Raw genomic sequence first — 288,358 nt, 5'->3', positions numbered from 1 at the left:
GTGTGGGTGGTCGGCTGTTGCCATGGTGTGCGGTCTGTGGCCATACTACCCGATTCCCACGCCCATCTAGTCAGTGAAGCGGGCGGCTATCAGTCTGTCCCGTGCCCGCTGGGCCAGCCGGTAACGGTGGACAGCCACCCGCCTGTGTCTACCCCGTCTGCCCTGACCATTACCCCCATCCCCCTCATCTGGGGAGGACTGCGCCTCTTCCTGCTGCTCCTCCACTCCGCCCTCCTCTGCCTGCGGCACATCGCCCCTCTGCTGGGCTATTTTGTGCAGGACGCAGCACACAACAATGATGCGGCCGACCCTATCTGACCGATACTGGAGGGCGCCCCCAGAGAGGTCCAGGCACCTGAAACGCATCTTCAGCATGCCAAAGCACCTCTCTATCACTCCCCTTGTCGCTACATGGGCATCATTGTCGCGGTTCTCCGCCTCATTGCGTGGCCTCCGTATAGGCGTCATCAGCCACGATCGCAATGGGTAGCCCCTGTTGCCCAGCAACCAGCCCCTCAGCCGGGGATGGCGTCCCTCATACATGCTGGGGATGGATGACCGCGATAACACGTATGAGTCGTGTACACTGCCTGGGTAACGGGCGCAGACTTGCAGGATCATCATGCGGTGGTCGCAGACCACCTGTACGTTCATCGAATAGGTCCCTTTCCTATTGGTGAACACGGCCCTGTTACCTGCAGGTGGCCGCACGGTGACGTGCATCCCATCAATCGCGCCCTGGACCATGGGGAACCCGGCCACGGCAGAGAAGCCCATGGCCCGGGCATCTTGGCTGGCCCGGTCCACAGGGAAGCGGATGTAGCGGTGCGCCACGGCATATAGGGCATCTGTCACTGCCCGGATGCACTGATGTCTGCGATATGCCGGACAGATCCCCACTCGGTGCCTGGAATGACCCCGTTGCATAAAAGTTCAGGGCCACCGTAACCTTGATGGACACGGGGAGAGGGTGTCCCCCGCCAGTGCCACGCGGTGACAGGTGTGCCAGCAGGTGGCAGATGTGTGCCACAGTTTCCCGCCTCATCAGGAGTCTCCTCCTGCATTCCCGGTCCGTGAGGTCCTGGTATGACTGCCGGGGCCGGTACACACGGGGCGCCCTCGGGTGCCTCCGTTGCCGTGGGGCCGCGATGTCCTCCTCCCCCTCCTCGTCCTGTCGGTCAGGTGTCCATCCAGCCTGGGCGGCTGCCGCCTGCCCCTCTGTGGCAGCCTGCGCCGCCTCTCTGGCACGCTCCTCCTCCTCATCCAGGGCAACATGGACATTAGCGGCTGCCGCCACGGCGGCCAACATCGCTGGATGATCGGAAAACATGACGGCCTGGTCGGTGGGGGGGGAACGACGACATGTCATCATTGCCCATATCCCCTCCTTCCCCCCAGCCAGGTGGCATGGACCGCATGGGTCCAACTGTTGGAGGCTGGCACCTGGCCAGGTGGACCAACACACTTGCCCTCGCACCCCCCTCCCCGGCACGGACCCCCCATCCCCCTCCCCGGCACGGACCCCCCATCCCCCTCCCCGGCCCGAACCCCAACCTCCTCCCCGGCACGGACCCCCCATCCCCCTCCCCGGCTCGGACCCCAACCTCCTCCCCGGCATGGACCCCCCCCCCCCCCATCCCCCTCCCCGGCACGGACCCCAACCTCCTCCCCGGCACGGACCCCCCCATCCCCCTCCCCGGCACGGAACCCCCCATCCCCCTCCCCGGCACGGACCCCCCCATCTCCCTCCCTGGCGCGGACCCCCCATCCCCCTCCTCGGCACGGACCCCCCATCCCCCTCCCCGGCACGGAACCCCCTCCCGGCACTCCCCCGGAGCCCAGCCCACTCTAACCCCCCCCCCCCCGCCGCGCACACACACACACAACCCGAGACACACCTCTCCCCACACATTCAGACTGCGGCCACGCCATCGCCTGCCCAGAGCCAACCCCCCAGGCCGTCACTCACCTCCACGCTGGTCGGCGTGAACCTGGAGCACAGGTTCACGCCGATGAAAAGGAGGTTTGATTCACGTCGACGTGAACGGTCATCACGTCGACGGGACTTCGGCCCATCCGGAAGGGAGAATATCGGCAGGCCGAAAATCGGCTGCCTTGCGCACACCCGTGATTCTCCCCACTGGGGGGCCGGAGAATGACGCCCCTGAAGCCGGACCAATGGGGGAAGACATTAGAATCGGTGACCGAAAGCTTTGTCAAGGAGATGGGTTTTAAACAACACCTTAAACTGTGATAAAGAGGTGGATAGGTTAATGGAGGGAATTGTCGAACTTAAAGGCTGGGTGGGTCAAAGGCACATCAGTGAAGGGTGAGGTGAAGTTGGAAGAGGTCACAGTGAGAGTTCTCAGAGCGTTGCAGGGCTGGGCGGGGCGACAGAGATTCAGACCGACAGCAACTAAATTTATCATTCGTAATGATGGCCTTGGATCACCCTGACCGGCTCAATATTCTAGCCCACGTTTTTCAGTCCAAGACCTCACAGAAAACAGATATTTAATGTAATTATAAAGGATTAAGATTAATCGCAAGCCATATACAGCTCCCCTTAAATTCATTTCTAGCACGCGCGGATACAAATGTTTCCTACACACTTTTCAACTCCATTCCTATCTATTTCCAGAATGTCGTGGCCCGCTCTGTTCACGACCAGGCTTTGGGATGGCTTTTCCATTCAGTCTGGGAATGTGTCCTGCCTCAGCCGACTGTGAAATCTCCCAGCACTTTGCCTCTGCTAACTTTCTGTGAATGAGCAGAAAGAATCCTGCAGAGTCAGCAGCTGTCTCCTCTTTTGTCCTCTCATTCCAACAATGTACTATTCTACACTTGTATCTCTTCCACACTATTTGGTCGGACGCCACAAAAGAGGAAGAGTTCAGCTGCCCAGGTCAGTATCAGTCAAACAGTCACTCTTACTTGGTGAAGCCTATTTACTCAGGAAATGCGTTGGCCCGATGGTCGGGATTTTCTATCCCCCCCCCCCCCCCCCCCCCCAGCGGAGGATGCAGCTTACCATTGGCCGCCGGCGATCTGTCTTCGGTGATTTGCATGCCTCGCTCGTCCCTCCACCGGGGAACTTGCTGTGGAGGTGGCCTTTTGGCGGGAATGGAACATTCTGCTGGAGGGAAGGCCTGGAAAATCCCACCCACTGATTTGTCTGGGTTGTCTGAGTGAAATGAAAAATAAATTGTGGAAGAATTCCGCCTTTCAGCAATCTGCCGGTATAGACAGAGAGTGCTGGAAAATTCAACAGGTCTGACAGTATCTGTCAGAGAGATAGAGTTAATGGGCGGGATTCTCCGCTGGCCGATGCCGAAACCAGGAATGGCTATTGGGCGGAGAATCGGTTTTGACGCCAAAATCATGGTGGACGCCAGGTTAACGCCAAATCGCAATTCTCCGGTGCCTCTACAGTGGCGTGAATGCGTCCCACTCCGCAGGTACAGTAAACGCCGTTGGCATATCATTCGCGGGCCTCCGCGCGGGGGGGGGACTTCCCGATGGCGAGGTTCACTTGCACTTTTAAAAATCGAGAAACAGGCTGATGATGGGGCGGAGGCACGGAAAGTGTACAACCTCACTCTAGTTTGCTGACAGTCGTGCCGCTGGCCTGAGGGCTTCTGCCAGGGAGGGCGGGAATTAGTGTTGTGGGATCGGGATGGACGGACAATTGCCGCGGCCTGCAAGTCAGGCATGCAGCTGCGCATGCTGGTTACTGCCCACTGTGAACCTCGGGCGACAGGTCGTATGGCAGTGCCCCCAGGCGGGTACCCCCTAGGTGGCCATGGCCCCAGCAGGCATCTCAGGTAGATGCAGGGAGGATGTTATCAATGATGGGTGTGTCCAGAACCAGGGGTCACAGTCTGAGGATTCAGCGTAAACCATTTCGGACAGAGATAAGGAGATGTTTCTTCACCCAAAGAGTGGTGACCCTGTGGAATTCATTACCAAAGGAAGTTGTTGATGTTAAGACATTGAACATATTCAAGAGGCGGCTAGATATAGCACTTAGGGAGAATGGGATCAAAGGCTATGGGGAGAAAGCAGGATTAGGCTATTGAGTTGGATGATCAGCCATGATCGTGATGAATGGCGGAGCAGGTTCGAAGGGCCAAAAGGCCTCCTCCTGCTCCCATCTTCTATCTATCTATGTATCTATGTATGTATCCACAGGTGCCAGTAGTGCGACATGCATCCAGTCTATCGCCCCCTGGTCCCGGGGCATCCCGGCGATGGCAGCAAACTCTGTTGCCCAGGCACCCGAGTGGACTCGGTCCACATGGAAATGGATGTAATGATCCGCCTGGGCATACAGGGCCTCCGTGACGGCGCGGATGCACCCGTGTGCTGACGTCTGTGAGATCCCGGACAGGTCCCCACTCAGCGTCTGGAAGGACCCCGTCGCATAGAGGTTCAGGGCGACAGTCACCTTGATGGTCACCAGGAGCAGGCATCCTCCCCCATACTCCGCAGTGCCAGGTGTGGCAGTGTGTCGCACTGTCTCTCTGCTCAGCTGGACTTCAACGACAGGCCCGGTCCGGCAGGTCCTCAAATGACAGGCAGTGCTGGTATCATGGGGGTCCTCCTTGGCATCTCCTTCTCCTCGGCCTGTTGGCCAACCGGCCTTCCAGCCGGTGTGGCTGCCACCTGTCCCTCTGCAGCTCATTCCTCTGCAGCCCGCTCCTCTGCAGCCCGCTCCTGTGCAGCCCGTTCCTCTGCAGCCCGTTCCTCTGCAGCCCGGTCCTCTGCAGCCCGCTCCTCTGCAGCCCGGTCCTCTGCAGCCCGCTCCTCTGCAGCCCGCTCCTCTGCAGCCCGGTCCTCTGCAGCCCGCTCCTCTGCAGCCCGCTCCTCTGCAGCCCGGTCCTGTGCAGCCCGTTACTCTGCAGTTTGTTTGTCTGCAGCCCGGTCCTCTGCAGCCCGGTCCTGTGCAGCCCGCTCCTCTGCAGCCCGGTCCTCTGCAGCCCGCTCCTCTGCAGCCCGTCATCTGCAGCCCGGTCCTCTGCAGCCTGGTCCTCTGCAGCCCGTTCCTCTGCAGCCCGCTCCTCTGCAGCCCGGTCCTCTGCAGCCAGGTCCTGTGCAGCCCGGTCCTCTGCAGCCCGGTCCTGTGCAGCCCGCTCCTCTGCAGCCCGTTCCTCTGCAGCCCGGTCCTGTGCAGCCCGGTCCTCTGCAGCCCGGTCCTCTGCAGCCCACTCCTCTGCAGCCCGCTCCTCTGCAGCCCGCTCCTCTGCAGCCCGTCATCTGCAGCCCAGTCCTCTGCAGCCTGGTCCTCTGCAGCCTGGTCCTCTGCAGCCCGTTCCTCTGCAGCCCGTTCCTCTGCAGCCCGGTCCTCTGCAGCCCGGTCCTGTGCAGTCCGGTCCTCTGCAGCCCGGTCCTGTGCAGCCCGGTCCTGTGCAGCCCGGTCCTGTGCAGCCCGGTCCTCTGCAGCCCGGTCCTGTGCAGCCCAGTCCTCTGCAGCCCGGTCCTGTGCAGCCCGGTCCTCTGCAGCCCGGTCCTGTGCAGCCCGGTCCTCTGCAGCCCAGTCCTGTGCAGCCCGCTCCTCTGCAGCCCGCTCCTCTGCAGCCCGGTCCTCTGCAGCCCGGTCCTCTGCAGCCCGCTCCTGTGCAGCCCGCTCCTCTGCAGCCCGCTCCTCTGCAGCCCGCTCCTCTGCAGCCCGGTCCTCTGCAGCCCGCTCCTGTGCAGCCCGCTCCTCTGCAGCCCGGTCCTGTGCAGCCCGCTCCTCTGCAGCCCGCTCCTGTGCAGCCCGGTCCTGTGCAGCCCGGTCCTGTGCAGCCCGGTCCTGTGCAGCCCGTTCCTCTGCAGCCCGTTCCTCTGCAGCCTGGTCCTCTGCAGCCCGGTCCTCTGCAGCCCGGTCCTGTGCAGCCCGGTCCTCTGCAGCCCGGTCCTCTGCAGCCCGCTCCTCTGCAGCCCGGTCCTGTGCAGCCCATTCAACTGCTGCAGCTTCCCCCTCCTCTCCGAGTGGCCCCCACTCACGCGGCCGCAGGGCATCTTGCAGAGCCGCGACCATCACCATGGCGGCCAGCATTGCTGGTTGAACGCCAAACGCCATTGTCTGCATGGGTTGTCAGGCTAACATGTTAGCCTGGTGCACACTCGCATGCCCAACCAAGTCCCATGGGCTACACGGTGGCTCCGGTTGGCACTGTAGACTCTGCCCACACATTCTCCCTTGCCCATCCCCGCACCCCTGCCCCATCGGTATCCGACACCATCGGTGCCCAAGGCATCCATCCCTACTCTGAGGGCTATCATTGACTGGCACTGCCCTCACTGGGGGATGCCTTGGGTGTGGCCCTGGGTTGTCCCCTGGTGGGTGGCTGCCAGTTGGGCAGGATGATTGGGGGTGGGTAGGCACACTGTGGCAGGAGGTGGGGTGCGGGGGTGGACGCACCCTTATGGCCGGTGTCACTGTGTAGAACCAGGAACCAAGGTGTGTGGTCAGTGGGTGCACAACAAGATGGCCACCACAATCATAGATTATCATAGAATTTACAGTGCAGAAGGAGGCCATTCTGCCCATCGAGTCTGCACCGGCTCTTGGAAAGAGCACCCTACCCAAGGTCAACACCTCCACCCTATCCCCATAACCCAGTAACCCCACCCAACACTAAGGGCAATTTAGCATGGCCAATCCACCTAACCTGCACATCTTTGGACTGTGGGAGGAAACCGGAGCACCCGGAGGAAACCCACGCACACACGGGGAGGATTTGCAGACTCCGCACAGACAGTGACCCAAGCCGGAATCGAACCTGGGACCCTGGAGCTGTGAAGCAATTGTGCTATCCACAATGCTATGCTACCACTATGCTACCGTGCTGCCCCCACAATGCCGGTCGGTGCCTGGATGCCGCCACAGTCCTGTGGGGCGGGGCATCACGGCTGCTCGGCCTGTTCCCGAAAATTATTTACATCGCGTTTTTTTTATGACCCCAGGACTTTCCGAAGTAATTTACAGGTAATCTTTGAGACATTGTCATGGCAAACACTGGGGTGAGAAACACTGGGGAGGCAGTGTCATAGCGGTATTGTCACTGCACTAGAGATCCAGGGCAAAGCTCTGAGGATCCGAGTTCAAATCCCACCAGGACAGATGGTGGAATTTGAATTCAATAAAAAATGTAGAATTAAACAAAGTCAAATGATGACCATGAAACCATTGTCGATTGATGTGAAAACTCATCTGGTTCTCTAATGTCCTTTAGGGAAGGAAATCTGCTGTCCTTATCTGGTCTGGCCTACACGTGACTCCAGACCCAGAACAATGTGGTTGACTCTTAAATGTCCTCAGGGGTGGGCAATAAATGCTGGCCCAGCCAGCGAGCCCCACATCCCATGAACAAAAAAAGTCAGTATGATTCTTCTTCAGAGCCGTACAGACTTGCAGGATATATAATAAATGAAGGAAGCTCAAATGTTCCAGAGTAATGAAGAGCGCAGTGTTGGGAGCGTGAGTACTGCCAGATCTGCTGAGATTCCCCAAACCTTTACCATTTTGTTTTAGATTCCAGCATCCGCAGAGTTTCGTGTTCATTTTAGTGGATAATCTCAGTCTTCGGTGATTTATTTTAGTCAAAGTCCACTTGTTTCACTGGATGCAAATCACGTTGTGTGATATGACCCAGAAACACTTGCCCTCTTATTTTAATGAACGATATCGCCATGGAGATAGCACACTGTTAAATTAGGAAGATAGCACGGTTACATAGACGCGAGCTTGGTGAATGCCAGAAAGAAATCATCGACTTCAACCCTCACGCTCCCAATACTGTGCTCTTCATTACTCTGGAACATTTGAGCTTCCTCCATTTATTATATTTCCTGCAATCCAAACGATTCCCTTCTCTAATTGTTTTGTCCCTCTGATCCCAAGGGAGAATGAAATGTATTCCAGAAACATAAGGGGCGAAATTCTCCGTTATCGGCGCAAAGTCCGCCGATCGGCGCAAAAAAATGGCGCAAATCCGACTTGTGTCACGTCGGAAAAATGGGTCGAAAGTCTCCGGCCCGAAATGGGCTAGCAGCGACGTAACGGGATACGCGCGTGCTCACGTGGTTCACGCCGTGCAGCGTCATAGGCGCCGCACGGCGTGACGGCTCATAAGGCCGCGCTGCTCCCCCCCACCCGACCGGAACACCCGACCGGAACACCCGACTGGATGGCTGGCCGCCGCTCAGCCCCGAGGTTCGAGTCACGGGATGTGGAGGCGCTCCTGGACGCAGTGGAGCAGAGGAGGGACGCCCTGTATCCCGGGCACGGCCGCAGAGTTGCCGCACGCCACAGCCGGCGTCTGTGGAGGGAAGTGGCAGAGGCCGTCACCGCTGCGGCCCTGACACCACGGACAGGCACCCAGTGCCACAAGAAGGTGAACGACCTCGTCAGAGCAGGCAGGGTGAGCCTCCCCATATCCCCCTCCCCATATCCCCCCCCTCCCCCATATCCCCCCTCCCCCACAGCCCCCCTCCCCCATATCCCCCCTCCCCCATATCGCCCCTCCCCCATATCCCCCCTCCCCCATATCCCCCCTCCCCCATATCCCCCTCCCCATATCCCCCCTCCCCCATATCTCCCCTCCCCCATATTTCCCCTCCCCATATCCCCCCTCCCCCATATCCCCCCTCCCCCATATCCCCAAGTGAATCCAGCCCTAACCTTAACCTCTGCAATACACGCGCAACCGATGGCGTGCATTCATATGCCTGCCCAACACTGTTGCCTTTTACCCATGCCACCACCCCCCCCCCCCCCACAGGAGAAGCGTGCACACAACAATAGGGAGCATGTGAGGACTGGAGGAGGCCCCGCTGATGAGAGGCCACTGACCGAACACGAGGAAAGGACTCTGGAACTGGCTGGCGGACCTGAGGACCGGGAGGTTGCTGATTCAGAGGTCGGGGGCGTACTAGCAAGTGAGCCACCGACAGCCCGTCCCCATATCCCCCCTCCCCTATATCCCCCTCCCCCATATCACCTGATCACTGCCTGATGTCTAACCATGCATGCTTCATTGTGTATCGCAGGACCAAACGTCCAGGCACCCATCCCCGCAGATGCAGACCGCCCGCAGGACGCCCCTCGGAGGCCACGGGAGACAGAGAGACCCGGACACTCCAGCATGCGACGCCCGCAGGATGCCCCTCGCACACCACGGGAGACAGAGAGACCTGGAGCAACAGGGAGACGACACCCCCGTCACGTGCGGGAGCGACCACCCAGCGATGAGGGGGGCAGCCACAGGCCCCCGTCACATCCGAGCCAGGACACCACTACCCAGGACACCACTACCCAGGACACCACTACCCGGGACACCACTACCCGGGACAGCACTACCCAGGACAGCACTACCCGGGACAGCACTACCCGGGACACCACTACCCGGGACAGCACTACCCAGGACACCACTACCCAGGACACCACTACCCGGGACAGCACTGCCCAGGACACCCCTACCCGGGACAGCACTACCCAGGACACCACTACCCGGGACAGCACTGCACAGGACACCCCTACCCAGGACACCACTACCCAGGACACCACTACCCAGGACACCACTACCCAGGACACCACTACCAGGGACAGCACTGCCCAGGACACCCCTACCCGGGACAGCACTACCCAGGAAGACGAAATACCAGACAGTGACTCAGAGTGGATGGGCGGAGACGAACCCCCACCCCAAAGTGCCATGGACTCAGAGTGGGACGAAGAGCACGACACAATGCCACTGCTGTCACCAACACCTTCCACCATCGCAGAAACACTCACCTCGGTTGGGCACTTTAGTGATGAGGCGTCTGGTACACTCACTGGTGCGCACAACACAGCCGTCCCGGTACAGCAGGTGGAGGTAGGAGCAGCAGAGGGGCCGGGCGGTCGGAGGGCAGCCCAGGCCAAGCGAACATCTGCCGCCCAGATGGATCCCGGGTTCCTGGAGTTACCACACCCACACATAGCTCCGATGCAACCACCGACCCGGAGACGAGCGAAGAGGGGGACGGTCGGCTTGCGGCGGCTGCAGTCGCAGGTGGAGGAGTCCACCCGCGTCCAGGAGCTGGAAGTGGTGCCGGTCATACGTGCCACCCAGGCCGACACCGCACGGGTGGCGTCCGCGGTGGAGGCAATGGGTGCGACGGTGTCAGACATGGGGAACGGTTTGCGAGGCCTGGGGCTTTCCGTGCAGGCGGCGTCTGTGGCCCAAGACATGGCTGCCCTCTCACAGGAGGCCATGAGCGAGTGCCAGCGCCAGATGGCAGAGGCGCTCAACACCATAGCCCAGTATCAGCAGGCCATAGCCCAGTCTCAGCAGGCCATGGCCCAGTCTCTGCAGGCCATCGCTGAGGGCATCGGCGCCAGTGGCCATGTGCGAGCAGGCGTCGCACTGTCACAGACAGGGTTTGCCAACCCCCTGGGCTCCATGGCTGCAAACCTGCAGACCCCTGTCGATACCAGCACGGGCCTCCAGGACTTGCAGCGCCAGATGCCGGGGGGGCGTCGGGTGGCTAGTCCGTTCGCATCCCCCACCCATGTAGAGGCCTGCGGGCCATCAGGCACCCCGAGGGAGGAGGAGGTGGTGTGGTCCGTCCCGGCTCCCGCTGAAGGGGAGGTCCCGGAACACCGCGACACCTCGGACTCCCCCCCTTCCATCCCAGGTGCATCGGGTGGGCAACGGGCAGGACAGGCTGGCAGCTCGCCATCCCAGCGCCCGGGCCGCAGCCTGGCCCATCTAGGCCAGGACGCCCCAGGAAACGGCCGCCAAAGGGATCCAGTGTCAGAGGGCAGGAATCACAGGAGTCCACCTCCAGTTCTGCTGTACCGTCTGGGGAACCACGTAGACGTAGTCAAAGGGCCCGTAAGGCCAAACAATTAGACACTGAGTAAGTTGGCACGGGTGCAGGGCACAGATGAGTTTTAGGGGCTAGGGCACGTGCATGAACTCGTTTGGTTATTAAAGTCAATGTTACACCTACAGAAGCTGCCTTTGTGCTGTGTCCAAAGCGTGCGGGGGTGTCATGTACGTTGAGCGCAAGTGTGTGTGTGAGGGGTGTTCTTACCTCAGCCCCAGGTGAGTCTGCCCCGTTCCCCCTGGGCCGCCATCAACATCCCCCCGGGCAGAGGATGGGACCGTGCGCTGCAGTGTCACAGCCGCATGCAGGGATGGTCCGGGTGGATGGTGGTACTGTGGCCATGGGTCAGACATAGTCTAACGATGTGGAGCCAGGAGCTCATCGCAGGGTGGGTTGTCATCATCCTCCATGGCCTGCAATAGACACGCGTCCACCCGCAACTGTGTGAGCCCGGCCCGTTGTGCCGCAGGTGGATCGGCAATGGGGGGGGGTGGTGCGCATGCGGGTGGGGTGGGTGGGGTTGGGGAGGGGGGTGAGGGTGCTGGGTGGGTGGATGGGTGGGGTGTGTGGGTGGTCGGCTGTTGCCATGGTGTGCGGTCTGTGGCCATACTACCCGATTCCCACGCCCATCTAGTCAGTGAAGTGGGCGGCTATCAGTCTGTCCCGTGCCCGCTGGGCCAGCCGGTAACGGTGGACAGCCACCCGCCTGTGTCTACCCCGTCTGCCCTGACCATTACCCCCATCCCCCTCATCTGGGGAGGACTGCGCCTCTTCCTGCTGCTCCTCCACTCCGCCCTCCTCTGCCTGCGGCACATCGCCCCTCTGCTGGGCTATGTTGTGCAGGACGCAGCACACCACAATGATGCGGCCGACCCTATCTGACCGATTCTAGAGGGCGCCCCCAGAGAGGTCCAGGCACCTGAAACGCATCTTCAGCACGCCAAAGCACCGCTCTATCACTCCCCTTGTCGCTACATGGGCATCATTGTAGCGGTTCTCCGCCTCATTGCGTGGCCTCGTATAGGCGTCATCAGCCACGATCGCAATGGGTAGCCCCTGTCGCCCAGCAACCAGCCCCTCAGCCGGGGATGGCGTCCCTCGTACATGCTGGGGATGGATGACCGCGACAACACGTATGAGTCGTGTATACTGCCTGGGTAACGGGCGCAGACTTGCAGGATCATCATGCGGTGGCCGCAGACCACCTGTATGTTCATCGAATATGTCCCCTTCCTATTGGTGAACACGGCCCTGTTATCTGCAGGTGGCCGCACGGCGACGTGCATCCCATCGATCGCGCCCTGGACCATGGGGAACCCGGCCACGGCAGAGAAGCCCACTGCCCGGGCATCTTGGCTGGCCCGGTCCACGGGGAAGCGGATGTAGCGGTGCGCCATGGCATATAGGGCATCTGTCACTGCCCCGATATACCGATGCACCGATGTCTGCGATATGCCGGACAGGTCCCCACTCGGTGCCTGGAATGACCCCGTTGCATAAAAGTTCAGGGCCACCGTAACCTTGACGGACACGGGGAGAGGGTGTCCCCCGCCAGTGCCACGCGGTGACAGTGTGCCAGCAGGTGGCAGATGTGTGCCACGGTTTCCCGCCTCATCCGGAGTCTCCTGCATTCCCGGTCTGTGAGGTCCTGGTATGACTGCCGGGGCCGGTACACACGGGGCACCCTCGGGTGCCTCCGTTGCGTGGGGCCGCGACATCCTCCTCCCCCTCCTCGTCCTGTCGGTCAGGTGTCCCTCCAGCCTGGGCGGCTGCCGCCTGTCCCTCTGCGGCAGCCTGCACCGCCTCTCTGTCACGCTCCTCCTCCTCCTCCTCCTCCTCATCCAGGGCAACATAGACATTAGCGGCTGCCGCCACGGCGGCCAACATCGCTGGATGATCGGAAAACATGATGGCCTGGTGGGGGGGAGGGGAACGACGACATGTCATCATTGCCCATATATCCTCCTTCCGCCCAGCCAGGTGGCATGGACCGCATGGGTCCAACTGTTGGAGGCTGGCACCTGGCCAGGTGGACCAACTCACTTGCCCTCGCATCCCCCTCCCCGGCACGGACCCCCCCAACCTCCTCCCCGGCACGGACCCCCCCAACCTCCTCCCCGGCACGGACCCCCCATCCTCCTCCCCGGCACGGACCCCCCATCCTCCTCCCCGGCACGGACCCCCCTCCCGGCACTCCCCCGGAGCCCAGCCCACTCTAACCACCCCCCCCCCCGCCGCACACACACACACACAACCCGAGACACACCTCTCCTTACACATTCACACTGCGGCCACGCCATCGCCTGCCCAGCGGCCAACCCCCCAGGCCGTCACTCACCTCCACGCTGGTCGGCGTGAACCTGGAGCACAGGGTCACGCCGATGAAAAGGAGGTTTGATTTACGTCGACGTGAACGGTCATCACGTCGACGGGACTTCGGCCCATCCGGAAGGGAGAATATCGGCAGGCCGAAAATCGGCTGCCTTGCGCAGACCCGTGCCATTCTCCGACGGCAGCGGCGCCATTAACGCCCCGCCGACTTTTCTCCCTTCGGAGACTTCAGCAACCGGCGGGGGCGGGATTCACGGCGGCCAACGGCCATTCTCCGACCCTCTGGGGAGTCGGAGAATGACGCCCAAGGTGTCTCCTTTTTTGTTCGCTGCCTTACACTGACTGACCTTCGCAACCCTGATTATAGAATCTTTCCTCCAGTCAGTCGAGGGCCAAGCAGACGTTTCCTGGGAACGCTCAGCCTGGGGGGGGGGGGGAGGGGGGAAGGGTTTGGTCCGCAGTGGGACTTCAGGATGAACAAAATAATAATATGATTGTGAAAGGAAAAAATACAAGCACAACAAAAACCCACATCAGCAGAAAATGATTAAATATTTACCATCTACTTGTCTCTACTCTGTAATCAAATGTCAATAGTGACTGTGTACCAGAACAGTCAGTGCTGAGGTGTAACCTTGAAGTACACACGCCTCACAATTACTGCCTTGATGGCTTTGGCATTTCTCACATACAAGTGAGATTTTCTTAGTACCCACATCAAACTGCCCAAATAAGAGGCAGTTCTTGCAAAGTGAATGGAGAAGAGAAGCTTCCCCAGCTAAATTATCGCTTCTTCGAGACCCTGGAACTCCTAGCTTAACGCCAGCACGGCCAGGACAGCAGCAGGCCATAGAGAAGGCCCAATGGGACAGATATAGTCACAGAACAGAGAGGTTTGAGCTATAAATATCGCCTTGTCAGGGACATGCATATAGTATAAGGGTCTGGCATAGAAAGGTTTAAAATAGAATCACAGAATCATAAAAGTTACAGTGCAGAAGGAGGCCATTCGGACCTTCGAGTCTGCACCGGCTCTTGGAAAGAGCACCCTACCCTAGCACATACCTGCACCCTATCCCCATAACCCAGTAACCCCACCCAACACCAAGGGCAATTTTGGACACTAAGGGCAATTTATCATGGCTAATCCACCTAACCTGCACATCTTTGGGCTGTGGGAGAAACCGGAGCACCCGGAGGAAACCCACGCAGACACGGGGAGAACGTGCAGACTCCGCACAGACAGTGACACAAGCCAGGAATCGAACCTGGGACTCTGGAGCTGTGAAGCAATTGTGCTAACCACTATGCTACCGTGCCGGGTACCACCCACATTGACATGGCCCCAGTCTAGAGGGCAGTTTGGCACTGGACAGAAATGTGTGTAGAGGCAAGCATGGAGACAGATCGTGGGCGGCCACGGTAGCACAGTGGTTAGCACTGTTGCTTCACAGCACCAGGGTCCGAGGTTCGATTGCTGGCTTGGGTCACTGTCTGAGTGGAATCTGCACGTTCACCGTGTGTCTGCGTGGGTTTCCTCCGGGTGCTCCGGTTTTGTAGCCATCTGGGATGGCCACTTTCAGTATATAAAATGGACACTCGCAGAGCATACAGGGAAAAATGGACAATGCAAAGTAACAAGCAGGCACAGAGCCTGAATGTGTATTGAGAAGACAGACTGTAGACAGAACCGAAACCCTGGGCCGGTTTACATATTGAAGGCCCATCTCCGAGGAACAAAGACTAGTGCTCAGGTCCCAGACATTCCGGCGCCACCACCCCAGCAAGAAGACACAAACAAAGCAAGGCCAACGCCCAGCCATCAAGGCACCCGCCCCTTTATTGGCTCAGATCGATGGCAGTGATCGAGAAACTGCCCAATTAATTGGGATCAAGGTTAAGGCCCGCCTAAAAGCCCCCCGAGTATAAGAAGGAACCCCCGCCATATGTTCAGCCTCTTGGATTTGGCTCTCAAGTGGAGAGACCCTTCCACCTGCACCACCAGAAGCAAGTAAGTTCAAGTTCAACGCTCTCGCTACCAGACGGACGACCTTAGCTGTACTCCTGTTACCTCTTCGAACCCAACAGCCTCAGCTCCGAACAACGGCCATTGTTTCTCTGACCTAAGTGGGCACCCGAAGTTAAGTATAGGTGTTAGTGATAGAGATAGTTTAGCCTGCAGTGTTATTGGCATGAGTAAATCATACTGTGTGTAAATAAAGTGTCATTGACTTTGAACTAACTAACTGGTGTCTTGGCTCTTTGATCGGTATTCAGTTGAACCTTGTGGCGGTATCGAGAGATACATGGCGACTCTGAAAGCATATTCATAATTAAGATTAAGAAAGGCGACCTTATTAACCGCCATATTTATAGCCACCAAAAGAGAGCAACAGTTTCCTCCCACGAGTCCTGAAAGACATGGGGCGAAATTCTCCGTTATCGGCGCAAAAAACGGCGCAAATCCGACTTGCGTCACGTCGGAAAAATGGGTCGATGATCTCCGGCCCGAAATGGGCTAGCAGCGACGTAACGGGATCCGCGCTTGTGCAGTGGTTCACGCCGTGCAGCGTCATACGCGCTGCATGGCGTGACGGCTCATAAGGCCGCGCTGCTCCCCCCCACCCGACCGGAACACCCGACCGCAACACCCGACTGGATGGCTGGCCGCCGCTCAGCCCCGAGGTTCGAGTCACGCGATGTGGAGGCGCTCCTGGACGCAGTGGAGCAGAGGAGGGACGCCCTGTATCCCGGGCACGGCCGCAGAGTTGCCCCACGCCACAGCCGGCGTCTGTGGAGGGAAGTGGCAGAGGCCGTCACCGCTGCGGCCCTGACACCACGGACAGGCACCCAGTGCCACAAGAAGGTGAACGACCTCGTCAGAGCAGGCAGGGTGAGCCTCCCCATATCCCCCCTCCCCCATATCCCCCCTCCCCCATATCCCCCCCTCCCCCATATCCCCCCTCCCCATATCCCCCCCTCCCCCATATCCCCCCTCCCCATATCCCCCCTCCCCCATATCCCCCCCTCCCCCATATCCCCCCCTCCCCATATCCCCCCTCCCCATATCCCCCCTCCCCCATATCCCTCCCTGCCCCATATCCCCCTCCCTCATATCCCCTTCCCCCATATCCCCCCTCCCCAGATCCCCCATATCCCCCCTCCCCCATATCCCCCCTCCCCCATATCCCCCCACCCCATATCCCCCCCTCCCCCATATCCCCCCTCCCCCATATCCCCAAGTGAATCCAGCCCTAACCTTAACCTCTGCAATGCACGCGCAACCGATGACGTGCATTCATATACCTGCCTAACAGTGTTGCCTTTTACCCCTGCCACCCCCCCCCCCCCACAGGAGAAGCGCGCACACAACAATAGGGAGCATGTGAGGACTGGAGGAGGCCCCGCTGATGAGAGGCCACTGACCGAACACCAGGAAAGGGCCCTGGAACTGGCTGGCGGACCTGAGGACCGGGAGGTTGCTGATGCAGAGGTCGGGGGCGTACTAGCAAGTGAGCCACCGACAGCCCGTCCCCATATCCCCCCTCCCCCATATCCCCCCTCCCCCATATCACCTGATCACTGCCTGATGTCTAACCATGCATGCTTCATTGTGTATCGCAGGACCAAACGTCCAGGCACCCATCCCCGCAGATGCAGACCGCCCGCAGGATGCCCCTCGGAGACCACGGGAGACGGAGAGACCCGCACCCTCCAGCATGCGACGCCCGCAGGATGCCCCTCGGAGACCACGGGAGACGGAGAGACCCGCACCCTCCAGCATGCGACGCCCGCAGGATGCCCCTCGGAGACCACGGGAGACGGAGAGACCCGCACCCTCCAGCATGCGACGCCCGCACGATGCCCCTCGCACACCACGGGAGACGGAGAGACCTGGAGCAACAGGGAGACAACACCCCCGTCACGTGCGGGAGCGACCACCCAGCGACGAGGGGGGCAGCCACAGGCCCCCTTCACATCCGAGCCAGGACACCACTACCCAGGACACCACTACCCAGGACACCACTACCCAGGACACCACTACCCGAGACACCACTACCCAGGACACCACTACCCAGGACACCACTACCCAGGACACCACTACCCGGGACACCACTACCCGGGACAGCAGTACCCGGGACAGCACTACCCAGGAAGACGAAATACCGGACAGTGACTCAGAGTGGATGGGTGGAGACGAACCCCCACCCCAAAGTGCCATGGACTCAGAGTGGGACGAAGAGCACGACACAACGCCGCTGCTGTCACCAACACCCTCCACCATCGCAGAAACACTCACCACGGTTGGGCACTTTAGTGATGAGACGTCTGGTACACTCACTGGTGCGCACAACACAGCCGTCCCGGTACAGCAGGTGGAGGTAGGAGCAGCAGAGGGGCCGGGCGGTCGGAGGGCAGCCCAGGCCAAGCGAACATCTGCCGCCCAGATGGATCCCGGGTTCCTGGAGTTACCACACCCACACATAGATCCGATGCAACCACCGACCCGGAGACGAGCGAAGAGGGTGACGGGCGGCTTGCGGCGGCTGCGGTCGCAGGTGGAGGAGTCCACCCGCGTCCAGGAGCTGGGAGTGGTGCCGGTCATGCGTGCCACCCAGGCCGACACCGCACGGGTGGCGTCGGCGGTGGAGGCAATGGGTGCGACGGTGTCAGACATGGGGAATGGTTTGCGAGGCCTGGGGCTTTCCGTGCAGGCGGAGTTTGTGGCCCAGGAAATGGCTGCCATCTCACAGGAGGCCATGAGCCAGTACCAGCGCGAGATGGCAGAGGCGCTCAACGCCATAGCCCAGTCTCAGCAGGCCATGGCCCAGTCTCAGCAGGCCATGGCCCAGTCTCTGCAGGCCATGGCCCAGTCTCAGCAGGCCATGGCCCAGTCTCTGCAGGCCATCGCTGAGGGCATCGGCGCCAGTGGCCATGTGCGAGCTGGCGTCGCACTGTCGCAGACAGGGTTTGCCAACCCCCTGGGCTCCATGGCTGCAAACCTGCAGACCCCTGTCGATACCAGCACGGGCCTCCAGGACTGGCAGCGCCAGATGTCGGGGGGGCGTCGGATGGCCAGTCCGTTCGCTTCCCCCACCCATGTAGAGGCCTGGGGGCCATCGGGCACCCCGAGGGAGGAGGAGGTGGTGTGGTCCGTCCCTGCTCCCTCTGTAGGGGAGGTCCCGGTACACCGCGACACCTCGGACTCCCCCCCTTCCGCCCCAGGTGCATCGGGTGGGCAACGGGCAGGATAGGCTGGCAGCTCGCCATCCCAGTCGCCCGGGCCGCAGCCTGGTCCATCTAGGCCAGGACGCCCCAGGAAACGGCCGCCAAAGGGATCCAGTGTCAGAGGGCAGGAATCACAGGAGTCCACCTCCAGTTCTGCTGTACCGTCTGGGGAACCACATAGACGTAGTCAAAGGGCCCGTAAGGCCAAACAATTAGACACTGAGTAAGTTGGCACGGTTGCAGTGCACAGATGAGTTTTAGGGGCTAGGGCACGTGCATGAACTCCTTTGGTTATTAAAGTCAATGTTACACCTACAGAAGCTGCCTTTGTGCTCTGCCCAAAGCGTGCGGGGGTGTCATGTACGTTGAGCGCAAGTGTGTGTGTGAGGGGTGGTCTTACCTCAGCCCCAGGTGAGTCTGTCCCCTTCCCCCTGGGCCGCCATCAACATCCCCCGGGCAGAGGACGGGACCGTGCGCTGCAGTGTCACAGCCGCATGCAGGGATGGTCCGGGTGGATGGTGGTACTGTGGCCATGGGTCAGACATAGTCCAACAATGTAGAGCCAGGAGCTCACCACAGGGCGGGTTGTCATCATCCTCCATGGCCTGCGATAGACACGCATCCACCCGCAACTGTGTGAGCCCGGCCCGTTGTGCCGCAGGTGGATCGGCAATGGGGGGGGGTGGTGTGCATGCGTGGGGTGGGTGGGGTTGGGGAGGGGGGTGAGGGTGCTGGGTGGGTGGATGGGTGGGGGGTGTGGGTGGTCGGCTGTTGCCATGGTGTGCGGTCTGTGGCCATACTACCCGATTCCCACGCCCATCTAGTCAGTGAAGCGGGCGTCTATCAGTCTGTCCCGTGCCCGCTGGGCCAGCCGGTAACGGTGGACAGCCACCCGCCTGTGTCTACCCCGTCTGCCCTGACCATTACCCCCATCCCCCTCATCTGGGGAGGACTGCGCCTCTTCCTGCTGCTCCTCCACTCCGACCTCCTCTGCCTGCGGCACATCGCCCCTCTGCTGGGCTATGTTGTGCAGGACGCAGCACACCACAATGATGCGGCCGACCCTATCTGACCGATACTGGAGGGCGCCCCCAGAGAAGTCCAGGCACCTGAAACGCATCTTCAGCACGCCAAAGCACCTCTCTATCACTCCCCTTGTCGCTACATGGGCATCATTGTAGCGGTTCTCCGCCTCATTGCGTGGCCTCCGTATAGGCGTCATCAGCCACGATCGCAATGGGTAGCCCCTGTCGCCCAGCAACCAGCCCCTCAGCCGGAGATGGTGTCCCTCGTACATGCCGGGGATGGATGACCGCGACAACACGAATGAGTCGTGTACACTGCCTGGGTAACGGGCGCAGACGTGCAGGATCATCATGCGGTGGTCACAGACCACCTGTACGTTCATCGAATTGGTCCCCTTCCTATTAGTGAACACGGCCCTGTTATCTGCAGGTGGCCGCACGGCGACGTGCATCCCATCGATCGCGCCCTGGACCATGGGGAACCCGACCACGGCAGAGAAGCCCACGGCCCGGGCATCTTGGCTGGCCCGGTCCACGGGGAAGCGGCTGTAGCGGTGCGCCATGGCATATAGGGCATCTGTAACTGCCCGGATGCACCGGTGCACCGATGTCTGCGATATGCCGGACAGGTCCCCACTCGGTGCCTGGAATGACCCCGTTGCATAAAAGTTCAGGGCCACCGTAACCTTGACGGACACGGGGAGAGGGTGTCCCCCACCAGTGCCACGCGGTGACAGGTGTGCCAGCAGGTGGCAGATGTGTGCCACGGTTTCCCGGCTCATCCGGAGTCTCCTCCTGCATTCCCGGTCCGTGAGGTCCTGGTATGACTGCCTGGGCCGGTACACACGGGGCGCCCTCGGGTGCCTCCGTTGCCGTGGGGCCGCGACGTCCTCCTCCCCCTCCTCGTCCTGTCGGTCAGGTGTCCCTCCAGCCTGGGCGGCTGCCGCTTGTCCCTCTGCGGCAGCATGCGCCGCCTCTCTGGCACGCTCCTCCTCCTCCTCCTCCTCATCCAGGGCAACATAGACATTAGCGGCTGCCGCCACGGCGGCCAACATCGCTGGATGATCGGAAAACATGACGGCCTGGTGGGGGGGGAGGGGAACGACGACATGTCATCATTGCCCATATCTCCTCCTTCCCCCCAGCCAGGTGGCATGGACCGCATGGGTCCAACTGTTGGAGGCTGGCACCTGGCCAGGTGGACCAACTCACTTGCCGTCCCATCCCCCACACCGGCACGGACCCACCCCCCCCCAACCTCCACCCCGGCACGTACCCCCCCATCCCCCTCCCCAGCACGGACCCCCCCCCCATCCCCCTCCCCGGCACGGACCCCCCCCCCCAGCCTCCACCCCGGCACGGACCCCCCCATCCCCCTCCCCAGCACGGACCCCCCCCATTCCCCTCCCCGGCACGGACCCCCCCCCCAACTTCTACCCCGGCACGGACCCCCCCATCCCCCTCCCCAGCACGGACCCCCCCCATCCCCCTCCCCGGCACGGTCCCCCCCCCAACCTCCACCCCGGCACGGACCCCCCCCCCAACCTCCACCCCGGCACGGACCCCCCATCCCCCTCCCCGGCACGGACCCCCATCCCCCTCCCCGGCACGGACCCCCCCCCATCCCCCTCCCCGGCACGGACCCCCCTCCCGGCACTCCCCCGGAGCCCAGCCTACTCTAACCACCCCCCCCACCCCCCGCCGCCGCACACACACACACAACCACAGACACACCTCTCCTCACGCATTCAGACTGCGGCCACACCATCGCCTGCCCAGAGCCAACCCCCCAGGCCGTCACTCACCTCCACGCTGGTCGGCGTGAGCCTGGAGCACAGGGTCACGCCGATGAAAAGGAGGTTTAATTTACGTCGACGTGAACGGTCATCACGTCGACGGGACTTCGGCCCATCCGGAAGGGAGAATATCGGCAGGCCGAAAATCGGCTGCCTTGCGCAGACCCGTGACATCCGACGGCAGCGGCGACATTAACGCCCCGCCGACTTTTCTCCCTTCGGAGACTTCAGCAACCGGCGGGGGCGGGATTCACGGCGGCCAACGGCCATTCTCCGACCCTCTGGGGGGTCGGAGAATGACGCCCATGCTGTTAGATAATTTGGACATTCTGAATTCTCCCTCTGTGACCCGAACAGGCGCCGGAATGTGGCGACTGGGGGATTCTCACAGTAACTTCATTGCAGAGTTAATGTGAGCCTACTTGTGACAATAAAGATTATAGTATTCTGTAAATATGTATATAATTACAAGTTGTTAATAAACATTTGCTGTTAAACTATTCAAGGTTCAAAACCTCTTCATGAGACCTACCAAACTAACCCGACATCTTACAACAATGTACTCATAAAATTGGCCTATTACTGCCAGTAAAGAGTACATCAGGTTGCAATTTGTTTCTGTTTCATACAACATACACACAGAAGAGCTTACTATGTGTTATGTTAACATTGCCAAGAAGAATGAGAGGGGATCTAATTTAAATGTCCACAATTCTGTCAGGGCTGGCTAGACTGAAATCAGGGATGTTGCTTTGTCTGGCTGGGGGATCTAGAAGAAGGGGGTCACAGTCTCAAGCTATTTTATGGGGTGTGGTGGTGCAGTGGCATTGTCACTGGACTAGTAAACCAGAGACCCAGAGTAATGCTCTGGGGACCCAGGTTCGAATCCCGCCACTGCAGATGGTGAAATTTGAATTCAATAAAAATCTGGAATTAAATGTCTAGTGATGACCAGGCAACCATTGCCGATTGTCGTTAAAAAAACATCTTGATAACTAATGTCCTTTCGGGGAGGAAATCTGCCGACATGTGACTCCAGACCCACAGCAAAGTGGTTGACTCTTAACTTCCCCCTCAAGGGCAATTAGGGCTGGGCAATAAATGCTGGTAATGCCCACGGCTCATGAATGAATAAATAAAAATATTCGGGTCCGAGATGAAAAGAAATGTCTTCACTCAGAGGGGGGTGAACCTGTGGAGTTGTCTACCACAGAAGGCTGTGGAGGCCAAATCACTGAATGTATTTAAGATGGAAATAGATAAATTTCCAAACTCCACAGGTGCCAAGGGGTGTGGGAGAGAGCGGGAGTATGGTGTTGGGATCGAGCATCAGTCTTGGTCACGTTGAATGGCAGAGCAGGCTCGATGGGCCGAATGGCCTACGCCTGCTGCTATTTGCTGTGTTTCTACCTGTGGTTTCCTCCAGTTACACACGGGGAAAGCCTAAACCATTGGCCGGAATTCTCCGGCAGTGGAGGCAGCATTGGCCACCCATGGGGTCTTCCGGCCCCGTCGGAGTAACCCGCCTTCGGTGAGACTGGACGATCTCACCAATGGGAAGGGCTGGAAAATCCTGCCCATTGACTTCTGCCCCCACCACAAATTGCTCCTGAACCACCAATTCCCCCTCCCTCCCGGAACTCTACGTTGCAGGTTAAGCCAGTGTGTTTGCAGGCTCTGCTGAAATCCATATCCATGCTTCCCTTAGCTTTGGTTCAAAGCACTCAGTCAAAACCCTGCAGTCTGTATCCTGCTGCCTCTGGCTTCCGTCCATTGGGCCTGCGTTTACCAGAACCTGAGGCAATTTGCCTCCCTCCTCCCTGTCCTTTAGCCCCATTGTAGAGCCTTTACTGCCACCTTGACTGAGATGGGATGACTCACTGAAGACACAGGTTCCTCTTCCTGGTCATTGTGACTTTCATGGGTCCATCAATGCTATATGATACCATAAGGAAGCACGGTTATTGAGGCACGGTCGCACAGTGGTTAGTGTCATGATATTCAGATAAACATATCATGGTGCAAATACACATACACACTGATGGACAGATCAACGGACCAATCAACACACACGCAACATTACAGCCAATCACAAGCAAGAGCACACGCACTATAAAACGGGGAACACCACAGTTCCCGCTGATTCCAGCAGGAGACAGCTCAGGGCACAGAGCTCACAGCAAGCCACTCAGACATTCACCATGTGCTGAGTGCCTCTCTAAGATAGTGTAAGGGCTGGGTCCACAAGTTAAAAGGTGAGGAACGAACCGCAGTCATAAGTTTACAGATGTTGTTATTGATAGTAATAAAACAGAGATGTACCATCTACAACGTGTTGGTTCGTCTGTATAGCGGAACACCCAACACGACAGTTGCACAGTTGCTTCACAGCTCCAGGGTCCCAGGTTCGATTACCGGCGTGGGTCACTGTCTGTGCGGAGTCTGCACGTTCTCCCCGTGTCTGCGTGGGTTTCCTCCGGGTGCTCCGGTTTCCTCCCACAGTCCAAAGATGTGCAGGTTAGGTGGATTGGCCATGCTAAATTGCCCTTAGTGTCCAAAAAAAGGTTGCGTTGAGTGGGGTTACGGGATAGGGTGGGGTTGTGGGCTTAGGTAGGGTGCTCTTTCCAAGGGCCTACGCAGACTCGATGGGCCGAATGGCCTCCTTCTGCACTGTAAATTCTATATGGGGTTCTCAGGGAGCTTGACCAGTTAGATGCTGTCACTTAGATTTGTAATCTGAGAGAAACCAAATATATTCCATGTTATTCCGACATGCCTGTGTTCAACATTGATAATGGCTGGGCTTGCAGACTCACACTCTTCTGTCCCCAGTCTATAGGTGTTTTATGTATTTCAAGTGATAGAATAGGTTACAGCGCAGAAGCGGCCACTCGGCCCATCTGTCCTTGCAGGCACTTTAGAAAAATAATTCATTTATTGTATGTAGGCGTCACTGGTTAGGACAGCACGTATTGTCCACCCATAACTACCCTTGTGATGGTGGTGGTGAGCTTTCTGTAAGGGCAACTCAACTAGTACCACCTTAATCTTATATCGATTAAAGCTGCTGGCAAAATAGCAGTAAAAGAGAAATATGATCAATGCACCTTAAACTTTCTTTCACTCTTCTCTCCACATTCATAATCGTCGGATCAATAGTAGATTTATTTTTAATGGGTTTTAAGGTTGATGGGACACTATTTTGAGGCCCTGCGCTCTCATAGTTGCTGCAGTGAAGTGGGTGAGTGAGACAACCCAATTACAGCGAAACATTTGCACAAGTCTTTGGGTGACGCTGTCACAGCAGCTCCTGCTGTCACCTCTAGGTGGTGCTGCTACAGCAGCAACCGCTCTGCACATCCCCAGGCGACGCTTTTATCACAGCTCCCACTTCATACCACTGTGAGGCGCTGTTTGCTGCACCTCCTGCTCCGTACCTCGAGGAGGCCTGGGATAGCGTAAAGAATGCAGAGAGGAAACGTACCCTTTGAACCCCCGAAAGAGTTCAGTGGCTTTATTCCCTGAGCAGTTGAGACATACAGTGAAGGCCGTGAAGGAGTGTGAGTCACCAGTTAGCAGGCTTGACTGTTACCCAGGCAGGAGAGGGTATTATAATGCCTGAAATGTTTCGGGTTTCGAGAGAGGAAAACTTGCCACTCCCAACCATAACTTGGCGACAGAAAGAACTTGCATTTCCATAGTGCCTGACATGAAGTCACAAAGCACTTTACAGCCAAAATCAGGAGCGGCGCCACTTTTGCGATACTCCATCCCCTGAAAAGCGGCGTACTCTAGGAGTACGCCACGCCACGTATCCACGGCCTCAGGTCATTGCCTGAGGCCGGCCCCGTGATGCTCCGTCCCCGACCGTCCGACTTCCTGACGGCGTGGGATACGCGTGGTCTCACCCGTCGTGAACTCAGCGTGGCGGCTGCGGACTCAGTCCAGCCCCGCCACAGTCGGAGGAGAGACAATCGGCGGGCGCGGGGGGCTTATATCGGGACTCGGGGCACTGTGGGCGGGGGTCCGGGGTGGGCGAGCGGCCGAAAAGAGGTACTATTTTTGCAGTCTGGGTCCGCGGGATGAGTCCTCCATGAAGCACGGCGCGGCCGCTACAGGCTGCCTCCGTGCGCATGCGCGGCCACCGACCCGGAAATGCTCAGGGCAATTTCGGCAGCTAGAGCTGGGAGCTCTACGCTGCCTCCCTGCTAGGCCCCAGCAAAGCGGCGAATCGGTAGCCGTTTTGCAGCAGTTTTCCTGACGTAAAACACCACAGTTTTCACGCCAGCGTGGGGACGGAGAATCCAGCCCCCCCCCCCCCCCCCCCCCCCCCACGGTGTGCCCGGGTCACGTGCATGCACACGTGCACCATCTGCTGGTCAAATGCTGTAACTACAACAGTTTTACATATATTATTATTTACATACAGATAGTAATACAGATGACAATCTACTTATCATCACATTAGTGCTGGGGCAGAGGACACCAGAAGGACCCGCCCCATCACCAGCAGCTCTTGCAAGACACAAGTCAAGATGCATGCTTGCACTGCGGGTTGGGAGGGAGTGGAAGTGGGGAAGGTGTGTTGGGGAGAGGTGGGGGGTGAATAGGTGGTGGTGGTGGAGTAGGGTGCGGGGGTGCATGGGTGTGATGGTGGTGTGCGGATCTGGGGTTGTGAGTGGGTGTGAGGGTGGGGTGGGGGTGGGGGTGGGGGTGAGGGGGAGGGTGGTGTGAGGTTGGTGGTTGTAGGGGGTGGTGTAGGGTGAGGGTGGTATGGGGCTGGAAGCGGGTGTGGGGGTGGTGAGGGGGTGGGGGTGGCGTGAGGGTGGTGTGGCAGTGAAGGTGGTGTGGGGGTGGGGTGGGGTTCTGGGGTGTGAGTGGGCGTGAGTGTGGTGTGGGGGTGGGGTGGGGTTCTGGGGTGTGAGTGGGCGTGAGTGTGGTGTGGCGGTGAGGGTGGTAAGGGGTGGGTGTGGGGGTGGTGCGGGGGTGGTGTGGGGGTGGAGGTGGGGTAGTGTGGGGGTGGTGTGAGGGTGGTGTGGGGGTGGTGTGAGGGTGGTGTGGGGGTGGTGTGAGGGTGGTGTGGGGGTGGAGGTGGGGTGGTGTGGGGGTGGTGTGGGGGTGGTGTGAGGGTGGTGTGAGGGTGGTGTGGGGTGGTGTGAGGGTGGTGTGGGGGTGGAGGTGGGGTGGTGTGGGGGTGGAGGTGGGGTGGTGCGGGGGTGGTGTGGGGGTGGTGTGGGGGTGGTGTGAGGGTGGTGTGAGGGTGGTGCGGGGGTGGTGTGAGGGTGGAGGTGGGGTGGTGTGGGGGTGGTGTGAGGGTGGTGTGAGGGTGGTGCGGGGGTGGTGTGGGGGTGGAGGTGGGGTGGTGTGGGGGTGGAGGTGTGGTGGTGCGGGGGTGGTGTGGGGGTGGAGGTGGGGGTGGTGTGAGGGTGGTGTGGGGGTGGAGGTGGGGTGGTGTGGGGGTGGAGGTGGGGTGGTGCGGGGGTGGTGTGGGGGTGGAGGTGGGGTGGTGTGGGGTTGGTGTGAGGGTGGTGTGGGGGTGGTGTGGGGGTTGTGGGTGTGGCGGTGAGGGTGGTGTGGGGGTGGTGTTGTGGGTGTGGCGGTGAGGGTGGTGTGGGGGTGGTGACACACGTGTGATGGGAAACCGCAATTTAGCGGGGACTTACTTCCTCGCCCGATGCTGACCTCCACCTGGTCACCGCCCTTTCTTTGGGCCTGCTGACCACGTCCAGGGCCGTCTGCTCTGCTGTGGTGAGGGGCCGCAGGTCCTGCGGACTTCTCCCGCTCCCCGTGGTTATGGGCGGCCTTCTCCTACGGGAGGTGGGGGTGGGAAACAGAAAAGGCACAGTGTTACTGTGGTAGTACCAGGTATTGCGGTACCTGAGAGGTGGATAACCATTGGTTACACCCAGAAGTCTACCATTGGCCGATGTACATAGCTCCGCCCTGAGAGGCGGAGTATAAGAACCGGTGCCGTCCCAGCAGCCTTCACTTTCTGTATCGAAGCTGCTGGAGAAGAGTTCTAGCAGATTAAAGCCTTCAGTTATGAATCACTTCATCTTGAGAGTAATTGGTTGCGCATCAATTTAACCTGCTACAACTTCAGTTGGAAGGATGGATCTCCCTTTCAAACCAGAGTGCCTTCAGCTCAGCCCCCACACGGACAACTCTGCTGCTATTTTCAAACATTGGCTGGCGTGCTTTAAGGGCTACCTCGACACGGCCGCCGACACCCCCACGGAAGGACAAAAGATGCATCTCCTACGCTCACGGGTCAGCCCTGGGATCTACCCTCTTATCGAGGAGGCAGAGAATTATGCTGCTGCGATCGAGCTGCTAGAAGGAGATTATACCCGCCCTTTACGCAAAGAGTAGTGAGGCCGTGGAATGCCCTACCTGCTACAGTAGTGAACTCGCCAACATTGAAGGCATTTAAAAGTTTATTGGATAAACATATGGATGATAATGGCATAGTGTAGGTTAGATGGCTTTTGTTTCGGTGCAACATTGTGGGCTGAAGGGCCTCTACTGCGCTGTACTGTTCTATGTTCTATGTTCTATGTGAACTAGGTCTACGCTCGTCCCCTGCTGGCGAATAGGAGGCAAAGCCCCGAGGAAATGTTGGAAGATTTCTACCGGGCGCTACTGGTGCTGGGTCAAAACTGTGGCTGCCCGCCAGTTTCGGGGAGCGAGCACACGGAACTTTTGATCAGGGATGCTTTCGTGGCAGGTATGACCTCCCCCGATATCCGCCAAAGGCTCCTAGAAATTGACTTATAGAGGCACGGGCCCTGGCAGGGTCCATGGACGTTGCCTATAAAAACGCGCTGTCCTTTGCACCCGATCGCGCGGCGGCCCCCTGGGCTGTGTGGCACCCCATAGCGGCAGCCCCTCAGACCTTTCCTCTGACCCCGCAAGCCAGCGCGGCGAGACGGCCCGCTAACGCCGCTGGACACCGCTGTTTCTTCTGCGGGCAGGCGAATCATCCCCGCCCGCGCTGCCCGGCCCGCACCGCCACCTGCAAAGGGTGCGGCAATAAGGGCTACTATGTGAGGGTCTGCCAGGCCCGTGCCGTGGCCGTAGTCTCCAGCGACTATCGGCAACCCCCCTTTCAGGCCCCGACCGCCCAGCGTTCACTGCCACCCTATCGGCAACCACCCTTTCAGCACCCGACCGCCAGGTGCTCACCGCCACCCCCATATCCTAAGGCCACATGCGACCCGCGGGCACGGCCATCTTGCCCCCTGGACACCACGCTGGACGGGTGGGCGCCGCCATTTTGTCCCTCGCCGCCGCCATCTTCTTCATCCCCGGACACCATGTGCGACCCATGGGTGACGCCATCTTTGATGGAGCCCCAGGCCCCCAACACAGCCGACTACATGCTGCCTGACCAGAACTCTCCATTACTGCAGCTGGCCTCGGTGACTCTGGACCAGAGTCGGCCCCGGACGCTTGCAACAGCTACAACGACGATCTCCATCAACAGCCACGAGACGTCGTGCTTGATTGACTCTGGGAGCACGGAAAGCTTGGTTCACCCTGACACGGTAAGGCGCTGTTCTCTTGTCACCCATCCCGTAAACCAAAGGATCTCCCTGGCCTCCGGGTCACACGCGGTGGAGATAAAGGGGTTCTGCCTAGCGAACCTCGCTGTCCAAGGCAGGGAATTCCACAATATCCTCCTGTACGTCCTGCCGCACCTCTGCGCAGCCACCCTCCTTGGGCTGGATTTCCAGTGCCATTTGCAAAGCCTGACTTTTAAATTCAAAGCAGACATTGCAAAAGCCATGATGCGCGCCATCGACGAGTCCCTCCCCTTCCAGGTCGTGAGCGATGCGTCGACGTAGCTCTGGCGGCCACCCTCAACCAAGCGGGCAGCCCTGTGGCTTTCTTGTCCCGTACCCTCCATGCTTGCGAAATTCGCCACTCCTCAGTCGAAAAGGAGGCCCAGGCCATAGTAGAAGCTGTGCGACACTGGAGGCATTACCTGGCCGGCAGGAGATTCACTCTCCTCACGGACCAACGGTCGGTTGTCTTCATGCTCAGTAATGCGCAACGGGGCAAGATTAAGAACGACAAGATATTGCGGTGGAGGATAGAACCCTCCACCTACAATTACGAGATCTTGTACCGTCCGGGGAAGCTAAACGAGCCTCCTGATGCCCTGTCCCGCGACATGTCCCGCCGCACAAGTGGACCGCCTCCGGTCCCTCCACGAGGACCTTTGCCACCCGGGTGGTCACTCATTTTTTTCATTTTATCAAGACCCGCAACCTGCCCTACTCCATCGAGGAGGTTAGGACCGTCACCAGGGACTGCCAAATATGCGCGGAGTGCAAACCGCACTTCTACCGGCCAGAGAGGGCGCACCTGATAAAGGCTTCCCATCCCTTTGAATGCCTCAGCATGGATTTCAAAGGCCCGCTCCCCTCCACCGACCGCATCACGTACTTCCTTCACGTGATTGACGCGTATTCCAGGTTCCCATTCGCCATCCCCTGCCCGGACATGACCACAACCACCGTCATCAAGGCCCTCCAGGGTATCTTTACACTGTTCGGTTTCCCCACATACATTCACAGTGATAGGGGGTCCTCCTTTATGAGCGAAGAACTGCGTCAATTCCTGCTCAGCAAGGGCATTGCCTCGAGCAGGACGACCAGTTACAACCCTCGGGGAAACGGACAGGTCGAGAGGGAGAACGGAACGGTCTGGAAAACCGTCCTGCTGGCCCTACGGTCCAGGAATCTCCCAGTCTCCCACTGGCTGGAAGTCCTCCCGGTGGCCCTCCACGCCATCCGGTCGCTACTCTGTACAACCACGAATCAGACACCTCACGAACGTCTCCTTGTTTTCCCCAGGAAGTCCTCCTCCGGGATCTCGCTCCCAACCAGGCTAGCGACACCCGGACCCATCCTGTTTCGGAAACATGTGAGGGACCCGTTGGTCGAAAGGGTCCACCTGCTGCACGCCAACCCCCAGTATGCCTACGTAGCGTTCCCTGACGGCCGCCAAGACACGGTCTCCCTTCGGGACCTGGCGCCCGCCGGAACCCCACGCGCACCCGAACCATTGCCCCCACCCTCACCCTCCCCACAGCACCTAACTGGAGGGTCAGTACTCCCGCCGCCCCTGCCTAGGCCCAGACACACAACGACACCCCCTACAGGCGCTTTCCCCCCCCTGTCCACCTTTTGCCCAAAAGCGCCGCCTAGGGGTGACGAAGCTGCCAGGGAGGACAACATCACGCTCCCGGAGTCGCAACCGCCGGGACCCCCATCAGAATCACCGCCAAAGCCCAGGCGCTCCAGAAGGACGACCAGGCCACCCGATCGACTGATTGCTGCACTATGAACACTTTGTTATTACCCTCGACATCACAGTACCTCCATACCTGGTCATACCATGCGAAAGGCGACTATTAACGCTGGCCATCACCCCGCCGGGCTCTTTTTTAACAGGGGGTGAATGTGGTAGTACCAGGTATTGCGGTACCTGAGAGGTGGATGACCATTGGTTAGACCCAGGAGTCTACCATTGGCTGATGTACATAGCTCCGCCCTGAGAGGCGGAGTACAAGAACCAATGCCATCCCAGCAGCCTTCACTTTCTGTATCGAAGCTGCTGGGGAAGAGTTCTAGCACATTAAAGCCTTCAGTTATGAATCACTTCGTCTTGAGAGTAATTGATTGCGCATCAGTTACACAGTCCGCAGCATGCAGCCGAGGGGCGGGTAGCTCGAGGCTTTAGTGGCCAGGGCGCCCAGCCATAGTGGCCGATATGGGTGCCAGCATGTGGTGCAGGGTGAAAGTGGGATTCCGGGTGGGATAGGGGTTGGTGTTAGTGGCACAGTGCTGCCTACTCACCCTGGCCACCTGAGGAGGTTGTGCAGTTTCTAATGGCACTGCTGGCCAGCCCGGATGGTGTTGCCGCCGGTGCTCACGGCCTCTGCCACCTGTGTCCAGGCCCGGTGAACAGCGGCGGCCGGCAGCCTCCTTCCCACCCCAGGGTACAGGGTCGCCCACCTCTCTTCCATGGCAACAAGCAGGGTCTCCCGTTCCGAACTGGTGAATCTCGGGGCCGCTCAGCTTGCTACCATCTTGTTGGCTGGAATTATATGAGTGGCGAGTGAAGTGTGCATGTGCGGCTGCAGCTTGTCAGCTTCCTGAGTGTCAATCACGGACCCAGTGAATCTGGCACCATTTCTCATTGGAATAATTGTGATCCACGTGGCACCAGTGCTAACCCCTCAACAGTCGCTAAATCGGTCCACGTGCAGCGCCAGTTTTGCTGTCGTTGAAGTCCACAAATCCTGGCCCGATGTTAACACTTTATCTCAGGAACAGAGAATCCGAACCTGGATGTTTTCAAGAAGCAGTTCGATGTAGCACTTGAGGGCGAAGGGGATCAGGAGTGGAGGTGACCTAAGGATAAGGGGGGGAGGCGGGATCAGGGTATTGACCTTGATGATCAGCCATGAGCATAATGAATGGCGGAGTAGCTCAAAGGGCCGAATGGCCTCCTCCTGCTTCTACATTTCTATTTTTCGATGACTTTCAGCAAACAAGGTGTTTTTTATGATAATTCGGCAATCACCATTACTGACGAATAATCAATCCAGATTGATTAATTAAACTTCCACCCAATGCTGTGGTGGGATTTGAGCCCATGTCCCCAGAGATATAGCAGCTGTATCAGGTACAACTTCGCCACCATCTACTCCATTCCTATCGATGGGTAATACTTGAAATTCTAATCTTCCTCCCCTCCCCCCCGATTATCTCATCTGGAACTTGTCACCCATATTAGCTGCAGCATGCAGTAGGTGTTGAGTTCAGCTCCCTATAAAATGATCAGATTGTAACTCTTTACTTCCTCAATTTGTTCATGGTCCCAGTCCGGTAAATTGTCTCCCCCCCGAAAAAATCTAAAATCTCAGTTAGTTCATGATGGAAAGAATGGCCAGGAGTTTGCATCCCTGTTTACATCGAGCGTGAACGACGACGGGAGCTTAAAATCCCCGCGAGAGGCCCAAACCGCGTTTTACTTTGGCAGGAATCCCCACCACGATTTTTCCTGAACCCCTCAATGATGTAACGGGAATCCCGACGGACCCCATTACAATAAACCTGTATCTAATTATCAGTCCTCTACACCTGATAATCAGGGCTGGCACAACGCCCCCCCTCCCCCCCACCGCCACCCCCGTCACCCTGCCCCCCCCACCTCCCCCCTCCCCCCCACTGCCACCCCGTCCCCCCGTCCCCCAACCCCCACCCCCACCCCCACCGGCCCTTGCGTGGCATTGTGGGACCAGCCCCTTCGATTTTCTTTTCCATGTCCCTGGCAATATGACGTAAACATTTGCCATTGGGACCGAGGGCTCTAACCAATGAGGCTGCAAGATTCCATTGCCCAAACAAAATAATTCTTACTATACGCAAGTCAAACAAAGCAATGTTAAATACAGTCTTAGATGATCATTTACACTCTAAAAATGGTACCGTGGAGACTAGGGTGTATCATCGACCCCTTTAGTCGCTCTTTAATTCCCATTTTTCAAGGTTCCTTTTGCAATTTAGGTTCTTTTGTTGCAGGGTTCCTGGCCTTTAATTTGACCATAATTTGTTAATTTTCACTACTTATTTTACCAAAATAGTGTATATTCAAACCCGGATAACCATAATTTAAACATGAATTAACAGCAAATTACAGTTGACTATAAATTACACATCAGATGGCAGAGACAACTAAGACGAATCTCATAAGACCAGAAGATACTGGAGCAGAATTAGGCCACTCGGCCCATCGAGTCTGCTCTGCCATTCAATCATGGCTGATATTTTTCAAGGATTATCCCTTTAATCTGAGATGGTGTCCTCTGCATCTAGTTTGTCCTACAAGTGGAAACATCCTCTCCACGTCCACTCTATCCAGGCCTCGCAGTGTCTTGTACGTTTCAATCAGATCCCCCCTCATCCTTCAAAACTCCGAGTACAGACCCAGAGTCCTCAACCGTTCCTCATACGACAAGCTCTTCATTCCAGGGATCATTCTTGTGAACCTCCTCTGGATCCTTTCCAAGACCAGCACATCCTTCCTTAGATACAGGGCCCAAAACTGCTCACAATACTCCAAATGGGGCCTGACCAGATCCTCATACAGTCTCAGAAGTACATCCCTGGTCTTGTATTCTAGCCCTCTCGACATGAATGCTAACATTGCATTTGCCTTCCTAACTGCCGACTGAATCTGCACGTTTAACCTTAAGAGAATCGTGAACAAGGACTCCCAAGTCTCTTTGTGTTTCTGATTTCCGAAGCATCTTCCCATTTCGAAAATAGTCTTTATCCCCACTCTTTATCCCCCCTTTATCCCCTCACACTTTTCCACATTGTATTCCATCTGGCACTTCTTTGCCCACTCTCCTAGCCTGTTCAAGTCCTTCTGCAGCCCCCTTACTTCCTCAATACTACCTGCCCCTCTACAGATCTTTGTATCATCTGCAAACTTAGCAACAGTTCCTTCCTCCAGATCATTAATGTATATTGTGAAAAATTGTGGCCCCAGCACTGACCCCTGAGGCACACCACTATTCACCGGCTGCCATCCTGAAAAAGACCCCTATATCCCCACTCTCTGCCTTCTGGCAGTCAGCTAACCCTCTATCCATGCCAGGATCTTACCCTAAACACCATGAGCTCTTAACTTATTTAACAGTCTCCAATGCCGCACCTTGTCAAAGGCCTTCCGGAAATCAAAATAAATCACGTCCACTGGTCTCCTTTGTCTAACTTCCTTGTTATCTCCTCAAAGAATGCTAACAGATTTGTCAGACACGACCTCCCCTTGACGAAGCCGTGCTGACTCAGTCCTATTTTATCATGCACTTCCAATTACTCCACGATCTCATCTCTAATAATAGACTCTAAAATCTTACCAATGACCAAAGTCAAGCTAACTGTCCTACAATTTCCCACATTCTGCCTCCCTCCCTTCTTAAACAGTGGTGTTACATTAGCCACTGTCCAGTCCTCTGGGTCCCTTCCTGCCTCCAGTGATTCCTGAAAGATCATCACCAATGCCTCCACAATCTCCTCAGCTATCTCTTTCAGAACCTTGGGGTGTAGTCCATCCGGTGCAGGTGATTTATTCACCTTCAGACCTTTCAGTTTCCCCAGAACCTTCTCCTTAGTAATGGTCACTGCACTCACCTCTGTCTCCTGGAGCTCTGGCATCCCACTGGTGTCATCCACCATGAAGGCTGATGCAAAGTAACTATTCAGTTCCTCTACCATTTCTTTGTTTCCTATTGTTACCTCTCCAGCCACGTTTTCCAGTGTTCCAATATCTATTTTTGCCTCTCTCTTACCTTTTACATATTGAAAAAAACTCTTCCTATCTTCCTTTATAATACTAACTAGCTTGCACTCATACTTCATCTTCTCCCCCTTATCGCTTTTTTAGTTGTCCTCTGCTTGCTTTTAAAGGCTTCCCAATCCTCTGGCTTCCCACTAACCCTCGCCACTTTGTATGCTTTTTCTTTTGCTTTTATTCAGTCATTGACTTCCCTCGTTAGCCATGGATGCCTTGTCCTCCCCTTAGTTTCCTCCTCCATGGGATGAATTTCTGTTGTGTCTCCCTAATAACCCCCCAAAACCCCTGCCATTGCTGTTCCACTGTCTTCTCTGCTAGGCTCCTCCTTCCAATCAACTCTGGCCAGCTCCTCCCTCATGTCTTTGTAGTTACCCTTATTTAATTTGTAATACCGTTACATCTGATTGCAGCTTCTCCCTCTCAAACTGCAGGGTAAATTCTATCATATTGTGGTCACTGCTCCCTAAGGGTTCCTGCACCTTAAGTTCCCGATTCAAGTCTGCCTCATTACACATCACCAAATCCAGAATCGCCTGTTCCCTCGTGGGCTCTCCCACAAACTGCTCCAAAAGGTCCACTCAGCATATATGTTATCGACCCCAGTCACAAAGCCCTTCAGAACTCTGTCTTCCTCATAAAGATCTTCATCTTTTCTTCTAGGATCGCCAGCAGCGCACAACCAACCTGACTCCTACAGGCACAGTCTTCACTAAAGATAGCACATGTCTGCAGAACCTCTCAACTCGGTCTGAAATGGCAAAGATCCAACAATGTTATCCAACAACTGTATCTCAGCTTGACAATTTAGCCTCTGTCTTCTTGAGCCTGCCTGTGCTGCACCACATTGACAATCTTTGACTTGAGGAGGTGGTGATGAGCTGTCTTCTTGATTAAAACAGGAAGGACTAGAGCGGAAATTGAGAAGATTTTTTTAAAAATGCATGATCTGGAACGGATTGTCTATGAGGACGTTGGAAGCAAATACAAAGGTAACTTTCTAAAAGACTGTTGAATATGCACTTGATAAGAAAAACTTCCAGGTCGATGGAGAACTAAAGGGATATCTCTTTGAAAGGGCTAGCACAAGCATGATAGGCCGAATGGCCACCTTCCCTTTCGATCAGATGCTGCAAACTGCTGAATCTCCTTCTCCTTCTTCAGCGATCACTCACTAACCAGTATGATTGTCCACCTAAGAAACTCTGTGTTACTGGCCTTGGTTCTGTGAGTTCTTGCCTGGCTAATGAGACCGATCCCAGAACTGCATCTTCGACCGCACATGGCAGGTGTTTCTGGAAGGTGGGATCAATGCTTGAATTACTGGTATTCCTCAGGTGTCCTGAAGAATTATGTCCCTTCAATCAGGAGGATCCTTCAAGTAGGTCCCTTCTGAGCAGCAATGTGGCACAGTTGCCACCTCACAGCTCCAGGGTCCCAGGTTCGATTCCCGGCTTGGGTCACTGTCTGTGCGGTGTCTGCACGTTCTCCCCGTGTGTGTGTGGGTTTCCTCCGCGTGCTCCAGTTTCCTCCCACAGTCCAAAGATGTGCAGGTTAGGTGGATTGGCCGTGATAAATTGCTCCTTAGCGTCGCAAAATGTGTAAGGTGGGGTTATGTGTTTACAAGGATAGAGCAGGGGAGTGAGCCTAGGTGGATGCTCTTTCAGAGGGTTAGTGCAGACTCGATGGGCTGAATAGCCTCCTTCTGCACTGTGGGAATTCCATTTTACGGTTCTCCTAGGCATTGACGTCGATGTTCCATTTCTTGAGCTTAGTGTTCAGCGTGCCTTTGCAGTGCTGGTCTGAGGAAACTGAAGAGCTCCGACGTGACTGCCTGGAGACTGGTCCATACTTAAGAACTCAGCGACCAACTTAAATGAGGATGCCACCACCGTCACAGACTTCTTCAGCAAATGTGTGGACGACTGCGTGCCAAAGAATACAGTACCTATGTTCCCCAACCGGAAACCATGGCTCAATCGCGAGATTGACTCCCTACTGAAGGACAGGTCTGAGGCGTACAAGTTAGGTGACCCTGACCTATACAAGAACTCCAGGTACGACCTCCGCAAAGCCATCCGGCTGCCAAGAGATAATATCAAACCAAGCTAGAGTCACAGACTAGTGTTGCAGATTGCCGTCAGTTGTGGCAAGTCCTAAACAACATAATGGGCTACAAAGCGAAGCCGAGCAGTATCTCTGGCAGCAGCGCACCCTCCCCGATGAACGCAATGCATTCTATGCTCGGTTCGAGCAGGAAACCATGAAACCGCTGACGAGTGCCCCAGCAGCCCATAATTCACCCAAACCCACCATCACAGCTTCCAAAGTCAGATCGGCCTTCCTGAAAGTGAACCCTCGGAAGGGTCTGGACGGGATCCCTGGTCGCGTACTCAAGAGCCTGCACGGACCAGCTGACAGTTGTGTTCGCTGACATCTTCAACCTGTCCCTACTCTGCTCCGAGGTCCCCACCTGCTTCATACCGGTGCTAAAGGAGAACCAGGCAACGTGCCTCAATGACTAACATTCGATGGGCCTGACATCTGTCATAATGAAGTGCTTCGAGAGGTCGGTCATGAAGCACATCAACTCCATATTCCCAGGAGGCCTAAATCCACTGGAGCATCTCAACAAGGACTCCTATTTATTGACTACAGCTTCGCCTTCGCCACCATAATCCCAGCCAAGTTATTATCAAAGCTCCAAAACCTAGTTTGCTGACGATACGACCATAGTGGGTCGGATCTCGAAAAACGACGAGTCAGAATACAGGAGTGAGAGAGAGAAACAGGAGAGAGAGTTAGGTGGATTGGCCGTGATAAATTCCCCTTAGTGTCCAAAATTGCCCTTAGTGTTGGGTGGGGTTGCTGGGTTGTGGGGATAGGGTGGAGGTGTTGACTTTGGGTAGGGTGCTCTTTCCAGGAGCCGGTGCAGACTCGATGGGCCGAATGGCCTCCTTCTGCACTGTAAATTCTATGATAAATTCTATGATAAACGAGTGGGGCGGTGTAACGATGGCTTTGCGGAGGTCGTACCTGGATTTCTTGTATAGGTTTGGGTCACCTGACTTGAATGCCTCAAACCTGTCCTTCAGTAGGGAGTCGATCTCCCGATTGAGCCATGGTTTCTGGTTGGGGAAATATACGTACTGTTTTCTTTGGCACGCAGTCGTCCATACATTTGCTGATGTGTAACGACAACAATCTATCCCTCAATGCCAGCAAAACTAAAGTGTGGTCATTGAATGCAGGAAGCAAAGTACTTTATGATGTGTTGGGTGTTCTGGATCACAAACAGGTCACCAACACTGGAAGTGGTGCAACTCTATTTTATTATAAGGTTAACTATATTAACATACTTGAACGGTGGGTAAATGCAATACCAGCTTTAACTGTTGACCCTTGCCTAGTCCTAACCAGGTGATGCACTCAGCACATGGTGAATGTCTGTGTTGCAGGCTGTGAGCTGTGTGCTCCGAGCTGGCTGCTACTAGAATGAGCGGGAACTCTCCTGTCCTCTGTCTTTATAGTGCGTGTGCTCTCACTGTTGATTGGCTGCGGTGTTGTGTATGCTGATCGGTCCCACTGCATGTCCATCAGTGTGTGTGTGTGTGTGTCTGCACCATAATATACTGGTGTATATTATGACATCACCCCTTTTATATAAAGAACATGTGCCTGCGTGACAATAAATATCGTGTAGTGAATGTACCCGACTATGTGTGTGCGTGTTATTTACATGACTATGTACATGATGCTAATCTATTTACACGGGAAGGTGCCTGGTACAGAGAAATAGGGTGTCACACCAACAACGAAATGAACATTATATACAAACTACTGGAACAATGAAACAGGATAACAGAACAGATCAAAGAGTCCAACATTGTAAAACTCATAAGTCAAGTCTCTGAGGTGGGTGGCGAATTCTGGTTGACCGTCAGGGTGGCACACCACTCGTCGTCTGGATCAATGCTGTGCACCGACAGCGGCTGGTGGTTTTGAGTCGGGGATAGCCTGTTCTTTTTATAACAGCGACTCGAAAAGGCTCCCTCGGGTCCTCGGTGTCACTGATCTGCGGGGAGTCAGAATCGGACTCGGTAAACTTTGTTTGAATTGCCCGAACATTCCTGCGAGGCTGGCTGAAGCGATGCGAATTGGCAGGCTGAGCTGCTCGACAGCAGGCAGCATAGTGGCCAAGTCTGCCACATCGTAGGCATTGTCGTGATTTTGCGGGGCATTGCCGCTTTAAATGGACGGAGCCACAGTTGCCACACATCGTGACATCAGTACGCTCGTTGCGCCACTGCGCATGCGCGGTGCGGTCATGCGTGGTGCGGTCCTGCGTGGTGCGCACATTCCTCCACGTCACCGTCCCCTTGTTTGGCGCGTACAAGCGCGGGAGGCCACGAAAAGAGCACAAAAAGGCCGCCCTCATCCAGGCTGCAGCCTTGGAGGTGTTCAATTGTTTGGACCCGTTCCGCCTTGTGGGGACCTTGCCGCGCCGTTTCAGCCACCTGTAGGTGGGAGTACCGGCTGGTGGCATTTTCATGCAGGACACAGGTCTCGATGGCAGTCGCTAGGGTGAGTTGCTTAACTTTGAGGAGCTGCTGACGCAGGGGGTCCGACAGAACACCAAATACGATCTGGTCGCGTATCATGGAGTCGGAGGTGGGCCCGTAACCGCAGGACTGCGCAAGGATGCGGAGGTGTGTTAAAAAGGATTGGAAAGGCTCGTCCTTACCCTGCAAGCGCTGCTGGAACAGGTATCTTTCGAAGCTTTCATTGACCTCTATGCTGAAGTGGGTATCGAATTTGAGGAGAACCGTCTTGTACTTTGTCTTGTCCTCGTCGTCTGCGAATGTGAGGGAGTTGAAGATGTGGATGGTGTGTTGCCCGGCCGTGGTGAGGAGCTGAGCAATCTTCCTGGTATCCGAGGCGTTCTCCCTGTCCGTGGCTTCGAGGAAGAGCTGGAAGCGCTGTTTAAAAATCTTCCAATTGACCCCGCGATTGCCGGCGTTGTGGAGCGGCGGCGGCGGGTTGATGTTCTCCATACTTCAGGATGCCGGAATGCTGATTAGTTGCAGGTGGGTCAAGAAGTGCTAGTATGCAACCACTCCTTGTACCATGATGTGTTGGGTGTTCTGGATCACAAACAGGTCACCAACACTGGAAGTGGTGCAACTGTATTTTATTATAAGGTTAACTATATTAACATACGTGAACTGTGGGTAAATGCAAGACCAGCTTTAACTGTTGACCCTTGCCTAGTCCTAACCAGGTGATGCACTCAGCACATGGTGAATGTCTGTGTTGCAGGCTGTGAGCTCTGTGCTCCGAGCTGGCTGCTACGAGAATGAGCGGGAACTCTCCTGTCCCCTGTCTTTATAGTGCTTGTGCTCTCGCTGGTGATTGGCTTCAGTGTTGTGTATGCGGATTGGTCCCACTGCATGTCCATCAATGTGTGTCTGTGTGTCTGCACCATAATATACTGGTGTATATTATGACACTGTACACACCCCTGCCTGCATCAAGGTGGAGATGGTTTAGAGTTTCAAATTCCTAGGTGTGCACATCACCAGGGGGTGTTTTAGGGGCTGTTTAGCACAGGGCTAATTCACTGGCTTTGAAAGCAGACCAAGGCAAGCCAGCAGCACGGTTCGATTCCCGTAACAGCCTCCCCAAACAGGCGCCGGAATGTGGCGACTAGGGGCTTTTCACAGTAACTTCATTTGAAGCCTACTTGTGACAATAAGCGACTTTCATTTCATTTCATTTTTTCATTTCACCAACAATCAGTCCTGATCCACTCATGTCGATGCTACCACCAAGAAAGCACAACAGCACCTATACGTCCTCAGGAAACTAAGGAAATTTGACTCTTACCATCCTTTACAGATGCACCATAGAAAGTATCCTATCTGGCTGCATCACAGCCTGGTATGGCAACTGCTCGGCCCAAGACCGCAAGAAACTTCAGAGAGTCGTGAACACTGCCCAGTCCATCACACAAACCTGCCTCCCATCCATTGACTCCATCTACACCTCCCGCTGTCTGGGGAAAGCAGGCAGTTTAATCAAAGACCCCTCCCACCCGGCTTACTCACTCTTCCAACTTCTTCCATCGGGCAGGAGATACAGAAGTCTGAGAACATGCACGAACAGACTCAAAAACAGCTTCTTCCCTGCTGTTACCAGACTCCTAAACGACCCTCTTACGGGCTGTCCTGATTAATACTACACTGCTGTGTGCTTCACCCGATGCCGGTGTCTATGTATTTACATTATGTACCTTGTGTTGCCTACTAAGAATTTTCTTTTTTTTTCATGCACTAAATGATCTGTTGAGCTGCTCGCAGAAAAATACTTTTCACTGTACCTCGGTACACGTGACAATAAACAAATCCATAAACAAATCCAAGTGCTTCCTTTGCCCTCCTCTTGTTCGGGATCTTTCCTTGAGCTGGGCGGAGAAAATTTGCCTTGGCAGTTGGGGCTCTGACATCCTGAACACAAGGCTGGCCCAGTGGAGTTGGTTTCGGATGATCATGGCCTCAATGCTGGTGATCTTGGCTCTTTCAAGGACACTGATAGTGGTACACCTGTCCTCCCAGCTGATGTGGAGAATCCATCTCAGACAGTATCGATGATACCTTTCCAGAGCCTTGAGTTGGCGTCTGTACATAGTCCAAGTTTCGGAGCCGTATTGAAGAGTTGGGAGGACGACCACCTTGTATGAGGAATGTGGTGTCAGCAGAGATGTCACAGTTATCAAAGACTCTCTCCCTTAGGTATCCGAAGGAGGTGCTCGCGAATTTGATACTATATTTGGTCTCTGCATTGATGTCAGCCTTCAGAGGAGAGGTGGCTCCCCAGGTCTGGAAAATGTTCCACATTTGGGAGGGTTTCTCCATTGATCTTGGTGGAAGGAGAGACTGGATCTTGCCCTGGAGCAGGTTGGTAAAGGACTTGAGTCTTTTTAAGATTGAAGCTGAGATGGATTATTTGGTATGCTTCTGCGAGGTGTTGGATATAGCTTGCAAATTCTCTTCCGAGAGAGAGTGGAGATGGCGATGTCATTTGCAAATTGAAGTTCCACGAGCAATGTCAGTGTTGTTTTGATGTTGGATTTCATCCGGTTGAGGTTGAAAGGTTTTCCGTGCATTCTGCAGATGATGTCCACTCCACTGGGAAGTTTGTTCTTGTCAAGGTGAAGGATGGTGGCGATGAAGATGGAGAAAAGGTTGCTCCTCTTTGCCTTGCTGGTTTATGTCATTTTGCCAGGTGTGTAGAGCTTTTCTCTTCTTGTCGAATAGACCTTGGATGGTGTGGTCGTTCTTGTTGAACTAGTATTGGTGTTCCCTGGTCTTGTAGCCGGTGATTTATTCACAGCTTTTGATGATGGTTGTCGTCAGCTCTTTCCATTCGGATGTACACTGGAGATTTTGGAGTAGACATTATTGGAAGTTCACTAGCATGCTTAGCTCTTGAAGCCGCTCAACGTTGACCTTTTTCCTTCTGCTGCTTCTGGTGGAGTTTGATGGACATAGAGGAGCAGATGAGCCGGTGGTCTGTCCAATAGTCATCTGCACTGGTCATCGCTTTGGTGATGAAGGCATCCTTTTGGTCTCAGGATCGGATGATGACGAAGTTGATCGTGTGCCAGTAATTTGATCGTGGGTGTCTCTGGGAAGTCTTCATAGGTTATCATAGAATTTACAGTGTAGAAGGAGGCCATTCGGCCCATCGAGTCTGCACCGGCTCTTGGAAATAGCACCCTACCCAAGGTCAACACCTCCACCATATCCCCATAGCCAGTAACCCCACCCAACATTAAGGGCAATTTTGGACACAAAGGGCAATTTAGCATGGCCAATCCACCTAACCTGCACATTTTTGGACTGTGGGAGGAAACCGGAGCACCCGGAGGAAACCCACGCACACACGGGGAGGATGTGCAGACTCCGCACAGACAGTGACCCAAGCCGGAATCGACCCTGGGACCCTGGAGCTGTGAAGCAATTGTGCTATCCACAATGCTACCATGCTGCCCTGGACGTGTCTTTTTGGCAGAACATTGTGTTAGTGATGACAAACTGGTCTTCCGTGCATTTGGCGAGTCCGTTGGAGTTGCAATTCCCAACTCCTTCCTTTCCCCTGGTTCCTATCCAGATTTGGGAGTAATTCCAATCATAGCGTATAAGCCCCCAAGGAGGATGATCTATTCTTCCTTAGGAATGTTGGAGAGTCTCAGTCCAAGCGGAGTAGAAACCTTCTTGGGACTCATCGTTAACATCAAGAGTTGGGGCATAAGCACTCACGACTGTTGCCTGCTGGTTCTTGGCAAGTTGTTGAAGGAAGGTCTTGAGATGCTCTTCGATGCTGACAGAGAATCGGGCGACGAGTTTATTCTTGATGGCAAAATCAGTTCCATGCATCCTGGGCTGATCCTCAGGATTTCCTCTCCAGAAGATGAAACCTCTGCCATCTTCCCTCAGCCGGTGCGCAGGGGCCTTCTGGGAGGTGAGTAGTTAGTTTAAAAGCACTTACCTTTGCAGGAGCAGCCCTTTGGATTTCGGCGGCAGCGGTGCGCAGGGGCCTTCTTGGAGGTGAGTAGTGAATTTAAAAGCACTTACCTTTGCAGGAGCAGCCCTTTGGATTTCGGCGGCAGCGGTGCGCAGGGGCCTTCTGGGAGGTGAGTAGTTAGTTTAAAAGCACTTACCTTTGCAGGAGCAGCCCTTTGGATTTCGGCGGCAGCGGTGCGCAGGGGCCTTCTTGGAGGTGAGTAGTGAATTTAAAAGCACTTACCTTTGCAGGAGCAGCCCTTTGGATTTCGGCGGCAGCGGTGCGCAGGGGCCTTCTGGGAGGTGAGTAGTTAGTTTAAAAGCACTTACCTTTGCAGGAGCAGCCCTTTGGATTTCGGCGGCAGCGGTGCGCAGGGGCCTTCTTGGAGGTGAGTAGTGAATTTAAAAGCACTTACCTTTGCAGGAGCAGCCCTTTGGATTTCGGCGGCAGCGGTGCGCAGGGGCCTTCTGGGAGGTGAGTAGTTAGTTTAAAAGCACTTACCTTTGCAGGAGCAGCCCTTTGGATTTCGGCGGCAGCGGTGCGCAGGGGCCTTCTTGGAGGTGAGTAGTGAATTTAAAAGCACTTACCTTTGCAGGAGCAGCCCTTTGGATTTCGGCGGCAGCGGTGCGCAGGGGCCTTCTGGGAGGTGAGTAGTTAGTTTAAAAGCACTTACCTTTGCAGGAGCAGCCCTTTGGATTTCGGCGGCAGCGGTGCGCAGGGGCCTTCTTGGAGGTGAGTAGTGAATTTAAAAGCACTTACCTTTGCAGGAGCAGCCCTTTGGATTTCGGCGGCAGCGGTGCGCAGGGGCCTTCTGGGAGGTGAGTAGTTAGTTTAAAAGCACTTACCTTTGCAGGAGCAGCCCTTTGGATTTCGGCGGCAGCGGTGCGCAGGGGCCTTCTTGGAGGTGAGTAGTGAATTTAAAAGCACTTACCTTTGCAGGAGCAGCCCTTTGGATTTCGGCGGCAGCGGTGCGCAGGGGCCTTCTGGGAGGTGAGTAGTTAGTTTAAAAGCACTTACCTTTGCAGGAGCAGCCCTTTGGATTTCGGCGGCAGCGGTGCGCAGGGGCCTTCTTGGAGGTGAGTAGTGAATTTAAAAGCACTTACCTTTGCAGGAGCAGCCCTTTGGATTTCGGCGGCAGCGGTGCGCAGGGGCCTTCTGGGAGGTGAGTAGTTAGTTTAAAAGCACTTACCTTTGCAGGAGCAGCCCTTTGGATTTCGGCGGCAGCGGTGCGCAGGGGCCTTCTTGGAGGTGAGTAGTGAATTTAAAAGCACTTACCTTTGCAGGAGCAGCCCTTTGGATTTCGGCGGCAGCGGTGCGCAGGGGCCTTCTGGGAGGTGAGTAGTTAGTTTAAAAGCACTTACCTTTGCAGGAGCAGCCCTTTGGATTTCGGCGGCAGCGGTGCGCAGGGGCCTTCTTGGAGGTGAGTAGTGAATTTAAAAGCACTTACCTTTGCAGGAGCAGCCCTTTGGATTTCGGCGGCAGCGGTGCGCAGGGGCCTTCTGGGAGGTGAGTAGTTAGTTTAAAAGCACTTACCTTTGCAGGAGCAGCCCTTTGGATTTCGGCGGGAACCGGAAGTTCGACCTCTGGCAAGTGCCCCCCCCCCCCCCCCCCAATAAATTCTGGTGGAGAGGAAACCCGAGACACTACACGTGTAGTGTCTCCCACCCGCCCTCCTCCTCTAACCTAATAATAAGACCCATTGGTGTAAGGTAAGTGCCATATTATATTATTATATTATTAGCATTGCGCAGGTCAAGGATTGGAGGTGGAGGAGCAGTCTCTGTCAGCGAGGGAACCTGAGAACATCTCAGAAGGTAAGCAAGTGATTTTTACTTTTATACCTGTTTTTCAAATTGTGTGTGTCGGGGGGAAACTGAAGTGACATCACAGAAAAGCTGTGACCTGAGTGGCTGGTTGGGATTCTAACCTAAATTTTTTTGAGTATTTGGGATCTAATTAAACATAATAACTTAATTATAATTTAGAGGATATCTAAGCCAGAGATCGGAGAATATTATAGTTAGCTATCGCATTTCTATTAGAAATCTAGTGCTAGGAAACAGATAGTTGACAGTAACTTTGAAATTTAAAAAAAGTATTAAAAAAAAAAAGACAAATTTTAATTTTAATTAATTGACGCAATGTCAGTTAGAGGGGTGCTGTGCTCTGACTGTGAGATGTGGCAGGTCCGGGAGGCTTCCAGTGTCCCGGATGGCTTCATCTGCAGAAAGTGCACCCAACTGCAGCTCCTCACAGACCGCATGGTTCGGTTGGAGCAGCAATTGGATGCACTTAGGAGCATGCAGGTGGCGGAAAGCGTCATAGATCGCAGTTATGTAAGTGTGGTCACACCCAAGGTGCAGGCAGAGAAATGGGTGACCACCAGAAAGGGCAGGCAGTCAGTGCAGGAATCCCCTGTGGTTGTCCCCCTCTCGAACAGATATACCCCTTTGGATACTGTCGGGGGGGATAGCCTATCAGGGGAAAACAGCAGCAGCCAGAGCAGTGGCACCACGGCTGGCTCTGATGTTCAGAAGGGAGGGTCAAAGCGCAAAAGAGTAATAGTTATAGGGGACTCTATAGTCAGGGGCACAGATAGGCGCTTCTGTGGACGTGAAAGAGACTCCAGGATGGTATGTTGCCTCCCTGGTGCCAGGGTCCAGGATGTCTCCGAACGGGTAGAGGGAATCCTGAAGGGGGAGGGCAAACAGGCAGAGGTCGTTGTACATATTGGTACTAACGACATAGGCAGGAAGGGGCATGAGGTCCTGCAGCAGGAGTTCAGGGAGCTAGGCAGAAAGTTAAAAGACAGGACCTCGAGGGTTGTAATCTCGGGATTACTCCCTGTGCCACGTGCCAGTGAGGCTAGAAATAGGAAGATAGAGCAGACAAACACGTGGCTAAACAGCTGGTGTAGGAGGGAGGGTTTCTGTTATCTGGACCACTGGGAGCTCTTCCGGGGCAGGTGTGACCTGTATAAGATGGACGGGTTGCATCTAAACCGGAGAGGCATAAATATCCTGGCCGCGAGGTTTGCTAGTGTCACACGGGAGGGTTTAAACTAGTATGGCAGGGGGGTGGGCATGGGAGCAATAGGTCAGAAGGTGAGAGCATTGAGGGAGAACTAGGGAATAGGGACAGTGTGGCTCTGAGGCAGCGCAGACGGGGAGAAGTTGCTGAACACAGCGGGTCTGGTGGCCTGAAGTGCATATGTTTTAATGCAAGGAGCATTACGGGTAAGGCAGATGAACTTAGAGCTTGGATTACTACTTGGAACTATGATGTTGTTGCCATTACAGAGACCTGGTTGAGGGAAGGGCAGGATTGGCAGCTAAACGTTCCAGGATTTAGATGTTTCAGGCGGGATAGAGGGGGATGTAAAAGGGGAGGCGGAGTTGCGCTACTTGTTCAGGAGAGTATCACAGCTATACAGCGAGAGGACACCTCAGAGGGCAGTGAGGCTATATGGGTAGAGATCAGGAATAAGAAGGGTGCAGTCACAATGTTGGGGGTATACTACAGGCCTCCCAACAGCCAGCGGGAGATAGAGGAGCAGATAGGTAGACAGATTTTGGAAAAGAGTAAAAACAACAGGGTTGTGGTGATGGGAGACTTCAACTTCCCCAATATTGACTGGGACTCACTTAGTGCCAGGGGCTTAGACGGGGCAGAGTTTGTAAGGAGCATCCAGGAGGGCTTCTTAAAACAATATGTAAACAGTCCAACTAGGGAAGGGGCGGTACTGGACCTGGTATTGGGGAATGAGCCCGGCCAGGTGGTAGATGTTTCAGTAGGGGAGCATTTCGGTAACAGTGACCACAATTCAGTAAGTTTTAAAGTACTGGTGGACAAGGATAAGAGTGGTCCGAGGATGAATGTGCTAAATTGGGGGAAGGCTAATTATAACAATATTAGGCGGGAACTGAAGAACATAGATTGGGGGCGGATGTTTGAGGGCAAATCAACATCTGACATGTGGGAGGCTTTCAAGTGTCAGTTGAAAGGAATACAGGACAGGCATGTTCCTGTGAGGAAGAAAGATAAATACGGCAATTTTCGGGAACCTTGGATGACGAGTGATATTGTAGGCCTCGTCAAAAAGAAAAAGGAGGCATTTGTCAGGGCTAAAAGGCTGGGAACAGACGAAGCCTGTGTGGCATATAAGGAAAGTAGGAAGGAACTTAAGCAAGGAGTCAGGAGGGCTAGAAGGGGTCATGAAAAGGCATTGGCAAATAGGGTTAAGGAAAATCCCAAGGCTTTTTACACTTACATAAAAAGTAAGAGGGTAGCCAGGGAAAGGGTTGGCCCACTGAAGGATGGGCAAGGGAATCTATGTGTGGAGCCAGAGGAAATGGGCGAGGTACTAAATGAATACTTTGCATCAGTATTCACCAAAGAGAAGGAATTGGTAGATGTTGAGTCTGGAGAAGGGGGTGTAGATAGCCTGGGTCACATTGTGATCCAAAAAGACGAGGTGTTGGGTGTCTTAAAAAATATTAAGGTAGATAAGTCCCCAGGGCCGGATGGGATCTACCCCAGAATACTGAAGGAGGCTGGAGAGGAAATTGCTGAGGCCTTGACAGAAATCTTTGGATCCTCGCTGTCTTCAGGGGATGTCCCGGAGGACTGGAGAATAGCCAATGTTGTTCCTCTGTTTAAGAAGGGTGGCAGGGATAATCCCGGGAACTACAGGCCGGTGAGCCTTACTTCAGTGGTAGGGAAATTACTGGAGAGAATTCTTCGAGACAGGATCTACTCCCATTTGGAAGCAAATGGACGTATTAGTGAGAGGCAGCACGGTTTTGTGAAGGGGAGGTCGTGTCTCACTAACTTGATAGAGTTTTTCGAGGAGGTCACTAAGATGATTGATGCAGGTAGGGCAGTAGATGTTGTCTATATGGACTTCAGTAAGGCCTTTGACAAGGTCCCTCATGGTAGACTAGTACAAAAGGTGAAGTCACACGGGATCAGGGGTGAACTGGCAAGGTGGATACAGAACTGGCTAGGCCATAGAAGGCAGAGGGTAGCAATGGAGGGATGCTTTTCTAATTGGAGGGCTGTGACCAGTGGTGTTCCACAGGGATCAGTGCTGGGACCTTTGCTCTTTGTAGTATATATAAATGATTTGGAGGAAAATGTAACTGGTCTGATTAGTAAGTTTGCAGACGACACAAAGGTTGGTGGAATTGCGGATAGCGATGAGGACTGTCTGAGGATACAGCAGGATTTAGATTGTCTGGAGACTTGGGCGGAGAGATGGCAGATGGAGTTTAACCTGGACAAATGTGAGGTAATGCATTTTGGAAGGGCTAATGCAGGTAGGGAATATACAGTGAATGGTAGAACCCTCAAGAGTATTGAAAGTCAAAGAGATCTAGGAGTACAGGTCCACAGATCACTGAAAGGGGCTACACAGGTGGAGAAGGTAGTCAAGAAGGCATACGGCATGCTTGCCTTCATTGGCCGGGGCATTGAGTATAAGAATTGGCAAGTCATGTTGCAGCTGTATAGAACCTTAGTTAGGCCACACTTGGAGTATAGTGTTCAATTCTGGTCGCCACACTACCAGAAGGATGTGGAGGCTTTAGAGAGGGTGCAGAAGAGATTTACCAGAATGTTGCCTGGTATGGAGGGCATAAGCTATGAGGAGCGATTGAATAAACTCGGTTTGTTCTCACTGGAACGAAGGAGGTTGAGGGGCGACCTGATAGAGGTATACAAAATTATGAGGGGCATAGACAGAGTGGATAGTCAGAGGCTTTTCCCCAGGGTAGAGGGGTCAATTACTAGGGGGCATAGGTTTAAGGTGAGAGGGGCAAAGTTTAGAGTAGATGTACGAGGCAAGTTTTTTACACAGAGGGTAGTGGGTGCCTGGAACTCACTACCGGAGGTGGTAGTGGAGGCAGGGACGATAGGGACATTTAAGGGGCATCTTGACAAATATATGAATAGGATGGGAATAGAAGGATACGGACCCAGGAAGTGTAGAAGATTGTAGTTTAGTCGGGCAGTATGGTCGGCACGGGCTTGGAGGGCCGAAGGGCCTGTTCCTGTGCTGTACATTTCTTTGTTCTTTGTTTGTTCACGTGCTCTTCGGGTCTTCTCCAGGGCAGCGACGTCCATGTTGCAGTGTCTGGGTTCACGGGCAACAAGGGCAGTTTTCCATTCCCGTCGATGGTTTTTCTGATGATCCATGAGGGTTCGTACATTCCAGATCCTGGAATTGAGTTTAGCTTTGATTTTCTGACTGCAGGTAGATGAGCTGCTGGATGCCGTTTTCCAGCCAGGTTGGGGATGAAACAAACGATATTTAGGACACCTTTTCCAGCCCTTCCCCCACGTGGGGAGAGCAGAGCGGATCCTGAAGAGGGCTGCTCAGTCACTAAGAAAGCCGCCGAAACGCTCTCCTGTTCCGATTCCTAGAGGGAGATAGTTTCGGGAGTTCACGGAGAGAGAGTCCATAAAGCAGCGGGAGTTCACAGAGAGAGAGTCCATAAAGCAGCGGGAGTTCACAGAGAGAGAGTCCATAAAGCAGCGGGAGTTCACAGAGAGTCCATAGTTTTGGGAGTTCACGGAGAGAGAGTCCATAAAGCAGTGGGAGTTTACAGAGAGGGAGTCCATAAAGCAGCGGGAGTTCACAGAGAGAGAGTCCATAAAGCAGCGGGAGTTCACAGAGAGTCCATAGTTTCGGGAGTTCAGTTCCGGGAGCAGGCCTATTGGCTGACTGTAAATCAGGAAGGATACAAAAGGTGTGGCTGAAGGGCCTTTAGAAACGGAGCGCTGGAAGCAAGCAGAGTGTATCTGAGTTTGGGTAAGGCTGAGTTCGGGTAAGAGGTGAGTGAGGGCTGTGTTTTTTGGAGTTTGGTGTTTGGGGTTGAGTTTCCAAAAAAAAACAATTATTTAAGTAAATTAATTAACTAGTTTTATGGAATTTGGTACTCATCTTAAGGAGGTGCAGAGAAGCAGACCTGTGAGGGAGTCTCGGGAGCAATTACATCACAGCCAGCAGGTAAGTGATTGGCTTGTGACCGGTAAGTGATTTTTCTTTTCTCTCTTTGACTTTCTCTTAGCTGTGTAGTGTAGTTCAAATTTAACTTCAGGTTTAAGTCATGGCAGGAGAGCTCAGACCCGTGTCATGCTCCTCTTGTGAGATGTGGCAATTCAGGGACGCTTCTGGTGTCCCTGACTCCTTCACCTGCAAGAAGTGTGTCCAACTGCAGCTCCTGTTAGACCGCTTGACGGCTCTGGAGCTGCGGATGGATTCACTTTGGAACATCCGCGATGCTGAGGAAGTTGTGGATAGCACATTCAGTGAGTTGGTCACACCGCAGATTAAAATTACTGAGGCAGATAGGGAATGGGTGACCAACAGACAGAGGAAGAGTAAGAAGGCAGTGCAGGGATCCCCTGCGGTCATCTCCCTCCAAAACAGATTTACCGTTTTGGAAACTGTTGGGGGAGATGGCTCACCAGGGGAAGGTGGCAGCAGCCAGGTTCATGGCACCGTGGCTGGCTCTGCTGCACAGAAGGGCGGGAAAAAGAGTGGCAGAGCTACAGTGATAAAGGATTCAATTGTAAGGGGAATAGACAGGCGTTTCTGCGGACGCAAACGAGAATCCAGGTTGGTATGTTGCCTCCTTGGTGCAAGGGTCAAGGATGTCTCGGAGTGGCTGCAGGGCATTCTGGAGGGAGAGGGTGAACAGCCAGCTGTCGTGGTGCATATAGGCACCAACGATATAAGTAAAAAATGGGATGAGGTCCTACAAGCTGAATTTAGAGAGTTAGGAGGTAAACTAAAAAGTAGGACCTCAAAGGTAGTAATCTCAGGATTGCTACCAGTGCCACGTGATAGTCAGAGTAGGAATGACAGGATAGCTAGGATGAATACGTGGCTTGAGAGATGGTGCAAGAGGGAGGGTTTCAAATTCCTGGGACATTGGAACCGGTTCTGGGGGAGGTGGGACCTGCACAAATCGGACGGTCTGCATCTGAGTGGGACCGGAACCAATGTTCTCGGGTGTGTGTTTGCTAGTGCAGTTGGGGAGGGTTTAAACTAATGTGGCAGGGGGATGGGAACCGATGTAGGAAGTCAGTGGGGACGGAAACAAAAGGCAGGAAGGGAGAGTGTGTAAAGCATGACCAGAGAAAGCAGGGCAGAGAGCAAGGAAAGTCTACATTAAACTGCATTTATTTCAATGCAAGGGGCCTGACGGGCAAAGCGGATGAGCTCAGGGCATGGATGGGAACATGGGACTGGGATATCATAGCTATGACTGAAACATGGCTAAGGGAGGGGCAGGACAGGCAGCTCAATGTTCCGGGGTACAGATGCTATAGAAAGGATAGAACAGGAGGTAAGAGAGGAGGGGGAGTGGTGTTTTTGATTAGGGAGAACATCACGGCAGTACTTAGAGGGGATATATCCGAGGGTTCGCCCACTGAGTCTATATGGGTGGAACTGAAAAATAAGAAGGGAGAGATCACCTTGATAGGACTGTACTACAGGCCCCCAAATAGTCAGCGGGAAATTGAGGAGCAAATATGTAAGGAGGTTACAGATAGCTGCAAGAAAAATAGGGTGGTAATAGTAGGGGACTTTAACTTTCCCAACATTGACTGGGACAGCCATAGCATTAGGGGCTTGGATGGAGGGAAATTTGTTGAGTGTATTCAGGAGGAATTTCTCATTCAGTATGTGGATGGACCGACTAGAGAGGGGGCAAAACTTGACCTCGTCTTGGGAAATAAGGAAGGGCAAGTGACAGAAGTATTAGTGAGGGATCACTTTGGGACAAGTGACCATAACTCCATTAGTTTTAAGATAGCTATGGAGAATGAAAGGTCTGGCCCAAGAGTTAAAATTCTTAATTGGGGCAAGGCCAATTTTGATGATATCAGACAGGAACTTTCAGAGGTAGATTGGGGGAGACTGTTGGCAGGCAAAGGGACGGCTGGTAAATGGGAGGCTTTTAAAAATGTGTTAACCAGGGTTCAGGGTAAGCACATTCCCTTTTGAGTGAAGGGCAAGGCTGGTAGAAGTAGGGAACCCTGGATGACTCGAGATATTGAGACTCTGGTCAAAAAGAAGAAGGAGCCATATGACGTACATAAACAACTGGGATCAAGTGGATCCCTTGAAGAGTATAGAGATTGTCGAAATAGAGTTAAGAGGGAAATCAGGAGGGCAAAAAGGGGACATGAAATTGCTTTGGCAAATAATGCAAAGGAGAATCCAAAGAGCTTTTACAGATACATAAAGGGAAAAAGAGTAACTAGGGACAGAGTAGGGCCTCTTAAGGATCAACAAGGACATCTATGTGCAGAGCCACAAGAGTTGGGTGAGATCCTGAATGAATATTTCTCATCGGTATTCAAGGTGGAGAAAGGCATGGATGTTAGGAAACTAAGGGAAATAAATAGTGATGTCTTGAGAAGTGTGCATATTACAGAGGAGGAGGTGCTGGAAGTCTTAATGCGCATAAAGGTAGATAAATCCCCGGGACCTGATGAAATGTATCCCAGGATGTTGTGGGAGGCTAGGGAGGAAATTGCGGGTCCCCTAACGAAGATATTTGAATCATCGGCAGCCACAGGTGAGGTGCCTGAAGATTGGAGAGTAGCGAATGTTGTGCCCTTGTTTAAGGAGGGCAGCAGGGAAAAGCCTGGGAACTACAGACCGGTGAGCCTAACGTCTGTAGTAGGTAAGTTGCTAGAAGGTATTCTGAGAGACAGGATCTACAAGCATTACGAGAGGCAAGGACTGATTCGGGGCAGTCAGCATGGCTTTGTGCGTGGAAAATCATGTCTCACAAATTTGATTGAGTTTTTTGAGGGGGTGACCAAGAAGGTAGATGAGGGCAGTGCAGTAGACGTTGTCTACATGGACTTCAGCAAAGCCTTTGACAAGGTACCGCATGGTAGGTTGTTGCAGAAGGGTAAAGCTCACGGGATCCAGGGTGAGGTTGCCAATTGGATTCAAAATTGGCTGGACGACAGAAGACAGAGGGTGGTTGTAGAGGGTTGTTTTTCAAACTGGAGGCCTGCGACCAGTGGTGTGCCTCAGGGATCGGTGCTGGGTCCACTGTTATTTGTGATTTATATTAATGATTTGGATGAGAATTTAGGAGGCATGGTTAGCAAGTTTGCAGATGACACCAAGATTGGTGGCACAGTGGATAGTGAAGAAGGTTATCTAGGATTGCAACGGGATCTTGATCAATTAGGCCAGTGGGCCGACGAATGGCAGATGGAGTTTAATTTAGATAAATGTGAGGTGATGCATTTTGGCAGATCGAATCAGGCCAGGACCTACTCAGTTAATGGTATGGCGTTGGGGAGAGTTATAGAACAAAGAGATCTAGGAGTACAGGTTCATAGCTCCTTGAATGTGGAGTCGCAGGTGGACAGGGTGGTGAAGAAGGCATTCGGCATGCTTGGTTTCATTGGTCAGAACATTGAATACAGGAGTTGGGACGTCTTGTTGAAGTTGTACAAGACATTGGTACGGCCACACTTGGAATACTGTGTGCAGTTCTGGTCACCCTATTATAGAAAGGATATTATTAAACTAGAAAGAGTGCAGAAAAGATTTACTAGGATGTTACCGGGACTTGATGGTTTGAGTTATAAGGAGAGGCTGGATAGACTGGGACTTTTTTCCCTGGAGCGTAGGAGGCTTAGGGGTGATCTTATAGAGGTCTATAAAATAATGAAGGGCATAGATAAGGTAGATAGTCAACATCTTTTCCCAAAGGTAGGGGAGTAGCCCAGAAGGACTGGGGCTGCATCAAGCGAGCTAAATCTGGACTTCAATCTCACCCCAATCCATTGTTGGCCAAGTCATGATGATAATAATGGTGATAAAACTCTTTAGTTTAGAATGTGTCTTTTTGAAACACTGAGTGGGCGATATAAGAATGATGACAGCATCATGCAGCATGGGCCAATCATCCCATCATGCAAGTGTCAGCCCTTTGAAGGAGCTATTCAGTTAATCGCACTCCACCGCTCATTCCCCACAGTGCAGCAAATGTTTGATAGAGGTTAGTAGCTCACATTGTTTCATAAAGTTCAAATGTGACTATAAAACGTACACAGATTGGACTCTGCGATAAGGAAAACAGAAAAGCCGTACTTGTGTCAGAGCTTTCACATCGTCAATACATTCTAAAACCCTCCACAACCAATGGATGGCTTTTGAGTTGTAGCCATTGCTATTCTGTTGGAAAACACGGCAGCCAATTTGTGCACCCCAAGGTTCCACAAAGAAGAATGTCATAATCGAGCGGGTGGAGCCCCAGTTTATTGCGGGTGTTGGTCAGGAAAGGGTTTCCACCCACAGTCCAAAGATGTGCAGGTTAGGTGGATTGGCCATGATAAATTGCCCTTCGTGTCCAAAACGGTGAGCTGGGGTTGCTGAGTTACGGGGGTAGGGTGCAGGTGTGGGCTTCAGCGGGGTGCTCTTTCCAAGGGTCGGCGCAGACTCGATGGGCCGAATGGCCTCCTTCTGCACTGCAAACTCTATGATTCTACGATTCTATACACTGGCTTTGAAAGTGGTGGAAATCCATTAGAATAACAACAGGGCTTTAAAAGATTCAACTCAGTGTAGAGAATATAAACATTTTGGGTTCCTTTGGGTCAAGAAGGCTGAGTGATGATCTAATCCAGGGGTTTTCAAATTGGGGGCCGCGACCCACGGGTGCCCATCAGCCGCTAGCGCAGAGTTTCCCAACGGCAGCATTCAGAAACCTGCAGGGAAAATCCCACCGAAAACGTCAATTCAGTCCTCCCCTTAAACAATGGCAATGAGGACAGATTTGACAGTTCGGAGTCCTAGCTTATTGCACCAGATTCATGTTTATCAATTTTGCTCCTTTAATTATTTTAAAGAAGTAATTTCAGTGCACTGTAATTGGTTTTGGGGAAATAGGAGCTAATGGATGTACATTTATCAGGAAGATCAGGCTAGAGTGAATGTAACTCAGGGGAAGTGACCGTATGTCAACCACTGTAGGTGAGAACAGAACGGGGCTTCATAGCTTAAAATCTTTCCCTAATTTGTCCTCAGCATTTCTGTCTGGGAATGTGATAAAGCCGGACGCTGATGAGTGAAGGGTGTTTAAGGTGGCCGACCAAATTATTAAAGCACGGGAGGCAACTTCTGTATTGAAGGCAGGATTGGCAAGATCATAATATCATAGTTAATTAATTTATTTGTCTATTGATTAAGGGAGTGAACCACTGTACACCTGTATTATGGGATGTAATGTAGGAACTGTACAGGTACTAACAGGTTCGCCGGTAGTCCCTGCCGGCTGGCTCCGCCCAGTAGGTGGAGTATAAATATGCGTGTCCTCCATTCAGCTGCCATTTCACCAGCTGCAGCAGGAGGCCACGCATCTGACTGCAATAAAGCCACAGTTGTACCCAACCTTAGTCTTTGTACAATTGATCGTGCATCAGGGAGGGAGTCACCAACTCTCATTAAATGATCGAGGTGAAATTGCACATTGGCTCGGAGGGAAATTTATATGGCCTTAAGACCATAAGACCATAAGACATAGGAGTGGAAGTAAGGCCATTCGGCCCATCGAGTCCACTCCACCATTCAATCATGGCTGATTTCAACCCCATTTACCCGCTCTCTCCATAGCCCTTAATTCCTCGAGAAATCAAGAATTTATCAACTTCTGTCTTAAAGACACTCAACGTCCCGGCCTCCACCGCCCTCTGTGGCAATGAATTCCACAGACCCACCCCTCTCTGGCTGAAGAAATGTCTCCTCATCTCTGTTCTAAAGTGACTCGCTTTTATTCCAAGGCTGTGCCCCGGGTCCTAGTCTCCCCTGCTAATGGAAACAACTTCCCTACGTCCACCCTATCTAAGCCATTCATTATCTTGTCAGCCTTATCTGAAATTCTGTTCTAATTGCTGAATACAATTGAGCATTGGACATGTTTAGAAAGATCTGCAAATGGGACTCAGACTGTTTTATGATTCTGCACATATTTGTTTTAAATCCCTCCACACCACTGACCATAAAATCTGTCATTCCCATCTCTCTCTATTTTAATTAAATGCCTGCCCACTTATACTCACGTGTCTGTGAAGGTGGTGTATTCAATCACACAACTCAGCCAGCTAACATAACTCTCAGCGGTTTCAACACTTGGAATATGGAAGACACCATGTCGCTGAGAAAGGGGAGACAGGGGGCGGGATTCTCCGCAATCGGCGCGATGTCCGCCGACCGGCCCCAAAAACGGTGCGAATCAGACGGCATCGCGCCGTCCCAAAGGTGCGGAATTCTCCGCATCTTGAGGGGCCGAGCCCTCACCTTGAGGGGCTAGGCCCGCGCCGGACTGAATTCCGCCCCGCCAGCTGGCGCGGAAATGCCTTTGCCGTGCGGCGCATGCATGGGAGCGTCAGCGGCCGCTCACGGCATCCCCGCGCATGTGCAGTGGAGGGGGTCTTTTCCGCCTCCGCCATAGTGGAGACCATGGCGAAGGCGGAAGGAAAAGAGTGCCCCAAGGCACAGGCCCGCCCGCGGATCGGTGGGCCCTGATCGTGGGCCAGGCCACCGTGGGGGCAGCCCCCCGGGGCCAGATCGCCCCGTGCACCCCCCCAGGACCCCGGAGCCGGCCCGCGCCGCCTTGTCCCGCCGTTCAAAAGGTGGTTTAATCCAAGCCGGCGGGACAGGCATTCCAGCAGCGGGACTTCGTCCCATCGCGGGCCGGAGAATCGCGGGGTGGGGGGCCCGCCAACCGGCCGGCGCGATTCCCACCCCCGCCGAATATCCGGTGCCGGAGAATTCAGCAACCGGCGGGGGCGGGATTCACGTCAGCCCCCGGCGATTCTCCGACCCGGCGTGGGGTCGGAGAATCCCACCCAGGGTGACTGAGTAAGGATCTGCCTTTACTTTCTCTTATCCTTCATTTTAGCTTTGAGCAACGTTTCCAAGTTCAGTGAGAAAAAAGAAATGGCTAAACTTTTCAGATTGATGGGCTTCCATCACAGCCATCAAGCGATGCCTGATCTGCTGACTATTTTCAGTATTGAAATGAAAAATGAAATGAAAATCGCTTATTGTCACGAGTAGGCTTCAATGAAGTTACTGTGAAAAGCCCCTAGTCGCCACATTCCGGCGCCTGTTCGGGGAGGCTGGCACGGGAATTGAACCCGCGCTGCTGGCCTGCCTTGGTCTGCTTTCAAAGCCAGCGATTTAGCCCAGTGTGCTAAACCAGCCCCTGTCTGTTTTAAATTCAGGTACTTTGCCTTCTGGGGGTCCGTTAGCTCAATTATCTTGTCCTCACTCAATGTTGACATAAGTTAAATGCACCAGGGGCTACTAGATAGTGATTAAGAACAAAAAAACTAGATGATTTTCTTTCTCTCCCTTGTCTGGGGCAAGGAAGCTTTAGTGTCCCATCCGTTGCCTAGACTCCAGGAAAACGGGACGTGGATTTCAAAGGTCAGCCAGCGTGGGTCCTGAAGGTTGGCAAAAGTGGGTCCGGGAAGAAAGTTTTAAAAACTCTGATCTAATCAACGTATTTAAAATGATAAAATGACCTGAGGAAACAGGTGCTGAGTACCTACACCTCAGATTGGGCAAGAATAGAGCAGAGGTGCATAACCTGAAGCTTGGAGCAAGGCCAACGTGGAAGGAAATCAGGAAACACGTTTTAACAGAACGAGTAGTTTTTGTTCCCATTCATGCGTGGGATGTGGGCGTCGCTGCCTGGACCAGATTTATTGCCCATCCCTAATTACCCTTAAACTGAGTATCTTGCTCAGCCATTTCAGAGGGCATTTAGGAGTCTGTGGGCCTGCAGTCACATGCAGGCCAGTTCAGGTAAGGGTGGGAGATTTCCTTCCCAGGGAGAACATTCATGAACCAGATGGGTTTTAGTGGAAATGTGGAACCCTTTGCAACATAAAAAGGATGTGGATGAAGCATCAATTGAAATATTCAAAACTGAAATTGTTAGATTTTTGTTGGGTAAGCTCTTAAGAGGTACGAACCAAAGGCGGATAAATGGAGTTGAGCTACAGATCAATCGTGATCGGTTGAGTAGCAGTGACGTCTTGAGGAGCTGAATAATCTACTGCTGTTCCTTCGTTCCAGTGGAATAAGAACTTGTGCAAGTGAGCAACGAGAATTCCAAGCCTTTAGTTTCAAAACACCCGATGCAGCCTGAATGTAATCATACCGCAAGGTGTTAATCCAGCCTCAGAAATGAGAGTGAGAGAAGCTTGAGGGGCTTACATTACGGAACTCCCCAAAACTAGATTATTGCACTAGCATCAGAGGGGAGCCCCCCGGTGGCTGCTTTGGTGATTCACTGCACAGCGTGGGGCTGAACTGGAAGAATAGGCCGGTCTCCATATCAATTTTGCTGAGATGGCAGGAGCAGCGAATGGCGAGTTGTAATTGTCCAGTGTTAGATTTGGATTTGTTGTCACGTGTACTGAGGTACAGTGAAAAGTATTGTTCTGTGTACAGTCCGGACAGATCGTTCCATACATGGAAAACACAGGACATATGATAGATATAAAGCATCACCTGCTTTGTTTCTCTAGGTGGCGCTGTAGGTAAGCACTTCTGTTAAAAATATCAGATGAGTATGCTTTATTCCAAACCTTTTTAAGATGCAGGCAGCATGCTTCAGTGTGATGCACGATCAATTGCACAAAGACTAAAGTTGGGCACAACTGTGGCTTTATTACAGTCAGATGTGTGGCCTCCTGCTGCAGCTGGCGAAATGGCAGGGCACTGGAGGTCATGCATATTTATACAGTTCTCCCTGGGCAGAGCCAGCCGGCAGGAGCTACCGGCGAACCTGTAGTGCAGGTCCTACCTTACATCTCCTATTACCGTGGATCACCACACAGTGGTAGCGCCCTTTCCTCTGTGGCAGAGGTTTGGTTCAAAAGTCTAGCCCAGGGCCCCAGCACTTAATCCAGGCCAAACTCGGGCTGGTACCGAGCAACTGCTGCATCGTTGAAGAAGCTATGGGTATGGTTCGCCCAAAAATGTCCTATGTGCGGTTTAGTTAATAATAATCTTTAATAATCTTGTTTGTCACAAGTAGGCTTACATTAATGCTGCAATGAAGTTACTGTGAAAAGCCCCTAGTCTCCACATTCCGGCGCCTGTTCGGGTCACAGAGGGAGAATTCAGAATGTCCAATTCACCTAACAGCACATCTTTCGGGGCTTGTGGGAGGAAACCAGAGCACCCGGAGGAAACCCACGCAGACACGGGGAGAACGTGCAGACTCCGCACAGACAGTGACCCAAGCCGGGAATCGAACCTGGGACCCTGGAGCTGTGAAGCAACAGTGCTAATCACTGTGCCACTGTTTCCAGCGTGTTTAGCAGGTGTTTCTCAGCGGAGACAGCACCGAGAAGCATCATGGCTGGATTCTGCGGTCGCCGAAATCACGTTTGGCGACTGGCCGGATAATCGGAGGTCCCTACCAAATCAGGGGCGGTGTCACTTTCGTGATGCTCCGCCCCCTCCGACGCGGCATATCGATGGCCTTAGGACATTGCCTGAAGCCCGCCCCCCGATGCTCCACCCCCGACTGGCCGAAGGTGTGTCCAGAACTGCTCACAGTGCTTCACGTGACATAAACAAGAACAACGAACAGTACCGCACAGGAATAGGCCCTTCGGCCCTCGAAACCTGCGCCAATCATGTTGCCAGTCTAAACTAAACCCTTCTGCACTTCCGCGGTCCATATCCCTCTATTTCCATCCTATTCATGTATTTGTCAAGATGATTCTTAAATGTCGCTTGTTGTGTTGGGCGCTCTGGATCCATGGAACACGTACAGGCCACCAACACTTAAAATAGTGCAACACTATTTTATTAAGTTAGAAACTGTTGAACATACTTTCACTGTGGGTTAACACGATATTAGATTAAAGTAAAGCCTTGTCCGAACCAGGCTATGCGCTCAGCACATGGTGAAGATCTGTGCTGCAAGCTGTAAGCTCTGTCCAACTAGGAGGCTGCATCCCGAATGAGTGGGAACTCTGATGCCCCCTGTCTTTATAGTGCGTGAGCTCTAACTGGTGATTGGCTGCGGTTTTGTGTGTGTTGATTGGTCTTGCTGTGTGTCCAACAGTGTGTGTGTATCTGCACCATGATATACTGGTGTATATTATGACATCCCCCCTTTTATAAAAGAATGTATGTGTGTGGCAATAAATAATATATGGTGAGAATGTTCCTAAATACGTGTGGGGTGCGAAGACATATTTACAGGACTACGTACATGAGACCTAAGCTATTTACATGAGAAGGTGCCTGGCGCAGAGAAGCAGTATGCAACAAGAATAACAAGATCAACACTATATACAAACCAGGGAAATAATCAAACAAAGCAACGAAACAATTCAGAAAGTCTATAAGTCCGTAAAGTTCATAAATTATGTCTCTGAGGTGGGTGACAAATTCTGGTTGACCGCCTCAAGGGTGGGTCGAGAGCCGTCGGTTCAGGAGCGGCTGGACTGCATCAGAGTCAGGGGGGGGCAGAGTGACAGGGATTTCTGCATAGTCCGTGGCAGGGTCAGCAGGAGGGTGAGGCGACACTGGAGGATCACGTAGCGAGCGTGGAACGAGACGAAGGGCGCGTCGATTGCGGCGCAAAATGGAGCCATCCGTTAGACGAACCAGGAACGAGCAGGGGGCCACCTGCCGAAGGACAACAGCGGTTACAGATGGATGCGGACGTTGTCATCTGGGGCCAGAGCAGGGAGATCAGCTGCACGGGAGTCATGAGCCGCCTTGTGCTGTGCACAAGACAGCTGCATCCGGCGAAGGACCGGAACGTGGTCGGGGTCTGGGACATGGATGGATGGCACCGTCGTCCTCAGGGTACGACCCATGAGTAACTGGGCTGGCGACAGGCCAGTGGACAGTGGGGCGGAGCGATAGGCCAGCAAGGCGAGGTAGAAATCGGACCCAGCATCCGCAGCCTTGCAGAGGAGCCGTTTGACTATATGTACTCCCTTCTCCGCTTTGCCGTTGGATTGGGGTACAGGGGACTGGATGTCACATGGGCAAAATTGTACTGCCTGGCAAAGTTGGACCATTCCTGACTGGCGAAGCAGGGGCCATTGTCCGACATAACCGTGAGCGGGATGCCGTGTCGAGCAAAGGTTTCTTTACAGGCACGAATCACTGCAGACGAGGTGATGTTGTGCAACCATATCACCTCCGGGTAATTCGAAAAGTAGTCCACAATCAGAACATAGTCTCTACCCAGCGCATGGAACAGGTCGATGCCCACCTTGGTCCATGGTGACGTGACCAACTCATGGGGCTGCAGGGTCTCACGTGGTTGGGCCGGCTGGAAGCGCTGACAAGTGGGGCAGTTGAGCACTGTGTTGGCTATGTCCTCACCGGCCCATCGGCGGCACTTTTCCACGCGAAGGTGGCCCTCGTGCAGTTGTTCAAGGACGAGCTGGCGCATGCTATGCAGGATAACAATGCGGTCCAGTTTTAGAAGAACCCCGTCTACTACCGCCAGATCATCTCTGACATTATAGAACTGAGGGCATTGGCCCTTGAGTCACCCGTCCGTTAGGTGGCGCATGACACGCTGTAGCAAAGGGTCAGCCGCCGTCTTGCGGCGAATTTGACGAGGCGTTCATCCGTGGCAGGTAGATTGGAGGCCGCGAATGCCACATGGGCGTCAACCTGGCAGACAAATCCCGCTGGGTCACATGGAGTGTTGACTGCCCTGGAGAGAGCGTCAGCAATGATGAGGTCTTTGCCTGGGGTGTATACCAGCTGGAAGTCACATCGCTGGAGCTTGAGAAGAATACGCTGGAGGCGAGGCGTCATGTCGTTCAAGTCTTTCTGTATTATATTGACCAGCGGGCGATGGTCGGTCTCGACGGTGAATTGAGGAAGTCCCTAGACATAATCGTGAAACTTAACAACACCGGTCAGAAGGCCCAGGCACTCCGTTTCTATCTGCGCGTAGCGCTGCTCTGTGGGGGTCATGGCACATGACGCATATGCAACGGGGGCCCATGATGAGGCCTCATCACGTTGAAGGAGCACTGCCCCAAAGCCGGATTGACTGGCATTGGTCGAAATTTTGGTCTCCTTTGCTGGATCAAAGAAAGCTAAGACTGGGGCCGTGGTCAGTTTTGTTTTGAGTTCTCTACATTCGCGAAAGTGGGCAGGGCGCCATTGGAAGTCTATCGTCTTCCTGACCAGGCTCCTGGGAGCCGAGGTATGAGAGGCGAGGTTTGGGATAAATTTCCCTGAAGAATTGACCATGCCCAGAAAATCGGAGGACCGCCTTCTTGTCCTCTGGTGTTTTCATAGCTGTGATGGCAGCCACCTTGTCCGCATCCGGCCACACACCCAACTGGGAGATGTGGTCTCCGTGGAACTTGAGTTCCGTCTGACCAAAAGACCATTTGGCCCTGTTGAGGCGGAGGCCATGCTCATGTCTACGTTTGAATACGCGCTGGAGGCGACTAACATGCTCCTGCGGGGTGGTGGACCAAATGATTATGTCATCGACATAGACGCGAACACCTTCAATGCCTTCCATCATTTGTTCCGTAATCCGATGGAACACTTCTGATGCGGATATGATCCCAAACGGCATCCTGTTGTAACAATATCTGCCAAAATGGGTATTAATTGTGCAAAGTTTCCTGCTGGATTTGTCGAGCTGGATTTGCCAGAATCCTTTTGAGGCGTTGAGTTTGGTGAAGAGCTTGGCGCGAGCCATCTCGCATGTGAGCTCTTCGCGCTTGGGAATTGGACAATGCTCCCTCATGATATTACGATTTAGATTCTTAGGATCAATGCAAATTCTCAATTAGCCGGAAGGCTTTTTTACACATACCATGGAACTGACCCAGTCGGTTGGCTCCGTGACTTTGGAAATCACTCCTTGGTTCTGGAGGTCCTGCAGCTGCTGCTTGAGGCGGTCCTTAAGGGGTGCTGGGACCCTGCGAGGTGCGTGCACCACAGGCGTGGCATTCGGTTTTAATAAGATCTTGTAGGTGTCTTGGAGAGCGCCCATGCCCTCGAAAACATTGTGGTGCTGGTTGATAATGGCGTTGAGCTGCGCCCTGAAGTCGGTGTCCTGAAAGGCAGACGCGTCAGCAGGAGAGAGAGAGTGAACTCTCTGAACTAGATTCACAGCTTGAATGCCTGCGCGCCAAGCAGGGAGGCTTTCGAGGAGCCCACGATTTCAAAGGAAGGATGGCTTTGCGTGACCTGTGCGTCACTTCAAGTTGGCACGAGCCGCTGGCAGCAATGGCATTGCCATTATAATCTAATAGCTGGCAGGCTGATGGCAGGATGGCTGGTTTGACATGAAGACTTTGGAGGTCAGACCGTGCAATGAGATTGGCGGAGGCACCAGTGTCCAGGCAGAATCGTATTTGGGACCGGTGGACCGTAAGGGTGGCACACCACTCATCGTCTGGATCGATGCTGTATACCGATAGAGGCTGGATTCTTTGCTTCGGGAGCACCCTGTTTTTTGTAACGACACCGACTTGAAAAGGCGCCTTCGGGTCCTCGGTGTCAATATCGGGTAGTAGGTCCGCATCGGACTCGGTGACCGTGGGTTGAATGGCCTGGACACTCCTGCGAGGCTGGCCGGAGCGATACGAATTGTCAGGCCGAGCTGATCTGCACAAAGCAGCATATTGTCCATGTTTGCCACATCTCAGGCATTGTCGGGATTTGGCAGGGCATTGCCGCTTTAAGTGGGCGGAGCCACAGTTGCCGCACGTCGGAGCATCAGTACGTTCGCTGCGCCACCGCGCATGCGCGGTGCGGTCGTACGTGGTGCGCGCCTGCGCAGTACGTTCGTCGACGTCACCGTCCCCTCGTTCGGTGCGCACAAGCGCGGGAGTCCGCGAAAAGCACGCGAAACGGCCGCCCTCATCCAGGCTGAGGCCTTGGAGGTGCTCGATTGCTCGACCCGTTCTGCCTCGTGGGGGCCTTGCCGCGCCGTTTTAGCCGCTTGGATGTGGGAATACCGACTAGTGGCGTTTTCGCAGGTCTCGATGGCGGTCGCTAGGGTGAGCTGCTTTACCTTGAGGAGCTGCTGGTGTAGGGGTTCCGACTGAACACTGAAAATGATCTGGTTGCGTATCATGGAGTCTGAGGTGGGCCCGTAGCTACAGGACTGCACAAGGATGCGGAGGTGGGTGAGAAAGGACTGGAAAGGTTCATCCTTACCCTACAAATGCTGTTGGAATACAGAGCGCTTCAAACTTTCATTCACCTCTATGCTGCAGTGAGTGTCAAACTTGAGGAGGACCGTCTTGAACTTTGCTTTATCTTCATCGTCCACAAAGGCGAGAGAATTGAAAATGTGGATGTCATGGTCCCTGGCCATGGATAGGAAGAGAGCGATCTTCCTGGCATCCGAGGCATCCTCCCGGTCTGTGGCTTCAAGGAAGAGCTGGAAGCTCTGTTTGAATATCTTCCAGTTGGCCCCTAGGTTACCGGTGAAGCGGAGCGGCGGCGGCGGGCGGACGCTGTCCATTTTGCAGGATGGCTGTATGCTGGTTTAAGGCAGATCACTTGCAGGTAGGTCTAAGAAGTTCTAACATCCCTCAACTCCTGGTACCATGATGTATTGGGTGCTCTGGATCCGTGGAACACGTACAGGCCACCAACACTTAAAATAGTGCAACACTATTTTATTAAGTTAGAAACTGTTGAACATACTTTCACTGTGGGTTAACACGATATTAGATTAAACTAAAGACCTATGCCTTGTCCTAACCAGTCTATGCACTCAGCACATGGTGAAGATCTGTGCTGCAGGCTGTGAGCTCTGTCGTACTAGAAAGCTGCAGCTCGAATGAGCGGGAACTCTGATGCCCCCTGTCTTTATCGTGCGTGTGCTCTAACTGGTGATTGGCTGCAGTGTTGTGTGTGTTGATTGGTCCTGCTGTGTGTCCATCAGTGTGTGTATCTACACCATGATATACTGGTGTATATTATGACATCGCTATCTTCCCTGCTTCCACCACCTCCCCTGACATCACGTTCCAGGCACCCACTACCTCTTGCCTCGCCCATCTCCTCTAAACTTTGCCCCTCGCGCCTTAAACCTATGCCCCCTAGTTATTGACTCTTCCACCCTGGGAAAAAGCTTCTGACTATCCACTCTGTCCATGCCCCTCATAATCTGGTAGACTTCTATCAGGCCACCCCTTAACCTTCCTCGTTCCAGTGAGAACAATACAAGTTTATCCAACCTCTCCTCATGGCTACCGTTATTATGAACCCAAGCCTGGATATTAATAATAATAAAAATAGCTTATTGTCACAAGTAGGCTTCAATGAAGTTACTGTGAAAAGCCGCATCTTTGGGGGTCGAGCCCCAACATTGAGGCTAGGCCGGCGCCGGAGGGATTTCCGCCCCGCCAGCTGGCGGAAATGGCGTTTGTTGCCCCGCCAGTTGGAAATGCGGCGCATGCGCGGGAGCGTCAGCGGCCGCCGACAGTTTCCCGCACATGCGCAGTGGGGAAAGTCTCTTCCGCCTCCGCCATGGTGGAGGCCGTGGCGGAGGCGGAAGGGAAAGAGTGCCCCCACGGCACAGGCCCGCCCGCGGATCGGTGGGCCCCGATCGCGGGCCAGGCCACCGTGGGGGCACCCCCCGGGGTCAGATCGCCCCGCGCACCCCCCCCCCAGGACCCCGGAGCCCGCCCACGCCGCCTGGTCCCGCCGGTAAATACCAGCTTTGATTTACGCCGGCGGGACAGGCAATTTCTGGGCGGGACTTCGGCCCATCCGGGCCGGAGAATTGAGCGGGGGTCCCGCCAACCAGCGCAGCCCAATTCCCGCCCCCGCCCAATCTCCGGTACCGGAGACTTCGGCGGGGGCGGGGGCGGGATTCACGGCGGCCAACGGCCATTCTCCGACCCGGCGCGGAGTCGGAGAATGACGCCCCAGATCATTCATGGAAGGAAGGTAATTGTTGAAGCAGCTGAAGATGGTTGGGCCTAGGACACTATCCTGAGGAGCTCCTGCAGTAATGTCCTGGAGCTGAGATGATTGACCTCCAACCATCATAAACCATCTTCTTTTGTGCCAGGTATGACTCCAACCAGCGGAGAGTTTCCCCCTGATTCCATTGACTTCAGTTTTGCTCCTTGATTCAACAAATGCTGACTTGATGTCAAGGGCAGTCACTCTTGTGGTGATCTTTGTGAGTTTGACTTCAGGATCGAGGGCTCAGTGTTCACAAAGACACTTGAAGCTATGATCATCAACAAAACTAAATTTATTTACACTACTTAAATTAACGTTCGATGCTTATTCGTATAGTAAACGAATAGATCATATTAAACTAAACTCACTATCTCTGTATTCTAACGATAACTATATTCTATCTTCTCTAGCTCTGCTATGCACTTCACTCTCGTCCCCTCTCTTCTATTCCTCTCTCTTCTCAGAAGCCTAAGATTCAGTGAGTGGGACTCTCCGCTTCCCAATGTCGGTTTTGTAATCAACGATCGGGCAGAGAATTTATTTTTGCGCCCGAATCGGGGGCGGCCCCTGTTTTACGTAGGTTGTGCATGCTCCGCCCCCTCAAAAACAGCATCATTGTGGCACACACCACACGCCGTTAGGACTGCCTCAGGACGTCACCTGAAGGCCCTCCCCCCGAGCTCCACCCCCAAAGGGGCGGGTTCCCTACCGCGCAGTTACGTGTGGTCACAGCGGTCCCAGCGGTCGGGAACCCGGCATGGCAGCCACGGGCTGTGTCCAGTGTGGCCACAGTCGGGCGGGAACCGCGCTGCTGGCTGGGGAGGTGGGGGGGAGGGCTTCGGCGAGGGCTGGGAGGACTGGTGTCCAGGGGGTGTCCAGGGTGGCACTATCTGGCAGGTCGGGTCCGCGCATGGCCGGCGCGACCACTGGCACTGCAATTCTCCGCTGTTTATTTAGTGGAGGCCGGGCGTTTTACGTGGCGCGGCTGCTAGCCCCTCACATGAAATGCCACGGATCCTCCGGACATAGCCTTAAAATCAGAGAATCCAGCCCAGTGCCTTTTATCGTACTGTCCCTAGCTTCATCTCGTGGCTAATTGTTACATGACATTAACTCTTCACATGCTGTACATTTCAATAATGTCACAATTCTCACCTCAACTATTGTGTTCAGCTCTTTTGCCTATCTTTGGACCAAGGTTGTAATGAGTGTGGTATTATAGGTATTACGATATCGGATAGGCTAAAGCACCATTGGTGGAAACTGCATGCTTTCTATTGGTTAGATAGCTCCGCCCTGATAGGCGGGGTATAAGAACGCGTGCCGCCCTTGCAGCCCTCATTCTGTACCTGAGCTGCTGGGGGAAACATCTAGCTTATTAAAGCCTTCAGTTGGACTACAACCTCGCTTTAGTGGTCATTGATCGTGCATCAATGAGCTAAGGAGCAAATTGGTAAAGGCAATTGGCCGGGTTGTGTTTCATAGAATCATAGAAGTTACAGTGCAGAAGGAGGTCATTCGGCCCATCGAGTCTGCAACGGCTTTGGAAAGAGCACCCTACCCAAGCCCACAACTCCACCCTATCCCCATAGCCCAGTAATCCCACCCAACACTAAAGGCATTTTTGGACACTAAGGGCAATTTATCATGGCCAATCCACCTAACCTGCACATCTTTGGACTGTGGGAGGAAACCAGAGCACCCAGAGGAAACCCACGCAGACACGGGGAGGATGTGCAGACTCCGCACAGGCAGTGACCCAAGCCGGGACTCGAACTTGGGACCCTGGAGCTGTGAAGCAATTGTGCTAACTACTATGCTACCATGCTGCCCTATTTGTCCTGCTTGTTGTGGGCAGGACATACCTGGGCAATTTTACAAGTTGCAGGGTAGACGCCAGTGTTACAGCTGTAGTGGCTAGGAGTGCGGTAGGTTCTGGAGCAAAATCTGCAACATTATTGCTGGGATAGGGTCTGGTTTAGCACAGGGCTAAATCACTGGCTTTGAAAGCAGACCAAGGCAGGCCAGCATTCCCGTACCAGCCTCCCCGAACAGGCGCCGGAATGTGGCGACTCGGGGCTTTTCACAGTAACTTCGTTTGAAGCCTACTTGTGACAATAAGCGATTTTCATATTGTCAGAGTCCATTGCCATCAGCCATTTGTTGATGTTCCGTGGAGTGAATCATATTGGCTGAAGACTGACATCTGTGATTTGGGGGACCTCAGGAGGAGGTTGAGCTGGATCACCTGACTGAACTTTGATGTGCTGGGCTCCATATATCCAGGCCTCAGCTTTTGTTAACTTGCAGCCATGTCTCTGAAATGGCAATGAGATCACACATATTTACTCCTATCTGAGCTGTTAGTTCATCCATTTTGTTCTGAGTTGCATGCACATTCAGATACACCGCCTTTCGTTCTGTCTTCTTACTATTTTCACAACTCCCTAGCCTTATCTGCCAATGCACTCTTCAGTTTGTATGCTGTTGCTCCCTGCCCCATCCTGATTATCATGTTCTACATTGCTACCCTGATCTTTTGCATTGTCCTCCCTCTTTACTTTATCACATCTTCCCAAACGTGACTCCTCACCCCCGCTACTTAGTTTAAAGCCCTCTCTACCACCCCAGTTATAAACTTGAACACTGGTCCCAGCACGGTGAAGACCACCCTGACGGCACCCCTCTCACTTTCTCCATTCCCCATGAATCAAACCCCATTTCCCCCACCCCAGTCTTTGAGCCACACATTTAACTCCCGAGCCATATTTACCCTACTGCAATTTTGCACCTTAGCCGCTAATACTCCCTGAGCAGAAACTCCTTCCTCGTTCTGCCAATGTCATTGGAACTTACATGGACCATGGCCTGCTCGCCCTCCTACTGCAGCCCCGAGCAGATGTCTGGCCTGCCGGCAAGGACAGGTAGCACAGCTTTATGGACTATCACTCTTGACTGCAGAGAGCTGTGTCAATCCACCACCGATAAAAGTCCCCTACTCTCACTGCATTCATTTTAACTCCCTCCCCCCACCCCCCTCCCTCCACCACCACTCCCCCAGCTTGAATGGCCTCCAGTGTGTAGCGCACAAAGACTCCGTGAGACGAATAGAGTGAAGTCGATGAGGCTTTATTAAGCGTGTCTGTTCCCCAGCAGCCCGATAGTAAACTGGCCTGCGGGGGAAGACTCCAGCTTCTTGTACTCTGCCTTCAGGGCGGAGCTTGAGGTCAACGGCCAACCAGGACCCGGGATCTGTCAGCCAATGACATTAGGGCTTCCAGTCCCACATGACCCCCAATACATACTACCACATTCACCCCTTGTCAAAAATGAACCCGGCGGGGTGATGCTTCGTATGGTGGTAAGGGTTTACAGGGCTGGTCCTGGGAGGACAAAACATTCACATGGCAATACAGTATTGGACAATTTTGTCCTGTTGCAACTATTTACAGAGGGTATAGGAAGAAAAGCAAAATGTTCTTGTGAATAGTCCATATTTGTTTTACATTGACGCCACGAGTCGGTCGGGCAGTCTGGTCGTCCGTGTCGATCGCCTCGGCCCCGGCGGTGGTGGTGGTGCTTGTACCAGTGTTGTCGCCTCCAGGAGCCGTACGGTTTCAGCTTGGGCTTGATTCTTGGTCGGAGCTGAGGGGAGGGGAACCGATCCTCCTGGGAAGGGGGCGGTCGTGGGGTGCAGCGGTGGCAGGAAGCAGGTTGGGTTGATGGTGTCGGGGGGGTGTGCGTGTTGCCGGCGGGCACCAGATCCCGCAGGGCGACCGTGTCCTGTCGGCCGTCGGGGTACTCCACGTAGGCGTACTGGGGGTTCGCGTGGAGGAGGTGAACCCTTTCGACCAACGGGTCCGCCTTATGTGCCCGCACATGCTTTCGGAGCAGGATGGGTCCTGGGGCCGCCAGCCAGGTCGGCAGCGACGTTCCAGAGGAGGCCCTCCTAGGAAAGACAAGGAGAGGCTCATGTGGCGTTTGATTAGTGCTCGTACATAATAATGACCGGATGGAATGGAGAGCGTCCGGGAGGACCTCCTGCCACCGTGAAACTGGGAGGTCCCTGGACCGTAGGGCCAGTAGGACGGCCTTCCAGACCGTGCCGTTCTCCCTTTCTACTTGCCCGTTCCCCCGGGGGTTGTAGCTGGTCGTCCTGCTTGAGGCTATGCCCTTGCTGAGCAGGAACTGGCGCAGCTCGTCACTCATGAAAGAGGACCCCCTGTCGCTGTAGACGTATGCGGGGTAACCGAACAGTGTGAAGATGCTGTTCAGGGCTTTAATGACTGTGGCCGCGGTCATGTCAGAACAGGGAATGGCAAAAGGGAAGCGGGAGTATTCGTCCACTACATTAAGAAAATATGCGTTGCGGTCGGTGGAGGGGAGGGGCCCTTTGAAATGGAGACTGAGGCGTTCAAAGGGGCGGGAAGCCTTAATCAGGTGCGCTCCATCTGGCCTGAAAAAATGCGGCTTGCATTCCGCGCAGATGTGGCAGTCCCTTGTGACTGTACGGACCTCCTCTAAAGCGTATGGGAGATTGCGGGACTTGATGAAGTGGTAAAACCGAGTGACCCCCGGGTGGCAGAGGTCATCGTGGAGGGTTTGGAGGCGGTTAATTTGTGCGTTGGCACATGTGCCGCGGGATAGGGCATCGGACGGCTCGTTCAGCTTTCCGGGACGATACAAAATCTCATAGTTGAAGGTGGAGAGCTCGATCCTCCACCTTAAGATTTTGTCGTTTTTGATTTTGCCCCGCTGTGCATTATCGAACATGAAGGCTACCGACCGTTGGTCCGTGAGGAGAGTGAATCTCCTGCCGGCCAGGTAATGCCTCCAATGTCGCACAGCTTCCACTATGGCTTGGGCTTCCTTTTCTACTGAAGAGTGGCGGATTTCTGAGGCGTGGAGGGTCCGGGAGAAAAAGGTCACGGGTCTGCCCGCTTGGTTAAGGGTGGCCGCTAGAACTACATCGGAGGCGTCGCTCTCGACCTGGAAGGGGAGGGACTCGTCGATGGCGCGCATCGTGGCCTTTGCGATATCCGCTTTGATGCGGCTGAAGGCCTGGCAAGCCTCTGTCGACAGAGGGAAGGTCGTGGTCTGTATTAGGGGGCGGGCCTTGTCTGCGTACTGGGGGACCCACTGGGCGTAATATGAAAAGAACCCCAAGCAGCGTTTCAGGGCTTTTGGGCAGTGCGGGAGGGGAAATTCCATGAGTGCGCGCATACGTTCGGGGTCGGGGCCTATTATCCCATTGCGCACTACGTCGCCCAGAATGGCTAGCCGGTCGGTGCTAAAAACGCACTTGTCCTCGTTGTACGTGAGGTTCAAGGCTTTGGCGGTCTGGAGGAATTTTTAGAGGTTGGCGTCGTGGTCCTGCTGATCGTGGCCGCAGATGGTTACATTGTCGAGATACGGGAACGTGGCCCGCAACCCATGTTGATCAACCATTCGGTCCATCACCCGTTGGAAGACCGAGACCCCGTTTGTGACGCGGAAAAGGGACCCGTAGGAAATGGTATAGTCGCCCGTCTGCCTCGAAGGCTGTGTACTTGCGGTCACTTGGGCGGATGGGGAGCTGATGGTAGCCAGACTTGAGGTCTACGGTGGAGAAGACTTTATATTGGGCAATCCGATTGACCATGTTGGATATGCGGGGGAGAGGGTACGCGTCTAGTTGTGTGTACCTGTTGATGGTCTGGCTATAGTCAATGACCATCCTTTGTTTCTCCCTTGTCTTCACTACTACCACCTGCGCTCTCCAGGGACTATTGCTGGCCTGGATTATGCCCTCCTTTAGTAGCCGCTGGACTTCGGACCGAATGAAGGTCCGGTCCTGGGCGCTGTACCGTCTGCTCCTAGTGGCGACGGGTTTGCAATCCGGGGTGAGGTTCGCAAACAAGGACGGGGGTTGCACCTTGAGGGTTGCGAGGCCGCAGATAGTGAGTGGGGGTATGGGGCCGCCAAATTTGAACGTAAGGCTCTGTAGATTGCATTGGAAATCTAATCCCAGCAAGGTGGGGGCACAGAGTTGGGGAAGGACGTTTAGTTTGTAGTTTTTGAACTCCCACCCCTGCACCGTTAGGGTAACTATGCAGAATCCCTGGATCTGTACGGAGTGGGATCCTGCAGCTAGGCAAATCTTTTGTGCGCTGGGATAGGTGGTTAAGGAACAGCGCCTTACCGTGTCGGGGTGTATAAAGCTTTCCGTGCTCCCGGAGTCGACTAGGCATGGCGTCTCGTGGCCGTTTATTAGTACCGTTGTCGTCGTCGTCTGGAGTGTCCGGGGCCGAGCTTGATCGAGCGTAATCGAAGCGAGCCGTGGTTGTAGTAGTGGAGTGGGGTCCGTTGTTGCCGTCCAAGATGGCGTCGGGGATGAACAAAATGGCCACCCCCATACATCGCACGTGGCTGGGGGTCACAAGATGGCGGGGGTGGACAAAATGGCCGCCCCCACGCATCGTACAGGTCTGGGGCGGTCCAAGATGGCGGCGCCCCTCCTCCTCTCGTGGTGGCCGGGACCCAAAATGGCGGCGCCTGCGGGTCGCACATCGGCGCCCCTCCTCCCCTCGTGGTGGCCGGGACCCAAAATGGCGGTGTCTGCGGGTCGCACATGGTGTGCTGGGGGGGCTGGGGAGCGCTAGGACCGCGAGCGCTAGGACCGCGAGCGCTAGGACCGCGCAGAGCTCCCTCACCGCGAGCGCAAGGAACGCGAGCGCTAGGACCGCGCGGAGCTCCCTCACCGGGGACAGCGGTGGTCGGGGCCCAAGTAGGTGGCGCCGGCGGGTCAGACGTGGGGCGCGGGGTGGGGGTTAGGGTGGCGTTAGGGACGCGGAAAACTCCCTCCTCTCCGTGGAGAGTGTTGGCCGGGACCCAAAGCGGTAACGCCGGCGGCGGGTCATACATGGGCTGCGGGGAGGGGGGTTGGGGAGCGTAGGCGGCGTGCAGGGCTCCCAGTTCTCCCGGGACCGCGGTGGTCGGGACCAGAGCGGCTGCGCCTGCGGGTCGTACATGGTGTGCTGGGGGGGTTGGGGCGCGTAAACTGCTTGCAGGGCTCCCTGTGCTCCCGGGACAGCGGCGACCTCGCGGGACCGGCACACAATCGCATAATGGCCCTTTTTCCCGCAGCTCTTGCAGATAGCTGCGCGGGTCGGGCAGCGCTGCCTGGGGTGTTTCACCTGGCCGCAGAAATAACAGCGGGCGCCCCCGGTGCGACTCGGCGTTTGGACTCGCCTGTGGGGGGGGGGGTAGGGGGTTTGTCGCGACGGGTACGTACGGGGCCCAATGGGTTGCCGCGCGGTCGGGGCCGTAGGCGCGGGTATTACGCGCGGCCACGTCTAGGGAGGCTGCTAGGGCCCGGCCTCTGAGAGTCCTAGCGACTCTTTTTCTAGAAGTCTTTGGCGGATTTGGGAGGATTGCATACCTGCCACAAAAGCATCGCGCATTAACATGTCCGTGTGTTCGTTTGCGTTCACCGACGGGCAGCTGCAGGCTCGTCCCAAAATCAGCAGCGCGGCGTAGAACTCGTCCATCGATTCTCCGGGAGCTTGCTGTCTCGTCGCGAGCTGGTAGCGAGCGTAGATTTGTTTAACTGGGCGAACGTAGAGACTTTTCAGTGCTGCGAACGCCGTCTGGAAATCGTCCGAGTCTTCGATGAGGGAGAAAATCTCCGTGCTCACCCTCGAGTGCAGGACCTGTAGTTTTTGGTCTTCTGAGACTCGGCCGGTGGTCGTTCTGAGGTAGGCCTCGAAGCAAGTCTGCCAGTGCTTGAAGGCTGCTGCCGCGTTCACTGCGTGGGGGCTGATCCTCAGGCATTCCGGAATGATCCTGAGCTCCATAGTCCTTTTTTTTAGGCACGCTTAATAAATTGTAGCGCACAAAGACTCCGTGAGACGAATAGAGTGAAGTCGATGAGGCTTTATTAAGCGTGTCTGTTCCCCCGCAGCTCGATAGTAAACTGGCCTGCGGGGGAAGACTCCGGCTTCTTATACTCCGCCTTCAGGGCGGAGCTTGAGGTCAACGACCAACCAGGACCCGGGATCTGTCAGCCAATGACATTAGGGCTTCCAGTCCCACATGGCCCCCAATACATACTACCACACAGTGTCATAGTCAGTTTGCTCAGCCAGCCAAAACCCGAGGCTCTTCCACTTCTACTTCCGCAACCTTCTTACCTGCCTTACCCACAGTTACATCCTCCTGTCCCTGACCATTGACCAAATCAGATGACCCTATTCTAAGGGGCGTGACCGCCTCCTGGAACAAAGTGCCCCGGTGCTTTTGCACCGCCTCCCTGATGTATCACTGTGTGCGCAGTTCTGAATGATCCTGAGCGAAAGAACCTCAGGCAACAGACCTTAATGCAGACATGATTGCCCAGGATCATGATGATGGTCAGGGGTCTCCACATTCTGTATTCACAGCACATCACCAACCCTGCCATCTTTGTTATGTGTTAATTTATTTCTTATTGGAGATTGGGAGGGTGAGGGGAGTCAAACATCTGGTGGTTTGCGGGTCAGGCTTGGGGATCTCTCTTGGATGTTCCCAGGGAAGGGTTTACGCAGCAATTATCCACAAGGGCTTTCTTCCCCTCAGTAATTGCACTAGACTGGGAGCCATTTCCAAAGCAATGTAAATCATTAACTTAGGGTGGTTTTGTCAGTTTTATACAATAGTAACTCCAAAAGAGTTAGAAGGAAAACAAAGCAGTTCTAACTCAGCATAACTATTTAAAACACCCCAAAACGAGCCCTGCATGGGGCAGTCCTCACAGTCCAGTCCCCACAGAGGACTCCCACACCCCATCCAACTAAGCACCCCAGCCCCCCACCAACCCGTGATCTGACCACCTCTCCCACAACGTGAACCCCCTCAGCCTGACCCGCAAACCACCAGATGTTTGACTCCCCTCACCCTCCCAATCTCCAATTCCCCCTACCCCCCCCCCATGTGTGACATGCCCCTCCACTCCCCCTGATGTGTAACCCCACCCAATCCTCCTGATGTCCAACTGTCCCCTCAATATCCAACCCTCCCCCCCCTCCCAATCTCTGATTCCCCCTCGCGATATCTAACTCCCCCTCCCAATGTACAGCTCCCCTTCCCGAAGTCCGGCCCCCTCCGCACACAGCCCCCTACTTTACTGGCACAATCCTCCCGACTGGGCAACTCCCATTCCTTCTCCCTGGCCTGCCATTTACACTGGGCCCTTTTAACCTTCCTGCTTTCCGGCAGCCAGTATTGGAAACAAGGGTGTGTGGCCTACATGAGTTTGCTGGAGTTGGGATTGTGCTGTGGCCTTCGGAGACTCTTTCGCTGCAGGTTTCAAGCAGCTCCAGCCAGTGGAAGTTTGAGCAAAGTTTTCCAGAACAGATAAGTGCGCTTTAAACTCTTGTGATTCCCATTATCTTTTGAATTCATTTATAATTAATATATTCGACAACTCCCAAGAAGTTTTACTACTGCCAGTAAACTTTATTAACATGTGTAGCCATCTGGCATGGCCACTTACAGCAAGAAACATGGACGTTCGCAAAGTCTAAAAGGAAATATGGACAATATAAGATTCAGGCAGGCACAGAGCCTGAATGTATATTTGTGAGCAAAGAATCCAGACAGCATCGAAACCCCCAACCGATTAGCATTTTAATGGTCCATCTCCGTAAGACAAAAGATTGATACTAAGGTAACCGATACAATCCCAGACATTTCTGCGCCACTCCCTGTAATCAGGAAGCATCAACAACAGGGTCAATGACCGCTTCGGACACGTCCAGCCATTCAGGCACCTGCCCCTTTATTGGCTCAGATCGAAGGCAGTGATCGAGCACTGCCCAATTAGTGGGGTCCAAACCTAAGGACTGCCCAAAAGAGCGTGAAACTCCCTAAGGATAAAGAGAGACACTACCATGTGTTTGATCTCTTTTGGATCTGGTGCTCTGACAACGTCCACCTCCAAGTGCAGCACCACCAGAAACAAGTCCAAGTTCAACGCCCGCTACCAGACGGCTGAGCCCAGCTGAGCAGCAGTTACTTCTCCAGACCCGATAGACCCAGATTCGAACAAAGGCCACTGTTCCTCTGACCTAAGCTGGGTGCCTGAAGTTAAGTACAGGTTGTCAAAGTTGTTAGGTGTAGTTTAACTAGTAGTGTTTATGTTGCATGTGTAAGTTAATCTTGTGTGTAAATTAAGTACCATTGATCTTGAACTAACAAACTGGTTGTTTGGCTCTTTGATCGATACCCTTGTGGGTGGTATCATTTGATACCTGGCGACTCTGAAAGCAATATAGTATCGATATCTAAAGAAAGAAGGGCAACCTTATTGACAGCCATATTTATAGCAGGTAAAAAAGGCACCACACTGCTGGTGGAATCTAGGAGGTTATGGAGAATGCAGGGCATGAGAAGATGAAGTGGTGGTAAATGTATGAGGACCAAGTGTGGGAAGAGAGAGAGAGAGGGAGGAGGGTGTCAGGAAAGGAGATTGAGTTTGCCTGTGACAGACAAAGGTGATCGGGGGAAGCACAGTGAAATGGTGGAGAATTGAGAGAAGCTGATCCATTTGTCCGTCGGCATAAGATCCAACTCAGAAGGCCTCGGTTGCTGTTATTATAGAAACATGCGGCACGGAAGGAAGCCATTCGGCCCATCGTGGTGATTCCCACACCAGCCACTGACACCCAACTGGAAGATAAAAACAAAAAACAGTGAAGAAGAAGAAGAAAACAGCGAGTAGGAAAATAAAGATAGAGATGAGATGAAATCGAGGGAAAGTGAAGGACAGAAGCAGCGGATGAGGCGCAGAGCGCAAACAGCAACTCGAGCAAAGCAGATACACAGAAGAGAGACCAAAAAATATGACTTAATGTGACAGAAGAAAAGCAATAATAGAATCAAGTGTTTAGATGTAATTTGCCTCATGTGATGACAAGAAGACCCCATCAGGTTATTTCCACCACGCCTGTGCATCGCAAATCTGGTGTCATACCAATGGGATTTAAACTGGTGAGGTTTAAACTTTCCAAGTGCTTACCTTTCAGCTTTCCCCCTGTCCCAAAATGCATGTCTTCAAGGGTAACCAGTGCCATCTCCTGCGCATTCTTTGCTTCTCATGATATGAGCAGCTGACTTCATCCCTGTGCCCTGAATGGAGTCTTACCTCCATCTGTCAAGAATATTGTGATGGGCCAGGGTTTAGAGAACCCCAAAGTGTATCATGGAGTTCACCTGACCCACAACTTTTAATAGATTGTGGTATGGGGAGCACACAGCCCACTCTACAGGTGTGGGACAGCAGAAATGGAAAAGTATTTTTTAAAGCAAAATAATGTTCATTCTATGAACTCACGTTAAACTTTTTAAAACATACAGTGAACATCTTAGCAACCATTAATTCAAATACAACCCCCAAAGTCTACAACACTAAGTAAACCTTGAAGCTTTCCTTTTTTTCACATCCATACGACTGAAAAACAAAACCTTTATCAGGAGCACATCAGGTTAAAGTCACTACTGAAAACATTTATAATTCTGAAATCACCAAATGATCAAGAGATAGTCTTTTGATGGCAGAGAGAACAGCAGTACACCTGCTTGGTCTGGCTCCAGCTCCAACACTGAAAATGAAACTAAAACACACCCTGCAGCCTGCTCAAAAACGAAAGTAAAAAGCTGACAGACAGCCCAGCTCCACCCACTCTCTGATATCACTGCAGGAGGAACACCCATTTCTTAAAGGTACTCTCACTACAGATATTTATATACACACCCATTTATAAACACCCATTTCTTAAAGGTACTCTCACATGACAATATGGCCTTGCAATTTGACCCCTCCTCCACCCTCGCACAGCCTCATCACCCTCCCTCACACTGGCACCTCGAGTCCACAATCCAAAAATACAACCATGCAGGCACAATCTCTCTGCCTACCTCCAATCCAAAGACAATATTCCACCCAGCTGTCGGTGCGGCTTGGCGGCACAGTGGTTAGAACTGCTGCCTCACCGCACCAGGGGCCCGGGTTCAATTCCGGCTTTGGGTCACTGTCTGTGTGGAGTTCGCACTTTCTCCCCATGGTCTGTGCGGATTTCCTCCGGGTGCTCCGGTTTCCTCCCACAGTCCGAAGATGTGCAGGTTAGGTGGATTAGCCATGATAAGTTGTCCCTTTGTGTACAAAGGTTAGGTGGGGTTTCGGGGATAGGGCGGGGGAGTGGGCCTAGATAGGGTCCTCTTTCAGAAGCTCGGTGCAGACTCGACGGGCCGAATGGCCTCTTCCTGCACTATAGGAATTCTATAATTCTATGGGTTCTTTAAGCTGCTGTTGTGGTGGCTAATTGATGAGACCTTGAAGCTTATGTGACTAAACATGAACACATTTATTGGTTGACTTTAACCATCTCCAGTCCCAAGTATGGTCTTGCATGGTGTTGCTCTCACCATGCAGGCTAGCTGTGGCTTCTAGACTATTCTTTGACAATGTGCCCACAAACTACACACTGTGGGTGTTGTAACTCTCCAATCCCATGTTAACCCTTGCTCTGCCGGGCTCCCTTACATTGCAATGCAAGCCATGCTTATCATCCAATCACCAACCTGCAACTCGAATCAATGCCTCCCCACTGACTATACTTTACACACCGTAACAGCCTCCCCGAACAGGCGCCGGAATGTGGCGACTAGGGGCTTTTCACAGTAACTTCATTGAAGCCTACTTGTGACAATAAGCGATTTTCATTTCATTTCACCACACCAGCCCCTCACGACACAAGGGAAACAAGTCAAAAGAAGAGACAAGGGAGGGAATGAGAGAAAATAGAATGCTAGCATGGTGGTGATGTTAACAGATGAGTAATCCAGAGGCGGCCCGGCCTAACGCTGTGCAGAAATGAGTTCAAGTCCCACCCTGGCAGCTAGTGGAATCTAAATTCAATTGTGTAATAAAGCTGGAAGAGAAAGCTAGAATCAGTCATTGTCGACCGAGTTAGCACCTGATGACGCAGCGACTGAAAGGGTCATGCGACCGGAGCACGCGAGGAAGAGCTGCTCAGAGTGCTAAATAAACCACTGTTGTAAGTCCACGGTCGCCAGTCATTAGGGCCCAGCCCATCTACAGTCACGGTGGTCATAAAAACCGGAGACGGTTGTTAAAAACGCTTTGGGGAAGTAAATCTGTTCTCTCATGGTCCGGCCTGTTTGTGACTCCAGATCCAACAGAAACCTGGCTGGTTTCTTCACAACACTCTGAAGTGGCTCAGCAATTATCATAAACTGCAGCGAATAAGATGACCTCAAACATATTTGGCGCGTCAGTCAACTCCAAGCCCTTTTCAGCCACAACACAGCGAGGTGGGGTCCAAGATGCCCCAGTTGGGCATAAATAAACATTTCAAGCAGAATTGCAAGTTGGTTGTATTGGGAGGGAGGGTGGGGTTTGCGAGGGCAGGAGCAGTCTGACCCTTGGCAGCAGGGACACTGGGGGTGGCCCTGGAATTTGGAAGCATGGGGATTTGGCAGGATTATTGTGGTTGGGGCAAGGTGGCGTCTTAAGGTCCGGTATCGCTGTGGATTTGGAATCACTTTGTGTGGGCTGTGGATTTTGACTTACCGATGTCCACCAGCCAAGGGGGCGGGGGAGGTGGAATATGGTCCTCACAGAGCCTCGGTGGGTGGGATTGGTGATGTCCTTGCCCTAATGGTGATGGGTTGTAAGCTTTGTGAGATTTCTCTCACACTCGAAACTTCTGCACCTCAGAGCTGCTGCTTTACATTTCGTAAACAGCAACAAAACAGGTGCTGACCATAATTCAGAAGCAATCAAAGGTGACGACAGGTGTGCATGCGAGTACCAATGTGTCATTGTACACACCCCTGCTATAAATTTCAGCAGAAATGGCAGGTGAATTATGCTTTTTGCACTTTGTTTTCCAACTTCTCTTCAAATCATTCTGAAAATCAAGGAAATACGTTCATGACTCAAAACAACAAAGGAAATGGGTGGCAGAGTGTCACAGTTGTTCGCACTGCTGCCTCACAGCACCAGGCAGCTGGGGTGGCAGAGTGGCACAGTTGTTCGCACTGCTGCCTCACAGCGCCAGGGACCTGGGCAGGCACTGTGGCACAGTGGTTAGCACTGCTGCCTCACAGCGCAAGGCAGCCGGGGTGGCATGGTGGCACAGTGGTTAGCACTGCTGCCTCACAGCACCTCACAGCACCAGGGTCCCAGGTTCAATTCCAGCCTCGGGTGACTGTGTGGAGTTTGCACTTTCTCCCCGTGTCTGCGTGGGTTTCCTCCGGGTGCTCCGGTTTCCTCCCACAGTCCAAAGATGCATAGGTTAGGTGGACTGGCTATGCAGAATTGCCCCTTAATGTCCAAAGATGTGCAGGTTAGGTGACTGACCGTAATCAATGTGTGGGGTTATGGGGTTCGGGTGGTGGAGTGATCTTTAGGAGGGTCGGTGCTGACTTGACGGGCCAAATGGCCTCCTTCTGCACTGTAGGGATTCTACGGTTATGGCCCAGCGAGCCTGCTCCACCATTCAATACGATCGTGGCCGATCATCTGTCTCTGCCCCACTTTACCGCCCACTTCACAGACCCCAATTCCCTGAGTGATCCAAACCCTATCTCAGCCTTCAACATATCCAACAATGGAGCATCCACAACACTCTGGGGTTGAGAATTCCAAAGATTTGCAACCGCTTTGAGTGAAGAAATTTCTCCTCACCTCAGTCATAAATGCCCCTTATCCTGAAACTGTTCCAAATTCCTGTTCCAAATTCCCCAACCGAGGGAAACAACCTGTCAGCGTCCAGCCTGTCAAGCTCCTTCAGCACCTGCTGTGTTTCAATGAAAATGGAAGTGAAATGAAAATCGCTTATCGTCACAAGTAGGCATCAAAAACGTCCTCTAAACTCCAGAGACAAATATAGGCCTAATTTACTCACCCTCTCATAGGCCCAATTTACTCACCCTCCCATTCCAGGGACAAATCTCGTGAACCTTCTCTGTGCTGCTCCCAATTCCAGTACCTGTATGTCCTTCCTGAAATATTCAGAGCAAAACTGTGTGCAGTAATATGTCATAGAATTTACAATGCAGAAGGAGGCCATTCGGCCCATCGAGTCTGCACCGGCTCTTGGAAAGAGCACCCCACCCAAGGTCAACACCTCCACCCTATCCCCATAACCCAGTAACCCCACCCAACACTAAGGGCAATTTTGGCCACTAAGGGCAATTTAGAATGGCCAATCCACCTAACCTGCACATCTTTGGACTGTGGGAGGAAACCGGAGCACCCGGAGGAAACCCACGCAGACACGGGGAGGATGTGCAGACTCCGCACAGACAGTGACCCACGCCGGAATCGAACCTGGGACCCTGGAGCTGTGAAGCAATTGTGCTAACCACTATGCTACCGTGCTGCCCTTAATACAGGTGCAGTCTCAACAAAACCCTGCGCAGGTGTAGGGCAGGAAGTTCTTGTGTTTGGGGGCCAGGTTGCGGGGGGGGGGGGGGGGATAGCGGCGTGGTGGTTTTGTCATTGGACTAGTATTCTAGAGACCTAGGGTAATGATTTGCCATCTGGGTTCGAAAATCATCACGGCAAACGGTGAAATTTGAATTCAATAAAAATCCGGAATTCAAAGTCTAATGTTGACCATGAAACCATTGCCGATTGTCGCCAAATGCCCTTCAGGGAAGGAAGTCCATTGTCCTTACTTGGTTTGGCCCCCACATCCACAGTGTGGTTGACTCTTCAATGGGCAATAATGCTGACCCAGCCAGCGACGCCCACACCCCATGAACAAATTTTTTAAAATTCCAAACCCTCTTGCAATAAAGGTCAACAATGCCTTTGCTTTCCAAAATGTTCGCTCTAGCTGCATGCTATCATAGAATTTACAGTGCTGAAGGAGGCCATTCGGCCCATCGAGTCTGCACTGGCCCTTGCAAAGAACCCCCTACTCCACCCTATCCCACAAATCCAGTAACTCCACTTAACCTTTTTGGACACTAAGGGGCAATTTATCACGGCCAAGCCACCTAACCTGCACATCTTTGGACTGTGGGAGGAAACCGGAGCACCCGGAGGAAACCCACGCACACACGGGGAGAATGTGCAGACTCCGCACAGGCAGTGACCCAAGCCGGGAATTGAACCTGGGACCCTGGAGCTGTGAAACAACTGTGCTAATGCACTTTCTTAATTACTTGTACATAAGAACATTTGGCCCCTCTAACCCGCTCTGCCAGTCAATAAGGCCATAGCTGATCTGGTTGTGGCTTTATTCCTGCCTGTCCTCACTCCGCCATTGCCTTCAACTCTCTTGTAGATCCGTGTCATATATTCGATAGCCCAGCATCCACTGTTTTCTGTGATGCCAAAGACGTTCAGCCCTCTGAGAGAAGAAATCCACAACCCCCCCTGCCGCCGCTCCCCCCCCCTCCCGCCGCCCCCCCACTTCCCCCCCCCCCCCCCGCCCCCCCACTCCCCCCCCCCCCCCCCCCCCCTCCCGTCCCCACCACCATCTCTGTGTTGAATGGGAGACCCCTTATTTTGAAACCATTTCCTCCAGGTTCCAGCTTGCCCTAGAAAGGGCAACATCAGTATTGACACTGGTTAACACTGCTGCCTCACAGCCTCGGGTCACTGTCTGTGCGGAGTCTGCACGTTCTCCCCGTGTCTGCCTGGGTTTCCTCCGAGTGCTCCGGTTACCTCCCAGAGTCCAATGAGGTGCAGGTTAGGTTTATTGACCTCACTAAATTGCCCCTCAGTGTCCAAGGATGGGCAGGTTAGGTGGAGTTAAGGGGGGGGTAGGGCAGGAGAGTGACCCTGGGCAGGGTGCTCTTTCAGAGGGTGGGTGCAGGCCCAATGGCCTCCTTCTGCACTGCAGTGATTCTATGACCGAGCCAGACCCCCTCAGAATCTTTCAAGTTTCAATAAGATCACCTCCCATTCTTCTAAATGAGTCTCGGTCAATCTGACTCAATCTTTCCTCGTAAGACAACACCCTCACCTGAGGAATGAACCTGGTGCCCATGTCTCTGAACAGCTCTCACTTCAAATATATCTCCCGCATAAATAAATACATAGAAATTGATTGCCCCAAGTGACACAGATATTTCCATTGCTGTGAATCAATGTGTCCTCTCACTCACTTTAAGTACTGCCACCACAGATCTGTTCATTTATTTATAGCAGTTTGGAGTCAATCATTCACCAGATGTCATATTACAGATATAGAACAACTGAGTCAGGACGATATAGACGGACTGATTAGATGGACAGAACAGTGGCAAATCGAATTTAACAAAGAAATGTGAGATAATGAATATTGGGAGGACTAAGAAGGGAAGGTAATAGGGACCTTGGTGTTTATGACCATAGATCCCTGAAGACAGGTAAATAAGAATCAGAGAATGTAGAAGGAGGCCATTCAGCCCATTGAGTCAGCACTGACCCTCTGCTAGAGCACCCTACCTAGGCCCACTCCCTTGCCCACTCCCCATAACCCCACCTAACCCGCACATCTTCGGACTGTGGAAGAAGACTGGTGATTCCGGAGGAAACCCACGCTGACACGAGGATAAAGTGCAAACTCCGCCCAGTCACCCAAAGTTGGAATTAAGTCTGTGTGCCGATTCTTTGATTGAGCTATTCAATTAGCCTCACTCCCCCTCTTTTGCCTGGTGAACATACAGGGCGGGATTCTCCACTCCCGCACTGAAATGCCCACACCGTCGAGGTTCACGACGGCGCGAAACGGCCACGATCCCGAATGATTTAGGCCCCGACAATGGGCTAGGATCAGGGCCGCGTCATCTACACGCACCAGGCCTTGTCGCCGTGTAAAGGCGTCGCCGCATAGATGACGTGGCTGCCGTCCTCTCTAAGTCCGCCCCGCAAGAAGATGGCGGGCGGATCTTTCGGGGCCGCGGAAGGAAGGAGGTCCTCCTTCAGAGAGGACGGCCCGACGATCGGTGGACACCGATCGCGGGCCACCCCACATTTGAGGTACCCCCCGGTACAGGATCCCCCCTCGCCCCCCCCGCAGGACGCCCCCCCAGCGTTCGCGTGCTGTTCCCGACGGCAGCAACCAGGTGTTGAACGGCGCCGGGGGGGACCCGCCGTTTTGGCCTGGCCACTCGGCCCATCCGGGACTGAGAATAGCAGGGGTGCCGGAGAATCGCCATTTTGGGTGTCTCCGGCGATTCTCCGGCCTGCGGAACTCGACCGGGCCCTTCCCGCTGCTTGGGAGAATCGCGGGAGGGAGTCGGACCGGCGTCCCGGGAAATTTTGGCGGCCCAGGCAATTCTCCCAACCGGCGCGGGAGTGGAGACTCTCGCCCACAATGTTTTCCCCCTCCAATTATTTACTCAATTGCTTGATCTGATGAAAGGCCTATTTAAGGCAATTAGTCCTTGCAGCCATAAGGGGATGCACAGAGATGGACATTAGTAACACTAGGTATGAAACGGAGAGGGGGTGAGACTGGACATGGGCATTGACACAAAGCAGGTTGATTCACTTGTGACAGTCAGTATGCTATCTGCACACATTTCAGTCCTCATGCAGTCATTGGAGCTGAATATCTTGCAAGAAGCATAACAGGCAATTGACACAATGTCATCTGTTATGGATCTATGCCTGTATTTAATATCCTCCTCCTACTCCAACATCCTCCAATGTACAATAATTGACACCACAAGAAATATACTATTCCCATATCAATGAAACAGTGGACAGCTGAGGTGTGAGACAAAGCTGTCAACTAAAATCTGGCAATCTACTGGCTATCCAATCTGAACCCCTCGATTAGATTCCAGTCTGTAATCAAAACCAGGAGCGAGATTCTCCGACCCCCCGCCAGGTCGGAGAGTCGACGGGGGCTGGTGTGAATCCCGCCCCCGCCGGTTGCCGAATTCTCCGGCACCGGAGATTCGGCGGGGGCGGGAATCGCGCCGCACCAGTTGGCGGCCACCCTCCCGCGATTCTCCGGCCCGGATGGGCCGAAGTCTCGCTGCTAGAATGCCTGTCCCGCCGGCGTAGATTAAAGCACCTCTCTTACCGGCGGGACAAGGCGGCGCGGGCGGGCTCGGGGTCCTGGGGGGGGGGGCACGGGGTGATCTGGCCCCGGGGGGTGCCCCCACGGTGGCCTGGCCCGCGATCGGGGCCCACCGATCCGCGGGCGGGCCTGTGCCGTGGGGGCACTCTTTTCCTTCCGCCTTCGCCACGGTTTCCACCTTGGCGGAGGCGGAAGAGACTCCCTCCACAGCGCATGTGCGGGAATGCCGTGAGCGGCCGCTGACGCTCCCGCGCATGCACCGCCCGGCAATGTCATTTCCGCCCCAGCTGGCGGGGCACCAAAGGCCTTTCCCACCAGCTGGCGGGGCGGAAATCAGTCCGGCGGGGGCCTAGCCCCTCAAGGTTAGGGCTGGGCCCCCCCAAGATGCGGAGGATTCCGCACCTTTGGGGCAGCGCAATGCCGGACTGATTAGCGCCATTTTTGGCGCCGGTCGGCGGACATCGTGCCGATACCGGAGAATTTCGCCCCAGGTATCCATTATTCGATATATAAACTATCCAAAACTCTCGATTAGATTCCAGTCTGTATTCACTCCCATTTGTCCATTATTCTATATATAAACCATCTGAACCCCTCGATTAGATTCCAGTCTGTAATCACTCCCAGGTATCCATTATTCTATATATAAACCATCTGAACACCTCGATTAGATTCCAGTCTGTAATCACTCCCAGGTGTCCATTATTCTATATATAAATCACCTGAACCCCTCGATTAGATTCCAGTCTGTAATCACTCCCATGTATCCATTATTCTATATATAAATCACCTGAACCCCTCGATTAGATTCCAGTCTGTAATCACTCCCAGATATCCATTATTCTATATATAAACCATCTGAACCCCTCGATTAGATTCCAGTCTGTAATCACTCCCAGGTGTCCATTATTCTATATATAAACCATCTGAACCCCTCGATTAGATTCCAGTCTGTAATCACTCCCAGGTGTCCATTATTCTTTATATAAATCACCTGAACCCCTCGATAAAAGAGGTGGAGTAGTAGCAGAAAATCAAGGATAGTTTAACGGCTGCAGAAAGGCAGTTCGAGGGGGATCTGCCTCCTGAGGTAATATGGGCTGAAGTTAGAAATAGGAAAGGAGCGGCCACGTTTTTAGGAGTTTTCTAAATGCCCCCCAAATAGTAATCGCGATATGGAGGAAGAAATTGCAAAACAGATTATGGATAGATATGGAGGTCTCAGGGCAGTTGTCATGGGTGACTTTAACTTTCCAAATATTGATTGGAACCTCTATAGGTCGAACAGTTTGGATGGGGCAGTTTTTGTACAGTGTGTGCAGGAGGGTATCCTGACACAATATGTGGATAGGCCGACAAGAGGTGGGGCCATATTGGATTTGGTACTGGGTAATGAACCGGGCTAAGTGTTAGATTTGTTTGTGGGAGAGCACTTTGGAGATAGTGACCACAATTCGGTGTCTTTCACTATAGCAATGGGGAGTGATAGGGCCATACGGCAGGTCAAGGTTTATAATTGGGGGAGGGGTAATTATGATGCGATTAGGCAAGAATTAGGGAGCATAAGATGGGAACAGAAATTATCAGAGAAAGGCACAAATGAAAAGTGGAGCTTGTTCAAGGAACAAATACTACGTGGCCTTGATAGGTACGTCCCTGTCAGAAAGGGAGGAAATGGCCGTGTGAGGGAACCATGGTTCACAAAAGAGGTTGAATATCTTATCAAGAGGAAAAAGGAAGCGTATGTAAAGATGAGAAAACAAGGTTCAGTTGGGTCGCTTGAGGGTTACAAGGTAACAAGGAATGAGCTAAAAAAAAAGGGCTTAGGAGATCTAGGAGGGGGCATGAGAAGTCCTTGGTGGATTGGATCAAGGAAACCCCCAAAGGCTTTTAACTCTTATGTGAGAAATAAAAGAATGACCAGGGTGAGGTTAAGGCCGGTCAAGGACAGTAGTGGGAACTTGTGCATGGAGTCAGAAGAGATAGGAGAGGCGTTGAATGAATACTTTTCTTCAGTGTTCACAAAATAGAGGGGCCAAGTTTTTGAGGATGAAAGTATGATTCAGGCAGGTAGGCTGGAGGAAGTAGATGTTCTGAGGAAGGATGTATTAGCAATTTTGAAAATCCTTCGGGTCCGCAAGTCCACTGGGATGTATCCTAGGATTCTTTGGGAGGCAAGGGATGAGATTGCAGAGCCTTTGGCTTTGATCTGTGGACCTCTAGGTGTACAGGTGCACAGGTCACTGAAAGGGGCAACACAGGTGGAGAAGGTAGTCAAGAAGGCATATGGCATGCTTGCCTTCATTGGCCGGGGCTTTGAGTATAAGAATTGGCAAGTCATGTTGCAGCTGTATAGAACCTTAGTTAGGCCACACTTGGAGTATAGTGTTCAATTCTGGTCACCACACTACCAGAAGGATGTGGAGGCTTTAGAGAGGGTGCAGAAGAGATTTACCAGAATGTTGCCTGGTATGGAGGGCATTAGCTATGAGGAGCGGTTGAATAAACTTGGTTTGTTCTCACTGGAACGACGGAGGATGAGGGGTGATCTGATTGAGGTCTACAAAATTATGAGAGGCACAGACAGAGTGGATAGTCAGAGGCTTTTCCCCAGGATAGAGGGGTCAATTACTAGGGGGCATAGGCTTAAGGTGCGAGGGGCAAGGTTTAGAGTAGATGTACGAGGCAAGATTTTACACAGAGGGTAGTGGGTGCCTGGAACTCGCTGCCGGAGGAGGAGGTGGAAGCAGGGACGATAGTGACATTTAAGGGGCATCTTGATGAATACATGAATAGGATGGGAATAGAGGGATACGGACCCAGGAAGTGTAGAAGATTGTAGTTTAGTCGGGCAGCATGGTCGGCATGGGCTTGGAGGGCCGAAGGTCCTGTTCCTGTGCTGTACTTTTCTTTGTCCTTTGTTTGTTCTTTGAATGTTGTTCCTCTGTTCAAGAAAGGGAATAGGAATGACCCTGGTAATTATAGACCGGTTAGTCTTACTTCGATAGTCGGTAAGTTAATGGAAAAGGTCCTGAAGGATAGGATTTATGACCATTTGGAAAGATGCAGCTTAATCCGGGATAGTCAACACGGATTTGTGAAGGGTAGGTCTTGCCTCCCAAATTTGATTGAATTTTTTGAGGAGGTAACTAAGTGTGTAGATGAAGGTAGAGCAGTTGATGTCGTATATATGGATTTTAGTAAGGCGTTTGATAAGGTTCCCCACGGTCGGCTCATGAAGAAAGTAAGGAGGTGTGGGATAGAGGAAAATTTGGCCAACTGGATAAGTAACTGGCTATCACATAGAAGCCAGAAGGTGGTGGTGGATGGAAAATTTTCAGACTGGAGACCAGTTACCAGCGGTGTACCACGGGGATCAGTGCTGGGTCCTCTGCTATTTGTGATTTTTATCAATGACTTGGAGGAGGGGATTGAAGGGTGGGTCAGTAAATTTGCTGATGACACCAAGATTGGTGGAGTAGTGGATGAGGTGGAGGTCTGTTATAGGCTGCAAAGAGACATTGATAGGATGCAGAGCTGGGCCGAAAAATGGCAGATGGAGTTTAACCCTGCTAAGTGCGAGGTGATTCATTTTGGTAGGAAAAATTTGAATGCGGATTACAGGGTCAATGGCAGGGTTCTGAGGAATGTGGAAGAACAGATTCCAGTCTGTAATCACACCCAGGTATCCATTATTCTATGTATAAACCGTCTGATTTCCTCGATTAGATTCCTGTGTGTAATCACTCCGAGGTACCAATTATTCTATATATAAACCATCTGAAACTCTGGCTTAGATTCCAGTCTGTAATCACTCCCAGATATCCATTATTCTGTATATAAACCATCCGAACACCTCGATTAGATCCCAGTATGTAATCACTTCCAGGTATCCATTATTCTTTATATAAACCATCTGATCTCCTCTATTAGATGCTCGTCTTTATTCACTCCCAGGTATCTATTATTCTATACAGAAACCACCTGAACCCGTCGATTAGATTCCAGTCTGCAATCACTCCCAGGTACCAACTATTCTACATATCAACCATCTGATCTCCTCGATTAGATTCCAATCTGTAATCACTCCCAGATATCCATTATTCTGTATATAAACCATCTGAACACCTCAATTTGATTTCAGTCTGTAACCTCTCCCAGATATCTGTTACTTTATATGTAAAGCATCTGAACCCTTCGATCAGATTCCAGTCTGTAATCACTCCCAGGTATCCATTATTCTATATATTAACCATCTGAAACAGTCGATTAGATTCCAGTGTGTAATCACTCCCAGGTATCCATTATTCTATATATTAACCATCTGAACACCTTGATTAGATTCCAGTCTGTAACCACTCCCAGATATCTGTTACTTTATCATAGAATTTACAGTGCAGAAGGAGGCCATTCGGCCCATCGAGTCTGCACCAGCTCTTGAAAAGAGCACCCTACCCAAGTTCAACACCTCCACCCTATCCCCATAACCCTGTAACCCCACCCAACACTAAGGGCAATTTTGGACACTAAGGGTAATTTTATCATGGCCAATCCACCTAACCTGCACATCTTTGGACTGTGAGAGGAAACCGGAGCACCCGGAGGAAACCCACGCACACACGGGGAGGATGTGCAGACTCCGCACAGACAGTGACCCAAGCCGGAATCGAACCCGGGACCCTGGAGCTGTGAAGCAATTGTGCTATCCACAATGCTACCGTGCTGCGCTATACAAACCATCTGAACCCCTCGATTAGATTCCAAGCTGTAATCACTCCCAGATAACCATTATCCGAGATATAAAATACCTGAACCCCTTGATTAGATTTGAGCTTGCAATCACTCCCAGATAGACATTATTCTATATATAAACCATCTGATCTCCTCGATTAGATTCCAATCTGTAATTATTCCCAGATATCCATTATTCTACATATAAACCAACTGAACCCCTCGATTAGATTGCAGTCTGTAATCACTCCCAGATATCCATTATTCTATCTATAAACCCTCCGAACCTCTCTATTAAATTCCAGTGTGTAATCACTCCTAGATATCCATTATTCTATATATAAACCATCTGAACCACTCGATTAGATTCAGGTCTGTAATCACTCCAAGATATCCGTTACTTTATATATAAACCATCTGAACCCGTTGATTAGATTCCAGTCTGTAAGCACTCCCAGATATCCATTATTCTACATATCAACCATCTGATCTCCTCGATTAGATTCCAATCTGTAATCACTCCCAGATACCCATTATTCCGTACATAAACCATCTGAACCCCTCGATTTGATTCCAGTCTGCAATCACTCCCAGATATCCATTATTCTATACATAAACCACCTGAACACCTCGATTAGATTCCAGTCTGTATTCACTCCCAGGTATCCATTATTCTATATATAAACCATCTGAACCCCTCGATTAGATTCCAGTCTGCAATCACTCCCAGATATCCATTATTCTATACATAAACCACCTGAACACCTCGATTAGATTCCAGTCTGTAATCACTCCCAGGTATCCATTATTCTATATATAAACCATCTGAACCCCTCAATTAGATTCCAGTCTGTAATCACTCCCAGGTATCCATTATTCTATACATAAACCACCTGAACACCTCGATTAGATTCCAGTCTGTAATCACTCCCTGGTATCCATTATTCTATATATAAACCATCTGAACACCTCGATTAGATTCCAGTCTGTAATCACTCCCAGGTATCCATTATTCTATATATAAACCATCTGAACCCCTCAATTAGATTCCAATCTGTCATCACTCCCAGGTATCCATTATTCTATACATAAACCATCTGAACTCCTCGATTAGATTCCAGTCTGCAATCACTCCCAGGTATCCATTATTCTATACATAAACCACCTGAACACCTCGATTAGATTCCAGTCTGTAATCACTCCCTGGTATCCATTATTCTATATATAAACCATCTGAACCCCTTGATTAGATTCCAGTGTGCAATCACTCCCATGTATCCATTATTCTATATATAAACCATCTGAACCCCTCGATTAGATTCCAGTCTGTAATCACTCTCAGATATCCATTATTCTATATATAAACCATCTGAACCCCTCGATTAGATTGCAATCTGTAACCACTCCCAGATATCCATTACTTTATATATAAACCATCTGAACCCCTCGATCAGATTCCAGTCTGTAATCACTCCCATGTATCCATTATTCTATATATAAACCACCTGAATCCTTCAATTAGATTCCAGTCTGCAATCACTCCCAGGTATCCATTATTCTATATATAAACCATCTGAATCCTTCAATTAGATTCCAGTCTGTAATCACTCCCTGGTATCCATTATTCTTTATGTAAACCATCTGATCTCCTCTATTAGATTTCAGTCTGTATTCACTCCCGTTGTCCATTATTCTATATATAAACCATTTGAACCCTTCGATTAGAATCCAATCTGTAATCACTCTGTAATGACCTCCAATTGGCATTATTGGTTGGTCAATTGGAGTATGGGCTCCCTCAATGATAGCTCATTGACGGGGCCCATATCAGCACCTGTGTCGGCTTGGTGAGGCAGTCTTAAGTTGACTGGAATGCAACTAGCACGGTTTGGAGTTGCTCTTGTGTATATATAGTTATTGCAAATAAATACTGGTGTAGTGACGGTACCCCTGCCTCCTGTGGATTATTACAGTGGCGATGAGGTAAACAAAGAACCTTGCGGAGACCAGCTGCTGCACTCGGAGGGTAAGCTTTGCTATTTCAAAAATGCTGTTTTTTCGGAGGTAAGATGCATTCGACCCGACTATTGAGGACTGGTCCCAGTATGTGGAGAGAATGTGTTACCTCTTCCAGGCCAATGAGATAATGAGGGATGAAAGGAAACGGGTTATCCTGCTGTCGGCGTGCGGACTGTCAGCCTTCGCCATTATACGTAGTCTAACTTATCCCGATATGCCGGACACGATACATTTCCAAGAATTAATGAAATTGGTGGAAGAGCACTATGACCCAAAACCACCCTCATTTTGCGTCGGTACAGATTCTACACAACGAAGCGGGAAGACAGAGAGTCAGTCACAAATTTATTGACCCACCTGAGAAGGCTGGCGGAAAAATGTGAGTTTGTCCCGACGCTCAATGAAATGCTTTGGGACCGGTTAGTGTGTGGCATAAACAACCTCACAATACAGAAGCGCCTGTTGGCGGAAACGCAGCTAGACTGCAGGTGGGCGTTACAGCTCGCACTGTCCCTAGAAAAGGCAGCAAGTGGGGCGCAGGAACTACAGGGCCCGCCAATGGAGGTAGATACCTGTGAGGGGGACTAGCACAATGGGTCCAGCTACCAGATAGCCGCCCTCAGGAAAAGCCTGAGGAATAGAGGGCCAAAGGAAAACCCCAGAACTGCCCCCAAGTCTGCTGGGACTAACTGGAGACAGAGGGAACTACCGGCTGAGGCTCCCCCAACAGAGAAGGACCATTTCTGGCACCAGACAGAGTGGGGTAACAGCGACAGAAACCCTAGAAGGAGGTGGCAAAAGAGGAATAGCAGGTGGGGATGCAGGGAAGTACTCAACGTAGACACCCCATCCTCCTCCGAAGTGGAACAGTTATATAATATTGCGACGAAGAAAGCAGAACCTATTCAGATTACCCCACGGGTGAATGGTCGGGCGACAAGAATGGAAATAGACACGGGTGCGGCTGTACCAGTAATGGGAGTGGCAGCATTTAAAAAAATCAAAGATGGACTCCAGCCACTAACCCTAACAAAAACATTGACAAAACTTAAAACCTAAACGGGGAATCCCCTGGAAGTTCTAGGCACGACTCCGGTACCCGTGGAATATGACAAACAATTGCTCAGCTTACCGTTGACGATAGTAGAGGGCTTTGGACCGAACTTAATAGGACGGAACTGGCTGAAAGACCTAAAATTAGATTGGATGAAAATTTTCCAGAGTGGAAGTGGGCAGTTGAGTGGAGTACTCCAAAAATACTCTGAGGTCTTCCAAGGAGGTTTGGGGGAAATTATCGGCGACAAAGCAACTTTGCACGTGGACCCAGAAGCCCTTCTGAAATTTTGTAAGGCCAGGCCGGTACCTTTTGCATTAAGGAAGAAAATAGAAAGGTTACAGTGCGAAGGCATTATCAGACCAGTACAGTTCTCGGAATGGGCAGCGCCGGTGGTACCAGTTTTGAAGCAAGACGGCTCGATACGTCTCTGTGGAGATTTCAAACAGACGGTAAACAAATACGCACTGCTGGGCAAATACCCGATCCCGAAAATAGACGACCTATATGCCAAATTGGCAGGTGGGCTTTTGTTCACGAAACTGGACATGAGCCACGCCTACCTGCAGTTAAAACTAGACCAGGACTCCCAGAATTTCGCTACGATCAACACCCTGAAGGGACTTTTTCGTTACTAGGCTACCTTTTGGAGTGTCATCAGCCTGCTCTATATTCCAGCGTACGATGGAAAATATTCTGCAGGGACTACCGCAGGTGGCGATTTATTTATTGGCCACGCCGGCCCTTTCATGGGCTCAATGTTTTTGGTGATAGTAGACGCCCACTCCAAATGCTTGGACGTCCACCGGGTAAACGCGGCAAGCACAGCATCAACAATTGAAAAGCTCGGGGCCTCATTTGCAACACATGGACTTCCGGAGGTATTGATGTCGGACAATGGAACGGCATTCACAAGTGGGGAATTTGGAAAATTCCTAAAGGGAAACTGAGTCCGCCACATCAAAACGGCCCCTTACCATCCAGCGTCCAACGGCCTGGCAGAGAGAGCGGTCCGGACACTAAAAGTGGGACTCCAGTTGCAGCCGGCTGCGTCAATGGACACAAAGCTCTCCCGCTGGCTGTTTGATTACAGGACCACACCGCATTCCACAACGGGCATACCGCCAGCTGAACTCTTAATGGGAAGGCGGCTGCGAACGAGGCTGAGTCTCCTTTTCCCAAATTTAACGGGGAAAGTGGAGAAACAACAGGAGGTCCAACGCAGGGTGCATGATGATAGTCGGCAGCAGAGACATTTCCAGGTGGGGGCACCAGTTTGGGTCACGAATTATGGGAATGGACCAACGTGGGTCAAAGGCACGGTAGAGTCCCAAACAGGGCCCATATCCTATGAAGTTTCGATAGGAGGCAAGGCGCTGAATTAACACCTAGACCAAATAAGGGCAGCGGAACCACACCTGGAGGCAGGCGAAGCAGGACCGCCTCAAGCTGGGACAGCCCAGACGGAAAAGATCCCCAGCCCCGAGCAATTTCTCCACCCCGTCATCCAGTCGTCAGAGATGGACACGTTAGACGAGGCCGCCGCGACATGAGGAGGAAGAACAACTTCCAAGGAGGTCGTCAAGGAAAAGGCGGGCACCTATAAGGTCTTTAATCTCTCCCAGATATCCATTATTCCATATCTGCACCCTTGGATTCAGTTCAAGCCTAGTAGTTAATCACATTCTTCAAATGTCAACAAATTCGCAAGGACACCATGACATCTTTTTGTTATCTCTCCCTTCACCAGTGTTCGTGTGTACATTCCAGCAGGTCTCACTAGGCGACAGTCATGAGCAGGGACTCTGGCCAGAATCGTCTGCTCCCTCTGGTGGTGAGGCTGAAGCTGGGCAGGCTATGTAATTGACAGGATGGTGCATACCACCATTTTTTTATCCAAGTGCGGATCACAACTGTCGGGAGCGTCACGACGTTCCTGCGGAGGTCCCGATCGCAGGAGAAGTGCCCAATGGCTGCTCCCAGCATTTCAAAGAATCATAGAATTTATGGTGCAGAACGAGACCATTCAGCCCATCTAGTCTGCATCGGCCCATCGAAAGATCACATGTCCCCTTTCCATGTGGAGGTAGTGGTATTGTCGCTAGACTAATAATCCAGAGACCGAGGATAATGATCTGGGGACCTGGGTTCAAATCCCTTGATGGCTGATGACAAACTATCTAGAATTAAAAGTCTATAATGATGACCATGAAAGCATTGTCGATTGTCGGAGAAACCCATCTGGTTCGTTCATGTCCTTACCTGGTCTGGCCTACATGTGACTCCAGACCCACCGCAATGTGGTTGACTCTTAACTGCCCTCAGATGGGCAATAAATGCTGGCACAGCCTGCGATGCCCACATCCCATGAACGAATAAAAACAAACAGTAACTGGACATCACTTTTTGGACATTAGGGAAATTTTGCACAGTCAATCCACCTAACCTGCACACCTTTGGACTGTGAAGTAAACCGGAGCACCTGGAGTAAACCCACACATATACTGGGCGGAAGTGCAAACTCCACACAGGCCGGAATTGAACACGTGTCCCTGGAGTTGTGAGGCAGCAGTACTAACCACTGTGCCGCCATGCCACCTCTGGTTAAGTGAAAATGAATGCGGCTTTGTACAGACCTCCAGCCATGAGCAGCAGCAGTGAGCAGGTCCCACATACATTTGACGTCAAGTGCCCTCTATGTACGTAATCCTGGCATCAAAGCACGGAGGAGAATTGCTTCCATTTTCTAGCTGCTGGCCAGCTAGGCAAGAGGACTGTGAAGATGAATCATTTTGTTACAAGTAAGAGATGGCCAGTGACACAAATAGGCAGTATACTGACTGGACAGGATCTCACAACTGAATCTGCTAGAGAGAGCTGTGCAGGAGAGTCTAGTCTACTACAGTCTTAACAGGCTATAAAGAAGACATTTACTTCAGGAACAAAGTAATATAAGGATGATTTATTGAGGTGTGGTTTTGTCAATTGTGCCAATACAAAATAGGATGGAAAAGCCGTGTTATATGTGGGGAAAGTACTGGCAAATGTGAAAAGTTTCAGATTTTGAAATAGAAATAGTGGTATGAAAAGACTGCATTGCTGTACCTGACCTGTGATAGTACATTAAAAACATGCCAAAACACCAGTCTGGATTAACATCTCCCAGGAATATCCAGTGCTGAGTAAAACAAGCATTTTGTTGCTCATGCCCTCAATGACGCCCTATGTGTGCGAGATTGGATTTTCCGTTCTCACAAAGAAGAAGGAGAAGGAACTGGCTGAACTCTGCACCTGCTATGTGCATTGCCCTCTCTTCCTCTGAACTTGATTGGAGTGAGATTGTGAGGACCCAGCAGGCTCCCCTTTCGCATTAAAGGTAAGCAAACATGACATATGTTGCGAAGGTCAGACGATGTGGGTGACTAAGGTGGGCCGGTTTTCAAAAGTGGGTCCTGGGAACAAAAGGTTGGAAAACATTGGCATACAAGAACACCACCGCTTTCCTGTCTCTGCCAGAATTCAGGTCTGGACAGAAAGGCCAATGGTCGACCTCCCTGCCATACTGCCAATTCAGACAGTTAGGTGGCCCATTAATGACCACTTAAGGGCCTCATCCCACTGTCACTTGTATTAATCCAGCTGTTGGCAGCGTGTAAGACAGACCAGCTTGCCACCTCTGGTGGGAGAGATGCCCCCTCGATCAAAGGCACTCAGTGCCTGATTGAAGGTCTGGACATCAGGAAGCGAGGTGGGTGGGTGGCACTGGGTGCCCTCTCCTTCCCCTTGCTGCCAACCCCCTTGAACCCTCCTCCTGCGACCCTTACCCCATTAAACACCACCATCCTCGGGGCACTGCTGAGCACGAGCAGCTCTTTATAGATGAAACTTCCACCCCCAGGGTCTTTATTCTAGAGAAGGCCAGACACTGGCCTCAGCACTGCCTGATTGGCGTGAGGTGCAGTGAGCCTGCTTAAAAAGAGACCGCACAGGTCTCTTGTCAACAGGGGAGACCCTCCATGCCTAAACAAGATTTCATTCTCTGATTCATATTTCCCACCATATCTCAGAGGCACTGAGGCTAACTGTTGCTTTGGACTAAACCGTCAATGTGAGGTTATCCACTTTGGTGGCAAAAACAGGAAGGCAGATTATTATCTGGATGGTGGCAGTTTAGGAGAAGGGGAAGTGCAACGAGACCTGGGCATCATGATGGAACAGTCGCTGAAGGTTGGTATGCAGGCACAGCAGGCGGTGGAACAGTCTCTGAAGGTTGGCATGCAGGCACAGCAGGCGGTGGAACAGTCACTGAAGGTTGGTATGCAGGCACAGCAGACGGTGGAACAGTCTCTGAAGGTTGGTATGCAGGCACAGCAGGCGGTGGAACAGTCTCTGAAGGTTGGCATGCAGGTACAGCAGGCGGTGGAACAGTCTCTGAAGGTTGGCATGCAGGCACAGCAGGCGGTGGAACAGTCTCTGAAGGTTGGCGTGCAGGCACAGCAGGCGGTGAGGAAAGCTAATGGCCTGCTGGCCTTCATAGCGAGCGGATTTGAGTATAGGTGTAGGGATGTTTGATGCAGTTATACAGGGCCTTGGTGAGGCCCCACCTTGAGTATTATGTGCAGTTTTAGTCTCCTAGTTTGAGGAAGGACATTCTTGCTATTGAGGATTTCCAGCGACGGTTCACCAGACTAATTCCCGGGATGGCAGGACTGACATATGAAGAAAGACTGGATCGACTGGGCTTGTACTCACTGGAGTTTAGAAGAATGAGATGGGATCTCATTGAAACAGATAAAATCCTGATGGGACTGGACAGGCTAGATGTGGGAAGAATGTTCCCGATGTTGGGATGTCTAGAACTAGAAGTCACAGCCTAAAAATAAGGGGTGAGCCATTCAGGACTGAGATGAGGAAGAACTTCTTCTCTCAAGTTGTGAACGTGTGGAATTCTCCACCACAGGAAGCTGCTGGGGCCGGTTCACTGGATATATTCAAGAGTGAGCTGGACGTGGCCCTTGTGGCTAAAGGGATCAAGGGGTATGGAGAGAAAATGGGAGTGGGATACTGAATTTGCATGATCATATTGAATGGTGGTGCAGGCTCGAAGGGCCGAATGGCCTGCACCTGTTTCCTATGTTTCTATATTTCTATGTCATATTAGGCATGTTGTAATGATTCACACCTGGGTCTCCACGTCAATACTGCCTAATTCAATGCACCCAACACTCATCAGAAGATGTTTACAAGACAGTGGGAAGAGCATTCCTCTAATCTCGTTACTATAAAGTTACTACTTGAACTGTTGCAATGCAAATATTCAGCCTTGAAGTATAATCATGGTTGAACTGTTCCTCATACCCTGCTCACATCGTGCACTCTAATCCTTGAGTTGCTGGGGAGATAGTCAAATGAATCACAAAGGATGAAAGTCAACATTTTACAGACCGTGACAAAAGCATCTCTCTCTCGCTGTCTTTAACTTTAGAACATAGAACGATACAGCGCAGTACAGGCCCTTCGGCCCACGATGTTGCACCGAAACAAAAGCCATCTAACCTACACTATGCCATTATCATCCATATGTTTATCCAATAAACTTTTAAATGCCCTCAATGTTGGCGAGTTCACTACTGTAGCAGGTAGGGCATTCCACGGCCTCACTACTCTTTGCGTAAAGAACCTACCTCTGACCTCTGTCCTATATCTATTACCCCTCAGTTTAAGGCTATGTCCCCTCGTGCCAGCCATTTCCATCCGCGGGAGAAGGCTCTCACTGTCCACCCTATCCAACCCCCTGATCATTTTGTATGCCTCTATTAAGTCTCCTCTTAACCTTCTTCTCTCCAACGAAAACAACCTCAAGTCCATCAGCCTTTCCTCATAAGATTTTCCCTCCATACCAGGCAACATCCTGGTAAATCTCCTCTGCACCCGTTCCAAAGCCTCCACGTCCTTCCTATAATGCGGTGACCAGAACTGTACGCAATACTCCAAATGCAGCCGTACCAGAGTTCTGTACAGCTGCAACATGACCTCCTGACTCCGGAACTCAATCCCTCTACCAATAAAGGCCAATACTCCATAGGCCTTCTTCACAACCCTATAAACCTGGGTGGCAACTTTCAGGGATCTATGTACATGGACACCTAGATCCCTCTGCTCATCCACACTTCCAAGAACTTTACCATTAGCCAAATATTCCGCATTCCTGTTATTCCTTCCAAAGTGAATCACCTCACACTTCTCTACATTAAACTCCATTTGCCACCTCTCAGCCCAGCTCTGCAGCTTATCTATATCCCTCTGTAACCTGCTACATCCTTCCACACTATCGACAACACCACTGACTTTAGTATCGTCTGCAAATTTACTCACCCACCCTTCTGCGCCTTCCTCTAGGTCATTGATAAAAATTACAAACAGCAACGGCCCCAGAACAGATCCTTGTGGTACTCCACTTGTAACTGAACTCCATTCTGAACATTTCCCATCAACCACCACCCTCTGTCTTCTTTCAGCTAGCCAATTTCTGATCCACATCTCTAAATCACCCTCAATCCCCAGCCTCCGTATTTTCTGCAATAGCCTACCGTGGGGAACCTTATCAAACGCTTTGCTGAAATCCATATACACCACATCAACTGCTCTACCCTCCTCTACCTGTTCAGTCACCTTCTCAAAGAACTCGATAAGGTTTGTGAGGCATGACCTACCCTTCACAAAGCCATGCTGACTATCCCTGATATTATTCCTATCTAGATGATTATAAATCTCGTCTCTTATAATCCCCTCCAAGACTTTACCCACTACAGACGTGAGGCTCACCAGTCTATAGTTGCCGGGGTTGTCTCTGCTCCCCTTTTTGAACAAAGGGACCACATTTGCTATCCTCCAGTCCTCTGGCACTATTCCTGTAGCCAATGATGACATAAAAATCAAAGCCAAAGGTCCAGCAATCTCTTCCCTGGCCTCCCAGAGAATCCTAGGATAAATCCCATCAAGACCCGGGGACTTATCTATTTTCGGCCTGTCCAGAATTGCCTGTCCAGAATTGCCAACACCTCTTCCCTACGTACCTCAATGCCATCTATTCTATTAGCCTGGGTCTCCGCATTCTCCTCGACAACATTATCTTTTTCCTGAGTGAATACTGACGAAAAATATTCATTTAGTATCTCGCCTATCTCTTCAGACTCCACACACAACTTCCCATCCCTGTCCTTGACTGGTCCTACTCTTTCCCTAGTCATTCGCTTATTCCTGACATACCTATAGAAAGCTTTTGGGTTTTCCTTGATCCTACCTGCCAAATACTTCTCATGTCCCCTCCTTGCTCGTCTTAGCTCTCTCTTTAGATCCTTCCTCGCTACCTTGTAACTATCCATCGCCCCAACTGAAACTTCACACCTCATCTTCACATAGGCCTCCTTCTTCCTCTTAACAAGAGATTACACTTCCTTGGTAAACCACGGTTCCCTCGCTCGACGCCTTCCTCCCTGCCTGACCGGTACATACTTATCAAGAACACGCAGTAGCTGATCCTTGAACAAGCTCCACTTATCCAGTGTGCCCAACACTTGCAGCCTACTTCTCCACCTTATCCCCCCCCAAGTCACGTCTAATGGCATCATAATTGCCCTTCCCCCAGCTATAACTCTTGCCCTGCGGTGTATACTTATCCCTTTCCATCATTAACGTAAACGTCACCGAATTGTGGTCACTGTCCCCAAAGTGCTCTCCTACCTCCAAATCCAACACCTGGCCTGATTCATTACCCAAAACCAAATCCAACGTGGCCTCGCCTCTTGTTGGCCTGTCAACATATTGTTTCAGGAAACCCTCCTGCGCACACTGTACAAAAAACGACCCATCTATTTACTCGAACTATATCTTTTCCAGTCAATATTTGGAAAGTTAAATTCTCCCATAATAACTACCCTGTTACTTTCGCTCTTATCCAGGATCATCCTCGCCATCCTTTCCTCTACATCCCTAGAACTATTTGGAGGCCTATAGAAAACTCCCAACAGGGTGACCTCTCCTTTCCTGTTTCTAACCTCAGCCCATACTACCTCGGAAGATGAATCCCCATCTAGCATCCTCTCCGCCACCGTAATACTGCTCTTGACTAGCAGCGCCACACCTCCCCCTCTTTTGCCTCCTTCTCTGAGCTTACTAAAACACCTAAACCCCGGAACCTGCAACATCCATTCCTATCCCTGCTCTATCCATGTCTCCGAAATGGCCACAACATCGAAGTCCCAGGTACCAACCCATGCTGCCAGTTCCCCTACCTTATTTCGTATACTGCTGGCATTGAAGTAGACACACTTCAAACCACCTACCTGCACACTGGCCCCCTCCTGCGACGTCAAATCTGTGCTCCTGACCTCGATACTCTCATTCTCCCTTACCCTAAAACTACAATCCAGGTTCCCATGCCCCTGCTGCATTAGTTTAAACCCCCCCAAAGAGCACTAACAAATCTCCCCCCCAGGATATTTGTGCCCCTCAGGTTCAGATGTCGACCATCCTGTCTGTAGAGGTCCCATCTTCCCCAGAAAGAGCTCCAGTTATCCAGAAATCTGAATCCCTCCCGCCTGCACCATTCCTGTAGCCACGTGTTTAATTGCTCTCTCTCCCTATTCCTCATCTCACTATCACGTGGCACGGGCAACAACCCAGAGAAAGCAACTCTGTTTGTTCTCGTTCTGAGCGAGGATTCTAGCTTTCTTTCTCACTCGGTCACCCTGTCTCTCTCTCACACACACACTTATTCTCACTATATTAGTGGGTTTATTAATATGTAAGTTGAAGGCCGTGCTTTCTTTGTTATCTGCCTCAGTCACATTAATGCTTGCTTTTCTGTCTCTTTTAATCTGCTTCTCTTTTTCTTGTGTTTTTGCTTGTGTTTTTGCTTGTCTGTCTGTGGTCCTCTCTTGTCCTGACAATGTATGGAACTAAGTTGAGGGCTGGGGGATATGGAGCTGATGCCGAGAAAGGTGCTTCAGATCCAACATGGAATCGGTTCGACAGTCTGGCGTCACTCGTACCGGTTTGCACCATCCTTCCCATCGGAACATACAAAATGGTGGACAAAAAAATGAACAAGGACTATCCAGATCACCTTGTGCCATTCTGATAGTAGCATGATAAAATGATGGAGTAGTTGATGAATCATACTTGATGACACAAGTAATTCTATATGTAAAATAAAAACTAATTTTTCTCCCATATCACTGGGATCTGCATCCACTTTCTGTAGTGATCTGTACATCTGCACATACACCAGGGACTACAGCACAGATGTAACCGCCACAGTATCACTAGAGGGCAGCGTCAGACTGGTATAAAGGGTCCGACCCAAGGGAGGATCCGCCTTTTTTTAAAGCACAGGGCTAGTGAGCAGCAGCACCCAGAGACCGCACCGCATAGGCAGTTTACCTTAGTTTCACTGGTCATACCGCTTGACTGTATTAAATCTAGTTGAACTCTGGAAACAGAACGAACCCTCTGAATAAAGCATTTGTGTGAACTGGAAGTCTACAATCTTTATTCAGACTTTGAGAATAACATGGTACCAAGAGTGATTTCAACAAGCTAGCTAGACACCAGCAAGAGAAAAGAACTTAAACCAGACATTCGACCAAGGAAGGCCTTGCAGCATTCGGACCCTTCAGATACCAAGCTCCACGCCTGCTTCAGACCACTGGTAATATGCATTCCAATTGGAAACTTTTTATACAATCTATATCTAGAAGCTAAGGATCTGACCTCAGCGTCTGATGCCAGGAAGGTAGCCTTGCTCTTATCCCTGGCTGGGCCGCAGGCACTAGAAATATATAATTCCTTTGCCTACCTGGCAGGGGAAGACAAGGGCAAGCTGGAAATAATCATCACAAAATTTGAAACCTACTGTTAATCTGAAGTCAATGAGATATTTGAAAGATTCAAGTTCACCAGGCGTTTACAAAAAACCAGGAGAATCTTTCAACAGTTGTGACTGATTTAAAATTACTAGCTCAATCCTGCAACTTTGAAAACCTCTGTGACTCCCTCATCAGAGACCAGATAGTCAATGGTATATCTGATGAGGGACTCAGAAAATCTTTATTAAAACGAAAAGACCTAACCCTAGAAACGGCTATGCGTAACGATGCTCTACTCATGAAAAAAGTAAAGAAGAGTATGAGGAATTTACTTACCGGGATCAAGGCCTTCACCACGAAGTCAGGCCCGTCAGAATGGTGGCTCAGGCTTCCAGAAGGCGCTCCTCTAGCGGCAATCCCGTGCGCACGAACCTGGATGCAGGCCACACGCATGCGCAGTTCTCCCGAAGATTCGACACGGAAGAAAGGCCTACTGCGCATGCGTGAGCGTGGAGGGACAGCGTCATGATGTGTCCCTGCTGCGGACACGCCCACTTAAAAGGGCAATGTCCAGCTTCTGGCAAACAATGTTTAGAGTGTGGTAAATACAACCAATTTGCCTCAGTGCAGAGCTGCACTGCTAATGAATACAACTAGACAGAAACACATGAACTTCAATTTAAAAAGCATAGACTCAACGGAGCACAAAAACCTAATGATGGGTATTCCTCGGACGAGGACAACCTCGCTTGCGACAACTCGCTTGTCGTGGACACGATCGAGACAATTGAGGAGTCTGGCGCAACAATCGCCACGCCTCACCCGGTCAACAGCATTGATTCCAGCAGTGAGTGGACTGCGACTGTGCAAGTCGACTTTCCATTAGCTGAGGCCCCCAGTGTCAAGCTTGAATACTAATCTCCTCACTAGCAAGGATCTCCATTCGATTCCAGGAGACCATGAAATAACACCCGCTGCATGTTGGCTGAAGGACTACAACGGCAATCAGATCGCCTCAAAGGAATCATGCCATCTCCGGGTGGACAGCAAGATGATACGCAAGCAGCTACAATTCGAGATTGTAGACGACAACAAATCATCACTGTTAGGCACTCAGTCCTGCAAAGACCTGCGGCTGGTACAACGCATTTACATGCACACCCAGGATCCATCAAGCCTGAAGCTAAAATCCACAGCATGCTACAAGAATACCCCAACGTATTTAAAGGCATGGGCACCTTACCCTGCCAATACAAAATCATGCTGAAGACAGACGCCAAACCGTCATTCAGCCGCCCAGAAGGGTTCCAGCTCCACTGCGGGAGAAGTTGAAAGCGCAACTCGACAGACTGGAAAGCGGAACTCGACAGACTGCAGTCACAAGGTGTAATATCGCGAGTCACGCAGCCGACTGACTGGGTCAGCTCTATTGTCTGTGTTAAGAAACCTTCTGGAGATCTTCTCATATGTACAGACCCGAAGGACCAGAACATTCGCCGAGAACACGACACCATCCCCAAGCGTGAAGAGATCACGCCTGAGATGGCAAATGCTCGTATCTTCACCAAGCTCGACGCCTCGCAGGGGTTTTGGCAGATACGGCTCGATGACTCCAGCAGATTACTGTGCACGTTCAACAAGCCATTTGGACGTTTCTGCTTCAATCACATGCCCTTCGGCATTATCTCTGCGTCAGATCTTCCAGAGGATAATGGAGAAAATGATCGAGGGTGGGAGAGTCTGCGATGCCATGTGTATGACATCATCGTATGGTCCACCATGAAGAAGAACATCTCTGTCGTCTGAAGAAGGTGTTTCAGAGGATTCATAAATATGGTTTGAAACTGAACCAGGCAAAATGCACATTTGCGAAGGCGTCTGTAACCTTTTTGGGTGACACCATATCAGGCCTGATGTGAAAATCGCTGCAATCGGGACCATGGAGACGCCACACGACAAGAAGGCGGTGCTACGATTTCTGAGCGTCGTCAATTTCCTCTGCAGGTTCATCCCAAACCTGTCCGCACGGTTGGCAGCTTTACGCAATCTCCTACGAAAGACCACTGAGTTTGAGTGGACACAACGTCACCAGAATGAATGGGTGGATCTCAATCAGCAACTGACGAGGGCTCCGACCCTTGCATTTTTTTTTTTTTTTTTTTTTTTTTTTTGATGCAACCAGGCCCACCAAGATCTCCACTGACACCAGCAAGGACGGAATTGGCGCCGTTCTCCTCTAACAGGACGACCAGTCTGACTGGGTCCCGGTGGCATACGCGTCCAGGGCCATGACCGCAACTGAGTGCAGATATGCACAAATCGAGAAATAATGTCTCGGACTCCTCACTGATTCTGAAGTTCCATGACTATGTGTACGGCCTGCCCACATTCATAGTGGAAACCGACCACAGACCGTTGGTCCATATCATAGACCAGGATCTGAATGACATGACACCTCGTCTGCAGCGCATCATGATGAAGCTGCGAAGGCATGATTTCACCCTAGTATACACCCCGGGAAGAGACCTTGCCATTGCCGACGCACTGACAAGCGCACCACCAGCCTCCGTCAGAGAAATCGAGGCCCAAACACAGTTATGCATGGAGAATTGGCCTGCTTCGGATGAGAAGCTTTGCCTAATCCGACGGGAGACGCAGAAAGACGCAACCTTACGGAGAGTGCTGCACCTACTCCAGCACGGTTGGACGAGATGCCAATGACCACAATTTCAGAATGTCAAGTCAGAACTGATTGAAGTTGACGGCCTGCTGCTACGCAATGCGCAGATTGTGATTCTGGCCACACTCCGCGCCGAGATGCTACGGAAGATTCATGAAGGCCACCTCGGCATTGAGACATGCAAAAGGCGAGCACGACAGGTTGTGTACTGGCCCGGCATGAATCAAGACATAATGGACATGGTCATGACATGTGACACCTGTCAAAGACATCAACCCACACAGTGTAAAGAACCATTGCAGCAACACAAACTCACAATGGCACCGTGGACAAAAGTGGGCTTTGACCTGTTTCATGCCACAGGGAGTGATTACGTCTTGATCATGGACTATTACTCAAACTATCCGGAGGTACTGAAACTCCCTGATCTCACATCATCTGTCATCAAGGCGCGCCAGGAGACATTCGCGCGACATGGAACCCCGCGTGTGGTGATGTCAGATAATGGTCCCTGCTTCGCGAGCTGGGAGTGGAAAGAGTTCTCAGACCGATACAGCTTTCGGCATGTAACGTCCAGTCCACGCTACCCACAGTCAAATGGGAAAGTGGAAAAGGGCGTCCACATCAACTTATTAGCAAGGCAACAGATTCACGTTCGGACATCAACCTAGTGCTGTTATCCTACTGAGCAACCCCATTGAGCTCAGGACTGTCGCCAGCGCAGATGCTCTCTGGCAGAAACATCCGGACAACCCTACCGGCGATTCAGTTCCGAGACCCCGCCAACGCTCTGGTCCTCGACAACAAAATGCGGGTACTACGGTCCAAACAAAAACAATACTACGATCAACATGTGATCCCACTCAAGCCACTGACAATAGGTGACATCGTCAGGATCAGGGACCCAGAAGGTGGATGGTCTGAGCCAGCCGCAGTGATCAGGCAGGAGGCACTGCGGTTCTACATTGTCAAATCGTCTGCGGGAGTAGTTTTTCACCGTAACCGCCGGGATCTATTAGCGATTCGACCTACAACGCCAGTATTTCCCACACTGGACTTGACCGAGTCCATTTGTCCACAGGACATTCCTCTCCACACAACGCCAGACACTACTCTTGATGACATTAAACCATCATCCCTACCACCACCGTTAAGACGCTCCAGCAGAAACCGTAAGGCACCCGACCGGCTAGATTTGTAACGACACTTCAACACCCGAACAAGGCGAATATGGACATTTCTCACGATGGACTCACAACACAGTTAATTGTTTCTGTATTATTTTCAGTGTGCAGATTTCCATATTCTCACCATTTGTTATGTACAGTTTTCTTGTGGCCAGTCTTAAAAACATGTCAAATAAAAGGGGGGGGGATGTAGTGATCTGTGCACCTGCTCATACACCAGGGACTACAGACAGATGTAACCGCCACAGTATCACTAGAGGGCAGCATCAGAGATGGGTATAAAGGGTCCAACCTAAGGGAGGATCCGCCTATTTTAGAAGCACAGGGCTAGTGAGCAGCAGCAGACTGAGACAGCTCAGCATAGGCAGTTTACCTTAGTTTCACTGGTCAGACTTTCTAGTTGAGCTCTGGAAACATAACGAACCCTCTGAATAAAGCATTTGTGTTAACTGGAAGTCTACAATCTTTATTCAGACTTGGAGAATAACATACTTTCTTCCTCCCGCTTACCACTAACTGGGGCCCTGTGACATGTGTACATGTATTTCACATTGAATGCCCCTCCTGCTCCCTATTATTATTTAATAAGTTAAAGATTTTTGTCTTCATCGTGCTTGTTGACTGTCATCGTCTCATCCTGTGCTTCCTCATGGCAGCAAACACCAGGCCCCTGGGGGCAGCAAACACCAGGCCCCTGGGGCAAATATCTTCCTTCACCATCTGCCAGGAAGAATTCTAATCGAGGTGGCAGGTCTTACCAAGAATCACATCAGAAAGGTGAACAGGGGAACAAGTGAGTGTGGGAGAGTGCGATCAAATAGCAGGCAGGTGTCGAACCGGAACGGAGAAGCGGGTCACTAGTCGGATTTAAAAAGCAGTGAGATAGCAACACTTTTTTTCCCCCGTTTTTTTCTGGTGTATGAGCGTTTGTGGGCAGGCCAGCATTTGTTCCTCATTCCTGATCGGTCTTGAGAAGTGAATTGTCGTCTTAAACCACTGTATTCCACCTGGGGTATGTACACCCATAGTGCTGTTAGGAAGAGAGTCACAGGTTTTTGACCCAGCAAAAGGTGAAGGGACAGCGATACAAGCAGAGTGACGTGTGGCTTGCAGCTACTGGTGTTCCCATGTGTCTGCTGCCTTTGTCCATCTAGATGGCAGAAGCCGTGGGTTCGGAAGGTGCTGGCGAAGGAACCTTGGTGAGTTCCTGCAGTGCATCTTGTAGATGGTGCACACTCCTGCCATTGTGCATCTGTAGTGGAAGGAGTTAATGTTGAAAGCGGTGGATGGGGGGGGGGGAGAAAAACAATCAATTGGGTTGTTTTGTCCTGGATGGCATCGTGCTTCTTGGGTGTTGTTGGAGCTGCACTCATCCAAGCAAGTGCGGAGTGTTCCATCACGATTGTCAATTACGCAATTGCCGTACAACATGGCGCCGGCTGCGCGATGACCTGACCTTCCAGAGAGTGTCCCCCTTCGCGCCCCCAGGTCATTCCCCACCACAACTCGGCCCACTGGGGGCGGAGCATAGGGGGAGGGCGGGGGGGGTATCCGAAAACAGGCGCCGCCCCCGATTCGGTCATCAAAAGGGATTCTCCGCCCGATTGTCGATTTACGCAATTGGCGTCGGCAAGCAGAGAATTCTGCCACATTTCTGGCTAACGTGCTTCGGTCCTGGATTTATGCCGATCAAATTGCAAATCTCTCTCATCCCAGCGCTAACGTCCAATTGAACCCAGGGGTTATCATAAACAGGATTTCAATTAGATTGGTTAAAGAAACCAAGGCCGGATTCTCCGGTCTCCCAGCCGTGTGTTTTTCGGCAGTGTGCCGCTCGCTGGCAATGGGATTTCCCATTGAAACCAGTCCACGCCATCGGGATCCCGCAGGCGGGGCTACACTGCCAGTGGAAAGAGAGAATTCCACCAGCCGGAGAATAGTTTAATACAGGGATGGTAAATTAGGTACTAAATATTACATTATTGTGGAGATGCCGGCGTTGGACTGGGGTGAGCACAGTAAGAAGTCTTACAACACCAGGTTAAAGTCCAACCGGTTTGTTTCGATGTCACTAGCTTTCGGAGCGCTGCTCCTTCCTCGGGTGAATGAAGAGGTCTGTTCCAGAAACACATATATAGACAAATTCAAAGATGCCAAACAATGCTTGGAATGCGACCATTAGCAGGTGATTAAATCTTTACAGATCCAGAGATGGGGTAACCCCAGGTTAAAGAGGTGTGAATTGCATCAAGCCAGGACAGTTGGTAGGATTTCGCAGGCCAGATGGTGGGAACGTCACCCAAGCACAACGCAATGCCATCCACGCTCTCCAGACCAACCGTAGCATCGTCATCAAACCAGCAGACAAAGGAGGGGCCACTGTCGTACTGAACAGAACGGACTACTGCAAAGAAGTATACCGACAACTGAACAACCAAGAACACTACAGACAGTTACCCGCAGATCCGACCAAGGAACACATCCGCCAACTTAACTGTGCTCACCCCAGTCCAACACCGGCATCTCCACATCATCTTTACATAAGCCTCCTTCTTCCTCTTGACAAGTGTTTCAACTGCTTTAGTAAACCACGGTACGCGCAGTAGCTGTTCCTTGAACAAGCTCCACATTTCCATTGTGCCCATCCCCTGCAGTTTTCCTCTCCATGCGATGCATCCTAAGTCTTGCCTCATCGCATCATAATTGCCTTTCCCCCAGATATAACTCTTGCCCTGCGGTATATACCTATCCCTTTCCATCACTAAAGTAAACGTAATCGAATTATGGTCACTATCACCAAAGTGCTCACCTACCTCCAAATCTAACACCTGTCTTGGTTCATTACCCAGTACAAATCCAATATGGCCTCGCCTCTCATTGACCTATCTACATACTATTTCAGGAAACCCTCCTGCACACATTGGACAAAAACGGACCCATCTAAAGGACTCGAATTATAGCGTTTCCAATCAATATTTGGAAAGTTAAAGTCTCCCAAAACAACTACCCTGTTGCTTTCGCTCCTATCCAGAATCATCTTTGCAATCCTTTCCTCTACATCTCTGGAACTTTTCGGAGGCCTATAGAAAACCCCGAACAGGGTGACCTCACCTTTCCTGTTTCTAACCTCAGCCCATACTACCTCAGTAGACAAGTCCTCGTCAAACATCCTTTCTGCCACCGTAATACTGTCCTTGACTAACAATGCCACCCCTCTCCCTCTTTTGCCACCTTCCCTGAGCTTACTGAAATATCTAAACCCCGGCACCTGCAACAACCATTCCTGTCCCTGCTCTATCCATGTCTCCGAAATGGCCACAACATCGAAGTCCCAGGTACCAACCCATGCCGCAAGTTCACCCACCTTATTCCGGATGCTCCTGGCATTGAAGAAGACACACTTTAAACCACCTTCCTGCCTGCACACTCCTGCAACTTTGAAACCTTACTGATGACCTCACTACTCTCAACCTCCTGTTTACTGGAGCTACAATTCAGGTTCCCAATCCCCTGCTGAACTAGTTTAAACCCTCCCGAAGAGCATTAGCAAATTTTCCCCCCCAGGATATTGGTACCCCTCTGGTCCAGGTGTAAACCATCCCGACGAAGGTATATAAAATACTAAGAGGGATTGATAAAGTAAATGTAGATCAAGCAAGCCCCCTTCTGGGGCAATCTCGAACAAGAGGTCACAGATTTAGGTTGAGAGGCAGTAGATTTAAAACTGAGATGAGGAGGAACTACTTCTCGCAGAGCGTGGTGAATTTGTGGAACTTGCTGCCCCATAGTGCGGTGGAATCTGAATCATTAAATGATTTCAAGAAGGAGATAGATATATTTCTGATTAAAAACCGGTTAAAGGGATATGAGGAACAGGCAAGGGGCTCTCAGACCAGGAGGAGATCAGCCATGATCTGATTATTTATTCATTCATTTATGGGATGTGGAAATTGCTGGTTAGGCCAGATTTTAGATCCCTAGTTGCCCTTCAGAAGATAGTGAGTTGCCTTCTTGAACTACTGCAGTCTCTGAGGTGTAGGTCCGTCCACAGTGTTGTTAGGGAGGGAGTTCCAGGATTTTGCCCCTGCGACAGTGAAGGAACGGTGATATATTTCCAAGTCAGGGTGGCGAGTAAGTTGGAGGGAAGCTCCAGGTGGTGGGGTTTCTCAGGTATCTGCTGCTCTTGTCCTTCTAGATGGTGGTGGTCGTGGGTCTGGAAGGTGCTGTCTAAGGAACCTTGGTGAGTTACTGCAATGCGTCTTGTAGATGGTACACATGGCTGCCAGTGTTCGTCAGTGGTGGAGAGTTTGAATGTTTGTGGAAGGGGGAGCAATCAAGCGGCTGCTTTGTCCTGGATGATGTTGAGCTTCTTGAGTGCTGTTGGAACTGGACTCAACCAGGCAAGTGGAGAGTATTCCATTACACTCCTGACTTGTGCCTTGTAGATGGTGGACACCATTGGGGGGTCAGGAGATGAGTTACGTGCCTTGGGATTCCTAGCCTTTGACCTGCCCTGGTAGTCACAGTATTAATATGGCTCGTCCTTAGTTGTGGAGCACAAGTCTTCAGTACTATTGCCGGAATATTGTCAGGGCCCCCATAGCCTTTGCTGTATCCAGTTTCTTCAGCTGTTTCTTGATATTATGCGGAGTTAATCGCATTGTTGCGAATGCCTGAGTCTTGTCTTTTGCACAGATGTACCTGTGGGAGGAAACCGGAGCATCCTGTGGGAGGAAACCCACGCAGACACGGGGAGAACGTGCAGACTCCACATAGACAGTGACCCAAGTCAGGAACTGGACTAACCACTGTGCTACCGTGCCGCCCATAAAGGGCTTGTCTGGGATTTGAACCCGAGACGTCTCGCAAATTCAAGACTGTAACACCCAAACCGAGAATCATACCCCTGGACCAACAAGCTCTGAATCAATTATTTAAAGCCTATTCAAGAATTGGATGCTTGTTTTCGTTTGACAAGTTGACGGCTGCCGCAACAAATTGGCAAAGGACATAATGATTATTGTGCCATGGCATACAAGCGTGATTTGGAATATTAACAAGGAAGATTGAGATCAAAGAAACCTATATTACACACCCAGAAAAACACCCAATTTCACATTAGTCAATAAGATAATTGGTATAAGTGCAGTATTAGATACTGCTCAAATCTTCATGATGATGCTCTAAAACTCTGTTCATTTAACCTGTATCTTGCTTACTCCATGTTAAAAGGGGTGGCACGGTAGCACAGTGGTTAGCACTGTTGCTTCACTGCACCAGGGACCCGGATTCGATTCTCAGCTTGGGTCACTGTCTGTGCAGAGTCTGCACGTTCTCCCTGTATCTGTGTGGGTTTCCTTCAGGTGCTCCGGTTTCCTCCCACAAGGCTTGAAAGACGTGCTGTTAGGTGAATTGGACATTCTGAATTCTCCCTTAGTGCACCCGAACAGGCGCTGGAGTGTGGCGACAAGGGGATTTTCACAGTAACTTCATTGCAGTGTTAATGTAGTAACTTCATTGCAGTGTTAATGTAAGTCTACTTGTGACACTAATAAAGATTATTATTATTATTACATTTGAAAAGAACAGGACGGAAAAGGCCCATCAGAGATCATTGTATCCATTGGGTGGTACATAATACCCTCTCCAAACACAGGTTTATATTAACTAGCATGGGAAGCAAAAATAGATAAGGAAATACAGTGGTCATTTTCAGGTCAAACAAAACCATAGGAAATTTCTCACAACTTCTTAAGAAGTTAGGCAAACTCCAGGAAACATTAAACAATAATATTCATTGAACAATAATGAAATCCTGGACGATAGCAACGGGCAGACACTACTTGTTGCTATACAACAGTCTTAAAATGTGAGGCTGGATTCTTCATTTTTTGGGACAATATCCTCACCCGTCGTGAAAACTGTGGTCTTTTACGTCAGGAAAACTGGCGTCAAAAGGCCAAAGATTCACCGTCTTGCAGGGGGCTAGCACACAGCTGTCGTGGAGCTCACAGCTCCAGCTGCCGATACGGCCCCCCACACTTCCGTGTCAGAGGCCGCGCAGGCACACGGCGAAGGCCTCCAGTGGACTGCCTGCACACATAGTCCCCAGCCTGAATGAGGCCCCCCCACCTCCGATCAGCCCTCTGCCGACTGTGGCGGCCGTGGACTGAGTCCGCATTGCCTTGCGAGTTTCCCGAATGGCAGGACCAGATTAGAACCACGGCGTTGGGAACGGAGAATAGCGGGGCAGGCCTCAGGCATGGATTTCCACCCCGTCGCCGAACGCGATTTTGATGTTGGGGTGCGGAGAATCCAGCCCGTGATGTATGATTTGTCATAGTCATTTCTGCGCAAGTGTTGTTAAAATTCTTTTGGGGGATGTGGGCATCACTGGTATGGCCAGCATTTTTTTGCCTGTCCCTAATTTCCCCAGAACTAAATAGCTTGCTAGGCCTATTCAGAGGGCAGCTAAGAGTCAACCACTTAACTGTGGATCTGGAGTCACATGTTGGCCAGATCAGGTAAGGATGACAGATTTCCTTCCATAAAGGGCGTCAGTGAACTATATGGGATTTTAGCCCATCGGGTGAATGGTTCCCATGTTTTGCGGAAGTGCTCTTCCGACCCATGGATGGTGAATTTGATTTTCTCCATTTGGAGAAATTCCGAGAGGTCGGACAGCCAGTCTGCAGCTTTGGGTGGTGCTGCTGACCGCCAGCCGAACAGGATTCTACGGCGGGCAATCAGGGAGGCAAAGGCGTCCGCCCTCCTCCCCTTGAAGAGATCTGGCTGGTCTGATACCCCGGAGACCGCCACCTTCGGGCATGGCTCCACCCTCATCCCCACCACTTTGGACATGGCCTCGAAGAAGGCTGTCCAGTAGCCAGCAAGTCTACGGCAAGTCCAGAACATGTGGGCGTTGTTGGCTGGGCCTTCTTGGCACCGTTCACATCTATCCTCCACCTCTGGGAAGAACCTGCTCATTCGGGTTCTGGTCAAGTGGGCTCTATGTACCACTTTTAGCTGCGTTAGGTTGAGCCTCACGCATGTGGAGGTAGAGTTGACCCTGTGCAGTGCTTCGCTCCAGAGTCCCCACCCTATTTTGAACCCCAAGTCTTCCTCCCATTTCCTCCTTGTCGTGTCCAGTTCGGTATCGGCCCTCTCTAGCAGTCGTTCGTACATGTCATCGCAGTTCCCTCTGCCTAGGATGTCTGCGTCCAGTAGCTCTTCTAATAAGCTACTGCCGTGGAGGTCACGGGTATGTCCTTGTCTCCTTCCATAGGAAGATTTTAAGCTGCAGGTTTCTGAGTTTGTTGCCTTTAGCTAGTTGGAATCTCTGCGTACGTTTGTCCAGTGTTGTGACCCTACCGTCAGTTTATAGGTCCCTGACTGTCAATGTCCCCCCAATCCTGTCTCCATCTTTTGAAGGTGGCGTCAGTGAATCTGGTGTGAACCTGAGGTTATTGCAGATTAAGGCTTTGTCGGACATTTCGGTCAGTCCGAATTGCCGTAGTTGGTTCCATGTTTGGAGGGTGGCTATCACCACGGGGCTGCTGGAGTGTTTCTTGAGCAGGGATAGAAGTGCCGCCGTGGAGAGGGCCCGGAGAGAGGTCCCCTTGCAGGAGGCCTCCTCCCTGCGCACCCACTCAGCTTCTGGCTCCTTTGTCCATCCCAACACTCTTTCCGCTGTCGCTACCCAGCGGTATGAAGACAGAGCTATGAATTCCTGAAGAAGATCCTTCCATTTTTACTACATTTTAGCTTAATCATCGGCAGCTATGAAAGATTTGGATGAAGGTATGTTAGTTAAATTTGCAGATGACCCCAAGGTAGGTAGGAAAGTAAGTTGTCACGAGGAGAGTCTGAAAAGGAACATAGTCAGAATGGGAAAAAATTGGCAGATGGAGTATAATGTGGGAAAGTATGAACTTGTCCACATTGGCAAGAAGAATAGAAAAGCAGTATACTACTTAAGTGGAGAGAGATTGCAGAACTCTGTGTACAGAGGGATCTGGGTTCCCCGTTACAAGAATCATAAAACGTTTGTACGGGTGGTAAGGTGGTGCAGTGGTTAGCACTGCTGCCTCACGGCACCGAGGACCCAGGTTAGATTCCAGCCCGGTGTCACTGTCCATGTGGAGTTTGCATGTTCTCCCCATGTCTGAGTGGGTCTCACCACACAACCTAAAAATGTGCAGGGTAGGTGGATTGGCCACGCTAAATTGCCCCTTAATAATCAAAAACGAATTGGGTACTTATTTATTTAAAACAATAAATAAAACATTTGTACGCAGGTACAGCAAATAATTAGGAAGGTATTATTGCAAGATAATGGAATTTGAAAGGAGGGATGTTTTACTGCAGCTGCACAAGGTGTTGGTGAGACTTGTTGTTGGGACAAGGCCATTGAATCTCGCGAGGGGCCTCCATCGAGAATCGTGATGCTCGAAACGACTTACAAGATTCAGCGAGATCCAGATGCGCATATTTAAATGACTCATTACGCTCATTTAAATATGTGCTCGCCCAATTCACCTGGGGCCGGGGATTCTGGCCTCGCCAGTCAGGCCTCAACCGGGCGCCGTTTGGTACTGTTCACAAAGTTGTGATGGCACCTTGGGGGGGGGGGTCTTACTGGGGATTTGAGGCTCCCGGGTGATCAGGGATTGGGCAGAGTGGCACAATGGCCCTGCCTCTGGCACCTGGCCAGCATGGTACTGCCAGCCTGGCACTGCTACCCGAACGCCCTGACAGTGCCACCAACTCTCCAAAACAGCACTCCAGTCAGGTCAATTCCCCCGCCCTATCCCCATAACCCCACTTAACCTGCACATCTTTAGACACCAAATTCACCTAACCTCCACAGGAAACAGGAGCACATGGAGGAAACCCACACAGGCATGGGGAGACTGTGCACACTCCACACAGACAATCACACAAGGCCAGAATCGAACCTGGGTCCTTAGCACTGTGAGGTTGCAGAGCTAACGACTGCCACCATGCCGTTGGCGCATGGATTGCAATATAAAGGGTTAATAGCATGTGGTATTATCAGGTATTGCAGTACCCGAGAGGCTGAAGTTCCATTGGTTAAACCTGGGGGTTTACCATTGGCTGTATAGTATGTAGCTCTGCCCTGATAGGCGGGGTATAAGAATCAGTGCCGTCCCTGCAGCCCTCATTCTGTACCTCCCTGCTTCCGAAATCCGGCCCGGCGGGGGGTCGGAGAATCCCGCACCACGTCTTTTGGGACTTGTGGGAGGAAACCGGAGCACCTGGAGGAAACCCACACAGACACGGGGAGAATGTGTAGACTCCGCACAGACAGTGACCCAAGCAGGGAATCGAACCCGGGTCCCTGGCACTGAGGCAACCGTGCTAACCACTCTGCTACTGTGCCGCGCAAAGCTGTGGTGAGATACCAGTAGTCAAAATGGGAAAAATAAAACTGTTTGAATATCTCCATCTTTTACAGAACATCCAGGGCAATTTGAGCTCTGATGTCATGCAAGTACAGCACTTTGGGGTTTGTAGTCTGTTTTAAAGGTGTTACATAAATGTAAGTTGTTGGTATGAACCAACATCTCCCACAACCTAACTCTGAGCAACCTCGTCTGATAGATCAAAAGGAATTCAGCAATAAATAAAAACCAAGCACTAACATTTAACAGACTGAAGGTTTAAGGGTTTTCCAGTAAATCGTACACATGTACACGACAAGAGTGCACTATGGCCAATTATATGTCCACAGGGAAATCTCTTGGGAATGCAGGTCGTTGAGCAGAGTTGCTTAATAAATCCATTATTCCCAAGTTGCCCGAGCGGCCACTGATTCATGATGAATCATGGGGATGCATGAGAATCCTTTACTTTTTTTCGGTTCTGTTTCTGCCACTGATCAGCTTGTCCCTGTTAACAACTTGAGCGGGATTCTCCGGCCCGCCAGCCGCGTTTTCCGGTACGCCCCTGCCGGAAGCGGGATTCTACATTCCCGCAGCCCAATGGGGTTTCCCATTGTGGCCACCTCACGCCGTCGGGAAACCCGCGGGTGTGGGTGCTGGTGGCGAAGCGGACGATCCCGCCGAAGGAGAATTCCGCTGCTTGTGTTGGGTAACTGTGGGTTTAGGGCCTTTAGGCCTTGTTCCACTGACAAGAGGTGCTGCATTGCCAGAGGTGCTCCTCTTCAGGTAGTAAAGCAAGGTCCCAACCACCTACTCCTGCAGCTTAACTTAATATAAAAGATCGGAGACCCCCTGTGGTACTGGCTAACATTCCTTCTTCAACCAAAAAACGGTCTCATCCATTTATGTTCGGATCTTGCCATGTGCAAAATGGCTGCCACCATTACCCCTACACAGCTCACTCCACTAAGTAATTCGTCCTTTGTGAAGTGCCTTGAGACATTTCTATCTGGAGAGTTATTACCTTTATCTGCAATGTTCCCCCAGCTTCCAGTACACACCCCTCCATTCCTCATACTCTCCTACTGTCCCTTTGCCAGGCTACAGTTTTACAAATACTGGCTGCCCTCCAGTACCGTGTCCTTGAAGTGAAAATTCTCACCCTTGTGTACAAATCGCTCCTTGGCGCGTCCCTGCCTATCTCTGTTACCTCCTACAGGATGTTCCTTAAATCTTATCTTAGCCTGACAACCCTCAGGAACTCTGCGTTCCTCCAACACTGGCAGGTTCTGGTCCATCTCCCACTTATTTTTCCTCATCATTGGTAGCTGCGCCTTCAACCGTCTAGGCCTTGAACTTCGAAAATTTCCTTGCTAAATCTCTCTCTCTCTCCTCATGTAAGTCACCTCTTAAAACCTACCCCTTTTGACCAAGTTTTTGTTCAACTCCCATCTTTGGTTTGGTGCAAATTATTTATTGGCTGATAATGTCCCTGGAGAGCACCTTGAGATTTTACAACCACATGTAACGGATGTTGTTGTTGGTTGAGTTACCACTTCTCACAATCAGACCTGGACAACAAGGTTGGGAGTTTCCATCGAGCGGAGGACTGGGTAGGACTTCTGTTGGCACCTCAGCCCTTGTGATGACCCCAGATTGGGCGCCCAGTGGACTCACCACCAGCAAGATTGGAGCCTAGCACCGATTGGGGCAGGGTAGATGCAGTAGAATGGCAGTGAGCAGAGAGGAGTGGGGGTGGGTGGGGGGGAGGGGGGGTGGGTGGGGGGGGGGAGAAACAGGGACAGATTTAAAATTGGGTCAGAGGCCAGACAACCTCGCAGTCGTGTGGTCTCAGGGTGAATCTAAGACAAAGGATTTCCAGGCCGAGTAGGGGTTGTCGCCATTAGTGGGCCCTGTGGAAAAACCTCTGCACTGTCAGGTGGTGAGCACGTCATGGGGTCAGACCACTTGGGGGCAGCAAGGGAAAGTGAGGTCAGTACCACTAGGGTGGGGGAAGTGGCTGTAAGACCTACCGCAGGAAGTTGTTAGACAGCTATGGCAATACAATTCAGCCTACCAGTGCCCTTCCCGACTATGCCACCAGTGCACCAATAGGTGATGCTGTATGGGAGAGCATTAGTCAGGAGTGTTACGTTCACACATGCCCTCACCCCTCCATAGGAACATATGTATTTCCACTAATATAATGGTGAAGGAGAGGTTTACAATTTTTCTACTGACAGCTTTGTGGAAGGCAGGGTGAAACAGAGTATGAGAGATTACCCAGATGCTGCGCAACCACTTCCCCAGCCGCCCCCCCCACACCAAATTGGTTGCATTGTTCTAAATAGAGCACCAAAGACTATGCATGGGACCACCTGTGAGAAATCAAAATGTCCACCCGCTCCCAGGAACAGACGCTATTCATCTCCAGTTGAACTTAACCGTCTCTGGGGGTCAAAGGTCAAGGGTGGTGGGTCAAAATCAGTGGCAGCTGCGTCTCTTGTGCAACAGAATGAAGGTCAGCACGCAACAGCTGTCTCACATTAAGGGCGCAAATGTTGGAAGCGAGTGTGCTCCACTGGATGAGCTTAGCAGACAAATATCTGACAGGAAATTTTGTATTGAAGATTATGTGGCTTGGTGGAAAAAGAAATTTAATATTTTACTGGGCTTTGTTGTCTTGCAAAAAAAAAAGGAATGGAAAATGATTTGTTGAAATGGCTGTTTAGCACAGGGGTAAATCGCTGGCTTTTAAAGCAGACCAAGGCAGGCCAGCAGCACCGTTCAATTCCCATACCAGCCTCCCCGAACAGGCGCCGGAATGTGGCGACGAGGGACTTTTCACAGTAACTTCATTTGACGCCGACTTGTGACAATAGCGATTTTCATTTCATTTTTTCACTTTGAACAGATTAGCAGAGTCTCTTGTCGCTTTCTGGCTGAAGTAATAGAATCCATGATGTAACGTTCAACAGGAAATTGTATTCTTTGTCCTTGTGGGAAACCATTCACCCATGACGTTAATTTACTGGGGAGAAGCCCCTATAACTCTGTCGTCTTTGAAGCGAATTGAAGGGCATTCGGGACTCAGTGTGACAGCCAAAATATTCAATACATTCCACAGGCCAAGGTCTCATACCTTAACCGGTGTTGGTTATCAGGGTAATTGCACCCGTCTCAAAACAGCACCAGTATTGCACAAGTGATAGTGCAGCTAGGGTATAAGCAATATGTGTTTGTGTTGGTTTGAACGAGTCATTTATTTTTAACGAGGTTGAGGGTCAGAATGTCCTGGCCACATGCACAATAACTGATTTGTTTCGCTGCTGACACAGTACGCAACATGAGTACACAACATACGCTCAAAGTCAGGTTACTTTATTGCTGGGATACTTCATAAAATCCAGTACAAAGTGTTTGAGTAGGCCATGCACAAATAACTCCGGGACCTGTTGGCTTGAGCTGGATGCACACGGTCAGACTGTGCAGCACAGCAGTGCTGTCCATTTAAAATTCAGAAGGTTCACATTCTAATGCAGCACGTCATCCACGGTCTGCTCTCACGAGTCGTGCCACCGTGTGACAGGGCACCATGCCCATGACCCCCCCCCCCCCCCCCCCCCCCCCGCTCGGGCGGTCCCTGGCTCAGCCGTACTGCCGTTGGGAAGGTCAGATGAGACGTTGTTGCTTCCCCACAGGGCCCCTGGTTAGACATTGGGTGGGAATTTGTAATGGTAATTGAAAGTGATCGCCCTTTCGATTATCAGCCGATGTGTTTCTGATTTCCACACAGCACCCGACGACTGTAATATTGCACGGCGGTGCCAGGACTTCGGGACATGAGACCGGCTTTTTCCTCATATGATTTGACCCATGTTTGGCTTGGCTGCATGCCCGATCGGGCCACAAACTTCTGGCCTGCTCTTCCCTCTTCCATTTATTCAGAAGGAGGCCGAATGAAGCCATTCGGCCTATCAAGTCTGCACCGACCCACTTAAGCCCTCACTTCAACCCTTTCCCCGTAACCCAATAACCCCTCCTGACCTTTTTTGAACACGAAGGGCAATGTATCATGGCCAATCCACCTAACCTGCACATCTTTGGACTGTGGGAGGAAACCGGAGGGAACCCACGCAGACACGGGTAGAGCGTGCAGACTCCGCACAGACAGTGACCCAGCGGGGAATCAAACCTGGGACCCTGCCGCTGTAAAGCCACAGTGCTATCCACTTGTGCTACCGTGCTGCCCATATTTATTAAATATCTTCGTTCTAACCACCAGATCTGGCAACTTATTCCAGCATGGTGACCCTAAACACTTCTTCACAACACCAACATTATCTCTAGGCTCCATTTTTCAGTCAGAGTTCTTCCGTAAAGAAGAATGTAACGGATTGCGCCAGCGCTGGGTCTCTGAAAGAGCAGTTGTGTTTGACTTTTGGCCCGTAAACCTGTGTGTTCCTCATCCCCTTGCACCTCTCTTTTAAAATTATTTCTTGAATCAGCTTCCGCCACCTTTTCAGGGAGACCATTCCAAACCCAACATGTGCAGCTACGATATCGGAGCAGGAGTAGGCCACTCTGCCCCTCCAACCTGTTCCGCCATTCAGTAACATCATCGCTGATCTGATTGGAAGCTCAATCCCACATCCCGGCCAACCTCTAATAACCTTTCACCCCCAAGCTTATCAAAGATCTATCTATTACAACCGTAAAGGCATTGAAAGATTCTGCCCCAACCGCCTTTTGAGGGAGAGAGGTCCGATACCCCCGCCCCGCTCTGGTCTGACCCCGCCCTGCTCTGGTCTGACCCCGCCCTCCAACCAACCCCAGGCCTGACACCCACTCTGCCCTGCTCCATCCCCACTTGGCTATCCCAGACCCTCGCCTCTACCTCTCCTCGGTCCACCCCACCCCAGTCTTTTCCACCCCCTCTGGTTCACCCTGCCCCCCTCCCCTTGGGTTCACCCCGATCCTTCCATCTGATCTGCCACATCTCCTCCAACCCCCGGATCCTCCCTCATCCCTTCCAGTCTGCCCCCCCCCCCCCCCCCACCCCACCCAGCCAGCTCTCCCACCACTCCCAGTCTCCTCCCCCACATCACAGTCTCCCCACCACCCCCTCCCGGTCTCTCCAAATTGCAGGAAACTCATCTGGCTCCCTTTAAACACCTCCTTTATGGCAGCCAGTGCCGTGAAATGGGGACATGGCTTCCTTCTCTGTGCCCCAATTACTCCACACCGATGTAGTTGGGCGTACTTCGCTGCTGCTGTCTCACCCAGCCTGAGTAAGTTTTAAAGTACTGGTGGACAAGGATAAGAGTGGTCCGAGGATGAATGTGCTAAATTGGGGGAAGGCTAATTATAACAATATTAGGCGGGAACTGAAGAGCATAGATTGGGGGCGGATGTTTGAGGGCAAATCAACATCTGACATGTGGGAGGCTTTCAAGTGTCAGTTGATAGGAATACAGGACAGGCATGTTCCTGTGAGGAAGAAAGACAAATACGGCAATTTTCGGGAACCTTGGATGACGAATGATATTGTAGGCCTCGTCAAAAAGAAAAAGGAGGCATTTGTCAGGGCTAAAAGGCTGGGAACAGACGAAGCCTGTGTGGCATATAAGGAAAGTAGGAAGGAACTTAAGCAGGGAGTCAGGAGGGCTAGAAGGGGTCATGAAAAGTCATTGGCAAATAGAGTTAAGGAAAATCCCAAGGCTTTTTACACTTACATAAAAAGCAAGAGGGTAGCCAGGGAAAGGGTTGGCCCACTGAAGGATAGGCAAGGGAATCTATGTGTGGAGCCAGAGGAAATGGGCGAGGTACTAAATGAATACTTTGCATCAGTATTCACCAAAGAGAAGGAATTGGTAGATGTTGAGTCTGGAGAAGGGGGTGTAGATAGCCTGGGTCACATTGTGATCCAAAAAGACGAGGTGTTGGGTGTCTTAAAAAATATTAAGGTAGATAAGTCCCCAGGGCCGGATGGGATCTACCCCAGAATACTGAAGGAGGCTGGAGAGGAAATTGCTGAGGCCTTGACAGAAATCTTTGGATCCTCGCTGTCTTCAGGGGATGTCCCGGAGGACTGGAGAATAGCCAATGTTGTTCCTCTGTTTAAGAAGGGTGGCAGGGATAATCCCGGGAACTACAGGCCGGTGAGCCTTACTTCAGTGGTAGGGAAATTACTGGAGAGAATTCTTCGAGACAGGATCTACTCCCATTTGGAAGCAAATGGACGTATTAGTGAGAGGCAGCACGGTTTTGTGAAGGGGAGGTCGTGTCTCACTAACTTGATAGAGTTTTTCGAGGAGGTCACTAAGATGATTGATGCAGGTAGGGCAGTAGATGTTGTCTATATGGACTTCAGTAAGGCCTTTGACAAGGTCCCTCATGGTAGACTAGTACAAAAGGTGAAGTCACACGGGATCAGGGGTGAACTGGCAAGGTGGATACAGAACTGGCTAGGCCATAGAAGGCAGAGGGTAGCAATGGAGGGATGCTTTTCTAATTGGAGGGCTGTGACCAGTGGTGTTCCACAGGGATCAGTGCTGGGACCTTTGCTCTTTGTAGTATATATAAATGATTTGGAGGAAAATGTAACTGGTCTGATTAGTAAGTTTGCAGACGACACAAAGGTTGGTGGAATTGCGGATAGCGATGAGGACTGTCTGAGGATACAGCAGGATTTAGATTGTCTGGAGACTTGGGCGGAGAGATGGCAGATGGAGTTTAACCTGGACAAATGTGAGGTAATGCATTTTGGAAGGGCTAATGCAGGTAGGGAATATACAGTGAATGGTAGAACCCTCAAGAGTATTGAAAGTCAAAGAGATCTAGGAGTACAGGTCCACAGATCACTGAAAGGGGCTACACAGGTGGAGAAGGTAGTCAAGAAGGCATACGGCATGCTTGCCTTCATTGGCCGGGGCATTGAGTATAAGAATTGGCAAGTCATGTTGCAGCTGTATAGAACCTTAGTTAGGCCACACTTGGAGTATAGTGTTCAATTCTGGTCGCCACACTACCAGAAGGATGTGGAGGCTTTAGAGAGGGTGCAGAAGAGATTTACCAGAATGTTGCCTGGTATGGAGGGCATAAGCTATGAGGAGCGATTGAATAAACTCGGTTTGTTCTCACTGGAACGAAGGAGGTTGAGGGGCGACCTGATAGAGGTATACAAAATTATGAGGGGCATAGACAGAGTGGATAGTCAGAGGCTTTTCCCCAGGGTAGAGGGGTCAATTACTAGGGGGCATAGGTTTAAAGTGAGAGGGGCAAAGTTTAGAGTAGATGTACGAGGCAAGTTTTTTACGCAGAGGGTAGTGGGTGCCTGGAACTCACTACCGGAGGAGGTAGTGGAGGCAGGGACGATAGGGACATTTAAGGGGCATCTTGACAAATATATGAATAGGATGGGAATAGAAGGATACGGACCCAGGAAGTGTAGAAGATTGTAGTTTAGTCGGGCAGTATGGTCGGCACGGGCTTGGAGGGCCGAAGGGCCTGTTCCTGTGCTGTACATTTCTTTGTTCTTTGTTCTTTGAGTGAGGAAGGTTGGGCGAGAGAGGGGCTTTGAAATTACAGGAAGGGTAAGTTCATCCAGAGTGGCAATCCGTGGAGGTAGACACTCTGAGGAAGTTATGGGCCATTTCAATCAAGTCACCTCTTATTCCTCTAAACACCTCTGGATACAAGCCTGGCCTGTCCAGCCTTTCCTCATAACACAACCCACCCATTCCAGGTATTATCGATTCAACCTTCTCTATACTGCTTTCCCAAATAAAATGATAAGTACTGCACATAGTACCCCAGATATGATCTCACCAATGTCCTGCATAATTAATGTATGACCTCCCTCCTTCTATATTCAATTCCCCTTGCGATAAATGATAACTTTCTATTAGCTTACCCAATTACCTTTTGCACCTGTACATTAGCCTTTTGTGGTTCATGCACTTGGACACACAGAGACACCCAGATCCCTCTGTATATCAGATGCTGGATTCTCCAATAATGGGGCTATGTCCCCAAGCTAGCGTAAAAACGCTGGCGTTTCACCCTGGACTTTCCTTAAGAAAGTCCTGAGTGATTCTCCCCCATCTGCAGGGGGCTGGCAGGCCCCCGGAGTGCTTCTCGCAGCTCTGGCTGCGGATACGGGACCTCACACTTCCGGTCGGGAATCCGCGCATGCGCACGGCGGCGACATGGCGGACCCGGACGGCGGAGCGGCACAAAATGTAGTTGTCCCCCCCCCCCCCAAGAACGTGCGCGCCCGCGGGTCCATGACGCCCGATCGCTCCCCTGACCCCCGGCCGATGAATGGTCCTCCTACCCCCCCACCAGGACTGAGTCCGCAGCTGCCACCCGACGTTCCCGACGGCCGATAGGTAGTTAGAACCACGCCTTCTGGAACTTGGCCAGTTGTGCGCGGAGAATTGTGAGGGGATCTTCTGTCAATGGCCCCCTACCCGCACCGCGTAGTTCGCGCAGAGGCTCAGAGAATCCAGCTCCAGAGCCCTGCAATGTCTGACCATTTAGATAATATGCTTCTTTGTTATTCATCCTGCCAAAATGGACAACGTTACATTTGCCCACATAATATTCATTTGCCAAATCTTTGCCCACTCACTTGAACTATCTATATCCTTTAGTAGACTTCTATGGGTGAGCACTGCTTACTCTCCCACTTATCTTTGTGTCTGCTTTCTCTCTTTCTCAGATTCAAAACAGCTTCTTCCCCACTGTTACCAGACTTCTAAACGGCCCATTTATGGACTGACCTGATTAATACTACACTCCTGTATGCTTCACCCGATGCTGGTGTCTTCGTATTTACATTGTGCACCTTGTGTTTCCCTATTTTCTATTTTATTTTATTTTCATGTACTAAATGCTCTGTTTGAACTGCTCGCAGAAAAATACTTTTCACTGTACCTCAGTACGCGAGATAATAAACAAATCCAATCCAACCACCTCCCTTTTTAAATAATGAGGTTACATTTACTGTTGCCCAATCGAATGGAAACGTCCCCAAATCTAGTGAATTATAGAGAATTAAAACCAAGCATCAACTAGCCACTTCTTATCAGACCAAGAGCAGGGGGACTTGTCAAACCACAGTTCCAACAATTTGTTGAGCAGATCCTGGAATTATGAGATGAAAATAGACAAGTAAGTTGTACTTGTATGTGTGAGCATTAGGAATAAGCTTTAGCTTTAAGTTTGCTTTATTCTCTATTTGTGGGTTCAAAAGGTGAAACCTGAGCCGAGTTTCATTTTAAAGTGGAGACCACCGGTCTGGAGCTGTTTGTACACCTGAATTTTTAATGCGATTTTACAATTCTTGAAGTACTTTTGGGAAGCTAAAAAACAAAAGAGTGAAAAACGTTGCTGTTGCCTAACGACAATGGTCCAGAGAGAGAAACCCACAGAAATGGGACAGCAGCTTCTACATCAGTTGGTGATTATACTTGAAGGTGCAGGAAGCAGTTTAAAACTCCCTCTCTAGATGGACGTGCTAGCAGGTTGCTGAGGAAAATAAGTCTAAGAGTCTTAGATGTGAATGTTGAGTGGAAGACAAAGCTTGAATGCACCTGGCGACCCAGGGGTCAGAAATATCAGAAGGAGAGATCAAAAACCTGGAGGTGGACCCTTTGAAAGGCGTCCGAGAGAAAGCGTTGTTCGGGAGAAGATTCCAAAGTGAGTACTTTGAGCGTTGAGATTGGAAACCTTTATGCTAAAGAGGGTTTCAGTTGGCTAACAGTGTGACAAGTGACCAGCAGAGGGCAGTAGAGCAGAGCTGGCGATTGGCTGCTGCGGGGGCAGTTTGCATACGTCTGTTGTGCTCACCCTAACTTGAAGGTGTACCCGAGCAAGAGACTCTAGCTGTTCAAATGAAGACAAGCATCCAGCAGAGGGCAGTAGAGCGGAGCTGCTGATTGGCTATTGCGGGGGCAATTTGCATACGTCTGTTGTGCTCACCCGAACTTGAAGGTGTACCTGAGCAAGAGACCCTAGCTGTTCAGCCGAGGGCAGTAGAGCAGAGCTGCTGATTGGCTGTTGCGGGGGCAATTTGCATACGTCTGTTGTGCTCACCCTAACTTAAAGGTGGTTTGTGGAGGAGCTGTTGTTAAGTGACACTTAAACCAAAAACACTTCTTCAGTGATTACCTCCCTACCCCCTCCTCTAACCAAAAAAAAACAACTGCTGTAAAGACCAAAAGGAAGGCTCGAGTGCAACTAGAAGTTTAACCGTGAAGTCACAGCCTGCAGGTAAGGGATTGGCTGGTGACTGGTAAGTCGTTTTTCTTTTATTTTCCCTCCGGTGTTATCGTGCGGGGCACAGAGGTTGCTGAGTGAGTGCTTGCTGAGAAGGGGAGTGAACAACAGGTAAGCTCTTTCTTTCTTTTTCTTTTTTTTATCTAGAGGGGATCGCAGGGAAGGTAGTGCAATGTTCCTCCTGAAGAATGTTTGAGGTGAGGGACGCCGTCAATGTCGGTGCTGATTTCATCTGTGGGAAGTGCACCCATTTCCAGCTCCTCAGAAACCGCGTTAGGGAACTGGAGCTGGATGAACTTCGGATCATTCTGGAGGCAGAGGTGGTCATAGATAGAAGCTTCAGGGATGTAGTTACTCTGAAGAATACAGATAGATGGGTGACGGTGAGAGGGGCTGGGAGGAAGCAGTCAGTACAGGGATCCCCTGTGGTCATTCCCTTAGTAACAAGTATACTGCTTTGGATGCTGTTGGGAGAGGGGGACTTACCAGGGGTAAGCCATGGGGTACAGGTCTCTGGCACAGAGTCTGTCCCTGTTGCTCAGAAGGGAAGGGGGGGCGAGGAGTAGAGCATTAGTCATTGGAGACTCTATAGTTAGGGGGATAGATAGGTGATTCTGTGGGAACGTGAGAGACTCGCAGTTGGTGTGTTGCCTCCCAGGTGCCAGGGTGCGTGATGTCTCGGATCGTGTTTTCGGAATACTTAAGGGGGAGGGGGAGCAGCCCCAAGTCGTGGTCCACATAGGTACCAATGACATATGTAGGAAAAGGGATAGGGATGTAAGGCAGGAATTCAGGGAGCTAAGGTGGAAACTTAAATCTAGGACAAACAGAGTTATTATATCTGGGTTGTTACCCGTGCCACGTTATAGGGAGAGAGAGGAGTTGAACACATGGCTACAGGGATGGTGCAGGAGGGAGGGTTTCAGATTTCTGGATAATTGGGGCTCATTCTGGGGTCGGTGGGACCTCTACAAACGGGATGGTCTACACCTGGACCAGAGGGGTACCAATATCCTGGGGGGGGAAATTTGCTAATGCTCTTCGGGAGGGTTTAAACTAGTTCAGCAGGGGATTGGGAACCTGAATTGTAGATCCAGTAAACAGGAGGTTGAGAGTAGTGAGGTCATCAGTAAGGTTTCAAAGTTGCAGGAGTGTGCAGGCAGGAAGGTGGTTTAAAGTGTGTCTTCTTCAATGCCAGGAGCATCCGGAATAAGGTGGGTGAACTTGCGGCATGGGTTGGTACCTGGGACATCGATGTTGTGGCCATTTCGGAGACATGGATAGAGCAGGGACAGGAATGGTTGTTGCAGGTGCCGGGGTTTAGATATTTCAGTAAGCTCGGGGAAGGTGGTAAAAGATGGGGAGGGGTGACATTGTTAGTCAAGGACAGTATTACGGTGGCAGAAAGTATGTTTGATGAGGACTCGTCTACTGAGGTAGTATGGGCTGAGGTTAGAAACAGGAAAGGAGAGGTCACTCTGTTAGGGGTTTTCTATAGGCCTCCGAAAAGTTCCAGAGATGTAGAGGAAAGGATTGCAAAGATGATTCTGGAAAGGAGCGAAAGCAACAAGGTAGTTGTTGTGGGCGACTTTAACTTTCCAAATATTGACTGGAAACGCTATAGTTCGAGTACTTTAGATGGGTCCGTTTTTATCCGGGACCCATGTGTGCAGGAGGGTTTCCTGACACAGTATGTAGATAGGCCAATGAGAGGCGAGGCCATATTGGATTTGGTACTGGGTAATGAACCAGGACAGGTGTTAGATTTGGAGGTAGGTGAGCACTTTGGTGATAGTGACCACAATTCGATTACGTTTACTTTAGTGATGGAAAGGGATAGGTATATACCGCAGGGCAAGAGTTATATCTGGGGAATGGAAATGTGGAGTTTGTTCAAGGAACAGCTACTGCATGCCCTTGATAAGTATGTACCTGTCGGGCAGGGAGGAAGTGGTCGAGCAAGGGATCTGTGGTTTACTAAAGCAGTCGAAACACTTGTCAAGAGGAAGAAGGAGGCTTATGTAAAGATGAGACATGAAGGTTCAATAAGGGCGCTCGGGAGTTACAAATTAGCTAGGAAGGACCTAAAGAGAGAGCTAAGAAGAGCCAGGAGGGGACATGAGAAGTCTTTGGCAGGTAGGATCAAGGATAACCCTAAAGCTTTCTATAGATATGTCAGGAATAAACTAATGACTCGGGTAAGAGTAGGGCCAGTCAGGAACAGTCGTGGGAAGTTGTGCTTGGAGTCCGAGGAGATAGGAGAGGTGTTAAATAAATATTTTTCATCAGTATTCACACAGGAACAGGAAAAAGACAATGTTGTCGAGGAGAATACTGAGATTCAGGCTACTAGACTAGAAGGGCTTGAGGTTCATCAGGAGGAGGTGTTAGCAAATCTGGAAAGTGTGAAAATAGGTAAGTCCCCTGGACCGGATGGGATTTATCCTAGGATTCTCTGGGAAGCTAGGGAGGAGATTGCTGAGCCTTTGGCTTTGATCGTTAAGTCATTGTCCACAGGAATAGTGCCAGTAGACTGGAGGATAACCAATGTTGTCCCCTTGTTCAAGAAGGGGAGTAGAGACAACCCAGGTAACTATAGACCAGTGAGCCTTCCATCTGTTGTGGGCAAAATCTTGGAAAGGTTTATAAGAGATGGGATGTATAATCACCTGGAAAGGAATAATTTGATTAGAGATAGTCAACACGGTTTTGTGAACAGTAGGTCATGCCTCACAAACCTTATTGAGAAGGTGACCAAACAGGTGGATGAGGGTAAAGCAGTTAATGTGGTGTCCATGGATTTCAGTAAAGCGTTTGATAAGGTTCCCCATGGTAGGCTACTACAGAAAATAAGGGATTCAGGGTGATTTAGCAGTTTGGATCAGAAATTGGCTAGCTGGAAGAAGACAAAGGGTGGTTGATGGGAAATGTTCAGACTGGAGTCCAGTTACTAATGGTGTACCACAAGGATCTGTTTTGGGGCCACTGCTGTTTGTCATTTTTATAAATTACCTGGACGAGGGCGTAGAAGGATGGGTGAGTAAATTTGCAGATGACACTAAAGTCGGTGGACAGTGCGGAAGGATGTTACAAGTTACAGAGGGACAAATAAGCTGCAGCGCTGGGCTGAGAGGTGGCAAATGGAGTTTAATGCAGAAAAGTGTGAGGTGATTCATTTTGGAAGGAATAGCAGGAAGACTGAGTACTGGGCTAATGGTAAGATTCTTGGCAATGTGGATGAGCAGAGAGATCTCGGTGTCCATGTACATAGATCCCTGTAAGTTGCCACCAGGTTGAGAGGGTTGTTAAGAAGGTGTACGGTGTGTTAGCTTTTATTGGTAGAGGGATTGAGTTTCGGAGCCATGCGGTCATGTTGCAGCTGTACAAAACTCTGGCGCGGCTGCATTTGGAGTATTGCGTGCAATACTGGTTGCCGCATTATAGGAAGGATGTGGAAGCATTGGAAAGGGTGCAGAGGAGATTTACCAGAATGTTGCCTGGTATGGAGGGAAGATCTTGTGAGGAAAGGCTGAGGAACTTGAGGCTGTTTTCGTTAGAGAGAAGAAGGTTAAGAGGTAACTTAATTGAGGCATACAAGATGATCAGAGGATTGGATAGGGTGGACAGTGAGAGCCTTTTACCTCGGATGGTGATGTCTAGCACGAGGGGACATAGCTTTACATTGAGGGGAGATAGATATAAGACAGATGTCAGAGGTAGGTTCTTTACTCAGAGAGTAGTAAGGGTGTGGAATGCCCTGCCTTCAACAGTAGTGGACTCGCCAACACTAAGGGCATTCAAATGGTCATTGGATAGACATATGGATGATAAGGGAATCGTGTAGATGGGATTTAGAGTGGTTTCACAGATCGGCGCAGCATCAAGGGCCGAAAGGCCTGTACTGCGCTGTAATGTTCTATGTTCTATGTGACTGGGGGAGTTAGTGAGAGATCCATGGCAACTGTTTGGGTAGCATCTGTCACTTGGTTTCAGAGTGTGAAGTGTCTGACGATAGGCCACCTATTCGCGTTTTCTTGTTTAATAAATGTTTTGTTCTTTCATTAAACCACATCAGCAGACTCCTGTTTAATAGCCACCCTCCCCTTTTCTGAACAGAAAAATAAAAGTTAGGATTTATTAGACCTAGTTCTCCCCCAAGATCAGACTTGTCCAACAGCAAGAACAGCTGGAATCGTAGCACTGGTGATTTTAATTTTCTTGAGTTCCGCACTCTCTTCCAATTCCTGATTTGCAGCCATTTCTGGAATGTTACTTGCATTCTCAGTAATGAAGACCGATGCAAAATACCATTTCAATTCATCTGGCAGCAACTCTCAGTGAAAATATTCTCCTCGTCTCCACTCTTGATACTCATGCCAATGATTTTGGATGTATGCCTGACAGTTATTGACCCACTCTCCAGAGGGAATCATATTGTTTTTCTATCCGCACTTTCAAAATCTGTCATCATCTTGAAAACTCCTTTTGAGTCACTGCTTAACATTTTCTGTTCCAAGAACTGTTCTGGCATTTTCAACTTCTCCTCCTCACTGAAGCCCTCCACAGCTGATAAACCTCCTTTGAGAATGACACGCCTTGCCTAATTGCTGGTTGTCCAGAATTACAGAGACACGTCGAAAATAGGAGCAGGCCAATCAGCCATTCACGCCTGCTCTCCCACTCAACACGATCATGGTTGATCCTCTATCTCAACATCATACTTCCACACTCTCTCTCTACCACTTGGCATCTCTTGGAGCCTAGAAATCTATCGATTCCCTTCTTAAATATATTCGGTGAGTTGCCATCTACAGCATTCTGTGGTGGAGAATTCTACTGGTTCACAATCCAGATTGAATAAACTGGGATTGTTCTCCCTAGAGAGACGGAGGCTGAGGGGCGACCTGAGAGAAGTGTATAAAATTGAGGGGTATAAATAGGGTGAACAGTTGGAGGCTGGGCGGAAATGACAATCACAAGGGGGCACAAGTTCAAGGTGAGGGGGGATAGGTTCAGTGGAGATGTGCGGGGGAAGTTTTTTACACAGAGGGTGGTGGTGGCCTGGAATGCACTGCCAAGTGAGGTGGTTGAGGCAGATACGTTAGCGACCTTTAAGACTTACCTGGATAGGCACATGAACAGACTGGGTACAGAAGGATACAGGTTGGTTGGTCTAGATAGGACACGTGATCGGCACAGGCTTGGCGGGCCGAAGAGCCAGTTCATGTGCTGTACTGTTCTTTGTCCTTTGTTCTCTGAGTGATGAGCTTTCTCCTCATCCTAATTGGCCTATCCCCATCCCCGTATCCTGAGACTGTGGCCCCTGTTCTAGACACCCTAGCCAGAGGAAACAATATCCCTGTATCCAGCCCTGTCAGAATTTAATATCTTTCAATTGGATCCCCTCTCATTCTTCTAAATTCCAGTGAATCAAGGCCCAGTCGACCCAATCTGTGCTCGTACAACAATCCTGCCATCCCACAATTGGATGAACATGCACTGCAGCCCCTCTAGACTTTCTTCAATTATGAGACCAAAGCTTCACACAATGCTCCAGATGTGGTCTCGCCAAGGCCCTGCAATAGGACAACCATGTTCCTGTACTCGAGTCCTTTTGTCATGAAAGTCAGCATACCATTTGCCTTCTTAACCACTTGATATACCGACATGCTTGCTTTCATTGACCGGTGTACTGGGACACCCAGGTAGGTCCCTTTGTGCATCAACATTTACCAATATATCAGCATTTACGTAATGCTCTGCCATTCTGCTTCTCTGTCCAAGGTGGATAACTTTGCGTTTATCCCTGTTACACTGCATCGGTCATATATTTGCCCACTGACTTAACTTGTTTGATAAGAAGTCTTGCAACACCAGGTTAAAGTGTTGTAAGACTTCTTGCTGTGCTCACCCCAGTCCAACGCCGGCATCCCCACATCTTAACTTGTTTAAAGCACCTTGAAGCCTCTTAACATCTTCCTCACCACTCACCTTCCCACCACATTTTGTGTCGTTGGCAAATTTGGAAATATTACATTTGGTTCCCTCATCCAAATCATGGATGTATATTGTGGATAGCTGGGGCCCAAGCACTGATCCCTATGGGACCCCACTAGTCACTGTCTGCCACTTTGAAAAAGATCCATTTCTTCCAGCTCCCGGTTTCCTGTCTGCCAGCCAATTCGCAATCCGTGCCAATATATTACCCCCAATTCCATGCACTTTAATTTCTTATGTGGGATACTATCAAAAGCTTTCTGAAAATCCAAATACACCATATCCACTAGTTCATCCTTATCTGTTCTGCTAGTTACGTTCTAAATGAGCTCCAGTAGGTTTGTCAAACATGAGTTCCTTTCACAAATCCATGTTGACTTTGTCTAACCTCGTTGATATTTCTGAAAGCCCTGTTATTAGCAAGTAAAGTTAAAGAAAATTCAAAAGATGCGGTACCATTATATTAATGGTAAATGGTTAGTCAAGGAAAAAGTGTGACCTATCAGAGATGAAGAAGGGAATCTACGTGTAGATGTAGAGGCTGTGGGGAGGGTTTTAAATGACTATTTTGTCTCCGTGTTTACAAAGGATTGGGATGATGCAGGTCCAGTAGTCCAGGAGGAACATTGTGAGATACTGGATGGGATCATCGTAAAGCGGGAGCAAGTACTGGAAGGGCTGAAATCTTTGAGAGTTAATAAGTCGGCAGGGCCAGGTGGATTGTTTCCGAGTCTGCTGAAAGAGGTCAGGATGGATATAGCCAATGCTCTGAAGTAACTTTCCAATCCTCTCTAGATACAAACAATTATAGGATTGTTAGTCTTACGTCAGTAGTGGGCAAATTGGTAAAATCAAATAGGATTAACTGTCATGTAGAAAGGCATGGACTAGTCCGGGATGGTCAGCATAGATTTGTTAAAGGAAGATCTTGCCTCACAAATTTAATTGAATTCTTTGAGGAAGTGACAAGGAGGGTTGATGAAGGTAGAGCAGTGGATGTGGTGTACATGGATTTTAGCAAGGCATTTTGACAAAGCCTCACATGGCAGATTAGTCAAGAAAGTGAAAACCCATGGGATACAGGGTAATGTGGCAAACTGGATAAAACGATATAGTTGGTGGAGTGGGCGATTAAGTGGCAGATGGAATGTAACACAGAGAAGTGTGAGGTCATGCTTTTAGGGAGGTCAAACAGTTATAAGGGGCGGGATTCTCCGACCCCCGCCGGGCCGGAGAATCGCCGGGGGGGGCGGCGTGAATCCCGACCCGTTGACGGATTCTCCAGCGGCAGTTTTTTAGCGGGGGCGGGAATCGTGCCACACCGGTCGGGAGCCATTGGCAGCCCCCCCCCCCCCCCCGGTGATTCTCCGCCCCTGCGATGGGCCGAATGGTGGCCCGTTTTCGGCCAGTCCCGCCGGCGTATATTACACCAGGTCCGGACCGGCGGGACCTGGCTCTGCGGGCGGCCTGCGGAGTCCTCGGGGGTCGCGGGGGGATCTGGCCCCGGGGGGGCCTCCACAGTGGCCTGGCCCGCGATTGGGGCCCACCGATCGACGGGCGATCCTGTGCCGTGGGGGCACTCTTTCCCTCCATCCCGGCCGGTGTAACGGTCCACCATGGCTGGCACGGAGAAGAACCCCCCTGCGATGTGCTCGGATGATGCCAGTACACGCTGGCGTTCCCGCGCATGCGCCAACTCGAGCCGGCCGGTGGATGCCCTTCGGCGCCGGCTGGCGCAGCGCCAACCCCGCCAGCGCCGGCCTAGACCCTGAAGGTGCGGAAGATTCCGCACTTCTGGGCGGCCCGACACCGGAGTGGTTCACGCCACTCCTCGGCGCCGTCATGGCCCGCCCCGCCGGATAGCGGAGAATCCCGCCCAAGGAGTACAAAATAAATGGGAATATACTAAGAGGGGTAGATGAAATGAGAGATCTTGGCATACAGGTGCACAGGTCTATAAAGTCAGCAGTTCAAATAGACAAGGTTGTAAAGAAAGTATATGTAATGCTCTCCTTCATTGGCAGAGGTAGAGAATATAAAAGTAAGGATATATTGTTGAGATTGTATAAAACACTGGTGAAGCCACAATTAGAATATTGTGTGCAGTTCTGTCGGCACATTACAAGAAGGATGTTATTGCTCTGGAGAGAGAGCAGAGGAGTTTTACAAGATTGTTGCCAGGGCTCAAAGTGTAGTTACGAGGAGAGATTGGATAGGTTGCGGTTATTTTCCTTGGAACAAAGAAGGCTGAGGGATGGCTTCATTGAGGTGTACAGAATTGAGGGGGAATAGATAGCGTGGACAGGATAAAATTGTTTCCCTTGGTGGAGAATTCTAGAATCAGGGGACCAGGGGAGGCAGTGGCGTCATGGTATAATCACTGGACTAGTAATTCAGAGACTCGGGGGAATGCTGTGGGGACCTGGGTTCAATTCAATAAAAATCTGGAATTAAAAGTCTAATGATGACAATGAAACTATTGTTGTAAAAATGCATCAGGTTCGCTAATGTCCTCCAGGGAAGGAAATCTGTCGTTCCTACCTGGCCTGGCCTATATATGACTCCAGAGACACAGGGCAGCACAATAGCATTGTGGATAGCACAATTGCTTCACAGCTCCAGGGTCCCGGGTTCGATTCCGTCTTGGGTCACTGACTGTGCGGAGTCTGCACATCCTCATCCTCCTCGTGTCTGCGTGGGTTTCCTCCGGGTGCTCCGGTTTCCTCCCACAGTCCAAAGATGTGCAGGTTAGGTGGATTGGCCATTCTAAATTGCCCTTAGTGGCCAAAATTGCCCCTAGTGTTGGGTGGGGTTACTGGGTTATAGGGTGGAGGTGTTGATCTTGGGTAGGGTGCTCTTTCCAAGGGCCGGCGCAGACTCGATGGGCTGAATGGCCTCCTTCTGCACTGTAAATTCTATGAAATCTATGTGGTTGACTCTTAAATGCGCTTAAATGGAATTCGCTGTCCGCGTTGGAGTGGAGTTAGAGACCCTGAACTCTTTAAAAATGGACCTGGATCTGCAGCTTATGTGTGGTAAGCTACAAGGTGCAGGGAGGTAGAATTAGAAAGGGCAAGATGGGCTGAATGGTCTCCATCTGTGCTGTACCTTTTCTATGGTTTTCTCCCTGGCCTCTAATTCCTTAAGATCTTTAACCTCTTTAACCTCTTACTTTAAATTGAACAGAACTGTACAACCAAAACCCATACTTTTCCTGCTCAGACAATATATTCAAAGGCAAACCCATCTGATCAAATGCTAACTGGCTGTGCCTACACTACCTGAAAGGCCGATGGAAGCAAATTCAATGATGACTTAACAAAATAATTGAATTGAATAAATACTTGAAGCAATAACAGGGGTCTTGCACAAATGTAAAATGGGAAAGGTGGCCAATTCATGGATTACCAGGAAAATTGGAAATAGTATTCGATCCAAGGAAGAAGTATACAAATTGGCCAAGAAAAACAACAGGCCTGAGAATTGGGAGCCAGTGAGAATTCAGCAAATATGGACCAAGGGATTGATTAAGAAGTGGAAAGTAGAGTATAAGAATGTAAAACTGACTGTAAACGTTTCTATGGGTATGTGAAGAGAAAAAGATTGGTGAAGACAATTGTAGGTCCTTTACAGTCAGAAACAGCGAATTGTATAATAGTGGACAAAGAAATGGCTCAGCAACTAAATACATACTTTGTTTTTGTCTTCACAAATAAGATACCAGAAATGTTGGGCAACGCAGGGTTTAATGAGAGGGAGGAACCGAAGGAGATCAATGAGTAGAGAAATGGTATTGTGAAAATTGATTGAAGGCTGACAAATCCCCAGGGCCTGATAATCTACATCCCAGAGTACTTAAGGAAGTGGCTCTAGAAATAGTGGATGATTGGTGGATGATTGGTGGTCATCTTCCAGGATTCCATAGACTCTGGAATAGTTCCTGCAGATCGGAGGGCGGTTAATGTAACTCAACTATTTAAAAAGGGAGGTAGAGAGGAAAAGGGGAATTATAGAGCAGTAAGCCTGACGCCGGTAGTAGGGAAAATTCTGGAATCTATTATCAAAGATTTTATAGCCGAGCACTTAGAAACCAGTGGCAGGATCGGACAGAGACAGCATGGATTTATGAAGGGGAAATCATACTTGACAAACCTACTGGAATTCTTTGAGGATGTAACTAGTTGTTGACGGGGAGCCAGGGGATGTGGTTTATTTGGACTTTCAGAAGGCTTTTGACAAAGTCCCGCATAAGAGATTAGCGTGTATAATTGAAGCGCATGGGATTAGGAGTTGTGTATTGAGATGGATAGAAAACTGTTTAGTGGACAGGAAACAAAGAGTAGGAATGAACAGGTCCTTTTCAAATTAGACGCAGTGACTAGTGGGGTACCACAGGGATTGGTGCTAGGTCCCCAGCTACTCACAATACATATTAATGATTTAGATGAGGGAACAAAATATAATCTCTCCAAATTTGCAGATGACATCAAGTTGGGTGTGAGGGTGAGCTGTGAGGAGGATGCAGAGATCCTTCAGTGTGATTTGGACAAGTTGAGTGAGTGGACAAATGAATGGCAGATGCCGTATAACTTGGATAAATGTGAGGTTATCCACTTTAGGAGCAAAAACAAGAAGGCAGATTATCTGAATGGCCATAAATTAGGAGAGGGGAATGTGTAACGAGACCTGGGTGTCCTCATACACAAGTCACTGAAGGTTTGCATGCAGGTACAGCAGGCGGTAAAGAAGGCAAATGGTAGTCTGTGATTCTTTGGGGTCTCCTTCTCTGAGGAAGGATGTTCCAGCGATAGAGGGAGTGCAGTGAATGGTTTACCAGACTGATTTCAGGAATGGCGGGATTGACGTATGATGATAGATGGAGTCGGTTAGGATTGTATTCGCTGGAGTTCAGAAGAGTGGGGGGGGGGAAACTGGGGCCACACCTTGATCGATTCAGCGACCGTTGAGGGGCAAGCACCAGCATCAAAGTGGAACACAATCGATTCCAATGAGAAACGGTGCCGGATTTGCCGGCTTCGCGATTGACACTCAGAAGGCTGACAAGCTGCAGCCGCAGATACACACTGCACTCCCCACACACACCATCCCAGCCAACAAGGTGGCGGAAAGGGGGGGCGCCCCGAGATTTAAGGACCCCGAGTCCCTCCTGGAGGTGGTGGAGGAGAGGCGGGCCACCCTGTACCCCGGCTCGGGAAGGAGGCTGCCAGCCGCCGCAGTTTGCCGTGCCTGGGTGCAGGTGGCAAAGACTGTCAGCGCCACCAGCAACACCATCCTGACCGGCCTGGTGTGCCCAAAAAACTGCCCAACCTCCTCAGGGCGGCCAGGGTGAATAGGCAGCACTGTGCTCCTGGCACCGACCCCCCCTCGCCCCCCCACACCCCGGCCGAACCCCCCGCCTGCACCACATGCCGGCATCCAACCGGCCCAATGGCTGCGTGCCCTGGCTGTTGAAGTCACCAGCTACCCACCCACTGGGCTGCATGCATCGGACTGTCTAACACTGTGTGTTTTCTGTCTTCCACAAACCCCCAGGAGAAGGACCACAGGCAGCGGGAAAAGACTAGAGGGGGACCGCCGGACCTGCGGTCTTTGACCATGGCAGAGGAGAGGTACCTGCGGCCGGGAGAAAAGCGAGGTTGCCTTTGGGCGAGAAGTGAGACCCAGCTGAGTTGCGGTTCCCCGTGACACATGAGTCAACCACCCCACCCCCCCCCCCCCCCCCATGCCACCCTCTCTCCCCCACCACCCTCAGCCCCGACACCACACCACCGCAGTGGCGCTCCCGAGCAGGGCACAGTCACAGCAGGCCAAGGCTAGGAGCTTCAGCAGCATTGCCCAGGCACTGGACGATGTGGCACAGACGCAGAGGAAGGTGACCAAGTCCCAGAAAGAGGTGGCACAGCCACTGGCTGATGTGGCGCAGTCCCAGAAGGTGGTGGCACAGTCGCAGCGTGATGTGGCGCAGTCCCAGATGGAGGTGGTCCACTCCCTGTGCTCCATGGCCGTGGGCGTGCCGACCCTGGTCGAGACCAGCCGGGCCACCAGGACTGGCAAGGCCGGGTGGCGGGGGGCCCTCGGGGGATGAGTAGTCCGGGGCCAATGGGGACACCCCGAGGGAGGCGGAGATGATGGGGCCCATGCAGGTGACTCCTGCATGGGAGGTGCCGGAACACACCAGCACCTCGGACAAACCCCCCACTCCTGTCCCTGGTGCATCTGGTGGACAGCGGGTAGAACAGGGTGGCACCATGCCACCTAGGTCACCCAAGCAGCAACCAGGCCCATCCAGGCCAGGTCGCCCTAGAAGACGCCTGCCAACGGGGACGCAGGTCGCAGGATGGGAATCGCGGCTTACCGGCTCCGCCCCTGCTGTACCACCTGGGGATCCACCTAGATGTAGCGTTAGGGTCCGTAAGGCCAGGGCGTTAGACACCAGTTAATTTGGCACAGGTGCAGGGCACAGGTTAGCGATAGGGACTCGAACCATAGAATTTAGGTGCAGAAGGAGGCCATTCAGGCCATCGAGTCTGCACCAGCCCTTGGAAAGAGCACCCAACCTAAGCCCACACCTCCACCCCATCCCCGCAACCCAGTAACCCCACCTAACCTTTTCAGACACTAAAGGCAATTTAACATGGCCAATCCACCTAACCTGCACATCACATTAGACACATTAAACACCTGTTCACACTGTTACAACCTGCCTCGGTGATCTGTCAGAATGATGTGAGGGGTGGGCTGGTCTGGGCTGGCCACATAGGAGGCATGAGGGGATAATGGGCAAAAAATGGGCACCCTGCCTAATCTTATTGAAACATCTATAACCAGGGACCTCCAACAACCATTTCTGCCCCTCTTCTATCCAAGTTTCCGTGATGGCCACCACATCGTAGTCCCAAGTACCGATCCATGCCTTAAGTTCACCCACCTTATTCCTGATGCTTCTTGCGTTGAAGTATGCACACTTCAACCCATCTCCGTGCCTGCAAGTACTCTCCTTTGTCAGTGTTCCCTTCCCCACTGCCTCATTACACGCTTTGGTGTCCTGAATATCGGCTACCTTAGTTGCTGGACTACAAATCCAGTTCCCATTCCCCTGCCAATTAGTTTAAACCCTCCCGAAGAGTACTAGAAAATCTCCCTCCCAGGATATTGGTGCCCCTCTGGTTCAGATGCAACAGGTCCTGCTTGTACAGATCCCACCTTCCCCAGAATGCGCTCCAATTATCCAAATACCTGAAGCCCTCCCTCCTACACCATTCCTGCAGCCACGTGTTCAACTGCACTCTCTCCCTATTCCTAGCCTCGCTATCACGTGGCACCGGCAACAAACCAGAGATGACAACTCTGTCTGTCCTGGCTTTTAACTTCCAGTCTCACTCCCTAAACTCATTTATTACCTCCACACCCCTTTTCCTACCTACCAGAATCTCCAAATTACCTCACACAAGCGTCTTTCGGGAGGAAGCCAGAGCACCTGGAGGAAACCCATGTAGACACGGGGAGAATGTGCAGACTTTGCATAGACAGCGACCCAGCGGGGAATTGAACCTGGGACCCTGGCGCTGTGAAGCAACAGTGCTAACCACTGTGCTACCTTGCCGCCCAGAGTGCGAGGTCTGAGTTAAATTATACTATATTCATATTGCTGTACAACCCTCTCTCTCAATAGTTTTGCTGGGTTTCTCCTTACTGGAGTGAGTGGACGGTGCTAAATCTCAGCCATATCCTATACTCAGTAACTAACAGGCACAGTGAGTTGAGAAGTGCAGATATCTAAGAAGGTTCTTTGCACTCTGGGGATCAATAACATTTTTGTCTTCAACTTCGTGGATACCCGTTTTGCATCGGCTCTGTACCAAAAAATATAAAGTCGAATTCCATCATACTTTAAAGCATACAAGCAGATAGATTAAAGGCTGAGATCAAAGGCTGGGTAAGGAATCAGCTGACTGAGCTAGCCATTTAGAAGGTCAGTCTGTACTCGCTTTCAGATGTGCCGATTGCCAATCCTCCAAACTATTTATAATATAAAATGCAGGCTCTTTACCCTAATCTTTACAGCCTGACGATTTGTAAGTTTGATACTCGTCTCAGACTTTCTGCCCTAAAATATATTTTACTTAGTATCCCTCTGTCAATGTTACCTGATCTTTGCAACAAAACGGGCACCAGTTAACAGGAAAATTCCGAAGTGTTATTTTGGGCATGGCTGTTTCTTGATGGCCGCGTTGGCGAGATCGTGGTACGTATTTAATAGCACTTAGTGCCAAAAATGAGCCCCCATGAGCTTCTCGCCATTGCTGGCTCCCTCCCTCACCTGACTCGTGCCCTCAGCTTCTCGTCGCTAACAAGGGGGAGCTGCTTTCAAACGCTCCCTCACCACTCACTCCCGGTCAACACACAAGCATGGCGGCGCGCAGACCTGCTCCTCGCTTTGGCGTTGTCGACCTGGCCAGGCTTCCCGATGCTGTGGATGAGAGGAGGGGCGCCCTGTTCCTCCAGGGGGTTGGAGGAGCAGAAACAGCAATGCCACCTGGGAGGCAGGGGCAGCGGCTGTCGATGCGGGCAGCATGACCAGGAGGACCACGTCCATGTGGGAAGAAGACCAACAACCTCCACTGAGCTGGAAGGGTAAGTTACCATCTCTCTCCAGGCATCAGTTCCACCTGCCACCCCTCAAATTCCTAACCCCCCACCCTCCAATCAACTGGCTGACGCCTCGCACCCTTCCCTCATCTGATTTTCATGCTTGTTCCTCAGAACCCCGTGACACCCACAAGGACAACTCCTTCATGTCCAGTTCACACAATCAACCTGCCATACACCCCCCGATCCATCAAATGCATTTCTCACAAAACCCTCTCTTTCTTCCCGCAGGAGAAGATCGGCCATAATGAGTGGAAAATGGCCAAGGCGGGAGACGGGGTGCCAGAGTTACATGTCCTCACCCCCTATGAGGAACGGACCCTGAAAATCGCAAATCTGTCCGAGGAGAGAGCAGTCACCGCCATCGAGGTTGTCCTGCACCACAGAGGTGAGGGTTCACTGCACCTTCACCCAGATGATCTGTCTCAAGTGAGTTGTTAATGTCAGACAAAATGATCCTTCCCTGTCACTGACCACGGGCGGGATTCTCCGACCCCCCGCCGGGTTGGAGAATCGCCGTGGGGCGGCGTGAATCCCGCCCCGACGCCGGCTGCCGAATTCTCCGGCGCCGGGGTTTTGGTGGGGGCGGGAATCGCGCCGCGCCGGTCGAGCAGCGCCCCCCCCCCCCCCGTCGATTCTCCGGCCCGTGATGGGCTGAGCGGCCGCCCGTTTTTGGCCGGTTCCACCGGCGGAAATCAAACCAGGTCCGTACCGGCGGGACCTGGCTCTACGGGCGGCCTGCAAAGTCCTCGGGCGGTGTGGGGGGGGGGGATTGGGCCCCGGGGGGTGCTCTCACGGTGGACTGGCCCGGGATCAGGGCCCACCGATCTGCGGGCGGGCCTGTGCCGTGGGGGCAATTTTTCCCTCTGCGCCGGTTGCTGTCAACCTCCGCGACACTATCTGTAGCTAGGCCGAACGCAATTCTCAAATGTTTACAATTGAAAAATGTTACACCTGATACATGTGAAGCCTCTGCCACGTTAATCTTCCCAACGGGCCTGCCTGCACCCTTACCCCATGATGACCTCCGCGCCCCTAACCCCCCCCCGGGCACAGTGGTCCAAGATCAAATGCCCCAATGCAGACCCCGTTCAGAGGACGGGCCTGAGTGATTCTTGCAGTGTTGGCCTCAGTGCCACGCATTGTCGGCGTCATCACCGGCACCCGGAGGCTTTGCGACTCCTCCAATCGTTTTTGTACTCACTGGAATGTCACTGTCAGGAGTCCGACTTTGACATAAACTGAGGAGCCCCAGAGCTTACCGCACAGCGGGTTATCATCACTCTCCGGTATATTGACCCGGTGACAGTGCCAACACAGGCCCATCACCCTGGAGTGATACCCTTGGAAGATGCAGCAGGATAGTCAGGGTGGGGGTGGGGTGAGAGGGCGGGGCCTGTGAGAAGTGGGCGAGGTTGAGGGCCAGCTGGTCCTCCAGGCATGCCGCACCCTTGCCACGCCTGTCCTCCATCCTCTGGCTCCTCCTGCGGGTCCTCCCCAAGCTCATCCTCCATCCTCTCCTGGTCCGCCTCCCCATCCTCCTCAGACAAGGCTACATGCCCGTCCTCCTCCTCCTCCTCCAGCATGTTGCTGAGCTGCTATGCCAGGTTGTGAAGGGCACAGCAGACTACCACTAGGCAGGAGACCCCCCTGGGGGATGTACTGCAGTGCACCACCAGAGCAGTCCAGGCATCGGAACCACATTTTGAGCAGTCCAATGCACCGCTCACTGACAGCACAGGTGGCACCATGGGCTTTGTTATATCGGGTCAGCCTCCACATTGGCATCATCAGTCAGGACATCAGCGGATACCCCTTATCCCCCAAGAGCCAACCCGTCACCCTGGGATGGTCATCGATGTTACCGGGGATGGCTGATTATCCCAGGATGTATCTATTTGTTCGCTCCCTGGGAAACGTGCACAGTGGGCATGATCCGTTGGTTGCAAACATTCCGGGAGTGGAACCCTTTCCTGTTAGTGAAGGGCACTCCCTGATGCCCCTGTCTGTGCAAGGTGACAGGCATGCCATAAATGAACTTGGGGCATCCCAACGATGACGGACAATCCTGCAGCCGGGATATTAGTGTGCTTGGTCCAGTTCAAATTTGAGATATTCAGCTGCCCAGGCGTACAGGGAATCAAGGTTGCACGAGTGGGTTGTAGCTTGGGAAATGCTGCACAAGTCCGGACTCGAGCTCTGGAATGTACAGCTGACAGAGAAGTTCAGGGCTGCGGTGACCTTCATGGCCAACAGGAGCGGGTGCCCCCCTCCTCCACGGGGTGCCAAGTCCGCGAGGACATGGCACAGGTGCCGCACTGTCTCTTTGTTGAGACGGAGTCTCCTGCAGCACACGCTGTCTGTCATGTCCTCGAATGACCAACGGCGCCTGTACACTTGGGCCTTCGCCTGGCGGAACTCTGGGCTCCTCCTCGGCCTGAAATGTGGGGTGCCACCTGCAGCCTGCATCGGCACTGCTGCCTTCTCCGGCACCTAGCCGCCTGGGCTTCCACCAGCACCGCGAGGGCACTCTCCGCGGGACTTACACCACCATCCATCTTGGTTACTATAAGGAATTGGAGAAGGAGAGAAACCGACAATCAGTTCAGGTTTCTACCCCGGCATCCTCAAATCCCCCAACACTCTCCCACCCCTACGCTGGGGGGCCAGTTAATTCCCGGGAGGCCATTACATCGACTTCAATCTCGCTAATGAGATGGAAATTAATGCAAATTGGGGTCAGTGATATGAGGCGGGATTCTCAGACCCCCCGCTGGGTCGGAGAATCGCCGGGGGCTGGCATGAATCCCACCCCCGCCGTATCCCGAAGTCTCCACCACCAGGGATTTGCGATGGGCCGAAGTCCCGCTGCTGGAATGCCTGTCCCGCCAGCGTGGATTAAACCACCATTTGAACGACGGGACAAGACGGCGCGGGCAGGCTCCGGGGTCCTGGGGGGGGTGGGGGGGTGCGCGGGGCGATGTGGCCCTGGGGGGTGCCCCCACGGTGGCCTGGCTCACGATCGGGGCCCATCGATCCGCGGTTGGGCCTGTGCCGTGGGGGCACTCTTTTTCTTCCGCCTTCGCCATGGTCTCCACTATGGCGGAGGCGAAAGAGACCCCCTCCCCTACGTATGCGCGGGGATGACATCAGCCGCTGATGCTCCCGCGCATGCGCAGACACGCGTCGCCCGGCGAAGACCTTTCAGCCCCGGCTGGCTTGGCGCCAAAGGCCTTTCCCGCCAGCCGGTGGAGCGGAAACCGCTCCGGCGCGGGCCTAGCCCCTCAAGGTGAGGGTTTGGCCCCTGAAGGTGCGGAGACTTCCGCACCTTTGGGGCGGCTCAACACCGGAGTGTTTCCCGCCACTCCATTACGCCGGAACCCCCCGCCCCGCCGGGTAGGGGAGAATCCCGCCCATGCTCACCATATTTGGGCGTGATCGTGAACTCTCCATCCAGAGTAGGCCAGTTTGATAGCAAACTGATCCTCACCCAATGCAAATCTCGATTTTGGCCTTTCCCACAATTCAGCCGGTGTCGGGAGCAATGCAGTGGTTAAATCGCATCTGACATTCCTAATGCTATCGGATCTGTGCCTCAGGAATGCTTTTCACTGAACAAGGGGTGGGACCATGGTGCCTCGATACACCGGAACAGAGTGCAGTTCCAAATATGCTGAGTTCAAATGGATCATGGAGTCCCTACAGTGCAGAAGGAGGCTGGGGTTATTCATCAAGGCCCCGCCTTCTCAACCTTGCCCCTCGCCTGAGGTGTGGTGACCCTCAGGTTAAATCACCACCAGTCAGCTCTCCCCCTCAAAGGGGAAAGTAGCCTATGGTCATCTCGGACTATGGTGACTTTACTCGTCCCTTCAATCTAATGAAACATCCCAAATGAAAGCTTGATCAAAGTTGCAGGTTTTAAGGAGTGTCTTAAAGGAGACAAGTGCAGTAGAGTGGCAGGGATGTGTAGGTATTCCAGAGCTGTGGGCGGCACGGTGGCACAGTGGTTAACACTGCTGCTTACGGTACTGGGGACCTGGGTTTGATCCCGGCCCCGGGTCACTATCCGTGTGGAGTTTGCACATTCTCCCCGTGTCTGCATGGGTCTCACCCCCACAACCCAAAGATTTACAGGTTAGTCTGCATCGACTCTCTCAAACTTCTACAGATGTGCGATAGAGAGCATCCTATCCGGCTGCATCACAGCCCGGTATGGCAACTGCCCGGTCCAAGATCACAAGAAACTGCAGAGTGTGGTGAACTCAGCCCAGCGCATCACACAAACGTGGCACCCGCACATTGATTCTGCCTCAGGAAGGCAGACAGCATTATCAGAGACCCCTCCCACCCAGGCTTCGGTACATGTGACAATAAGTCAAATCAAATCAAAATCAAGGTGGATTGGCCATGCTAAATTGCCCCTTAATTGGAAAAAAATAATTGAGTACTCTAAATTTATTTTTTTAAAGGTTTAAAAGGTATTACAGAGCTTACGGGGAGTGTTTAAAAGCGGGGATAGAGAAGAGGTCAGTATTAGATGAGTATATCGGAGGGTTGTGGGGCTGATGGAGATTATAGAGATAGCGAAGGGGGAAGCCATGGTGGATTTTGAAAACTAAGGATGAGAATTGTCAAATCAAGGCATCGCTTCACCAAGAGCCAGTGGAAGACAGTGCTTGCAAGGGTGAAAGGGGACAAGGAGTTGGTGCGACTTAAGATATAGGCAGCGGGTTTTTGGATCAGGTCTACCAAAGTTAGAGTGTGGAAAACTGGCCTGGGCTTTGCTGAAATAGTCAAATCTAGAAATAACAAAGGCATGATTGAAAGCTTCAGCGGAAAATAGACTAAGGCAGCGGCAGATTTGGACAATATCATGGGGGTTAAAATAAGTGGTCCTAGTGATGGTGGGAATACGTGACCGATAAACCTACATTAAATCTGTTCCCCCTGTCAATTCCCTCACCACTGACAGAATAATAGGTCCTTCCTAGCACCTCTATCTAGGCCTTTCATAATGTTTTTTTAAAATGTAGAGTACTCAATTAATTTGTTTTCCAATTAAGGTGCAATTTAGCGTGGGCAATCCACCGACCCTGCACATCTTGGGTTTTTGTGGAGGTGAGACCCACGTAGACACGGGGAGAATGTGCAAACTCCACACGGACAGTGATCTGGGGCCGGGACCGAACCCGGGTCCTCAGCGCCAAAATCCCTCTATTCCTCTACACTTCTCACTCTCCTGTCGTTTAATGAGTATTCCGTTGCTTTGATTGGCCTGCCCAAAAGCGTTACTCCAGAGCTCTCTGAATTGAATTTGCCTTGTCACTTTTCTTCCCACCTGCCTAATCCATTGATATCTTCCTGATGTCTTCAGTATTTTTCCTCACAGTCAACCACTGTCAAACTTCTTAACAATGTCCCCCTACATTTATGTCCAAATTATTGATATATATATATATACCATATAATGAAAGGGGCCTAAGATGGAACCGTGCAGAATGTCCCAATGGAAACAACTTCCCTGTCACAAGCGCAGGCTTTGCTTCCTGCCACCAAGCCAATTTTGGATCCAACTTCCCACTTTCCCTTCCATTTCTAGCACTCACACTGTTTCGATCGGCTTGCCGTGTGAAATCTTGTTACAAGCTTTGTCAAATTCCATTCCAACTACGTCACACGTGCTGCTTTCATCGACCTTGCTTGTGACCTGCTCAGACCGTCAATCCAGTTCAACAGACACGACCTCCCCATAACAAATCCACGCTGACTGTTCATGATTTTATTTATTCTTTCTTAGGATGTGGGCGTTGCTGGCTAGGTATATCAGCATTTATTGCCCATCACTAATTGCCCTTCAGAAGGTGGTGGTTAGCTGCCTTCTTGAACCGCTGCAGTCCATGTGGTGCAGGTATATCACTGTGCTGTTAGGGAGGGAATTCCAGGATTATGGCCCAGCAGCAGTGGAGGAACGGCGATTTGGCCCTCAATCAGGATGCTGAGTGATAATAATAATACTTGGAGGGGAACTTGCAGGTAATGGCGTTCAGCACCTGCTGCCCTTGTCCTTATTGGCAGCGAGGTCGCAGGTTTGGAAGGTGCTGCCGAAGTTACCTTAGTGAGGAGCTGCCGGGCGCCAGTGGTGGAGGAATGTTTGATGTGGTGGATGGGCTGCCTACCAAGTGGACTACTCTGTCCTGCATGGTGCCAAGCTTCTTGAGTGTTGGAGCTGCACTTATCCTGACAAGTGGAGAGTATTCCATCACACTCCTGACTTGTGCCTTGTGGATAAGCTTCTATGCCGGCAACCTTTACTGTCCCTCAGAATATTTCCCAATAATTTGCTCACCACAAGCGTTAGGTTGACTGGTCTGCAATGGCCACATCTCTCCCCTCCTCATTTTTTAAATAATGGTACAACGTTAGCAGTTCTCCAGTCCTCCTCCTGTACTTATTGCTAATCACATATGATTGGAAAATATCAGTGAGACCCATCACGTGCTCCTTGACCACAACGTCTGTATCCTCTCCCTCTTTAAAGTGTCCGTTAAGAACCGCGACACCCACAGGTTAGCTCTTTCGTCTCTAATTGCTCTTTCCTGAGTTACCCTTTTACTTTTGTCTGTTCAGAAAACATCGTTGGGTTTTCTTTTATTTTACTTGCTGAAGTGTTTCCGTGCCCGATCTACTTTCATTGTTTTTCTATTGAGTTTTACTCACTGCATTTCCTAGATTCCTCCAGGTTTTCTACCACATGGGGGAGGATTTTCCGGTCATTCCCTCAGGCGGGATCGTCCACTCCCACCGAAGTTGACCCCCTGCATCGGGTTCACCAGCGGTGGGACGCGCGAGCCATGCAAAATGACAGAGACATTGGCGGGATTGAAAGGACCCACTGGTGGACAATGGCAAGCAGCGAATAAACATGCTGCGGTGGTGGGCCGGTGGGGGGGGACACACGGGGGGGCACGGGGGGAGGGGGGGCACATGGGGGGGGGGGGGATCCCACTCTTTAAGTTCTTAGTTCCTGACACCAGCTTCACTTGCTGCCTTAGCCTAACCCGTGTGCTCCTTGTCATTTGTCACTCCCGTGTTTGTGACCACATATTTATTTCGAACCTTCTCCCCTTGAACGTTTCCCACTTCTCTGATGTTTCCACATAAAAGTGAGGAAAATGGGTGTAACCTCCCTGGGTCACTCAGGGTGGGTTTGATTGTGGCTCGAGGGGTATGAGCTCCCCCCGATAACTACGGGGCTGATAACCATGTCGTATAAAAGGTCAGCCAGTCAGGAACCGAGCGACGCGGAGAGCGAACCCGCTGAGGTAAAACTGGGCCTCATGTGAATAGTTCTTATAAATAAACGTCTTTGTTTGTTTGGACTCCTCTCGCCTTTCTTAGACACAAGAGGCCCCATTTGCTACTCCTGAGGAGAGGGAAGCAACACCGATGCATCCTCTGAGACCATAAGACAACCAACTGTTGCTGATCACTTCGCTACCTTGACTGTGGAAGAACCTGTCAGAGAACTGCGACATCCCACCAGACTTCGGAATAGACTGACCTGATGAGAGATTTTACTCCACCACCTCCCCTTTGTGGTTCTGCTCTCGTTTTAATGGTTATCTGTTGTTATCTTGCAATGTATATAAAATTGAGGGACTTGAGGGGAAGACAGTCAGATAAAAGCAGATTACTGCGGATGCTGGAAGCTGAAACAAAAACAGAAAATGCTGCACAATCTCAGCCGGTCTGACAGCATCAGTGCAGAGAGAACGGAGCTGACGTTCCAGTCTGCACACAGTTTAACCTCGTTGCTAGTTCCAAAAACTATGTTTTTCAAGGAGTCTCCTGGTTGGTACCTCGCGTTATTACACAGGACTATACAAAGTATGATGTCTTACAACACCAGGTTAAAGTCCAACAGGTTTGATTCGAATCACTAGCTTTCGGAGCACTGTGCCTTCCTCAGGTGAATGAAGAGATTGGTTCCAGAAACCTATATATAGACAAAGTCAAAGATGCAAGACGATACTTTGAATGCGATACTTTGCAGATAATTAAGTCTTTACAGGTCCAGATGGAGCAACTCCTCTCCCTTCGGACTCTCGCTCCCCTCTCCGTTCTGAGGTGCCCAATCTCCCTTCTTTTGATTTTGTGATTTAATTTCTTTGCTGAACTGGCCGCACGCACTGCACGTCACCGCAATATGGTGGCAGCCACGCCCCAATATGCCATATTGCCGTGGCGTGCAGCGCGTGCGGCCAGTTCAGCAAAGAAATTAAAGCTGAAACAGAAGCAGGGAATCTTCTCCTCCAAACTGCAGGCCGTCGGAATACCATCTATTCAGCTGCTGAAGTCAGCAGTACTGCGATCTCGAATCTCAATGGCCACAACGCTCAATCATCCACTCACCAGTCATGGACCATTTTGTATAGGTTTCCCATTACTTGCTTACTTCGGACCTTTTCCCCAGCTGATATTGAAGCATTTATAATTGCACTTCAAATGGCCCATCTACCCCTCTGCGTTTCTGTAAGGTTCAGTCTGCAAAGAAAAGACAATTTGTTGACATGGTTTTAGGAACTAGCCTTGTCATTAATGTCCCTGATGTTCCTGGATGACTGCAGCTCAATTGTGTGTACTGGGGAGGCAATGGTGTAGAGGTATTGTCACTGGACCAGTGATCCAGAGACCCAGGGTAATACTCTGGGAACCTGGGTTCGAATCCCACTACGCCAGATTTTGGAATCCAATAAATGACTGGAATTAAAAATCTAATGATGACCATAAAATATTGTTGATAGTCGTAAAAAACCCATCGGGTTCACTAATGTCCTTTACAGAAGGCAATCTACCATCCTTATCTGGTCTGGCCAACATGTGACTCCAGACCCACAGCAATGTGGTTGACACAATCTCAGACGATCCTTCAAAACAGAGATGAGGAAGAATTTCTTCAGCCAGAGGGTGGTGAATCTGTGGAACTCATTGCCGCAGGAGGCTGTGGAGGACAAATCACTGAGTGTCTTTAAAACAGAGATAGATAGGTTCTTGATTAATAAGGGGATCAGGGTTCTTGATTAATATGGGGAGAAGGCAGGAGAATGGAGATGAGAAAATATCCGCCCTGTTTGAATGGTCGTGCAGACTCGATGGGCCGAGTGGCCTAATTCTGCTCCTTTATCTTATGGTCTTATGGACTCTCAAATGGCCTCTGAAATTCCCAGCAAGCCATTGAGTTGTATCAAAACTGCTACAAAGCTTAAAAGTAAAGAAACCGGACGGACCACCCAGCATCAACCTAAGTTCTGGAAACAACAACGACAAACCCAGCCCTGCCGACCCTGCAAAGTCCTCCTTACCAACATCGGGGGGCTTGTGCATAAGTTGGGAGAGCTGTCTCACAGACTAGATAAGCAACAGCCTGACATAATCATACTCACAGAATCATAACTAACAGACAATATCCCAGACAGCACTATCGCCATTCCTGGGTATGTCCTGTCTCACCGGCAGGACAGACTCAGCAGAGATGGTGGCACAGTGGTATACAGCTGGGAGGGAGTTACCCTGGGAGTCCTCAACATCGACTCTGGATCACATAAAGTCTCACGGCTTCAGGTTAAACATGGGCAAGGAAACGTCCTGCTGATTACCACGTACCGGCCACCATCAGCTGATGAATCAGTACTCCTCCATGTTGAACACCACTTGGAGGAAGCACTGAGGGTGGCAAGGGCACAGAATATGCTCTGGGTGGGGATGTCCATCACCAAGAGTAGCTCGGTATTACCACCACAGACCAAACCGGCCGGGTCCTATTGGACACAGCTGATGGACTGGGACTGCAGCAGGTGGTGAGGGAACCAACAAGAGGGAAAAACATACTCGACGTCATCCTCACCAATTTGTCGACTGCAGATGCACCTGTCCATGACTGTACAGGTAGGAGTCCTTGTGGAGACAAAATCCCATCTTCACATTGAGCATTCCCTTCACCCTGTGCTGTGGCACCACCACCGTGCTAAATGGGATAGACTTCGAACAGATCTAGCAACTTGCTTTAGGCCATCAGCAGCAGCAGAATTGTACTCGATCACAATCTGTAACCTCATGGCCAGCATATCCCCCACTCTACCATTACAACCAAGCCAGGGGATCAACCCTGGTTCAATGAAGAGAGCAGGAGAGTGTGCCAGGAGCATCACCAGGCACACGAAAAATAAGGTGTCAACCTGGTGAAGCTAAAACACAGGACTATTTGTGTGCCAAACAGAATAAGTAGAAAGTGATAGACAGAGCTAAGCGATTCCATAACCAACGCATCAGACCTAAGCTCTGCAGTCCTGCCCAATCCAGCAGTGAATGGTGGTGGACTATTAAACAATTTACTAGAGGAGGAGGCTCCACAAATATGTCCATCCTCAATGATGGAGGAGCCCAGCACGTATGTGCAAAAGACAAGACTGAAACATTCACAATAATCTTCGGATAGAAGTACCAAGTGGATGATCCATCTCGGTCTCCTCCGAAGGTCTCCAGAATCATAGTTGCCATCTTCAGCCAATTCGATTCACCCCAAATGATGTCAAGAATTAGACGCATGCACTGGATACTGCAAAAGCTACAGGCACTGATAATATTCCAGCAGTAATAATAATAATAATCTTTATTGTCACAAGTAGGCTTACATTAACACTGCAATTAAGTTACTGTGAAAAGCCCCTAGTCGCCACATTCCGGCGCCTGTTCGGGTACACAGAGGGAGTCTGTGTCCAATTCACCTAACAGCACGTCTTTCAGGGCTTGTGGGAGGAAACCGGAGCACCCGGAGGAAACCCACGGGGAGAACGTGCAGACTCCGCACAGACAGTGACCCAAGCCGGGAATCGAACCTGGGATCTTGAAGCTGAGAAACAACAGAGCGACCCACTGCGCTACCGTGCTGCCCCTGTAGTAGTGAAGATTTGTGCTCCAGAACTTGTCGCATCCCGAGCCAAGCTGTTCCAGTACAGCTGCAATACTGATATCTACCGGCAATGTGGAAAGGTGCCCAGGTGTGTCCCGTACACAAAAAGCAGAAGAAATCCCACTCGATCTATTACCGCCCTATCAGTCTCCTCTCCATCATCAGTAAAGCGATGGAAGGGATCATCAACAGTTCTATCACTGGAGTCATTGGGAATCAGGGGAAGTTCTCAGTCGATTTCGGCGGGAGAACAGCTGGTGAGTGAGTTTCAGCGGGAGCAGTGCGGAAGTGGCTGCTGGGAGGTAAGTCTGTCCTTTAAAAGCACTTGTCTTTGCAGGGGCAGGCCAGTCGATTTCGGCGGGAGAACAGCTGGTGAGTCAGTTTCAGCGGGAGCATTGCGGAAGTGGCTGCTGGGAGGTAAGTCTGTCCTTTAAAAGCACTTGTCTTTGCAGGGGCAGGCCAGTCGATTTCGGCGGGAGAACAGCTGGTGAGTCAGTTTCAGCGGGAGCATTGCGGAAGGAGGTTGCTGGGAGGTAAGTCTGTCCTTTAAAAGCACTTGTCTTTGCAGGGGCAGGCCAGTCGAGTTCGGCGGGAGAACAGCTGGTGAGTCAGTTTCAGCGGGAGCAGTGTGGAAGTGGCTGCTGGGAGGTAAGTCTGTCCTTTAAAAGCACTTGTCTTTGCAGGGGCAGGCCAGTCAATTTCGGCGGGAGAACAGCTGGTGAATCAGTTTCAGCGGGAGCAGTGCGGAAGTGGCTGCTGGGAGGTAAGTCTGTCCTTTAAAAGCACTCGTCTTTGCAGGGTCAGGCCAGTCGATTTCGGCGGGAGAACAGCTGGTGAGTCAGTTTCAGCGGGAGCAGTGCGGAAGTGGCTGCTGGGAGGTAAGTCTGTCCTTTAAAAGCACTTGTCTTTGCAGGGGCAGGCCAGTCGATTTCGGCGGGAGTGGAGCTGGCTGGTTAGTCAATTTCAGCAGGAGCTGAGAATTTTTTTTTTTTTAATTCGTGTTTTAGGCGGGAACAGGAAGTCGACCCGCAGACGTCTGGGAAGACCCTCACCAATAAATTCTTGTGGAGAGGAAACCCGAGACGTGTAGTGTCTCCCACCCGCCCTCCTCCTCTAACCTAATAATAAAACCCATTGGTCTGAGGTAAGTACCATATTTTATTATATTATTATTTTTTATAAAAAATTTAATTTAGTTGTTAGCCAGATCTTGGTAGAAAGTTAGAGGAATGGCAGGGAAGGGAGTGCAATGTTCCTCCTTCAGGATGTTTGAGGTGAGGGATGCAGTTAGTGTCCCTGCTGATTTTACCTGCAGGAAGTGCTGCCATCTCCAGCTCCTCCAAGACCGAGATAGGGAACTGGAGCTGGAGTTGGAAGAACTTCGGATCATTCGGGAGGCAGAAGGGGTCATAGATAGCAGCTTCAGGGAATTAGTTACACCAAAGATTGGAGATAGGTGGGTAACTGTAAGAGGGACTGGGAAAAAGCAGTCAGTGCAGGGATCCCCTGCGGTCGTTCCCCTGAGAAACAAGTATACCGCTTTGGATACTTGTGGGGGGGGGGACTTACCAGGGGTAAGCCATGGGGTACGGGCCTCTGGCACGGAGTCTGTCCCTGTTGCTCAGAAGGGAAGGGGGGAGAGGAGCAGAGCATTAGTAATTGGGGACTCTATAGTCAGGGGCACAGATAGGAGATTTTGTGGGAGCGTGAGAGACTCGCGTTTGGTATGTTGCCTCCCAGGTGCAAGGGTACGTGATGTCTCGGATCGTGTTTTCCGGGTCCTTAGGGGGGAGGGGGAGCAGCCCCAAGTCGTGGTCCACATTGGCACTAACGACATAGGTAGGAAAGGGGACAAGGATGTCAGGCAGGCTTTCAGGGAGCTAGGATGGAAGCTCAGAACTAGAACAAACAGAGTTGTTATCTCTGGGTTGTTGCCCGTGCCACGTGATAGTGAGATGAGGAATAGGGAGAGAGAGCATTTAAACACGTGGCTACAGGGATGGTGCAGGCGGGAGGGATTCAGATTTCTGGATAACTGGGGCTCTTTCTGGGGAAGGTGGGACCTCTACAGACAGGATGGTCTACATCTGAACCTGAGTGGCACAAATATCCTGGGGGGGAGATTTGTTAGTGCTCTTTGGGGGGGGTTTAAACTAATGCAGCAGGGGCATGGGAACCTGGATTGTAGTTTTAGGGTAAGGGAGAATGAGAGTATAGAGGTCAGGAGCACAGATTTGACGTGGCAGGAGGGGGCCAGTGTTCAGGTAGGTGGTTTGAAGTGTGTCTACTTCAATGCCAGGAGTATACAAAACAAGGTAGGGGAACTGGCAGCATGGGTTGGTACTTGGGACTTCGATGTTGTGGCCTTTCGGAGACATGGATAGAGCAGGGACAGGAATGGATGTTGCAGGTTCCGGGGTTTAGGTGTTTTAGTAAGCTCAGAGAAGGAGGCAAAAGAGGGGGAGGTGTGGCGCTGCTAGTCAAGAGCAGTATTACGGTGGCGGAGAGGATGCTAGATGGGGACTCTTCTTCCGAGGTAGTATGGGCTGAAGTTAGAAACAGGAAAGGAGAGGTCACCCTGTTGGGAGTTTTTTATAGGCTTCCTAATAGTTCTAGGGATGTAGAGGAAAGGATGGCGAAGATGATTCTGGATAAGAGCGATAGTAACAGGGTAGTTATTATGGGAGACTTTAACTTTCCAAATATTGACTGGAAAAGATATAGTTCGAGTACAATAGATGGGTCGTTTTTTGTACAGTGTGTGCAGGAGGGTTTCCTGAAACAATATGTTGACAGGCCAACAAGAGGCGAGGCCACGTTGGATTTGGTTTTGGGTAATGAACCAGGCCAGGTGTTGGATTTGGAGGTAGGAGAGCACTTTGGGGACAGTGACCACAATTCGGTGACGTTTACGTTAATGATGGAAAGGGATAAGTATACACCGCAGGGCAAGAGTCATAGCTGGGGGAAGGGCAATTATGATGCCATTAGACGTGACTTGGGGGGGATAAGGTGGAGAAGTAGGCTGCAAGTGTTGGGCACACTGGATAAGTGGGGCTTGTTCAAGGATCAGCTACTGCGTGTCCTTGATAAGTATGTACCGGTCAGGCAGGGAGGAAGACTTCGAGCGAGGGAACCGTGGTTTACCAAGGAAGTGGAATCTCTTGTTAAGAGGAAGAAGGAGGCCTATGTGAAGATGAGGTGTGAAGTTTCAGTTGGGGCGATGGATAGTTACAAGGTAGCGAGGAAGGATCTAAAGAGAGAGCTAAGACGAGCAAGGAGGGGACATGAGAAGTATTTGGTAGGGAGGATCAAGGAAAACCCAAAAGCTTTCTATAGGTATGTCAGGAATAAGCGAATGACTAGGGAAAGAGTAGGACCAGTCAAGGACAGGGATGGGAAATTGTGTGTGGAGTCTGAAGAGATAGGCGAGATACTAAATGAATATTTTTCGTCAGTACTCACTCAGGAAAAAGATAATGTTGTGGAGGAGAATGCTGAGCCCCAGGCTAATAGAATAGATGGCATTGAGGTACGTAGGGAAGAGGTGTTGGCAATTCTGGACAGGCTGAAAATAGATAAGTCCCCAGGACCTGATGGGATTTATCCTAGGATTCTCTGGGAGGCCAGGGAAGAGATTGCTGGACCTTTGGCTTTGATTTTTATGTCATCATTGGCTACAGGAATAGTGCCAGAGGACTGGAGGACAGCAAATGTGGTCCCTTTGTTCAAAAAGGGGAGCAGAGACAACCCCGGCAACTATAGACCACTGAGCCTCACGTCTGTAGTGGGTAAAGTCTTGGAGGGGATTATAAGAGACAAGATTTATAATCATCTAGATAGGAATAATATGATCAGGGATAGTCAGCATGGCTTTGTGAAGGGTAGGTCATGCCTCACAAACCTTATCGAGTTCTTTGAGAAGGTGACTGAACAGGTAAATGAGGGTAGAGCAGTTGATGTGGTGTATATGGATTTCAGCAAAGCGTTTGATAAGGTTCCCCACGGTAGGCTATTGCAGAAAATACGGAGGCTGGGGATTGAGGGTGATTTAGAGATGTGGATCAGAAATTGGCTAGCTGAAAGAAGACAGAGGGTGGTGGTTGATGGGAAATGTTCAGAATGGAGTACAGTCACAAGTGGAGTACCACAAGTATCTGTTCTGGGGCCGTTGCTGTTTGTCATTTTTATCAATGACCTAGAGGAAGGCGCAGAAGGGTGGGTGAGTAAATTTGCAGACGATACTTAAGTCGGTGGTGTTGTCGATAGTGTGGAAGGATGTAGCAGGTTACAGAGGGATATAGATAAGCTGCAGAGCTGGGCTGAGAGGTGGCAAATGGAGTTTAATGTAGAGAAGTGTGAGGTGATTCACTTTGGAAGGAATAACAGGAATGCAGAATATTTGGCTAATGGTAAAGTTCTTGAAAGTGTGGATGAGCAGAGGGATCTAGGTGTCCATGTACATAGATCCCTGAAAGTTGCCACCCTGGTTGATAGGGTTGTGAAGAAGGCCTATGGAGTGTTGGCCTTTATTGGTAGAGGGATTGAGTTCCGGAGTCGGGAGGTCATGTTGCAGCTGTACAGAACTCTGGTACGGCCGCATTTGGAGTATTGCGTACAGTTCTGGTCACCGCGTTATGGGAAGGACGTGGAGGCTTTGGAGCGGGTGCAGAGGAGATTTACCAGGATGTTGCCTGGTATGGAGGGAAAATCTTATGAGGAAAGGCTGATGGACTTGAGGTTGTTTTCGTTGGAGAGAAGAAGGTTAAGAGGAGACTTAATAGAGGCATACAAAATGATCAGGGGGTTGGATAGGGTGGACAGTGAGAGCCTTCTCCCGCGGATGGAAATGGCTGGCACGAGGGGACATAACTTTAAACTGAGGGGTAATAGATATAGGACAGAGGTCAGAGGTAGGTTCTTTACGCAAAGAGTAGTGAGGCCGTGGAATGCCCTACCTGCTACAGTAGTGAACTCGCCAACATTGAGGGCATTTAAAAGTTTATTGGATAAACATATGGATGATAATGGCATAGTGTAGGTTAGATGGCTTTTGTTTCGGTGCAACATCGTGGGCCGAAGGGCCTGTACTGCGCTGTATTGTTCTATGTCTATGTTCCACTGCTTGGAGTCATGGCTGGCTCATCTCTCACACACACTCATCTCTCACACTCACTCATCTCTCACACACACTCATCTCTCACACACACTCATCTCTCACACACACTCATCTCTCACACACACTCATCTCTCACACACACTTCTGACTCACACATGCACAGTCATCCCTCTCACACACACTTATCCTTCACACACACACTCATCTCTCACACACACTCATCCCTCACACGCACTCATTCCACACACACACTCATCTCTCACACACACTCATCTCTCACACACACTCATCTCTCTCACACACACTCATCCCTCACACGCGCTCATTCCACACACACACTCATCCCTCACACACACTCATCCCTCACACACACTCATCCCTCACACACACTCATCCCTCACACACACTCATCCCTCACACACACTCATCTCGCACACACACTCATCTCGCACACACACTCATCTCTCTCACACACACTCATCCCTCACACACACTCATCTCTCACACACTCATCTCTCACACACTCATCACTATCACACACTCATCTCTCACACACACTCATCTCCCACACACTCATCCCTCACACACACTCATCTCTCACACACACTCATCCCTAACACACACTCATCTCCCACACACACTCATCCCTCACACACACATCTCTCACACACACTCATCCCTCGCACACACTCATCTCTCTCGCACACACTCATCTCTCTCGCACACACTCATCTCTCTCACACACACTCATCTCTCTCACACACACTCATCTCTCACACACTCATCTCTCACACACTCATCTCGCACACACACTCATCTCGCACACACACTCATCCCTCACACACACTCATCTCTCACACACACTCATCTCCCACACACACTCATCCCTCACACACACTCATCTCTCACACACTCATCCCTCACACACACTCATCTCCCACACACACTCATCCCTCACACACTCATCCCTCACACACACTCATCCCTCGCACACACTCATCTCTCTCGCACACACTCATCTCTCTCGCACACACTCATCTCTCTCACACACACTCATCTCTCTCACACACTCATCCCTCACACACACTCATCCCTCACACACACACATCTCTCACACACACTCATCCCTCACACACACTCATCTCTCACACACTCATCCCTCACACACACTCATCTCCCACACACATTCATCCCTAACACACACACATCTCTCTCACACACTCATCCCTCACACACACTCATCTCTCTCACACACTCATCCCTCACACACACTCATCCCTCACACACACACATCTCTCACACACACTCATCCCTCACACACACACATCTCTCACACACACTCATCCCTCACACACACTCATCTCTCACACACTCATCCCTCACACACACTCATCTCCCACACACACTCATCCCTAACACACACTCATCCCTCACACACAGTCATCCCTCTCGCTCACTTTTCTATATTTTCTTTTTATTTTATTTTATTTTCATGTACTAAATGATCTGTTGTGCTGTTCGCAGAAAAATACTTTTCACTGTTCCTTGGACACGTGACAATAAATAAATCCAACACACACTCATCCCAGGCACGCACACACACACACACACACACACACACACACCCACATCGTTCACACACACAGCGCAGAATTTAGAAGTGCCATTTTGGGTGGGTTAGATGGTGTGTTTCCTGCTGGCCTGTTGAGTGAGCGCCACACTGGTATTCACCCACACATAGGGTGCCATGTACAGCCATGCTGCATCCGAAAAGCCGCTCGCCAGGGGACAGCGTGGCCAATAGAAGGCAGGAGACCCCACTCGCGGGATTTACCTGACCCGCCAGGCCTCGTGAGATGTAATGCAATCTCACGAAACATTGTGATGTAAATCCTGCCCCTTGTGGACGGGATCACTTTTTGGCAAATCTGGATATTAGAGTAAGACAGCTAATCTCACTGTACTATGCAGTCTCCTTAGGCACTCAAGGCTTTGGATCAATCCCATTCTCCTTGGAGACCTCGGGTGAGCGTCGTTCATATTGGTCTCCATGAATGGTGACCAGATGGGACGGCACTTGTGGGGGTCTCCCAGGGGATAAGAGGCCCCCCAGGTGCACGCCCTTTGGGCAGATTGATACCCTGGCACTTCTGGTGTCATCCGGGCACCCTGGCACTGCCAGCCTAGTACCCTGGTGGTATCACCTGGAACCAGCCTAACACTTTCAAGGTGTCCTAGTGGCACTGCCATCTGGCAGGGGCACTGCCAAGGTGCCAAGCTGGCATTATTTGCACCGTGGCGATTGGGGCCGGGCTTTTGGGGGGAGGGTGAAGGGTGCACAGGATCCCTCCCATAGTGCGTTGGGGTTTGGGGGGGTTGGGGCTCGAGTCGGGGGCTCCAGAGATTGGAACGGCATTTAAAACTAGCATCCTGCTCTCTTGCTATACCAAGGAGTTCCGACAAGCAGAGCTCATCACTGCACACAACGGGGCTATGCCCAGCCTCATCTGCACGTTCCCCGCTGAGGCCCCCGTCTAACGGGAGTGCCGTTTTGTAGCGTTGTGTTTCTCGGCACTGCGAGGGGCAGGAAACTTGCGGCTCACTATGGATCTTTGTTCCCATTCAGTTGAATCCCACCCTTAGTCATTTCTTTGGGTGTTGGGGGATTTCTCCCCAGTCTAGCCCACTGTTTTCAGCAGTGGGGAGCTGAACTCGCTGACCAGACCAGCTCTTCGGTGATTGAGACGCCATTTTGAAGGGGTGCCCCGATCTCCAAATGAGCTTGAGGGTCCCCCACACCCCATAGGGGCTGTTTAGCACAGGGCTAAATCACTGGCTTTGAAAGCAGACCAAGGCAGGCCAGCAGCACGGTTCAATTCCCGTAACAGCCTCCCCGAACAGGCGCCGGAATGTGGCGACTAGGGGCTTTTCACAGTAACTTCAATGAAGCCTACTTGTGACAATAAGTGATTTTCATTTTCATTTTCATACCAATGGGCAATGCCACACTCCGCAGACATGGGTAATAATCCTTATTAGTGTCACACATAAGCTTACATTAACACTGCAATGAAGTTACTGTGGAAATTACCCCCAGGGGAGGACACCCACTATGGGGTTGTCCTTTTTTGGCATCTCCAACCCCTCTCTTTGGACTCTCCCTTTCAGGAACCCCCCCTTCACCCCCCCCCAACCCTAAACTTTATGAGGCCCCTTCATAGCTTACCCCCCAACCCCCCAACCCCCCAATCTCATAATCTCATGGTATCAGATCAAATACAGACAAGTAAACCTCCCGCTGATTACCGCCTACCGCCCTCCCCCCACACCAGCCCTCAGCTGATGAATCGGAACCCCTCCCTGTCATCACCACTTGGTCGAAACAATGAAAGTGGTAAGGCCACAGAATGTGGGAGACTTCATTGTCAAAAGCCAACATAAAGCGAGGCCAGCAATGGCCCTTGAGAAGCTGGTGGTTTGCCACCTCCTTGAACTGCTGCTGTCCATGTGTTACAGGAACATCCTCGGCGCTGTTAGGAATAGAATTCCAGGATTTTGACTCAGCGGCAGTAAGTTTAATTTCAGGATGTTGTGTCGCTTGGAGGGGAGGTTGCTGGTGGTGATGTTCCCATGCATCTGCTGGGCCTTGTCCTTCTAGGTGCCATATGCCGCAGGTTTGGAAGATGCTGCTGAAGAAGCCTGTGAGTTGCTGCAGAGCACCTTGTAGACGGCACACACGGCTGCCATCATGTATCAGTGGTAGAGGGAGTGAATGCTTAAGGAGATGGATGAGGTACCAATGAAACCGTCTACTTTGTCCTGGGTGGTGTTGAGCTTCTTAAGTATTGTTGCGGCTGCACTCATCCAGGCAAGTGGAGGTTATTTCACCATACTCCTGACTTGTACATTGCAGATGGTGAACAGGCTTTGGTTAAAAAGGAGGTGAGTTACTCACTGCAGAATCCCTAGCCTCTGATGTGCTCTTGTCACCACAGTATTTATGTGGCTGGTCCGGTTCAATGGTAACCCCCACTCCAAGATGTTAATGGCATAGGATTCAGTGATGGTAATAGCGTTGAATGTCAGGAGGAGATTGTTAGATTCTCTCTTGCTGAAGATGGTCATTAACTGGCACTTGTGTCGGGTGAATGTTAAATGTCGCCTATTCATCCCAAGTCGGAATATTGTCCAGGTCTTGCTGCATTTTTGGAGAAGCTGTTTTAGTGTCTGAGGAATCACCAAGGGTACTGAATACTGTGCAATGGTCAGTAAACATTACCCTGTGGAACTCCTGCAGTGATATCCTGGCGTTGAAATGATTGGCCTTCAATATGAGGCAAAGGAAGTTGGGGATGCTGAAGGGGAGGCAGTGGTTTTGTGGGATCGACACTGGGCTAGTAATCCACAGACCCAGGATAATGCTCTGGGACCTGGGTTCGAATCCCGCCATGGCAGATGGTGAAATTTGAATTCAATAAAAATCTAGAATTAACAGTGACCATGAAGCCATTGTCGATTGTCGTAAAAACCCATCTGGTTCACCAATGTCCGTTAGGGGAGGAAATCTGCCGTCCTTACCTGGTCTGGCCTTCAAGTTACTCTTAAATGCCCTCAGGAATGCGCAGTAAATGCTGGCCCAGCCAGCGATGCCCATATCCCACGAACAAATTTTAAAAAGGGAAGCCACAGTTGAAGAAGCAGAGGCTGGGATTTTTCCAGTTCTTATTCCGGTCTTTCCACGCTGGAGGCAGCTCGGTAGCGTAATGGTTAGCACAATTGCTTCACAGCTCCAGGGTCCCAGGTTCGATTCCCAGCTTGGATTACTATCTGTGCGGGGTCTGCACGTTCTCCCCGTGTCTGCGTGAATTTCCTCCGGGTGCTCCAGTTTCCTCCCACAGTCCAGAGATGTGCAGGTTAGGTGGATTGGCCATGTTAATTGCCCTTAGTGTCCAAAACGGTTAGGTGGGGTTACTGGGTTACGGGAATAAAGGGAATAGGATGGAGGCATGGGGCTTAAGTGGGGTGCTCTTTCCAAGGGCCGGTGCAGACTCGATGGGCTGAATGGCCTCCTTCTGCACTGTAAATTCTATGAATCTATGATTCTATGATTGCTCGCCACTGGGATCTTCCTCTCCCAGCAAAGCCAATGGCCATTTGCGTTATTTGCCGGCTATGCCCGTCGGAAACCCGCCAAGGCCGGGATGGGAGCGGGGGCCAGTTTCGATGGGACCGGTTAATCCCTCAGGCGGCAAGTGTTGGAAAATCCTGCCCAGAGAGTTTTTCGAGGATTGCCGGAGGTTTAAGAAGATCGAGAGGGGCAGGGCCTTGCAAGGATTTGAACGCGAAGATGAGCATTTTAAAACCATGGACATGAGCCAATGTTCTTGAGTGAAAGATTACAGTTGGTCAGCAGATTTGAAGCAGTGACAGACTTGCTGGGCCTCTCAGCTGTTCAAAACTCTAGGCTTCCAATTAAGGACAGGCAGGCTGCCCAGACTTGGCAGATCTCAGGGCTGTTGTCCAGATAGTTAAATCACCAGGTCAATAAATTGTAATATATGTGTCAAAACATGGGTAAACAAATGTACCATGTGCCTATTGGGACTTGTAAAATATTTGCAATAGCCATAGACTTGTCTAAGAAGAGAGAGATCCTTTTTCACTTCCCCTCATTGAAAGGCACTTTCATTGAAAGTTTTTAACTTGGTAGCAACACAAGAGGCAAGATAATTTGCCTTCAGATTATGTAATGAGAAGACTGAGATCTCTCTCCCTGCGAGAACAGGAGAACTGTTAATCTCTTATAATGGTCAGCGTGTTCCTTGCCTAGCAAAGCAAGATAAAGTACTTCAGACAAATGAGTTAAACATTCTTCGTCCACTTTGCCACAGCACAACCTGAAGGCCTTATATTTCAAACTTGACGTCACCCAGAACTCTGCTGGCTGTGTTGTAACTCCTATTCGCCGTCACTTCTACGCTCGCTGATCTCCATTGGGCCCTGGTTCGAACAGTGGCTCGAATTTAAAGTCTTTATCCTCGCTTACAAATCCGTCAGCAGCCTCTTCCATTCTCTGTAACTTCCTCCATCCCCACGACTCTCGGATATCGATGCTCTCCAATTCTGGCCTCTTGCGAATACCCAATTTTAATCCTCCATCGTTGACCGTTTAGAGCTTACAAGGTGCCGAGCTCTGCAATTGATTCTCAAAACCTCTTCGCCTCACTTTCTTTCTTTAAGAAACACCTTGAAACCTACTTCTTTGACAAAACCTGCCCTGACATAAGCTTATGTGGATCAGAATTAAATTTTTGTTTTATAAAAGAGACGGCAGAGTCCCGTTAGATGGTGGGGTGTTTCAGTGCCAGGAAACACCCCGCTATTCGTACCCAAAATGGGGCTCTGCTGTTTATTTTGGCCTTGGTTGGGAATGCCCCACCAAGACCGCACTTACCTCATTTCCTGTACTGACATAGTCAGCCCGTTAGTGCAGGAAGATGACTATCTAGCCGGGCTGCCATTTATAAACCCCGCTCCCCTGTAACAGTCTCCAGACCCCCATCCCCTCCCCCCACTGCCCCAATGTACCTCTTAGGGGGTATTCAAGCATCTCTCACCCCACCTCAAAACCTCATTAGGGCAGGGCACCCCTGGGACTGATCGCTGGCATGGGCAGCCTGGGCACCTTGGTTCTGCCAGCTGTCATGATATTCAGGTGAACATCACAGCACATACATACACACATAATGATGGAGAGATCAACGGACCAATCAACACACAAAACACGACAGCCAATCACGGACAAAAGCATACACAGTACAAAGCAGGGAACACGACACTTCCTGGTTGTTATAACCTGCCTACTTACCATTGGCTGGGGACTAATGACTACCCCACAATCCTGTGGGAGTATGAGCTTCCCCAATGAGGGGGGCGGAGAAACCACTAGTAAACTCCTAGTATAAATAAAGCTGGCCAGTTCAGGAACCGGCAGGAAGGAATATGTAGCAAGGGAAGTTACTGCTACTGTTATGTATGTATGTTATAGTAAATAAATGTTATTACTTTGTATCCTTAAAACTCGTTCTGGATTCTTCGTGGCCCTTACAAAACTGGCGACGAAGGTTAAAGTGAATAGCTGTCTACACTGCTGAAGCCACCTCCCTGGATTTTTGTTGGATACAGGTTGGAAGTTGTTTTCTATTATACCATGCCTCTGTACGGACGGTTGGATGTTTTTGATGCTGCGCTGGAAAGCTGGAACCAGTACACACAACGGATGCGTTACTATTTCCGGGCAAACAATATCACCGAAAACGAGCGCCAGGTGGTCATATTGCTCACCGCCTGCGGCCTGCATACGTTTGGGGTGATTAGGAGCCTTACGTACCCAGCTGCGCCGGACACCAAAACGTTTGATGAACTTGTGAATGTAGTGGGGCAACATTTTAACCCAACCCCGTCCACGATAGTCCAGCGTTACCAGTTTAATACCGCTGAGAGGACCCCTGGAGAATCCCTTGCCGATTTTCTATCCAGGCTACGCAGGATTGCAGAGTACTGTGACTATGGTGAGACCTTGTCAGAAATGTTACGCGACCGTTTGGTTTGCGGTATTAACAATGCGGCCACCCAGAGAAAGTTGTTAGCGGAGCCAACATTGACTTTTCAACAGGCCATTCAAATAGTATTGTCCCGAGAGTGTGCAGAACGAGGAGTGCAGGAGCTACACGGAATGGAAGTGCATGCCTTGGGGCGCAACCCCTTCCGTCCGAAAACGTCCCCCCGCACACCTGCGGTACCTTGGGCGAGGCAACGTCCGGACCGACGCCAGTGGCCGTCAGACATTCCTCCCCTAAGGGAGCCTTCTCTAGAACCAATGGATGAGGAGCCATGTCCGTGTCAGACTTGTAGGCGCCGACCCCGTCGCGGACGGCGGTCCTGGGGGCGCCGTCGTTCCGACCGAAACTGGGACCAGCCCAGGGGCCGTAACTGGGACCAGCCCAGAGGCCGTACCTTCCATGTGGATGAACCTGCGGCGACTACTCCTGAGGACGTGGAGACGGAGGACGACTGCCTGCAGCTGCATTGTGTGGCAGCTCCCCGTGTGACCCCCATTAAGGTGACAGTACGGGTCAATGGCCACCCGCTTGAGATGGAGTTGGATACTGGCGCAGCGGTCTCCGTGATCGCCCAGAGGACATTCGACCGCATCAAGCAGGGTATACAGACCCTTACATTAACCGACTCACAGGCCAGGTTGGCCACCTACACGGGGGAACCACTGGACATTGCAGGAACTACAATGACCCCTGTTGTCTATGGACGCCAGGAGGGGCATTTCCCACTTATCGTGGTGCGCGGCCATGGGCCCAGCCTGTTGGGTCGGGACTGGTTGCGCCATTTGCGGTTGCAATGGCAGCACATCCTCCAAACAGTTTCTGAAGGGTTGACTGAGGTGCTAGGACGATACCCAGATGTATTCCAGTCTGGTTTGTGGAAAATAAAAGGGTCCGTAGCCCGTATCCAAGTCGAACCAGGAGCAACGCCGCGCTATTTCCGGGCACGCCCAGTGCCTTACGCCTTGCTCGAGAAGGTAGAAGGGGAGCTCACTCGTTTGGAGAGTTTGGGTATTATCAGGCCCATCCGTTTTGCTGACTGGGCAGCACCAATTGTACCTGTAATGAAGCCAGATGCCACAGTTCGCTTGTGTGGCGACTATAAACTTACAGTGAATACGGTTTCCTGACTCGACCGATTTCCAATGCCTCGCATAGAGGATCTCTACGCGAAACTTGCAGGTGGACTCTCGTTCACAAAATTAGGTATGAGTCACGCCTACCTGCAGTTGGAGCTGGACCCTGCCTCCCAACCATATGTAACGATTAATACACACCGGGGCCTGTATGAATACACACGGTTGCCCTTTGGAGTATCCACTGCCTGCGCAATTTTTCAACGTGTTATGGAGGGCATTTTGAGAGCCACGTGTGACTGTCTACCTAGATGACGTTTTGATTACAGGGACGTCGGAGCAGGAACATTTGGAAAATCTGGAGGCTGTCCTTAGATGCCTTTCAAAGGCTGGAGTCCGTTTACGTCGCACAAAGTGCGTATTTCAGGCAAAGGAAGTAGTCTACCTAGGTTATCGGGTGGACGGCGAAGGTCTGCACCCCGTCGCAGAGAAGGTGCGTGCAATTCAACACGCCCCCGTCCCGACTGACACTTCGCATCTTCGTTCTTTTCTCGGTCTCGTAAACTATTACGGGAAGTTCCTCCCCAATCTGGCAACTACGCTGGCCCCTTTCCTGGGTTTGGGGTCAGCCGCAAGAAACCGCTTTCCGGCGGGTAAAGCAACAATTGTCGTCGTCTGGGTTACTAACCCACTGTGATCCTGGAAAGCCTTTGCTCGTCACATGTGATGCATCCCCGTATGGTATTGGGGCTGTCCTGTCCCACAAGATGGAGAACGGGGCCGAGCGACCGATAGCTTTCGCCTCCCGCACATTGACTGCAGCGGAGAAAAAGTACGCGCAGATTGAGAAGGAGGGCCTGGCAGTGGTTTTTGCATTGGCGCAAAAGTACGCCGCACACAAGAACGGCAGGCACAGGGATTTTCTCGGCATCGGCCGATTCGGCAGTTTGCGCCCGGTGACCCAATGTTCGTTCGGAATTTTGCTGGTGGTGCCCAATGGGTTCCTGGTGTAATCTTTCGCCAAACGGGCCCTATATCTTACCAAGTGCAAGCCCAGGGTCGTCTCCAGCGAAAACATGTAGACCACGTTCGGTCCAGAAGATCATCCCCTCAAAAGATTCCCCGCCCCCGGAGCTCATTTCAACAGCCGCAGAGACCAGAGACAAGGGAAGGTAGTCCTCACAATCTTCCACTGGTGGCTCACCCGAAGCCTGCGCAGGTCGTTACGGGACCGAATGGAGATAGAGACGCTGACATGACGGAGGCAGCAGACTCTGACTCCGAGATGGAGACACAGGATGCATCAGAGGGGGAATCCTCGGGTCCACGGGCCGTGGATGTACAACCGCGCCGTTCATCACGGAAGCACCGGTCTCCGTCTCGTTACACGCCGCCTGATCCAGCGCCGCGTGTAAATGGTGTCCGGCCTGCGGCCAAACGAGTCCGACGCCCTCCTTCGCCAGGGTCTTCGGTGGATTCCTTGGACTTTGGGGGGGAGGGATGTTATAACCTGCCTACTTACCATTGGCTGGGGACTAATGACTATCCCACAATCCTGTGGGAGTATGAGCTTCCCCAATGAGGGGGGCGGAGAAACCACTAGTAAACTCCTAGTATAAATAAAGCTGGCCAGTTCAGGAACCAGCAGGAAGGAGTATGTAGCAAGGGAAGTTCCTGCTACTGTTATGTATATCTGTTATAGTAAATAAATGTTATTACTTTGTATCCTTAAAACTCGTGCTGGATTCTTCGTGGCCCTTACAAAACTGGGCACTCGAGCAGGAGAGGGCTCAGGGCACAGACCTCATTGCCAGCCACTCAGAGGTTCACCATGTGCTGAATACCAGAGTTTAATATGTTAATAGTTCATTGAAATAAAACTGTGTTGTACCATTCGCAACCGTGTTGGTTTGTCTGTGTGTCAGAGTACCCAACACTTCATGATACCAGGAGTGATTTGACACCTACCCACAAATCTGCCATCCTGTGCCATGGACACCGTCAACACACCGCAGCCGCTGCAAGTCGCTGGGAACCTCGGCGTAAATTGGAAGCTGTTCAAGCAGCGCTCCCAGCTCTTCCTGGAAGCCAACGAAAGAGGGAGCGCCTCGGACACCAGAAAGATCGCCATCCTCCTCACCACCGCAGGGCAGCACGCCATCCATGTCTACAACTCCCTGGTGTTCACCGAAGGCGAGGACAAATCCAAATACAAGACGGTCCTTCTCAAGCTTGACCAACACTTCAACGTCGAGGTCAACGAAAGCTTCGAGAGATATGTCTTCCAGCAGCGCCTGCAAGGTAAGGATGAGCTCTTTCAGTCATTCCTTACCCATCTCCGCATCCTCGCGCAGTCCTGCAGTTACGACACCACCTCAGACTCCATGATTCGGGACCAGATCGATTTTGGGGTCACCTCGGGCACCCTACGCCAGCAGCTTTTAAAAATAAAAGGCCTCACCTTAGCCTCCACAATCGAAGCCTGTGTCCTGCACGAAAACGCGACGAGCCGCTCTGCACAATGTCAGGTGACGGAATCGGCACGGCGGGGGTCTTACGCGGCCGGATCGGCGAGCTAGGTGCCCCACGAGGCCGAACGGGTCCAGGCAATCGAGTTCCTCCCGGCCCGCGGCCCGGACGAGGGCGGCCATTTTGCACGCTTTTCGGGGCCTCCCGCGCTTCTGCGCGCCAAAACCTACGGGACGTGATGCGCAGACGCACCCGACGCGTGACCGAACTGTGCATGCGCAGTGTCGCAACGAATGTCATGACGTCACGACGTGCGGCAACTGTGGAGCTGCACATTTAAAGCGGCAATGTCCCGCAAGAACCCGACAATGCCTACGCTGTGGCAAGGTGGGCCACTGTCAAGCAGCTCAACCTGTCAATCTTCCATAATTCCGATAACCTCACAGGGACGTGCGGACCATTCAGCCTCCCCATTACGAATCTTGCCCAGACGACATCCAGACCGGTGACACAGATGACCGAGATGCCTTCCGTGTTGCGGTCATTGATGGGAACCGAGTTAACACGATCAATCCAGGTGATGACCCTGACAGTCAACCGATCGCTGATAACTTTCCGCCTGGACACTGGCGCCGCCGCCAACCTCATAGCATGGTCAGCCTTCTACACCATGAAGGTCAGACCACCAATTTGGCCGTCCCGGTGCAGGATGGTCGATTACAATGGGAACGTTATCCCGGCTATGGGATCCTGCCAGCTCCAGGTGACGCACAACACACACACGGCCACACTCTCATTCGAGATAGTCGGCTCATCGAAGGACTCCCTGCTAGGCGCACAGGCATGCAAGGCTCTCCACCCCGTGCATCGAGTCCACTCTCTCTCTCCAGACGGAACGTCTGACTTCCCGGTTGCAGAGTTTAACGCACAGCTCCAATCGCTCCTCAACCACAACCAGGAAGCATTCAAGGGCATGGGAACACTGCCATACATCTATAGAATTTGGCTCAAACCGGACGCCACCCCGGTCATGCACACACCTCGCTGGGTCCCTGCGCCACTCCAAGACCGCCTCAAGCAGCAGCTGCAGGATCTCCAGGACCAAGGGGCCCTATCCAGGGTCACGGAGCCCACGCCGTGGGTCAGCTCCATGGTGTGTGTCAAGAAGCCCTCCGGCGAGCTCTGGATCTGCATCTACCCGAAAGACCTCAATAACAATATTATGGGGGAACATTACCCCATACCCAAACGGGAAGAGATCACGAGTGAAATGGCCCAGGTGAAAATATTTACCAAACTGGATGCCTCTAAAGGCTTTTGGCAGATCCAACTGGATCCGTCCAGCCGAAAGCTGTGCACTTTCAACACCCCTTTCGGCAGGTTCTGCTACAACCGAATGCCATTTGGCATCATCTCGGCGTCCGAGGTCTTTCATAGGATCATGGAGCAGATGATGGAGGGCATCGAAGGGGTGCGCGTCTATGTGGACGATGTCATCATCTGGTCCACCACACCACAGGAGCACATCAGTCGTCTCCAACGTGTTTTTGCACGCATACGTGAAAACGGCCTGCGCCTCAACCGAGCCAAGTGTTTGGCCAAACCGAGCTGAAGTTCCTGGGGGACTACATTTCCCGGTCAGGGGTCCGTCCGGATGCAGACAAGGTGAGCGTCATCACAGCCATGCCGCAGCCGGCAGACAAGAAAGCAGTGCTATGCTTCCGAGGCATGGTCAACTTCCTGGGGAAATTCATTCCCAACCTTGCCTCCCACACGACAGCTCTGCGCCACCTCGTCAAGAAGTCCACGGAGTTCCAGTGGCAGCACAAACACCAGCAGGAATGGGAGGAGCTCAAACTCAAGCTCATCACTGCACACCCGGTATTGGCCTTTTTCGACACGTCTCGTGCCACTAAAATCTCGACTGATGCCATCCAATCCGGCATTGGGGCAGTGCTCCTGCAGCGGGATGACACTGTGTCATGGGCCCCGGTCACCTATGTCTCGCGGGCCATGACCCCCACAGAGCAGCGCGACGCGCAGATCTAAAAGGAGTGCCTGGGTTTGCTAACCGGTTTAGACAAGTTCCATGATTATGTGTATGGTCTTCCCCGGTTCACTGCTGAAACTGACCTCCACCCCCTGGTCAGCATCATAAACAAGGACCTGAACGAGATGACCCCTCGCCTCCAGCGCATAGGATGTATGACTTCCAACTGGTCTACACCCCAGGGAAGGACCTTATCATTGCGGATGCCCTATGCAGAGCAGTGAGCACGCCGCCAGATGCGGAGGGTTTCGTATGTCAGGTCGAAGCGCAGGTGGCCTTCACATCGGCAAATCTGCCAGCTGACGACTCCAGTTTGGCCCGTATTCGCCGAGAGACTGCGGCCGACCCCCTTCTACAGCGTGTGATGCGCCACATAACGGGTGGGTGGCTCAAAGGGCAGTGCCCGCAGTTCTACAATGTCCGAGACGACTTGGCCGTCGTTGATGGTGTCCTTCTGAAGCTGGACCGGATTGTGATTCCGCACAGCATGCACAAGCTGGTTCTCGACCAACTACACGAAGGCCACCTGGGGATCGAGAAGTGCAGAAGGAGGGCCCAAGAGGCGGTATACTGGCCGGGCATCAGTGATGATATTGCCAATATGGTGCTCAACTGCCCAACATGCCAAAGGTTTCCGCCGGCGCAACCTCCTGAGACGCTTCTGCCCCAAGAGCTGGTGACGTCCCCCTGAGTGAAGCTGCATTGTCAAGCAGCTCCTCTGTAAGGCTGCTGCCGCCGGATTGGATTTTTGCCTCGCCCTGCTGGCCTATCGCTCAGCCCCACTAGCCACTGGTCTCTCACCATTCCAGCTGTTGATGGGTCGCGCCCTCAGAACTACTGTGCCTTCCATTCTGGCACCCACAATCGACCATTCTCCGGTACTGCACGGGATGCAACTGCAGCGCGGTCGCCAGATGAGGTCTGTTATTGAAAATATAGAAAGATGTGTCATTTGAAACATGGAAGTCTGGCAATATCTGGTCTGAGAGAAACATGAGAGGATGCAGGGAAAGATCCCGCAAAGGGTTAACAGCAGCTGCCAGGGAAGGATTGTAAAATGCAGATAGCCTTGGTCAAGCAAGCTTAGCAAACAAGACAAAAAGGATTTTGAATGAAGCCAAAAACAATGGCTCACACCTTCATTGAAAGTAACTATCTTAGTAAGGATCTGGAAAAGAATGGACGAGGTTCAGTTGAATTTGTGATAATTCTAGGTGTGAAAAGTTGCTAATACCAGGTAAAGTAAAGAAAACTGGAGGCTATCAGTCTACGAGAAACATAATTCAAAGCCAAAATCAAAGTCAACATTATGAGCTGAGGACACAATTGGAAAATAAAACTATAGAAATGACAGGAATTAAAAGTAACACCTCTTGAAGTCAAAGCATTTTGAACATCACAATGGAAACAATGTAATCAGATCTATGAGATGAAGTCATGTCACAATGAATACTTAGTTGGATTAAAAGGTTTAGATCAAAAGATACTTTTTACAATTAAAGAAAATAAGAGTTACTTTACAACAATGTCATAAAAACTTAATTGTTAGAAAGAGAATATAAACCAAGACAGGGCAGGAAGAACCAGAATCAGAAGCAGAACTCAGAGGGAGAGAGGAGAGAAGCAGCTCGAGTCAGATTACAGTCAGCTCGGTCATGGGAAAGAGACAGGGCAAAGCAGCCGAGCCAAAATAGCTAATGCATCTAAGGAAGACTAGAATTTAAAGAGTAGCCAGATTCAGCTCAGAGTCAGCTCAGAGATAGCTCTCACAGCTCTGTACATGGGAAAGATAGGACACAGCAACTGAGCTCATCAGCAAATACATCTAAAAAAGACCAGACTTTAAAGAAGATTGATTGTCAAGGTAGGCCTGAAGGTCCCTTCAACCAACCAGAAGGATCCAGAAGCAAGATCTTTTTACTTTTCTGTAAAGACAGTGATTGCATCTTTTAAAAAGAGAAAAAAATATATAATAAAATAACTTAAAAGTTTCAACCTGAAACAGTGGTTATTAGCCTACTTTACTTAGCAATGCGGGACCCAGGATCGATACTACTAAGTGGTAAGTAGATGAAATCTTCGGTGAAGGTATGGGTTATACCGGGGGATAACTTGAAAATATAGTTTGACCTGAATAGCACCCACTGAAGCTTGCATCGGAGTCGGGGAATGAGAATTCCTGATCACCATTTAGAATGTCGGCCCTTTTTGGTATAGGGGGAATTCTAAGAATAGTGGTGAGCTTTCAAAAACATGGCGCCCGAACAGGGACGTTTTATTAAAACCGTGTTAATTACGCCTAGCGGTTTGCTTTATTTTCTACATGGCACCCGTCGTGTTAACACTGTGTTAATTAAGCCCAGCCGGTTGTTTTGCTTTCTCCATGGCATCCAGTGTGGAGGCCTCGAATATTAGAAGTTTCTAGGTAAAGCGAGGCTGGAATATTAGAAGTTTCTAGTTGAGCAGAATGGGGGCTCGAGTGGGGGCTAGAATATTAGAAGTTTCTAGTTCCCAAGAAACGGTTGGAATATTCAAAGTTTCTAACCGGCACAAAGGCTAGAATATGAGAAGTTTCTGGTCTATGTGTGAGTCAGACTTTACCTACCGAGTTTAGTCTGGAAAGTCATGTGTGATTGACTTTTGAAAGGAAATTCTGTGGATCGAGGGGGCTGAAGCTCAGGTTGGGTGTGTAAAATCAGCAGACTAGAAGATACTGACCCTGAGATAAAGTCTGCAAGACATCTTCGTGACAGCACTAAAAATCTTGCATCCATTACTGGTAAAAAGAGGCCAAAAAATAAATTATCCTTAGTAAGGCAGATTGTGAGGTTAAAGCCTAGAGAAATAGGGGACGCCTAGAATGTTTAGAGATCAATAACCAATCGACCCTTAACTAAAACAGGAAGATAGTGCCTTATTCAGCCTTGGATAGGGCCCAGAAAGGGTACTTATCCTTAATTTCAGATTGCAACTGAAAGGGACAACCAGGAACAGAATTCCGAAAAATGGAAATTAGAATAATCCTCTTGCTCTGAAACACGGTCAAGAGAGTTGAAGCAACGAAACAGAGTGGAAGAAATTAACAGAGGCAAAAAACTCCTGCATAAGTGAAACTTCATCAGCATGGAGGGGTCTCAATTTTTGTTAAAGTAACTAAAACCCTACTGAATAGAGGTCCAAGATCTCAGTGGATAAATGAGTGTGTGTTTAATAAGGGTTTGTGAATCCCTAGAGTAGAGATCCAAGATCTGAGTGGATGAATGAGTGTGTGTATGTCTAATAAGGATTTGTGAATTTCCTTTGGTGTTCGTATTTTTAAAAAATGTTATATTTTGTAAAACTGAATTTCACATCAATTAGAAGTTATAAATGGCAGGTAGAAATGTGATCAGTATTATGAGGTAAATCAGTATGTTCAGAACTAAATTAGTTTTAGAATAAACGGATAAAGAGTTTGTACTGGGCAGCAGTCAGCTGCTAGCAGGCTTTGAAACTGAGCATTGAAATTGACACTGCAAAGCTCCGCAGGGTCCTAGTGCCTGAAGAGCACAAGAATGTCACCAGCAAAAATAGTGATGTTTAGAATGTTAAATACATTGAAGAAGGAATTTTGGAGAATAAAGATATTGGATCAAAAGTTAGATTAAGAGAATAACTAGCAGTATAAGGAAATGAGAATCTGATGGCAGGAAAAGATTTGATAAAAATAAATGCAGGTAGTAAAATTAAGATATTAAAACCAATTGATAATACAGAGGAAGTTTGGGTGAAGCTACCAACTAAAACTGCAGGGAAAATAATCAGTGAAGCTGTAAAATGTAAAGACAAAATTCTTCAGAATTTGGGTAAACACAGTTGAATTAGAGATTAAAACATATGACCAATTGGTGGGAAGACAGTGAATTAAACCCCGTTAGCAGCATTGATAGGACAGATGATGAAGTTAAAATGTCATGTTTGGAACTTACCTTCATAAAAATCCGGTCGTAATCAAAATAAAGTAATTAAAGTAAATGCAGTAGCAATATCAGGAATGTATCAGGGTAAGCTTTCAATGATTGGATCACTGAGTGAGCAAAAGGGGAGGAGTTTGAGATTCTTCGAATCTCACTCAGGGGTGCAATGACAGAAGGAGGAGGCTTAACAGGCTTTAATTGTATGATGTATATCAAGGATAAGGAAAATAAACCAGTTCAAAAAGAAAAAAGAAAGAAATGGTGGCAAAAGAAATCCGGAAGTCCTGGAGAGGGCACTTCTGGGGAATTCAAACGAAGATAGAAAGTACAAATTGAAGAATAGGGCCCTCTCCACCCTTGACCTGTTCATTTGATTTTTCAGATGGAAAAAATAACAGACAAACCAGTTCACAAGAAGGAAGAGAACTGCACTCCAGAGAAGAATGTTTTAGACAGGGTTGGGGGAAACTAATGATACAATTGGCTACTTATTTGAGGGAGTTTAATGACAGAGCCCGGAGGAAAACTTTACGGGTCAGAAACAAATCAAAATATCAAATTATTACTGAACAGTGAAACCTCCGATCAGACATCTCTAATTGGACATCAGCTGATGGATGATCTGTGGTCTCCACGGGGTATGTACTACACGATGGAGTTATTAAGGGTCTTGGCAGACAGCAGCGACTGACAAGGAACCTCAATATGATAAAAACAATAGTTTAAGAATTTTTGTAGCTTGATGCCACGGTGGGAAAATTGTTACCAATGCAGCAAACAATATTGCATTGAAGAGCTGCAATAGTTATTAAAGAAGAAATGTCACGTAAATTGGTAGGGACTGTTATGTATGATAATGGGGGTATGTGTTCACCGACCTTGATCAGCATTTCTAAACTGTGTGAATGTTTTAATAGAGGGGCATAGTGGTAGTTTAGTGTGTTTTCTTGATATAACTGCATAGAACATCACAAATAATATTGATGTTGTTAACACGCCATATTTAGTATATAATGACTATTGGTTCTAAAGCCACGAAGGGATGTGTCGATATTGTACTTTATTTTTAGTATTGAAATTGTGATAACAGTTGCAAATATGTAACGTTGTAGCACACGGTCTATTTGTGTGGTTAGGTATTGAGTAATGTGTTAAGTTAAGACTTAATTTTTTTTAAATTGTGTATTTAACAATAGGGAGAATTTATTTGGAAATAGCGATAGTTCGAAGTGGTTTTGTGAATACTGTCGGCATATTATATTGCAAATATTGTAAGGGAAATGATAACAGAGGAAAGGGATTTGAAGGAAGTTTGTCAGAAAGATATTCTCTCATGTACACCGGGGTTGGCAGACATACATGGTTCAGGACAATGTTAGACATTAACGTGGGGAAGTCAGGGATAGAAGCAGGATTGATTGAACTTTTTAAATTAATGAAGCGAGGGAATCAAGGGGTGGTACATGATATCATAATTTACCATTCCAATGAGAAACGGAAAGCAATTTGGATGACAGAAAGATGGGACACTAAACAGCCAGTGATGGACAAAAGACCTTTTTGGTTACTGAGTTGTGTGCTGTTTCTAAGGGACATGAGGAAGCTTCTATGGTGCTGCTACCCCAAGGAAGTAAAATGCTTTGGAGGCAGTGGAACACGGATATAGCTATTGTGTGACCTTCCTGAGCAACTGCGGCTATGGTTCACGGTAATTGGACTTGAGGAAAGAACGAAAAAAAACACTGGTCTGTGATATGGATACATTTACGAATTGATTTTGGTGCACAATTTAAAATCACAAAAACATACATACAAATGAGAAAGATCGGGGATAAATGTTAGTCAGTACAATTAGGTGGGGGGATAATTGACCAAATGATATAGTTATGTTTCAAATGTCAAGACGGGGTGTTATTGAAAATATGGAAAGATGTGTCATTTGAAACATGGAAGTCTGGCAATATCTGGTCTGAGAGGAACATGTGAGGATACAGGAAAAGATCCCACAAAGGGTTAACAGCAGCTGCCAGGGAAGGATTGTAAAATGCAGATAGCCTTGGTCAAGCAAGCTTAGCAAGCAAGACAAACAGGATTTTGAATGAAGCCAAAAACAATGGCTCACACCTTCATTGAAAGTAACTATCTTAGTAAGGATCTGGAAAAGAATTTGGTGATAATTCTAGGTGTGAAAAGTTGCTAATACCAGGTAAATTAAAGAAAACTGGAGGCTATCAGTCTACGAGAAACATAATATCAAGCCAAAATCAAAGTCACAATTATGAGCTGAGGACACAATTGGAAAATAAAACTATAAAAATGACAGGAATTAAAAGTTACACCTCTTGAAGTCAAAGCATTTTGAACATCACAATGGAAACAATGTAATCAGATCCTTGAGATGAAGTCATGTCACAATGAATACTTAGTTGGATTAAAAGGTTTAGATCAAAAGATACTTTTTACAATTAAAGAAAATAAGAGTTACTTTACAATAACGTCATAAAAACTTAATTGTGAGAAAGAGAATATAAACCAAGAGACAGGGCAGGAAGAACCAGAACCAGAAGGAGAACGAGGGAGAGAGGAGAGAAGCAGCTCGAGTCAGATTACAGTCAGCTCAGTCATGGGAAAGAGACAGGGCAAAGCAGCCGAGCTAAAATAGCTAATGCATCTAAGGAAGACTAGAATTTAAAGAGTAGCCAGATTCAGCTCAGAGTCAGCTCAGAGATAGCTCTCACAGCTCTGTACATGGGAAAGATAGGACACAGCAACTGAGCTCATCAGCGAATACATCTAAAAAAGACCAGACTTTAAAGAAGATTGATTGTCAAGGTGGGCCTGAAGGTCCCTTCAACCAACCAGAAGGATCCAGGAGCAAGATCTTTTTACTTTTCTGTAAAGACAGTGATTGCATCTTTTAAAAAGAGAAAAAAATATATAATAAAATAACTTAAAAGTTTCAACCTGAAACAGTGGTTATTAGCCTACTTTACTTACTTAGCAATGCAGGACCCAGGATCGATGCTGCTAAGTGGTAAGTAGATGAAATCTTCGGCGAAGGTATGGGTTATACCGGGGGATAACTTGAAAATATAGTTTGACCTGAATAGCACCCACTGAAGCTTGCATCGGAGTCGGGGAGTGAGAATCCCTGATCATCATTTAGAATGTCGGCCCTTTTTGGTATAGGGGGAATTCTAAGAATAGTGGTGAGTTTTCAAAAACAGGTCATATGACACACGGGCAACTGATTTTCCCGTCCTGGCCCCTGGAGACGAAGTCCACATCCACCTACCAGAAGGTGGCTGGTCAGCACCTGCCGAAGTTCTCCGACGCGTGGCTCCCCACTCGTTCCTGATTGACATGCCTGATGTATCCGTTCGTAGGCGCAATCGCCGGGCTCTTCGCCTATTTCCATGCTCGCTACGAGACCTTACACCGACACCGTGCCCTCCTGTTGTTCCTGATTTCGACTTCGTGGAGCTGCCTGCTACCATGCCCCTTCCGTCATCGCCTGTGGCCAGGCCCGTTCCTCAGCCGGTGGTTCCAGACCTACCCTTGAGGCGGTCAACCCGAATTCATCGCCCACCTACTAGACTGGACTTATGAGACTGTTTATACATTGAACTCATGCAACCACTTTGTTAATATGTTTATGTCCTTATCGTTACAGTAATTTGTTTTATCGTTCAACATTTCCCCGTTCTTTGTTATCGTACAACCTCGTTGTTATGTCACACCCGACATCGCCCCTTGTATATAGTTAAGCCCCATGTACATGCTGTAAATATTGCACACACACACATTTAGCTACACTCAGTACACATCTCTATTTATAAACACGTAGGCACATAATCCTGTAAAAAAGGGGGGATGTCATGATATTCAGGTGAGCATTACAGCACATACATACATACATAATGATGGACAGATCAACAGACAAAACACAACAGCCAATCACGGACAAGAGCATACACAGTACAAAGCAGGGAACACGACACTTCCTGGGCACTCGAGCAGGAGAGGGCTCAGGGCACAGACCTCATTGCCAGCCACTCTAGAGGTTCACCATGTGCTGAATACCAGAGTTTAATATGTTAATAGTTCATTCAAATAAAACTGCGTTGTACCATTCGCAACTGCGTTGGTTCGTCTGTGTATCAGAGTACCCAACACTTTACCAGCATGGCACCATGGCGGTGCCCCTGCCAGCCCCGCAGTGTCACCTGGGCACTGGCAGGGTTCCTTGTGGCAGTGCCATGGTACCAGGTTGGCAGTGGGAGTACCAGAGTACCACCCTGCCCGGAGTCTGACCACCAGGGGGCCTCCAATGGCCTGGGAGATTCACCCCCATTCCCCCAGGTGCTGTTCCACCTGGTCCACGCCACGTTTGTGTGGGCCAGTGCTAAACGGTGGCATGGCACAGTCTCACAGACGAGGCAGCACAGGGCTAAATTGCTGGCTTTGAAAGCAGACCAAGGCAGGCCAGCAGCATGGTTCAATTCCTGTATCAGCCTCCCCGAACAGGCGCCGTAATGAGGCAACTAGGGGCTTTTCACTAACTTAATTTGATGCAGAGCTGGGCTGAGAAGTGGCAGATGGTGTTTAACCCTGAAAAGTGTGAGGTTGTCCATTTTGGAAGGACAAATATGAATGCGGAATACAGGGTTAACGGTAGGGTTCTTGGCAATGTGGTGCAGCAGAGAGATCTTGGGGTCTATGTTCATACATCTTTGAAAGTTGCCACTCAAGTGGATAGAGCTGTGAAGAAGGCCTATGGTGTGCTCGCGTTCATTAACAGAGGGATTGAATTTAAGAGCCGTGAGGTGATGATGCAGCTGTACAAAATCTTGGTAAGGCCACATTTAGAGTACTGTGTGCAGTTTTGGTCGCCTCATTTTAGGAAGGATGTGGAAGCTTTGGAAAAGGTGCAAAGGAGGTTTACAAGGATGTTGCCTGGAATGGAGAGTAGGTGTTACGAGGAAAGGTTGAGGGTGCTAGGCCTTTTCTCATTAGAACGGAGAAGGATGAGGGGCGACTTGATAGAGGTTTATAAGATGATCAGGGGAATAGATAGAGTAGACAGTCAGAGACTTCTTCCCCGGGTGGAACAAACCATTACAAGGGGACATAAATTTAAGGTGAATGGTAGAAGATACAGGGGGGATGTCAGAGGTAGGTTCTTTACCCAGAGAGTTGTGGGGGCATGGAATGCACTGCCTGTGGAAGTAGTTGAGTCGGAAACATTAGGGACTTTTAAACGGCTATTGGATAGGTACATGGATTACGATAGAATGATGGGGTGTAGATTAATTTGTTCTTAATCTAGGACAAAAGTTCGGCACAACATCGTGGGCGGAAGGGCCTGTTCTGTGCTGTATTTTTCTATGTTCTATGTTCTCAGCCTACTTGTGATAATAAGCGATTTTCATTTCATTTTTCATTTCAGTTAGTTCCCGGGCATCGGGAGAATCCAGCGTAGACAGGTTTAACTGAGCCTATTGTCGCACTTAAATATGTTAATCTGGATCACGCCCAGTGAGGGTGAGATCCAGGTCAAATTGTCTCACCAAATCTCATTAGAACAAGCGAGGTGCTCCGAGCATTGCAAATCTCGCCAGAGTTCTTTCGTGAGATTTAACGGCCTCGTCGCGTCATTGAGTCGGCACAACGAGTCGATTTGATTGCACCTCATATTAAGGAAATTATATAAAGACAAATGTTATGTATTTGAGTGGTACCACCTCTGCTGGTGGAAGGTCAGGTGATCTGAAGTGACATCGGCAGCATGTTTGCACAGACTTTTATTTTTCATTTCTATCTTCGACTTGTATGAAGCAACATCCTTGGAATAAATCCTATTTTAAGAAAACCCAAGTGTGGGGCACATCCATATTTTTTCTTTTTGCGGCAAATTAAAAGTAGAGCACGTCATTTGTCTTTTTATTTTAGTTGTCAGCTCTGCATCCTCAGTGAGGTAAACAAACCGATAAGATTCCCTGATCAAAGCTGCACTCAATAATTCACCGTGACATAAGAAACTGTGAACACGCCCTTAACGGCAGGTAGTTAATTGACAGCAAATTGGAAAAAAAGAATTGGGATCCGATAGTAAAACCCTCCCCGCAGAGTCAGGCAGAACTCTGAGGCTGTGCTTTACACTTTAGTTCGAAAGAGGGAGCATTTACTCCAGGCAGGCTGGGTAGAAATGGATTGTCAAGGGCTCACCAGGCTGTAGTGGACTTTGAACTATGTTATCAAGAGAGGCCGAGACATTTTGCAATGTCTTCCTTGGAAGAATTGGAAAAGCGATAGGTGGAATATTAAAAATTATAAGAGGTGAAGGAGCAGTTTAGCTTGATTGCTGATGTGAGTCAGTAAAATGCAGATCCAGCTCCTTCCTGCACAAGGCTGGTGGGATAGTGAGCAGAGCCTAAGTTAAACTGGAAGAAGCTCTTTCGTGTTAAAGTGAAATCCACATTGCATGACAATGTGGTTAAGTATGAGAAACAACATACAGCATACAAGGCTACAGACCAAGTGCTGGAACATTGGGCGAGAATAGATAGATATTTGATGGCCGGCACAGGTTTGATGGGCCGAAGGGCCTCTTTTTGTGTTGTTAAGCTCTATGACTCTATTCCATCAGAACTACATTGCATCGTCACACTGGGAACCACTTCTGTCAGTCTCGTGAAGTGGAGGCAGAAAAATAATTCTCCAAGTTCATCGCACTGCTTTCCGTTAGAGAACTGACCTGACAGTTAGGGCCTCTCTGGCCAGACAAAATCGGGCAGGATGGGAGTTAAAATTGAACTCCTGCACCCCCCTCAGATTCTATCTCGGTTTTGACATCAGCTGATGCTGGCGGCACGGTAGCATAATGGTTAGTACACTTGCTTCACAGCTCCAGGGTCCCAGGTTCGATTCCCGGCTTGGGTCACTGTCTGTGCGGAGCCTGCACGTTCTCCCCGTGCCTGCGTGGGTTTCCTCCGGGTGCTCCGGTTTCCTCCCGCAAGCCCCAGAGAAGATGTGCTGTGAGGCGAATTGGACATTCTGAATTCTCCCTCCTGGCGCCGGAATGTGGTGACTAGGGGATTCTCACAGTAACTTCATTGCAGTGTTAATGTAAGCCTTCTTGTGACAATAAAGATTATTGTTATTATTGATGTGAGCACCTGCATCAGTCTGGCACCTCATTAACATATACTTCTCTGAGGTCCGATAACTCACTGGCCAGATTCAACCTGTTATGTAGCACAGTGAAACCTGGCAGACAGCCCATCCCCACTTCATCTGTATGTCATTGGCGTAAAGCATTTTGCGATGCCCTGTGAACCTGACAGGTGCTATTTAAATCCATAGAAACATACATAGAAAACAGATGTAGGAGGCCATTCGGCCCTTCAAGCCTGCTCTGCCATTCATTATGATCATGGCTGATCATCAAGTTCAGTACGCTGATTCCGCCTTCCCCCCATATCCTTTTAGCCCCAAGAGCTATATCTAATTCCTTCTTGAAATTACACAACCTTTTGGCCTCAACTACTTTCTGAGGCAGTGAATTCCACAGATTCACCACTCTCTGTGGGCAGCACGGCAGCACAGTGGGCAGCATGGTAGCACAGTGGATAGCATTGTGGCTTCACAGTGCCAGGGTCCCAGGTTTGATTCCCCACTGGGTCACTGTCTGTGCGGAGTCTGCACGTTCTCTCCGTGTCTGCGTGGGTTTCCTCCGGGTGCTCCGGTTTCCTCCCACAGTCCAAAGACGTGCAGGTTAGGTGGATTGGCCATGCTAAATTGCCCCTAGTATCTAAAAGGTTTAGGAGGGGTTATTGGGTTATGGGGATAGGGTGGAAATGAAGGCTTAAGTGGGTCGGTGCAGGCCAACATACCATTTGTCTCCTTACCGCCTCTTGTACCTACGCACTTACTTTCAGCGACTGGTGCACGAGGACACCACGGTCTCGCTGAGTAGCTACTCTCTCAATTTACACCCATTCAAATAATTACATAGAACATACAGTGCAGAAGGAGGCCATTCGGCCCATCGAGTCTGCCTTCCTATTTTTGCTGCTGAAGCAGATAACCTCACTGTTAACCACATTATACAGCATCTGCATTGCATATGCCCACTCACTCAGCCTGTCCAAATCCCGCTGAGGGATCTCTGCATCCTCCTCACAGCTCACCCTCCCACCCAACTTTGTATCACCCCTCATCCAAATCATTAATATATAATGTGAACAGTTGGAGTCCTAGCAATGAAAATCTTACTATTTTATCTCTTTCCTCTGGGTTGGGCAAGATAATTAGATTGTCCTATTGCCCTAAGGTACCACTCACTTCCTACCATGCCAAATCCACCCCTCCATGGCATATCAAAGAGCCAGAGGGCAACCTCTGGCTGCTCAATGTTAACCTGCCATGAACAGTCGTTGTGCAATGGGGACTGGCCAGTCAGATTCTAGGAAGGCCCCATTACCTCAGAGGCTCTCAGTGAACACCAGCAAAACAAATCTTGTCATTTATTGCTGAGCACAAAATGGCTGCGATGTTTCTTACATTGAACAATGTCAACAATTCAAGGGCACTTTGATGGGTGGAAAAAACCTTTGGATGTCCTGAGGCTGTGAAATATATGAGTTGTTGAAGTGAAATTCTTTCTTTCTGTCCCTCCCTCCTTTCCTCTCTGGCTCTAAGCTCTCCAAATCCTGTCATCTACTTCAATTCATTTTAAAAGCATTTTATAGACTCTGACCTGACCATGCTTTGGGGCAGGAATTTCACATTCCAGCAACTCTCTGTGGAAACATCTTTCGTTCCTCCCTTTAAATGCTTTTCTTTTCATGCTCAATGTACCATACTGACCATACATACCCACTGACTCAATGACCTGCACCGTGCTTGGAGGGTGATGACATTCTGAACTATCGCCACACGGTTCCGGTTCCGTGGCCACTTTCACAGCTGTCAAAGGTCAGGAACAAATCTGGGATCCACCTGAGATCATCTTATTTACCATCCAGAGAGCAACAAGTAGTGGTATGTGGAGTTTCATGATATCTGGAATTTCTTCAGGCATAATAAATGCAAAGTTTCACACAGCAGGCACAATGGAGCCATTATATCACATAATATCACATTCAGTATAATCTACAAAATCAATATCTGCTCCACCTTCGATTATAATTCACAAGGCCCTTTCAGCACAATGCAGTGTTATACTTTGCACATCAATGACATGTTTTCCTCATTATCGAATGATTCATTTCTTAAAGGAGATTTGTTGCCGATCTCACATCAGTTATTGGCACTGTAAACCGAACAAATGTAACACGCCACACCCCTACTGCTCAGCACTCCAATCTCTTCTTTAACCTTGGCATAATCTCCCCCAGTCTTACAATTTCCCACCCTGTTTCCCCCCTCCCAGCCCCCCAGCCTCCCCCCCACTGCCCTTGAAAGCAGTGCAAGAAAGAGAGACGAATGAGAGATTAGTCCCGTTCAAGGAAGCTTGGATATTTACCTTGGGCTTTATGCCCTTGTGACTGGAAATAATTGCAGTGGATCTTGAGTGAGACACTCTGGGGGGGAATTTATCGCCCCCCTGTGGTGGGAGGCAGCCGACCGTTGACTGTGGGCCGGCGACAGGATTTTCCGAAGCCGCCGCTATCGATGGAATTTCCCGTTGGATCCACCCCCCCCCCCCCCCCCCACTGCTGGGAATCCCATGGCGGAGGTTCACCTTCAGCGGGACCAGAGGATCCCACTGGCGACAACGAGCAGAAAAGGTCCCCCTTTGTCTGCTAATACTGCTTTTCAACCAGAAAAGGTGGGCTGCGCAGCTGAGCGGCACGGTAGCACAGTGGGTAGCACTGTCGCTTCACAGCGCCAGGGTCCCAGGTTGGATTCCCGGCTTGGGTCACTGTCAGTGCGGAGTCTGCACGTTCTCCCCGTGTCTGCGTGGGTTTCCTCCGGGTGCTCCGGTTTCCTCCCACAAGTCCCAAAAGACGTGCTAATAGGTGAATTGGACATTCTGAATTCTCCCTCTGTGACCCGAACAGGCGCCGGAGTGTGGCAACTTGCAGAATTGCACCAGTAACTTCATTGCAGTGTTAGTGTAAGCCTACTTGTGACACTAATAAAGATAATTATAATAGCCTGTGGTGAGACATCAATCATCGAAACATAGAATATAAGAGCATGAGGAGGCCATTCGGCCCTTAAAGCCTGCTCAGTCATTCATTATGATCCTGGATGATCATCCAACCCAATAGTTTAATCCTGCATATCCTTTGATCCCCTTCACCCAAGCGCTATATCTACCTGCTTCTTGAAAACATACAATATTGTTGCCTCAACTACTTTCTGTGGTAACAAATTCCACAGGCTCTAGGTAAAGAAATGTCTCCTCATTTCAGTCCCCCGTATCCTCAGACTGTGACCTCTGGTCTGGGCACCCCCACCATCGGGAACATCCTTCTTGCATCGACCCTGTCTACCCCGTTAGAATTTTATAGGTTTCTCTGAGATCCCCCTCATTCTTCTGAACTCCATCGAATACAACCCCAAGCGACTCAGTCTCTCCTCATACGTCCGTCCTGCCATCCCAGGAATCAATCGGGAAAACCTCCACTGCGCTCTCTCAATAGCAAGGACATCCTTCCTGAGTACAAAATTACATTTCTTTTGATTTGTCTGATTTCAACATGAATTTCTAACCATACATCACGCTGAATTGGAAATATTTTGTCATTTCCGCACTATCGTTCACAATACTGGAACTCCCTCCCGAACAGCACATTGAGGGTACCTATGCAACAGGGACTGCAACCACCTTCTCAAGGCCTATTAGGGATGTGCAATAAAGACTGGCCTTGTCAGTGATGTCTACATGCTCTTAATAAATGAGTAATAAAAAGAAGCCCCAAGAATGAGCAATCCAACCCAACAAGCTACCCAACCCAATGGGGTCAAGTTACCGAGAAGTGAAATACCAAACTAGCCAGCGTTGACTTTCCTTGATTTTCCTACGTTTTATTTGCCCTGTGAAACCTTCCTAATACTGTCTCAGTCACTTCGCAAAGGCTCCTCTTCCATCTGACAACAGAACATGAGTCCTTCACGGGTCAGTGACACATTCTGTTCCGATCAAAGTCAGCACAGAGAATCACTTGAACCTTGTCCGGTTTGTCTGAGATATTGTTCATGCTTCCTGTAGTCAGATTTCGATGGGATAATCCTGGGCTGGCTGGAAGGGAAGATCTGTGGCAGGAATAAAACCAGGAAATTCATCGTTACCAACTGGAACCTAAAACTCAGCTGAGAATGGAAATAGAAAGCAGACAGTCCGAAGAATACATTCTTAGAGAGAAATAGAAGAACTGATCGCTTGTAAAAAAAAAACTGGTTACTCTTGTTTGGTTGCTTGTTGCAGTACACAGCAACTTCTTCCACAATTTGACCTGCTGCAGGATATAGGTTTGGGGTGGGTTGTAGTCTTTCTGGGGGAAGCGTAGACTAACTGGCAGAATCATGGGAGCATAGAATCCCTACAGTGCAGAAGGAGGCCAGTTGGCCCATCGAGTCTGCACCAACCCTCCGGAAGAGCACCCGACCAAGGCCCACTTACCCACCCTATCCCCGCAACCCCGTCCAACCGTTGGACGTTAAGGGGCAATTTTAGAATGGCCAAAACAGCTCAACTTCACACCTTTGGTGTCGGTGAGGGAACTGCCCAATTTTCTGGCTCACCTTTAACTTGTTTGGTGGAGTGAGCAACATGAACCTCACTTTGACTGGTAGCTCGCTGTTTGGCATGTGGGAAGATTAAGGACCGCTGCTGGTTTTTAAGAACCTCAAGCAGCTTGTTGGGGTCTTTTTTGCCTTGAGTGTGTAGCCAAAAGCAACACCTTGAAGGTAGATGTTTCAGGAAGAGAGGAAGACCCGTGGTTTTCGGAGACAAGCAATGCTGAGTTACTCGGCAACAGAGAATTCAACTGCTGAATCTCCTCAACAAACCACTGCCAAGCCAGTTTCCCAAGTGGCCCACTAGGCAGCTGAGGAAGTCAATGGAAATAGGGAGAGAACAGGACCAACATGTTCCAGTAAATAAAAGGGTGGGACCAACACATTCAGTGAACCCTGGATATCGAGGGATTTACAGCATTGGATAAGGAGAAAAAAGGAGGCGTATGGCCGATAACGAGGCTCAAAGCAGCAGATGCCCGAGAGGCATACGGAATGTGCAAAAGGGAACTTAGAAAGGAAATTAGGAGAACAGAAAAGGGACATAAATGGTAAAATAAAATATAATGCTAAGTTTACAAGTTCATTAAGTTACTAAGGGTAAAAGGATAACAAGTGAAAGAGTAGGGCCCATTAATGACCACAGTGGTAATTTATGTGTGGAGCTAAAGGATGTAGGTAGAGTTCTAAATGGATACTTTGTGTTGTTGTTCACTTGTCAGAGGGCTGGTGTGAATATAGAAATCAGGAGGATGTAATGTAATAAAATTAAATACATCAACATGTACAGAGAGTAGGTTCTGAGTGGTCTGGCAGGTTTAATAGTAGACAAATCTCCAGGGCCAGATGAAACGTATCCCAGGCTGTCAAGATGCCCCTTAAATGTCACTATCGTCCCTGCTTCCACCACCTCCTCCGGTAGCGAGTTCCAGGCACCCACTACCCTCTGTGTAAAAAACTTGCCTCGCACATCTCCTCTAAACCTTGCCCCTCGCATCTTAAACCTATGCCCTCTAGTAATTGACCCCTCTACCCTGGGAAAAAGTCTCTGACTATCCACTCTGTCTATGCCCCCCATAATTTTGTAGACCTCTATCAGGTCGCCCCTCAACCTCCGTCGTTCCAGTGAGAACAAACCAAGTTTATTTAATTTCTCCTCATAGCGAATGCCCTCCATACCAGGCAACATCCTGGAAAATCTCTTCTGCACCCTCTCTAAAGCCTTCTGGTAGTATGGTGACCAGAATTGAACACCCCGAACAGGCACCGGAATGTGGCGACTAGGTGCTTTTCACAGTAACTTCATGTGAAGCCTACTTGTGACAATAAGCGATTTTCATTTCATTTTCATTTTCATTTCATTTCTATACTCTAAGTGTGGCCTAACCAAGGTTCTATACAGCTGCAACATGAGACCAAGACAATATTCCAGATGTGGTCTCCGCAAGGCCCTGTATAATTGCAGCAGGACGTCCCTGTTCCTGTACTCGAATCCTCGAGCTATGACGGCCAACATACCATTTACCTTCTTTACCGCCTGCTGTACCTGCGTGCTTACTTTCAGTGACTGGAGTATGAGGGCACCCAGACATTGTTGCACATTCCCCTCTCCTAACCTATGGCAAGCATAGGGCATTGCCCCAGAAAAAGAAAATCGTATTTTATATTGCACATTTAATGTAGTAAAATGTCACAAAGCACTTCAAGGAGAGTTTCCTAATTAAATTTGTCACAAAGCCACATAAGGACAAGTTGCTTTGTCAAAGTGGTAGTTTTAAGGGGCGTCTTAAAGGAGAGAAAGGGAGAGAGGTTCAGGAAGGCAATTCCAGGACTTAAGCCGAGAGCGCTGAAGACACAGCCACCAATGACGGAGCAATTAAAATTAGCGCATATGGCCGGAATTGGAGGAAAGTAGTGACCTTGGAGGCCCCACGCTTTGAGAAGCCCTCTCCAGGTCTCTGCTCCACTTTCCTCACTTCAGCCATTCATTTTGGCCAAAGGATTTTTCTGATGTTCCTTCAAGGGATGTGCAGCTTCTCTGGCTGGGCCAGCATTCATTGCCATCCCTAATTGCCCTTGAGAAGGGGGTAGTGATCTGCCTTCTCGAACCATTGCAGACGAAGGTACACCTTGCTGTTAAGGAGGCAGTTCCAGAAGTTTGACCCAGTGAATGAGCGGCGATATATTTCCAAGTCAGGGTGGTGAGTGACTTGGAGGGGAACCTCCAGGTTGTGGGGCTCCAGGTATCTGCTGCACTTGTCCTTCTAGATGGCAGTGATGGTGGGTTTGGAAGAAGCTGTTAAAGTGGCCTTGGTCAGTTCCTGAAATGCATCTTGTAGATGGCACACATTGTTCATCTGGCCTCCCGTATAATATAGCTCGGTGCCTTACTTGTTTTACAATGCACCTGTGAAGCAGCTTGGGAATTTTATTATATAAAAAGCAGTGCAGAAAGATAAGTTGCTGCTGCTTAGTTGTTGGTTGTAAGGCTGGAAAAAGTGACAGAAATTGGAAGGGGATAAGCCACGGAAGGATTTGAAGATGAGAATGAGAATTTTAAAACCAAGGCTTTGCCAGCTGGGAGTCAATGAAGGGAATAAAGAATAATTCCTTAAGTCAATAAGGCACATTGTGGTCTTCTGTGTAAAGCAGAGTAGTCAGACCCTCTGGGATAATTAAGAAAAACACCATGAGATGCCATGAAGGAAAGGGAGATCACGGCTCTGTAAGAAGGATGCAGTTGGATAATTTGTATTTGTCCCGTAATCTAAAATGAGTCATGTACTGCATTGAAACAAATCAACAATGAATTGTTTCCAGGAATAGAATGTTTCCCCAGGTGCCGTACAGTCCATAATTTATTGTTAATAATAAGCAAAAGACAATGGAAGGCGTGGAACTTGTACCAAGGCAGTTCATGTTCCTTCTATTTGGAATTCTACAAACCCACTTAATCTCCTCCAGGAAGGTTTCTCAATGCTTTTCCCACCTGAACCTTGCCATGTTAAATCACGCCATTCTCCAGGTTTTCCATCCAAACTTGCATCTGAAAGGCATGGTGGTGTCTTTTAGCATGATAGACGCAGCGTTTCAGCAACTCCGCACCACCTTGCTCTCTACAACATGCCCTTATCTGTAGCGACTCTTATAACTCAACTCGGTCGCTCACTAAGCAATGGTTCATTTTTGTTTCAAATAAGATTATTAAACAACACAGCATGTAATCATGAGGCTTCGAAGAGAAAGAATACAATTATTTCTAATCTTCAGCCTTGTTCCTGGAATGTTGCGATTATCTGCCAGTAATGTTCCCACCAGTCAATATCGATGCTCGTGTTCAGATTACGGCAAATTCATATGAACATTTTTTTCTCCTTAATCATGGCTTACTTGCATTGTTTCTCTCTGGGGCTTTTGTGAGAACACCCTCCTTTATTATTGGGAATTGTTCCGGATGTTTGATTTTAGAAGCCGACATGTTTTCTGGAGTGTGGAATGTCAAACTTGTAAGGAAGGATAAGCAGACAAGATAACCTTTGATATCTAAGTTAACCAGCCCAGAGTGCTGTAAAAGGTATACTTGCCATAGCGGGGAAGGCAGCAACGGTTTGCTAGACTGCTTCCTGGGAAGGCAGGACTGGTGAACGAAGGGAGATTGGGTCGAATATGGATAGATAGTATTTACTGGAGTTCAGAAGATTGAGAGCAGGTTTCATTGAAACGTATAAAATTCTGACAGAGCTCGACAGACTGGAGACGGGATTTAGTTTCCTCTGGCTGGGGGTGGGTGGGGTCTACAACCAGGGGTCTCAACCTCAGAGTATTGGATAGACAATTTAGGACTGAGATGAGGAGAAATTTCTTCACTCGGAGGATGGTGACCCTGTGGAATAGTCCCCCACATATGGCCATGTAGGCCAAACCAGGCCTTTTCCGGCTTCCATGTTTTTGATCCTGGTGGATGCACACTCCAAATGGTTGGAGGTGCACTGCATGAGCTCCACTACCTCCCACACCACGATCGAGAAAATACGGCAGAGTTTCTTCATGCTCGGAATGCCAAAACTCCTGATTTCTTTGCCTTTGGAGTACTGAGGGAGAAACGGATTTGAAGGAGGAGGGATGTTATGGTGGCCACCAAGGTCACGGGGGATTGGTCAATAGATCTCCCTGTGGGCTTCATGGGATATGAATTCCCCTATTGGGCGGGCAATAGCTCCCCCAATAGGAGCTTAAGACCCCCTGCTCCGACTGGACCCGCATCTCCATAGGTCCCCGGGATTGGACGTAAGTGTTGTGCATTGTGGCAGCGACCTTTTCCGTCACTGCAACAAGGAGATTTGTTATTGGAAGAGTGGCCTTGGCGAAGTTACTACACTAACCGAAAGAAAATGTTTCACTATCAGCCTGGCCCACACCAGCTGCACGTACCAGGAAACTGTGGATGAGAAATCCTGGTCTCGGGTTGCACAATCTCTCAGTGCGTGGTCCTGGCACGGGCTGAGAGCACTTGAACCTGAAAACGAACACTTGTATCCCACTCGCCTGTGTTGGAAACAGGTCAATGTGTGTAAATTGAACTTATGGCCTCTGATTCTTAACAAGCCCTACGGTCTATCAAATAGCATTATAATAGATGCTAATCCTTTGTCAATCGTTCCCTCTCATCATTCGAAGGTTGAATAAATTCTCAGCATTCAATGAGTGGGAGAATGGGCACCAGAGTGAAGTCGTGATGTGAGATGTCCTCCTGTTAGTGCACACAGTCACTTGCCTGCCACCGGCCACAATGCTCGTTGCTCGTGGGAGACCACATTCCATCCTACACATAGTCAGCATTGAAGACAGAAATTGCAGAAAGTATACACGCCACATTTATATCCATTTGTACAAAATGAGTGCATGATCAAACAGATTGAAACCCGAAATGCAAACCTTTACAAATCACCACAAATAAGCAAATTAAGTTTTTACAGGAAGTTCTCAGTTGGGGAAAGTGAGTTTGGCACCAAACGCTAACTCTCATCATTGCTGGTCCTGAGTCAGGCACAAACTTCCCCCGGCATTAAAACTACTCTGCCGACAATCAGAGAAGGTCAACGAGAAAATATTAGCCTGGAGAACCGCCCATCAGCCGCACATTGTTCCTCGCCGCGCCATCAGTCTTAACCGCCCGCTAGGTGATGTTCTTCTCCGAATGTTGGCGATCGAGCAGATAGATTGATCCGATAGGTGGCACCCACATTACAGATCACAGTCAGCAATAATGAAGCTGACTGCTAACGTGAGAAAAATGCCGACCTCAAACCAACGTTGCATATTAATAGTCCAGCCAGGTAACATTAAAGCTGTAATGCATTCTCTGGGTTTATGATTCACCATTGCGATTTATATTTGCTGAAAACGATGCAATTAGTCTATTGGTTTGAGATTGCTCCCAGGTATCTACTGTTGTAAATATAAACGAGCTGCGATTAGATCCCTGTGATTAGATTTCAGAACAAAAAATGTTCTAACTGCTTTCCAAAGGTCATTGGCCTGACGCATGAAGCTTGTCTCCCTCCCCACAGAGGCCGCCTGAGCTGCTGAGTGTCCATCCAGTAAGTTTCTGTTTGCCTTGGGTTGCAGTAATCTGTGAAATCTTTCTTCAATGCATCCCCCCCCCCCCCCCCCCCTGTCCCCAGTGATTTGATGCCAGTCTTGTGGCACTCTCCAAGTGTTAAGGCTGCAAGATTTATCTTCGGGGGTCTCAGGAATGGAGTGTGGGTCAGTGGGTCAATGCTTTTCTTCAGCCGTGCATAAAGATATGTGACCAGTGTTCCAGAGGCTAGACTGCAATGGGAATGGGGGCCGTGTATAACATTGCCTTAGGTTGTGTTGCGTGATGTTGTCTGTAAATTATCAGACACTTCGACCAGTTTAAAATGTTTTACCCAGGATCCCTTATTTGCGCGATGAACAAAGAACAGACAAAGGTTCGCAATTCCGAGAATCATAGAATCCCTACAGTACAGACAGGACCCATACAGCCCATTGAGTCTGCACTGACCCTTTGAAAGACCACCCTACCTAGGTCCAATCCCCTGCCCTGTAACCTCACCCTAAGGGGCAATTTAGCATGTCCAATGCACCTAACCTGCACATCTTTGGACTGTGGGAGGAAACCCACGCAGACACGAGGAGAACGTGCAGACTCCGCAGTAACCCAAGGTGGCAATCGAATCCGGGGTCCCTGGCGCTGTAAGGCAGCAGTGCTAACCACTGTACCACCATGCTACCCTCATTCCAACCCAAGTTGATCTTCAAACAATATACAGTTATCCCCCTGAATTTATCCGAATAATAATATGCCCAAGATTCTAATACACCCCGCGCCGATGAACTGGATCGAGCTGCGAGTCCAAACCTCTGAGTCTCAGCCATCTCAGGGCACTCATCCGCGCAGCTGGGTCTCGCACGTTGCTTCTGTCCATCCTCTCGTCTGCCCTTGAGTCTCCCCTGCGCCGGGTCTTCGCTGGGGAGGGTCTCCGGGTGTCCTGCTCTTATCCCCCTCTTCACGCCTTTCCAGAATTTTCTCTGGCCCTCGGCCAATGAGGTCACTGGGCGGGGGTCACAACACCCAATGGAGTTGTCGACTGCAACTCTGCAGGGCACCAGGACACCAGGAACTCCCCCCCCCCCACCCCAACCCACCCACCACCCCCCCCCCCACCCCCCTCGCTCCTTGTTAGATCTGCAACGGGTTTTATTCCGAACACACGTCCTTAAATTTAACAAAGCGTTTTAACTGTTTATTGTAAATGATGGTAATCTCTTTTTAAAAATCTCACACTTGTTACTTTCAAGGGTGCTGGGTGGCCCTATGAACAAATGCCCGAGAGCAATTCAAATACCAGAGCCTGCAATGAACCAGAGGCTAATGGTTGCTGTTTACAACCAAATGAATATTAATAAGCATCCAGTTAAAACTCACATACAATGGCTTCTTGTTTGCTTTCGTTACACAGTGTTCTCGTCTTTTCTTTCCGACTCCCCCCTACCTCAGAAGAAATATCATTTTGCACTTATCAGAGTGAGGACTGTCTGTACTCGCAGGGCAACACTCCCGGCAGCCATGTCAGGTGTAGAACATTGTGTTTAATCTGTACCAAGACACAATAAACCTTGCATTTGTGTATTATTTCTCAAGCAGAAAGGATTGCTCGAGTGTTTTATATTAAAGGGAAAGGTATACGACACACACTGTAGAGAAAGGGAAGAATGGGAAACAAAGGCATGGCTAAGGAGGGAGGTACTGAGGGAGCATTTGAAAGCAGGGAAAGCGGTAACTAAAGAGCCTTAATCAAACGATGTTTCATTAGGTTACTGGGCCGTTAAGTATGTGCAAGGCTGACGTGGGAAGATTTTTAATCAGTAGTTATGGGGACAATGCAGAAAGTGGGGTTGAGGGTTATCAGGTCGGCTATGATCTCATCGAATGGTGGAGCAGACGCAATGGGCCGAATAGCCTGCTTCTGCTCCAACGCCTTGTGGTCTAATGGTCTGGTTCTGGAGAGCCTTGGGTGGCACGGTAGCACAGTGGTTAGCACTGTCGCTTCACAGCACCAGGGTCCCAGGTTTGATTCCTGGCTTGGGTCACTGTCTGTGCGGAGTCTGCACGTTCTCCCTGTGCCTGCGTGGGTTTCCTCCCACAAGTCCCGAAAGACGTGCTTGTTAGGTTAATTGGACATTCTGAATTCTCCCTCTGTGACCCGAACAGGTGCTGGAATGTGGTGACTAGGGGATTTTCACAGGAACTTCATTGAAGTGTTAATGTGAGCCTACTTGTGACAATAATAAAAGATTATTATTATTATTCTGAGTGTGGGCCTAATTGACAGGATTCACTAAACAAACTTAGATTAAGCACATCACGGCCGGGATTCTCCGAGCTCGCGGCGGGTCGGAGAATCGGCGGAGGCGGTGGGGGGGGGTGGGGGGGGGGGGTGGGGGGCGAGAATCCCCCACGCCGCTCTGATGCTGGGCCGCCGATTCTCCGGCCACCGGAGAATTGGCGGCAATCGTGCCCGTGCCGTCGCCACGCCGCCGGTGGGGTCCGTTGAAAGCGGCCTCCTCGGCGATTCTCCGAGTCCCGCCGGCGTGGTTTACATATGGTCCCACCCGGCGGGATTCAGCATTCTGCCTGCAGTCGCCGTCTTGCGGGGGGGGGGGGGGGCGGGGGAATCCGACTCCGGGGGGCGCGGGGGGCCTCCACGGTGGCCAGGCCCGCGATCGGGGGCTACCGATCGGCGGGAGCGCTCATTCCATGAGGGCCTATGTTCCTTCGTGCCGGACCCCTGTAGGGCTCCGCCATGTTGCCGGGAGCCGGCGTGGAGATGGCCACCACGCGCCAGCGCCGGCGCGGAGATGGTCGTGGCGCGCATGCGCGGACCCGCCCCGGCCGTGGCGCGAATGTGCGGACCCACGCCGGCCGTGTAGGGCTGGCTTTCGGCACCGGAGCAGCGCACAGCACTCTGGTGCCGTTCTAGCCCCCGGAGAAGAGGAGAATGACTGGGCCTGGAGGCCCGTTGATGCCGGCATCGCTCGCGCCGGTTTTGACGCTGGCGTCAACACTTGGCCGCGATATCGGTGAATCCCAGCCCACGTCTCTTCTTTTTTGATGCTCATTGTCAGGATTTATTCCCTGCTTTTCACACTGTTTACCATCCAACAGTGAGCAGCTATAACCCTCTGGTTTGGCTTTGCTACAGAGAGCTCGGGCAGATGTCAACAACAGGGTTACATTTCTCCAACCCAATGACAAATCTGGACATGATTTTTCTCAATCTCACTGGAGATTCTGGCAAATGGCAAACACACCTTTTTAGGTCCTTAAATACAGTGAAGGAAAGTTACAGGTGGAAAGACAAAAGATTCAAATGAAGGGTCAAGGGGAAAATGATGGTGAGCACTTGACATGAATAATAGAAAGCTTGTTGAATGGATGGGGTTCAAGGTATGGAAGGTTAGATGGCGGGATTTAGGCAGCAGAAGCAAGAGGTTCTGTCACCAATGGTGATTGGCTGGCAGGGAAGGACAAACCAAAGACCAGAGTGGAAGGACCTATAGGCCGGAATTCTCCAGCTTTTTGCTGGCAGTGGAATTCACTGCTCCCGCCGGTAGCACGCCCCCTGCCCACAGGTTTCCTTCTGTGTGGGGTGGCTTCAATGGGAAATCCCATTGACAATGACGGGAGCAAATCATCCCACCACCAGTGAACAATGTGCCAACTCCCACTGCCGAGAAACAGGCTAGGGGTGGGAGGGGAATCCTGCCCATAATATGTAGGAGGGGATTTGTGTGTTTTGTGTGTGTGGGTGTGTTTTGTGTGTGTTTATGTTTTGTGTGTGTGTTGTGTATGTGTGTGTGTTGTGTATGTGTGTGTGTTGTGCGTGCGTGTTTTGTGTGCGTTTGTGTTTTGTGTGTGTTTGTGTGTGTTTTGTGTTTGTGTGTGTGTTTTGTGTGTGTCGTCTGTGTGTTTTGTGTGTGTGTGTGTTTTGTGTATGTGTGTGTTTTGTTTGTGTGTGTTTTGTGTGTGTGTGTGTATGTGTGTGTTTTGTGTGTGTGTGTTTTGTGTGTGTGTGTTTTGTGTATATGTGTGTGTGTTTTGTGTGAGTGTGTGTTTTATGTATGTGTGTTTTGTGCGTGTGCATGTTTTGTGTGTGTCTGCTTGTGTCTGTGTGTGTTTGTGTATGTATTTTGTGTGTGTGTGTTTTGTGTGTATGTGTGTGTGTTTTGTGTGTGCGCGTGTTTTGTGTGTGTGTGTGTCTGTGTACATGTGTTTTGTGTATGTATTTTGTGTGTGTGTGTGTTTTATGTGTTTTGTGTGTGTGTTTTAAGTTTGTTTTGTGTGTGTGTGTGTTTTGTGTGTTTGTTTTGTGTGTGTATGTTTTGCGAGTGTGTTTTGTATATAGAACATAGAAAACATAGAAAAATACAGCACAGAACAGGCCCTTCGGCCCACGATGTTGTGCCGAACCTTTGTCCTAGATTAATCATAGATTAACATTGAATTTACAGTGCAGAAGGAGGCCATTCGGCCCTTTGAGTCTGCACCGGCTCTTGGAAAGAGCACCCTACCCAAACTCAACACTTCCACCCAACACCAAGGGCAATTTGGACATTAAGGGCAATTTATCATTGGCCAATTCACCTAACCCGCACATCTTTGAACTGTGGGAGGAAACCGGAGCACCCGGAGGAAGCCCACGCAGACACGGGGAGGACGTGCAGACTCCGCACAGACAGTGACCCAAGCCAGAATCGAACCTGGGACCCTGGAGCTGTAAAGCAATTGTGCTATCCACAATGCTACCGTGCTGCCCTTAAATGTGTGTGTGTTTGGTATGTGTGTCTGTGTATGTAGTGTGTGAGTGTGTTTTGTGTGTATATGTTTTGTGTGTGTGTGTGTGTTTTGTATGTGCATCTGTGTGTGAGTGTGTGTGTGTTTTGTATGTGTGTCTGTGTGTATAGTGTGTGTGTAGTGTGTGTGTGCATTTATTGGCTCCGTGGGGCATCAGAAAGCAATAATGGAAAAGGGTTGACTGAAGTCAAGTGTTGCTCTCAGCTCTTTTCCAGTCTTTAAGATTCTGCGATCCTTTTCATTTTGGGTGACAGGTTAACAATTTGCCATAGTCAGTCCTTACTTGGCTAATGTTCAGCAATTAGAAAAACCAATCCGTGCCTACCGTTCACTCCCAGAGAAGCTGTTTCTACTTCGCACTACAGGAACGACACAGCCACATAATCCTTTGGTGGCTTAACATTTTACATAATCCCCCCCCCCCCCGCAACCTCACAGTGCTCCCCAATCACTAACAGCTGAGCCACTCGTAATGGCAGCACAATAGTTAAACTCCCAGAAATCAACTTTTCTTTTGCTTAACAAACCCTTCACAAGCAAAAAACCCTGAACTAGTGAATGAATGTGTAATCATCTACCACCAGTCAGAGCAGTCAATTTAAAAAATGCAAGTTAGTAATAATTGATACAAAAACAGAAGGCCACAACTTGAGCTAGCCACTGAGGATATATATATTTTTAAAATAAATTTAGAGCCCCCAATTAATTTTTTCCAATTAAGGGGCAATTTGGCGTGTACAATGCCCCTACCCTGTACATCTTTGGGTTGTGGGTGTGAGACCCACGCAGACACGGAGAGAATGTGCAAACTCCACACGGACAGTGACTCGCGGCCGGGATTGAACACAGGTCCTCAGCACCGTGAGGCAGCAGTGCTAACCACTGTGCTGCCCGCCACTGAGGATATTTAACTTTATCCTATTAGGATGCCAGGTGTAGCTCAGTTAGTGACGCGATCAGTCTGACTCAGAAGGTAACATGTTCGTGTCCAAATCCGGAGACTTCGAGCGGGATTCTCTGGCCCCAGATGCGGGTCGGAGAATCCCCGGGACGGGCGTGATTCACGTGACGCCGCCCAACACCGGTCCGCCGATTCTCCGGTCACCAGAGAATCGACAGCATTGACGCCGGCGCGGTTGGCACCGTGCCGGTCGGGGGCCGCTCTGCCCGGCCCCCTCCGTCGATTCTCCGCGTGAAATGGGCCGAGTGGCCGCTGAGATAGGCCGAGTCCCGCCGGCGCCGTTCACATGTGGTCCGACCCGGCGGGACCTCGGCGTCCATCCTGCAGGGGGGCGGCCTGGTGGGGAGGAGGGGGGAATCCGACCCCGGCTGGGGCCTCCACCGTGGCCTGGCCCGCAGTCGGGGCTTACCGATCAGCGGGCCGGCTCCTCCTGGAGTGGGCCTCTTTTTCTCCGCGCCGGTCCCTGTACAAAGAACAAAGAACAAAGAAATGTACAGCACAGGAACAGGCCCTTCGGCCCTCCAAGCCCGTGCCGACCATACTGCCCGACTAAACTACAATCTTCTACACTTCCTGGGTCCGTATCCTTCTATTCCCATCCTATTCATATATTTGTCAAGATGCCCCTTAAATGTCCCGATCGTCCCTGCTTCCACTACCTCCTCCGGTAGTGAGTTCCAGGCACCCACTACCCTCTGCGTAAAAAACTTGCCTCGTACATCTACTCTAAACTTTGCCCCTCTCACCTTAAACCTATGCCCCCTAGTAATTGACCCCTCTACCCTGGGGAAAAGCCTCTGACTATCCACTCTGTCTATGCCCCTCATAATTTTGTATACCTCTATCAGGTCGCCCCTCAACCTCCTTCGTTCCAGTGAGAACAAACCGAGTTTATTCAATCGCTCCTCATAGCTTATGCCCTCCATACCAGGCAACATTCTGGTAAATCTCTTCTGCACCCTCTCTAAAGCCTCCACATCCTTCTGGTAGTGTGGCGACCAGAATTGAACACTATACTCCAAGTGTGGCCTAACTAAGGTTCTATACAGCTGCAACATGACTTGCCAATTCTTATACTCTTGTAGCTCTACGCCGTGTTGCGTCGGGGCCAGCGCAGAGATGGAAGCTAGCGCGCATGCGTGAATTCGCACCGCAGCAGCGTGCATGCGCAGATCCACGGCGCCCGTTTAACACCGGCAAAAGCTGCTGGAGCTGTGCGAGTCGCTCCAGTGCCGTGCTGGCCCCCTGTAGGGCGCAGGAGCACTGCTCCTGGGGGCTTGTTGACGCCGTCGTAAAACGCGACGACATTTACGACGGCGTCAACACTTTAAGGGGGCGGCCCGGTGGTTAGCACTGCTGCCTCACAGCTCCAAGGGCGCGGGTTCAAATCCAGCCTCGGGTAACTCCCTGTGTGGAGTTTGCACTTCCCACCCATGTCTGTGTGGGTTTCCTCCGGGTGCTCCGGTTTTCTCCCACCGTCCAAAAATGTGCAGGTTAGGTGGATTGGCCATGATAAGTTGCCCCTGAGTGTCCAAAAGGTTAGGTGGGGTTACTGGGTTACGGGAAAAGGATGGAGGCGTGGGCTTAAGTAGGGTGCTCCTTCCAAGGGCCGGTGCAGACTCGATGGGCCGAATGGCCTCCTTCTGCACTGTAAATTCTATGATTCCATGATTCCCATTGGTGTCCTGGCCAGAATGTGTCCCTCAATCCACATCAGTAAAACAGATATTCTGGTCATTACCCGCTTGCTGTTTGTGGGAGGGTGCTGTGCCTTAATCAGCCTCCCATGGTGGTCTAATGGTGAGGAATCAACATTCTCACCATTGTGGCATGGGTTGTTTCCCAGTCGCAGTGGCTGGGAGGCTCAAGGGGCCGAGTGGCTCACTCCTGCTCCTATTTCCTATGTTCTTATGTGTGTCAATGGCTGTCATCTTTCCTGCATTAAATGGTGATGACACTTTGGAAGTACTTCATTAGCTGGTAAGTGCTTTGGGGTGCCCAGGGTCATTAGAGGCACTTTACCAGTTCTCTCTCTTTCATATGAAGAAAATGCTGATCGAGCAAGGGCTCTTTCTGGGATTTGGGCACAAGTGGAAGCAGGAGGTGGCAGGAAACTAAGGGAGAGAATAAATCCTCACTCAGTAGTTTGACCTGCACTTTTTATCTTCCTCTGTTAAGAAATGAAAACGTGCATCACAGCTGACAGGAAGTCTTATTGTCCTGGGCTTCTGATAGCTGCTGACAGATACCCCAGGTCCAAAATTGATCAGGGTCCTGCTCTTATACCAATAATAATAATCTTTATTATAGTCACAAGTCGGCTTACATTAACACCGCAATGCAGTTACTGTGAAAAGCCCCTAGTCGCCACAGTCCGGCGCCTGTTCGGGTACACAGAGGGAGAATTCAGAATGTCCAAATCACCTAACAGCGCGTCTTTCGGGACTTGTGGGAGGAAACCGGAGCACCCGGAGGAAACCCACGCAGACACGGCGAGAACGGGCAGACTCTGCACAGACAGTGACCCAAACCAGGGATTGAACCCGGGTCCCTGGAGCTGTGAAGCAACAGTGCTAACCACTGTGCTGTGTTGCTGATTTTCTCCTCGGTTCAATTGCTCTGTTTTATTACCTTTGCTCTCGAGTCGCCAGGTATCTTTCTGATACCGCCACGAGGTTCAAGTCCGAGTAATGATCAATAACCCAATACACCGATTAGTAAGATTTAATGATGTGGAGATGCCGGCGTTGGACTGGGGTGAGCACAGTAAGAAGTCTTACAACACCAGGTTAAAGTCCAACAGGTTTGTTTCGATGTCACTAGCTTTCGGAGCGCTGCTCCTTCCTCAGGTGAATGAAGAGATATGCTCCAGAAACATATATATAGACAGATTCAAAGATGCCAGACAATGCTTGGAATGCGAGCATTAGCAGGTGATTAAATCTTTACAGATCCAGAGATGGGGTAACCCCAGGTTAAAGAGGTGTGAATTGTGTCAAGCCAGGACAGTTGGTAGGATTTCGCAGGCCGGATGGTGGGGGATGAATGTAATGCGACATGAATCCCAGGTCCCGGTTGAGGCCGCACTCATGTGTGCGGAACTTGGCTATAAGCTTCTGCTCGGCGATTCTGCGTTGTTGCGCGACCTGAAGGCCGCCTTGGAGAACGCTTACCCGGAGATCAGAGGCTGAATGCCCTTGACTGCTGAAGTGTTCCCCGACTAGAACATTCCTGCCTGGTGATGGTCGCGCGATGTCCGTTCATTTGTTGTCGCAGCGTCTGCATGGTCTCGCCAATGTACCACGCTTCGGGACGTCCTTTCCTGCAGCATATGAGGTAGACAACATTGGCCAAGTCGCACGTGTATGTACCGCGTACCTGGTGGGTGGTGTTCTCACGTGTAATAGTGGTATCCATGTCGACGATCTGGCACGTCTTGCAGAGATTGCCATGACAGGGTCGTGTGGTGTCGTGGTCACTGTTCTGACGGCTGGGTAGTTTGCTGCAAACAATGGTTTGTTTGAGGTTGCACGGTTGTTTGAAGGCAAATAGTGGGGGTGTGGGGATGACCTTGGCAAGATGTTCATCTTCATCAATGACGTGTTGAAGGCTGTGAAGAAGATGTCGTAGTTTCTTCATTCACCTGAGGAAGGAGCAGCGCTCCGAAAGCTAGTGACATCGAAACAAACCTGTTGGACTTTCGCCTGGTGTTGTAAGGCTTCTTACTGTAGTAAGATTTAAATCAGAGCACATTTATTATACACAGTAATCGCGACTCATGCACAAATTCTACATCTAAGCTACTTCTACAACTAACAGGCCAATACTTAACTTGGAACTGGCCCACCAGGTCAGGGAAACAAATGGCCTTTTGTTTGGGTTCTGAGCCTGCGGGATTCGATGTTTGTACGGATTGGTAGCTAGGAGCGCCTATCTCGTAGCGAGCGTTGATGTAAGACTTACGATTGTTGGTCTTCACTGCACCGGTCACGGTCAATGGTGGTTCGTGTTGCTGGGTGACCCGGGCAGGAAGAAGAGAGGAGCTGCTGAAGAGTGAAGAGAGAGCGATTTGAACTTGGGGCTCAACTCTTATAGTCCCCAGGGGCTTCCCGCCTTTCGGGGCGGACCCTGTACCTGGTCCCAAGTGATTGGACTTTGTCCCAATCGCTTGGTTCGATTTTCTCCAATACTGGAGCGGTTCCCTGATCAGTGGGCGGCCTTGAGGTGCTCGTTCACCTCCTTTTGTGTAGGCTTCTGCTGGCGCCGAGGAGTCTGGCTTTGCTTTGTGTGTCCAAAATGTTACTTATTGTTCCCGGGGATTGCTCATCAGTATGCAGATGGCTGTTACTTTGTTATGCTGATGGTCGCTGGTATCGATGTTGTCTGGTTTTTGCAGAGGTAAATACACAGCCAACCTGCAGCCGCTGGTTTCTGTCTTGTTGGCTGACTTTCCCATTAGCCTTTGCCGTTCGCCATTTTGAATCGGGAGTTGGCCACTTTAGGTGGCTACAGCTGCCATGCCGCCCATTTATGTGATTTATATGAAAACCCTGGGCTGGGATTCTCCGCTATCTGGCGGGGCGGGCCGTACCGACACCGAGGAGTGGCATGAAACACTCCGGCGCCGGGCCACCCGGAAGATGCAGAGTCCCCCGCACCTTCAGGGGCTAGGTCGGCGCTGGTGGGATTGGCGCCGCGCCAACCGGCGCCAAAGGGCCTCCGCTGGCCGGCACGGGTTGGCGCATGCGCGGGAGCGCCAGCGTGTTCTGGCATGATCCCAGCGCATGCGCAGGAGGGTTCTTCTCCGCGCTGGCCATGGTGGACCATTACAGCGGCCGACGCGGAGGGAAAGAGTGCCCCCACGGCACAGGCCCGCCCGCAGATCGGTGGGCCCCGATCGCGGGTCAGGCCACCATGGCACCCCCCCCCCACCCCGGGGCCAGATCCCCCCGCGCCCCCCCCCCTCGGACTCCGCAGGCCGCCCACAGAGCCAGGTCCCACCAGTAAGGACCTTGTTTGATTTACGCCGGCGGGACTGGCCAAAAACGGGTGGCCACTCAGCCCATCGCGGAGCAGAGAATCGCCGGAGGGGCCACGGCCAACGGCCCCCGACCGGCGCGACGCGATTCCCGCCCCCATCGAAAAACCGGCGCCGGAAAATCCAGCAGCCGGCGTTGGGGCGGCGGGCAGGATTCACGCCGCCCCCCCAGCTATTCTCCGGCCTGGCGGGGGGTCGGAGAATCCTGCCCCTGTTCTTTTTGCAAATGGTAGGAAACACAATAGGATGGTCTATAACTGGAACTGAAGGAAAGAGACAACCCAAAACAAAACATAAAGTATATCTTGGCTCCGTAGGGATCTGAAGAGGAGCCGAAAACGTTCCATTTTGCACATTTGCTTGAGAATGGGAGTCTTTTTTTTTAGAAATTTAGAGTACCAATTTATTCTTTCCATTTTGTGGGGTGAAACCCATGCAAACACGGGGAGAATGCGCAAACTCCTCACGGACAGTGACCCAGAGCCGAGATCGTACCTGAGACCGGGATCGTACCTGCGCCACCGTGCTGCCGTGAATGGGCCAACCAGGCCCCATCTGCTGCTGTACCTCCAACAGAAGCTCCAGAGATGCTACTCAAAACAACAATGCTCTTGTTGTGATATGATACATTATTATCAGGTTTCCATACACAGAAACATGTCACAAGATGGGACAGCAAGTCCAGCTAAAATATAAGGCTGGAGGAAGTGCATCTCACACAGAAAACAAAAGTCTTGAAATATTGGATTAACACCTCTTAGTTAGTCTTCACCACCTCCACCACTCCCCTCCCCCACTCCACAGACTGTGCTGTCAGGCAACTTGTCGGTCATCATCCAGTTATGGCTGAGTCTTGACTTCTTCCAGCTAACAAGTGAGAAGGCCAAAGCCATTGAATTTGATCCCCATCACAAACTGCATTCCCTCACTGCCGATTCCGCCCTCACCCCCTCCCACACCGTCTCGGATTGGATTGGATTTGCTTATTGTCACGTGTACCGAGGTACAGTGAAAAGTATTTTTCTGCGAGCAGCTCAACAGATCATTAAGTACATGGGAAGAAAAGTGAATAAAAGAAAATACATAATAGGGCAACACAACATATACAATGTAACTACATAACACCGGCATCAGGTGAAGTATACAGGGTGTGGTGTTAATCTGGGGCGGGGGTCCCAGCGGGGTGGAGTGGCGTGAACCACCCCAGTGTCGGGTCGCCCCAATGGTGCCGAATCCTTCAGGGGCTAGGTCGGCCCCGGAGTGGTTTGCGCCGCGCCGGCCGGCGGGGAAGGGGTTTGGCGCCACGCCAACACAAGCCGAAGGGCCTCCGCCGGCTGGCGTGAGTCGGCGCATGCGCGGGAGTGCCAGTGTGTGCTGCATGTGCAGAGGGCTTCGCATCCGTACCGGGAATGGCGGAGGACCATAGCCTCCGGTGCGGAAGAATAGAGTGCCCCCACGGCACAGGCCCGCCCGCGGATCGGTGGGCCCCGATCACGGACCAGGCCACCGTGGGGGCACCTCCCTGGGGCCAGATCCCCCCCACGCCACCCCAAGAACCCTGGAGGCCGCCCGCGCCGCCAGGTCCCGCCGGTAAGGACCTACTCTAATTTACACTGCCGGGACCGGCAAAGAACAGGCGGGACTTCGGCCCATCGCGGGCCAGAGAATTCGTGGAGACCCGGCGCCCATTGATTCGCGCCGGTCCCCGCCATTCTCCGAGGCGGGCAGCGCGACTCACGCCGGGCCGATTTTTTAAGGGGCGGGAGAATTTGGAAGGCGACGGGGGCGGGATTCACGCCGACCCCCGGAGACTCTCTGACCCACCGGGGGTCGGAGATCCCGCCCGAGGTCAGTCCATAAGAGGGTCATTTAGGAGTTTAATCAGATGTTCACAACCTTGACATCCCTATTGGCTTAAATTCCTTTCAGAATGCGGTCCCCGCTGTAAACATCCCTGGCCCCCCAATCAGTCAAAGATGCCATGATGACGTGCCCAAATGGAACGTACGCAGTGATCAAGGTTGATCAGGAACGAGTTCAAGTACATAAGAATGGAGACACCTTCCAAGAACACTGGAGAAGCGGAATTGGCATGTAAAGATGCTAATTTTAGGGATGACAGCTTCCGATGCGATGGACGGGAGATTTGTACCTCAGTAACAGTGTCCACTACCGCCAGCGCCTCAGACAATATGATGCTGAGAACCTCATGTGTTTTTGGCACGTTAATTAATATTCAATACCTCCATGCTCAACCATGCTCCATCTTCCATAGACTCCAGCACATCCGTCATCATTAAAGATTGAGGCTCCAAATCTGGGCAGAAACCGGTGGATGCCGATGGTGCCGCTGTGTGTTCGGAGGGGTATTGACAATTGATGCGTGTCGCATCATTATTATCAGCTTCTGAAATTTTGAGCAGGGTAAGATGTAAGATGCCAGCGTGCTACCGTAACAAACTCCAACTCCACGAGCAGTTTAGATGCAGAACGAGTTTCCATTTACTGTATCCACTAACCTCTCAAGAGCAGCTAAGGATAAGCAATAAATTCTGGCATTGATGTCATTCCCCTTTTCCCAGGAATGAATTAATAAATAATAGAAATCTCGATGGACTCTCTGAATAAACACTGGCAAATTAGTGCCAAACTGCGCCAAAGACTGAAAATCTAATCTATCTTCGCCTTGCATACATCAGAGCCAACAACACAACTCTGGTCATGCAGAGTCACATATGCAAGTGACTTTCTTTATTGGGTAACAATGTTTCCAGCCCACTAATAAATAAAAGTACATTGGATGTCCGATACAAATCCCAATGTGCACTGAATTACGATCGAGGTTTGCCTTACATATTCTCCTCTGCCGCCATCAGAAGGGGGGGGACGCGTTATTGTTTCCCTTAATTTGTGTATTCAAGCACAAATAATATTGCAGTAAACATTATCAATATAAAATATACCTACACTCACCACCCAGTCTCATGACCATCCCCACACTGCCTCATTACAATCACCTCAATGATGGAGGAGCCCAGCACATCTGTGCAAAAGACAAGGCTGAGGCATTCGCAACAAACTTCAGCCAGAAGTGCCGGGTGGATGATCCACCTCAGGCTCCTCCGGAGGTCCCCAGCATCGAAGATGTCACTCTTCAGCAAATACGATTCACTCCACGTGATATCAAGAAATGGCTGTAGGCACTGGATACTGCAAAGGCTATGGGCCCTGACAATATCCCAGCAAAAGTCCTGAAGACCTGTGCTCCAGAACTTGCCTCACCCCTAGCCAAGCTGTTCCCGTACAGTTACAACACTGACATCTACCCGGCAATGGGGAAAATTGCCTAGGTATGTCCTGTACACAAGAAGCAGGACAAATCCAATCCAGCCAATTATTGCCCTATCAGTCTACTCTCCATCATCAGCAAAGTGATGGAAGGAGTCATCAACAGTGCTATCAAGCAGCACTTACTCAGCGATAACCCGCTCACGAATGCTCGGTTTGGGTTCCACCAGGGTCATTCAGCTCCTGACCTCATAAACAAAAGAGCTGAACCCCAGTGATGGGGTGAGAGTGACTGCCCTTGACATAAAGGCCGTATGTGACCGAGTATGGCATCAAGGAGCCCTAGCTAAACTGAAGTCAACAGGAATCAGGAGGAAAACTCCTCACTGGTTGGAGTCACACATGGCACAAAGGAAGGTGGTTGGAGGTGAATTATCTCAGCTCCAGGACATCACTGCAGGGGTTCCTCAGGATAGTGCCCTCAGCCCAACCATCTTCAGCTGTTTCATTCATAAGGTCAAAAGTGGGGATGTTTGCGGATGACTGGACAATGTTCAGCACCATTCGCAACTCCTCAGATAATGCCGCAGTCCATGTCCAAATGCAGCAAGACCTGGACAATACCCAGGCTTGGGCTGACAAGTGGCAAGTTACATTTGCGCCACACAAGTGCAAGACAATGACCATCTCCTACAAGAGAGGCCCCTTGACATTCAATGGCATTACCATCGCTGAATCCCCACAATCAACATCCTGGAGTTTACCATTGATCAGAAACTGAACTGGACTAACCACATTAATACTGTGGCTACCAGGGCAGGACAAAGACTAGGAATCCTACAGAAGGTAACTCACCTCCTGACCCTCCCAAAGCCTGTTCAACATCTACAAGGTACTAGTCAGGAGTGTAATGGAATACTCTCCGCTTGCCTGGATGAGTGCAGCTCCAACAACACTCAAGAAGCTCGACACCGTCCAGGACAAAGCAGCCCGCTTGATTGCTCCTCCTTCCACATACATTCAAATCCTCCACCACTGACGGAAAGTGACCGCCGTGTGTGCCAACTACAAGATGCACTGCAGTAACTCACCAAGTTTCCAAAGCAGCCTTCCAAACACATGTCTAGAGGGACAAGCAGCAGATACCTGGGGACCCAAGGACCTACAGGTTCCCCTCCGAGGCACTCACAAGCCCGACTTGGAAATATATATCGCCGCTCCTTCAGTGTCATTGGGACAAAATGCTGGAACCCATCCCTAACAGCATAGTTGGTGTACCTACACTTCAAGGACTGCAGCAGTTCAAGTAGGCCGCTCACCACAACCATCTGAAGGTCAACTGGGCCTAACCAGCGACCCCCACATCCTGTAAATAAATAAAAACACATTGTCTCAACACAATCACACACAGTCTCACCACAAACACCACAGTCTCACTACAGTCACCACATAGTCTCACCACAAACACCACACAGTCGCAATACTGTCACCACATTCTCATTACAATCAACACACAGTCTGTGGTAGTCACCACTGATTGTATAATAGTTGTTATTAGGGGTAATATGGTAAGGCTCCTGTAATGCAGGTACGGGGGTAGATCCCTGCCTGCTGGCTCCGCCCAGTAGACGGACTTTAAATGTGTGTGCACACCGAGCTGCTCCCATTCTGGAAGCAGCTGCAGGAGGCCACACATCTCTGCTTAATAAAGCCTTGATTACTCTCTACTCTCGTCTCGTCGTAATTTCGTAATTGATGGTGCATCAATTTATTAAGCAGAGATATTACAGCGATGGATCTCCGCATCAAGCCTGATCGCCTGCAGCTGCACCTGCAAGCAGACAACGCCACGTCGGCCTTCGACCACTGACTAGCTTGCTTCGAAAGCTACCTCGGATCAGCGACTGAACAACCCTCGGACGCACAGAAGCTCCAGATCCTGTACTCGCGGGTGAGCTCCAAGATTTTTCCCCTTATCCGGGATGCACCCACTCACCCTGAAGCTATGGAGCTTCTGAAAGGACACTATATCCGGCCGATCAACAAACTCTATGCCAGGCACCTCCTGTCCACGGGGCAGCAACAACTCCCCGGTGAGTCATTAGACGATTTCTGGCGTGCCCTGCACATCCTGGCGAGGAACTGCGATTGCCAGACAGTTTTGGCCGCTGAACATACAGAACTCTTAATCAGGGACACTTTTGTTACGGGCATGGGGTCGGCGTACATCCGCCAGCGCCTATTAGAAGGGGGTACGCTCAACCTCACGGCGACCAGGCAACTCGCGAACACACTAACGATAGCCTCCCGGAACGTACAGTCGTACGCCTCCGACCGCAAGGCACCCTCATGGACATCGTGGGCCCCACCAGCGGCCGCCCCCAGCCAACCCCAAGCCTGCGCCGCGCGGCAGACAGCCACCCTGTGGGGCCCAAATGCTATTTCTGCGGGCAGACCAAACACCCCCGGCAGCACTGCCCGGCGCGGAGTGCAAGCTGCAAGACCTGCGGGAAGAAGGAACATTTCGCTGCGGTGTGCCAGGCCCGGTTGATCGCTGTTGTATCTAGGCCCAGTGTTCCTGCACACCCCACGTGCGACTCGTGGGCGCCGCCATTTTCATCCCCGCAGACCACGTGCGGCCCGTGGGCGCTGCCATCTTTAACGCCGCCCGCCATGTGCGTCCCGTGGGCGCCGCCATCTTCGGCGCCATTTTGGATGGCGCCTCAAGACCCCTGCTCATCGGGCACTTCATCTGGCTGCTCATCGCCTGCCACCGCCGCCGACCAGCCTACCAACACCAGCTCCAGCTCGCCTCCATTACGATCGACCAGTCCCGGCCGCACAACCTCGCAACTGCGTCGACGACGGTAAAGGTCGATGGGCACAAGACATCAAGCCTTCTTGACTCTGGGAGCAGGGAAAGCTTCATCCACCCCGATACCATAAGGCGCTGCTCCCTCGCGGTACACCCCGTTACCCAGAGAATCTCCCTGGCCTCCGGGTCCCACTCGGTGTAGATCCGGGGGTACTGCATCGCCACTCTCACTGTCCATGGCGTAGAGTTCAGCGACTTCCGGCTCTACGTCCTCCCCAAACTCTGCGCTGCCTTGCTACTCGGCCTGAACTTCCAGTGCAACATCTAAAGTCTAATTCTAAAATTTGGCGGGCCCCTACCACCCCTCACCGTATGCGGCCTCGCGACCCTTAAGGTCGACCCACCTTCTCTGTTGCAAACCTCATCCCGGATTGCAAACCCGTCGCCACCCGGAGCAGACGGTACAGTGCCCAGGACAGGACCTTCCTCAGGTCTGAGATCCAGTGGCTGCTGCGGGAAAGCATCATTGAGGCCAGCAACAGGCCCTGGAGAGCCCAAGTGGTAGTGGTGAAAACGGGGGAGAAACACAGGATGGTCATTGACTACAGTCAGACCATCAATCGGTACACGCAGCTCGACGCGTACTCCCTCCCACGCATATCTGATATTGTCAATCAGATTGCACAGTACCGGGTCTTCTCCACAGTGGACCTGAAATCTGCCTACCACCAGCTCCGCATTCTCAAGGCGGACCGCCGATACACTGCGTTCGAAGCAGAAGGCTGTCTTTACCACTTCCATAGGGTTCCTTTCGGCATCACTCACGGGTTCTCGGTCTTCCAACGTGCGATGGACCGAATGGTTGACCGATGCGGACTGCGGGCCACCTTCCCGTACCTAGATAATGTCACCATCTGCGGCCACGACCAGCAGGACCATGACGCTAACCTCTTCATATTTCTCCACACCGCTAAACGCCTTAACCTCAAGTACCATAAGGAGAAGTGCGTGTTCTGCACCAACCGCTTAGCCATCCTTGGCTATGTTGTGGAAAATGGAGTTCTAGGGCCCGACCCCGACCGCATGCACCCCCTCATGGAACTTCCCCTTCCCCACTGCCCCAAGTCGCTGAAACAATGCCTAGGGTTTTTCTCCTATTCCGCCCAGTGGGACCCGAACTATGCGGACAAGGCCCGCCCACTCATCCACTCCACAGTTTTTCCCCTGACGGCTGAGGCCTGCCAGGCCTTTAACCGCATTAAGGCAGACATCGCCAAGGCCATGATGCACGCGTTCGACGAGACCCTCCCCTTTCAGGTCGAGAGCGATGCATCGGACATCGCTCTGGCCGCCACCCTCAACCAGGCAGGCAGACCCGTGGCATTCTTTTCCCGCACCCTCCATGCCTCCGAAATTCGGCACTCCTCTGTCGAAAAGGAAGCCCAAGCCATCGTGGAAGCTGTGCGGCATTGGAGGCATTACCTGGCCGGCAGGAGATTCACTCTCCTCACTGACCAACGGTCGGTTGCCTTCATGTTTGATAATGCACAGCGTGGCAAGATCAAAAATGATAAAATCTTAAGGTGGAGGATCGAGCTCTCCACCTACAATTACGAGATTTTGTATCGCTCCAGTAAGCTCAACGAGCCCCCCGATGCCCTATCCCGAGATACATGTGCCAGCGCACAAGTGGACCGATTCAGGGCCTGCACGATGGTCTCTGTCACCCAGGGGTCACCCGGTTCTTTCACTTCATAAAGGCCCGCAACCTGCCCTAGTCCATTGAGGAGGTCAGGGCCGTCACCAGAGACTGCCAGGTCTGCGCGGAGTGCAAACCGCACTTCTACCGGCCAGACCGAACGCATCTGGTGAAGGCCTGACGCCCCTTTGAACGCCTCAGCATGGACTTCAAAGAGCCCCTCCCCTCCACCGACCGAAACACATACTTCCTGAACGTGGTCGATGAATACTCACGATTCCCCTTCGCCATCCCATGCCCCGATATGATGTCTGCCACAGTCATTAAAGCACTCAGCACCATCTTTGCCCTGTTCGGTTTCCCCGCTTACATCCACAGCGACATGGGATCCTCCTTAATGAGTGATGAGCTGCGTCAGTTCCTGCTCGGCAAAGGGATCGCCTCGAGCAGGACGCCCAGCTACAACCCCCAGGGAAACGGGCAGGTGGAGAGGGAGAATGGGACGGTCTGGAAGGCCGTCCTGCTGGCCCTACGGTCTAAAAATCTCCCGGTTTCCCGCTGGCAGGAGGTCCTCCCCGAAGCGCTCCACTCCATTCGATCGCTACTCTGCACTGTGACTAATGAAACCCCCCATGAACATCTCTTTGCCTTCCCTAGGAAGTCCACCTCCGGGGTTTCGCTCCCAACGTGGCTGGCAGCTCCAGGACCCGTTCCCCTCCGCAAGGACGTGCGGCTCCACAAGGCGGACCTGTTGGTCGAAAGGGTACAGATGCTGCATGCAAACCCGCAGTACACGTGGCGTACCCCGATGGCCGCCAGGACACAGTCTCCCTCAGGGACCTGGCGCCAGCTGGATCCCCGCCCACGGCCCACCACCACCCGACACCCTCCCCTCCGATTGCCCCGACGCCACTCCCCCTCCCCAGCACACCTCACTACAGCCCCCGCCCCAGGGCGATCCGTCCTCCCACTGGTTCCACCCGGGGATGAAGATGAGGAGAACATGCTCCCAGAGTCACAAGCGACCAAGTCGGCGCCTGTATCACCTCCGGGACCAAGGCGGTCACAGAGGAGGATCAAGGAACCCGACCGGCTGAATTTGTAAATTTTCACCAGTCTGTAAACTTAAAAAATTTCACAAACCTGTAAATGTTTTTTCCACCACCCCCACTGGACCACCACAAACACAGTCCCACCACAAACACCACAGTCCCACCACAAACACCACAGTCCCACCACAAACACCACAGTCTCACCACAAACACCACAGTCCCACCACAAACACCACAGTCTCACCACAAACACCACAGTCTCACCACAAACACAGCCTCCCCACGAACACCACAGTCTCACCACAAACACCACAGTCCCACCACAAACACCACAGTCTCACCACAAACACCACAGTCTCACCACAAACACCACAGTCTCACCACAAACACCACAGTCTCACCACAAACACCACAGTCTCACCACAGTCCCACCACAAACACCACAGTCTCACCACAAACACCACAGTCTCACCACAAACACAGCCTCCCCACGAACACCACAGTCTCACCACAAACACCACAGTCCCACCACAAACACCACAGTCTCACCACAAACACCACAGTCTCACCACAGACACTAAGACTCACCACAGACACTAAGACTCACCACAAACACCACAGTCTCACCACAAACACCACAGTCCCACCACAAACACCACAGTCTCACCACAGACACACAGACTCACCACAAACACCACACAGTCTCACCACAAACACCACACAGTCCCACCACAAACACCACAGTCTCACCACAAACACCACACAGTCCCACCACAAACACCACAGTCTCACCACAAACACCACAGTCTCACCACAAACACCACAGTCTCACCACAGACACTAAGACTCACCACAAACACCACAGTCTCACCACAAACACCACAGTCTCACCACAGACACACAGACTCACCACAAACACCACACAGTCTCACCACAAACACCACAGTCTCACCACAAACACCACACAGTCCCACCACAAACACCACAGTCTCACCACAAACACCACAGTATCACCACAAACACCACAGTCTCACCACAGACACTAAGACTCACCACAAACACCACAGTCTGACCACAAACACCACAGCCTCACCACAAACACCACACAGTCTCACCACAAACACCACAGTCTCACCACAAACACCACACAGTCCCACCACAAACACCACAGTCTCACCACAAACAACACACAGTCTCACCACAAACACCAAAGTCTCACCACAAACACCACACAGTCTCACCACAAACACCAGTCTCACCACAAACACCACAGTCCCACCACAAACACCACAGTCTCATCACAAACACAGTCTCACCACAGACACCACACAGTCTCACCACAAACACCACAGTCTCACCACAAACACCACAGTCTCACCACAAACACCACACAGTCTCACCACAAACACAGTCTCACCACAAACACCACAGTCTCACCACAAACACAGTCTCACCACAAACACCAGTCTCACCACAAATACCGCACAGCCTCCCCACAAACACCACAGTCTCACCACAAACACCGCACAGTCTCACCACAAACACAGTCTCACCACAAACACCAGTCTCACCACAAACACCACACAGCCTCCCCACAAACACCACACAGTCTCACCACAAACACCACACAGTCTCATCACAAACACCGCACAGTCTCACCACAAACACCGCACAGTCTCACCACAAACACCACACAGTCTCACCACAAACACCGCACAGTCTCACCACAAACACCACACAGTCTCACCACAAAAACCACACAGTCTCACCACAAACACCACAGTCTCACCACAAACACAGTCTCACCACAAACACCGCACAGCCTCCCCACAAACACCACAGTCTCACCACAAACACCACACAGTCTCACCACAAACACCGCACAGCCTCCCCACAAACACCACAGTCTCACCACAAACACCGCACAGTCTCACCACAAACACCAGTCTCACCACAAACACCGCACAGTCTCACCACAAACACCACACAGTCTCACCACAAACACCGCACAGTCTCACCACAAACACCACACAGTCTCACCACAAACACCACACAGTCTCACCACAAACACCGCACAGCCTCCCCACAAACACCACAGTCTCACCACAAAAACCACACAGTCTCACCACAAACACCACAGTCTCACCACAAACACAGTCTCACCACAAACACCAGTCTCACCACAGACACCGCACAGCCTCCCCACAAACACCACAGTCTCACCACAAACACCGCACAGTCTCACCACAAACACCGCACAGCCTCACCACAAACACCACACAGTCTCATCACAAACACAGACTCACCACAAACACCGCACAACCTCCCCACAAACACAGTCTCACCACAAACACAGTCTTACCACAAACACCATTCTCACCACAAACACCACACAGTCTCACCACAAACACCACACAGTCTCACCACAAACACCACAGTCTCACCATAAACACCACACAGCCTCACCACAAACACCGCACAGCCTCCCCACAAACACCACAGTCTCACCACAAACACCGCACAGTCTCACCACAAACACCACACAGTCTCACCACAAACACCGCACAGCCTCCCCACAAACACCACAGTCTCACCACAAACACCGCACAGCCTCACCACAAACACCGCACAGCCTCCCCACAAACACCACAGTCTCACCACAAACACCGCACAGTCTCACCACAAACACCACAGTCTCACCACAAACACCGACAGCCTCCCCACAAACACCACAGTCTCACCACAAACACCACACAGTCTCACCACAAACACCACACAGTCTCACCACAAACACCACACAGTCTCACCACAAACACCACACAGTCTCACCACAAACACCACAGTCTCACCACAAACACCGCACTGCCTCCCCACAAACACCACAGTTTCACCACAAACACCACACAGTCTCAACACAAACACCACACAATCTCACCACAAACACCACAGTCTCACCACAAACACCGCACAGTCTCACCACAAACACCACACAGTCTCACCACAAACACCACAGTCTCACCACAAACACCGCACAGTCTGATCACAAACACCACACAGTCTCACCACAAACACCGCACAGTCTCACCACAAACACCACACAGTCTCACCACAAACACCACACAGTCTCACCACAAACACCGCACAGCCTCACCACAAACACCACACAGTCTCACCACAAACACCGCACAGCCTCACCACAAACATCGCACAGCCTCACCACAAACACTGCACATTCTCACCACAAACACCACACAGTCTCACCACAAACACCACACAGTCTCACCACAAACACCACACAGCCTCACCACAAACACCGCACAGTCTCACCACAAACACCACACAGTCTCACCACAAACACCGCACAGCCTCACCACAAACACCACACAGTCTCACCACAAACACCACACAGTCTCACCACAAACACCACACAGTCTCACCACAAACACCACACAGCCTCACCACAAACACCACACAGTCTCACCACAAACACCACACAGTCTCACCACAAACACCACACAGTCTCACCACAAACACCACACAGTCTCACCACAAACACCACACAGCCTCACCACAAACACCACACAGTCTCACCACAAACACCACACAGTCTCACCACAAACACCACACAGTCTCCCCACAAACACCGCACAGTCTCACCACAAACACCACACAGTCTCACCACAAACACCACACAGTCTCACCACAAACACCACACAGTCTCACCACAAACACCGCACAGTCTCACCACAAACACCACACAGTCTCACCACAAACACCACACAGTCTCACCACAAACACCACTCAGTCTCACCACAAACACCACACAGTCTCACCACAAACACCAAACAGTTTCACCAAAAACACCGCACAGTCTCACCGCAAACACCACACAGTCTCACCAAAAACACCACACAGTCTCACCACAAACACCACACAATCTCACCACAAACACCACACAGTCTCACCACAAACACCACACAGTCTCACCACAAACAGACAAGATTTATAATCATCTAGATAAGAATAATATGATCAGGGATAGTCAGCATGGCTTTGTGAAGGGTAGGTGATGCCTCACAAACCTTATTGAGTTCTTTGAGAAGGTGACTGAACAGGTAGACGAGGGTAGAGCAGTTGATGTGGTGTATATGGATTTTAGCAAAGCGTTTGATAAGGTTCCCCACGGTCGGCTATTGAAGAAAATACGAAGGCTGGGATTGAGGGTGATTTAGAGATGTGGATCATAAATTGGCTAGCTGGAAGAAGACAGAGGGTGGTGGTTGATGGGAAATGTTCAGAATGGAGTTCAGTTACAAGTGGAGTACCACAAGGATCTGTTCTGGGGACGTTGCTGTTTGTCATTTTTATCAATGACCTAGAGGAAGGCGCAGAAGGGTGGGTGAGTAAATTTGCAGACGATACTAAAGTCGGTGGTGTTGTCGACAGTGTGGAAGGATGCAGCAGGTTACAGAGGGATATAGATAAGCTGCAGAGCTGGGCTGAGAGGTGGCAAATGGAGTTTAATGTAGAGAAGTGTGAGGTGATTCACTTTGGAAGGAATAACAGGAATGCGGAATATTTGGCTAATGGTAAAGTTCTTGGAAGTGTGGATGAGCAGAGGGATCTAGGTGTCCATTTACATAGATCCCTGAATGTTGCCACCCAGGTTGATAGGGTTGTGAAGAAGGCCTATGGAGTGTTGGCCTTTATTGGTAGAGGGATTGAGTTCCGGAGTCAGGAGACCATGTTGCAGCTGTACAAAACTCTGGTACGGCCGCATTTGGAGTATTGCGTACAGTTCTGATCACCGCATTATAGGAAGTACGTGGAGGCTTTGGAGAGGGTGCAGAGGATATTTACCAGGATGTTGCCTGGTATGGAGGGAAAATCCTATGAGGAAAGGCTGATGGACTTGAGGTTCTTTTCGTTGGCGAGAAGAAGGTTAAGAGGAGACTTAATAGAGGCATACAAAATGATCAGGGGGTTAGATAGGGTGGACAGTGAGAGCCTTCGCCCGCGGATGGAAATGGCTGGCACGAGGGGACATAGCTTTAAACTGAGGGGTAATAGATATAGGACAGATGTCAGAGGTAGGTTCTTTACGCAAAGAGGAGTGAGGCCGTGGAATGCCCTACCTGCTACAGTAGTGAACTCGCCAACATTGAGGGCATTTAAAAGTTTATTGGATAAACATATGGATGATAATGGCATAGTGTAGGTTAGATGGCTTTTGTTTCGGTGCAACATCGTGGGCCGAAGGGCCTGTACTGCGCTGTATCGTTCTGTGTTCTAAACACCACACAGTTTCACCACAAACACCGCACAGTCTCACCACAAACACCACACAGTCTCACCACAAACACCACACAGTCTCACCACAAACACCGCACAGCCTCACCACAAACACCACACAGTCTCACCACAAACACCACACAGTCTCACCACAAACACCACACTGTCTCACCACAAACACCACACAGTCTCACCACAAACACCACACAGTCTCACCACAAATACCGCACAGTCTCACCACAAACACCAAACAGTTTCACCACAAACACCGCACAGTCTCACCACAAACATCAAACAGTTTCACCACAAACACCACACAGTCTCACCACAAACACCGCACAGTCTCACCACAAACACCACACAGCCTCACCACAAACACCACACAGTCTCACCACAAACACCACACAGTCTCACCACAAACACCGCACAGCCTCCCCACAAACACCACACAGTCTCACCACAAACACCGCACAGCCTCACCACAAACACCGCACAGCCTCACCACAAACACCACACAGTCTCACCACAAACACCACACAGTCTCACCACAAACACCACACAGTCTCACCACAAACACCACACAGACTCACCACAAACACCACACAGTCTCACCACAAACACCACACAGTCTCACCACAAACACCACACAGTCTCACCACAAACACCACACAGTCTCACCACAAACACCACACAGCCTCACCACAAACACCACACAGTCTCACCACAAACACCACACAGTCTCACCACAAACACCACACAGTCTCACCACAAACACCACACAGTCTCCCCACAAACACCGCACAGTCTCACCACAAACACCACACAGTCTCACCACAAACACCACACAGTCTCACCACAAACACCACACAGTCTCACCATAAACACCGCACAGTCTCACCACAAACACCACACAGTCTCACCACAAACACCACACAGTCTCACCACAAACACCGCACAGTCTCACCACAAACACCACTCAGTCTCACCACAAACACCACCCAGTCTCACCACAAACACCAAACAGTTTCACCACAAACACCGCACAGTCTCACCACAGACATCACGCAGTCTCACCACAAACACCACACAGTCTCACCACAAACACCGCACAGTCTCACCACAAACACCACACAGTCTCACCACAAACACCACACAGTCTCACCACAAACACCGCACAGTCTCACCACAAACACCACTCAGTCTCACCACAAATACCACACAGTCTCACCACAAACACCAAACAGTTTCACCACAAACACCGCACAGTTTCACCACAAACACCGAACAGTCTCACCACAAACACCACACAGTCTCACCACAAACACCGCACAGTCTCACCACAAACACCACACAGCCTCACCACAAACACCACACAGTCTCACCACAAACACCACACAGTCTCACTACAAACACCGCACAGCCTCCCCACAAACACCACACAGTCTCACCACAAACACCGCACAGCCTCACCACAAAGACCGCACAGCCTCACCACAAACACTGCACAGTCTCACCACAAACACCACACAGTCTCACCACAAACACCACACAGTCTCACCACAAACACCACATAGCCTCACCACAATCACCACACAGTCTCACCACAAACACCACACAGTCTCACCACAAACACCACACAGTCTCACCACAAACACCACACAGTCTCACCACAAACACCACACAGCCTCACCACAAACACCACACAGTCTCACCACAAACACCACACAGTCTCACCACAAACACCACACAGTCTCCCCACAAACACCGCACAGTCTCACCACAAACACCACACAGTCTCACCACAAACACCACACAGTCTCACCACAAACACCACACAGTCTCACCACAAACACCGCACAGTCTCACCACAAACACCACACAGTCTCACCACAAACACCACACAGTCTCACCACAAACACCGCACAGTCTCACCACAAACACCACTCAGTCTCACCACAAACACCACACAGTCTCACCACAAACACCAAACAGTTTCACCACAAACACCGCACAGTCTCACCACAAACACCACACAATCTCACCACAAACACCACACAGTCTCACCACAAACACCACACAGTCTCACCACAAACAGACAAGATTTATAATCATCTAGATAGGAATAATATGATCAGGGATAGTCAGCATGGCTTTGTGAAGGGTAGGTCATGCCTCACAAACCTTATCGAGTTCTTTGAGAAGGTGACTGAACAGGTAGACGAGGGTAGAGCAGTTGATGTGGTGTATATGGATTTCATCAAAGCGTTTGATAAGGTTCCCCACGGTCGGCTATTGAAGAAAATACGAAGGCTGGGGATTGAGGGTGATTTAGAGATGTGGATCATAAATTGGCTAGCTGGAAGAAGACAGAGGGTGGTGGTTGATGGGAAATGTTCAGAATGGAGTTCAGTTACAAGTGGAGTACCACAAGGATCTGTTCTGGGGCCGTTGCTGTTTGTAATTTTTATCAATGACCTAGAGGAAGGCGCCGAAGGGTGGGTGAGTAAATTTGCAGACGATACTAAAGTCGGTGGTGTTGTCGACAGTGTGGAAGGATGTAGCAGGTTACAAAGGGATATAGATAAGCTGCAGAGCTGGGCTGAGAGGTGGCAAATGGAGTTTAATGTAGAGAAGTGTGAGGTGATTCACTTTGGAAGGAATAACAGGAATGCGGAATATTTGGCTAATGGTAAAGTTCTTGGAAGTGTGGATGAGCAGAGGGATCTAGGTGTCCATGTACATAGATCCCTGAAAGTTGCCACCCAGGTTGATAGGGTTGTGAAGAAGGCCTATGGAGTGTTGGCCTTTATTGGTAGAGGGATTGAGTTCCGGAGTCAGGAGACCATGTTGCAGCTGTACAAAACTCTGGTACGGCCGCATTTGGAGTATTGCGTACAGTTCTGGTCACCGCATTATAGGAAGTACGTGGAGGCTTTGGAGAGGGTGCAGAGGATATTTACCAGGATGTTGCCTGGTGTGGAGGGAAAATCCTATGAGGAAAGGCTGATGGACTTGAGGTTCTTTTCGTTGGCGAGAAGAAGGTTAAGAGGAGACTTAATAGAGGCATACAAAATGATCAGGGGGTTAGATAGGGTGGACAGTGAGAGCCTTCGCCCGCGGATGGAAATGGCTGGCACGAGGGGACATAGCTTTAAACTGAGGGGTAATAGATATAGGACAGATGTCAGAGGTAGGTTCTTTACGCAAAGAGGAGTGAGGCCGTGGAATGCCCTACCTGCTACAGTAGTGAACTCGCCAACATTGAGGGCATTTAAAAGTTTATTGGATAAACATATGGATGATAATGGCATAGTGTAGGTTAGATGGCTTTTGTTTCGGTGCAACATCGTGGGCCGAAGGGCCTGTACTGCGCTGTATCGTTCTATGTTCTAAACACCACACAGTTTCACCACAAACACCGCACAGTCTCACCACAAACACCACACAGTCTCACCACAAACACCACACAGTCTCACCACAAACACCGCACAGCCTCACCACAAACACCACACAGTCTCACCACAAACACCACACAGTCTCACCACAAACACCACACAGTCTCACCACAAAGACCACACAGTCTCACCACAAACACCACACAGTCTCACCACAAATACCGCACAGTCTCACCACAAACACCAAACAGTTTCACCACAAACACCGCACAGTCTCACCACAAACATCAAACAGTTTCACCACAAACACCACACAGTCTCACCACAAACACCGCACAGTCTCACCACAAACACCACACAGCCTCACCACAAACACCACACAGTCTCACCACAAACACCACACAGTCTCACCACAAACACCGCACAGCCTCCCCACAAACACCACACAGTCTCACCACAAACACCGCACAGCCTCACCACAAACACCGCACAGCCTCACCACAAACACTGCACAGTCTCACCACAAACACCACACAGTCTCACCACAAACACCACACAGTCTCACCACAAACACCACACAGCCTCACCACAAACACCACACAGTCTCACCACAAACACCACACAGTCTCACCACAAACACCACACAGTCTCACCACAAACACCACACAGTCTCACCACAAATACCACACAGCCTCACCACAAACACCACACAGTCTCACCACAAACACCACACAGTCTCACCACAAACACCGCACAGTCTCACCACAAACACCGCACAGCCTCACCACAAACAACGCACAGCCTCACCACAAACACCGCACAGCCTCACCACAAACACCGCACAGTCTCACCACAAACACCACACAGCCTCACCACAAACACCGCACAGTCTGACCACAAACACCACACAGTCTCACCACAAACACCACACAGTCTGACCACAAACACCGCACAGCCTCACCACAAACACCACACAGTCTGACCACAAACACCACACAGTCTCACCACAAACACCACACAGTCTCCCCACAAACACCACACAGTCTCACCATAAACACCACACAGTCTGACCACAAACACCGCACAGTCTCACCATAAACACCACACAGTCTCACCACAAACACCGCACAGTCTCACCACAAACACCGCACAGTCTCACCACAAACACCACACAGTCTGACCACAAACACCACACAGTCTCACCATAAACACCACACAGTCTGACCACAAACACCGCACAGTCTCACCATAAACACCACACAGTCTCACCACAAACACCGCACAGTCTCACCACAAACACCGCACAGTCTCACCACAACCACACAGTCTGACCACAAACACCACACAATCTCACCACAAACACCACACAGTCTCACCACAAACACCACACAGTCTGACCACAAACACCACACAGTCTCACTATAAACACCACACATTCTGACCACAAACACCGCACAGTCTCACCATAAACACCACACAGTCTCACCACAAACACCGCACAGTCTCACCACAAACACCGCACAGTCTCACCATAAACACCACACAGTCTCACCACAAACACCACACAGTCTCACCACAAACACCACACAGTCTGACCACAAACACCGCACAGTCTCACCACAAACACCGCACAGTCTCACCACAAACACCACACAGTCTCACCACAAACACCACACAGTCTCCCCACAAACACCACACAGTCTCACCATAAACACCACACAGTCTGACCACAAACACCGCACAGTCTCACCATAAACACCACACAGTCTCACCACAAACACCGCACAGTCTCACCACAAACACCGCACAGTCTCACCACAAACACCACACAGTCTCATCACAAATACCGCACAGTCTCACCATAAACACCACACAGTCTCACCACAAACACCACAGTCTCACCACAAACACCACACAGTCTCACCACAAACACCACACAGTCTCACCACAAACACCACACAGTCTCACCACAAACACCACACAGTCTCACCACAAACACCACAGTCTCACCACAAACACCGCACAGCCTCACCACAAACACCACACAGTCTGACCACAAACACCACACAGTCTCACCACAAACACCGCACATTCTCACCATAAACACCACACAGTCTCACCACAAACACCACACAGTCTCACCACAAACACCATAGTCTCACCACAAACACCACACAGTCTCACCACAAACACCACAGTCTCACCACAAACACCACACAGTCTCACCACAAACACCACACAGTCTCACCACAAACACCACACAGTCTCACCACAAACACCACACAGTCTCACCACAAACACCACAGTCTCACCACAAACACCGCACAGCCTCACCACAAACACCACACAGTCTGACCACAAACACCACACAGTCTCACCACAAACACCGCACATTCTCACCATAAACACCACACAGTCTCACCACAAACACCACACAGTCTCACCACAAACACCACAGTCTCACCACAAACACAACACAGTCTCACCACAAACACCACAGTATCACTACAAACACCGCACAGCCTCACCACAAACACCACACAGTCTGACCACAAACACCACACAGTGTCACCACAAACACCGCACAGTCTCACCACAAACACCACAGTCTCACCACAAACACACAGTGTCACCACAAACACCACAGTCTCACCACAAACACCACAGTCTCACCACAAACACCGCACAGCCTCACCACAAACACCACACAGTCTGACCACAAACACCACACAGTGTCACCACAAACACCACACAGTCTGACCACAAACACCACACAGTCTCACCATAAACACCACACAGTCTGACCACAAACACCGCACAGTCTCACCATAAACACCACACAGTCTCATCACAAACACCGCACAGTCTCACCATAAACACCACACAGTCTCACCACAAACACCACAGTCTCACCACAAACACCACACAGTCTCACCACAAACACCACAGTCTCACCACAAACACCGCACAGCCTCACCACAAACACCACACAGTCTGACCACAAACACCACACAGTCTCACCACAAACACCGCACAGTCTCACCATAAACACCACACAGTCTCACCACAAACACCACAGTCTCACCACAAACACCGCACAGCCTCACCATAAACACCGCACAGTCTCACCATAAACACCACACAGTCTCACCACAAACACCACAGCCTCACCACAAACACCACACAGTCTGACCACAAACACCACACAGTCTCACCATAAACACCACACAGTCTGACCACAAACACCACACAGTCTCACCATAAACACCACACAGTCTGACCACAAACACCGCACAGTCTCACCATAAACACCACACAGTCTCACCACAAACACCGCACAGTCTCGCCATAAACACCACACAGTCTCACCACAAACACCGCACAGCCTCACCACAAACACCACACAGTCTCACCACAAACACCGCACGTCTCACCATAAACACCACACAGTCTGACCACAAAGACCGCACAGTCTCACCATAAACACCACACAGTCTGACCACAAACACCACACAGTCTCACCACAAACACCCGTCTCACCACAATCACCACAGTCTCACCACAAACACCACACAGTCTCGCCACAAACACAGTCTCACCACAAACACCACACAGTCTCACCACAAACACCACACAGTCTCACCACAAACACCACACAGTCTCACCACAAACACCACAGTCTCACCACAAACACCACACAGTCTCACCACAAACACCACAGCCTCACCACAAACACACAGTCTCACCACAAACACCCATCTCACCATAATCACCACAGTCTCACCACAAACACCACACAGTCTCACTACAAACACCACACAGTCTCACCACAAACACCACACAGTCTCACCACAAACACCACACAATCTCACCACAAACACCACACAGTCTCACCACAAACACCACAGTCTCACCACAAACACCACAGTCTCACCACAATCACCACCTAGCCTAACTACAGTCAACACTCCATCTTACCACAATCACCATGCAGTCTCACTACAGTCACCATGCAGTCTCACTACAGTCACCATGCAGTCTCAGCACAAACACCACAGTCTCACCACAAACACCACACAGTCTCACTACAATCACCACACAGTCTCATTCCAGCATCCGCCCATTCCCCCCCCCCCCCGAACTTCAGACCATTCTCCCCTCTCTCCGGCCAGCCCAGACCAGTCCACCTCTCACACCTATCTGACAGAGCGTTGAGGCAGGTTGTAACAGTATGAACAGGTGTTTAGCATGACAACGTGCATACAGATTTGTGCCCTAGCCCCTATAACTAAACTGCCCAGCACCCGTGCCAACTTAACTGGTTTCTAACATTCTGGCCTTACAGGCCTCAATGCTACGTCATGGTGGATCCCCAGACTGTACAACAGAAGTGGAGGCGTCCTGCTACCTGGGTCTCCGTCTCCTGGGGCAACCGGTCTGGATGGACCAGCTGCTGTTCGGACGTCCCAGATGGGGTGGTGTCACTCTGTTCTACCCACTGCCCACCAGATGCACCAGGGACAGGAAGGTTGAAGCCCGAGGTGCTGCAGTGTTGCGGCATAACCCCTGCGAGAGTCACTGGCATGGGCCCATCACCTTCTCGTCCCTCGGGGTGCCCGATGGCCCCGGGCTACTCCAAGGGACAGGGGTGCGATCGGAGCTATGCCTTGATGCTCCCCGCCACCTGCACTGCCAGTCAAACAACAAAGAACAAAAAAAAATACAGCACAGGAACAGGCCCTTCGGCCCTCCAAGCCCTCACCACAAACACCACAGTCTCACCACAAACACCACAGCCTCACCATAAACACACCATGCTGCCCGTGTAACCTAAAATCTTCTACACTTCTTGGGGCCGTATCCCTCTATTCTCATCCTATTCATGTATTTGTCAAGATATCCCTTAAATGTCACCATCGTCCCTGTTTCCACAACCTCCTCCGGCAGCGAGTTCCAGGCACCCACTACCCTCTGTGTAAAAAACTTGCCTCGTACATCTCCTCTAAACCTTGTCCCTCGCACCTTAAACCTATGCCTCCTAGTATTTGACCCCTCTACCCCAGGGAAAAGCTTCTGATTATCCACTCTGTCTATGCCCCTCATAATTTTGTAGACCCCAACCTCTTTCGTTCCAGTGAGAACAAACTGAGTTTATTCAATCTCTCCTCATAGCTAATGCCCTCCATACCAGGCAACATTCTGGTAAATCTCTTCTGCACCCTCTCTGAAGCCTCCACATCCTTCTGGTAGTGTGGCAACCAGAATTGAACACTATACTCCAAGTGTGGCCTAACTAAGGTTCCATACAGCTGCAACATGACTTGCCAATTTTTATACTCAATGCCCCGGTCAATGAAGGCAAGCATGCTGTATGCCTTCTTGACTACCTTCTCCACCTGTGTTGCCCCTTTCAGTGATCTGTGTACCTGTACACCTAGTCATGGAGGCCCGCTCTGGTCTCGGCCTGGGTCTGCACGCTCGCAGCCATGGAGCACAGAGAGTGGACCATCTCCATCTGGGCCTGCACCACATCACCCATTGACTGTGCCACCACCTTCTAAGTATGTGTCACATCAGCCAGTGACTGCACCATCTCCCTCTGGGACTGGACCACCTACCTCTGTGTCTACGCACAATCAGCTAGCTCCTGGGCAATGCCAGCCGATGTTCCCTCCGGTTTCCTCCCACAAGTCCCGAAAGACATGCTTTCAGGTGAATTGGACATTCTGAATTCTCCCTCTGTGACCCGAAAAGGCTCCGGAGTGTGGCGACTGAGGGCTTTTCACAGTAACTTCTTTGCAGTGTTAATGTAAGCCTACTTGTGACACTTATAGAGATTATTATTATTATTCAGAAATGCCGTTGTGATGCCCAGGTGGATCTGGCACATGGCTGCCTGTGAGGTGGCAGCCCTGTCCTGGGCCTCGGCCAGCGCCTGCACGGAATGCCCCTGACCTTGGACATGCTGATCCATAGCCACAACCGTCACCGCTAATGCCTCAATGCCTCAGTGTTGGCCTGCGTGGCACGTATGGTCAGCACCACCTCCTGCTCCTGCACGCGGTTGGACTCCTCCAACTGCACCTTCAGATGCTGGGTGCTCACCGACAGCCCCTCATGTAGTCCCCGGCTCTGCGACTGCATCTCCACTGGAGATGGGACTGCCCATTCCAGAATCCAGAAACCCATCTGGACGGCAGCTAGTTCCTGGCATCGGCCTGCCCTCCAACCGTCCGCCCCCTTGGGTGATCCTACCTCCACTTGCTGTACCGGAGCAGCTGTGTGGTGCCCACCAGAGAGTGTCCCAGGAGCCTCTTCACTAAAGTGCCTGTGGTGGTATGTATTAGCGGTAGTACGGTACCTGTGATGCCGAGAGGCTATTGGTAGACAGACACTGGGTCCTGATTGGATCTGCCGCCTGCTGGCTCCACCCAGTAAGGCGGAGTATAAGAGCCCGGGTTCTCCCAGCAGCCTCATTTTGTAACTGAGCTGCTGGGGAACAAGTCTTGCTTAATAAAGCCTCGATTGACTTCATCACTTCTCGACTTGAGTGAGTAATTGTTGCGCTACAATTTATTAAGCAGACTTAAAAAGACTATGGAGCTCCGGATCGCCCCGGAGTGTCTGCGAATCAGCCCCCATGCAGCAAACTCAGCAGCCGTATTTAAACACTGGCTAGCATGCTTCGAAGGTTACCTCCGAACGGCCCCCGGCCGGACCACAGAAGACCAGGAAATGCAGGTCCTGCATTCCAGGATGAGCCCGGAGATCTACACGCTCATCGAAGACGCGGAGGATTTCCCGACGGCGGTCACCATGCTGAAAGGGGTCTACATTCGGCCCATAAACCAGGTCTACGCACGCCACCAACTCGCGATGAGATGGCAAATCCCCGGAGAATCGCTGGACAAGTTCTACAGCGCGCTGTTGATATTGGGAAGGAACTGCAACTGCCCATCGGTGAGCGCAAACGAGCACACGGAGCTCCTAATCAGGGATGCTTTTGTGGCAGGTATGACGTCTTCTCAAATTCGCCAGCGACTGCTAGAGAGAGACTCATTAGGGCTCACAAAGGCACGCCTTGCGCCTCCCTCGACGTGGCCTCACAAAATGCCCGCGCCTACGGCCCCGACCGGGCGGCAGCCCCTTGGGCTCCGTGGACCCCCGTTGCGACCGACTCCCCGGCACCCCCCACCCCTCCGCAAGCCTGCGCGGCCAGAGCACCAGACCACCCGGGTGGGCCCCGCTGCTATTTTTGCGGGCAGTCAAAACACCCCCGGCGGCGCTGCCCGGCCCGCTCGGCCATCTGTAAAAGTTGCGGCAAAAAGGGGCACTACTCAGCGCTGTGCCAGTCCCGGGGGGTCGCCGCAATCTCCGGGGGAGAATGGGGCAGCAGACTCAACCCCCCACCAACGAACCATATGCGGCCAACGGGCGCCGCCATTTTGGGTCCCGGACGCCACGCGGGGAGGATGGGCGCCGCCATCTTGTGACCCCCCCCGGCCACGTGCGATTCATGGGCGCGGCCATTTTGTCCGCCCCGACCGCGTGCGATCCATGGGCGCCGCCATCTTGGCTGATAGCCAAGGACCCCACCATAGACGGCTCCACGGAATCTGAAGAAAACGCCCCGATGCAACAACCACGACTGGCTTTGGTGACCCTGGACCAGTCGCGGCCCCGGACGCTCCAAACGGCAACAACGGTGCTGGTCAACGGGTACGAAACGCCATGCCTAATCGACTCTGGGAGAATGGAAAGTTTTATCCACCCGGATACGGTAAGACGCTGTTTTCTTTCCATTCGTCCGAGCACACAAAAGATTTTCCTGGCAGCGGGATCCCATTCCGTAGAGATCAAAGGGTTCTGCATCGCGAACCTAACAGTGCAAGGAGGGAGTTTAAGAATTATAGGCTTTATGTCCTTCCCCACCTCTGCGCTCCCACTCTCTTAGGGTTAGATTTACAGTGTAACCTCCAGAGCCTAACGTTCCAATTCGGCGGCCCTATACCCCCACTCACTATCTGCAGCCCCGCGACCCTCAAGGTTTCCTTGTTTGTGAACCTCACCCCGGATTGCAAACCCGTCGCCACTAGGAGCAGACGATACAGCGCCCAGGATCGGACGTTTATCCGGTCTGAAGTCCAGCGGCTGCTGAAGGAAGGCATAATCCAGGCCAGCAATAGTCCCTGGAGAGCCCAGGTAGTAGTTGTAAAAACCGGGCAGAAGCAGAGGATGGTCGTAGACTAGAGTCAAACCATCAACAGGTACACGCTGCTGGATGCGTACCCTCTCCCCCGCATATCCGACATGGTCAATCGGATTGCACAGTACAAGGTCTTTTCCACCGTGGACCTCAAGTCCGCATACCATCCGTCCAAGTGACCGCAGGTACACGGCCTTCGAGGCAGATTGGCGGCTATACCACTTTTTAAGGGTCCCATTTGGCATCACTAACGGGGTCTCGGTCTTCCAACGGGAGATGGACCGAATGGTTGACCAGCACGGGTTGCGGGCCACGTTCCCGTATCTCGACAATATAACCATCTGTGGCCATGACCAGCAGGACCACGACACCAACCTCCGCAAATTCCTCCAGACCGCTAACGCCCTGAACCTCACCTATAACGAGGATAAATGCGTGTTTAGCACCAACCATCTAGCCATCCTCGGCTACGTAGTGCGTAATGGAGTGATAGGCCCCGACCCTGAGCGCCTCCTTATGGAATTTCCCCTCCCCCACTGCTCCAAAGCCCTGAAACGCTGCCTGGGCTTCTTCTCGTATTACACCCAGTGGGTTCCCCAATACACAGACAAGGCCCGCCTGTTAATTCAGTCCACTACCTTCCCCCTGTCGACAGAGGCCCCCCAGGCCTTCAGCTGCATCAAAGCGGATATCGCAAAGGCCATGATGCACGCCATCAACGAGTCCCTCCCCTTCCAAGTCGAGAGCGACGCATCCGACGTAGCTCTGGCGGCCACTCTCAACCAAGCGGGCAGACCCATGGCATTTTTCTCCCGTACCCTCCACGCCTCAGAAATCTGCCACTCCTCAGTGGAAAAGGAAGCCCAAGCCATAGTGGAAGCTGTGCGACATTGGACGCATTACCTGGCCAGCAGGAGATTCACTCTCCTCACTGACCAACAGTCGGTAGCCTTTATGTTCGATAATGCACAGCGGGGCAAGATCAAGAACGACAAGATCTTGAGGTGGAGGATCGAGCTCTCCACCTATAACTATGGGATTTTGTATCGTCCCGGAAAGCTGAACGAGCCGTCCGATGCCCTATCCCGCGGCACATGTGCCAATGTATAAAAAGTAGACCGTCTCCAAGCCCTCCACGAGGACCTCTGCCACCCGGGGGGTCACTCGATTCTACCACTTTGTGAAGACCCGCAACCTCCCCTACTCTGTTGAGGAGGTCCGAACAGCCACCAGGAACTGCCAAATCTGCGCAGAGTGCAAGCCGCACTTTTTCAGGCCAGATAGAGCGCACCTGATAAAGGCTTCCCATCACTTTGAGCGCCTCAGTCTGGTTTTCAAAGGCCCCCTCCCCTCCACCAACCGCATCGCGTACTTCCTAAACGTGGTGGACGAATACTCCCGTTTCCCCTTCGCCATCCCCTGCCCCGACATGACCGCGGCCACGGTCATTAAAGCCCTCTGCACCATCTTTACACTGTTCAGTTTCCCCGCATACATCCATAGCGACAGGGGTCCGCCTTCATGAGCAACGAACTGCGTCAATTCCTGCTCAGAAAGGGCATTGCCTCGAGCAGGACGACCAGTTACAACCCCCGGGGGAAGGGCAAGTAGAGAGGGAGAACGGTACGGTCTGGAAGACCGTCCTACTGGCCCTACGGTCCAGATGTCTCCCAGTTTCCCATTGGCAGGAAGTCCTCCCAGATGCCCTCCACTCCATCCGGTCGCTGCTGTGTACCACAACTAATCAAACGCCTCACGAGCACCTCCTTGTCTTCTCCAGGAAGTCCTCCTCCGGAACGTCGCTGCCGACCTGGCTGGTAGCCCCAGGACCCATCTTGCTCCGAAAGCATGTGCGGGCGCGCAAATCGGACCCGTTGGTCGAGAGGGTTCACCTTCTCCACGCGAACCCGCAGTACGCCTAGGTGGCTTACCCCGACGGCCGACAGGACACGGTCTCCCTGCGGGACCTGGCACCCGCCAGAACCACACACACCCCCCCCAACACCAATCACCCCCTCCCTCCCGCCAGCGCACCCCACGGCCGCTCCCTTCCCGGGTGGATCAGGCCTCCTCCCGTGCCCGCCCAGGAGTAGTGAAACAGGAACAAACAGAGTGTCTCTGGGAGGGTGAAGGGTGCTTTAGACAGCTGTGACGGGAAATCCGTATCATCCTCTGACCGAGCTCCGCAGTCACCTTGGTCTCGGGCGGAGGGCTGGTGCCTGAGCTGCTCTCGTTGCTGCTAGGCTCACAGGGGGGGGGGGGGGGGGGGGCTCCAGCTGTGGCGCTAGCTGGGGCCGGGGACGCCAAATAGACCCACCCCACCTCCAGCAGGTCCCACAAGACACAAGACAAGACCGCAGGCCTGGGGGGAGTGGGGGTGGAGGTGAGCGTGTGGGTGGGGGGTGAGGGGCTAGGGAGGGTGGGGGTGGTATAGGGTGAGGGTGTTGTGGGGGTGGCGTTGGGGGGGGTGGCATTGGCATACGTGTCACGGGCAACTTCAACTCAGCAGGGTCTCACTTCCTCGCCCGTGGCCAACTACACCCCAGCGACATCCCTTTCTTCTGGGCCAGCGTCCAGGGCCCTCTGCTCTGCCACGGTGAGGGGCCGCAGGTCCGGTGGTCCCCCTCCAGTTTTCTCCCACTCCCAGCGGTTATGGATGGCCTTCTCCTGGAGAGGGGGGGGGGAGGGGCAACCAGAAGATTACAGCGTTAGACAGTCCAACACATGCAGCCCAGGGGGTGGCTGAGAGTTTCCTGGGTGTTGAAGAGGTCACTCTGGGTTGTTTAGAAAGGGTGGTTAAAACAAAGCCATTGGATTGAGCGTTGACCTTACCTGAAGGGGTGAGGAAGGTAGAGATAATTAAAACAATAGCTCAGCATTTAAATTTGCCAGAACCACAGTCTGAATCATTGGAATTAGCTAAAATTCTATGACCAATGAAACAATTAGAATTGTAGGAAAAAGAAACAGCTTCTCAAAGGAAATTAAAATGAGGAAACTTGATGTGGAAATGGAAAGATTAGCAAGGGACGTAAAGGAAAAAGAAACAGAGGCAAAGACAGTAGGAAAGGAAAAGTAGGGGCAGCAATGGTGGAAGAAAAGGCAAGGAGAGAGATTCGGAAAATGGAACTGAAGGGGATGGAATTGTAAAAGCAAAGAAAACATCAACTTAAAATGTTGGAGTTAAAGGCAATAATTGAGGAAAGTTCAGAGGAAGGAGTAACACTTCTTAGACCCAGTCCTACTGGCGATATATTTAAATATATTCAAGCATTACCAAGGTTTGATGAGAAATATGTGGAAGCCTTTTTCTTAATCTCATTTGAGAAAGTAGCTGAACAATTGAAATGCCCAAAACACAAGTGGGTATTGTTGGTTAAAACAAAGTTCATAGGTAGAGCGAGTGAAGTGTTTGCATCGTTATCAGAGAAGGCACCTAGGGATTTTGACGAAGTGAGAAAAGCCATTTTAGGTGCATATGAACTAGTGTCTGAGGAAAGATCCAGTCAGACGTATATGGAATTTGAAAGAATCAAACAAAATAATTTTGATAGGTGGACTAGACCTAACATAATGAAGCCCTTAGGTGGTCAGTGCAAAGGATGTGGAGATGCCGGTGTTGGACTGGGGTGAGCACATAGCTTTAGGAGCGTAGCTCCTTCATCGGGTGAGTCCTGAAGAATTTAAGCTAGGAAAGCTAGTGATTCCAAACAAACCTGTTTGACTTTAACCTGGTGTTGTAAAATTTCTTACAGTGGAAAGGAGATATTAAAGAGATTTTGCCTCAGGTTTAAAAAGGGAACATATGAGGGTGGAAGAGAGATAAGAAGACGTAAATGTTTTCTTTGTAGTACGGTTGGACACACAAAGTCATAGTTTTGGCGTAGAAGGGTCATTTAGACTCAAAACATTAAAGCTGTTCCTCACTACGGATCCTGGGTTTGTCCAGTGTTTCCATTTTTATTTCTATACCAAAGAATTTAGAAAATTGGAAGATGCATAGCGAATGGTTGAGAGACTTAAAGGGGAAACTAGGTCAGAATTTGAGGGCAAAGAGAGTAGCAGGTCATGCTGTTCGTTGTAAAAGGACGCATGTGAGGAGGCTGGAGCGAAGCATAATGCCTAACATGGAATGCTTGGCCTGAATGACCTGTTTTGTATTGTACACTCCCTGTAGGTTTAGGTAACATCCTTCACACTTCCACCAAAGTTATGATGCAGGAGGAAACTCTCAGGCCATCAACCTCACACCGGTATCAGACATATCAACAAGCTCCTAACTGAATGAAGAAATCAAATTTTAGAACAAGCAAGAAAATTCCTCCCCTTTCAAACTGAAAAGAGGTTTGCCACATCTGTATTTATTTACCATTCCATGAATCTCCGCTATTCAACCCTGGCGAGTCACATTCCACAATGACACTTTTTTATCCCAATGGAACTGGAACTTTTATGATCTGTTTGATTAACGCATCCTTTGTCTGTCGCTTTATCTTTGAATGAAACCCATTCCTAATCAGATAATTACTTAACTTCCTTTTTAAACAAAAATAGAACAAAGATCTGTTATGCACACCATCAGCCCTTTCTAGTCACTGAGCATCCTCTGGAATATCCCGGACGAATTGACGGGGCTGCATGCACACAAGAAAGGCTCGATCTTACAAGCAGAGAATTCCATACTCTGCACCAGCATTCCAACTTGTTGTTTTATTTATTTTTAAAAATATATTTTATTAAAATTTTTCAAACAATAATTTTTCCGTTTTTACAACTCAACAAGGGATTATACATTAACTGGTAAATAACATTATTTAAATAATATAGTGAGCTTACAACAAAAACTAAAAAAGAAAAACAAACAGCAAAAACACAGAATAGTGCTCCTCCCTCCCCCCCCCCCCCCCCCCCCCCCCCCACTCCCCCCTGGGTTGCTGCTGCTGTCATTTCTATCTTTTCATTATCGTTCCGCGAGATAGTCAAGGAACGGTAGCCACCGCCTGGAGAACCCCTGAGCCGATCCTCTCAACGCAAATTTTATTCATTCCAATCTTATGAACCCTGCCATGTCGTTTATCCAGGCCTCCACGCCCGGGGGCTTCGCTTCGTTCCACATGAGTAGAATCCTACGCCGGGCTACTAGGGATGCAAAGGCCAAAATATCGGCCTCTTTCGCTTCCTGCATTCCCGGTTCTTCTGCAACCCCAAATATAGCTAACCCCCAGCTTGGCTTGACCCGGACCTTCACCACCTTTGAAATTACCCTTGCCACACACCCCCAGAACTCATGCAGTGCTGGACACGACCAGAACATGTGTGTGTGGTTCGCCGAGCTTCCTGAGCACCTCCCACACCTGTCCTCAACCCCGAAAAACCTGCTCAGTCTTGCTCCCGTCATATGTGCTCTATGTAGAACCTTAAATTGAATCAGGCTAAGCCTGGCACACGAGGACGAGGAATTTATCCTACTTAGGGCATCCGCCCAAAGCCCCTCCTCAATCTCTTCCCCCAGCTCTTCTTCCCATTTTCCCTTCAGCTCCTCTATTATCGCCTCCCCCTCGTCCCTCATCTCCCTGTATATTTCGGACACTTTGCCCTCTCCTACCCATGCCCCCGAAATCACTCTATCTTGGATCCCCTGCGTCGGGAGCTGCAGAAATTCCCTCACCTGTTGCCTCGTAAATGCCCTCACTTGCATATATCGGAAGGCGTTCCCTGGGGGCAACTTATATTTTTCTTCTAGCGCTCCCAGACTTGCAAACGTCCCGTCTATAAACAGGTCCCTCAGCTTCCTAATTCCTGCTCGATGCCAACACTGGAACCCCCCATCCATCCTCCCTGGGACAAACCTGTGGTTATTCCTTATCGGGGACCACACCGAGGCACCCGTCACTCCCGTGTCGCCTCCACTGCCCCCAGATCCTCAAGGTTGCCACCACCACTGGGTTTGTGGTGTACCTTTTCGGGGAGAACGGCAGCGGCGCCGTCACCAGTGCTTTTAGGCTTGTTCCCTTACAGGACGCCATCTCCAGCTTCTTCCACGCTGCTCCCTCTTCCTCCCTCATCCACTTACAGACCATCAACACATTGGCGGCCCAATAGTAGTCGCTCAAACTCGGCAGCGCCAGTCCCCCTCTGTCCCGACTGCGCTGCAGGAACCCCCTCTTTACTCTTGGGGTCTTTCCTGCCCACACAAAGCTCGTAATGCTCCTATCTATTTTTTAAAGAAAGGCCTTTGTGATCAGAATGGGGAGGCACCGAAACACGAAAAGAAACCTCGGGAGGACCACCATTTTAACTGCCTGCACTCTGCCCGCCAGCGACAGCGGCACCATATCCCACCTCTTAAAGTCCTCCTCCATCTGCTCCACCAGTCGCGTCAGGTTAAGTCTATGCAGGGTTCCCCAGTTCCTGGCCACCTGGATCCCCAGGTATCGGAAGTTCCTTACCACTCTCCTCAGCGGCAGAGCATCTATCCCCCTACCCTGTTCCCCGGGGTGCATTACAAAAAGCTCGCTCTTCCCCATATTTAGTTTGTATCCCGAGAACTCTCCAAACTCCCTCAGTATCTGCATTACCTCTGGCATCCCCTCTACCGGGTCCGCAACGTATAGCAGTAGATCATCTGCGTAGAGCGACACTCGGTGTTCCTCTCCCCCTCTAAGCACCCCCCTCCTCTTCTTAGAATCCCTCAGCGCTATGGCCAGTGGTGCAATTGCCAACGCGAACAGTAACGGGGACAAGGGGACACCCTTGTCTTGTACCCCTATGTAGCCGAAAATACCCCGATCTTTGCCGGTTTGTGACTACGCTTGCCATCGGGGCCCCATATAAGAGTCTGACCCATCTAATAAACCCCTCACCGAACCCAAACCTCTTCAGCACCTCCCACAGATAGTCCCACTCCACCCTATCGAATGCCTTCTCTGCATCCATCGCCGCCACTATCTCTGCCTCCCCCTCCGGTGGGGGCGTCATCATCACCCCCAGCAACCTTCAGACATTAACATTCAGTTGTCTCCCCTTTACAAACCCTGTCTGATCGTCAAGCACCACCCCTGGGATGCAATCCTCTATCCTTGTCGCCATCACTTTGGCCAGCAGTTTGACATCTACATTTAGGAGTGAGATAGGCCTGTATGACCCACATTGCAGCGGGTCTTTATCTCGTTTCAGGATTAGCGATATCGATGCCTCCGACGTTGTCGGGGGTAGCATCCCCCTTTCCTTAGCCTCATTAAAGGTTCTCGCCAAAAGCGGGGCCAACAGATCCATATACTTCCTGTAGAATTCCACCGGAAACCCGTCTGGTCCCGGGGCCTTCCCTGCCTGCATGTTCCCCAGTCCTTTAATCACCTCATCCACCTCGATTGGCGCCCCCAGACCTGCCACCTCCTGCTCCTTCACCTTCGGGAACCTTAGCTGGTCCAGAAAATTCCTTCTTTTCCCCCCGGGGTTGGGACTTATATAGCCTCTCATAAAAGATCTTGAACACCTCGTTCACTTTCCCTGCTCTCTGCTCCATATTTCTTGTTTCGTCCCTAACTCCCCCGATCTCTCTCGCCGCCATCCTCTTCCGAAGTTGGTGAGCTAACTGCCGGCTCGCCTTTTCCCCATACTCATATTGCATCCCCTGTGCCTTCCTCCACTGTGCCTCTGCCTTTCCCATGGTCAGCAGGTCAAACTCGGTCTGTAGTCTTTGTCTTTCTCTGTATAGCCCTCCGCATATTTTTTATCCACCCTCAAAATTTCCCCCACTAATCTCTCTCTTTCTTTGCCCTCTTGTTTCCCCTTGTGGGCTCTGATGGAGATCAGCTCTCCTCTAACCACCGCCTTCAGCGCTTCCCATACTACCCCCATCTGAACCTCCCCATCGTCGTTGACCTCCAGGTATCGCTCAATACACCCCCTCACCCTTCCGCAGACCCCCACGTCCGCTAGTAGTCCCATATCTAGTCGCCAGAGTTGGCGCTGCTCCCTTTCCTCTCCTAGTTCCAGATCCACCCAATGCGGGGCGTGGTCTGAAACGGCTATGGCCGAGTACTCCGTTCCTGCCACTTTCGGGATCAGTGCCCTTCCCAAAACGAAAAAGTCTATCCGGGAGTATACCTTGTGGACGTGGGAGAAGAAAGAGAACTCTTTAGCCATCGGCCTGGCGAATCTCCATGGATCCACTCCCCCCATTTGTTCCATGAATCCCTTAAGCACCTTGGCCGCTGCCGGCCTTCTCCCGGTCCTTGATCTGGACCGGTCTAGCCCTGGATCCAGCACTGAGTTAAAATCCCCTCCATTATCAAATTTCCCACCTCCAGGTCCAGGATACGTCCCAGCATTCGCTTCATGAATCCCGCGTCATCCCAATTCGGGGCATATACATTCACCAGCACAACCGCCTCGCCCTGCAGTCTGCCACTCGCCATCGCATATCTGCCCCCACTGTCCACCACTATATTCTTAGCCTCGAATGATACACGTTCCCACCAATATTGCCACCCCTCTGTTTTTTGCGTCCAACCCTGAGTGGAATACCTATCCCACCCATCCTTTTCTTCGTCTAACCTGATCCGCCACCTTCAGGTGCGTCTCCTGGAGCATGATTACGTCCGCCTTCAGTCTCTTTAAGTGCGCAAACACCCGTGCCCTCTTAATCGGCCCATTTAAGCCTCTCACATTCCACGTGATCAGCCGGATTGGGGGGCCATTCACGCCCCCCCCCCCCCCCCCCCCCCCCGTCGACTAGCCATCCCCTTTTTTAGGCCATCTCCTCATCCAAGTCCCGCGCACCCGTCTGTCCCCCAGGCAGCGCCTTCCCGCCCAGACCACCTCATCTCTTACCAGCTCCCCCTTGCACTCAGCAGCAGCAACCCAGTTAATCCCCCCCCCCCCCACCCCACTAGATCCCCCTCTGGCTTGATTACTCCCCCATATTGCTTCCGGAAGTCAGCTAACTCTGGCTGACCTCGGCTTCCCCCGTTCACTCTTTGACCTCCCTGCGTGTGGGGCTCCCTTCCTTCCTGCGCCCTTTTTCCCACTATAATTTCCATAGCGCGGGAAATTACCCGCGCTTTCCTCTCGGCCCCGCCCCCTATGGCGCAGTTCCCTCATTCCCCCTCCCTGTCCCTTTTCCCACCGTCGCCCACATTTCTTCGTGTCCCCCCCATCGGGGGGAGAAAAATTTCCCGTCCAGCATTGCTGTACAATAGCCCTCCCCTTTCCCCACTTTATATTTCTGTACCACCACCTCGCTGCTTCTCTCCAAACATCAAACTCTCAAATCTAGCCCAGTTTCTCCTCTTGGATGAATGTCCATGCCTCATCCGCCGTCTCGAAGTAGTGGTGCTTGCCTTGATGCGTGACCCACAGTCGCGCCAGCTGCAGCATCCCAAATTTTATTTTCTTCCTATGGAGCACCGCCTTGGCCCGGTTAAAGCTCGCCACCTCCGCACTCCAGTCCTGATACACACGTATCACCGCATTCTCCCATTTGCTACTCCGTGCCTTCTTGGCCCAGCTCAGGACCATCTCCCTGTCCCTGTAGCGATGGAACTTCACCACTATTGCTCTTGGTGTTTCCCCTGCCTTTGGTCTTCTCACGAGGACCCGGTATGCTCCCTCCACCTCCAGGGGGCCCGTTGGGGCCTCAGCTCCCATTAGCGTGTGGAGCATTGTGCTCACATAAGCCCCAGCATCAGCTCCCTCTGCTCCTTCGGGGAGACCGAGAATCCGTAGGTTTTTCCTCCTCGAGCTGTTCTCCAGGGCTTCCAGCCTTTCTATGCACCTCTTGTGTAGTGCCTTGTGTGTCTCCGTTTTTACCACCAGGCCCTGTATCTCATCTTCATTCTCGGCTGCCTTTGCCTTCACTCCAAGGACCTCCATCGCCTGGACCTTTTGTGTTTCCTTCAGTCCCTCGATTGCCAGTAGCATCAGCGCCAGCACCTCTTTCTTGAGCTCCTCCACACATCGTCGGAGAGACTCCTGCTGGTCCGGGCCCCATACCATCTGGGCTCCCTCGGCCGCCATCTTGCTTCTCCCTTCTCTTCTCTGCCGCTGCTCCAAAGGATCCTTCGCAATCTGGCCACTACCGCCGCTCCTTTCCATACACACCTGGGGGGACTCCTTCCTTCGTCACCCCACACTGGATTAGGTCGAAAAAAAATTCCGTTGGGGCTCCTGATAAGAGCCAAAAAGTCCGTTGGAATGGGAGGTGCCGAAACGTGCGGCTTAGCAGTGCATCGCCGCAACCGGGAGTCAACTTGTTGTTTTATCAATGGTTCTTTATTACACCTGGCAGTGCTTTGCCGAAGTGTCTTCTGAAACAAGGCTAAATTGGGGGGATGGACACTGCTGTGTTGGGTATGCCAGGTCTGCGAGGACTGTGTTTACTGCAGCAGTGAGAGAGACAGGCTTCCAACACTTGAAGAAATGCAACTCGATTTTATTGAACTCTTAACTATCATACATACTTCAACTGTGGGTTGACTGGAGCCCTGAGGCTAACCTGACCAGACTACCTTACTACCACATGGTGTATGTTCAAGTTGCTGCTCACGGGTTCTGACTGTCTCAGAGGCTGGATCCCAAGAGAGCGGGAAAACTAGTGCCCTCTGGCTTTATAGTGGTCGTGTCCCATCTGGTGATTGGCTGCTGTGTTCTGTGTGTTCACTGGTCATCCTGTGTGTCAATCACTGCCTGTCTGTGCACCGTCATATACCTGTGTGTATATTATGACAGACACTTTCCAGAATAGTCTGTCTCGCACATTTCTTATTCAGCACAATCAGGAATTCTCCAGCTGGATCATTGATTGCCGTCTTGTTCGATCATCTCTCCTCACTGATGATTTGCCTCAGTTAGTGTCATCAGCAAACTTTTATAAACGACCCTCTATTCCCTGAACTATGTCATTTAACATTGGAACATATGAACATAGGAATTAAGAGCTGAAGTAGGCGATTCTGTCCTTCGAGCCTGCTCTGCCATTCAGTCAGATCATGGCTGATCTCTCCCTTTAGCAATGTAATGAAATGCTGCGATAGATCGCCGTGGATACCAAGCAGTGTTACATTTTTATAATGGCATAACGGCACCAATCGCTTATAAGGGATTGGGTAACCATGATGTGTATTGATTTATTAATTCTAAGCAAATTCCAACAGATATACATGGACAGTTGGCTTGAAGTTATCAGAGCTGCTGAGCTGCGTGTGTGTGTGTGTGTGTGTGTGTGTGTGCTCTCTGAAGGCAAAACAAAACTAAAACAGGATTGCATGACACACGTCCTTTCTAGTGATGTAATGTTGCAATCCCTTAAAGGCACAGTACATAAGCATAATCTCTACGCTGTCTCCACATCCACACAAATATGTTTCTAATTACACGTGCTCTCGTTTTTGTTGACAATCTCTTATGTGAAACCATTTAAATGCTTTTTGGAAGTCCACGGACACTTCCTTTTTTTGTCTCGTCAGTTACCTCCTCGGAAAATCTAACTTGGTTCATTTGATGTAATTACCCTCCACCAATCATTCTGATCTGTTCATATCTGCCTGAGTGATCAGTATAATAATCTTCACCAGTGTCACAAGTCAGTTTACATTAACACTGCAATGAAGTTACTGTGAAAATCCCCTAGTCGCCACACTCCGGAGCCTGTTCTGGTACACTGAGGGAGAATTCAGAATCTCCAATACACCTGACAGCCCGTCTTTCGGGACTCGTGGTCATTCTGCTCCTAATCACAGAATAATACAGTGCAGAAAAGGCTCTTCGGCCCATCGAGTCTGCACTGCCTCATGAAAGGCACCTGATCTGCCAAACCTAATCCCATTTGCCAGCACTTGGTCCATAGCCTCGAATGTTAAGACGTGCCAAGTGCTCATCCAGGTACTTTTTAAAGGATATGAGGCAATTTACTTCTACCACCCTCCCAGGCAGTGCGTTCCAGACATCACCATCCTCTGGATAAAAACGTTTTACCTCAAATCCCTCCTGAACCTCCCGCCCCACACCTTGCATTTGTGTCCCCTCGTAACCAATCCTTCAACTAAGAGGAACAGCTGTTCCCTATCCATCCTGTCCCTCATAATCTTGTACACCTCGACCAGGTTGCCCCTCAGTCTTCTCTGCTCCAGCGAGAACAACCCAAGCCTATCCAACCTCTCTTCATAACTTAAATGTTCCATCCCAGGCAACATCCTGGTGAAACGCCTCTGAACCCTCTCCAGTGCAATCACATCCTTCCTGTAATGTGGTGACCAGAACTGCACACAGTACTCCAGCTGTGGTCTCACCAATGTTCTGTATAACTCCAACATGACTTCCTTGCTTTTGTAATCTAATAGCAAACCCTATTAATTTCCACACAGCTGATGTGAGACTAATACTTTCTGAGATTATCTCTCTTGGTACAGGGAATTTTATAATTCAATGGAGCAATCAGGAGCATTTTGGAAAAGTATGTTGAGAGCATCAACAATTTGACCATCAACTGCTTCTGAGGATTTGTTTATAATTAATCACTTTTTCCCCATTCATCTTTCTTTACTGAGTTCCATTTTCACATTTTCTTATCTCTGCGAATTCTTGGTTCTCACTGGAGATGGATACAAAGCAAATATACAATAAGTCTGATATTCTCTCATTTCCAATTACAGTATCGCCTGTCCTTCATTAGGAGGTCCACGATATTTCCACATCAGAGCTAAAGGCCATCAACATAAAAATGTCAGCAGGAAGTTCAGTAGGGCATTTGAAAGAAACCTCTTCACCCAAAGCAAGGTAAGAATGTGGATCTTGTTATCGTAGGGAGTGTTTGAAGCAAATAGTGTGGATGCGTTTAAGGAGAAACTGAACAAGCATCCATGGGGAAAATGAGGTAGATGGTCACAATGGTAGATTTGGTTGAGAAAAGGACGCTCAAGAGGAGCATGAACATCAACATCTATGCTCCCCCTTCCAAAACATTCAAACCCTCTGCCACTAACATTCCCTTTCGGTGGCCGGTGACCATTTTCTATCTCCCTCATTTGCAGTTCTCAACATCCCTCTTAGTCCGCAGGATCACTATTTCATGTTTGCTCTTTATTTTAGTTTATGAGCTGTCTATCACTTTGTTTATGGACCATTTAATTGGGAAAGTAGAGCTCTTGCCCTGTTCAGGGCATATGAAGGCCTTATATTGCACTAAATAATTATTTGAACACCCTGGGCGGGATTCTCCACTCCCACGCCGAAGTGGCCGCGCCGTCGTGAACGCCGTCGAGGTTCACGACGGCGCGGAACGGCCCCGGTCCCGACCGATTCAGGCCCTGACAATGGGCCAGGATCGGGGCCGCGTCATCTACCCACGCCAGGCCTTGTCCCCACGTAAAAGCGGCGCCGCATAGATGACGTAGCCAGTGCCGCATAACCGACGTCATCCGCGCATGCGCGGGTTGGCCGGCGCCAACCCGCGCATGCGTGGTTGCCGTCCTGTCCAAATCCGCCCCGCAAGAAGATGGGGGACGGATCTTGCGGGGTGGCGGAAGGAAGGAGGTCCTCCTTCAGAGAGGACGGCCCGACGATCGGTGGGCACCGATCGCGGGCCACCCCACATTTAAGGTACCCCCCCGGTGCAGGATCCCCCTCGCCCCCCCACAGGCCGCACCCCCAGCATTCACGCACCGCCCACGACTGCAGCGACCAGCTGTGGACGGCGCCGGGGGGAACCCGCCGTTTTGGCCTGGCCGCTCGGCCCATCCGGGCCTCAGAATAGCGGGGGTGCCGGAGAATCGCCATTTTCGGTGTCTCCGGCAATTCTCCGGCCTGCGGCCCGCGAAACCCGACCGGGCCGTTCCCGCCGCTTTGGAGAATCACAGGAGGGCGTCGGACCGGCGTCCCCGGAAATGTTGGCGGCCCAGGCGATTCTCCCAACCGGCGTGGGAGTGGAGAATCGCGCCCCCTTTCTCAGCTACCCACCATCCCCCCCCTCCCCCGCCATAACACCACCACCCCACCCACTGCTGCCCTGTAATTTTATGTATTAAAAGCCACGTAACAGGGTCACTTTCCAGCTTATCCCTTCACAGTCAGCCTTACCTAAATTGAAAACTTTGCCTGAATGCTCACCATTCTTCCTCTAAAGTTTAGAGAATGCTATTGCATTGTGGTCACTTTTGGCTGAATATTCAGAAACGTTTAGATTACTGACTAATTTAGCTTCATTGCTCAGAACGTACCCCACCAGGCCAACCCCCCCCCCCCACCCCCCCACCCCCATGCGTTTATTGTTTTGTTCCATCAATAGATTTTATATCTATATATATATGTCAGTGTGTACAATCTCATATGGGGCCAGGGCTATGTCTAAAGTGTTGAATTGGCAGGGACAAGATAAGGACCTAGATTTGCTGTGCGTTCCAAGTTCATTCTGATACAACTTCAGCAAAGTAAATGGGAATATTGTTGCAAGTTATCAATATTCACAAATTTGTTTGTACATTGAGAGGCCATTGTTTCATGGCTGTAGATCATTAATGGATGACTAACCCAATGGACTGCAGCACAAAAGGTACAAAGTCAACTTACCTTGGATCACTGGAGCTGAAAGAAAACCTTGTTCACAAGTGAGCCCACTTGCTCTTATCAGAATGTAATTTGCCATGGAAACAGTGAGAACAAACCCCACACATGGCTAACGCGCTCTCTTAAAGGGGCAGCCTCACTCTCGGGACCCCCTTTAAAATGTGGCCGACAGGCGGGTGTCGGATTGTAGGGTGCACGGTCCTGTTAGTGATTAATCCTGTGCGCTGGCTTGGATTGATAACTTGTGCTGCGCTGCTGGTTGAAGGTGCAGAATGGAGAGAGTACCCAAACTCCGATATAAAGGGAAAATAGAATCAGACAGCAAGGTGCCCCCGGTGCCAGATGATGCACATAGATTAGCTGTGCTGCGTATAGGTCCGGTGTACGCTGAATGGAGACAACAGAGAGACAAAAGATTAACGTATAGAAACAAAACAGAAAAGATGAAGGCAAAAAAAGAATAACGTACCTCGCTCCTGTTTGTTTCGGCCAAGAAAACACTCATTTTGGTGTCCTTTATTCGTTCACAGGATGAGGACATCGCTGTCTGGTCAGCAGTTGTTGCGCATCCTTAATTGCACTTGAACTGAGTGGCATGCTGGGCCATTTGAGAGGGCATTGAAGAGTCAATCACATCGCTGTGAGTCTGGAGCAGATTTTTAAAAAATTCATTCACGGGATGTGGGCGCCGCTGGTGAGGCGAGCATTTATTGCCCATCCCTACTTGCCCTTCAGAAGGTGGCGCTGAGGTGTAGGAACAGCCATTGTGCTGTTAGGGAGGGAGTTCCAGGATGTTGCCCCAGCGACAGTGAAGGAACGGCGATATATTTCCAAGTCAGGGTGGTGAGTGACTTGGAGGGGAACCTCCAGGTGGTGGGGTTCCCAGGTATCTGCTGCTCCTGTCCTTCTAGATGGTAGTGGCCATGGGTTTGGAAGGTGCTCTCTAAGCAACCTTGGTGAGTTACTGCAGTGCATCTTGTAGACGGTACACACGGCTGTTACTGTTCGTCAGTGGTGGAGGTTTTGAATGTTTGTTGAAGGGTTAACAATCTTGTGGACTGCTTTGTCCTGGATGGTGTCGAGCTTCTTGAGTGTTGTTGGAGCTGCAATCATCCAGACAAGAGAAGAGCATTCCAATACACAATGTTCCCAACCAGTGTGCCGCTCTAATTAGATCCAAAGTGATTTTGAAAATTAATGTAAATAAACAAAATCTAATCTTCATTTTCAGCTTCAGGTTTGGCAGCTCCATGTATCAGTGAAACGCAGGCCTCCCACGCCAGCATAGGCCGGGAAGGAGCTGTATCTACGCTGTTCAGATTCTTTACATTGGCCAATTGACCAATGTAAAAAATCCCAACTGCACAGATGTGGCCATTTCCTGGTCGGCACTTGCACGGGAGTTCCCAGGTTCTTTTGGAATTGATGGTGCCGACCATGGAGTCAAATACAAAGGCTCCATGCATCTGAGTAAAAAGCGAAAACTCAAAAAGAGCGCAAATGCCTGGGAGGAGCGAGGCAAACAGGGTGAGGTCGAAAACAATCAGAGAGGACAGGGAGGAGTAAAATAACAAAGTTCCCAGTGAGGGAAACAGATCGAGTGAAGAAATAGGAACCAACAAAGTCATGTGATGAATATGGAGATTTCAGATTGCTGCGGGAAGGGTTAAAAGCCTGGGTTAGTACGTGACTGCCACAATCAGGTTTTTAAGAACCCTTGTTTGAAAGGCAGGAGGCGATTTGGAGACAGAGGTACAATTAAAGCATCGTAAAAGTTGGGCCAATGGAATTTTGTTTGTATAAAGAGGGTTCACTGCAAAGTAGATCATCAGAGATTTTGGGTGAAATTCTCTGTTTGGGAGACTCGTGTTGATGCTGAGGACTAAATTGAGTGTGGTTCATGTTCTTGTTGGGGGCGCTATTTGTGGAGCAATTCAGGACATACAAATCACCAAAAGTCTGCCCACGTGAATCTGGAGCAATTCTCATTCTTGCCATAGTCGGATTTGCTGGGTCCAGAATTGGTGCTGGAAAGCCTGACAAACTGGAGCTGATTATAAGCTGTCTGCTCCCCACACACTCACTCTCATTCTGGCCAGGAAGATGGCTCAGAGAAGACCAACAGCATGCTTCACAGATGTGGACTTTAATACCATGTGGAGGAGAGGTGGGACACCTCTTTCCCAGGGAGGCTCCCGCCTGCTTGAACGGACGTGGTCAAGGCAGTCAGCGCTATATGCCTCACCAGGAGGACTGGCACGCAGTATCATATGAAAATGAACAACCTCCTTAGGGCAGCTCGGGTGAGTCACCACCTGTGTTCCCCTGGTATCACTCCTGTCCCACTCCTCACACCACACCCCCACTCCCATTGAGTACAATCAAAACCCACCTGCCCGCATCTCCCTCACGTCCCACCCTGCACCAAACCCCCAACATCTGCCTTGTCCTCTTTGGCCAGGTACCTTGCACACACACATAACTCACCTCCGTGGGTCTCACCATGTCTTCTAAGTGTCCACCAGGAAAAGGCAGCCCAAAACAGAAGACAGCGGGTGAAGTTCGAAGGGGGCATGCTGCACCCAGGACTCGCCCCCGCACTGAGTAGAGGGTGATGGTATTATCCAGGAGGTGTAGGAGAGTGAGATCTCCGAAACTGAGGTCGGCATGTGACAGCCATATGAACCCTTAATGTACAAGAACAAAGAACAAAGAAATATACAGCACAGGAACAGGCCCTTCGGCCCTCCAAGCCCGTGCCGACCATGCTGCCCGACTAAACTACAACCTTCTACACTTCCTGGGTCCGTATCCCTCTATTCCCATCCTATTCATGTATTTGTCAAGATGCCCCTTAAATGTCACTATCCTCCCTGCTTCCACCACCTCCTCCGGTAGCGAGTTCCAGGCACCCACTACCCGCTGCGTAAAAAATTTGCCTCGTACATCTACTCTAAACCTTGCCCCTCTCACCTTAAACCTATTCCCCCTAGTAATTGACTCCTCTACCCCGGAGAAAAGCCTCTGACTATCCACTCTGTCTATGCCCCTCATAATTTTGTAGACCTCTATCAGGTCGCCCCTCAACCTCCTTCGTTCCAGTGAGAACAAACCGAGTTTATTCAACCGCTCCTCATAGCTAATGCCCTCCATACCAGGCAACATTCTGGTAAATCTCTTCTGCACCCTCTCTAAAGACTCCACATCCTTCTGGTAGTGTGGCGACCAGAATTGAACACTATACTCCAAGTGTGGCCTAACTAAGGTTCTATACAGCTGCAACATGAGTTGCCAATTCGTATTTCAATGCCCCGGCCAATGAAGGCAAGCATGCCGTATGCCTTCTTGACTACCTTCTCCACCTGTGTTGCCCCTTTCAGTGACCTGTGGACCTGTACTCCTAGATCTCTTTGACTTTCAATACTCTTGAGGGTTCTACCATTCACTGTATATTCCCTACCTGCATTAGACCTTCAAAAATGCATTATCTCACATTTGTCCGGATTAAACTCCATCTGCCATCTCTCCGCCCAAGTCTCCAGACAATCTAAATCCTGCTGTATCCTCTGACAGTCCTCATCGCCATCCGCAATTCCACCAACCTTTGTGTCGTCTGCAAACTTACTAATCAGACCAGTTACGTTTTCCTCCAAATCATTTATATATACTACAAACAGCAAAGGTCCCAGCACTGATCCCTGTGGAACACCACTGGTCACAGCCCTCCAATTAGAAAAGCATCCTTCCATTGCTACTCTCTGCCTTCTATGACCTAGCCAGTTCTGTATCCACCTTGCCAGCTCACCCCTGATCCCGTGTGACTTCACCGTAGAATGATGTCCCGATAGCAAGAGTGTCTCTCCTCTCCCCCAGACCACTCCTTCCCAATATCTCACCATGTGTCTTGTCTTTTGTCTTACAGGATCACCAACAGACCATGCCGACCTGTCTGGTGTACCTCTCCCCCAGCCACATCCCCAGCTCACCCCAGAGGACCAGTCAGGGGATGACCTCTCAGCCCTAAATTCACCTGCACCCTCCACCATCGCAGAAACTATCACCTCGGTGCGGCATTTTAGTGAAGAGGCTCCTGGGTCACCGTCTGATGCACACGTTACACATGCTGCAGCACATCAGGTGGAGGTAGGGACACCCAGGGGAGTGGACAGTCGGAGGGCTGCCCGATCCCAGGAACCAGCTACAGTCCAGCTATCCCACCTCTGGAAAGTATGATCCCGTTAAGGGCTGTGGGGAGGAGGCACGAGAATGGGGATGAGAAACATATCAGCCTTGATAGAATGGCGGAGCAGACTCGATGGGCCGAATGGCCTAATTCTGCTCCTATATCTTATGGTCTTATGGTCACTGGTGGAGTTGCAGACACAGAGCCAGGATTTACAGGAGGGGGTGTCAGCAACTTCCTAACTCCTGATAGTGCAGCTGGAGGAGTCCAACCGCCTTCAGGGGCAGGAGATGGTGCTGAAAAAGCTAACACTGAATGGGTGCATCCAAAGTGAAAGCCATGGTCAAAAGGTCAGAGCCATTTGCCAAAAGTCCAAGGCTTGCTGTGCGGTCAATGGCTGAGGCTCAGGACAGGAGAGCCCAGTCACAGGCAGCCATGTACTGGGCACACATGGTCATTGCTCTGGTGCTCCAGTGCTTGGCCCAGTCGCAAAGGGTCACGGCTGAGGGCAGCAGGAACATTGGCCGGCCGCTGACTGACCTAGGTCAGTCACAGAGGGACATGACTAATTCGCTGAGGGGTGTGGCCCAGGCTCTATGCTCCACGTTTGAGGACATTGAGATCCTTGTCGAGACGAGGACGGGTCTCCGAGACTGGCAGTGCCAGGTGACGGTGGAGCCTCCAGATCTCACTCCAGCCTCATCTCTATCTAGGAGTGGTAGGCCATGTAAAATGAGGAAGTTAGACACCAGTTAATTTGGCCGGGGTGCAACACATAGGTTAGAGGTGGGGGTCAGGGCACTATAATGTCTATAGTAACTATTAAGCACCTTTTCACCAACATTTAGACCTGTCTCAATCTTAGTGAAAAAAAATGAAAATCGCTAGTAGGCTTCAAATGAAGTTACTGTGAAAAGCCCCTAGACGCCACATTCCGGCGTCTGTTCGGGGAGGCTGGTACGGGAATTGAACCGTGCTGCTGGCCTGCCTTGGTCTGCTTTCAAAGCCAGCGATTTAGCCCTGTGCTAAACCAGCCCCTGTTAGAAATTAGAGAGAGTGGTGAGCACAGCCCAGTCCATCACACAAACTTGCCTCCCATCCATTGACTCTGTCTACACCTCCCGCTGCCTTGGGAAAGCGGGCAGGATACTCAAAGACCCCTCCCACCCGGCTTACTCACTCTTCCAACTTCTTCCATCAGGCAGGAGATACAAAAGTCTGACTGGACTGAAGGGAGAAGGCAAAAGGTAGGATGGGAGCGGCTTTGTGGAAGTGGGCACCACTTAGAAGATGCTGTAGGGGGCAGATGGGGAGAGTATGGAGAGGTGGGACAGGGTGGTGGAGCTGCTGGTAGCCAGGCCTCTTAGTTGGCAAATCTGAAGGTGAGGAGGTTGTCCCGTGTGTGGTGGCTCTGGAGCTCACATTGGGCAGCCTGCCGTGCCAGCCCAGGCTCCACGCCCGGATCTTCCTGACCACCCTCGTCCTCCACATCAGATGAAGCCTGGTATTCTTCCTCCTCCTCCAGCTTGTCCCTACTCTTCTGCACAATGTTGTGCAGGATGCAGTAGGCTAGCACGATGTTACAGACCCTCCTGGGACTCCAGGCATTGAAAGCTCATCTGGGGAACCAACCAAGTGCACCAGGAATAAGCGTTGCGCACACTGCCTGAGTATCGTGCACAGACGTACATGATATACAGCTGGTGGTTGCACATCAAGTGCACATTCAAGGAGTGGAAGCTCTTCTGATTAATGAAGGACACCCCCTGATGAGCCAGTATTTGGACGGGGACGTGTGTGCCATGAATCACCCCCTAGACCTGGGGTGTGCCAGTGATTGCGGCAAATCCTGCTGAGAGGGCAGCACGGTAGCACAGTGGTTAGCACTGTGGCTTCACACCTCCAGGGCCCCAGGTTTGATTCCCGCTTGGGTCACTGTCTGTGCGGAGTCTGCATGTTCTCCCCGTATCTGTGTGCGTTTCCTCCGGGTGCTCCTGTTTCCTCCCACAAGCCCCGAAAGATGCGCTGTTAGGTAATTCAGACAAACTGAATTCTCCCTCTGTGTACCCGAACAGGCGCCGGACTTGGGGCTTTTCACAGTAACTTCATTGCAGTGTTAATGTAAGCCTACTTGTGACAATAAAGATTATTATTATTATTAAGACTTCGACCGGGCACATAATCTAGTTAGTTCACTTTCTCTTGCGTCAGCAAAGAAATTATCACCAAAAGAACAAGAAGAATTTGCAAAGCTCAATATGTATCGAACACAGAAACTGAAGTTTGCGAAGACGCCTCTGGACACATTTTGGTTGCTTGTGGGGACAAGAAAAGCCACCTTTTTACTGGAGTCACATGTGCAAAGAACAAAGAACAGCACAGCACAGGAACAGGCCCTTCAGCCCTCCAAGCCTGCGCCGATCACGTGTTCTATTTAGACCAACTGCCTGTATCCTTCCACACTCCGTCTGTTCATGTGCCTATCTAGATAAGTCCTAAAGGTCACTGACGTAGCTGCCTCAACCACCTCACTTGGCAGTGCTTTCCAGGCCACCACCACCTTCTGTGTAAAAAACTTCCCCCGCACGCCTCCACTGAACCTTTCCACCCTCACCTTGAACTTGTGCCCCCTTGTAATTGTCATTTCCGCCCTGGGAAAAAGCCTCCAATTGTTCACCCCACCTACACCCCTCATAATTTTATAAACTTCTGTCAGGTCGCACCTCAGCCTCCGTCTCTCTCGGGCCAACAATCCCAGTTTTATTCAATTTCTCCTCATCGCTATTACCTGCGCCTTACCAGGTAAAGGACGGCAGATTTCCTTCCCTGAAGGACTTTAGTGAATCAGATGGGGTTTTACAACAATCGACAATGGTTTCATGGTCGTCATTAGACTTTTAATTCCAGATTTTTCTTTTTTATTGAATTCAAATTTCACCATCTGCAGTGGCGGGATTTGATCCTGGCCCAGTGACAATACCACCATGTCACTGCCTCCCCATATAGATAGTGCGAGCAGATCTTTTATTGTTTCCCACAGCCGAGCTGTGAGAGTTGACATTCTCAGCACTGGTTTATGCAAAAAACAAAAGCAGGGAGCGTCTGTCAGTGGAAACCTGCGGGGTTTCACTGTCATCAGTCCCTCCCCACATCAACAGACTCTGCTCACAGAGGCAGGCACAGGTGTCACTTCAACCCTGTCGCTGAGGTGCTGCTCACAGTATTCTCTTCAACTCTGAACTTTCACGTTGGGAAATGTAGACTTTAAAAAAGCTGAAAACAATTGAAATCTTCAATGGAAAACACTTTTAAACCGTGTACATTTTCAATAAAATAAATCATATTTGACATGCAACTGGTGATATGGCTTTAATTGTAAACTTCTTAAACTAAAGAAAATTGAACGCTGGTTTGGCCTGTTTATAGGAGGTTTTAGATACAAAAGGCTTTTGCTAGAGGGCAGAGACAATTTAGTTGCAGAGAGTAGGCGTGCCTTAACATTATTTTTTCGTATGAAAGTGTGTTGGGATGTAAGAAAGGTTGGGAATCACTGGTCTCTGATAACATCTAGGCCACATCAGGTAAGGGTGGCAGATTTCCTTCCTTAAAGCATGTTAATGAACCAGATGGGTTTTTACAATAATCGATGTTAGTTTTACAATTACTGAGACTAGCTTGTTAATTCCAGATGTATTCATTGAATTTAAATTCCACCAGCTGCCGTGGTGGGAATTGAACCCATATCGTCAGAGCGTTAGCCTGTGCCTCTGGGGCGGCACCGTGGCACAGTGGTTAGCCCTGCTGCCCCACAGCGCCAGGGACCCGGGTTCGATTCCGAGCTTTGGTGACTTTCTGTGTGAATTTCCCACTTCTCCCCGTGTCTGCGTGGGTTTCCTCGGGGTGCTCTGTGGAGTTCCCTCCCACAGTCCAAAGATGTGCAGGTTAGCTGGATTGGCTGTGCTAAATTTCCTAGGTAGTGTTACAAGGATAGAGTGGGAGACTGGGTCTGGGTAGGATGCTCTCTCAGCAGGTGGATGCAGACTCGATGGGCCGAATGGCCTCCTTCTGCATTGTTGGGATGCTATGATTCTGGATTACTAATCCAGTGACATATAAAAGTTGTTTTTATTTCTTTGCACATTCTTTCTAGACTTACAATTATTGGATGTAATGACTATAATATATTTACTCTTATCAGGGAGCCCTGAATGTTCATTTAATAACCTTAATAATTAATAACACTGAAGATCCCATTGGAAGTGGCATACTGGCCTATATGAGTGTACTTACACAGCATCAGAGAGCCATTCAAATTCTGGAAATGATAATGCCACTTCTAGCTTGCAGGTGAAACTGATATTGTAAATGAAGAGGGGGAGAAAGGAAGTGACCTTACCAGAAACAATTGGTAATCGCATACCTATGTATGATGTGTGCAATTGTCCAGTAGCAACGTCAGTGCGAGTCAACAACAATTTTTAGATACTGTGGTCAAGTTTAATTTCCATTGACATCAACAGGAGAGAAAAATAGACACTGTAAAAATAGGGCTTCTGACCCGCTGTGCGTCAACTCCTTGGCATAGACCAATTTCATCACCATGGCCCAATTGAAGAATCTCACCCCCCCCAGTAACAAGCTACATTTCCAGGTCCAATTATGAAGCCAAGCTAGCTAGTTGATGAACACTTAACTGTCTGGTTCTGGTAAAGAATGAAGAAACTTAGCAATGAAAAGGAAAGTCAGATGCAGCTCCTAAGCAAAGAGCGAAAGGGTTATGGAATGGGTTACCGGGGCAGGATTCGATGGTCTAGATATATTTTCAGTGAAGTAAAACAATGAGAGATTCAAAGAGACGACAGGTGAAGGGGTGCTTGAAAGCAAAAAAAAGGTGAAACAATTTTTTCCTGTTCCCAAAAACATTTACTTTTTAATTTGATGAAAGGGGAATTCTTAATTCCTCATAACCTTCAGGTATTTTACCTGCAGTTGACTGGGAATTCATTTGATGTAAGGACTGCTGTTTGGGTTTTGAAATGTGACCACTTGATTTACACATCCAGCTCTCTGTAGTCACGTGACTATGCCATGAAGCTGCCTCTAGAGGCAGACATCTTAAGATCAGTTCCATAAAGGCCTTTCACTGAATACACACTGAAGAAGACTAATGTAGTTTCCATGAAACATGGTGTACAGTAGTGAAGAAAAATAGACTTTTTGACCGTAGAATTTATAGAAAGAAGCCACTGAGAACCCACTAACAAAGAAGGGTTCAAACCTGTAAAAAAAAAAGCTGCTGGAAAGAACAATGAACAACAGAAAAGGGCTGCAAGTAAATAAACTCAGAAAAGCACACTGAAAAGTACAAACCTGCTGAAAAAACTGACAAAAGAAAAGCGCACACAGGCTTCAAGTGAAGTTACTGGCTGCAGAGAAAAGAAAGTACAGACAGAGGCTACAAGTGTTATGTGCGAGTGCCTTTAAGAAATGGGTGTTTATATGTACCTTTAAGAAATGGGTGTTTATCAGTGATGTCAGAGTGTGGGTGGAGCTGCGCTGTCTGTCTACTTTACTTTCATATAGGCTGTTTGCTACTGGGTGTGTTTTAGTTTCGCTTTGAGAGCTGGATAGCTGCAGGCAAAACAAGGAGCTGTATAAGGATCTCTCTGCAAACTGAAGACAGTCTCCAGATCAATTGGGTGATTTTAAAGTGCTGACTGCTCTCAGTAATGAATTTAAACCTGATCTCTGTGTTAAAAAGTGTCTTTTGTCTTATGGATATTAATAAGGAAAGATTAAGGGTTGCTTATAGAATATTGTATCTGTGGGGATGATTAATGTTGATAGTTGTTAAGATGTTTACTGTGAGTTTATAAACTGTTAACTGGTTTCATAAATAAACATTATCTTAATTTAAAAGTACTGTGGATCTCTGGTGCATCACAACTGTAAGGTAAGCCCGTGTGCTCCCCGTGACCACAATCTATTAAAAGTTGTGGGTCAGGTGAACTCCACGATACACTTTGGGGTTCTCTAAACCGGCCCATAACAAATTGGGGCTCGAGGGGATAAACGTCTATCTATTGGATTGGCTTAGTGAACTTAAAGTCAGTGAGGGGTGAGCATATTGTGGGTGCTTTTCAGGTGTGATATTCGAGTTTAAGTAGGGAGTGTGTTGTGGACAATGGCTCTTTCAGAGGCTCTGAAGTTTTTGGGGGTGGAGACAGTCACACGCAGTACCTTATGGACAGAGACTAAAAGCAGACTGTTAGATTTGGCAAAAACATTGCAGTTAACATTACCTGACAAAATGCAAAAAGATGACGTACATACCATGGTAGGTAAGCATTTTAAATTGCCTGAGATACAGTCTGACTCATTGGAAATGGCAAAGATCCAGTTGCAGATTAAGCAACTTGAAAATGAAAAAGAAGTAAAGCAGCTTGAATATGCAATGAGAGAAAAAGAAAGAGAAAGGGAGATACAGATCGGGGAAAAGAAAAGGAGAGAGAAGAAAGAAACAAAGAAAGAATAGCCCTAGCAAAACAAAAAGAAAGAGATAGAGAGGAAAGGGAAAAAGAGAGAGAGTTTGAACTTCAGAAAATGACTATGAAACATAACAATCAATTAAAATTGGCAGACATATAGGGAAACGTACAGTTGGAGGATAGTGATGAGGATAGTGAGAAAGAGCGTCATAGTCAAAGGCTTGGTGGGTATCTATTTAAATATGTCCACGCTGTGCCAAGGTTTGATGAGAAGGAGATGGAAGCCTTTTTCATTTCATTTGAGAAGGTAGCTAAACAAATGAAATGGCCACAGGACATGTGGGTATTACTGATCAAGCAAAGCTGGTAGGTAGGTTAGTGAAGTGTTTGCATCACTACCGGAGGAGGTATCTGGGACGTATGAAGAGGTGAAGAAATCCATCTTAGGTGCATATGTGCCTGAAGCCTACAGACAAAGGTTTAGAAATGTAAGGAAAGAATTTGGTCAAACATACATGGAGTTTGAAAGGATCAAACAGAGTAATTTTGATATGTATTTGAAAATAGACAAAACGTATGAAGCTCTCAGAGAAATTATACTTTTGGAGGAGTTTAAAAATTCAATTCCTGATGTAGTGACAACTCATATAGTAGAGCAGAGGGTTAAAACTGTGATGTTAGCAGCAGAAATGGCAGATGATTATGAATTAGTTCATAAATCAAAGCTTGATTTCCAACATCAGTTTCAGCCTGTGAGGGATAGAAACTGGGGACATGAGAAATACTCAAGTGGTAGAGGTAAAGGAGATCTGATGGGAGATAATAAGGAGAGTGTACCTCAGATTAAAAAGGAAATCCAGGAGGGTGGAAGAGACATGAAAAGTTTCAAATGTTTTCACTGTAATAAACTAGGCCATGTAAAGTCACAGTGTTGGTGGTTGAAGAAAAGCACTGGGAAGGCTGATGTGGTAAAGCAGGATAAGACAGTGGGGTTTGTTAAAGTGGTAAAGGAAAGCCCAAGTGAAGTGAAGGAGGTGCAAAACATTATACAGCCTGATCTTGAAGTGATTGATAAGAAGATGCCAGATGTCTTTGAAGAATTTATTTGTGTGGGTAAAGTTTACTCATATGTATCAGGAGGAGCAGGTAAAGAAGTCAACTTTAAGAGATACGAGAGCTAGTTAATCTTTAATGGTAAGAGATGAGGAGTTATGTAGTTTGGGAAGAATGTTGCCAGAAAAGGTGGTAGTATGTGGAATTCAGGGTGAAAAGAGTAGTGTTCCATTGTATAAGGTAAGGTTGGAAAGTCCAGTGAAGAGTGGTGAAGTGGTAGTAGGAGTAATAGAGAAACAATCATGTCCAGGAATACAGTTTATCTTGGGTAATGATATAGCTGGATCGCAGGTGGGAGTGATGCCTCCTGCGGTTGATAAGCCAGTGGAAAATCAGACAACTGAAGTGTTGAAGGACGAATATCCTGGGATTTTTCTGGATTGTGTAGTGACAAGGTCGAAAAGTCACAGCTGAAGACAAGAGGAGAAATCAAATAGTCAAGATGAAGTTGAAATGCAATTATCAGAAACGGTTCTTGATCAGATGGTTGAAAAAGAACAAGAATAGGTCGGGGATGAGGCGGATGTTTTTAGTTCAGGAAAATTGGCGGAGTTACAACAGAAAGATGTAGAAATAAAACGGATCAGAAAGCATACACGGAAGAGGAATCTGAGTGTATACCAGAGTGTTATTACCGTAAAAGTGATGTCTTGATGAGAAAATGGAGACCTTTACATATGCAGGCGGATGAAAAGTGGGCAGAAGTTCATCAAGTAGTATTGCCGGTAGGGTACAGAAAGGAGGTGTTGCGATGAGGTACCAGTGGGAGGTCATTTGGGAATAAGGAAAACGCAAGCTAAAATACAAAAACATTTTTGTTTTTGTTGGCCTGGACTACATAAAGATGTAGTTAAATTTTGTCGATCATGTCATACACGTCAAGTGATAGGGAAACCTCAAGCAGTGACAAAACCAGCGCCCTTAATACCCATTCCAGCATTGAGGAACCTTTTACAAGGGTCTTAATTGATTGCGTAGGACCGCTTCCTAAAACGAAAAGTGGGAATCAATATTTTTTGACTATAATGGATGTGTCTACTGTCATAATATACACATCAGTATATGATGGTGCAGAGACACACACTGACTGACACAGTGCAAGACCAATCAACACACACAGCACAGCAGCCAATCACCAGTTAGGGCACGGTCACTATAAAGACAGAGGGCACTCTGTCTTTTCCCGCTCATTCGGGATGCAGCCTCTGAGACAGACAGAGCCCGCAGTCCGTAGCACAAACATCCACCATGTGCTAGCAGTATAGGCTGGTCAGGTTAGGCATAGGCCTTCAGTCAATCTAACATAGTGTTGACCCACAGTGCAAGTATGTTTGACAGCTCTTAGTTAAATAAAATGGAGTTGTACTATTACAAGTGTTGGTAGCCTGTCTATGTTACAGCTAAGGTAAACACAGTCTCCACAGATCCAGAGTACCCAACACATCATGGTACCAGTATGCGATGGTTTGATAGACCTACCTTCAAGTGGTCTGCCAGCGTATGTGCAGCGTCCGCCCTCCCCCGCCGTTCCGCATCACCGGCAACCTCGGTGCGAACTGAAAAATCTTTAAACAACGATTCCAGCTATACCTCGAAGCTACAGACCTGGAAGCTGCTTCAGACGCCAGGAAGATTGCTCTCTTCCTTTCCACGGCCGGGGACCACGCCATCCATATCTTCAACTCTTCCACTTTCGCTGAAGGTGAAGACAAGTCCAAATTCAAGACAGTCCTGCTCAAATTCGACAGTCACTGTGACATCGAGGTAAATGAAAGTTTTGAGCGCTATGTCTTTCAACAGCGTCTGCAGGGTAAGGTGAACCTTTTCAATCTTTCCTCACCCACCTTTGCACCCTCGCGCAGTCCTGCAATTACGGCTCCACCTCCGACTGGATGATCCGCGACCAGATCGCTTACGGTGTGCAATCGGACCCCCTACGCCAGCAGCTCCTCAAGGTTAAACAGCTCACCCTTGCGATAGCCATCGATGCACGGTTGCGTACCGAACGTTCTGATGTCACGACATGCGGCAACTGTGGCTCCGCCCACTTAAAGCGGCAATGTCCTGCAAAATCCCGACGCTGTCTCCAATGTGGCAAGCTTGGTCACTATGCAGCCCTATGCAGGTCTGCTCAACCTACTACCTCTCGTCACTCCAACCAGCCACGCAGGGATGTCCGAACCATCCAGCCACCGGTCACCGATTCCGACTCCGACTTGATTCCGGATCTTGACACCGAGGACCCTAAAGCACCATTTCGGGTGGGCATCGCCACCAAACACAAGATGCTCCAGGAGACAAAAGCCAAGTCTCTCCCAGTATTCCGCATTGATCCGGACGACGAGTGGTGTGCCACCCTCACGGTCAACCGATCCCGCATCCGATTCTGCCTGGACACCGGCTCTTCAGCCAACCTCATTGCGCGGTCTGACCTCAAAAGCCTCCATGTCAAGCCTACCATCCTGCCATCTGCCTGCCAGCTTCTGGACTATAATGGTAATGCCATTGCTGCCAGTGGATCTTGCAAGCTTGAAGTGTCGCACCGGTCATTAAAGGCTAACCTGCCATTTGAACTCGTGGGATCCACTAAAGCCTCCCTGCTTGGTGCTCAGGCGTGCAAACTTCTAAACCTTGTCCAAAGTGTTCACTCCCTGTCACCCGCTGACGCTTCCGCATCTCAGGACGCTAACGTTCGGACATAGCTGAACACCATCATCACCCGATACCATGGTGTATTCGAGGGCATGGGCACACTCCCATACACTTATAAAATCTTGTTAAAACGAAATGCCACGCCTGTGGTGTACGCACCTCGCAGGGTACCAGCACCCCTCAAGGACCGCCTCAAGCAGCAGCTGCAGGACCTCCAGGACCAGGGCGTAATTTCGAAAGTTACAGAACCAACTGACTGGGTCAGCTCTATGGTGTGCGTGAAAAAACCATCCGGCGAATTACGCATATGTATTGATCCTAAGGACCTCAACCACAATATTATGAGAGAACACTATCCCATTCCAAAGCGTGAAGAACTCACCTGCGAGATGGCTCGCGCCAAATTTTTTACCAAGCTAGACGCATCCAAGGGGTTCTGGCAGATCCAACTCGACGCATCCAGTCGGAAGCTCTGCACCTTTAACATCCCATTTGGCCGGTATTGCTACAACCGGATGCCATTTGGCATCATCTCTGCATCGGAAGTGTTCCACAGAATAATGGAGCAGATGGTGGAAGGTATCGAAGGGGTTCGCGTATATGTGGACGACCTCATCGTCTGGTCTACCACCCCGCAGGAGCACATTGATCGCCTCCAACGCGTCTTCCGATGAATCCATGAGCATGGCCTCCGCCTCAACAGGGCCAAAAGCTCCTTTGGTCAAACAGAACTTAAATTCCTCGGAGACCACATTTCACAGTTTGGTGTGCAGCCGGATGCTGACAAGGTATCTGCCATTAAGGCCATGAAGACACCGGAGGACAAGAAGGCGGTCCTCCACTTCCTGGGCATGGTCAATTTCCTGGGGAAATTCATCCCTAACCTCGCCTCCCAGGAACCTTGTTAAGAAGACGACCGAGTTCCAATGGCTCCCTGCCCACGAACAAGAATGGTGGGAACCCAGGGCGAAGCTGACCAAGGCCCCGGTGTTGGTATTTTTCGATCCAGCCAAAGAAACAAAGATCTCCACGGATGCCAGTCAGTCCGGCATTGGAGCAGTGCTCCTTCAACGTGACGACACCTCCTCATGGGCTCCTGTCGCATACGCGTCACGTGCAATGACGCCCACCGAACAGCGCTATGCGTAAATTGAAAAAGAGTGCCTGGGCCTTCTTACCGGAGTCGTCAAATTCCATGACTATGTCTATGGACTCCCAAAGTTCACAGTCGAGACAGACCACAGGCCACTGGTCAATATCATTCAAAAAGACCTTAACGACATGACGCCGCGCCTGCAGCGCTTTCTCCTTAACCTCAGGCGGTACGACTTCGAACTCGTCTACACCCCGGGTAAGGAGCTCATCGTCGCCGATGCACTCTCCCAATCTGTCACCACACCCTGCGACCCAGCGGGCTTCGTGTGCCAAATTGATGCTCGGGTGGCATTCGCCGCATCCAATCTGCCCGCCACGGACGAACGACTCATCCAGATTTGTCGTGAGACGGCCAACGATCCCCTGCTCCAACGTGTAATGCGCCACCTGACAGACAGGTGGCTCAAGGGCCAATGCTCTCAATTCTACAACATTAAAGATGACCTGGCGGTGGTGATGGAATTCTACTAAAGCTGGACAGGATCGTCATTCTGCACAGCATGCAGAACCTCGTCCTTGAGCAGCTCCATGAGGGCCACCTGGGAGTGGAGAAATGCCGCCGACGGGCCCGTGAGGCAGTGTCCTGGCCTGGAATCAACGAGAACATTGCCAACGCCATTCTTAACTGCCCAACATGCCAGCGTTTTCAGCCTGCTCAGCCAAGGGAGACCTTGCAACCCCTAAGTTGGTCACGTCCCCCTGGACCAAAGTGGGCATCGACCTGTTCCATGCACTTGGCCGTCCTCATAGTGGACTATTTCTCAAACTACCTGGAGGTAGTTAGGCTACACGACCTCACCTCAACTGCAGTCATCCATACGTGCAAGGAAACCTTCGCTCGCCATGGCATCCCGCTCACGGTCATGTCCGACAATGGCCCGTGTTTTGCCAGTCAGAAATGGTCCAATTTTGCCAAACGATACAACTTCACACATGTCACCTCCAGTCCCCATTACCCCCAATCCAATGGCAAAGCTGAAAAGAGGGTTCACATTGTCAAACGGCTCCTGTGCAAGGCGGCCGATGCAGGATCCGATTTTTATCTTGCCCTGCTTGCTTACAGATCAGCTCCATTGTCCACCGGCCTGTCACCGGCTCAATTGTTGATGAATCGCACGCTGTGGACGACGGTGCCGGCCATTCATGTCCCGGACTTGGACAACCTTCCGGTCCTTCGTCGAATGCAGTTGTCTCGGGCCCAACACAAATCGGCGTACGACACCCGCGCCACGGATCTCCCTGCTCTGGCTCCTGATGACGAGGTCCGTGTCCAACTTCCCGATGGTGGTTGGTCCGCCACCGCTGTGGTGCTCAGACAAGTGGCCCCCAGGTCATTTTTGGTTCGTCTACAAGACGGCTCTCTTCTTCGCCGAAATAGGCGAGCACTACAACCCCTTCCTCGCTCGCCACCAGATCATCCTGTCTTGCCTCGCCGTCACAACGAACCCGTCACGGACTTTGCAGATCTCCCTTTCGCTCTGCCACTCTCTGAGTCTGACACAGTCCCTCCCATTCCAGAACAGGCGGCCCCTGACCCACCCTTGAGGCGGTCAACCAGAATTCGTCGCCCACCTCAGAGACTGCATTTATGAACTGCCTGAATTCATGGACTCTTTGAACTCATGAACTGATTGTTTCGTTACCCTGTTTGATTAACTCACTGGTTTGTACATACTGTTGTTCTAGTTATATTTTGTGTTACATACTGTCCACATGCACTAGACACCTTCCAATGTAAATATCTTAGAGTTTCTGTACATAGTCCTGTAAATATGCTCGCATGTGCCACACATAGTTAGGAACATTCGCATATTACATTATTTATTGCCACAAACACACAATTTTTTAGAAAAGGGGGGATATCATAATATACACATCAGTATATGATGGTGCCGAGACACACACTGACTGACACACTGCAAGACCAATCAACACACACAACACAGCAGCCAATCACCACTTAGGGCACGGTCACGATAAAGACAGAGGGCACTAGTTTTCCCGCTCATTCGGGATGCAGCCTCTGAGACAGGCAGAGCCAGCAGTCCGTAGCACAAACATCAACCATGTGGTAGCAGTATAGGCTGGTCAGGTTAGGCATAGGTCTTCAGTCAACCTAACATAGTGTCGACCCACAGTGCAAGTATGTTTAGCAGCTCTTAGTTAAATAAAATAGAGTTGTATTATTACAAGTGTTGATAGCCTGTCTATGTTACTGCTAAGGTAAATGCAGTCTCCACAGATCCAGAGCACCCAACATATCATCCACTAGGTTTCCAGAGGCCATTCCAGTATGCAATATTACAGCTAAAAAGGTTGTAGAGGAGTTACTTAAATTCTTTACTAGATATGGACTACCCACAGAAATACAATCGGATCAAGGATCAAATTTTACCTCAAGGTTATTCAAAGAAGCTATGGATAGCTTAGGAATAAAACAATTTAAATCAACTGCGTACCATCCAAAATCGCAGGGAGCATTAGAAAGGTGGCATCAGACTTTAAAGACAATGTTGAGGGCTTATTGTCAAGATTATCCAGAAGATTGGGATAAAAGAATTCCATTCGTACTGTTTGCAATTAGGGATGCACCTAATGGGTAAACCAAATTCAGTCCTGTTGAACTAATTTTTGGTCATGAGGTAAGAGGACCACTTAAATTGATTAAGAAAAATTGGTGAGTGAGAAATCCGAACTTACATTATTGGATTACGTGTCAAATTTTAGGGAGTGATCAAATAGAGCAGGTGAATTGGCTAGACAGCATTTAAAAATTGCATAAATGTGATGAAACGGGTAGCGGACATGAAATCCAAAGTTCGTAGTTTCGCCTGTGGAGATAGAGTTTTAGTGTTGTTACCAGTGGTAGGTGAACCTTTAAAAGCTAGGTTTTGTGTCCTTATCAGATTGAAAGGAAATTAAATGAGGTGAATTATGTGGTAAAAACGCCAGATAGAAGGAAAACTCACCGAGTGTGTCATGTGAATATGCTTAAAAGGTACTTTGAAAGGGAAGGAGAGAAAAACGAGGAGGTTTTAATGATTCTAACTCAAAGTGATGAACCAATCCAGATGACTTTGAATTTGACATACCTCAAATTAAATTGGAAAACGAAGATGCTCTTAAAAATTGGGATAAATTGTTGAGTTACCTTCCAGAGGAAAAACAAACTGACCTGAGAGTTACTGATATCACATGGGCAAGTATGTAGAGATAAATTGGGAAGCACTAAAATGGCTATACATGATGTAGATGTGGGAATCCATTTAAACAACATCCATATAGACTTAAAATTTGCACAGGTTAACAAAGAGATTGAAAGTATGCTTAAAAATGGCATAATTGAAGTGGGTGCAGCCAATGGAGCTCACTCATAGTGATGGTACCCTTGTGTAAGGGGAAAACAACACTTTGTACTGGATGGTAAGAAGCCTTACAACAGCAGATTAAAGTCCAACAGGTTTGTTTCGAATCACTAGCTTTCGGAGCACTGCTCCTTCCTCAGGTGACTTATACTGGATGAGAAGAGAATGCTGATTGGTTGGCAAGTGGACTCTGATTGGTAGAGGTGTTGCCATGAAAAATACACCAGTTACTGCCGACCGCCGGTTAACTGCCAAGCATGGTTTGAAAGTTACGCCAGGCAGCTTGACCCTAATTGGTCGTGGCATTGCCCTGGGGAATGTACCAGCGAATGGCTGTCACTTACTTTGGTTAGCTGAAACAAGTGCAATGTGTGTTCATGTCCTTTCTGTCTGCAAAGAAAGGAGCCCTGTGCATTAATATATGTAGCTTCCAGGGCATGCAAATGTACAACACAGTGAGCCTGACTGGCAATCTTAAATCGGCATTCAATGCAATTCTTAACACATTGTACTGTAAATATTTTGCAGTAGTGGAGAAATTGTAAGGTCAATAGTGACGCATGCACTGTAGCTCAACTGCAATATGAAACTTGAGTAATTTTCACTTCCGTTTGGGTTTTTTCCATTTCCAGCTTTACTGTTGCAAGTGTTTGTGCCAGCAATGAGGGAAATGACTCGCCGCTGATGAATCAGACGTAGCGAGGCACAGATGTCTAGATGTACAGTTGAAAGAAGAAAAACTGTTGAAGCACGCTTGGACCCATAAATCTCTGTCACTTAGATGACATTTCCTGACCCTTAGCCCACGCATGCCATCCCATCCTACTAACTGCCAATGGGCTCTTCGAAGCAAGTTCCCCCACTGTTTATAAAATTAGAAGACAAAATATTTGGATAGGTAAACCTTCCACAAAGGACAATGGCAGGTTTTGTACATTTTGTGCTGTTCCGGGCAGTCTCTCTTAGGCTGTGCTCAATGAACCCAGTGACAAGGGATGAGGCCTTCAGAAAGAGGCTGGGCGAGATCTCTGGATGTGTAACAGAATCACAAGTCTAAACCTGTTATTAAATAAACTCCAGTTTAATTGTAAATGATGTGTATTATTGCAAATGGATTCCTTCTTGTGTGACCCGTAAAGTTGACAGATCTGGCTGAGCGGTACAATTCTTACCTCTGAGTCAAGACTTAAGTTGCCACTCCAGATTCCTGAGCACAGTTTACAGGCTGACTCTCCAAAACTGTAATGAGTGAGTGCTGCACTGTATTTTGGATGAGAAAATTAAACCAAGGTCCTGTCGGCCATCTTAGTGGACGTAAATGATCCGGTGGCACTAATTTGAAGGGCATGAGAGATCTTCCTTGTGACCTGTTCAATAATCAGCTTGTGGCGTCAAGGAATCATAGAGCTTTCCAGCACAAAACGAGGCCCCTCGACCCATCCTGTCTGCGCTGGCCATCAAGCGTCTAATTCAGACAGCATCAAAGGAGGATCGCAGACACTTACACAAAGAGGGGGTCAGATAATTACTTGGAGGAGAAAATAATTGCGGGGATATTGGGAAGAGTGGGGAATGGGAACTAACTGGATTTTTGTAAAGGTGAAAAATGGGAAAACAACCAATACGTAACAGGACAGTAATTTTTAATGAAATGAAGTAACAGTACATCATTATATATATAAAATAATACAATAATTTTTTTTCAAATTCATTGACGGAATGCGTGCCTAATTGTCATTGAATTGATTGGTTTGCCGCACCATTTCAAAAGGCAGTTAAGAGTCTGGAGTCACATGTAAGACTGGGTGAACCTTTCACAGGAGGGCATGACTGAACCAGATTCTTTTTGAACAACAATCAATAATAGTTTTATGGCACCCTTACTGAGACTAGCTTTATATTGCCGATGTATTCACTGAACTTAATTTCCACCGCTGCTGTGGTGGGATTTGAGTCCATGTCCCCAGCAGATTAGCCTGGGTCTCTGGAATATTAGTCCTATGACATTACCACTCTGCCAATCTTGCCATCCGATCATTTGAAATTTGGCATTCTTGTGTTTGTCCTGGTGGTTGTAAACATGCCGAGGGTTTTCTGGCCCTCCCCTCTGTGTGAGATTCGGCAGCCCAGCCAAAGGTCCATTGACTTGAGGCACGACCAGTTGATCCCAGCGGTGGGTGGGGCCAAAATAGCCTTCCCCATCGGGCGGCACAGTGGCCGGTATGGTGGCTTAGTGGGCTGCACGGTGGCACAGTGGTCAGCACTGCTGCCTCACAGCGCCAGGGACCTGGGTTTAATTCCTTCCTTGGTGTACTGACTGTGTGGAGATTGCATGTTCTCCCCGTGTCTGCGTGGGTTTCCTCCGGGTGCTCCAGTTTCCTCCCACAGTCCAAAGATGTGAAGGTTAGGTGGATTGGCCATGATAAAGTGCCGCTTATCGCCCAGGGATGTGCAGGTTAGGTTAGGGGGTTACGGGGACAGGGCGGGGAGGGTAAATGAGTACAATGCTCTTTCGAAGGGTCGGTGCAGATTCAATGGGCCCAATGGCTTTTTTCTGCACTTTATGGATTCTATGATTCTATGTCTCTCTTTCCATCAACATTCAAAGTCAATTATCCTGCCTCTGTTGTCACATTGATTCCTGTGGGAGCTCACTTTATGAGGAAGGTGGTGTAATGGTAACCTCACTGGACTCGTAATCCAGAGACCCAGCCTCATGCTCTGGGGACCCGGTTTCAGATCCCGTAGTGGCAGGTGGTGGAATTCAATTCAACTAAAATCTGGAATTAAAAAGTCGAATGATGATCATGAAACCATTGTCGTGAAAGCCCACCTGGTTCACTAATGTCTTTTAGGGTTGGGAGGAAATCTGCCGTCCTCACCAGGTCTGTCCTCCATGTGACTCAAGACCCACAGCAATGTGGTTGATTCTGAAATGGCCGAGCAAGTCATTCGGTCGAAGCCCATTTGGGGATGAGTAATAAATGCTGGTCCAGACAGTGATGCCCATATCCCATGTAAGAATTTGAAAAGAATCACTGATGTATTTTCTACATTACAAAATTGACTGCACAAAAGAAAATGTGTTCCATTTTGAAGTAAGGTGTATTGGGACATATTGGACCTAGTATTTCCAGAAGAGATTAAAAACCCAGCCTAAAATAACATGAAGTAATGACATAAATGGACAATATGATGCAAGGGACAGGCATTTTTGGAGAACTGCACCCTGAGACAGTTCGAGGTAGTTTTTGCTGTCGGGTCTGTGAGTCTGCCAGTGGTCAGGGGAATCACAGAGACAGATTTACTGTAAATGCTGTAAAGTAACAGCCGTTTGCCAAAAGCTCAACCTAGAACAGCAGAAGAAGGATACTGTACTAACATACCCAACAATGTGCCTCATAAACAGGACAAAGTGCCCTCCCCTTACCTGTGAGGAATATATGCAAACGCAGCAGTTACGTTGTGCACAGTCAGATCCCACAAACAGTCACAGGATAACTAACTAAGTGGCCTACATTTGGTTCTTTTGCTTGTCTGGGTGGACACTGAGTGAACTCACCGTCAATGTCAGAAAAAAGAGCAAACACGGTGAACAGGATGACATGAACCCAATGGCTGTTGGGCCTTTTGTGATGCCGTAGACCATCTCTCCCCTCAATGTTTTATCCCATTGCTAGTTGGCACTGCGTCAATCTCTGCTACGCAAGGGATGAAGCCACCTGCTCCTGGTGCCATTCCTGATATTGCGACGTCCGTACACCTGAAGTTGGCAGTGCAGTGGAGCGACGAGAGCTGCACCCACATGCTACTCATTGGCATGTATTGGCATTCCAAAATATTACAAAACTGTGCGCACGGTGAAGAAAGGCCAGAGAGGTGGTTCACTGTCCGCTGGGGGAAACCCAGAATGCAAAATAACCTTTCTTGCAACTGCTAACAGTTTTGTAAGTAAATAAGACTTTGCTTTCAGGGAGGATTTGCTCCTGAGGGGAGTTTCCACCAAGTTGTATTTTAAGCAGAACTGGGAACATATTGCTCCACGCACCCTGCTACAATAGCACCACCAGGGAGCTTTGCACTGCAGCAGATGTTTTGGCTGTTGTCATGTGGAAACTTGTTTGAAAAAGAAATCTTGGACTGGAAGCAGGGAGGGCTGACAGACTCTGGCTGGAACAGAAACTGTTTTTTTCATTAACTTGTGTGGATCTAATAAGGGGGAAGCTCTTACCATAAGAACATAAGAACTAGGAGCAGGAGTAGGCCATCTGGCCCCTCGAGCCTGCTCCGCCATTCAATGAGATCATGGCTGATCTTTTGTGGACTCAGCTCCACTTTCCGGCCCAAACACCATAACTCTTAATCCCTTTATTCTTCAAAAAACTATCTATCTTTATCTTAAAAATATTTAATGAAGGAGCCTCTACTGCTTCACTGGGCAAGGAATTCCATAGATTCACAACCCTTTGGGTGAAGAAGTTCCTCCTAAACTCAGTCCTAAATCTACTTCCCCTTATTTTGAGGCTATGCCCCCTAGTTCTGCTTTCACCCGCCAGTGGAAACAACCTGCCCGCATCTATCCTATCTAATCCCTTCATAATTTTATATGTTTCTATAAGATCCCCCTCATCCTTCTAAATTCCAACAAGTACAGTCCCAGTCTACTCAACCTCTCCTCGTAATCCAACCCCTTCAGCTCTGGGATTAACCTAGTGAATCTCCTCTGCACAACCTCCAGTGCCAGTACGTCCTTCCTCAAGTAAGGAGACCAAAACTGAACACAATACTCTGGGTGTGGCCTCACTAACACCTTATTCAATTGCAGCATAACCTCCCTAGTCTTAAACTCCATCCCTTTAGCAATGAAGGACAAAATTCCATTTGCCTTCTTAATCACCTGTTGCACCTGTAAACCAACATTTTGCGACTCATGCACTAGCACATCCAGGTCTCTCTGCACAGCTGCATGTTTTAATATTTTATCATTTAAATAATAATCCCTTTTGCTGTTATTCCTACCAAAATGGATAACCTCACATTTGTCAACATTGTATTCCATCTGCCAGACCCTAGCCCATTCACTTAACCTATCCAAATCCCTCTGCAGACTTCCAGTATCCTCGGCACTTTTTGCTTTACCACTCATCTTAGTGTCGTCTGCAAACTTGGACACATTGCCCTTGGTCCCCAACTCCAAATCATCTATGTAAATTGTGAACAATTGTGGGCCCAACACTGATCCCTGAGGGACACCACTAGCTACTGATTGCCAATCAGAGAAACACCCATTAATCACCACTCTTTGCTTTCTATTAATTAACCAATCCTCTATTCATGCTACCACTTTCCCCTTAATGCTATGCATCTTTATCTTATGCAGCAACCTTTTGTGTGGCACCTTGTCAAAGGCTTTCTGGAAATCCAGATAGTCCACATCCATTAGCTCCCCGTTATCTACCGCACTGGTAAAGTCCTCAAAAAATTCCACTAAATTAGTTAGGCACGACCTGCCCTTTATGAACTCATGCTGCGTCTGCCCAATGGGACAATTTCCATCCAGATGCCTCGCTATTTCTTCCTTGATGATAGATTCCAGCATCTTCCCTACTACCGAAGTTAAGCTAACTGACCTATAATTACCCGCTTTCTGCCTACCTCCTTTTTTAAACAGTGGTGTCACGTTTGCTAATTTCCAATCCGCCGGGACCACCCCAGAGTCTAGTAAATTTTGGTAAATTATCACTAGTGCATTTGCAATTTCCCTAGCCATCTCTTTTAGCACTCTGGGTTGCATTCCATCAGGACCAGGAGACTTGTCTACCTTTAGCCCCATTAGCTTGCCCATCACTGCCTCCTTAGTAATAACAATCATCTCAAGGTCATCGCCTGTCATAGCCTCATTTCTATCAGTCACTGGCATGTTATTTGTGTCTTCCACTGTGAAGACCGACCCTAAAAACCTGTTCAATTCTTCAGCCATTTCCTCATCTCCCAGTATAAAATCTCCCTGCTCATTCTCTAAAGGACCAATATTTACCTTAGCCACTCTTTTTTGTTTTATATATTTGTAGAAACTTTTACTATCTGTTTTTATATTCTGAGCAAGTTTAATCATATAATCTATCTTACTCTTCTTTATAGCTTTTTTAGTAGCTTTCTGTTGCCCCCTGAAGATTTCCCAGTCCTCTAGTCTCCCACTAATCTTTGCCACTTTGTATGCTTTTTCCTTCAATTTGATACTCTCCCTTATTTCCTTTGATATCCACAGTCGATTTTCCCTCTTTCTACCGTCCTTCCTTTTTGTTGGTATAAACCTTTGCTGAGCACTGTGAAAAATCACTTGGAAGGTTCTCCACTGTTCCTCAACTGTTTCACGATAAAGTCTTTGATCCCAGTCTACTTTAGCTAGTTCTTCTCTCATTCCATTGTAATCGCCTTTGTTTAAGCACAAAACACTAGTGTTTGATTTTACCTTCTCACCCTCCATCTGTATTTTAAATTCCACCATATTGTGATTGCTCCTTCCGAGAGGATCCCTAACTATGAGATCATTAATCAATCCTGTCTCATTACACAGGACCAGATCCAGGACTGCTTGTTCCCTCGTAGGTTCCTTACATACTGTTCTAGGTAACTATCGCGGATACATTCCTTTTAGTATTCCTGGTCCTATTCACTGAGCTCCCCTCACTGTACCTTGTACTGTCGCTCTTTTTGATTTTTGATTGTGGCTTCTCTGCCTTACACTTTCCCCCTTATTGCCTTTTGTTTCTGTCCCTGTTTTACTACCTTCCGACTTCCTGCATCGGTTCCCATCCCCCTGCCACATTAGTTTAAGTGGTGCCCAGAAGTAACTGGAACAGAAAAAGGTCAGTTGAGACCACCACTGTGGGACTAAGACAATAATGGAACTTTACAAGATTCAAGAAGACACCAAGGCCCATCTAGTTCACCTTCCACCATCCTGGTAGTCATATCGTACAATAAAAACTTGTGTTTATTTAACGCCTTTCAGAAAGTAAAATGGAAGCAATTATCGAACAGAGCTTGATGCAGAATCACATCGGGAGGTATTAGGACAGGTCATAGGGGAGAGGGAAGATGAGAGGCAGAGAGAGTGATGGAATGAATACCAGAGTTCAGCGATTTTATGGGTGGCAGTTTAGTACAGTGGTTAGCACTGTTGCTTCACAGCTCCAGGGTCCCAGTTTCGATTCACAGCTTGGGTCACTGTCTGCACGTTCTCCATGTGTGTGTGTGTGTTTCCTCCGGGTGCTCCGGTTTCCTCCCACAGTCCAAAGATGTGCAGGTTAGGTGGATTGGCCATGCTAAATTGCCCCTTAGTGTCCAAAAAGGTTAGGTGGGGGTTACTGAGTACTGAGTTACAAGGATAGAGTGGACGTATGGGCTTAAGTACGGTGCTGGGTATGTTCTATCCTACCAGCAGGACAGATCCAGAAGGGGTGGACATTCTGAATTCTCCCTCTGTGACCCGAACAGGCGCCGGAATGCGGCGACTAGGGGATTTTCACAGTAACTTCATTGCAGTGCCAATGTAAGCCTACTTTCGACAATAATAAAGATTAATATACCATCCACCCTCAATTGATGAATCAGTACTCCTCTATGTTGAACACCACATGGAGGAAACACTGAGGGTGGTAAGGGCTCAGAATGTACCCTGGGTGGGGACTTCAGTGTCCATCATCGAGAGTGCTTTGGTAGTACCACCATAGACTGAGCTGGCCGGGACTGCAACAGGGGCAGCACGGCAGCACAAGTGATCAGCACTGTGGCTTCACAGCACCAGGGTCACAGGATTCCCTGCTGGGTCACTGTCTGTGCGGTGTCTGCACGTCCTCCCCGTGACTGCGTGGGTTTCCTCTGGGTGCTCCGGTTTCCTCCCACAGTCCAAAGACGTGCAGGTTAGGTGGATTGGCCATGATAAATTGCCAGTGACCAAAAAAAGGTTAGGGGGGGTTATTGGGTTACGGGGTAGGGTGGAAGTGAGGGCTTAAGTGGGTCGGTGCAGACTCGATGGGCCGAATGGCCTACTTCTGCACTGTATGTTCTATGTGTCAAGAGAACCAACAACAGGGAAAACATACTTGACACCATTGTTACCAACCTGCCTGCCACAAATGCACCTGTCCATGACTGTATCGATATGAGTGTCCCCCATACTGAACTTCTGGAGACAATGTCTTGTCTTCACAGTCAGGACATTCAAGGCCTGCCCAAAAGCGCGCAAAGCCCTTTTGGGGTATAAAAAGGACTCCCCAAGAGAGCATCACTCTCTTGGCCTTGGCTCTCAGCGAGGAGAGACCTGCCTAGCAGCTACACCAGACAAAGTAAGTTCCAAGTCAACGCATGCTACAAGACAGACACTCCTAGTTGCTACCCTGTAAACAGCTCAACCCAGCAGCCTCAGAACCGAGCGACGGCCATTGTTCCTCTGACTGAGTGGGCACACAAAGCTAAGTATAGACTTTTAGTAATAGTGATAGTTTAGGTTGTAGAGTTTTATGCATGAGTATATTTGACTGTGTGTAAATAAATGAGCATTGCTTTTGAACTTACTAACTGGTGTATCGAGTCATTGATCAGTATTCGGTTCTGAACCTTGTGGCGGTATCGAAAGATACCTGGCGACTCTTGAGCAAACGTAATTAAACAGAACCAAATTAAGAGACAACAGCAAGTTAGCAACATTTACTGGCGACATCTGACGGGACTCAATTTAGAAGTGGCCTAACCACTCTGAGAGAACCCAAATTTGAATTGAGAATCCAATTGGAAACAGAAAAACCACAAGCGTAAGAACAGTACTGATCAAGCCTCCGAGATTCGAAAGTGTGTTAATGCAGCGTACTAACAGGGATATAAGGTAAACCTGAGAGATTTTGTTGCGTAAAACTGTCGGGAGTTTTGTAGGCCGGAAATTAGCGTAAGCCGTACCCGTGTTTACATCACCACTTTATCACCCCCTGTTCCAAATTCAGTAGAGAACCTAGATAGAGAAAATGGCAATGAAGACAATAATGAAGGCCTTGTAAACCCCCAGGAATTGAAGGTCGCAGTGACCAGTAGAGTAGGACAGTGTCCCGTTCGGGAAGATGAGATCAGGAAATATCTCAAAGGGAAAGGATGGCCCCTTTGGAGTGAATTCTGCGCCAATGACGAAACAGGTCCCGGGAGTATAGGACATACTTGGTGGGAGAACCTGTCAGAGATCCACAAGAAGAGCTTAGGGAAAGCTCGCAAGTCGATGGCAATCGTGTCCTGTTTGGCACAATCGCGAGGCACAGAGGAGGTCATTAGGACGCTCCGTAGGGAGATAGAGGAGAGAGACAGAAGTAGTGAGGTAGACGTGAGCAAGGTAGAGAAGGAGAATAGAGATGTGAGAGAGCAGTTAGCAGCAAGGGACAGAGAGGTGGATGATGCCAAGTGGGCACACCAGTCTTGTCTCGCGCATTTGAGTAGTTTCCAAACGCAATACGATAAGGCCTACCAGGACACACTACGTGCGGTCTTGGTAAGACAAGAGACCGAGCAACAAGTTGAGAAATTGCAGAAACAGTGCAATGATTTGAAAGCAGCCCTACGAGCACTCCATACTTCCACAACGGAACAAAGGCAGAGCTCAGTAGATCACGCTAAGTGCCGGAAGCAAATTGCAGAATTGCAATCTCTGCTTTTCATTCAAAATGGGTTTCAAAGCACATTTAGACCACAATTAGATCAGGAAAACGGCCCTGATTGGCAGGAATTGAACGAGACTGCCCATAGAGACGTACATGGAACATGTACGCATGAAAAACCCTAGAAAAGGAAAGCGCCCCAACCTCCGACTGAACAGGCAGAACACACCCCCATGAACCCTGTACCCACACACCGCAGCAGAAGGAGAAGCAGATTTCCTTTACACAACCCCGTTAACCGTGACCCAATTACGGGACGCGTGTGGAAAAATTACACCGTTCCTTCCCACATCAGACCCCCACCAGTTTTTCGCGAGAGTTAAACAGCAGGCAACCATGTACGGCCTGGACGAAAAGGAGCAAGTGAAGCTCACAGTTTTAAGCCTTGACCCTTCAGTCGTGGCAGCCCTTCCTGACCCACAGAATGTAGGAGGAGGCACACTCCAAGAGATGCACACTGCGATCCTTGATGCGATCGGCTGTAACAGAGGAGACCCCGTAGAAGGCCTAAGTAAGTGTAGGCAAAAGAGGACAGAACACCCCACAGCGTTTGCTCGACGCTTGTGGATACACTTCACAGCAGTTTTCGGAGAGTTAGCCCGCACCCATTTGTCCCCAAATAATATGGCCAAATGGACTTGCATCCTAGTCTCTCACGCGACAGACGCAGGACAGAAAGCTTGCGCAAATTATGACCCCTCAGACGAGGCCCACAATGAAAAATGGTTTTGAAGAGATTGCCCGCGCTTGGGAGCAATCAGTCCAAAGCACAACCCCATTTATAAAATCAGATGAAGAGCAGGCAGACATGAATCCAGTTAAAATGCACCAGAACCCCGCATGGGTAAATGAGGGCAGGAACAGCCCACCCCAGCCCAAAGCTCAAGAATGTTACAATTGTGGACAGTTAGGACACTTTGCACGAGAGTGTCAAAGGCCCCAAAAGCAGCTGAGAAGCCAACAGACAGGCACCCTAAACAGGAATAGGGCAAAGCCAATCCATAGCGTTAGCACCCGTTCAGAGAATGCAGACATGAACGGCACCGACTGACGGTGTTCGGGCTCCCCAACTTGGGTCTGCGACACCCTTTGGGACAAGTCCGGTAGACCGGTAGTGGCAGGCAAAGTTCGGGGACACCCCGTAGAATTTCTTTGGAGGGTCCCGCACCACACTCAATTCCTCCACGATGTTTCAATGAGACACGTGGCCCACAACAGACATCATCACACTCAGCGGTTTTACAGGCCATTTACAACAGGGACACATCACAGCCCCTGTAGCAATACAAATAGGGAACATCACAACTAAGCACCCTGTAGTTTTGGTTGATCTGCCCCAGACAGCAGAACATATCCTTGGGATCGATTTCATGAGCTCCCACAACCTTTCTTTTGACCCAGTTAACAAGTGTATATGGAAAATGGCAAAGGCAGCACGAGCCCCCGCCACGCTCACAGTAGGAGAGTATGTAAACAGGATTAGCTCAGTAGGAGACTTCTGGTTTGACCCTTGAGCCATGAGTGCAGACAAACAGGTTAGGGCAGTCCTCAGGAACACAAAGCAGCATTTGCACGGCACAAGCACGACTGTGGCAAATTGGCTGGCTTTGTGAACATTACAGGTCCCGACCCCAAACCCCAGAAGCAGTACGGATTTCCCCAGGAAGCAGAGGGAGAAATCTCCAAAGTAATAGAGAGTTTGTTGGATCAAGACGTACTCAGGTCAGTGGCCTCCACAAACAACGCACCAATTTGGCCCGTCAGGAAACCGGATGGATCATGGCGACTGACCATTGATTACTGGGAACTGAACAAAGTAACCCCAGCAGCAGCCCCCACCGTAGCCACGAGTCCCGAGACCATGCTCAAACAGGGACTCCAGGCAAAATGTTTTTCGGTTTTGGACATTAGTAACGGCTTTTGGTCCATTCCATTGACTAAAGCGTGCCAGTACAAATTCGCCTTCACATTCCAGGGACAACAATATACGTGGATGTGCCTTCCACAAGGCTTCCACAACTCCCCCTCCATTTTCCACCGACAGCTGGCAAACGGACTAGCAAAATTTTCCTGCCCCGATTGCCTGGTCCAGTATGTAGACGACTTGTTACTACAGACAGACACAAAGGGAGAGCACATTTTGCTTCTCGCCGAACTCCTAACACTCCTATAAGTAATTGGTTGTAAAGTCAACCCCAAGAAGGCCCAGATTTTAAAAGAGAAAGTGATTTACTTGGGAACAGTGATCACACATGGTAAACATGAGATCGTGCAAAGGAGAATTGACTCGATCGTAAATTTCCCCTTCCCCACAATGTCTCAGCCCTCCGGTCATTTTTAGGACTAGTTGGTTACTGCCGAAACCATACTGACGGTTTCGCCACTAAAGCAGCGCCCCTTTCCAAACTTCTCAAGAAGCAGGCACCTTGGGAATGGCTTCCACAGCATACAGATGCCGTGGACGCTTTAAAAAAAGCACTCAGCACAGCCCCCGCACTACAGGTCCCAGATCCACTTTCCCCGTATGCTATCGAAGTAGCAAGCACCGACCGAACCCTTTCGGCCGTGCTCCTCCAGGAACGCCATGACCAATTACGCCCCGTAGCATACGCCTCACGTGTGTTAGACCCCGTAGAGCAAGGATTTTCTGCCTGTGAAAGGCACCTGCTGGCAGTTTTTTGGGGCAGTGCAATACTTTGCCTACATTACAGGACTCAACCCCATCACCATCCTCACAGAACACACACCGACACAGCTATTGTTAGACGGCCGACTGAAGGATGGCATAGTCAGCCAAATCCACGCAGCCCGATGGACGCTTCTTTTACAGGGACAGGACATCACAGTAAATAGAACAACGACCCACACCTTCCTTGCCGATAATTTGCAGTATGCAGACACCCCTCATGAGTGTGATATCATCATCACGCAACAGAACACAGGCCCATTTATTCCTAAAACACCTCCCAGGAAAGCAGGTAGTACACCCCAGACACCCCAGCCCACAGACACGTGCGCAACCCTGAAGATTTATGTAGATGGCTCCTCCACAGTGTTAAATGGAAAGAGAATTACCGGTTGCGGTATTTACGTAGAGGACGCGCAGGGACGCGCCCTAGATGAGATTGCATTAAAGTTGCCAGGACACTTAGGCTCGCAGACAGCAGAGCTGGCAGCGATCACTTATATTGTAGACCACCCCGACTCGTCCCCGACCCCAGCAGACATCTATTCGGACAGCTTGTATGTATGTAATAGTTTGACGGAATTCCTACCCCTGTGGGAAACTAGAGGATTTGTTTCCGCAGACGGTAAACCCCTACCCTCAGCCCCATTACTCCGCCATATCTTAGAGACAGCGAAAATATTGCATAATTAAGGTTCGCAGTCATCACCGTTCTTCCCCCCCCTGGTAACGTTAAAGCAGACGCCCTAGCGAAGGCAGGCTCCAGGCATGGTTATTTTTGGTGCACCCCAGTACACGCAGTTCAGGTCTCACAGACCAATATTCAGGATTTAGTGAAGGCGCAGAAAGAGGACGAGAAACTCAGGGAAGTTTTAAAGGGTACCTTCCCAGCCCCATATGATAAATACAAGAATGCAATAACCACACATGACGGTGTGATTTTAAAGGATGGCATTTATATAGTTCCCAGCCAGGACAGGAACCAGATCATTTGTCAGTTCCAAGACAATCATGGACACCAAGGCATTGAACCCACCCTAGACCGCCTCAGACCGCACTGCTGGTGGCCTGATTTAAAAGCCGATGTTATGCACTACATAGAGAATTGCTTAATCTGTGCCCAGAACAATCTGGACAGATATGCGAAAAAGGCTCAACTTAGTCGTACTCGCCCCGTTTATGGACCTTGGACAAATCTCCAGATAGATTATATAGGACCCCTACCGCCATGCAGAAATGGTTACAAGTATGTGTTGGTGGTCATAGACACCTTCACAAAATGGGGGGAAGCATTTCCATCGAGAACTAATACGGCCAAGACGACGGCTAAAATATTAACACACCATATCTTTACAAGATGGGGACTCCCCCGCAGTATAGAGTCCGATCAAGGCTCCCATTTCACAGGCCGTGTAATGAAAAACATCCTCACGATTTTCGGCATTCGACAAAAGTTTCACATTGCATACCATTCCCAGTCGAGTGGTATTGTAGAGAGAACAAAGAACAAAGAACAAAGAAATGTACAGCACAGGAACAGGCCCTTCAGCCCTCCAAGCCCGTGCCGACCATGCTGCCCGACTAAACTACAATCTTCTACACTTCCTGGGTCCGTATCCTTCTATTCCCATCCTATTCATATATTTGTCAAGATGCCCCTTAAATGTCCCTATCGTCCCTGCTTCCACTACCTCCTCCGGTAGCGAGTTCCAGGTACCCACTACCCTCTGTGTAAAAAACTTGCCTCGTACATCTACTCTAAACCTTGCCCCTCTCACCTTAAACCTATGCCCCCTAGTAATTGACCCCTCTACCCTGGGGAAAAGCCTCTGACTATCCACTCTGTCTATGCCCCTCATAATTTTGTATACCTCTATCAGGTCGCCCCTCAACCTCCTTCGTTCCAGTGAGAACAAACCGAGTTTATTCAACCGCTCCTCATAGCTTATGCCCTCCATACCAGGCAACATTCTGGTAAATCTCTTCTGCACCCTCTCTAAAGCCTCCACATCCTTCTGGTAGTGTGGTGACCAGAATTGAACACTATACTCCAAGTGTGGCCTAACTAAGGTTCTATACAGCTGCAACATGACTTGCCAATTCTTATACTCAATGCCCCGGCCAATGAAGACAAGCATGCCGTATGCCTTCTTGACTACCTTCTCCACCTGTGTTGCCCCTTTCAATGACCTGTGGACCTGTACTCCTAGATCTCTTTGACTTTCAATACTCTTGAGGGTTCTACCATTCACTGTATATTCCCTACCTGCATTAGACCTTCCAAAATGCATTACCTCACATTTGTCCGGATTAAACTCCATCTGCCATCTCTCCGCCCAAGTCTCCAGACAATCTAAATCCTGCTGTATCCTCCGACAGTCCTCATCGCTATCCGCAATTCCACCAACCTTTGTGTCGTCTGCAAACTTACTAATCAGACCAGTTACATTTTCCTCCAAATCATTTATATATACTACAAAGAGCAAAGGTCCCAGCACTGTTCCCTGCGGAACACCACTGGTCACAGCCCTCCAATTAGAAAAGCATCCCTCCATTGCTACCCTCTGCCTTCTATGGCCTAGCCAGTTCTAGAGGATGAACAGGACATTAAAAGCCACCCTCAGGAAAATGGTTCAGCAGAATAACAGCACCTGGGATTCAGTTCTCCCATTTGCTTTAATGTTTATAAGGAACACGGTATCCACATCCACAGGATACACCCCCCACACCCTCATGGCCGGACGCCCCATGAAAGGCACAGAGTATTTATTAGGACTGGATTTGTCCAGCCCTGCAGTCACCGCCCTCACACATGAAAATGCGGTTCAACAATTGTTAGAGAACATAAAGGCAGCCCAACTCGCAGCAGCTGTTAGACTTGGAACCAAGAAGAAACAGAGCAAGGCTTGTTTCGACAAAACAGTACACGCCACTGAGTTTGCAGTAGGGTAGCAAGTGATGCTTTCCCTTTACAATCCCAGTTCATTCCTTTCCCCTAAATTTTCCGGAGCGTACTCCATTTTGGACAAAGTCAGCCCCTCGGTATACAAAATTACATATCCCAATGGTAAGTCTGCGTGGTTTCACATAAACCAGCTTAAGGCTTATGGCTCGCAGAATAGCCACACACACCACATCCTGCTCGCAGCAGCAGACGAGCACGCCCCGCCCACAGATGACGTTTTCCTACCCTCCCCCAACCAGTCCAGTCCGCCCTCAGGCACAACTTCAACTCCTCCCCCTCCCTTCAACCAGCAGCGACAGCGACATTGATAGCGATCACAATGACGATAGCCACAGCACACCACGTTATGACTATACCCCTGTAGCAGGCCCTACTCCCAGCGAATCCGAGCATGATTCCACTGACCCCTTCGAGATTACATATATCAAAGCCCCTGACCCAGACCCACCGCCCGACGATTACGGATTGAAGTCTAGTAGTTCCAACCTCGACACGCGATTCTGGCACCGAGACAATTCGTTCAGGCTCATCCGGAATGATGAGGTGGACCCCAATTCGCCCCAAGCAGCTTTAGCACGGTTACTACAGTCAAGGGTTTGGCAGCTGGGAGAAGATGATGACATAGAGTCTGACTCCCACCAAACAAATCCCTTTGCGACCCTGTTCGCTATTGAGCAGTGAGGTGTCCAGATAATGGAGAAAAAGGAACCGATGGAGAGATACGTTGTCCTTTCTGATGGAACCTGCACCATGTTTGTTATATGTTTGTTTGTTAGTGCTAATGTTAAGTGTTGTTCGTAAACTCGAAAGTTTTCACGGCCCCACGTCACCACTCCTTTGACGCCCAATGCCTGTTAGAGGAACAAGTTTGTCCCCAGCCAACAGTTCAGAGGAACTAGTTTGTCAACAGAAATCAGTTTAATGGAACAAGTTTGTCCCCAGACAAATGTTCAGAGGAACTAGTTTGTCGACAGACACGACTTATAGCTACTCTCCTGATTCGATCACGAGAGGTAGCCCACACGACGACCACATTCTTACCCGTTCTTGCTGGTTGCTCAGGCAGTGGAGAAACGGCACTGTTCCCCGCCCTGCCTGAGGACTCCCCTCTGGTCAGCTACGCTCAGGTAGAGCACAAACGGTATTGATCACCGTCTTACCCGGGGATTCCACCCATTTCTTACCCGTCGCGGCCCATAGGCATTCCATTTTGGCACTTTAAGTTCGAAATTCTTTTGTTTGGTTTTGGCAACCCTTCTGTTTCTTCCGTATGCTATTTACATCCTAAAACACGAGGATGGTAGATCGCACAGGCTGTGAGACAGTTCGCACTATGTCAGTATTTTTCTTGGATGTCTTGTCCAAATATTTGGTTTAAAAAAAAAATGAGGGAGTCACAGATGATGACCAATTATAAAGGGAAATTGGCAACAAAGGACAGATAGACAGACATACGAGATCTTAAGCAAGATAATAACAGAAATTATGCTTGTGTTCACAGACCTCAGGAACCCCAGAGGAAGAAAAAGAAGTAGACCGACAAAGATGAAGCCAGCCTTCGTGTTCACATGGATCTTAGCGGGATCCCTTCAGTTGCGCGCGGGCGCTACCCCCCGACCCCTACCACACAAGCCGTGAATGATTCCCACCCCCCAATACACAGAACCCCGAGATAGCTAGCCATACCCCGAACTTGTGTGATAAGTTTATCACCTGCTACTCACTATCGTATGTAGTAGAAGCCCACTTAGTATTGGCGATACTTTGCAGTGTTGTGCAGACACTTAGAGTGAAGAAATGGCGAAAAACAGCCTACCGCTCTCGCACCCCGGTATACAGGATTAGGTGCCCTATTTTAGGATTCCACCAAACCCCCGAACCCCTTAACATGAATTAAAGTGCATCCGTTTCTCTTTATGTATTCCGTTATATAAAGAAATGTAAACCTCTGTGTCTGACTGCCAGGCCAGAGAAATTTGTGTGCTGCTATTTTGTACATTTAAAATGTTGTAGATTATGTTTGATTGTTTGAATGAGGATAGTTTATTGAGGATCGTTAGAGGTTCCAGTTTTTTATTTTTCTGTAATGCATGCATTAATGTCATAACACCCCGTAGAGTTTTATAATAATGTATGTATTTAAAATGATTTAGGTAAAATTGTGTTGCATAGGATAGTACAGAGTAGAGCCTGATTATGGGTGCCCCGTTTGGTCAGAAGATGAAGACGACGCAGTAATGTGAACCTTCACGCTTCGCGTTGAGGATCACAAGGAGGAAGTGTAGCCATCTGGGATGGCCACGTCCCGATTACAAAATGGACACTTGCAAAGAATGCAGGAAAAATTGGACAATATCGAAAAAGCAAGCAGGTGCAAGGTCTGTCTGTTGATTAGAGCCTTAGCTCTCAGACAGGACCGGTACTGCGAAGCCATTTACATACTAATGAGCCATCCCTGGGAACAAAAGGGAACATTTAGGGAAACAATGCTAAGCCAGACATCCCGGTGCCAGAGGAGACTAAAACAAAGCAAACCAACGGCCGCCCAGCAACTAGGGAACCCACCCCTCTATTGGAGGAAAATCGATAGGAACAAATGGGAAAATGCCCAATTAATTGGGGCCAAGTTCAAGGCCCGCCCAAAAGCTCGCAAAGCCCTTTTGGGGTATAAAAAGGACTCCCCAAGAGAGCACCTCTCACTTGGCCTTGGCTCTCAGCGAGGAGAGACCTGCCTAGTAGCTACACCAGACAAAGCAAGTTCCAAGTCAACACACGCTACGAGGTAGACGCTCCTAGTTGCTATCCTGTAAACAGCTCAACCCAGCAGCCTCAGAACCGAGCAACGGCCATTGTTCCTCTGAGTGAGTGGGCACCCAAAGCTAAGTATAGGCTTTTAGTAATAGTGATAGTTTAGGTTGTAGAGTTTATGCATGAGTACATATGACTGTGTGTAAATAAATGAGCATTGCTTTTGAACTTACTAACTGGTGTATCGATGCTTTGATCAGTATTCAGTTTTGAACTTTGTGGCGGAATCGAAAGATACCTGCCGACTCTTGAGCAAACGTAATTAAACAGAGCTAAATTAAGAGACAACAGCAAGTTAGCAACAATACCTTCTATTGTGTTGTGCGGCATCACCACCTTGCTAAATCGAATAGATTTCAAAGAAATCTAGCCACTCAAGACTGGGCATCCAAGAGCAGCTTGGGTCATCAGCAGCAGCAGAATTGTACTCAGCCACAATCTGTAACCTCTCGGCCCACCATAGAATTTACAGTTCAGAAGGAGGCCATTTGGCCCATCGAGTCTGTATCGTCCCTCGGAAAGACCACCCTACCTAAGCCCACACCTCCACCCTATTCCCACACCTTCACCCTATCCCTGTAACCCCATCCAATCTTTTTTGGACACGAAGGGCAATTCAGCATACCCTATCCACCTAACCTGCACATCTTTGGACTGTGGGAGGAAACCGGAGTACCCGGGAGGAAACCCACGCAGACACGGAAAGAACGTGCATACTCCGCACAGACAGTGACCCAAGCCGGGAATCGAACATGGGACGCTGGAGCAGTGATGTGGAAAATTACCCAGTTATGTCCTGTTCACAAAAAACAGGACAAATCCAGCCAATACCGCCCTATAAGTATACTCTTGATCATGAGAAAAGTAATGGAATGGGTCATCAAACACTGCTATCAAGCGGCACTTACTCTGCTCACAGACGCTCAGTTCTGCCAGGGTCATTCAGCTCCTGACCTCATTACAGCCTTGGTTCAAACATGGCCAAAAGTGCTGAATGCCAGAGGTGAGGTGAGAGCGACTGCCCTGGACATCAAGGCAGCATTTGACCAACTATGGCATCAAGGAGCCCGAGCAAAACTGGAGTCAATGGGAATTAGGGGGAAAAATCTCCGCTGCTTAGAGTCAAACCTGGAAAAAAGGAAAATGGTTGTGTTGGTTAAAGGTCAATCATCTCAGCTCTAGGTCACCATTGCAGAAGTTTTTCAGGGTAGTGCCACAGGACAATCAGCTTCAGCTGCTTCATCAATGAAATCCCTTACAACGTAAGGTCAGAAGTGGGGATGATTGCAGATGACTGTATAATGTTCAGCACCATTCGCAGATGCTGAAGCAGTTCCTGTCCTATTGCAAGACCTGGACAATATCCAGATTTGGGCTAACAAGTGGCAAGGAACATTTGTACCACACAAGCGCCAGACAATGACTATCTCCAACAAGAGTGAATCTAACATCGCACCTTGTCATTCAATGGCATTACCATCGCTGAATCCTTCACTACTATCAACATGCATAGGGTTACCATTGACCAGAAACTGAACTGGACTCACCATATAAATACTGTGGCTACAAGAGCAGGTTAGAGGCTAGGATTCCTGCGGCGAGTAATTCACCTCCTGACTTCGCAAAGCCTGTCCACAATCTCCAAGGCACAAGTCAGGAGTGCGATGAAACACTCTCCACTGACCGAGATGAGTGCAGCTCCAACAACACTCAAGCGGTTCGACACCATCCAGGGTAAACAAGCCAGCTTGATTGGTACCCCTTCCACAAACATTCACTCCCTCCACCACCAAGGAACAGTGGAAGATGTGTGTACCATCCACAAGGGGCACTAGGAGTGTGGTAGCATAGTTGTATTGTCACTGGACCAGTATTCTAGATACCCAGGGTAATATTCTGGAGACCTGGGTTCCAATCCCGCCACCGCAGGCACCCAGATCCCATGAATTTTTTTTATTTTTTAAACTAGGACTTGGCGTAAGTTGGGATACAAGCAGCAGAGTTTTGGATGAGCTGAAGTTTACAGAGAGAGGAATGGGAGGTCAGCCAGGATAGTGCACTGATAGAGGTGAATCAACAGACAACAAAGCAGCATGGGTCAGTGTGTCACTGTTAGTACCCCAGTGGTACAGAGCGACTTATTTTCCGACATCCAAGCTGAGCTCTCCGGCACAGACTTGTTCCCAGCCATTAACTGCCAGTTGTAGAGAGGCGTGTGGGGAACTGTTGCAATCTTGGGTCGTAAATCATCCAAGGTGCAGCCGGAGCACACGAGCCGCCTGCCAATGTTGATAAAGCTGACACAATTCAGTTAGACGAACACACACTTTCCTGTCCAACAGGAAATGCTGGTTATGCGACTCCCCATCCAACAAAACCGAGCACCACCAGCACACATGATAAAACCTGGGCCCAATGTTGCAGAAATGGCAGCTTCGCCTGCAAAAATAGTTAAATAATGAAAGGATGTTCATTTCTATAGTGCCCTGACTTCAGGATGTTCCATCGCACTTTGTAGCAAGTAAAGCATTTTTCATGGTTAGTCTCCGATGTAATGCGAGAAACCCGTGTCCTGGGGTCATGTAGCTGCGAGTATCGATGGTTTCTCATTGAACCCCAAAGTTGGCGCTTCCCACACTGCATCACTCCCACAATGCCACGCTGAAGTTTTGATGATGCGTTGAAGGCCCCATGGGTTTCCTGGTCACGAGCTTCCAACACAGACGTGAGGGCGGCATTTCTGCTAGTGAGCAGAAAGGAAGCGATTTTGCTGACTTTATTGGGCAGATTTAACCAAGGGCCGAATACACTAAGGCAGGGGACGGTAGTTTCTTCCGGTAGACTGAAGGAGCAGATCTGCCCCCCCCCCATTAAAGAATCTAAGAATCTACTTCAACTTCACTCCCGTTCATTTACATGCAAAAAATGAAAGAATTCAGTAACAGGCAACTGATGCTCTCCACCTGGACACACCCCGAGGTCGAAGGTGAAACGTGTACCCCTTTATTTGATAATTCCATTGGCAGTCGGTGAGGATTATACCCTGGCTTCTCCATTGCATGGTCGCCGTAATCAAGGACACATGGGTATTCTCACCAATGAGGTACGGTTATTTTTTACTTTTGGCATCGCTCATACAATTGCAAGCGTTTGGAGACTGCTTGCAACTCTCCAACCCAAGCCAAGTCAGTAAAGTCGCCGTAGTCCCAGATGGCAGTAGGCTGCTTTCCCCCTTTGAGAGGCAGAGCTGGCTGGTGGTGATTTCAGCTGCGGATCGGGCGAGAGGCAAGGCTGAGAAGCTGGGTCTTCATAAATAACCTCAAAATAACTCCAGTATAGCTGGATCAGTCAGGAAATTGGTTTGTGACAGCCAACAAGGCTCAATAGCACAATAAACCTAAACTCGACGCATGTGCGATACAACCGCTGAGGAAATTGCAGTGTGCGGTTTCCACTTCCTTTCTTACAATGTTTTTTTATAAATGTTTTTTATTGGGTTTTTGAACAAAGTATATTTACCGTTATGTACACAGAATAAGATATCTATAGATAGAAGAGAAGGGCACGCACAAACATACCAAAAAAAAAGTAATAATAAAAAATAAATAAAAAATCAAATGAAGTAACTGGTAGGGTATTGTGCACCAGCTCAACAGCAGCAACTCTGTACACTTGGCAAAATTATTTACAACACATAAGTAGGCATCTGTTTGTGTGTGGGGGGTGGGGAGAGGGGGGGGGAGGTGGAGACTGGGGAGGTAAATATACATTTGGGTGCCGGAGAAACAATTACAGAGGGCAATACTCAATGGATCTGGTGTTGGTGTTGTCGCTTGCTTCTCCCGGACGGACTTCGCTGCCGTTGCTGTCTCGCGATCACCTCTGCTTCAGCCGTTCCTCCCGACTTTCGCTTGGATTCTCCTTGCTCTCTGTTCCTGTCGATGCCAAATTTGTTGTCGTTTCCAGTGCCCTCCTTCCGGCTATCATTCCCCTGCCACCCACCCACCTCTCTGACTCTCCTCTATTGTTCCCTGTCTCTTCCCTCTCCCCCCCCCCGCGCACCTCCCCTTCTCCTGTGGCTCGCCTTTCTTTCCTCTTAGGTTTAGCTGTCCCCCATCCCCCCCGGTCTATCCCTCCCTCTCACGCCTTGGCTACTTTCCCCTGATTCTTGGGTACCTGGCTATTCTTCTGATTGTTCGTTGGCCACAAACAGGTCCCGGAACAATTGGGTGAATGGCTCCCACGTTCTGTGGAAGCCGTCGTCTGACCCTCAGATGGCGAATTTGATTTTCTCCATTTGGAGAGATTCCGAGAGGTCGGACAGCCAGTCTGCAGCTTTGGGTGGTGCTGCTGACCGCCAGCCGAACAGGATTCTACGGCGGGTGATCAGGGAGGCAAAGTCAAGGGCGTCTGCCCTCCTCCCCAGGAATAGATCTGGCTGGTCTGAAACCCCGAAGACCACCACTTTCGGGCATGGCTCCACCCTCATCCCCACTACTTTAGACATTGCCTCGAAGAAGGCTGCCCAGTACCCCGCAAGCCTGGGGCAAGACCAGAACATTTGGGCGTGGTTAGTTGGGCCTCCTTGGCACCGTTCACATCTATCCTCCACCTCCGGGAAAAACCTATTCATACGGGTTCTTGTTAAGTGGGCTCGATGTACCACTTTTAGTTGCATCAGGCTGAGCCTTGCGTACGTGGAGGTGGAGTTGACCCTATGCAGTGCTTCGCTCCAGAGCCCCCACCCTATTTCAATCCCCAGGTCCTCCTCCCATTTCTTTCTTGTTGCGTCCAGTACGGTAACGGTACCTTTCTACCAGTCGGTCATACATGTCGCTACAGTTTCCTTTATCTAGTATGCTTGCGTCCAGTAACTCTTCCAGTAATGTCTGTCGTGGCGGTTGTGGGTACATCCTTGTCTCCTTTCGTAGGAAGGTTTTGAGTTGCAGGTACCTTAGCTCGTTCCCCCTGGCTAGCTGGAATTTCTCTGTCAGCTCGTCCAGTGTTGCGATCCTGCCGTCCATGTATAAGTCTCTGACTGTCAGTGTCCCTCCGTCCTGTCCCACTTTTTAAAGGTGGCGTCAGTCAGTGCTGGTGTGAACCTATGGTTGTTGGAGATGGGAGCTTTGTCCGACGTTATAGTCAGGCCAAATTGTTGCCGTAGTTGGTTCCAAGACTGGCGGGTGGCTATCACCACCGGGCTGCTGGAGTGTTTTTGGGTTGGGATGGGAGTGCTGCCCTGGCAAGGGCCCAGAGAGAGGTCCCCATGCAGGAGGCCTCTTCCGTGTCCACCCACTCGGCTTCTGGCTCCTTGATCCATCCCCTTATTTTTCCTTACAATGTTTACCAGCATCTGACATTCAAAGCTAAAGTCCTCTGGGTTCGAGCAACAACCTTCATTCTCAAGGTCATGATATTGGTCATATGACATGAATTCAGTTACGGCAGCCTATTTTCAAAGCTTAGTTTCTGGATGACCATAAGACGTAGTAGTAGCAGAAGTATTCCATTCGCCCCATCGAAACTGCTCTGTCATTCAATGGGATCATGACTGATCGGACATGATAATCCCCCAGTTCGCTTTCCCGCCCTATCTCCATAACCCTTGATTCCCTTCCTTTTTTCAAATAAATTTAGAGTACCCAATTAATTTTTTCCAATTAAGGGGCAATTTAGCGGCCAAGCCACCTATCCTGCACATCATTGGGTTGTGGGGGTGAAACTCACGCAAACACGGGGAGAATGTGCAAACTCCACACGGACAGTGACCCAGGGCCGGGATCGAACCTGGAACCTCAGCGCCGTGAGGCAGCAATGCTAACCACTGCGCCACCTTGCTGCCTGTTATTCCCTTCCTGATTGACAATCTGTTTATCTCAGCCTTGAACATACTTAACGACCGAATCTCCACAGCTTTCTGCGGTAAATAATTCCCCAGATTCACTACCCTCTGAAAGAAGAAATTCCTCCCCATCTCTGTTTTAAATGGGTGACCTCTAGTCTGAGATTATGCCCTAGACTCTACCACAAGGTGAAACACCCTCTCAGCATCTACCCCGTTAAGCCCCCTGAGAATCCTATATGCATGAATACCCTGATACTTCTCTGTGTTTCCCAACAGCTTGCATTAACGTATAGCCTTTAACATGTGCTCTGTACTCTTTCATGGAGTACAGACACCATTGTAAAGGCCAGCATTTATTGTCCATCCGTAACTGCCCTTGAGGAGGTGGTGGTGAGCTTCTTGAACCGTTGCAGAAGGAAAAGATAGGATTTTAAGCAAGTGCAAGGGGAGCATGTAGTTATGTATGCACGGTATGGTTAGCACTGTTGCTTCACAGCACCAGAGTCTCTGGTTCGATTCCCGGCTTGGGACACTGTCTGAATGGAGTCTGAACGTTCTCCTTGTGTCTTCGTGGGTTTCCTATGGGTGCTCCGGTTTCCTCCCACAAATCCTGAAACATTAAATTAGGTAATTGGCACATTCTAAATTCTCCCTCAGTGTACCCGAACTGGGATCTTTTGTAGACTTCCCACTGTTTTGCAAATCTTATACCTGTGATGCCAGCAAACCTCAAGAACACTTTTCCTCCACCCAGGGACAAATCATCCTCATATATCGAGAAAGAAGTGAACTGAGCATTAACCCCTACAGTGAATCACAGCCAATCCTTTTTTCAGTCTGAGCAACTCTATTTACCCTCACTCTGCTTGTCCAGAGCGTTGACCAACTTTGCTGCACAAGCTGTTAGATTTTTTTCTTGCACTATCTAAACCTGAGCATTCCTAACCAGTTTCTTGTGAGGTAACCTGACAAATGCCTTCTGAAAATCCAAATATACTACATCGACTGTTACTAAAAACAGATCATCTGGTCATTGTCACATTACTGTTTGTGGGTATGAAGGGATATTTTTATGAGGAGAGGTTGAGTAGGTTGGGCCTGTACTCATTGGAGGTTAGAAGAATGAGGGGTGACCTTATTGCGATACACAGGAATCTGAACAAAAACAGAAAATACTGGACAACCTCAGCAGGTCTGACAGCATCTGTGGAGAGAGAAAGGAGCTGATGTTTCGAGTCTGGATGACTCTTTGTCAAAGCTGGAATTGTCAAGTGGCTTGACAGGGTAGATGCTGAGAGGATGTTTTCTCTTGTAGGAGAGTTTAGGACGAGAGGGCACAATCTCACAGTAAGGGGTCACCCAGTTAAAACAGAGATGAGGATGAATATCTTCTCTCAGAGGGTAGTGAATCTGTGAATTTGTTACCTCAGAGAGCTGTAGAGGCTGGGTCATTAAGTCTGTTCAAAGCTGAGATGGACAGAGTTTTAATTCGTTGGGGAATCAAGGGTTCATAGAATCATAGAATTTACAGTGCAGAAGGAGGCCATTCGGCCCATCGAGACTGCACCAGCCCTTGGAACGAGCACCCTACTTAATCCCACACCCCCACCCTATCCTCGTAGCCCAGTAACCCCACCTAACCTTTTGTACACTTAGTGTGGCCAATCCACCCAACCTGCACATCTTTCGACTATGGGAGGAAACCGGAGCACCCAAAGGAAACTCACGCAGACAGTCACCCGAGGCCGGAATTGAACCCGGGACCCTGGAGCTATGAGGCAGCAGTGCTAACCACTGTGCCACCCTTATGGTTATTAGGATCAGGCAGGAAAGTGAAGTTGAGGATTACCACAACAGACCAATCATGATCTCCTTGAATGGTGGAGCAGACTCGATGGGCCGAGTGGCTTCCTTTTGCTCCTCCGTCTTATTGTCTAATTGGATTGCAGTGCGTGCAAATTGCCGTTTCGTACATTATAAGTGGCTACTCGTCAAAAGTACTTCATTGCCCTCAGGTCATGATGGGAACAATATAAATGAAGGTTCCTTCTTTCTTGCCTTCAGTTATCTTTCTATCCTCTCTTGAACAGGTGTGTCATGTTGGCTGCTCCCCAGTCCAGGGCACAATTAAGCCCCTTGCTCTTTCACCTTTTAATATCTTTTTTTAATAACTGTCCTTTTTACATTCCCTTCAAGCCCTTTATGCCTCCCCTTTTGCCTTTTCATTTTGTTCTCTTCATAATTACCTCTAACTTAGCTACATTCTTCCTTTTTGAGTTTCAACTCCGTTTTAATCGAGCTATTTTACGATTGGCTCCATAATTTGATGCACCTCCAATTTTCCTGCTAGAAATATATTTGATTTTCCTTCCATTCATCTTAGATTTCCCATTGCTGATGAGTTGCCCTGTTTGCTAGCTTCGGTTAATTTGGGATGATCTCCTTCTAACCTTACGAAGAACAGAAGAAATAGGAGCAGGAGTAGTCTATTTGATCCTTGGGAACAAACACAGTTCTTCAGGGCTTGGCAG

General features: G+C 50.4%; 2 long non-coding RNA genes across 4 annotated transcripts; one reads left to right on the top strand and one right to left on the bottom strand.

Annotated features, from left to right (window-relative positions):
- Nucleotides 1–75,653: 75,653 nt before the first annotated feature.
- LOC140411124 (uncharacterized) lies at nt 75,654–204,960 on the bottom strand. Of its 2 annotated transcripts, XR_011940827.1 has the most exons (4): nt 204,801–204,960; nt 81,131–81,227; nt 80,911–81,022; nt 75,654–76,868 (listed from the first exon to the last, which is right to left on the bottom strand). It is a non-coding gene; the product is annotated as an uncharacterized lncRNA (long non-coding RNA). The 2 variants fall into 2 exon arrangements; XR_011940826.1 differs by lacking the exon at nt 80,911–81,022 and having other exon boundaries at nt 81,156–81,227.
- Nucleotides 191,607–249,984, top strand: LOC140411122 (uncharacterized). 2 transcript variants are annotated; one of them, XR_011940824.1, is made up of 6 exons: nt 191,607–191,756; nt 232,482–232,648; nt 240,958–241,081; nt 243,397–243,506; nt 246,789–247,009; nt 249,261–249,984. It is a non-coding gene; the product is annotated as an uncharacterized lncRNA (long non-coding RNA). The 2 variants fall into 2 exon arrangements; XR_011940825.1 differs by lacking the exon at nt 232,482–232,648 and having other exon boundaries at nt 191,610–191,756.
- Nucleotides 249,985–288,358: the final 38,374 nt, after the last annotated feature.

Source organism: Scyliorhinus torazame, chromosome 4, assembly GCF_047496885.1.
Source record: "Scyliorhinus torazame isolate Kashiwa2021f chromosome 4, sScyTor2.1, whole genome shotgun sequence".
In the NCBI taxonomy this organism is placed as follows: Eukaryota; Metazoa; Chordata; class Chondrichthyes; order Carcharhiniformes; family Scyliorhinidae; genus Scyliorhinus; species Scyliorhinus torazame.
The sequence above is the reverse complement of the archived record's forward strand: the minus strand, read 5'-3'. Positions and strand labels throughout refer to the sequence as shown.